A 288,358-nucleotide genomic window follows, 5' to 3' on the forward strand; every position below is an offset into this window, starting at 1 on the left:
CACGGTGTTGGCTGCCGGGGAATCAGAGATGGATCTGACCCAGGACCCCCCCCCCCCCGGCCCCCTCCAGGGACACCCTAGCCTAGTGGGGCCAAGGTAATCATAACTGCGTTCAGGGAGCTCCAAGTGCCTGTGGACACTGCACGGCACCTCACTGCCTTATCGCCTACTATTTCTATTGATAGCTAATACTTCTTGGGTACCAACTGTACCCAAGCGTTCTAACTGTATTTCAGCATCCTCACAGTATTGCTGTAATAAGGCGAATGGCTACTGTTATTATCTTCACTTTACAGATAAAGGTACCCAGGCAAAGGGAGGAGCTAAGTGAGGATAGGGGCCAGGACTTGACCCCTGGTGGTCTGGTTCCAGAGTCAGAAACAAGGTACAATCAGGAGGAGGTCTGGATTCTGAGTCTACAGGCTTGCTGGCTTTGGGGGCCTTCAATCACATAGCTAATAGGTGAGGGAGCCAGGATTTGAATCCAGGTTTGAGTTTCAAAGGCCAGGGCTTAACTACTCTGCCCTAAGATAAATTCCAACCCAGGACAGGAAAGGCTGTGGAAGAGGAAGAAACTGAGGATGTACAGGGAGGCATCAGGGAGGAGGCCTTCAAGAACCCCATGATTGGGATCTTTTCCTTCTGCCTGAACCCTACCTTCCATTGGCTTTCCTGTGGGAGGAGCTTTGGAGAAATGCTTGAGGGTTGGGGAGCTTCTTCTTGAGAGCCTGACCTGAGACCTGACCTCCTCTGTCCTTGGTGGGGAGGTCCCTTGGGGAGGTGTCTTGCAGGAGGGCTTGGGGCACTCCAGAGGCTGGATCTGCACTTGCCCCCCTCTGCTTCTGCCCTTATACTTCCTATCCCCTACCATCCTGAATGTTTCCAAGTCTCCTGTCTCTTCATGGATCTGTCCTTGCAGTGGTAGTAGAGAGAGGTGAGGCTCCACTCTTCTTAATATTCTGCAGACACACATGAAGCGCCTACTCTGTACAAGGCTTGAGGTGTAGTATACATGTCACATATAAGGATCCCGAAATGCAGAAGACATAGTCTCTGCTCCAATTCGATCTAGTGTGAGAAAAAGACCAAAAGCAGGGCAGAGGAAACAGAGGACATTTAGTAGACAGAACCCCACGTGGGTTCCGGCGAAAGAGCTTGAAGGGGTTCTAGGGATGACCCACCAGAAGGTAAAGGACCACTCCCTGTGGGACCAGGCAGTGGAATGTAGTAATGGTGCAAGAGCCTGAGCTTTGTGAACAAAGCCAAGTTGAAGTCTAAGTGATGTTGGGCAAGTATTTAGCCATTCTGACCATCCATTTTCTTGTTTGTAAAATGGAACGTTCTCAACAGTTATTGTGAGAGGCAAACAAAATGCTGCATGAAAAGAAAGCCCCCTGCATAGTGCCACACATAATAGCACCTAGGAATGTAAGATGTCTAAGGGATGTATGACTTCAGGGTAAAAATGTGATGTGTGTTCTGAGAGGTCTCTTGGGTACCTTGGCCCTGGCTGTGGTTTGGGACTCAGAGCAGTAGTTCTGTTCCCTGTGCTCCAGCTTACCCTTACTCTGCTGCAGGCTTGGCAGGGCTTCTGTGCTCCAGGGCAGGTGTGGTCTTGTGCACAGGCAGGCGGTGATGGCGCTCCCCAGGTGAAGCGCAGGGTGCTGGCTCCCTAGGCAGCTGGTTAGCCCGTGCTGGCCTTGGCGTCCCAGTGCCCGGCCTGGACAACAGGAGGCATTGTTCCTGTTGCTGGTTATGTAGAACTGTCTAAGAGCCAGGTGAGTCTGTACCTGCCACTCCTAAGGGCAGAGGCGCCAGGCTGAAACTCCCCTGGAAGGGGAGGATGGGCAGTTTTTACCTGACAACTCTGCCTTGTGGACCCCCAAGGCTCTCTGACAGGATGAGATTAAGGAGGGAAGGCCTTCACAGGAATGAAGCCCAGGTGGGGGCTGTGCCATGAGGCACAGAAGATCTCCCCCTGCGGCCAGGTCAGTGGGTTACATTAGCTCTGTGGCCCCGGCAGGGAGGAAGGTGCACACATGTGCTGCCGCTTCCTGATGAGGCCGTTCCAGGGCCTAGGCAGCTGTGTGGAACACCTGGCATGCTGGGCATCTGTCCATCTTGGAATCTCTGCAGTCTATCCAGGTGCACATTTCCCCTAGCTGATGGAAGGGACCATTTGTTAAAAAAAAAAAAAAAAAAATCAAAAAAACAATAACAACAATGTGTATTTGTGCTTTGTTGTGTGTGTTTGTCCTATATAGGTACCTCTTAGATCAACCTTGCTAATTATGTTATACAATCTTACATTTTCCTGCCTTTTTATGGCCTACTTTAGTGATTCCCCAAGTGTGCTCTCCTGAGGGTTCGCAAGTCCTTTACAGGGAGTCTACAAGGTCAAAACTGTATCCAGTTCAAAGATTCACTCTAAGTACAAGACAGACCATTGGATCTTAAGGTAACAGTAAGAAAAGTTTATTGGTATGGATTCAGGTTCTAAAGTACAACTAGCATTTAAGGAATGGTCATATGGCAATTTTTTTTGATAGTATCAAAGAAGAATATCTAAAATGTCTCAAAAGGCTGTTAAAGTATTCTCATTTGCAGCTACATTTCTGTTGAGGCCAAATTTTCTTCATATAAAACAACACGTAACAACAGATTGAGTGCAGAAGGAAGTATGGAAATCTGTCTATTAAGCCAGATGTGAGATTTGCGAAAATGAAGACAAGTGCCACTTTTTTCACTATTTTTTTTTTGCTTTGTAAAATATAATTTTTTCACAGAATTTGTTATTTTATCTTAACATATAATGGGTTTATTTTTGTTGCTTTATATGAATTAAATTTTGCTTATTAATAAAATTTTAAACATGGTAAATAGGAGTAGGTGTACATATAAACAAAAGGTCTTTAATCTAAAAACCTAATTTTTTTTTTTAATTTTTTTATTTATTTATGATAGTCACACAGAGAGAGAGAGAGGCAGAGACATTGGCAGAGGGAGAAGCAGGCTCCAGGCACCGGGAGCCCGACGTGGGATTCGATCCCGGATCTCCAGGATCGCGCCCTGGGCCAAAGGCAGGCGCCAAACCTCTGCGCCACCCAGGGATCCCTAAAAACCTAATTTTTAAAGGTGTAAAGGGTTCCTGAGACCAGAAAGTTTAAGAACTGCTGATTTACTTATTCTACTTGTTTCTTTTCTTCCTTTCTTTCAAAAAGTAATTCCTATACACATTGTGGGGCTGGAACTCACAACCCCAAAATCAAGAGTTGCATGTTCTACTGCCTGAGCCAGCCATGCGCCCCTATTCTTTTCATTTCTGATTGAAGTATATAAGATCTACTTTGCCTGTGGGTTTACAATTTTTTCCTTTTTTTTTTTTTTTTTTTGGAATCAGTTTTGCTCTATTTACTCTGAAGCTATGTTGTTAGGAGCATAAAGTTTCATGACCATTATATGTTCTGGTTGGATTATAATTTCTATCTGTATGAAATAGCCTTCTTCATTCCTTTTAATGCTTTGGTTTCGGGAGTAATCATTCCAGGAACCAACGTTTAACTAGAACCTGCTGTGGGCCAGGCATACACACGAAGTAGTCTCAGTCCCTGTCCATGTGGAGAACAGGGACACACAAAGGCAATGTAGTAAGGCAGGGAGAGTCCAGGCTTTGCTTCAGACTGAATGGAGGTAAATTCTGGCCACTTGCTAGTTGTGTATGTCCTTGGACATATGTCTGTTGAGTTTTGAACCTTAATTTCTTCATGTGTAGAATGAGGTGAAGACGATGTATTTAGTGGATGTTAGTGAAGACCTACAGAGGCAAGGGTAGAGGGGAGCAGCCAGCAGAGTGCCTGGCATATGGTGGCTCTGTGATTAGTACTATAATGGAGCCATGAGTGGGAGATCTGCCCCATTTGTGTCTCCTTACAAGCACTCACCCCCTCCCCGGAGAGGCAGTGCCTGGCAGTGGGAAGTGTACCAGCTTGGATTCAGAAGATCTCAGTTGTGTGTTTCCAACTTCATAACATGTCCCCGCACCCTGAGTGTTTGTTTCCTCATCTGTGAGGTGAGGATGACCGCCTCTGCCTTACATTCTCCATGGGGCCATCTTAAGGATCAAGTGAAATCGGGAAGAGGAAGGAAGTTGAGAAGATGATGGAGGGGAGGCTGATTTGGTGCTGGTCCAAGGTGGGGCATCTCTGGTCCCAGCCTGTGAGGAAGTTCTGCCAGCATAGGCTTGCCTCCTCCGAGGAGGGTTGGGATGCCCAAAGGCATGAGACAGAATCTTGTCCTTATTTTAGAGTCTTTGGGAATTACCTGCCATTTACGATCTCCGTGTTCCCCGCTGGGATACCTGTCTTCATAGCAGTGGCTGCTGAGTACTCAGCAAAAAGTCCAGCCTGAGTGGCCTGTGTAGTTAAGAGAACTCTTAGAGCTAGCAGGGACCCATTGCTGCTGCCCTCCAGGGTCTCCCATCCCCAGCCATTGTCTGCAAGAGGAAACTAGAACTTGGCCTTCCTCTCAGTCCAGTACTCTTAACTACTACAGCTACAGCACTGGTTTACTTTCCATCATTTAGCTTTGTTGACTGCAAAGTCAGCATGTCGCAGAGGTCCCCAGCTCTCCAGAGCCTTCCTGCTGTGCAGCCTGTGCTCCAGGAAGCAATTCAGGAGGGCCTGCTTAGGATCTCTGGGTGCCCTGGTAGCAGTAGGTTCCTGCTGGTAGAGGGGGTGGATTCACGGTCACTGAATCAAGTGGCTGGGGAGGCAAGTTGCATGACCCTGGACACTGGCAGGCTCACTGGTTATCCTGGATCTCACGGGAACAAAAGCAGAGGCCAAGCTTGTCTAGGACAGGGGCACATCTAGCTCTAAGAATGCCTGTCTGAAGTGCCAAAGGAGGGGCGGGGGGGTGGGGGGGAACTCCTGGTATCCCTGGAGGGCTGGGGATGCAGAGGCCTTCCTCTCTGGGCCCCCAGCACAACTGGGACCCCCAGGGTCTGGCTAATAGGAAACCCTGACTAGAAGCACATCAGAGAGGTAGCCAAATGTTTTGGTTAAGACCAAGAACTCTTGAGTGAGACAGGATTCTAATTTCAGCAATGCTGCTTGATCTTGGGCGGGTTTTTGAACCTTTCTGTGCTTTAGCCTTCTCATCTATAAAATGCAGATGATAAAGATAATTCCTTTTAGGATTATTTGAAGGGCTAGGGTTCATGTAGCAATTGCTTACAGCAGTGCAGATAGGAAGAACTATCTGTATAGTTGCTAGTTAATACTGTTGAGCATTGGCAGTGGTCTTTAGAGATGGTCACCAAATTCTGTGGCTCCTCGCTCCTAAATTTCTCTTAAATCCACCTGTGCTCTGCCTCTTCCCTCGTTGTCCTTCCTCACTGTTCGGGGCTGCTCTCTGGTCTCCGGTTTTCTGCACTGCAGGAGAGAACATGTCACTTCACACTGCTAACCTGCTAGCCTCTCCCTTCAGCTCAGAAGAGCTCTCAGTTGCTCCAATTACATTTAGCATCAAGTTCTTCCCAAGACTCTGGGAGGCCAGGCCTCCTCGCTGGGCTTGCTCATAGCACCTGAACTCCCCTTTGCGGCCTCCTCATACTGGTCATCCTACAGCAGTAGTTTCTCTATTGAGAAATTTTCTCAATTTCTGGCATCTCTGTAGACAGAGAGCTCCACAAGGGCAAGACCTCTGTTTCTTTTGCTCTTTGCACACTGCCAGGCACATAGTAGGTGCTGAATGAATGAATGAATGAATGGACGGATGATTTCTGGGTGGGAGGAATTATCAGAAGAAAGGAGTCTTTGGAGCCAGCCAGACTCAGGCTGGAGCCAGCTTCCTTTAACCCTTTTTCATCTCTCTTGGAACTCTTGGAAGGCCCAAGGAAGATCTGGAGAGTTATAGGGTGACTGTAAGGAGAGCTGGTGGAGATCAAGTGGAGTTAGCTGAGGAGTATTTAGTGCTTGCTGAGGGATGGTGGTGATGGACAAGCTCCCTGTGAAGTCAAGCTCATGTTGACTTCCCTCCCTCCTTCCCTCTCCTCTCTTGAGCAGGTGTTTAGGGGATCCTAGGTGCCCAGCATTATGCTCTGTGCTTTTCCCGCACATTATCTCCTTTAATTATCCCAACAGCACTGTGAGGTAGATATTATTACTCCCATTTACTATAAGAAAACAGACCCAGAGAGGTTCAGTAACTTACCTACAATCACACTGGCAAGAACCAGAGCCAGAACTCCGAAGCCAGGACCTCCCGCTGTGGCTTGTGGATTCCTGCCTGAATGTGAGAAGTGGCTGGGGCCGCTGACCCCAACTGTCTTGTAGAAGAAGAGGGCACTAGGGCCAGTGCAGAAACTTCCATGGAACTCAAGTAGCTGAGGCTGCCAGCAGGTTCGACTCTGGTTGGCCAGGCCATTCCCTCCCTAGGGAGTGCAAGATCTAGAGGGGCAGCTAGGCATTGCACAAATACATGAATGGTTTATAATCATAAGAGCAACTTCCTGGTGGGGAGGTAGAGAGATACCCCAAAATGTCCTCTTTGTGGAAAGGAGAATGAGCACCAGAGGCAGTCGAAGGCACCTAGTATTAGGCTTTTTTGCTTCTACCACTTATGGGCTGTGAGGACTCGGGTAAGACACAGCTGCTTGTGCTTTAGTTCTCTCCATCTGCTGCAGATGTGTGGGTAAGATGAAATGAGAAATAACTGAAGATACTTAAAAGTGCTGCAGCGTAAGTGTTCAGAATTTTGTGGAGTCACAGGGGGCAGCCTGCACGCGGCTCCCACTCTCAGCCCCAGCTATGGCCTGTGGGCCCTTGGGACCCCAGATTATAAGATGTTTCAGTGGAAAGCTACTTGCTATTCCGGTGGTTCCTGACCACCAGGGTCTGTGAAGGTTCATAAACTATGCCCCGTGTTACCCCAAATCAACACAGAATGGTTCATTTGCTCTGTAAATAAAACAACAGATTTCTTTGCTTTTGGCTGGAATTACATGCTCTCAGGATGGAACTCCCCTCTCATGCTGAACAGGAGATTGGCAGTCCATGCATCTTTGATTAACTTAACAGGCTGGGTGAGGGAAGTGAGTGGCCTAGCAAGGGGAACTGTAGGTCAGAGAGGCCCTGGGGCTTTGTGCTCAGGGTATAGGGGAGGAAGTCAGGAAGCCCCCAGGAGGTGCTGGAGGGCAGGACTGCAGAGGGGAAAGCCAGGGCAGGAGTGGTAGGGGGTGGGGCCCAGCTGTTGGGGGAACCCTAGGCAAACAATGGCCTCATTAAAGAGAGGGTGCTGGTGGGGGGAAGCCCAGCCAGTGAATCTCCAATTCCCTACCCTAGCCAATGGAGCAATTGTCCTCTGTTGGGAAGGAGCTGGGGCCTGGGCCTGGGAACTGCTGAGCGCTTGTCCTGAGGGCCATCGAGGTGGTCCCAGCCTCTTTGCTTGGGTTCAGAATGGCTCTTCTGTGCTCAGTGCAGAGGGGTCAGGCCACGGTAGGGGCTACCTGGTCCTAGTTCTCCCAGCTGGCGGTTCAGGGGGTGGGTGCTTGTATGAGGCTCTCTGAGAAGGGGCCCCTATGTGCCTCCTGCCCACTTCTGGGACACCGAAGCTCTGGCTAGTTGGTCTGAGGCTCAAGCCTCAATCTGTGGCTTTTCTGTTCTCTACTTGCCTGCTGCGCTGTGGCCTTGGGCTGGTTGCTTGACTTCTCAGGTCTTAATTGTTTCACCTATAAAGCTGGGGAGCATTGGGCTAGAAGTACTTCTCAGCTGCATTGGTAGTCCTTCCGGCCTTGCCTGGGTTTGGTTATCAAGGAGACTGGGGCTGATACTGGCATTTATGGGCAGGCGCTGGGGATGCCTAATTCCTGCAGTGTTCAGCCCAGCCCTGCATGACCAAGAGTTGTCTGAAGCACTCATAAATCAGTGTTTCACCATTGGTGTTTTTAAAGTAAGGTGGTCCTGTTTTCAAATGATGTGGCTGGTGGGAACTCAGCAGATAAAACAGATGGAGGGGGGCAAGTGTGGTTAGGGTTGGGGCAGGCCCAGGGCCCTACCCACAGGGCGTTTCCATACCCCACGGTGGCCCCGCCCAGTGTGAACTCTCTCCGGGGCCTCATGCTGCTGCCTGGGCCCGATTTGGCTGCTCTGGGTGTCCTGATTGGTGGGTATGTATTCTCATCCTTTGGACATCTGCTAAGATTGGGCAGCATCTGCACAGAGCCAATTGTTATGCCTTACCTCTGTACCATGGTGTTTTTGTTAGAGGTGCAATGGGCAGGTAAGGATGTGAATTGTCCTGGCCTCCTTGGTCTCCCTGGACTGGGCTGGTTGATTTGGGCTGTCACAGGACACAAACCACAACCAGGCAAGGAGAGGTTTCCACACTTGCAGTGTGAAGCAGTCACCTCGTTAAAATACACATTCAGATTGCTGCTGGGTCATCTGCAGATTCTATTTCAACACATGTCACCCTGGGTGGTTCTGGGGCAGTGGCCTGGGGACTGGGGTGAGAAATGCTGGCCTCAGCGGGCATCTTGCCTGCTTTCCTCTTCTCCTTCTGCTCCTCCTGCTGGTTGCAGCCACTCTCCAAGGCTCATGGGGCTCCTTGAGGTGGAAATGAAAAACTCTCCCTTCTGGAAGCTCTATACAACCTGTTTCCTATGCCTGGGAATGAACCTGGTTTGGTTCTTGTCCATCTCACCTTCTCCAGCACCTAGCTCAGGGCTCTGATTAATAACAGAGTTACCATAATACTTAAAAAAAAAAAGGGGGGGGGGACTCGTGGGTGGCTCAGCAGTTTAGCATCTGCCTTTGGCTCAGGGCGTGATCCTGGAGTCCTGGGATTGAGCTCTACTCCGGGTTCCCTGCATCCATGCTACTCCCTCTGCGGGTGTCTCTGCCTCTCTCTCTATGCCTCTCATGAATAAATAAATAAAATCTTTAAAAATATATATATATAAATAACAGAGTCAGCAGATGGTCACACGTCCGACGCTGTGCCAAGTGCTTTATCATCTCATTTAAACCTCTCAACAATGCCAACAGGCAGATGTTCTTATCACCACTGTTTACTGATGAGAAATCAAAGGTGATTGAGGAACTTGCCTGAGGTCACACAGCTGGGAATCTTCCAGATACATGGGACTCCACCACACACATTCCTGCACAGACAGGGCAGCCAGCCTGTCCCTCCATCTGGGATTTCATAATCCCCCTTCAGTGAGTCTGGCAAGGTGTTGTTATTAGTATTACTATCATCGGGGACTTGGTCTTAAGACTTTGCAGAGGTGTGCGCTTACTGGGAATCCTCATGAGGACAGGAATTGAGAGCTGCTGGGGTCCCAGCAGGGAAAACTTGCCTTTCCTGGGTGTTTTGGAGTGTCATCTGTTTTTTTCATTTTTTTTTACTTCTCTCTCTCCTTTTTTAAAAAATATTTTTATTTATTTATTCATGAGAGACACAGAGGTATAGGCAGAGGGAGAAGCTGGCTCCCCATGGCTGAGCCAAAGTCAGGTGCTCAACGACTGACCCACCCAGGTGCCCTGGGAGTGGCATCTGTTATCTTGCTTCACTCTTATGGCGACTGAAGGAGGCATGAACGATCAGTCCCCATTTTATTGAAGAGGAAACTGAGGCTCAGAGAGCTGAGCTTACTTACTCCAGGTCACCCAGGCGGTACAGTGATGAGGCTGGAACCCTACAAAGCTCTGACCGACACCCCCCCCACACATTCCTTGCTTTCCGCTGCCACACAGGTCTGGATTGTGCCAAGATCAGGAACACTTCTAGGCCTTTTTAGCCTGGGATGTGCCCCCACCCCTGTCCCCGTCCCCACCTAACAGGAGGACTCTGAAGTCGTCCCAAGGTTCACTGGGGACAAAGGTCTGTGCCCTCTTGACCGAGTTCTGTGGCCAGGCAGCTTGGGGTCAGGGAAAGGTGCATTCTTTCCCTCCACTCACATTACCCAGCCTCTGGCTTCCTGGAATTTTTGTTAAAATTCCAAATCACTTGGCAATAAGTCAGTCCTCTTCCCCACAGTTTTGGCAAACAGGAACCAAACACCCTTCATCTTCCAGACTGCACACTTTCACACCCTTTCCCGTTTGAGACTGGTGCCAGGCCCCTTCAGGAGAAAGCGGATCTGAGACGAAACCGAGTCTCCACGCTGTACACGTGAAACAGGATGGCTTGATGGCCACGGACTTGAGTTGTTGCTTTCTGGACCCAGCTTGGAGGGAGGCAGAAAGGTCTTCAGTCTTGATGCCTGAAGACCGAAGAGCAATCCCTGTGCCGTCACTTCCTGTGCAACCTTGGGCTTACACATCTCCTCTCTGGGTTTCCCCATCTCTTAAAGAAAAATAATAACACCATCCTGGTGAGAGGGTCAGAGAAGGTAATGTATGTGAAGATGTCTTATTACTATTATTATTTGATTACCTGAAGATCAAAAAAATTTTTAAAGATTTTATTTATTTGAGAGAGATTGAGCAAGAGAGAACACGGGGTGGGGGTGCATAAGGGAGAGGGAGAAGCTCCCGCTGAGCTGGGAGCCCAACACAGGTCCTGCATCACAGGACCCTGAGATGATGACCTGAGCTGAAGGCAGATGCTCAACCCACTGAGCCACCCAGGCTCAAGTTTGATCACTAAGATCAAGTTTGTTTAAAAACCTGTATTAATGGAAATGTGTTATATCTGTGCCCTCCAGTCTGTAACCACTGGCTGGCTGTATGTTGCTACTGGGCACTTGAGATGTGGCCCGTGGTACCGAGGAACCGAATTTTTAAGTTAATTGAACATTTTTAATGAGATGAAATTCTCGTCACTCCAGAAGGAGATGCTGTACACGTGGAGTGGTCTCTCCTGGTTCCCCCTGCCTGAAGCCCCCAGAAACCACCCAGATCTTCTCTGCCTCTAGGGATTTGCCTATCCTGGACATTGCCTATAAATGCAATCATATAGTATGTGACATTTTGCACCTGGCTTCTCTCACTAACAGAATGTTTTTGAGGTACATCCATGTTGTAGCATGTGTCAATGCTGCAGTCCTTTCTAGTGGATAGATAATTAATTTTAGTTTTTTTTTTTTTAAGATTTTATTTATAGGGCAACCCTGGTGGCCCAGCGGTTTAACACCGTCTTCAGCCTGGGGTGTGTTCCTGGAGACCCGGGATCGAGTCCCAATTCCCAAGTCCCGCATCAGGCTCCTTGCATGGAGCCTGCTTCTCCCTCTGCCTATGTGTCTGCCTCTCTCTCTCTCTCTCTCTCCCCCTGTGTCTGTCATGAATAAATAAATAAAAGCTTAAAAAAATATTTTATTTATCATGAGAGATAGAGAGAGAGAGAGAGAGAGAGAGAGAGAGGCAGAGATGTAGGCAGAGGGAAAAGCAGGCTCCATGCAGGGAGCTCGATGCGGGACTCGATCCCAGGTCTCCAGGATCATGCCCTGGACCGAAGGCAATCGCCAAACTGCTGAGCCACCCAGGGATCCCCTAATTTTAGTTATTTTCAATAGCCTCATGGGTCTAGTGGGCTACTGTACTGGGCAACCAGGAACCTCTCGAGTCCTTCTGGGCAAGTAAGGAGACAGAACCTCCAGGTGTCTGCTGGTACCTGAGGGGACCCCATGGGAGAGTAGGAGCTAGGAGGATGAAAAGGTGGGGACGAGTGCCCCAGGTTCCTCAGAGGAGCTCAAAGCTGTGGCCAATAGCCAGCATGCTCCGTGAACTCGTTCTATCCTTGCAGCACCTTTGACCTTGATGTAGCTCTGTCTTTCCATCAACCCTGTTTCACAGAGGGGAAGACAGAGGCTCAGAGTGATTAAGTCACTTGCCCAAGGTCACACAGCTACTAAGTGGGAAGAGATGGGTCTGTGAATCCAGGTCTGGTCCCTTTCTAGCCCCAGATCTTCACCACAAGGCTGTCCAGTCTTTTTACCCTGATCTTGGGTGCTGCCCCGATGAAGGCAGATCTGCACCCACACAGCTTGAGACAGGGCTTTCTAGCACTGTCCCCTGTCGGCCTTTCTGAGCTAAGAACTGCCTCTTTGAGAGTTGGGAAGGGGTGGCTGATGGGACATCTCGGAACAGGATTCAGGAGTAATTCCCATTGTTCATCCGAGAGTAACCTGGCCTGTCAGGGCTCTCAGTGTCCTCTTTGGGCCCCCCACTATTAATTGATCTGGGAGAGAGACTCTGTTAATTGCAGACCCAGAGTAAACAGTGCTGGGATAAATGGGACTGATAGCAGAGAGTTTTCCTTGGCTGTGCTGCCCTTTGCCCTTTAGGAAGGGGCAGTGGGAAGAGGCAGAGAATCAGGGGAAAGGAGTGGTCCTAGGAATGTCTTTGGAGGGGGAGAGGGAGACTGGCTTCCTGGGGCCTCAGAGAGTCAATCTGTATGTCCTTCTGGAAATAAAGTCCTCTGCTGGGCTCCTTGTTTGCTGTACCCTGTCAAAGCAATGGGGGATGGGGCCGGTGAGACTCTGACATCCATCTCTCTTCATCCCACCCCTCATCCATCCATCCATCTGTCTGTCCATCCCTCTGTCCATCCATCTATCATCTCTCTATCCTTCTCTTAGAGCACCCTTCCATCCTTCCTTTCTTCCATTTGTCCACTCTACCCTTCTATCCAGCTATTTTTCTTTCCTCCACTTCCATTCATCTGTTTCTCCCTTATGATATCTACTCATCTGAAAGCCCACCCTAACCTCCCTTATCCCTCCCTTCCAGCCTTCACTCATCTTCATATCCCTCCACTCCTCTACATAGAGACATGTGCTTCTTCTTCTTCTTTTTTAAAGATTTTATTTATTTATTCTTGAGAGACACAGAGGGAGGCAGAGACACAGGCAGAGGAAGAAGCAGGCTCCCTGCAGGGAACCTGATGTGAGACTTGATCCCAGGACTCTGGGATCACGACCTGAGCCAAAGGCAGATGCTCAACCACTGAGCTGCCCAGGCATCCTGCGACATGGGTTTTTTTTTTTTTTTTTTTGGGGGGGGGAATTTTAAAAAAAGATTTTATTTATTTATTCACAAGAGAGAGAGGCAGAGATATAGGCAGAGGGAGGAGAAGCAGGCTCCCTATGGGGAGCCTGATGTGGGACTGGATCCCAGCACTCTGGGATCACGATCTGAGCCAAAGGCAGACACCTAACTGCTGAGCCACCCAGGCGTCCCGCAACATGTGCTTCTTGAGAAAGCTAGGGAAGAGAGGTTGGTGGGAGTCCTCTGAGCCATGGGGTTCTGGGGCTAGGCCCCTGCATGGCCCTGATGGAGTTAACTGCCTGACTTCAGATGTGCTGGCCATTGGCTCAAGGTTAGATGGAGCTCTTCACCCCTCAGGGAGAATAGAACCATGTTCTTTCAGCCTAGGGGCCACATAACTGATTGTCCAACGGGGATACTTGGGGAGTGAAAGGGTGTGCTACTAACAATCATACCTAAGCAATGGAGTCACCTGGGCACAGCAGCACATCTGGTCCTTCCTCCTTGGCCATAGCCAGGGAGGGTCTGTGACTCAGGTGGCCTTTCTCTCCCACAGCAGAGCCTAGATTTGGGGATTGGTTCTGTGAGCAGCAACATGCATCAACTTGAACCTCTTGGTCAGAATATGGTGTCTCACCCTGTCTGGGAGCCCAAAGCCCACACTCCAGTAAGACATGGAGCAGTCCCAACAGCTTTCCAGAAGTTTCATTGCAAAAATGCTGTGTGGACACCAGAGATTATAAGACCACTTTCACAAAGAAATTGAGGCTGAGTGTGAAGGCATTTTCTAAAATTTGATAGCCAAATAAATAAATCCCTAAACCCACTCTCAGGTTACTTAATAAAGTAATGTCAGACCTACAATCCTGTTTCCAAACCCCAAATCCAGGCCCATTTTATAGATAGGGCACCTGAGGCTGGAGTGGGAAGTGACTTCCTGGCTAGCTCATGGGCTGTCCAGTGGTAGAGACTTTGGCTAGCAAAGTGGGGCAGCTCCACCCCAGGGCAGGCATAGGCCCAAAGACTCTCACAGCTGACATTAGCAGAAGGTAATAGTGGTTACCATTTATTGAGCTCCTATTATGTGTTAGGCACAACCTTGAGTATTTTACATATTTTGCAATGATTCAGTTCAAGTAGGAGAGCAAGATGGCAGCTAGAGAACAGACCCCTTGTTGCCCTCTCCTCCTGCTCCCTGCCCTCCTGCGGACCTCTCAGGTTGATCTAGGGGGCAGAATGTGTCCTCCTGGGGCCCTGCCACTACCCATTAATCCCTAACCGCTGCAGCTGGGAGATAAGATAGCACCAGCCCATTAATCAAGGCAGCCTGGCAGGGAGGGTGGGGGTGGGGTGAGACAACATCATCTCACAGGTGGAGATAAGCCCCCTCCTCCTGGCTTCCTCAGGGGCTGGGGCAGTGGAGGATGCTGGGAAGTTTGGCCTCTGGTCCCAACCTTGGGTATCTGGGTGGGTGGATGGAGCCCATAGTGGGCACTAGGGCAGGTGATGCTGAGAACGGCAGCCCGTGTGCAGGAGAGAAGGTGGGAGACCTGGGTTCCAGCTCGTTTCTTCCTTGGCTGCTTCTGTGTCCTTAGATAACCACTGCACCTCTCTGGGCCTCTTTCTATGGATGAATGGGAAGGGGCACTGGACTACATGACTTAGGGGGCAGGAGGGCCCTTTGATCATGAACATACTTTGTGACCAAGCACGGAGTGAAGAGTGGGCTCACCCCGATAGGAGGGAGAGGACCGAAGCACTGCCTTGGCTAAGGGTCACAGGCTGGGTGGGATCTGTCCCAGGGCCTGTGTTAGTCACACTCACAGGAAGGAGGGTGTGGTGGCAGTGGTGGGGGCTGAGTGGGACACGAGCGGGGAATGGGCCTTTGAGCCACTGTGCCCTTCAGGGGGCCACGCAGTATACTGGTTAAGCACTTGGAGTTTGAGTCAAATCCTGCCCTGTGTGATCTTGAGTGGGTTATTCAACCTTTCGCACCTCAGTTTCCCCATCTGCACAATGAGGGCGATAGTATTTCCCTCTTGGGGTTTTGTTAGGAGGATAAGTGGAAAGTGCTTGGCTCCATGCCTGGCAGATGGCAAGTGCTCAGTAAATATTAGTTATCCTTCTTTTTTTCATGGCCAGGAACCTCTTCAGTGCAGAGTCCCTGTGACCACAGCTATGGAGGAGTCTGGGGCAGCTTGACTCCAAAGCAATTGCTGTCCTAGGATGCTGATGCTAAAATGTATTGCTTATATATATTTTTTAAAGATTTTATTTATTTGTGAGAGACACACACACACACACACACGGGGGGGGGGCAGAGACACAGGCAGAGGGAGAGGCAGGCTCCATGCAGGGAGCCTGATGTGGGACTCGATCCCAGGTCTCCAGGATCAGGCCCTGAACTGAAGGTGGTGCTAAGCCACTGAGCCACCTGGGCTGCCCTGCTTATATTTTTTATAGCTAATAAACAACAAACTTAGGATGGCAAGCATTTATGATCTCCACCGCCTCTGTGGGTTAGGAACTCAGGAGTGGCTTAGATGGGTAGTTCTGACTCGGGATCTCCGATGAGGTTACAATCAAGATGTTGGCGGGGGCTGGAGGACTGCTTCCAAGTTCATGCATGTGGCTGCTGGCCAGAGGCCATACGGACAGCCCCAGTGTCCCCACAATGTGACAGCCGGCTTCCCTGCTGCAACTGATCCAGAAGTAGGCATGGAGGGGATGTACCGTTTGCTGCCTGCTGTCTGAAGTGCACACTGTCACTTCTGCTGTATTCCACTCGTCAGCAACAAGTCGCTCAGGCTGGTCTGCGTTCAAGGACAGGGAGGAATATCAGACACTGCAGTGACCCCACAGTAACCACGAATAATAAAGCTGTTCTGTGCCCAGGTGCTCTGTGCTGCTGAGCTGCGAGCTTGACGTGCGTGATCTTTAATCCCCACAACCACTTTCTAGGTCAGGAATGATGCTTCTTTTGCAGATGAGAATATAGTGGTTCAGAGAGGTTAAGTGATTTGCCCAAGGTGACCCAGCCAGGGGGGGCTCGTAGTGCTGTGTGGTCCTGGGGCCCGGCCACTCCCCACCCCAGGCACCGCCCTCAGCTTCAGCCACACCCCAGCCAGCCTTGTCTTGGAAGCCACATGTGACCATCTAGGGTAGTGAGGCCTTCTTGGATTAGGACTAGAAAGAGTATATGAGGTGCACATACATGGAAAGGTCATGTGAAGAACGAGGACTTGTAGAGCCACCCTGGTTTCAAATTCTGACTCTGCCACTTCCTTTGTGCCTGTTTCCTCATCTCTGTGGTAGAAGTAATAGCATCCACCCAGCATGACTGCTTGAGGCATAGATGAGGGGTGTGTGTAGTAGGCATGTGTGTGGAAGGAGCCCTTATGATGGCGGGATAAAACCAGGTAGCTCTCAGGGCTGGGCTGCAAGAGGGCTGCGTCTCCCGTGAGTCACGGACTCTCCTGGTGGAAGCAGCGTTCCCCTTCCTGGTCTGAGTTCCCTATCCAGCCATGCTTCCCGAAGAGCATCTGAGGCATGTTGCTGTTTTGCCAGCCCCGCGGGTGCGGCTGAGGTAAGGGTTTGCTCCACCCTCGCAAGCCTCAGGGCAGGAGCTCCTCACAGGCCTGGCTCAGGCCAGGCTACTGCCTTCTTCCAACCCCTTTCCACCCTGGATCTTTCTAGGCTCAGGGGTTCCTTCTGTGTTCCTGGCCTTTCCAGCATCTCCCTGAGGAGGGATCTCCATGCACTTGCCCAGTTCTGCCAGCAGAGGGAGCAGGTGCCATGTCTGGGGACCTGGGAGGCTCCGGCCGCTGGGAGGGGGGGTGGAAGGGGGGGCGGGCTGCGGCTGTCCTGGAAGCTCCTCATTGGGGTGGAGCGGGGCGATTTGGAGCAGAGCTGGCAAGGGTGGGGCTCCACTCCCCCATATGCCCCGCAACAGAGCAGTCCCTGGAGCCCTAGAGTCCAGGAGATGGGGCCATGAGAAAGGAGGAGAAAGGATGGAGTTTTCTGGGCATCAGACAATGTATCTCAGCCCCTGTGGCCCTTGGGATCGGAGGAGGAAGAGAGGTTTTCATTTTTTCACACTGTGATCCATTCACCAAATGTCATGGAGTGCCTACTGTGTGCCCAGAACCCTGGCAGGCCCTGGGAGCCCATGTCAGATGAGGACTGTCACAGGGCTGACTTTCCGGTGTGGAAGGCCAGGCCAAGGCAAGATGTCCAAGTGGGGTCATGGCAGATGTGCTGTGGAGGGAATAATCCGGTGACTGAGACAGACCATGACTGGGGGCCTGCATCTCCACTTGCCCTCCCAGTGAACAGATGGGATGGAGGTGGAGCAGTCTATGCATCTGTGAGGGGCCCTGCCTCCTCCACAGTGCCCTTCTGAGCTGCGGGCTCTGTCATCACCAGAAACCACTGCAAGTCACCATCACAACCTGACAATGCCGGCAGGGAGGGCGTGTAGTGCACCAGCCACCTGCAGGAGCATCCATGGGACAAACCCATCAGGGCAGAATCAGACAGGCCTGGCCTCCAGCCTGGTTTGACCACTTACTAACGGTGTGATCCCAGCTAAGACACATAACTTTCTCTGTTTTGGCACATGCTGCTATAACAAATTTCTGTAGGCTTAGCAGCTTAAAACAACACATATTTATCATCTGAGTTTCTGTTGGTCAGGGGAGCCCAGCAGGGTTAGCTGGGTCATCTGCTCATACTCAGGGTCTCATGAAGTTGCAGTCAAGGCATGGGGTGAGAGTGGGGTCATCTGAGGCTGGGGCTCCTCTTTCAAGCATCTGTAACTTTTGGCAGAATTAGTTTCCTTGTAGCTATGAAATTCAGGGAGGCTGCATCTTCAAGGATAGCAGGAAAGACCTTTCTTTAAAAGTACTTGTCGTCTTCCTTTAGAGAACTCACCTAATTAGGCCAGGCCCACCAGGGTAATCTCCCTTTTGATTAACTCAAAGTCAAATGATTGTAATAGTCCATTATATTCACTGGTACCATCCATACTCAAGGTGAGGAGATTATTCATGCCATGTATACCAGGTGGCAGGAATCTTAGAGGCCATCTTAGAATTATGAACATAATGAAATTATTTTGACTAATAATCATGTAATAATATAATAATTCTTTTTTAAAAAGGTTTTATTTATTTATTAATTTATTTTAGAGAGAGTGAGAGTATAAGCATGAATGCGGGGGAGAGGCAGGGGAGAGGGAGGAGAGGGAGAGAATCTCAAGCAGACTGTGCTGAGTGTGGAGCCCAACACAGGGCTCAATCTCATGACTCTGAGGTCATGACCTGAGTTGAAACCAAGAGTTGGACACTTAACTGACTGAGTCACCCAGGTGCCCCAGTAATAATTATTTTCTTAATTTGTTCTACAGTTTTGAAATAAGAAACAGAAGAAATTTCAATTTTAAAGATACTGTTCAAATTCAATAAGATATTTCACATATAGACAAATGCTGTGCTTACCAAACAAAAGCATTCTATTTGTCAGTTTTCATTCTGCTTTGCACTTTTGGATTTTAAACATAACCTCCAAGTGGTCCTAGAGAAAAACAGAATTGAAGAAACTCAAGTTCTATTTTGTATTGTTTTGTTTTCATGCTCAGTTGGCTGTCATTCTTTATTTTGGATTTACTGTTAAAAGGAATGTCTACTATCATAGGGTTTGGAGACACAAACTGCATCTGAATGATTCTGACCATTTAGGGACTCATCCTAGAAACACACTGGTCGGAAGCAAGCAGCGTGTCCTTCAGCAGGTGAATGGACAAACTATGGTATATCCAGACAATGGAACATGTATGGATGTTCCAGAACATCAAGAAAAAGAAGATGAAATGATCTATCAAGCCATGAAAAACATGGAGTATCCTTAAATGCATATTGTTAAGGGAAATAAGCCAGTCTGGCATGCTATGTGATTGCAACTCTGTGACATTCTGGAAAAGGTCAAACTAGGGAGATAGTAAAGATCAGTGATTACCAGGGGTTCAGAGAGGGATGAGTAGGTGGAGCATAGGGGATTTTTAGGGCAGTGAAACTATATATATAGATACTGGAATGGTGAATACATTGTACATTTGTTAAAATGCATAGAACTTACATGGCAAAGAGTGAACCCTAATGTAAACTATGGATTTTAGTTAATAATGGCGTATCAATATTGGTTCATCAATTCTACAAGTGCCACATTAATGCATGACTGTAATAATATGGGAGACCATATGCACTCAGTTTTTCTGTAAAGCTAAAACCGCTCTAAAAAATGAAGTCTACTAATTAAAAAAAAATACTGCATGTGTAGCTAAGTCTGCCTGTTATCAAAGGCTGCCCAAATGACCGGGAGCTTTCTGGGTTAGCCATCAGGTGGAATATGTGCGTATGAAAGGCTAAGTATCGAAGATGTGCAAAGTTCACATGTATTAAAGCCCAACTCTGACAGTGGCACTAGTGGCACTTGTTTTAGAACTTAGACCAAACAAGAAGTTTTTTTTAGGGAAGAGTTATCATTATCACTAATATAGCTTAAAAAGTGTTGTTGGGTGATAATAAAGTGGAGACTGACCTTTGATTTGTTTCACGAAGGTCTTAAAACTCGCTGCCATTGCACCCCTGTTAACCTGTGCTGGGGTTGGGGGGGACCACTTGTGCTGTGTTGCCCATGAGCCACGTACTCTCCACCTTTCCATGGCGAATCACTGGGTGCTGCATTACACTTCACAAGGCCCCAGTAACAGCAGGAAAGGAACTATTTCTTTTCTCGTGTCTTTTCAAAACTTTTAATTTTTAATAGACTATGTTTTTTAAGCCTTTTTAGGTTCACAGCAAAAAGTGAGAGGAAAGTACAGAGAGTTCTCAGATGTCCCCTGTACCCCACCCCATACCCCACAGTCTCCCTTACCATGGACACCCCGCCCCCCCCCCCACAGTGGCCATCTGTAACAGTTGAGGAACCTGTGTCCACACATCATTGTCCCTCAGTCCATAGTAGTTCATGTGCGGGTTCACTCTTGGTGTTGTGGTTCTGTGGGTTTGGACAGGTATTTAATGACATGTATCTGCTGTTGGAGTATCCTGCAGAATAGTTTCACTGCCCTAAAATCCTCTGTGTGCCAACCACTCACAACTATTCAACTCCTTCCCCCATAACCCCTGGCAACCACCGATCTTTTTATCCCCCCCCATAGTTTTGCTTTTCCAGAATGTCATAGAATTGGAATCAGATTGGCTTCTTTCACTTAGCAATACATATTTAAACTTTTTTCCATGTCTTTCTGTGGCTTGATAGCTTATTCCAATATCCCGTTAAATAATAGCCCATTGCACGGATCTTTCACAATTTATTCTATTGTGTCACATGTTCTCTTCTAAGTAAGATGGTCCGTCACTGGAGGGGGAAAGGAATTATGGCAAGTGACTGACAAGCGTCAGTTTGGAGCAGAAGAGTCCAGCCGCCTCTGAAGCTCAGGCTGCCTGACACACGAAAACAATTTTTGAAGGGTTATTTGATGAGGAAGAAATGGGGAACACCCAACAATGTTTGCTTCAGGAACCACATTGTCTTTCTCTTTCTCCTCCTCCCTCCCCCTCCTTCATCTTCTTTTATTAGATTTTTTTTTTTTTTTTTGGTCTGTAAACAGTGTGTCTTAGAAAATCTGAAATGTGCATAAAAGTGAAATAGACAAAACTCAGGGCACCTGGGTGGCTCAGTGGTTGAGTGTCTGCCTTTGGCTCAAGTCATGATCCTTGGGGTCCTGGGATCCAGTCTCACATCAGGCTCCCTGCATGGAGCCTGCTTCTCCCTCTGCCTATGTCTCTGCTTCTCTCTCTATGTCTCTTATGAATGAATAAATAAAATCTTTAGAAAATAAATAAAGAAAACAAAACTCGCCCACACCCCCAAATTCTGGTTATTACTGTTGTTAGCATTATATTGTGTATCCTTCCAGAATTTTCTATGTATTTGTAGTGACACACATAATGAGACATGAAATCAGGACTCTTCCTGTTGCAGTTTTGGCTGGGGCATGAAGACAAAGACTGCTCGTCAGAAGAACTTATAGGGCACACTGTGGTTGAGAACCAGGGAGAGGGCCCACCCATACTGAGGGCAAAAGAGCATTAGGAACTGGAGATTTGGGGGACTTTTGAGAGAATTTCTTTGTAGAAAGCTGTGTTATGAGTCCTAACCCCTTGGGCAGTTGGGGTCCCAACCCCAAAGGGGGCATTTCCCTCTACCTCAGACCTGGTATGGTGAGCTTTATGGAGACTACTGAGGGAGGTGATACCTGTCTCCTGGTGTAGGGATGGGGGTAGGGGCCCAGGAGGCCACGTCTGACTTAAATCTAGGGAGTCCAAAGGTGAAACTGTGACTTTCAGCTTGAGAAGGCAGAGTGAAGAGTGAGGAAACAAAGCTCTGCTTTGGGAGCCAATTCTACTTCTGTGGGTGGCAAGGCAAAGGAAGTGTGCATATTCCCTTCCCAAAGGAAGTGTGGATGGCTGAGGGCTGTGCATGAGGGAGAGGTAGCCTGGAACTGCTTTAAATTTGGCTTGAGAGGCCCACCCCAGGTGATAGAACCCCACCTGAGGACCCATATAACTGGGCCATTGGAAACCAGATGCTTGGGGGAGAGATGTCAAGTGCAGTTTGACCCTTCAGAGGTATTCCTGGGGACCCCTCTCAGGTCCTCACTCTTTTTTCCCAGACTTCCTCAGGCTCCTCCCCCTGGTGTCTCTCGACACCCTCACCCCCTCTGCTGTCCTCATCCTGTTTTCTATAGGTACTCTTCTTCACCTCTCAAGAGATCAGAGCCCCAATTCCAGGCCCCTTCCTGTGTCTTGCAAAACTCTGCCATCTCAGGCTTGAGACAGATGTCAGCGGGAACTCCCTCTGCTTAGGATTTGGCTGGTTGAAAATTAGCAGAAAGCTTTGACAGAGGATAACTTTAGCCTTCCCACCCCACCCCCACCCCCACCCCCACCCACCAGCTTGTGACCAGTGTTCTACTTCTGCGAGGGCAAAAACACTTCATTACCATAACACTTCATTACCATAACAGACTCCCATAGAATAGATTCTTGTGAGGAATGCCTGGTCACGTGCTTTTTGTTCTCTCCTTCTGGGATTTCTATTAAAAGTATGATACCCCTTCTTGCTCTATATTCTAGGTCTCCTACTCTCACTATTGTATTTTCCATCTTTAATCTCTGTGGCCTGCATTTCTTTCTTTCTTTCCACTTAACTTCCAATTCACCATTTCTCTTTTTAGCTGTTTCTAATCTGCTGTCCACCCCATCCCTTGGGATATCAATTTAATTTTTTTTTCAGAGCTAGAATTTCTATTTGGTTCTTTTCCAAATATGCTATGTCACTTTAGTTTTTCGTCCCTGCCAGATTTTTCAGTTTGTTTTTCTTTCTTTGAACACAGTAAGCATAGTTGTTTTTTTGTTTGTTTGTTTGAGTCTGATAATACCAATACTTCATGTCCTTTTGGGTATGTTTCTATGGACTGCTGTTTCTTTGGTTCTTCTCATGTAGGTTGGAATAATATTTTGAAGTCTTGGATTCAAAATCCAGAAAGTACTTTTATTTGCTTCAGTCAAGAGCTTGAGGGGTGTTACCATTCTGGGACCATTACAATTCAACCTCAAGGCTTGATACTGCCAAGTAAGAAATCAGGGTTTAAGTCTGTGTGAGGGCTGGTTTATGCCAAATTCATTCCCTACCGATTCTCCACTTCATCTAGGGCGTGTAGTTCCAATTCTGTGTGGGGCATGGGTTTTCAGAGTTACTACCTAGGGCAAGCTCTTGTTTTCACTTCTTTCCTTCCAGCAATGAGGTTACTCAAAGCCCAGTTCCTGCTCCGGGACCTATTTCTTTTGGGTGGGCAGATGTCCTCTGGACAAAAGCAACTTTGTAGGCTTAGGGGGATAGCTCTGAATTCTTGTCTTCTCCCAGATCTTAGCCTGGCAATTCCTCAGCACTTTGTTGTCTTTGCTGTTTTTAGGAAAGTGTTTGTCCAAGATTTTGGCCCACCTTCCATTCATTGTCCTCAGTGGAGAACTGGCCTGAATTACTTTGTCCACTGTGACCAGGAGTTCACACGAAGAATGAGTGCCTATGACTGTACCTACTTAAGAAACAGCAACCCTAACCTTATTCACTAAAGGAGACTTTGCTACCTGCCGGGGCTTATTTTCATCACAAAGAGCCCATATTGGCTAAGGACACATCTGCATTAGTCATGCAGGATGAGCAGTGCCATCCTTAATATAGTTACTCTCTTGGCCCACATTTTTCTCTTGCTACCAGCAGAAGTAGTGAGAGTCAAGGATTCCGGAGATTTGGTTTCAGTCCTGGCTTTGCTTATTCCTTGCTGTGGATAAGGAAGTTATTTCCTTTTTTTAGGTCTTTGGTTCCCCCCCACCACCGCTTTTTAAAGATTTTATTTATTTAATCATGAGAGACACACAGAGAGAGGCAGAGACATGGCAGGGAGAAGCAGCTCCCTGCAGGGAGCCCAATGCAAGACTGGATCACCAGGTCCCAGGATCACGACCTGAGCCAAAGGCAGATGATCAACCACTGAGCCACCCAGATGCCCCAGGCCTTTGGTCTCTTAATAGTTTGTAGAGATCAAGCGATTAAGAATCAGATTTCCTAAGATTATCTCCCAAGGTAATGGCTAAAAATTTCCAACATGCTGCTGGATGCATTTAGATGCTCAAACCATGTTTGAAGAATATTAATCTGAATGAATTACAAGATTATATCAATTTAGGAAAATCTCCCAAATAATAGTAGCTTTAAAAAGAGTTTATTTCTGTCTCATGTCACTGACATCTAAAGGTAGGTAGCCTGGGGCTGGGTACTGACCCCACACTTTTTGGGGCCTCGGATGCCTTCCATCTTGCTGCTCCTCCGTCCTTCGTGTGTTGCCTCATGGCCTGAGATGCTGCTCAGGCTCCATCTGAGGTTTGGGCAGGAGGAGAAGGAAGTCAGGAAAAGGGCACACCTTCATTCAAGGAGACTCCTTGGCAGTCTTGGCCAGTACACCTGCTAAATCTCATGGGCCTGACTTTGCCTACAGCTCACATGGAGCTCCTGGGGAAATGGGGAGATGGAATTTCTGAGCTGGGTGGCACTTGGCTATTCGTAGGGTTCTTTTTCTAAGGAAGACGAGAAAAGGGAAACTGGTAGGCGACTGGCAGCTTCTGCCACAGTGATGACCTTGACTGAATCACTCTTCCTCATTGAGTTTCAGTTTCCTTTTCTATAGAAACTGGTGGGCAGGGGGCACTGCTGGCATTTTGGGTGGTGCATTTCTTCACTGTGCAGAACTGTTCTAATGCAATGCAGAGCATTTAATATCCTTGGACCACACCAAAAGTATCCCTAGGCATTGTGACCACCCAAAGAACCCCACATTTTCTAACTACTCCTAGGGGACAGTACTACTCCCTGTTGGGAAGCCTGGACAGGAAGATTCTCAAGTCCTTCTAAGAGTGGCGACCTGTGAGAGCCTGTGATTCTATGATGCTTGGGTCTCAGTAACTTCATTTGTCAAACGGGCAGAGAGGAGAGGATGGGAATGCAAATGTCTGCTTCTTCAGTCCTCTCCAGCTTTGGAGGAAGAAGGGAATCATTATGCGGTTAGACTCTAGGTCATTGGCCTCCAGGTGGTCAGAGAAGGAGAAAAGACAGAAGAAAGAAGGAGTCAGGACAGAACTTTCCAAGGAATGAGAGGGAGGGGAGGCAGGAACCCAGAACACCTGGTCCCAGCAGGGGCCCACTGCTCATCCCCAAGACCCTTCATTGTGCCCCTGACGTGAGAGCCATCTCCTGAGAAGCTGGCACACTGGCCTCTGCCTGTCACGATGCCCTCATTAGCAGCTTCCATGTCCATTGGCGGGACCTCATAAGTGGGGCCCATCTGACCTTTGGGGCAGCTGATGGTATGTCTGGCAGGCTGATCAAAGAGCCTGGGCCCTGCCCTTTCTGCCTCTGGTCGCTGCCAGGGGGAGGCAGTTAGTTAGATCATGGTGTGCTCACCCCAGTGAGTTCTGATGGAGCCAGAGGGAGGAAGTGTGAGGCTCAAGCATCATGCTGCTCAGGTTCAAATCTGATCCCACTCTAATTTAATTGTGTGGCATTGAACAAGACCTTTTTGTCTTGTTTGTTCCCTCATCTGCACAAATGGATAATAATGGTACATATTTCACAGTGTTGCCCAGGGTAGAGCATGGAGAGTAGTGCCTGGCATATGGTTGGCACTCAGTAAGTGGTAGGCCTTGCATTTTTGGGTGGAGGCCCCCCTCTCTTTGTTCCCAGACAGGAGATTCTGACACACACACTCTGTGCCTTCCAGAGTTTGAGCAACTTGCCCCAGGTCCCACAGGTGGCCAGAGCTTGTGCTCCCTGCCACCCTATGATGAAGAGAAGCTCCCCTCAGAGAGAGTGGGGAGTGGACCAGCGGAGGCCAAATAGTAAGCAGAGCCAAGCTGGGTTCTACTCTGAATGGGCACCTGAGTCCCCAGCTGCCTTTAGCTGTGTCCATCACAGGTCTGGAGCTCAGAGAGTCACCTCCGTGCCACCTGCCCCTGTGTAGACAGAGAGGCCAGTGAGGGCTTGCCTTCAGCTGCATCTTGAAACATGTGCTGGGAGCCTGAGGAGGAGTTGACTGAGTCTGAAGTGAAACATTTTTGGAGCCACTGAGGCCATAGGCAGGGAGGTTTTGAGGTGCCCATGAAAGGCTCCCCTGAGTTAGCAAGCAGCTCAGGGCCTGACTTGCTTGTTGCTGAGGAAGGTTGCACACAGTGTGATCAGAGTGAGTCTCCTTGGCCGGGCAGGCAGGGCCAGGCCCGAAGGCACACAGTGAAGCCAACACAACCACTGTTCGGGGTACCTCTGACCTGCCCCTCCCTCCCCACGCCACAGCACTGTTCCTGTTTGCCCTCGGCTCGCCCACTACTGGGGTGTGGAGAGGGAGAGTGGGGACCGTGGTTAGGGGGCAGCGGGGGCCGGTGGCAGACCCCAGCACCGGTCCTGGCTGTGGCATTCATTATCATTGAGAATAACATTTAAGCTAATATAATAATTATGGCCTCCTCATTATAGATGTCAATGATTAATGAAGATGAATTAACAATGAGAATTACTATTCGTTTTCGGTGCTCACTACATGCCAGGCTTTGAGCCAGGTGTTCTATATGAACTATCTCCTTTCATCTCACAAGGAAGGGTATGTCCTGTTTTCAAAGAGGAAACCACACAGTGAGGGCAAAGTGACCTTGTTCAAGGTCATGAGGCAGATGAAGGGTGGAGTCTGGGACTGGATCCCAGGGTGTCCATGCATGGACCTACATGCCATTTAGTAGCTGTGAACCACTTTACTTCTCTGGATTTCCCTGTGGTCATTGGAGGAAAGGTGTTAAATACTTTCATCCTGATAACATCACAGGGTAGTGGTTAGGGTGAACTGAATACGAGATATGGCAAGTATTTATAAATCCATCCACTATTCAATCAACAATGATTTATTGAGCCTTGATTTTGTGCTGACCACTCTTCCAGGGACCAGAGATACAACAGTGAATGGAACAGGCAAGTTGTGTGTTGGTCCCCCTCCGTGGGACCTAAACTCTAGTGTGTGGTGGGGTAGAGAGACACATAATAACCAACTCCATGAATGAACAAGCATGGTGATTCCTTGTCATGCTCAGTTCTCTACGTATGACAAGACAGGTGATGGGCCTCACTCTACTTCAGATGTGTTGGTAGAGAGGGGCCATTGAGCAGGTGACACTTGGAGTGGGAACTTGCTGACATAATGAGTCAGTCAGGCAGAGGTATGGGTGAGGGACAGACAGCGAGGAAGAGCTGGCTGGTGGTGGATCCTGGTAAGGAGAGGGACAAGCAGTAGGCGAAGGAGACAGAATCAAGCAGGGGCCAGGCTGCAGGAGTCTTGTGTCCATCAGCAGGGAGTTTGGACTTTATTCTCAGGGCATTGGGGACCCAGTTGTATTGGTTAGAAATACATGTATTGCAGAGAAGTCGAACACTAATAGCTTAAACAAATATAAGTTTATTTTTATTTTTCTTACTTGGAAAGAAGCCTGCAGCAAGTTCAAGGTTTGATGATGTTTGGGCTGACATCCTGCCATGGTTGGGCCTGTCCCTGCTGGTGGTCAGTGGCTGCAGCAGCTCTAGGCATCACATCCACGTATATAAAGCAGATTCTGTTTACTTCTCATTAAGCAGAACACTCTTGGCTGCAAAGGAGGCCAGAAAAGGGAGTCCAGAGCAGGAATGAGTTTTTCTGGTCCAGGAGTGGAGGCAGGAAGGAGAGCTAGGGCGGGCAGCTGGGTGTGGGTCAGCCAGCCGTGGCTGCACCAGAGCTTCTCTGCTGTACCAGAGTTTCTCAGTCCTCCAGAGGCAGCAGATATTCTGGGCTGGGCCCTGAGATTCTGTGTCTCAAGCTCTCCAGAGATGCTGAGGTGGCAGGTCTGCTGCCCACACTTTGAGGAGCAAGGGTAGACACCACTGGAGAGTTTTAAGTAAGAAAGTGGCTACATAATTTCTGTGGCTCTGTGGGAATGAAGTGTAGGACACCAGGGGACTAGTTAAGAGGCCAGAACTCATAGTTACCTGCAGTAGTGTGGTGGCAGGGGAGATGGCACTGGTGAGTTGGTTTAAAAAATGTTTTTTTTTATTTTTAATTTTTAGGATTATGATAAGGTGTATATAACATAAAATTTACTATTTTACCATTTTTAAGTGTACAATCCAAGCATTAAGGACTTTCACAATGTTGTACAACCATTACCACCATCCATTTCTGGAACTTTTGTATTGTCCCAACTTTTTTTTTTAACCATCTGTCCCCTTTAAATAATAACTCCTCATTCCTCCTTCCCACCCCCATACCTGGCAGCCTCTATTCAACTCGCTGCCCTATGAGTGTGACTATTCTAGGTATCTCCTAGAAGTGAACTCATACAATATTTATCATTTTTTAAGGATTTATTTATTTTTTTTAAATTTTTATTTATTTATGATAGAGAGAGAGAAAGAGAGAGAGGCAGAGACATAGGCAGAGGGAGAAGCAGGCTCCATGCACCGGGAGCCCGACGTGGGATTCGATCCCGGGTCTCCAGGATCGCGCCCTGGGCCAAAGGCAGGCGCCAAACCGCTGCGCCACCCAGGGATCCCTATTTATCATTTTGTAATTGCTTTTTTTGCTTAGCATAATATCCTCAGGGTTCAGTATGGATTAGAACTTCATTCCTCTTTAAGGCTGAATACTATTCCATTGTTTTCATTCTGCCGTGTTCACTCATTCACCCATTGTTGGACATTTGAGTTGTTTCCACCTTTTGGCCACGGTGAGGGGTGGAGCTGTGAGCTTGGCATGCAAGTATCTGTTTGAGTCCAGGGGTCAGTTTTGAGGTATGTTTTGGAGGAGGACCATCAGAAGTTGCTGGGAGTAGAAAGGAAGGGTGTGAATAGAAGTAAGGAAATCTGGCCAGTGTTTGGTTTGGTGATGATGGTGGCATTTATGAAGGTGGGGAAGAAGCTCTAATGTGCTGTGTAAACATTGGGCAGTATCATGATTTTATTCAGTATTGTTGTAAGCAGTTATCGACAATGACATTGCCCTAATAAATGCAACAAAACAATGCTTTAATAAGTCAGACACCTGGGGCCTGGGCAGCCAGGTTTCCATTTTCCTTTGATAACTGCCTGATTTAGATCAGGAGTTGGCACATGATGGCCCACAGCCCAAATCCAGCCCACCACCTGGTCTCCTACAGCCCAAGAGCTAAGAATGGTTTTCACAGCTCTAAATGTAAATGTGAAGAAAAGACCATGTAGCCCTTTAGCTGGAACTGTTCAATTTTGCCTCTTGGCTTTCCAATCCTAAAATATTTACTATCTGGCCCTTTACAGAAAAAGTTTGCCGACCCCCGGCCTAAATTAATTGGTTTGGCTCGGCCTGAAGTAGTGCAAGAGAGTACATGAGAACAAGACAAAACCCCTCCTCACCACTGCCGACCTACTTCTGTACTGTTTATTTCTCCTCCTGGCTGAGCCTGTGCGGCAGCCAAGCACCAGCCCCCCCGCCCCCCCCCCCCGCGCCCCCGCCGAGCGCCCTCTGCAGGTCACTGCGGTTACCAGCACCCGCTGGTTGAGCCCAGGAAACTGATTAATGCCTGTGCAGTGCTGTTTACCAGGAACGAGTGATTTATTTTAGCATCTAAATTTTAAATGGTGTCTCTGCGTCCCAGGAAGCTGTCTGGTTTAGAAAATTGCCTATAATAAATGCGTGCAATAAATCCATTATTTTAAACCTAAAGAAAGGTATTCAAGTTTTATAAGAGAAAATCAGTTTCTCCTCATCCTTGCTAAATACATGTTGCGTAAATAATTAAAAAACAATGGTTTGAATGGGCGCTAAATTACCAGCTTGCCAAAGCAAAATCACGGCTCTTATTTTTCCAATTAAATCATGTAAAAAAATCCATTGGCTGGTATCTCTGCAGCAAGGCCTCCTCTCCACTTCTGAAGTATCCCAGAATCCAAGGTGCTTAGTCCAGTGGGCTCCTTCCTGGGGTGAAGTGCTGATTGGGAAGGTGTATGGAGGGAGTGAGCTGTCCGCTTATGGGCCCCAGCTCTCAGGGTTTCAGCGTTGGCCTCAGTCCTGGATGGTCCTGTATGTCCTCACCTGTTGCTGCAGGGATGCGGTGGCCTGGGTCTCCTGCAGGAGACCTGTCCTTGGGCTTCTGAAGTTCTCGTTCTTTCAGTTAGTTCATGCTTACAAAGCGCCCAAGGGGCTGGGTCCTAGGAGGGATTCAGCTTTGGTCCCAAGCTCTTCCCCTTCCTCGAGACTTCGAGGCCCAAGATTAGGGCTAGACTGTGGGTGTGTATATGCCCCTCCCTCTGGAGCAGGTGCTGTGACTTTCTGGCAAGCAGATCTCAGCCAGCATCAGTCCCCTTCACTGGAGAGCTTCTCATCATATCCCTCTTTGAGGGTGCAGGGCTTGGGCAGGACTTCCTTCAATGGACTTTTGGGGCCCCTTGTGAATTTACCCTCTGCTGCTCAGTAATCATCTCTGAGTGCCACGGGAGATTGAGAGCAGTGGTCCTTATTGGGCCATAAATGGTCCTGGGGGATGAATGGCTTTTTGCCTTCCCTCTGCATAACTGAGAGGGGTTCCCAGGAGTCTATTCGCCAACCTGAGAACTTTGATCCCAAGGTAATTTGCTGGTTCACCTGCTTGAAGTGGCTGGCAGGTTCTGTCTTGAATGTTTATTAATTCATTCAACAAATGCTTACACAGCATCTTCTATGTGCCAGGCACTATCCTAGGAGCTTGGGATACACCAGTGGACCAAACAGGCAAAGATCCCCGTCCTTGTGAGACTTTATGGGAGTGTATTAAGTTCTGCTCTGGAATGCGGCTGGGATTTGCGGATGTGTGTCCAAGGTGCTGGGAAAGGCTTCCACTGAGAAGAGACATTTGTTCATGTCTTGAAGCGGGGTGGGATTTCTCAAGGCACACAGGGTCAGGGAGTGGTGTGCCTGTGAGAATGAGCAAGAGCTGAGGGAGGTCAGACTGCAAGAGCCGCTTGGCTGGAACCTGGGATGCTTTAGGAGTACAGTTTGCCCACGGAATTCCCAGGTTTTTTGTTTTTGTTTTTGTTTTTTTTACAAATAATTCAGCTCCAGGAGAGGCTGCTCAAGGAAAAAGACACCCATTAGGTTGGGCTGGGACCTGAGTCTGTGGACCTTTGACTGGTTGGTAGCCACATTTTCAGGGACCCCAGCAGTGAGCAACTCTAGTGGTCATTTACAGAGACTCTAAGGTGAGGGGTGTCCCCTATAGTTGTGTCCTGTTACTCTTCCTTTCCATGTCTTCCCCAACTCTTTGACCCAGGGCTGGTTGTGTGAGTGCCTGTTGTAAGCATCCTCATGTGCTGTGTCATTCCTGACCTTCCCAGCAATCACATTGAATAACTTTTTCCTAGGTGCCTGCGTGCTGCATCTCCTGATTTAGGACCAGAATTCATTAGCACCTGCTTTGTTCTCTCTCTGGGCACCTTCAAGGGTGGGGGTGATTCCCTGGGCTGTCTTTCTCAGCTCAAAGTGGTTCTCTGTGTACAGTGTTTCTAACTATGGGCTCAGCCCCAAATCTTGGGGCTCTGAAACAGTGTCAGGTGGGAGTTTAGGCCTGGTGTCTTCAAGTTTGGTGCTTGGGTGATGTGAACCTGCATCATCCTGTTGAAAATAAGATCCTCACCTCAGATTTGCTGAATTTGAATCTCTAGGAATAGAAACTAGAGTCAGCTTTTTGGACATGCCCCCCCAAGTGGTACTTATGCATGTAAAAGTTTGAGGAATACTGTATAAGAGAGAAGCTCCTTAGCATTTTGATGAGTGAGGGCTAGCTTTCCTTAATTCAATTTCATGAGTTACCACCTAGAGATAGTGGGATCTTAGGTCTGGCCTCTGCCTGATGGTGTCTAGGTCTCCAGAATCACCACGACGAGGCTATTGTTCCTGGTGGAGAGGGTGAGTCTTTCTTGCTTAGAGCTACATCTCCTTCCCTATGATATTCCCCCTGTGGGTCTGGTTCTGCCCTCTAAACTCACACCAGGCAAGCCTAGTGCTTCTTCCAGGTGGCAGTCCTTCAGACATCTGAAAGCCACTGTCATAGCAAGATCCTTGAATTTCTTTTCTTTTCTTCTTCTTTTTTTTAATAAGATTTTATTTATTTATTTATTTATTTATTTATTTATTTATTTATTTATTTGACAGAGACAGTCAGAGCACAAGCAGGGGGAGCGACAAAGGGAGGGAGAAGTAGATTCCGTGCTGAGCAGGGAGCCTGATACAAGGCTCCATCCCAAGACCCTGGAATCATGACCTGAGCTGAAGGCAGATGCTTAACCCGCTGAGTCACCCAGGCGCCCTGATCCTTGAATTTCTTGACCAGTCTTTATCTAGTATGATCTCTAGACACTTTCTTTGCTCTCTTGGGTGCTCTTTTGAATGATGACTCTGTGCTCTGAAATTTCTGTGTATCTTCATTTACTCCTTCTAACATCCTGATAAAGTCGCCATTATTGTTACCACATTTTACAGATGGGGAAATATAGGCCCAAAGAGGTAAAGAGATCTTCCAAAGGTTACATGACTAGTTCGTGCCAGAGCTGGGATTTGAGCCCAAGGTCAGCAACAAAGCCAGTGCTTTATTATGATCCCCATTTTACAGATGGAGAAACTGAGGCTTAGAAAAGTTAACGAACTACCTAAATCACACTACATCACATGGCAGAATTTTGAAATGGCCCTGGAGTGTGCATTCTTCATCATGATACCAAATACTGCCTTCCCATGTGATAATCATGCCTATGTCAGTACCTCTGCTGCTCGACACAGGCTGACAGGCACATGGTAAATGGACAAAGGGAATATTGGTTAATAAAATTATTGATAATATTTTTAAAACTTGACACTGCTCCCACATAAGATGAGATATGTATGTGTACATGAACACATATATTTGCAGACAGATCTACCCATATTATATCAAAGTGAATATATTAGCAAACAAGAAATGCTTTGAGATAACCCAAAGTGCCGTTCAGCAGGGAGAGATGTTTTCAAACCAGCCTTGGAGCGTCTGGTGCTGTTTAGTAATGCCAGAGTTTATGTTGAGTACCTGTCGTGTGCAGAGGAGTAGAGGGCCCGTGTTGGATCTTCTGGCTGTCCACTCAGACTGACGCAGACTTTGTTCAGGTGTGGCGCAGCCATGTGCTTCATGACCCCTTTCAGTGTTCATTAGCTCACACCAGTGACTCTGACCCCAGATTGCACATTAGCATCACCCAGGGAGGTTTGAAAACTGAGATGAGGGGAGGCATTCCAGACAGAGAAATCAGACACTCTCGAGGTGTGTGTGGGGACCCCCAGTATTGGGTTATGCACTCAAGGGTTGCATCTCAGTTGATCCAATAGCCCCAGCCCTCTTGCTCGTGGCTGTCTGAGGTCTGGACATGTGATACAGTGCTGGCCAGTGAGACATTATTAGAGTTGTGTGAAGGAGGACATAAACTCCTGGTCATCAGGGTGGGACACCCGCTGGATGTCCTATGATTCAATTCAGTTCTGACATTGTCTATGTGGAGTTAGCATCAGATGCCACAGGTTGAGGGCTCATTGCTATGAGACTGCCTCCCACATACTTTGGTCACCAATCACAAGTGTATGTTGTTACCATACTCCCAACTACAGTTATAAAGTGGAGGTTCCCACATTCCCTCCTTGGGATCAGTTAATTTGCTAGAATGGGTCACAGAACTCAGGGAAAGTTTGTTTACTGGGTTACCAGTTTATCAGAAACAGATAGGACTCACAAACAGGCAGATGAAGAGATGCCTCAGACCAGGTATGGGGGAAGGGGCCCTCTCTGGGAATGCCACCCTCCCAGCACCTCTACATGTTGGTGAGCCTGGAAGCTCTCTGAACCTCTTCAGTTAGGGCTTTTTTTTTTTTTTTTTTTTTTTAATGGAGGCTTCGTCACACAGCACACTTGACTAAATCACTGGCCATTGGTGATTGAGCCTACTCTTCAGCTGCCCCACACCCCAGGAGGTTGAGAGGTGGGGCTGAAATCCATATGCTCTAGTCACAGAGCTGCTCCCTGACAACTAGTGCCCCAACCCCCTTCCCTGTGGTTGGTTTTCTGGGAGCTTTCCAGAGATCACCTCATTAATGTAAAGTCAGGTGCAGTTGAAAGGGCCTCGTTATGAATAACAAAAGATGTTCCTCTCACCTTGATGGCTCTCCTCCTTTAGGAAATTTCAAAGGCTTTGGAGTTCTGCACCGGGGACAAGGACAAAGACCAAATATATATTTCTTATTATACATTACAGTATCTCAGGGGAGCGTTTGGTTCACAAGACAAGGGATACAAAGACAAAGACGGCTCCTCCCCGTCTTTGGATGTTCTTGTGTGCTCATGGTTCTGTCACTGCTGCAACCCTCTGATGACCATGCCCAGGAAAGCCAAAGGAATGCCAGGGAAGTGAACCGAAGCTTTGATTTTGTTGAGCCACGAAATTAACATAATCTGGAAGATCTCTGCCTCCTAGCTTCTAGTTGTATGAGACAGTGAGTGTCTTTATTTATTTTTTAAAGATAGATTTATTTATTTATTCATTCATTCATTCATTCATTCATTCATTCATTCAGAGAGAGCGAAAGAGAGGCAGAGACACAGGCAGAGGGAGAAGCAGGCTCCATGCAGGGAGCCCGACGTGGGACTCGATCCCGGGTCTCCAGGATCACACCCCAGGCTGCAGGCGGCGCTAAACCGCTGCGTCACCGGGGCTGCCCGTGAGTGTCTTTTTACTGGAGCTTTAGTTGGGTCTTCTGTCACTTGTGGCTGACATCATTCCTTGTTGTCATGGTCCCTAAGGAGCTTACAGTGCTGCTGGGGAGACAGGCACACATCAGGTGTCACCAGATCACCATAGGGCGGTGATCAACAACTGGGCACCAACCACACTTTCACAGGCACTGCTGGTGGAGGGGAGGCGGGACCAGGTGGCAGCCGCCACCCCACCCAGTGTGGGAAGAGCTCTCGGAGGACAAGGAGAGGAAGGGAAGGGTGAGTAGACTTGAGATTACAGAAGTGATTCAGAGCCTGGGCTTGGAAACCTGCCTTTGCCACTCACTAGCGGTGAGACTTTGGGAAACTGACTTTACCTTTTTTGGCCTCAGTTTCTCATCTGTTAAGTGGTGATGATAATAGGGTCTAAAATCATGGGGGTTTGTGAGGATTTGAAAAGACATTTAGCATGGTGTGTGGCACGTGGGAAGCTCTTGAATGAATGCCATTGTGATGATCACTCTTGAGGCATGACTCACTGTGAGAGCCCCGGTTTCAGTCACACTCCTGCCTCCTGTCCTTAGCCAGCTAAAGGCTTTCCTCCTCCTGTGGGGCTAGACCTACCTGCTGCAGGTGGTATGAAGAAACACACTGGCAAAGCAGATCTTTCTTTAGGGATGCTTCTGTAGCTTTTTGTTTGTGTTATTGCCTTATTCCATGTGGTTCTGGATCTCAGAGCTCAGCTTTACCACTAAACCCAGATTTTTCCCTTCAGATAGATCCTGAACTCATAGTTCCCAGACTCATAGCTTTTTTTCTGGCCATGAATTTGAACTCCCTTGTCTTGCAGATCTTGAGGCACCCTTTCTGACCTGTCCCAGTTGGATGCTCTGAGTATAAAATCTCCCTGCTGATAAATTGGCTCATAGGCTGTGGTGAGTATCTAACGTCCCCCTCCACCAGAGCACCCCTGACAACAGAGGAGTATGAATACTGCTCAAGTCGGCCACAGCGAGAATCTATCTGAAGCCTCACGTCTGATCTTTAATTCATGTGGATTTTGCAGCTTACTTCCTGACTTTAATAGGTCATTATAATATAAAAAGTTTATAGTAATTTACCATGAGGAAAGAATTCAGAGATCCTCCATAGCTGCCCTACTGATTAATGCATGGGCCACAGTGCAATGACTCCAGCTGTTTTTAAATATTGGGCTGAATTGAAAAGAGATCTTATTGCCCAGCATGGTAGCAACTCTCAGTCGAAGGTGACAATATGTCAAGCCCCCAGATCCCTGTAACTCTGTGAGTGTGAAGGGCAAGGGTTCCCTTTGCCTTAGCTTTGGGTAATCAGCTTTGGGTTTCAAGTGAGAAACACTTGAAGTAACAACAAAGGGTAGACCAGTGGAGCACATTCAGGCTTCTGTCAGTAGGCCAGACAGCCCAGGAAATGCTGAGGAATCATTCCTTGGCCTGATGATGCCACTGAGGTTTGCGTCCTGCTGCCCTCTGGGTCTTTGACTGGCCTGCCTCTGCTTACCTGGTCTCATTCATATGACTTGAATCCTGTAGGCTGTGTATTTGCCTCTGCCCTTTGTGTCAGAGAGGATACATGTAACAGAAGACTCAGATAGACAATGACTTGACCTATGATGATACCGAATTATCTCCGTGTGAAATCTGAATCAGAGTTGAGGAACAACCTCAAAATGTCAGACTTTTTTGGTCTCTCTGCTCAGCCATCCTCACTGTGCTCACTTTACTTAAGTTTATTACCTTTTGATGGCAAGGTAGCTGCCACAGCTCCAGACATCATGCCTCACACAACCACACCCAAGGCAGGAAGGAAGGATACTTCCATTAAATGTCTATCTCTTTTATCAAGAAGCAAGAAGCTTTCCAGCAGATTTATCTTTATGTCTCATTGGCTAGAACTGTATCCTGACTCCAAGGGAAGCTTGGAAAAGCATATGAGGTTACTATGTTGGCCTTCACCCAATCCTGATTCACCTTCTAAGGCTAGAACAACCAGGGTCTATAATGAGGAGGAGGGGAAGATGGCTATTGGGCAGACTCTATCAGTGTCTACCATATTCTTTCTAATTTCCTATGTCACCCTCAATCCACTGGCTCAAGTCTTTGGGCCTGCTCCATGCTTGTCTGAGAGGACCTCAGGTTCTGGTGAAGAGTAGTACACCTCCTGCATTGTCACATCCTTCTCTGTAGCTATTGATACCCTCTTTTTGGATTTGTTCTAAAATCATCAAAGGAAAGACACATCCTCTTTCAGCAAATCTCAGTGTTGCACTCCTGCCAGGTCTGTAGGATATGGATGAGAGAGAGAGAGAGACAATTCTCACCCTGGTGCCTCTCAGACCGCTGACTCTTGAGAACAGAGATTTTTCTTTTCTTTTCTTTTCTTTTCTTTTCTTTTCTTCTTCTTTTCTTTTCTTTTCTTTCTTTCTTTCTTTCTTTCTTTCTTTCCTTCTTTCTTTTTCTCTTTTTCTTTTTTTTTTTATGAGAACAGAGATTTTTCTGAAGAAAAGGCTGTCCATTAGCCCCCACACAAAATTATTCCCCAAATCAAGTTTGGATAAAATGAGTGTCCCTAGTAATTGGCTCTTTTATAGACAAAGAATTCCATGTCTGTATTGCTTTTCCTGGGATGGGCATGATTTCTTCTGCAGGCAGAAGCAAGGGCACAGACTGACGCTGGGCTTTGAGTCCTGGCATGGCCACTGTGACCTTGGACAGGTCCTCGAACTTCTCTAGGCCTCTTTTTATGCTGCTTTGCATCAGAGACATAATAACCACCCCCAGGGTTGCTGTGGCTTTAGGACAGGAGGCAGTACTCTAAGGGACCACGGTCACTCCCTGCCATCAAGGCTTCAGGAGCACATTTTCAATTATGTATTTGCATTTGAACTTGGCCACCTGCTGGCTGACTAACTTTGCTACAAATCTGTTGCATGGCTCATTTGGGAGCACCATTCTTTTTTTTTTTTTTTTTTTTTCTTTCTTTCTTTCTTTCTTTCTTTCTTTCTTTCTTTCTTTCTTTCTTTCTTTCTTTCTTCTTTCTTTCTTTCTTTCTTTTTTTTATGATAGTCACAGAGAGAGAGGGGCAGAGACATAGGCAGAGGGAGAAGCAGGCTCCATGCACCGGGAGCCCGACGTGGGATTCGATCCCGGGTCTCCAGGATCGCGCCCTGGGTCAAAGGCAGGCGCTAAATCGCTGCGCCACCCAGGGATCCCTGGGAGCACCATTCTTATACCTGATTGGCCTTTTGCCTCTTTTTCAGCTTTCCCAGAAAGCTGGTTCCAGGTCTCCCAGTTCTTGATTTGTGGTGGTCTGTGAGAGGGCTTTTCCCTCTTTTCCATTGCTATTCTTTCTTTCTTTCTTTCTTTCTTTCTTTCTTTCTTTCTTTCTTTCTTTCTTTCTTTCTTTCTTTCTTTCTTTCTCTTCCTTCCTTCCTTCCTTCCTTCCTTCCTTCCTTCCTTTCTTTTCTTTCTTTCTTTCTTTCTTTCTTTCTTTCTTTCTTTCTTCTTTCTTTTTATTTTTAAAAAAGATTTTATTTATTTAGAAGAGAGAGAGCGAGAGAGAGAGAGAGCATGAGTGGGGTGAGAAGGGGCAGAGGGAGAGGGAGAGGGAGAAGCAGACTCCCCATTGAGCAGGGAGCCTACCTGGGGCTCCATCCCAGGACCCCGGGATCATGACCTGAGCCAAAGGCAGATGCTTAACTGACTGAGCCACCCAGCACCCCTCCATTGTTATTTTGTTCTTTTATTGTGGAGATTAAATTTATACAGTAAAGTCCACCAATCTTTAAGTGTACTATATAGTTGCTGTACTTTCCTGTATATATAGACCTGTGTAAATACCATCCAGGTTAGGATATGGGACATTGCCATCATTCCAGAGGCTTCCTTGTTCCCCTGGCCATCAATCTCCCCATTCCCCAGACCACTCCCTGCCCCATTAATCCAGCTTGTCCTTGAATCACTCTTGAACTTCATATGAGGAAGCATTACACACCCTGGACCTCCCATTATCTCCTCAATGCCTTCACTTCTATTTTCTTCCCCACCCCATCAATTTTAGGCAGCTTATCAGCCAATCTTCCTGATGGGTGGGGCTCCTCCCTTCTGGGACATCACCCACAACAGGCTGCTTTGTCTCTCGAGATGAACAGAATCCTCAGATATGCTTCCTCTAGCAGGGGGTGTCCCAGGACGTATAGATGTCTCCACTGGCCCCAAGACTGGGCCTTTCCTCCCCTGCCTTCTCCTAGGGGCAGCTGGGAGTCTTTGAGGCTCTTGCCATTGCAGGGCTTTGAGGAGCTGGGCCTGGGCTGGGCCAGGCACCCTAAGCAAAGGTTTCTGAGAAGTGGCCTGAAGTGAGGATCAACAGGGGGCTCTATGAAGTAGGGCCTGGAGGGCTGGTCCAGGTCATGGCTGGAGGCAAGAGATGCTGGGGATGGAGTTGGAGACTCAGGAGAGGTCTGTGAGTAGGGATGCTCAGAGAACATCCAGAGATGCTAGAAGGGGCCATTCCCTTCTAGGTGTGGGTGAGGTACACATGGGCCCAGGCCTCCTCTGAGAGGGCAGGGATGGGGCTCTCAGACAGGGCCCCTCCTACCCCCCTGCTGACTGACACAGCTGACCTTAGGTGTGGTGAGGCACGAAGTCCCCTTTTTCCTGCCTACCATGCTGTGTCTTTGCTTACTTGCTTATGTAGTAACATTTACTGGGAGCCTCTGAGGTCTCTGGGTGGTGTGATGGCACCAAGGGTATAGGGATATACACAAGGTCTCTCAACCTCAGGGGCTCCCCGTTCAGACCCAGCTGCAAACAGGCGGCCCACTTGCCTCCAGATTTGGCCTCAGATGTGATTGCTTTGGCCCCCATGGTTTAAAAATTGGAACTGCCCATAAGAATCTGATTTCTGGTTCCTCTGACAAATCAGAAGATGTGGCACCCCTGCCTGCACTGCTACATGGCAGCAGCCTGTGGGGCCGAGAAGGGGCTGCTCCCTTCCCAGGCCTCCCAGGCAGCACAGCTGCTCCAGCCTGCCTGCCCCCTGTGGCATCGTGACTGGTACCCCTCAGCAGCGCTTCCTTGCGGGGCCCTGTAGGCCCAGCGGCTGATTTGTGAGGAGGTGTTAGCGCAAGCTTCACACAGGAGGGTGCTGGGTCTTGACCTCCTATGGGAACGGCTCCTTTCCGGGTCTTTGGGTCCCCGGGTCCCCTGATTCTTCTCAGTGAGAATGGGTTCATCACATCCTTCCCAGCATGTGCTGGGGGAGAGGTAAGAGAGGGAACATCCGCTGAGGTGATAGCACTGAGGCCCATGGCCGGGGGTCTCAGAGGACAGGCCGCCTGGATCACCATCCCCTGGAGGTGCCAGCTCGGAGCACAGCACTACTGCAGCAGAACTTGGCAGAAAGTTCCCCAGGGAATCATTGATACTGCTCATATTTGAGAACCACAAAGAAGACAGGCCTGTGGCTTAGAGGAAGGTGGGATCAGACACATGGTGTCAAGGCTGGGAGGACCCCACTCCACCTTTCAGCTCCTCTATTGGACCCCTTGTTCTGAACACCCCCCTTCTGGGCATCACCAAGGCCCCCAGCAGGCTGAGCCTAACATTTTCTCCAGCCTTCCTGTCCTCACCCAGCACCTGGAGGAAAGGTCATTCTTACCTTTGCCAAGCCTTGTCATTTCCCAGAATCTTTGAACTGTCATGTGGGCAGGGGGCCAATGCCAGGGAGTGGGACAATGGCCGGCTGGCAGGTAAGGGCCACCTTGTCTCCCCTTTGCCTTCTCAGCCAGGTGGCCTGACTGTGGCTGGCTTTGGGCCAGGGGGCTGTGCAGGGATGGGGGAGGATTTGGTGATTTACTCAAAGAGAAGATGCATTCCCGAGTTGGGAGCCTTGGGCTATTTCTACCTTTGGATCTTTCAACTATGGGGGTGGGGAGGTATGTCTGGTATGTCTGGGGGTGGCCAGGGCAGGGACTAGGCTGGGGAACGCCTCAGGAGACCTTCACTCTCAGGGTCTTGTCAGTGAAGGGTGCATGACCCTGAGGAGGGCCTCCTTACGAGCAAGGTGTCCAGGGAGCAGAATGTGGGGGGGCCCTCCTTCGAGCCAGGAGGTGGCCACCCTGCACTCCCAAGGACCTAAGCATTGAGCGCCTCCTTACGTGTGATCTCGCTCACCTTCCCTGGTCCTGGTCGCCGCACCCACCACAGAGGGCCTGTGACCTGCTGGGAACCCATTCTGGGACAGCATGCCAAGGAAAGGAGGACACTGAAGGCATTCCTGTCTCTCAGACAAGCCCACGGTCCTCAGCCTTGGCTGCACACTGCAAGCCCCAGGGAGTTTTCCCAAATCCTGATGTCTGGGCCCTACCAGAGGTTCTGGTTTAATAGATCTGGGGCGCAGCCTGCCATTGGGGTGTTGAAAAGCTCCCCAGGAGGTTTCTGGTGTGCAGCAAAGTCTGAGAGCCTCTTATCGGGATGGTGCAGGGTGGGTGCCATTTACTGGTTTTCCTTTCATTGATTTTCGCTGCGAGCAACAATCTCCCAAGCACGACACAGACTTCTGTGTGGGTAATACAAGAAAACATACACTAAAGTGGAGGGGGTTCAAGGAGAGTGGAAAGACAGCCTGAGCCTCAAGTTCCCAGTCTGTGCCAGATGCGTCATGTTTGCTATTTAAAAACCAGTTTTGGGAGGTGGCTATTCACGGGTTCAGTTTTCAGATGCGAAGCCTGAGTCGTGGCCATGTTGACCATGTCGTCTGTGTCCCACGGCTGTGGAATGGCAGAGCCTTAAGTAGAATACACGTGACACGTGGTGGATAGGAAGGGAAGTCAGTACCGTTGCTTTCAGACTGGTTTCTCAAATCATTTGTGGCATCAGCTGGTGGAGGAGGGGGCTTGGGAAAGGACGGAGCCCCCAGCTCCTTGCTGCCCACAGGACGGAGGGTGGGGAGCAGAGAAGGCTATTCTGGTGTCTCTTCTCCCATCAGACTCTGGTCAGAGTCCATCTGGGCCAACGGCTCCAAGTGATTTTTTTTTAAAAATATTTTATTTATTTATTCATGAGAGATACAGAGAGAGAGGCAGAGACACAGGCAGAGGGAGAAGCAGGCTCCATGCAAAGAGCCTGACGTGGGACTCGATCCTGGATCTCCAGGACCATGCCCTGGGCTGAAGGCAAGCACTAAACCACTGAGCCACCCAGGCTGCCCTCCAAGTGATTTTAAGGAAAGGTACTGATCTCTCTTTCCCTCTCCTTGAAGTGAAATATGTCCCTGGACCTAACATGAGTTGAGTAGTGTGATAAAAGAGGGGCCCGCCCTCCTGCAAATGAGCATTACCATTACCCCCGCCCCACCCCCCATACACACACACATACACACAGAGTGGCTGCAATTCTACCAATTAGGTCATTGGATTCAACCAGAAAATACTCATGGGAGGGTAAATGGGGGAGGCTGTTCAGTCAGTCACATCATATTGTGGGTTACTGAATACCTTTGTGGGGAGCGGTCCCAGCATCCTTGGCAGAGCCCTGTGTCCCTGCAGACAGATGGCAGACACCACAGCAACTTGCCACAGAAGCTCTGAAGATGTGGAGGGAGCATTTGAGGTGAGGCTTGGAAGATGCCGAAAGTTGCTATCTAATGGATAAATTTGTGCAAAATAATCATCACGGTGGCTTCCAAAACCAGTGACAACGCTATGAGCAGCTTTTTGCAGTGGTGGCAAAAGTCTGCTGTATTCTATTGCCAGCTCGTTTTTCTTCCTCTGGGTGGCTCAGGCGGGAGCAGTGGGGCAGGAAAGAGCGCACCAGGTGCGGGGACATCTGGTTGCAATCCCAACTGGCCACTTACTGGCTACCTCGCCTTGGGCAAGGAGCTTAGCCTGGAGCCCTGGTGTCCTCATATACACGTGGGGACTTCTGCTTCCATCCAAGATGGAGTAAGAGGGACTGGATTTACTCTGCCACCTGAAACAATTAAAAAACAACAAACAGACCAAATACACAAAAAAGAGGTTTTTCAAAACACTGGACATTAGGTCCCAAAGTTCAGTGACCCCGACGAGCTCAATGATCATCTCATCTTACTGCCTTGGGTGAGTTTTTTAGGTCATGATGCAGTGAAAGGGGATAGAGGCCAGAAGGGGAGAAGTGGAAGTATACTATTATAAGGTTCTTGCTCTCAGTGCGGACTGGTGGAGTTGACTGTTATAGGGTCAAGATTTATAAGTGCCAAAGCAACCATCCAAAGAGCAAAGTGTTAGAGCTAATAAAACAATGAAGGAGGTAAAGCAGAACCATAAGAAATACTCAATCCAAAAGAAGGTGGGAAAAGGGAGTAAAAAGACAGATGGAACAAATAGAAAACAAATAGCAAGATGACAGATCCACGCCTAAGCAACATCAGCGATCGCAATGTACATGGTCTGAACATCATTTAGAGGTGGCCATGTAGTTTGGATATTAAGCCTTAATCATATATGTGCTTGGAAATATTTCCTCCCATTCCGTAAGTTGCCTTTTCATTTTGTTGATCGTTCTCAAGAAACACATTTTAAATATAAGGACACAAATACGTTCAACATGAAAGGGTGGAGGAAAGTATACTGTGCTGGAATGGCTATAGTTATATCAGACAAAATAGAATTCAGAATGAAGAACATTACTTGAATTATTTAGATCTGCATATTTATATCTAATCTCTATCTAGAATATAGGAAACAGTGATCTTTGCCTCCTTGGATTTTAGTAACAACCAAGTGAGATAATATCTGGGAAAATTCTTCGTAGATTGTGAAACCTGGCCTTAATGATTAGGGATTGCACTATCTGGAGTCCTGTGAGAAGCTGGGCATCTGGCTTGCACTATTTGGCCCTGAAGGGAAAAAAGGAAATACCAGGTGGTGGCTGCGAGAAGACCAGAGTAGGGCTGGCTGGAGCAGCGGGTGCAATTCTGCCCCGACTGGCACTTCTTAGACCTGGTGGGTTTACCAGAACCTGCCAAAACAAGGGACTTTCCTCAGCTGCAGAGAGAGATGGACCCAGACACAGCTCTAGTTCCACTCACCTCAGAAGCTTTGGTAATCTCAGCAGGTGTTGGGCCGAAAAGAAAAGTCAGACAGTGACCATGCTAAGTCCTTCTTGAACCTTTTCTCATTTATCAGTCTTATTTGGTGGAGACCTGTATTTCCTCCAGTTAACATCTAAGGAAATGGAGCCCCACCATCACAACCACTGAGTCAGAGTTTGGACCCATGTAGACTACATGAGAGCCCAAGCCTTAAACACAACTCTGACCCAGGGGTAAGGCGCAGGGAAGGGCTCGGCCAGCAGAGGGTCACGTCTAGACTCCGAGGAAGACAAGGAGGGGGCAGAGGTAGGACAAGTCCCTCTCCAAGCAGGACGGCTCTGTACCTCCTCATCCTCCCCCTCCCCCATCCTCATGCTACTTTCCTGCCTTCAGCAGGAGTCCACAGGTGAGGGGATGGGGGCCAGACAGCCAGAGGGAGCTGACTCTGGGTGGTGGTGCTGAGCAGATGGGGATGCTTTGGTAGCTGCTCCAAGTCAGATGCTCCTGATCACCCTCTCAGCCCTGCCTGGGGTCACACTGACCTGGGTCTAAAGAATGGGGCAATAGTACTGATGTAGTTGTCTGAAGGTTCTTTGAGAACCAGGTAGTTCTTTTTTGTTTTTAAAATTATATTTATTCATAAGAGACACAGAGAGAGGGGCAGAGACATGGGCAGAGGGAGGAGAAGCAGGCTCCATGCAGGGAGCCTGATAATGGGACTCGATCCCGGGATTCCGGGATCACGCCCTGAGCCAAAGGCAGACCCTCAACCACTGAGCCACCCAGGCGTCCCGAAAGCAGTTCTTGATCAAGGCAGTTCTTGATCAAGTGTAGCCATGCCTTTTCTCTCTGCTCTCCTGCTCGTGTCTGCCCCTGCTCTCCCCTCTCACTCAGTGATACTTGCTTTCCCCTCACACTCCCCTCTGTCTCTCCTTGGCCTTCTCAGGGCCTGTGCTTCTGGTCTGTTGGGACAGATAAAGATTTTCCTTTATAGCCCTCGAAGGAAGTGTTAGTGGTGAGGTATAGGGACTGGGGTGAGGGAGGCATGAGTGCCAAGTGAGACTGAATTTTTTTAGTGTTTCATTGGTGTGTGTGTGTGTGTGTGTGTGTGTGTGTGTTTAACTCAGGTGAAATTTACAAAATACAATTAGACATTTTAAACTATAAAATTCAGTGGCATTTGGTATCTTCATAGTATTATGCAACTACCACTTGCTCTAGTTTCAAAACCATTTCATCACCCTAGGAGAACACCATGCCTGTTAAGTACTCATTCCTCATTCTCTCCCTCCCCCATCCCCTGGCAACTGCTGATCTGCTCTGCTTTCCTTCTCTGTGGATTCGCCCATTCTAGTCTTTTCATAGAAAAGGAATCATACAATATGTGACCTTTTGTGTCTGGCTTGTTTCCCTTAACATAATGTTTTTGAGGTTTGCCCAATTTGTAGGATAAATCAGTACTTAATTCATTTTTATGGCTGAATAATATTCCATGGTATGCTTACACCACAATTTGTTTATTGATTCATCCATTGATGGACATTGGGGTTGTCTCCATCTTTGGCTGTTGTGGATGGTGCTGTTATGAACAGTTGTGAGCAAGTTTGTGCTTGAGGACTTGTTTTCAATTCTTTTGAGCACATACCTGTGAGAGGCATTGCTGGGTCATATGGTAATTCTATGCTTGACTTTTGAGAAGCTACCAGACTGTTTTTCACAGTATGCATGTCCGTTTAGTTTTTAAGACTATGTTATTCTAAGTGCAAAGCTAATACAACTGTAAAATTTTATACCATATTATTTTACAAAAATAGTACACTATAAAAATTTGGCAATTGTTTATTGAGCAATTTTTCAAAGCTTTAAAGTAATTAAAAATTATAAAATCGGGGATGCCTGGGTAGCTCAGTGGTTGAATGTCTGCCTTCGGCTCAGGGTGTGATCCCAGGGTCCTGGGATTGAGTCTCACAGCAGGCTCCCTGTGGGAGGATCTGCTTCTCCCTCTGCCTATGTCTCTGCCTCTCTCTGTGTGTTTCTCATGAATAAATAAATACAATCTTTTTTTTAAAAATACAATCTTTAAAAAAAGAATTATAAAATCGCATATAAAAACATGTTTATTGTAACAATTCAAATCAAGACATTTCTAGAAGAAAAATTCCCTTTTATCTGTTGCTGCACCTCTGTCCTGTCCAGCTTTGCCTGACTAGTGTTAACCCTTTGGTCTGTATCTTTCCAAACTTTTTCCAGGCATATGAAAGGTTTCTGAAAAAAAATTTTAATGCAAACATGTTATATATCCATACTATCTTGCTTTGAAATCATTCCTATTCATTTCTTGTGAATGTTGATTGTCATAGAGCAGCCTTGGACAAGGCTGTCCTTGGGTAGCTGGATAATGAATGTATTGCAATTTTCTTTTTGTTATCTGCATTTACCAATTAAAAAAGGAATATGAATTTCCTTTATAATAAGAAAAGTTGGGAAGAATTGGAGGCCCCGGGGCCCAGCGCACAACTCGTACCCTAATTTAGCACTTACTTCACTCCTGGTTGCATAATAAGCTGTTTACCGTTTGCCTCCCTTGAGGGCAGATACGGCGCAGCATATTCATCTGCTGCCCTCCCTACTCCTGCGGAGTGTGCCAGGCATGCTGGTGGTTTGCTGAGCAGACAGGCGGCCCCTCCGGAGTTGTGGCTGAGGCTGCGGAGAAGAGGGTGGGTTCCGAAGACCCTCTTGTGCCTTCAGGCTCACAGAAGGATGTGAATCTTCTTCAGAGCCAAGCCTTGGGTCCTGACGCTCCCTGCAGGGGCATCTGGGCTGCCCTCCGTGGGAAGCTGGGTGTGAGCTCAGGGGGAGTTATTTATGGTGGCCCCAGCCAGGGTGCCCGTGGCAGGCGGCACCCAGCTGAGGAAGTAATTAGAGTGCTGCCAGGAGCAGGAAGCAGGGGAGAGAGGCTTGGAGGCTCCGGCTCCCTTTCCAGAGATATAAATAGCCGGTCTGGTGGCGGAGGTGGAGAGGAGGTGGAGAGCAGTACGCACAGGAATGGAGGTGGGGGCAGCCAGTGCCTGGGGAGGCAGGGTGGGAGCTGTCTTCTTGGACTGGTCTGTTTGGGAAGGAGCAGGGGGAGTGGCATTGATCGGGTCTATGCCCAAAGGGTACCTGGCTGAGGTTTTCCTTCCGCTGCCTGGGGTTCCCCAATCTGACCCTATAAGACTAGGCTGCCAAAGTTCATGTTACTGCTTGGGGCTCAGACCACTAGTGGGAGCACTGTGAAAGTCCCACAGACCTGTGGGTGGTGGTGGTCCTAGCTTCCTGTAGTCCCAGCTTCCTGCCTGGAATTCTCTTCAAGAAGCTATTAAGGGTCAGGGTGGGATTCCAGAGCCCAGGATAATTTTTAGCATTTCCAAGGGAACAGTGTCTGCTGGTGCTGGGCAGCTCTGTGCCTGACTCATCTGAAAACACTTTATAAATAACCTGGAGGAGGGACGTGGGCTGTCCGTTCTCATGCCTCCCCTTACCCCTGTGCTCTGCAAGCAGGTTGCAGGTAAGGAGGGCCCCAGAGTTTTCTAGATGTCAGGGCAGAGCCCCAAATCTGGTCTGAAGCCAGGGCCAGGGATGCTGGGAAGATTGGCGATTGGCACTATAGTGATTCTGGGGCCCCAAGGACTCCTCCATTTGGCTATGTTGTCAGCACCCCCACTTTCTATAGGGTGCATTGGGCATTGCCGGCTGAGCCAACTGAGTCAGTACGGGCTAAATTGGCTGGATGATCTGGGACAAGCCATTCTCCCCATCTTTACCTTGAAACCCTCATTGATAAAACAAGAGGGTCGAACTTGTTGATAAAACAAGAGGCGAGTACTAAGATCCTGTCCAGTGGTTACATTGTTGACGGTGTCTGGCATGTTGTAAGTGGGATAAGTAGCAGATGGGAGTGGGGGACAGGGCAAGGAATAGTGACCCACATCTGGAGCCTGAGTGCTGGACAAGGAGAATCTCTCTCACTGTCCCAGGGGGACACTGGGAGCCCTCAGGCCAAGTACAGCGACTGATAGGCCGGCCAGGCATCTGAAAGGTATGCTTAGATAGGGCCTGCTTGTTGTCTCTGAGGAAGAAGAGATGTTGACTTGTTTCACCACAGAAGGCCAGCTAGGACCTGGGAAGCTAATATCAGCTTGGCATATACTGTGCTTTTACTGATAGAACATTTTTGACTTGTGAGGTTGTGAGTTCCCTGTCACTGAATGAATGTAAGGATGTGGAGGAAGGGATTCAGTTCAGTAGTTCTGATGTGGCAGGGCATCAGGATTCTGGAGGAGTTTGTTCATAATACCTGCTGAGTGGGACTCCTGGGGGTGGGGGCTAGGTGTCTCTGAGCTACCTGGCCCTATGGCAGCTGTGCTACTGACCTCAGAAGACTGGGGCTAAATATAACCCAGCCTCCTTTACCCTAAATGCGGCATGCCATTTAGGTTTCCAGTTCTTTGCAACCACTGACAGTAGATGAAGATCAACCACCTCAGGAGACCATGAATGTGAAGCTTAATCAGTTGGCTTGGTAGCTGCCTAGAGCCTGGACAGATGGCTTCCCTGGAGACCAGCGAGGACATGGCTAGCAGGCATCATGCTTTTGGGGATTACATACTGCAAAGGTCTTGGTATGTTTTGGGGGAAACAAAACCAGAGGGCCTTCAACACTGTGCTCTGACAGCTAGTCTGGTTCAGACTCAGCCCCTGGCGCGCAGGAGGCTGGTATAGTAGGAAGACCATGGCCACAGGCAAGTGCGAAGCCCTGCTCCAACTCCCTTCTGCTCCTTGCTTACTGTGTGGCTTCCAGCTAATCCCTTACCCTGTGTGAGCCTCTCATTTACAAAGGGAGGGAGTTGGACTTTCCAGTCCCCCCTGACCTGATGTGTCACAGTGCCTCAAAAGACAAGCAGCCGGGAGGTTCATCTAGCTTCTGGCATCAAGCATTGGTTTGTGGGCAGCCTGGGTGGCTTAGCGATTTAGCGCCACCTTCAGCCCAGGGCCTGATCCTGGAGACCTCCCCACGTCTGATCCTGGAGACCCAGGAGAGAGTCCCACGTCGGGCTCCCTGCATGGAGCCTGCTTCTCCCTCTGCCTGTGTCTCTGCCTCTGTGTGTGTGTGTCTCATGAATAGATAAATAAAATCTTAAAAAAAAAAAGAAGCCAGAGGTAGAACAGTATTATAAAAACAAAAACAAAAAAACCCCAAAACATTGTTCTGACACGTTCTGTTGCGGTGTAGTCTTTTCTCCTTCTTATTTCCCAAAGGAGCCCTGCCCCTTTTAACTTCCCAGTATCTGCTGGGAGCATGGAAGTGGCTGCTTGGCCAGTCAAGCAGGAAGGTTTGCTGCAATGGGGCCAAACAGTTGGTGGGGAGGAAAGGAACGAGCATGCAGACATACTCAGGCAGTGAGGATGGGCCAGGGGGCCACATGTGGCAGGGGCCAGAGTGAGAGGCCAGGGCCAGGTGAGCTTCCAGGAAGCTACAGACATTGCCTCAGAGCTAGGCCTCTGGCCAGCAGGGGGATTCCAGTTAATGATTGCAGAAGTCCCTAAGGGGTATGAGGCCAAGAGCACGCTGGCCAAGTGTTAATGTGCAAGACACTTCTAAAGACAGGCCTGGGTTAGGAATGGGGGTGGACAAGAGGCATTCATGCCATCTCCAAGGGCACGCCAAGGGCCAGGCCTGGCATGTGCACTATTTCCAGCTCTCACGCGACCCTTTCGAGAGGACATCATCTGCCCCAGTTTACAGATGATGAAGCAAGACCTGGGCTATATAATGTTCTCAGAACCATAAGGCTGGTAAGAGGCAGCAGGATTTGAACTTGGGGCTGGCTGATTCTAAAGCATAGAGGGCTTCCTCTACATTGTGTGCCTCCCCTTCTGTTGTAAGCATCCTTCTCCAAAAGCATGGTTGGTATCTGTCAGCCCAAGGGCTCACACCTATCTGTCCCAGGCCAGCGCTGGGACACTTAAATGTGCACCTAAATGAACATGTATGAAGGAAATACGTTTTAGAATAAAATAGCACTGGAGAAACTAGAAATATCCTAGGATGACCCAATACAGTGTCTGTAGGATTTGAACCTGGTTGCAAAACTGCTGGGGAAATGGAGGTGGAGAAGCGCTGGTGCTGGCCTTGAGCTTGTGTGGTGTTCAGGAGGCTAGCTGCAGAATTGTTGCAATACTTGGTATTTCCAGGAGGAGGACGTGAGCCACCACACTGGAAGCAACCTGGGAAGGCCCCTCAAAGAAGCAGAGCTTGAGTTGTCTCTCAAAGGATGAGTTGGAGTTTACGTGGCATTTAGGAGTGGGAGAAGAGCATTCTAGACAGTGGAACAGCACGTGAAGAAAGCTCAGAGGTCTGGAGGCTGTAGAGTTGGGGAAATTGGGGTAGTTATGTGGGGTGGTGGGTGGGGGTGGGGAAAAAGTTGGGGTGTGAGAGACAGGGCTATACAGGAGGGCGGAGCCAGATTGGGGAGGGGGAATGTTTGTGTGACTCTCTGACTTTGGCTGAGTCTCTGTTTCCATAGTTGTAAGTTGGGAAAAATAAGGTTCTCTCTCTGTACGGCGTTGCCATGAGGTTTAAACTAGCTAATGAAAATAAAATGGGTGGCACTGGACCTGACATGGGTTGAATAATTGGTATTGCTCTTGTAGTTGTTGGTGGCGATAATGGCGATGGTAATGATAATAATAATGACCAGGCTTTCCAGTTCCACTTTTGTCTCTGCAGCAAGAGTGATCCGGTGAAAACACGGTGTAGATTATGTCTGTCCTTTGCTCACAAGCCTTAGGGGCTTCTGGAAGCTACAGTCATTGTAATAGTCTTCCAGACCCTACATGGCCTGACCTTCCTCTAACCTCTTCCCGCCAGTCTGATAACGGCCTCCCTTCTGTCACTGCTCTCTGGCCACACTGACCTCTTTGCCATGCCTTGAACACGCCAGGCTACTCCCACCTCAAGGCCTTTGTACTCGCTTTTTCTGTTTACCAAGCTGCTCCTCTTCAGGAATCCACATGGCTTACTTCCTAGCTCCTTCACATCTTTACTCAAATGTCCTCTCCTTAATGAGGTCTTTGGCCAAACTATCTAAAATTGCCAGCTGCCTCCCCTCCCTCACATCAGCACCCCCTCTCTTCCTCCCCTCCTTTATATCCCTTCTCTATTACCTATCACCTTCCAACATACTATTTATTTGTATCATGTATTGCTCATCACTCCCAGTAGAACATAAGCCCCACAAGGGCAGGGCTTCTTGTCTGTTTTGTGCTCTGCTGTATCCCTAGCATCTAGCTCAGAATTGGCATTCAGTGATACATGTTGCTATTTCTTATATTATTGTCTTGGAGCACAGAGGGCAGGAGGGGCTGGCCTTCCCTAATAGGAGTGGCCCCACAACCAGGGGCTCTGAGCTCACCTTGCTTCTTCGAAAGGCATTTCTTCAGTCCCTCCTGTCTCTCCAACTGAAGCCCAGGAGCTGCAGGCTTCTAGCCAACCACTGCAACCCTCTCTGAAGGCCTGCCCACTTATTTCAAAACATGTTCCCCTCCACTTGCTGAGGGGCTTCCTCCCTGCCAGAAAACTCAGTAAACTCAGGGGTGGGGGCGTGGGGTGGATGGTTGGCAGCCTGTGTCCCATCTTTTTCCGGAGGCAGCTCCCTAGATCCCAAAGCAAACCAGTGCCTGGGAGCTCCAGAGCCTGTGTGGCCTGATTTGGATCTGGGGGGCAGGGCCCCAGCTGCAGCCTTCTTCTTCTTCTTCTTCTTTTTTTTTTTTTTTTTAAGATTTATTTATTCATTCATTCAGAGAGAGCGAAGAGAGAGGCAGAGACACAGGCAGAAGGAGAAGCAGGCTCCATGCAGGAAGCCCGATGTGGGACTCAGTCCTGCGTCTCCAGGATCACACCCCAGGCTGCAGGCGGCGCCAAACCGCTGTGCCACCGGGGCTGCCCTGCAACCCTCTTCATGCAGCTGGAACCCCAGCCTGAGGTCTCTCCAAAGTTTCCTTAGCCTTATGCATCCTCACTCTTTAGATCACTGGGCTGAGTCCAAGCGTGGGAGAAAAGTACCACAGTCACTTGGGTCACTCTGTCATTCTGCTGGGCCCGGCTCCTCCTCCTGTAAGAGTGTCTCCTTGAGTATCTCTGAGATCCCCTTCCTTCTCAACAGCCCTGGTCCCAGCCTCTACCAAAACTTGCTGCCTCCATGTCCTATTTGCTTATGGCCAGTTGGAATGGCTGACAATCTGATACATTTCCTGTTTGTCGTGTCCCCTCTGGGCTTCAGAGATAGAACACTTTAATTTGGATGTCGGCTAATGGAACTGCAGGCTGCCATGGGTGGGATTCTGGAATACACTGACCTTTAGTCTCTGAAGTCATGCTAGGGAAGTGGAGACTTACTGGAAAGAGGACGAGATCTGGTTTAAGACAGATGGGAATTGGACAGACTTTACGACTTAACTGTGTCACCTTGGGCAAGTTGCTTGCCTATCTGAAAAATGGCATAGCAAAGGTATCACCTTTCTCCTTGGGGGGCTGTGAGGATTAAGTGAAAGACTCTAAATGAGGCCCTTACCTCAGGGTCATACGCAGACTGAGGGCCAGTGAATGGGATGCTAGAGCTGTGGCAGGGTGTTGGGTCTGTCCTCTACCTGCTGAGTGCTGAGCCACAGGTGGGACCCAGCCATCCATCCCAGGGTTTAAAGCAAGGTGGAGGCCAGCGGTCCCCTGGAACCTGTCTTGTCCATGAGGCGAGGGCTCCTCATCAGGACCCAGCTTCTATCTGGCTGTGGATCTCTATGCAGGACTGGGGCCATGGGGGCAAAGGGGACCATCTCCACTTGGTCCTTCCAGCTGGCCCTTTCTGCTCCTTCAAGATGGGGTCCTTGATGAGGTAGGTGGGCCACCCTGGGGCCTATGACCGAATCCCTGCCCATTGTGTTGGCCAGAACTTTTGCTATTCAGCAGCTTCAATTTCAGAGGCTTTGGAAGTGTTCCAATTTCCTGCTGTCTTGTGTATAAAATGACCCTAATGAGGGAAAGAAATCTAGACATATATGAGCAGCTGTAAGGCTGGAAAATTTGCAAATAGCATGGTGTCCAGCCTGGGAAAGCTCTTAGGGTCATGAGGCCCACCTTTCTCTTTAAGATGATGGAGAACTTGAAGTCCAGAGAGGGACAATGACCTGTTGAGTGTCTTACACAGGTAGTAAGACAGTAGTCTGGGATTCAAATGCAGGCTTCCTAACTGTTCATCCAGTGCCATCAGCACGGCACCCTACCAGTCAGACGCTGATACTGGAATCCAGTTCTCTCTGACCACGGAGCCTGTACAAGTGCCATTACACTACACTGCCATCAGATTACCTCTTCCTTCTAGAATGAGACCACTATACTTGTAGAGTCTCCCAGGCTTGGCTTAAGATGAGCTTAAATGCCTCTGGGGTGGCGTCCCACTCTTTCTGTTAGGAAACTGCTGCCCAACCTCAGAGCTTTCACTAGGAGGGAATAGTTCCTGCCACTAAGCCTAAAATTCCCATCAGATTCCATTTCACATAATTACACCCTCTCGTGTCATCTTCTGTGTTTCTCCTCCCTCTCCCGTAAGGGCTTCACACCCTTGGAGTCTTGCATGCAATTATTCTATTCTGCTCAACTTGGCAAAGCCCAGAGGTGGGTCTTTTTGTCTGTTATAATCATTCCATTTCCCCTGTTCCTGCATCATTTCAGACAGTTCATCTCTGAACATCTTCCAATTTCAGGGTATCTTTCTGGACTGGTGGTTGCCAAGAACTTAGTGCGGCTGTCAGGAAAGATCCCCTTAGGAGCAGAAAGAAGAGGGATGGGGTCCTCACTGGGCAGAGTTGTGTCCAGGCTGCCAATCACAGGGGCACCTGGAAAGCCTTCACTCCTCCCTTCCCAGATACCCAGGGCTGCCTGCATACTAGTCTGAAGGCAGAGGGGGCTTACCAAACATCCTCCTGGGCACAGAGGGGTGGATGGTGCCCTCTCAGTGCAGGGATGTGAGTTTGGATCTGCCTCCACGTTTACCCTCTCAGCCTCCTTTCCCCACCCTGGTCCACCTTTTTATTCCTTCAGCAAACATTAAGCACCTGCTGCTTGCCAGACCTAGAGCTAGGAAGTGTAATACTATGGTAAACAAGAGGCATACCATCCCTGCCCCCAAGGAGCTTATGTTGTAGTTCTAGTGCTTGAAAGGGGCAACAAACATACCAGCAACAGATGAAGGTGAACACATGAAATACAAGGAGGCCAAGCACAGAGTCCAGGGACAAAGAAAGAGTAAGAGGGGCTGCCTGGAGAGGGAGATTCTAAGCAGGTGGCATTGAAGCTGCTGCCCTCCAGACTTCTTGTTCAATTAAATGTCTTTAGTGCCCAAACCATGTTTGTGGGATAATCTTTTGCAACCCAAACATCCCGAGTGATAGAGGTGACTTTGTGTGGATTTCTTTCCCTTGCTTTTTTCTGATTTTCTGTTCTCTAGTTCTTTTTGTACTCCTCAAAATTACATTTTCAGAAGAATCAGTAATATAATTCCTGTCAATCCAGTTCCTCTTGAACTTTCTATAATACCTGACATTGTTCATTCAGGCTCCCAGAGGACTCTGCCTCCTCAGGCTTCTGTGATGCTCCAGGGTGCTGGGTCTTTTTTTTTTTTTTAATTTTTATTTATTTATGATAGTCACACACACACACAGAGAGAGAGAGAGAGAGAGAGAGAGAGAGAGAGAGAGAGAGAGGCAGAGACATAGGCAGAGGGAGAAGCAGGCTCCATGCACTCGGAGCCCGACGTGGGATTCGATCCCGGGTCTCCAGGATCGCGCCCTGGGCCAAAGGCAGGCGCCAAACCACTGCGCCACCCAGGGATCCCCAGGGTGCTGGGTCTTAATCTGACACCCTTTTCTTCTCGCACGGATTCCTTCCCACCATGATCTACTTTTGCTGAACACCTTTTCAGTCTGGGAGCTGGACTTACCTATTTCTAGAGGTCATTTTGTTCACTGCTTACAAACATCTTGTGACAGCATTTTTATTCCCACTGTACAGATGGGGAACCTAGGCTCTGTGGGGTTGATGAACTTGACCAAGGCCATCCAGTTAGTAAATGACACAGTTGGGATTTAAATTGAGGTATCTTTGACTTAATTACATCATCCTTTTTTTTTTTTTAAGACTTTATTTATTTGAGATAGAGCGAGAGAGAGACAGCATGAGTAGGGGGTGAGACAGAGGGAGAAGGAGAAACAGGCTCTCCACTGAGCAGGGTACTTGATGTGGGGATTGATCCCAGGACCCGAAGATCATGATCTGAGCAGATGCCTAACCAACTGAGCTACCCGGTGTGCCTCAATTGCATCATCTTGCCCAAGACAGTCTCTTTCTCATGGTTTTTCTTTATCCTTCTTCCAAGGTCAAGTGATGCATTCTTATGGCATCAACTGTGACTTTTATAGAGAGATCCCTTTCAAGTCTTAACCCACAGTCTTGTACTTATTCCTAAAAAATCACAGAAGCTTCTATTCTTTACATCTGACATGTGTAGAGTTTCCTAATCTGCTTTTGTCATTCCTGACCATGGCGTCTCCCAGCTGTGGCAATGGATGGACAGTCCTGCGTTCTCTTTGTCTACCTCCCCACCTCCTTTCATCTCACGTACTTAGTCAGAAGCAGTGGCCTATGGCGACTCCATTTATTTTATTTTTTTTTAAGATTTTTTTTATTTTAATGTTTTTTTTATGATAGTCACACAGGGAGAGAGAGAGAGAGAGGCAGAGACACAGGCAGAGGGAGAAGCAGACTCCATGCACCGGGAGCCCGACGTGGGATTCGATCCCGGGTCTCCAGGATTGCGCCCTGGGCCAAAGGCAGGTGCCAAACCGCTGCGCCACCCAGGGATCCCCTGGCGACTCCATTTAAAATGTTTCCTGAGTCTGTCCTTTTGCCCTCATTCCTAGGCAGTGACCCATCTTCTCCCCTCTGCTTCCTTCCTGCTTCAGCCCCTCTCCTCCATTCCCTCTCTGAGATGCTCCCATTCCTGAGATGACCTGTTCCAGTACGTTGCTTTCCTTATGCTTTTCACTCTTTGGGCCCCCTTGTAGGCTCCCCATTGCCTCACTTTAATGACTCTGTGTTATCTGGCTCCAGCCTTGTTTGTCTAGAGCAGTTCCAATCAGCCAATATGGTCTGCTGTTTCACATACACCTCCCTTTTCTTCACTTCCAGTTGCCCATTTGTCCAAATCTGTCTGTTCTTACCCTCTAGGTAAGAAACACCTCATCTTTCAGAATCCACGTCTGGTTTTTTGGGCCAGAAGCAGGATCTAGTCACCAGACCCTTGGGATCTCTCCCACTTCAGCTTTCCCATGACAGTCATTGCCTCTGTAGGTCACTGGGGCATCTGTCATCTGCTCACTGTGTCTGTGTCATGGTATTTAAGCTGGGTTTCCCAAACAAGACTATGAAGTCCTTTACAATTGAAACCATGCCTCTCCCTGCCTGAGGCTCAGTGTTGGAGTACTGAATGGAGACATCCTCTGTCCTATAAATCAACCTACCTTCCTGTACAAGTATTGATCAAGCATCTGTTACATCCCAGGTACTATGCTGAGCACTGAGAATGCAGCTGAGGAGACAAAGTTTCTGTCCTCAAGGGGCTTATGGTCTAATCGGAAAGACAAATGAATTTTAGAATGTATGATTTGTTTTGTAGGGGAAGTATAGGGTGCTCATAATAGGGGCACCTAACCATGGCTAAAGTGCCAGGGAGGACTTCCTCAAGGGAGTCAATTTTATTTTTTATTTTATTGAATTTTATACTTTACAGTTCTCAATTTTTTATTATCAGAGTCAATAAAGAATATCATTTTAATAAATGTACAAGAACAAACAAAATGTATGGAAAAAGAAAATAAAAACTATACTACCCAAGGTAGTGAATTTTAAGTTGGGACCCAGAAAGATTTATCCAGGTGAAGAAGAGGGAAAGAATGTTACTTGCGGAGCATATATGAAGGCTCATAAGGGACACAGAATGTAGTACCTATGAGGGACTGAAAACTAGAAGTCCATTATGGCTATGGCTGGCATGGAGGGCGTGAGGGAGAGAAATGCCTAGAAGGGGCTGGGAGGGATGGGCAGGGGCCATATGGGCTGGCCCAGGGAAAATAGGAGCCTAGGCTGTTGTGGCCTTAATGAAGAGATGATGATACTTTTTCAGCTAAGGAAGTTTTGGATACAGGGAAATATCAAGGGGCCCAGAAGGAGGAGTAGATGACACAGAGACAGGGAATGGTGGAGTGGCTGGCAGAACTCTGAAGACCATGGAAACATTCTAATCAGTGGAACTTGCCTTGTGACCTGGCCAGTGGTCAGGAATTCCAAAAGCTCTCTAGGGGTTTACCAGGCAAAGCACGGTAAGATGAAAGCCATGGAGAGGTCGCTATAAGGCCCCATGTTGGAAATGAGGTGGTTCAGCAAAGTCTTCTTGGGACTGATGGGCTTTGAGATGATTCTGGAAGGCGGGACTCACAGTGTGGGGTGTTTGGGTTCAGGGCTTCATTCTCTTCTTCTTGGCAGTGTCCAGGGCTCAGCTCTTGGCTCCATGGCCTCTGGCTCTGAAACCCATGGTGGCTGTCACCCTTGAAGAAAGCATCTCTGCTCTTTGCACAGCACATGTCCTTGTGAGAGTGGGGTTGGCAGAGGTCACTTCTCAACACTCATTTCCCACCTAGCCTCTACCAACCTAAGCAAATAGCTACTTTCTTTCCAAGGCGATTGGATAGAATTGTCCAAATATGCAAAACCAGTAAGTGGGTCTGAACTGAGGTCTTTATTTATTAAGCACCCCCTTACACCATCCAGAAGAATTCTATATCATCTATAAATTAAAATTTTCATTGATATCCATTCCTTCCCATAGAATGAATCAGTTGTAAAATGACTGGTTGTATCTCAAAAAAGGCCAATTTCTTTCTCCCCTTTTCCAGAGAATTTTGCTTTAATTAATTCAACAAATATTTATTGAGTCAGACATTATTCTAGGCATTTGGGATACATCAGTGAGCATAACAAAGAACATAATAAAGCTTATAATTTAGCAGGCAAGACAAACAGACGTAATAAGTAAGTTATATTGTTTGCTAGAAAAGGTGGTGAATGCTATAGAAGAAAGAACCAGAAACGTTCTCTAATCCCATGAGCCAACCTACCTTGGTAGGAAGGAGGATAGGGGGCAAGAAGAAGGAAGGAAGAGATAGGACCCAGCTTCTGTTTTCTTGTTTTTGTTTATTCATTTTGCTAGAAGTCCTTGTTGCTGGTTGGAATTTTAAACTAATTGCACGTGTTACTTTGATAAAAATAAAAATTAAGTTCAAATAGTGCTGTAACTATATTGGGAGGTGAGGGTGGCAGTGTGAGCTAAGTTCTCTTCTGTCAGTATGAAAAACAGGACAGGTTTCTAACGTTAATAAATCAAGATATAGAAGTACAGGTGTATAATTTAGCAATGTAAAGGAAACTATTGGAAGAATTTAAAGGAGAAACAGCTAAAAGAGTGAAAAGTCATTTCTTCTAGGGGAAAAACAATGGAGGGTAGGAAGGCATAAGAGTCGGCAGGGGACTCCTGCCCTTTATTATAAATCTTTTGGTATGGTTGAATTTTTTTTTTTAATTTTTAAAACCATAGGCCTGTGTTACCTTGATGATTAAGAAACCCTATTCTACTGAGCCTTGGGCAGGGGGTGTCTACAGGGCTGTCTTGGGGGCTGCTATAGAGAGTGACGGGGACATAGAGTAGGTAAGCTGTGCTCCCTTTCTTTTATTTGTTTTATATCTCTGACTTTTATGCAAGAGTTTGTTTGAACAAAGGGTTCTGCAGTTGAAATTGGCTTGAACTTTATGATCTCTTTTGGTTCTCATAATTGTGATGCTTTACGAGCACCTGTTACCCTTTCCGCTCATGCCTGTTTACTTCCTCAGAGAATTGTCATCACTTAGAAGCTTTGTGTTTACCCCCAGCTGGCCATAGTTTGCCGTGATTGGTGAGTTTATTGCTGGTTTGCTTGGCATGGTAGTGACACCTGCAGTCAGTCACTGGATGATTACTATTTCAGAGGGCCCCTGGAGGCCCTGGGAGAACAGGGGTCTTTTGATTATTCTGCCCAACCCCCAGCACAGTGGCTGTTGTAACAGTAGGTGAGGGTTTTGGCTAATAGTCCTAGAATCTGCAGTTTCTCCTGTGGTAGCTGTGAATTCCTATAGACTCTTGCTGCCCACTCCACCTCCTCCAAGGGGGAGAGAGAGAGAAGGCGAGGGAGAGGGAGGGAGAGGGAGGCAGAGGGAGAAAGGAGAGAGAAGTGGAGGCAGACTATGAATGAAGTCAAAGAAGGGAGGCAACTCCCCATTAGCTTAGTCACCTCCTAGTGACTGCGCTTTTAGACATGTGTCACTGTTTTCCTGCTCTGGTACTATTTTTGGGGTGAGTCCCCTCCATTCATGTTTCTGGGGCCTTTGCAGTCATCCCTGTAGCTGCTTTACTGAGTTTTGAGGTTCCAGAGGTTCTGTGTTCCCAGGCACTGTTCATGCCTTCCTGCCTTTGCACACCATGTCCTTTCATCCGTCCTCTGGAGATATGACACTAACTCTTGAAATCCAAGCTCAAATGTTGTGTAGCTGTAAAACTTTTCCTGGACCCCAACTCTGAGGAAGCTCTCTACACCTTAGCATTTACCATAGAGCCTAGTCACCACTTACTTATATTTTGGTGTCCTTGAGGGATTAGAAATACCCTGTGTTTTTTTTTTTTTCAGCCTGGTGTAGGGTATTCAGTAGCTGCTCACTGAATTAAATGAAGCACTATTGCTATTCTCTGTTTTAGGAAATCTTGCTTGGCCTAGAAGAAATGTTGCTGTGGGAAGATCTCCAGCAAGGCATCTCCATAAATCTTTTCCTGTTTTCCTCTTGAAATACGAAATTTGGAAGAGTCAGGTAACATCTAGAGAAAACCGCCTATACTTGGAGGAATCCTATCAGGCGAGGGAGCATTATTGCCACCATTTTACTGATCAGAAAACTGAAGTTCAGAAATATTGCGATTTGCTGATGGTCACATAGTAAATAGAGCCAGAGGCTGAAATCCACGCCATCTGACTCCTGGGGCACTGTTTCCTACCGCATACTTCCTCGTAGTCCCCACAATGTGCTCTGAGATCACACCATTAAAGACTTTCCAGACCACAGTTTCCCCCTCAAGCTTTCATGCATTCATTTTCCTTACAGACCCGCATGTTGAAAATCTGTCTCCCCAGCTTTTTCATTTCTCTGAGATTTGCTCTTTCCCTGTCTCCTCTGCAGTCTGCAGGAATTAATTTCTCTCTCATCTCTTTCCAGAGATCATAATTTCCAAATCTTGGTTTCTTTTTCTGGCTGTGGTCCTTTTTTGGGGGACTTTCCAAGATAGCTGCAGACAGGAGGATGATAACAATGAATTAGTTAGTAGATCTTATTTGATGTTATTTTGTGGGTGAACTTATTAATTTATGACAAAAACATCAAAGAGCTCGGCTCCTGCAAAGGACTGGCTTGTCCCAAGGCAGCTGGGTAATCATGATTAGTCAGATTAAATCTCAACGTCTTCTTCTGCTTCAAGAGTTAAAGTCTAGATGACTGGAGTGTGGGAACATCCCATCCTGTAGCATCCCATCGACTTTGAGTCAGCCAGTATGAAACTCCCCACTCCAAATGTGGATCTCTCTCCATGGTCTCTAAGCCTTGAGGTCTGTCAAGATTGGTGTAGCAACTGTGGAGGCAATGTAAGGATAAAAGGCTGAGGCTGTTAAAGTCTCTTTCCATTTAGGGGAGCTAGATATTAAAAGGGATCATGGCTTAGCTCATAGAGTCCTAGTCCTATAATTTCATGGGAGGGAGAACTCTTTTTGGGCCACACAAGAAAAGTGCAGCACTATGTTCAGCACATGGCAAGCTTTCCATATGTAATGGTTGAATGGACTTTTCAAGAAAGGTCATGGTGCATGAAGTCTTTGGCTGGTTGAAGAGGAGCAAGAAGTAGAGCTCAGGTCTTTGTACAACAACGCCTCCTAACTTACATCTATGGCCATTTACTTTGTTCTTCCACTTTGTTCATGGTGGAAAATTGTGCTCCTCTCTAAAGCAATCCCCACTATGTTTACTCTGGATCCCATCCTTTGCTAACCTCTTAAGGGCTTGTGTCTGCAATTAACCCTCACCTTCCTGAGCCATCAGTGTTTCCCTCTTTACTAGATGATTCCTATTAGCAAACAAGCAAGCTCTAATGTCTCCCATCCGAAAAGAGCCTCCCCCTTGCTCCCATTTTTCCTTTAGGCCACTGTGCTACTCTTTACTCCCTTTTACAGCAAAATGCCTCCTTAGTAGCTCTCCTTCCTCTTCTCCATTCAGCCTCTGAAACCCACTTTAATCAGGATCTCATCCCTTTCACCACTTTTATCAAGCTCATCAATCATCTTCTAGCTGTGAAGTCTAATGGTCATTTCTCAGTCCTCATCTTATTCTGCACATGAGCAGGTCTCAGCAGAGCTGGTAAGACTGTGTTACCAGGTTTCTTGCTTGGTTCCCGGACACCACTCTCTCGGATCTCCTCTTACCTCACTGGTTCTTCCCAACCTGTAAGTAACAAAGTGCCCAGGATCAGTTCTTAGGCAATTTTTCTAGTTATACCCACTCCCTAGATGTTCTCATCTGGTCCCATGATTTTAAACACTTCACATACTGGTGGCCCTTGTTACATCTCCAACCCTCTACCTCTCTCTTGAAACTCAAGTGCTCATTCCTCTTAGATGTTTAATATGCACATCAAATTTCAAACCTAAATCGACTGAAGAAAACTCTGTGTTCTCCATCCTTTCAGGCCTACTCAGTTCTTATGTTTCCCTTCTCAGTAAATGGCAACTCCTTTCTTCCAGTGGCTCAGACTTCAAAACTTGGAATCCTCTTTGATTCACTTTCATACCACACTCCTAGTCTATCAACAGATCCTTCAAATTATATCTAGAGTCTGGCCACTTCTTACAACTTCCATTGCTACTACCCTAGTCTAAGCCACCATCATATCTTGCCTACTCTACTTTAACAGCCTCCTAACTGGTATCACTACTTCTATCCTTGCCTTCCTCCCCCTTCCCTCCTCCTCCCATCCTAGCCCTAGCATCCAGAGTAGTCTTTAAAAAACTGCAATTAGATAATGCCATGCCTCTACTCTAAGCTTTTTTTTTTCTTTTTTTTCTTTATTTATGATAGTCACAGAGAGAGAGAGAGAGGGGCAGAGACACAGGCAGAGGGAGAAGCGGGCTCCATGCACCGGGAGCCCGACGTGGGATTCGATCCCGGGTCTCCAGGATCGCGCCCTGGGCCAAAGGCAGGTGCCAAACCGCTGCGCCACCCAGGGATCCCTACTCTAAGCTTTCTAAGGCTTTTGATCTCACTTTCTGGATAGAGTCCAAAGTTCTTATCAGGGCCTACAAGTTCTATAAGACCTGGTTCCTCTGATCTCAGCTCCCATCTTTCTTCCCCTTGCCCACTCCAGTCTAGCTACATTGATCCCCCTGCTATTCTTCAAACATGCCAAGCCCACTCCTGCCATCTGCCCTTGAAGTGTTCTCTAAGCTATCCACCCTTCCTCTAGTTACCTGCATGATAAGTTCTTTCACTTCCCTCAGGCCTCTGCCCAAATTTTGCCTTATCAAAAAGACTTTTTCTGACTATCCTTTAAAAAATAACCCTCCTGTCATTTTTCTTTACATGCTTTAACTTTTCTTCCTAGCAATGATCACAACTCAACATATTTTATACTGATTTATCTGCCATTGATTATCTCCATTAATATGTAAATTAAGTCTTTGTGCATGTAGTTTTTGCTGTAGCCCTAGCTCCAAGAACAGTGTCTGATACATAGTAAATGTTCAACAAATATACATTGAATGAATAGATTTGTTGAATGGATTCATCTAGGTCTTTTGTTATCAGATAGAGTGGCTTCCAGATAGTTGTTTATTTTTTTATTTTTATATTTTTAGAAGATTTATTTATTTATTCATCAGAGATGCAGAGACATAGGCAGAGGGAGAAGGAGGCTTCTTGCAGAGAAACCGATGTGGGACTTGATCCCAGATTCCCAGATCATGCCCTGAGCCGAAGGCAGATGCTCAACCACTGAGCCACCCAGGTGTCCCTTCTAGATAGTTGTTTAATTAGTATAATCAAAATCAAGTGTGAGAAACTAGAAGCGGTGTCGTGGAGATCATCAGATTATGCAACTATTTAATACTAATGACCACCATGGGATTCGCAGAGATTTTCAGTTTGCTCCTTAATGCCAAATCACTGGCCAAACTCTAAGGCGGAATGAAACATCTGCCTTTAACTTCTTTGGCATGTCATTTATCCTCTAGGGCTCAGTGTATCCATTTGTGAAATAGGCAGCTGAAGGGATCCCTGGGTGGCGCAGCGGTTTGGCGCCTGCCTTTGGCCCAGGGCGCGATCCTGGAGACCCGGGATCGAATCCCACGTCAGGCTCCTGGTGCATGGAGCCTGCTTCTCCCTCTGCCTGCTTCTCCCTCTGCCTGCTTCTCCCTCTGCCTGTGTCTCTGCCCCTCTCTCTCTCTCTCTCTCTCTCTCTCTCTCTCTCTGACTATCATAAATAAATTAAAAAAAAAAAAAGAAATAGGCAGCTGAAGATATGGTTACTGCTCTGCTGGTCTATGAGATACTGAAGGGAGGCAGTACAGTTAGGAGGAGCAACCACACAAGCTCTGGAACCTGACTGTATTTGAATCCTGCCTCCATTTCTCACAAGCCACATGACCTTGGGCAACTTTCTCAGTTTTCTTATTTGTAAAGTGGAAATAATAAAAGGATAATAGTAGCATTTAATTCAAAGGGTAATTGTGAAAATTATATAAGACAATAAAGTACATAGCATATGGTTTGGTACATAGTAAGTGCTCAATGAGTGTTAGTATTAAAATGAAAAGTTAAAAAAATAAAAATGAAAAGTTCTGAGAGGCCATTGCTATTGTGTTTTATGGGTAGTAAAGTACCTTAGAATACTAGACAATATGAAATCTGTAAGGGTGTGATGATAACATTGTGGTTAGGTAGGATTCCCTTATTCTGAGGAGAGGCATGGAGAAAAACTGAAGGGTAAACTTCTCAGTGTCTGTCACTTATTTTCTAATAATCTATATCTATCAAGAAAATGTGTCAAAATGTTAACAAATGTTGAAGTGAGGTGGAGAGTATGGTTATTGTTCTATTCTTTCAACCTTTCTGTATGTTTGAAAATTCAAAATAAAAGGTTTAAGAAGAAAAAAAAAAGGACCCTAGAAATAGTCTAGTGAAGTCCAACTGTCATTTTACAGAAAGAAGCTCAAAGGTGAAGATTTTGACCAAGGTCATATACTAGAGGAGCCTGAGCCAGACTCCAGGTCTCCTGGCTGACCATCTCTCCCTTTGTGTGGGTGGCTGCTGTTGCCGCTCAGGTAGTAGCAAGCTGCAGGGGAACAGACTCAGCTTTCCCCAAAAGACCAAGGGGTGTTATGGGTGTGTAAAATGGCACTTGTGTTGGTGTTTCCTTTTTGTTTATTAAGCAAATAGGTAGGTCACTTGGTTGGAAGGTATGAGGTCAAAGTTGTGAAGGCAGCAACCAGGGCCAGACCCGACATCCTGGGTAAACCAGTTTGGCACCATCTGCTCGTGTTTTCTGGGTGATGGTGGTGGTGTATATATATGTAAACGCTGGGATTTCAGGGGAGAGAAGAAAGAGTAGGAGTAGGGCCAGGGTCAGGAAGAGCAGTGGAGAGACTGGCTTAAATTCTGGAGCTCCCTGAAAGAAGGGACCCCCAGGGTTTCTCTGGGGATGAAATGCAGGCACGTATTTAAAGAAAGGAAATGATTCTCTGCGGTCTGCAGGATCCTCCTCTAGCTAGCAGGGTTCAAAGCAGTGAAAAGAAGAGGCGAGGAGAGGAGGGGATGCCCATGCAAGTCTGGGGAGCGGGGAACAGAGAAGGAACCGGGGAGAAAGCGCAGAAAAAAATACCGTAGAGGAAGCCTGGGCCACGGTGGGGGAGGAGTTGGGGGAGGGGTGCTGGAAAGGTAAGGAGGCCGCACCTGGGGGCCTGCGGGCGCGGGGAGGACGGTCAGCTTCCGCCAGCTAGCGTGTCTCGCCCCAGAACCGCCCCGCCTCCCTCTTCTCTGGGTCTGGAAGTCTCAGGAGGCCGCGGAAGCGAGTGCAGAGCTCCCGGCGCTCTTACCAGGGGGAAGGGCGGGCAGGAGAGGCGGGGCCTCGGGGCCGGGCCGGGCCGGGCGGGCGCGGAGCCTCTGGCCGCGGGCGGGGCTCCTCTCCGGCGGGCGGGCGCGGGAGTCTGGGGGCCGCGCTTCCCCCTCCCGGTCCGCGGAGGCGCCTGGCCCCTCCTCCTCCTGCCGCCCCCACTCCCGCGGCCGCTGTCCAAGATAAACCCGGCTGTTGCTTGCAGGAGCGGCGGCAGCCGGCGGGCGGGCGGGCGGGCGGGGAAGAGCCTCGGGCGCGGCCTCGCCTCCCAGCTCGGCGCCCGCATCAGCACCGCGGACAGCGCAGCGGCGGTCGCCCGCGCTAGGCGCCCGCGGACCCAGCCCCCCACCGGCGCCCGGGCCCTCGGCGTCCTCGTCAGCACCGTGGACAGTGCCCCGGGCCCCTGCTCGCCGCGGCCAGCCCGCCTGCCCCTGGAGGCAGCGCCGCGGACAGCCCGCCGCCGCCGGCCTCGCCGCAGGCTCGGAGCGGTCAGCGCCCCTGGAACATGGCCACTGAGGTAGGGGGCGGGCGCCCAGCCCGCAGGCAGTGCCCGACTGGTGCGGGAACACAGCCCCGCTAGGGGCGGACTGGGCGGGAAGGGAGGAGGGGAGGGCGGTGGGGTGCGGTGCGGTGCGGTGCGGTGCGGTGCGGTGAAGCGGTGGGATAGGGTAGGGTAGGATGGGGTGGTTTTCCGGATCGCTTACTGCGGGAAGAGTGGGGAATGGAGTGGCAGGGTGGAACACGGGGGAGGGGGGGCTTCTCCTGAGAACTCCTCTCACGCCTGGCCATCTTCCCCATCTGAGTGCCGAAGCTGCCCACGCCACTTGTTGGCACTGGCGCCAGGTTTGCTCCAGAGACCCAGATGGGGCTTCCCCTTAGCCTGGACTGCTAGTCTTAAAACTACTTCACTAGAGGATTGGAGGTGAGCTTGCCCCTGTTTTCGGGTGGGAATGCGGCTGGTTGCTGTTGCTATGCAGTGTAGCCTTCCAGCTTTTAAACTCAAAAGCCTGGTTAAGAGATGACAGATCTACCTCCACATCCACACTTCCTTCATGGGGAGGGAGGGGACAAAGAATCCTCAGGCCCAGACCCCAAATGGTTGGTTTATAATGAGCTGCCTGCACTAGTCTCCACTTTTGCACATCATGCTTTCTTGCTTTTTCATCCCATTCAAGTTTCTTGACACCAGGGTGCCTAATTTCCCATGTCTGATGGGAGGAGCTATCCTCTTCAGGGTGTACTTAAAGGTGTGTCACCGTTAAGGGTCTTGAAAGCTGAACCAAGGGACTGTTGGCTGAGGGCAGAGTCTCGGTGCAATACTTAAGAGACTAGGAATTTCCACCCGTGGTCCCTCACTGCATGTGGGAAATGGAGCTCTTTCTGTTCTCACTTATAAGCGGTAAAGCTAACACACGGAGAAGGGGAGAACCTATTTGATACACAGCATGTTAGCAGCAGAGTTGAAAGTTTCTTCCTTTGGATTTTTGGAGTGGAACTCAGGACACCAGGGCCTCCCCAGGTCTGATTGTTGATTCTTTTTGTGGTGTTTCCCCATTTCTAACCCAGCTGGAACACAAGCCAGGGGAACAACACAGGCTTTTGAATGATTCTGTGCATTGCCTCTGGGCATCCTGGTGAGCAGTGTCACATCAATACCAAGTGTTATTGTTGCAGTTCTGTCGTGGCCACCACAGAACAAGGTGCAGTTGCTTGGTGCCACTCGGCTTTGTGACAAGGCACAGGATTAGCTAGGAGGGCTCACCTCCTTCCCCAGGACCTTGTGAGGGGGCAAGCCCAAAGCAGACCCATGGAGCTTGATTTTTAGGGTGGAGGAATATAAAATAAATAAATAATTAGAAAGCTCAGAAAGTGCCAAAGTCACTGAGAAGAGCAGGAAGAACAAAGGAGAAACGGCCAAGGATCTGGTCACTTTCCAGATAGGGCTGCCAGGCTGCAGCAAAGGCTGCTGGTATTGGGCAGGAAGAGATAACTTCAGCCACCTGGGCCTAGCTGGGCCAGCAGTGTGGGCAGAGAAGGCAGCCACATCTGTGATGTGACCTGCCAGATTCCAGGAGGCTCCTCTGTCTCATCATATCTCCATTTCAGGTCTGTTGTGGTCTACAAATTCCAAACAGCAGGCTCACATCTCTAGGTTGAGGCGGTGTTTCTAGGAGGCTGCTGTGAAGCATGCATGACTCTCCCCAGGGAGAGATTCTGCTCATAATGCCTCTGTGAATGTAGCACTTTCCTGTGTACAAAGCACTATCACATGTGTGATCTCCTTTGAGCTTTAGAGCAACTCTGTGAAGTGGGCAAGGATGGTATTATTATCCCCAATTAACAGATGAGCTAACAGGCTCAGAAGCTTGCCTGATCCCTATGAAGAAGCCAAGGAAGGCATCATTATCCCATTTTACAGATGATGCAACTGGAATGTGAGAGTTTATTCAATAAACTATGGCTCAAAAGGGGCAGGACAAGAACTAGAGCTGGAATCTTCTGCCTCCCTAGTCAGTGTCTTTTCTGCTGCATCCAGGTGTAACCATTAGCTAACAGTGTTGCTCAACAGAGAGGTGGGTGTGAGGGGCGGTGAGATGAGGCTGTGATGGGGGAAGGGATGCAGAAGGACTCAGGCTCCCTGTTCAGCCTGGCTGGGTCAGCTTGAGGGCAGAGGGACAGAGGAATGCCCAGAAGGGATGGAGAGCAGAGGACAAACATTACCCATTTCTCAATTTGGCCTCAGGTGGACCCTGCTGGCAGCACTGAGGGAGGAAGCCTTAGCTCTGCCAAGGCACAGAATGTACACGTTCCCTGGGCTGTGGACTGAGTCATTCTCCCCAGGCTGTTTTTACTGTTAGGACTGAGTTAAGATTCCCAGGAAAAACCTGTTGGGAGAAGGAATACCTCATGCCAAACGTCTTGGCCATTCCCTTAGGAGTCTGAGTGGGAGGTCCTCAGTTCTAGCAGAAGGTGTTTTGAGAGGTGAAGAGGGGAGGAACAGAGGGTGAGGGGAGAAGGAGAGGAAGGGGCAGGAAGACAGAGGGGGAGAGAGAGAGAGACACTGAGAAACATTGCATGTCCCTGGATCTCTAGATGGAAGGCATGGGAACTAGATCTTCTCTGCTTCTTAATTTCTGTTCAGGAGTTAGCTTTAGGGGAGGAATCTGTGTGAGGAACTCAGAGGAGGGATGAAGCCTCCTGAGTGATACACTGACCTCATTTGGAAAACTGTAATGAGCCCATTTCCTGAGTGACAAACCTCTGTGAATGTGTGTCACCGGGAGCAGGGTCTGCCCTGGGAAATAGTCCAGATAGCCAGGGACAACTGGGAAATGTCTGGCAGGGAGGGCTTCTTTGAGTGGTGAAGTTTGGTCTCTAAGAGGTTTTTTTTTTTTTTTTTTTTTTTTTTAATTTACTTATGATAGTCACACAGAGAGAGAGAGAGAGAGAGGCAGAGACACAGGCAGAGGGAGAAGCAGGCTCCATGCACCGGGAGCCCGACGTGGGATTCGATCCCGGGTCTCCAGGATCGCGCCCTGGGCCAAAGGCAGGCGCCAAACCGCTGCGCCACCCAGGGATCCCCTCTAAGAGGTTTTTAAATGCACCCAAGCAGCATTATCCAAGCAAGGCATTTGGAGGTTTGATCTCTGAGGCCTGGAATTATCAACCAGCAGACAGTGGGTTGGGCTTGGCCCTGGTGTAGGCTTAGAAGAAGGGAAGCCCTTATGCTTGGGTTTCCATCCTGAGGCCTGACTTGGCTGCTTGTGACTCTTGATCCTCATTCCTCCTCCATGCCCCAGCAGCCAGGGAGCATGGTGTTGGTTCATTAGCTGAATCTCCTGATTCTTGAGTTGAGCCTCAAATGCATCCTCTGGAATTAGCTAGTTTTTAATGAGGATGGAGATGTGGGCCAGATGGGGCCTCCTGTTTGATGTGGGCAGATTGGGACTGGGAGTGTTCTTCTGAACTCTAGTGCTTGTTCCTCCCCACCTCTACCGGGTTGGCTCTATCAGGTGTGTGACCCACTCTTCAGGCAGCCTCCCTATCCCTGTCCTACTGAAGTTCAAAAATTGGTGCCAACAGATATTACCACTGATTTTCTCTTTCTTCTTCACAAAATGCCTCTTGGTCCTGTTTATACTCAGCTGCCGGCAGGCCTGGGGACAGTGGTGGGAGAGAGGGCAGAGCTGAGGAAGGTAAAAAGTAGATGAGAAGCCCAGGTGTCAGAGTCAGTTAAGAAATCCTGGGGGAGCTGCTAGGGGAGACACAGAAGCTGTGGCCTTGTAGTGAGGTGTGTGCATATTCTGGGATCCTCTTATGGGATTTCAGAGCATCATAGATCTCTTGAAAACTCTCACTCACTTCCTGAAAACTAAGTAGCTGGCAAGTGCCTGGGGCCTGGCTCTGGCTCTGGCCCAAGGGCCCCAGTGATGGGGTTCTTCATTCAGAGGTCCTCAACTGGCAGTCCTAGGAATGAATGTCATTCATGATTGTGCCTACTTGATCTGCTTCATGCTTACAAATGTAAAAATTTATTTGAAACATTAAAAAATCAAGATATTTGATATTAAAGAAATCTGGATTTATGGCTTCTCATAAGATGTCGGAAGCACAGCATCCTGGGCTCACATTACCGCATGGCAGTGATTGGTCGCTTTCCTGAGACAAGGCATGAGTTCTCTGATCAGTCACAGCCCTTACCCAGCCCACTTATATGCTTAGTCCCTATAAACATTTGTATTCGTAATCCCTGAAAAAGCCTCCCGAATGTCAGGGCTGGAATGGGCTTTAAGTGACTACGTTGTTCTAGCTTCTCAGTTTCTAGCTGAAGAAATGGAGTCCCAGAGTAGTGTGGCACCCAGATCTCCTGCTCCCAGGTCAGTGGACCTTCTTTCCATAAGAGCCTTTCGATACCTCACAACTGAGTCATTGTGGATGGAGAGAGCCAGTAGATGCTGCCTTGCCTTAAATCCACCCTTCACCAACTACAGATGAATCTGTTATATTGCGCTTTACTGGGAGATGAGGGCTCTGGAGTATACAATGTGTCTGATACCATCTTCTAGCAACTCCTCAAGACTCCAAAAATACTCTACAGGGAGGGAAACAGATTCTTTGTCACTCAGAGGCAGTGTTCTAAGGCTCAGGATTTTGGGAGTTGGAAAGGGTGTTGGCCCCTCCCACTCTGGCTACTTGAGAACATATGGATCAAAGCCAAGAGGAGATGAGACTATACCATGTAAGGTAGCACCCTAAAATCTTAATGGAATAATAAACTAGAAGTTTATTTATGGCTCAGTTAAATCCCAGACAGGTGATTTTGACCAGCAGGTGGATCTCCTCCAGGCTGATTCAGGGACCCAGGCTCTTCCCAACTTATGGTTCCATCATTTTCAAAATATAGCTTCTTTGGTTTCTGTGGGAGGGGAAAGATTACAGAGGCTAGTCATTGTGAGCCAAGCCTGTACATACCACTCACATTCCATTCAGTCAGATGCCCACATTTAATTGCACAGCAGTCTGGGGATTAATCTAGCTGTATACATGGGAGGAAGAAGTGGCTGTGGTCAAGTCACTAGAGACAGTCACTAGAGACACACAACTCCATGGTAGCACACAGTGCATGTGTGCACTAGGCACAGACAAAGGAGGCTGTTGGGGGGAAGAAGTAGAGTCCATATCAGAATGGCTGAAGCACTGGGGTTTTTTTCTTTTCTCCCTTTCTTTCCATTCACATGATCACTTTCCTTGGTTTAGACACACTTTTGTGTTCCCCTGGACCACTACAAAGGTAATCCATCCCTTCAACTGGCCTCTTATCTCACTCATGCCCAATTCCCATGCATCCCTCTCAGAGTTGCTTGAATGATCCTTTTGGGGCTAGGGAAGTCTATCCTCAAGATCCACTGGCTCATGTCAGTTGGTTTTAGAAGGACAGAAGAAGGCCACAGCCCCTTTCCTTGGAAAATACAAAAATATGAAATCTTAACCAGACAGAGAAGACACATTCATGAATAACAGTACTTAATATCACCAAAGCTTGCTTTGTTTCTCAAAGTTATCATAGGATCCTAGAGGATGTCAAGGGGGCTTTCTCAATTAAAACCTTGATTGGTGGAATCAAGTACTATTAAGACAAGAGGAACACTTACATTCTTCAATTCAGTCCCAATACTCTGGGACCACATCTCTTATGCAGAGCAAGGGTTCTCTGGATTAAGGAAAGTCTCTGATTCTCCTTTTTTTCAGAACTTTGATTAACCAATTATCTGCTCTTACTTTTCTCTCATTACTTATTCTTTCTGCCTAGCTTTTTAAAAAATAAGATTTATTTATTTGAGAAAGAGAGGGAGAGGGAGAGAGAGAGAAGGAGAGGGAGAAAATGTGCTATCATGGGGCAGGGAGGGCAGAGGGAGAAAAATCTCAAGTAGATTTTCCATTGAGTGTGGAGCCCAATACAGGGCTCAATCTCATGACCCTGTGATCATGACCCGAGCCAAAATCAAGAGTTGGATGCTTAACCAACTGAACCACCCAGTTGCCCCTCTTTCCCCCAGCTTTTAAACAAGTTTAAGTGTCTTCCATTCTACACTCTCCCCTCTATTAGAGACTCCCCCCACCCCCAGCTCTCTGTGATTGCACAGAGATTGTTCTCTGTACTGTCATCCCCTGGGCTCTTATCTAATCCACAAACCAACTCCTATCTTTTTTATTTTATTTTATTTTATTTTATTTTATTTTATTTTATTTATTTTATTTTATTTTATTTTATTTTATTTTATTTTATTTTATTTTATTTTATTTTATTTATTTATTTATTTATGATAGTCACACACACACACAGAGAGAGAGAGAGGCAGAGACACAGGCAGAGGGAGAAGCAGGCTCCATGCACCGGGAGCCCGATGTGGGATTCGATCCTGGGTCTCCAGGATCGCGCCCTGGGCCAAAGGCAGGCGCCAAACCGCTGCGCCACCCAGGGATCCCCCAACTCCTATCTTGCTGAAATCTGCCTGCAGTCACTGGAGTAGACCAAGTTCTCTGCCATCTTTGCTCCTTTGTACAAGCTCCTCCCTCCATCTGGGTTGCTTTGACATCCTCTCCCTACCCACTGCCTGCCCCCTATCACTGGCAGCACCTGGCCTTCCTTTATGACTCAACACAGACCTCAGGAAGTCTTTTCTGAGTAAGCATTTCTGGGTAAGATGTTACTTCTCTGAAGCATTTATCACAGACTAATTTATTATATACTTACTTGTCTTCCTCCCTGGAGCTCACAGGCTGTCTTTTGCCCAGCATCCCCAGAGCCTGGCAGTAGTAGGGACTCAATAAATGAAAGGAATGACTGAATGGATTCACCTTAATTACACAGGATGAACTGGCTGTGTGCTCACTCTGCCCTTGGGGCTTGGTCTCCACGTGGTTCCAGTGTTTGGCATATTTTACCCAGTGGAATGCTAGCTTCAAATGTGGGTGGCTAAGGCTGGAAGTGAAAGAAAGAGGACCTATTCTTTTTTTTTTTTAATTTTATTTATTTATTTATTTATTCATGAGAGACACAGAGAGAGAGAGAGACACAGGCAGAGGGAGAAGCAGGCTCCATGCAGGGAGCCTGACGCGGGACTCGATCCCGGGTCTCCAGGATCACACCCTGGGCTGAAGGCGGTGCTAAACCACTGAGCCACCTGGGCTGCCCAAGAGGACCTGTTCTTCTGTGGACTTGAGCTCACTCCCCTCAAATGCTAGTCTGTGTCAATGTTAAGTCTGCAAGTGTGGGCAAGGGATGGAATTGCCCCACTCCTTTCTACCAGGGCAAGGTGTTTCTTTGATTTGGAGCTTCAGCCCACTTTATTCATAATTTTCTCTGGGGAAATTTGGGCATTTGGAGCCCCCTTCTTTCCTGTGACGAGATGTCCTGAATGGGAAAGCTATCCCTGATGTTCTCTGTCCTGGGCTTTAACTTGACCTGAACCCAAATATCCCTCCAAGGTGGTGGGCATATCAGTTCCTGCACACACCCCCCCCCCCCCAAACTGCCGTAAGCCCCACTTCTGAGACCTCAGTCTTGTTCAGGGCTGGGTTCCCCAAGCATGAGGCCTGAGGAGTTGTGAATATTTTATATTTGCCAAGTAAACAAAAGTATGAAAGTTTCTGTGTGGCATAAGACAGGAAAAAGGAGGGAGGAGGAGGGAGGAGAGAAGGAGGGGAGGGAGGAGAGAGAGTGAGAGAGCGAGAGAGCGAGAGCGAGAGAAGGATCTGGGCCAGCCACCAGGAAGTCTTTTTCTCTTATTAAACTTTGTTTCTAGTTCTGTTGCTGGTTCTAGAACCTCTCCTTTTGGCTCAGCTTTGGCCCTGCTTCAGGCTTTTTCCAGATCTTTCTGGGATAGCTTGAGGTATCTTGTCTGGTAAGCTCCACAGTCCTGCTTCCCCGTGGTCTTCCTGGAGCACTGGTAGGGTGGCTAACATCTCGGTTTGCTGGGAACTTTTTTGATTTTAGTGCTGTAAGAACCATATCCTGAAACTCCCTCAGTCTTGGATGATCTAGATGGATGGTCACCCTGAGTGTGTGTCTCCTGTATGCCTCCTTAGGTCCACAATCTGCAGGAGCTGCGGCGAAGTGCCTCGCTGGCCACCAAGGTCTTTATCCAGAGAGACTACAGTGATGGGACCATCTGTCAGTTCCAGACCAAATTCCCCCCAGAGCTGGATAGCCGGGTGAGGATGGCTTTTTTCTCAACTTGGAACACAGGCCATGATGGAATCAAGGACTTAATCAAATGTATTTTTTTTCCAGTATAAAAGTATTATGTGTCATATAACTTGCTCAGTCACTTCACATGGAAGAATTAAACAGTGCCCCTGATAGTGTCTTGCTGTCACCACATGAAAAGTTAGAGCTGAAAAGGCCTCAGATTTCCTAGTTCAGCAGCCCACAAAGGTCAGCAGCACAAGAGTCACCTGGAGAGCTTTTTTTTTTTTTTTAATTTTTAAAAGATTTTATTTATTTATTCATGAGAGACACAGAGAAAGAGAGGCAGAGACACAGGCAGAGGGAGAAGCAGGCTCCCTGCAGGGAGGACTGGATGCCTGGTCTCCAGGTTCACGCCCTAGGCTGAAGGCAGCACTAAACCGCTGAGCTGAGCCACCGGGGCTGCCCACCTGGAGAGCTTCTTAAACAAAAGCAGATTCCTTAGTCCTGTGATGGCAGCAGCTTCTGGAATCTCCACATTTTAGCAGCACTTCTTAGCCCTACATGCAGAGCTTTAAAAAATTCTGACAGCCGGGTCATCAACCAAGGGCTCTGCCCACAGCCTCTTCCTCCAGACTCAGCTACCTGGGGGTCTTATAGACACCAGACCCCTTGCAAGGCGTCAGATCCTGCAGCCAACTTTTGCTTCTGGTTCAGGGGTATGGTATGTATGGCCCTCATCCCAGGCTGCTGTAGAATTGGTCTGGGGTTGTAGTCTGCCCTCTGGAGGGCGGCGGGCAGACCCGGACTCTTTCATTCAGCAACTCAGGCCCATCTGAATGGGCTTGGGAAGGTGGGACAGGGCTGCCTTTTGCTAAGCTGGATCCCCACCCAGCTTTTAGTGAGCCATGGGCTCTCCTCATCTCATCAAAGGACATACCTGTCCTTTGGGGCATGGCGAGTTTTGGGGGTAAAGCATAATGTTTTCTTTCTTTCTTTCTTTCTTTCTTTCTTTCTTTCTTTCTTTCTTTCTTTCTCTTTCTTTCTTTCTTTTTTAAGATTTATTTATTTATTCATTTATGATAGACACAGGCAGAGAGAGGCAGAGACACAGGCAGAGGGAGAAGCAGGCTCCATGCCGGGAGCCCGATGCGGGACTCGATCCCGGGTCTCCAGGATCACACCCTGGGCCAAAGGCAGGCGCCAAACCGCTGAGCCACCCAGGGATCCCCCAGCATAATGTTTTCTTATGCATCACTCCAGATCTGTGTAGGGATAGTGACTGGGAACCCCAAACTTCTGATTATTCTTGGGGAGACCTTTTGTCCTAGATGAGCACGGAAGATCTCTAACCTGTGTGATGGACAGTTCTGATCCTGTAGTGGTGAGTGGGGAAGGGGGTGCTCTGAGGAATGTAAAAAATGGGGCTGTAGATACTTTGACATCTGTTAAATTTGGAGTATGACTTTCCAATCTAGTGTAGGGTTATGTATTGAAGAGACAGACTTAGGTCAGAGCTGTGTAACCTTGGACACGTTCATTCAGCATTCAGCAAATATTTACTGAACAACCACTATGTATGAGGCAATCATACATACTCATAGGGGGTATAGAAGTGAAGACTTGGAGTTTATTTTCTACTAGAGGGTATAAAGACTAAAATAGCAAGTAAATGTGTAGCAGCTCTGGTGGTGGCCAGTACTAGAAAACTAAGGGGTGGGGATTGTCACGGGGCTGGGAGACCTGGGGAGAGGTGAATGGCTGGGGAGGCTAGGGGATAAGGTGAGACCTGAGTCTGGGGTGGTAGTGTCTTGGGGAAGAGTAATGCATCCAAGGACACAGGTGTAAAGGACTTATGTATTTTCAGGAAGCAGCAGGGCGGTGGGTGTGGCTAGAGTGGGGACTAAGTGAGCAGGAGAGTAGGAGGCCCAGGAGACACAAGGCCAGGCAAGGTATGGCCTAGCAGGCATTGTAAGGGCTTCTTGGATTTTACTTAGAGATAAGAAGGCTTTCAAAGCTTTTCTTCAGGGCTGTGACATGATCCAACTTTAGCCGTTCCCTTGGCAGGGCTGGGAGTAGAGACATGAGTTAAGAAGGCAGAGATGAAAAAAAAAAAAAAAAAAAGGACAGAGATGATGGTGCTGGACCATTGAGCAAAGCTTTGATCTGCTGAAAGTGAAAAAAATGCATAAAAGTGCATTATTTATTTACTTACTTTTATTGAATTTTTTTAAAAAGATTAGACTCTGCAAAGCTTTTTTCAGATGAATCAATTGTTAAATTTATTTTTTAAAGATTTTATTTAGGATCCCTGGGTGGCGCAGCGGTTTGGTGCGTGCCTTTGGCCCAGGGCACGATCCTGGAGACCCTGGATCGAATCCCACTTCGGGCTCCCGGTGCATGGAGCCTGCTTCTCCCTCTGCCTGTGTCTCTGCCTCTCTCTCTCTCTCTCTCTCTCTCTCTCTCTCCCTCTCTGTGTGACTATCATAAATAAATAAATAAATAAATAAATAAATAAATAAATAAAGATTTTATTTATTGAGAGAGAGTGTGTGTGTGTGAGCCTCCATCCCCCCCCCCCACTTTCCCAGCAGGGGGAGATGGAAAGGGAAGAGGGAGAAGCAGACTCTCTGCTGAGCACAGAGTCTGACAAAGGGCTCAAATCCCAGGACCTGGAGATCATGACCTGAGCTGAAGTCCAATGCTTAACTGACTGTGTCACCTAGGCACTGCGCTATTGCTTAATTTAATCTATAGTTGCCAGATGAATTTATAGAAGTCTTAATTTTTTTTTAGAAGTCTTAAGTTTTTAAAAAGATTTTTATTCATTTGTTCATGAGAGACACACACACAGAGAGGCAGTGACATAGGCAGAGGAAGAAGCAGGCTCCCTGCAGGGAGCCTGATGTGGGGCTTGAACCCTGGACCCCAGGGTCATGACCTAAGACAAAGGCAGATGCTCAACCACTGAGCCACCCAGGCACCCCTATTTTTTTTTAAATTGATGTATATTTGATACACAATGTTACATTGGTACCTGAAAGTGCTTTTAGAAATAGAAGGCATAGAAAGTGCTTAATAAAGATTAGCTATTATGATTATAGATGCAGGCTGGACAGCTTCCGAGCTGTGCACACACACGAGGCTGTTGTGTTCTTCATGACCTCTTACCTTGAGGGAGGTGCCCCCTCCTGCATAGATACTCCTGAGGTCTCACAAATCAGTCGTATGTTTGGAGTCCCATTCAAACATGGGAAACCCCTACCAATTAGGTCCTGGGTGCTTTCACAGTTATCAAAATGGGGGGGGACAGAATCACTAGAATTCTTTCCTGATCCCCTGTAGAAAGTGTCCACATCTACGATACTGTGGGGGTTTCCTGCTTCCAAGGGAGGCCAAGTAGCCATTCTTATTCCTACCTTATAGATGTGGAAAGTGAGTAGTTAAGTCATTAGTCAAAGTCTACACAGCTAGGTGCTGGTCAAGTCTGGACTGAACCCCAGGTCTCCTGACTCCCAGTCCAGTGCTCCGTAGGCAGCCATGGCTTCTCTGGTCTTGCTTGTGGGCATCTTCTGCCACCAGTGTGGCCCTGCCACTGCCACCCTCCCATTGGTGACTATCCACTGTTTAGGGAGGCCGACCTCAACCTGGTTCCCTGTCGCCCTCTCCCTGCAGATCGAGCGGCAGCTCTTTGAGGAGACAGTGAAGACCCTCAACGGCTTCTACGCAGAGGCTGAGAAGATTGGAGGCAGCTCCTACCTTGAGGGCTGCCTGGCCTGTGCCACGGCCTACTTCATTTTCCTCTGCATGGAGACGCACTACGAGAAGGTAGCTCCCCTCCTGACTGCCCTGCATGCCCGTCCCAGGGCTCCCCCTGCTGTGCCCTCATCCTCAACTGGCCCCTCTCCTTGCAGGTTCTCAAGAAGATCTCCCGCTACATCCAGGAGCAGAATGAAAAGATCTTTGCCCCTCGAGGCCTCCTGCTCACAGACCCGGTGGAGCGCGGGATGAGGGTTGTATCCTTCCTGGCTGTTCTGTGTCCAGGCACAGAGCTACCAACCAGTAGGGCCCACAGTGAGGCTACCAAAAAATAGGGACTACCCTAGGGTCTCCTGCTAGGGGATTTCCTAGGACTTCTCACATCTTGGGTCATCTGACTCCTTCCACCATAAGTTATCAGTGCTATTTATGAATTTTAGGGTTTGCTTTTATTGAGCTGCATTTATTCAGTGCTTAATACATGGCAGGCATCATATTAACTGCTTTTAATACCCCTAAAGGTGGATGACTTATATTCTCCTTGTCCATGAGCACACTGAGGTTCAGTCACTGGCTCAGGTTCAGGTTCAGTCACTCAGCTCTGGGTTACCCAGCTGGTGATCATCAGAGCCAAGACTGGAGTCCAGGCCCACACTTAGCTATGAGGCTGTACTGCCCCTCAGGGAATACGCAAATCTCTGTGGCTCTTTACATGTCTATAGTCTCCTGTACTTCTGGGCGTCCGTCCTGCTGTCCTTCTTTGACAGATCGGAAAAATGGTCTGTGGGCTGCTGGCCCAGGGGTGGGTTATAGGTCTCCTCACCTGGGAAAGTGTGTGCCCGCATCCCATCCCCAGTCACTAGCAACAAGAGTTAAGTTGTTAAAAAAAGAAATTTCACTTGAAAATTGAGAGGAAAAAGTAAAGAAAGCACAAATACTGGAATCTTCTGTTTACAAAGCCCTGTGAGAAGGGCCTCTTTTTATTGAGCCTTTACTAAGTACCGGGCATTGTGCTTCGGGCCTCACATGTGTTATTTCAGCCGTCCCAGACAGCCCTGAGATTCTATGACCACCACCGTCTTGCAGAGGCAGTCACTGATGGCTAACAAGTTACATGCCTGGTCTCAGGCCGCATCGCTAGGGAGTAGGGAGTCAGGATTGAAGCCAGGGCACCGAAGCCCTCCCACTTGCCTGCAGTGAAACCAAGGGTCCTGGGTTTGGTAATTAGACCCCCTGGGGCGGAAGCTTCTGGTGGGGTGTGCGCCCACGCCAGCTCGGCCTGCTGTGGGGCTGCTGTGGTCTTGCACGGAGGGTGCGGGGGTGGGGGGTGGGGGGTATGGCTCGGCCTCCCGCTCCCCTGCTGGCCTCCGTCCGCCGGTCCGTCCGCCCTTCTTGGCAGCTGGCAAGGGGTCCCTCCTTAACGCCGCCGCAGATCGAGATCTCCATTTACGAGGACCGGTGCAGCAGCGGCAGCTCCAGCAGTGGCAGCAGCTCGGGCAGCGGCAGCAGCGGCGGGGGCGGCGGGGCGGGGGCCCGGTGACTGGCCGAGAGTCCCTGCAGGGAGGTGTACGGCCGGACTGAGGGCCTCTCAGACCTGCGGCGGCTGCGCTACCAGAGCACCCGCTTCTGAGTCATTCTGTGGGCCCCGCTGCTCCCTGGGGCGGGAGGGAGGGTGACTGGCCCGGGGTCCTGCGGGGCTGTCTCCCCGCGCCCCCTCCCGCAGTCGGCCCACTTCCTCGGGGGTGGGGGGGTAGGGGGCAGGACTGGTCTCTCCCCGCCGGATCTTCCAGGGGAAGGCTGGGGCGGCGTGGGCAACACAATTTGGACAGCCCCTTTCTTCTGCTGCTCTCCCAACACCCCGAAGGGGGGGCTCAGGTCCCAGAGAGAAGTCCCGCCCCGCATGATCCCTCACTCCAAATCCAATATCCGCCAGGACTCTCTCCCGCCAGGGTCCTGCTCCCCGTGGCTGTCTCCCAGTGTCTGCTCTTTCTGGTGCCACTGCAGGGGCTCTGCCTGTCTGTGATCCTGCCTCCACGGGATTCGACGTCTGGGGAGATGGGAGCCACTCAGTCCCCTCCTGACCCCTCCTTCGCTCCTGGCTTCCCCTTCCTCCATTCAAAGCCTGGAGGCCACGTTGGCCTTGTCAAGAGACACCCAACTCCTGAGATTGTGCAGGACACCAGGTGCTGGCTGTGGGGCACGCAGCCTGGGGCTCTGAGAGGTTATATGGGAGCCTAGAGAAATGCATCATGGAGACATGTAGCTTTGGGAGGTTTGAACCTCCACCACTGGAGCCAACTTCTCGAGATTACAACCCGTGTGTATGTGAGAATGAGTGCGTGTGCATGCAGTATATATGAGTGCACCATGGGCATGAATGTGCGTGTGGGTGTGCAGGTGTGTGCATGAGCACACACGTGAATGCATGTGTGTGAGTGCCCTTTGTGAGTGTGTGTGCACACGTGTGGGTACACCTGTGTGTGAGTGCATGTGTACGTGTATATGACCATGCACTTGTCTGTTCCCTTTGGTTGCCAGGTTCCTTTGCCCCTCTCTGCATCCTGTCTTCTTTGTATGTGATGGTCTGAGGCTGCTTCCCTGCATGGGTCCAGCCTGCCCTTTGTAAATAAATGTCCTAAAGCTCCTTGCCCCTTGCCTGGGGCTGCCAGCTTGGCTCTTCTTCCTGGTCTCTCCCCCACCTGCAAAGTTCTCCCCACTGTGTACATTCTAGCGGAAGAGACGTTGGGGGTCTGGGAGAGCAGAGCCAACCTTCTGGGGCCTTCTGTGTCCCTCTCCCAAACCCCCTGTGACATGGCAACAGGACCACACATGCTGCATATTCAGCCCACCCAGGCTCTGGAGCTCTCTAAGGCTGCATGAGTGAGGCTCCCTTGGATGTTCAAAGGAGGTGGCAGCCTGCAGGGGGAAAAGGCAAATTCCTTTCTTGAAAGGGAAGAGAAGCACCCAGGCAATGAGGCCCTGCCTGCCAAGGCCCAGGGTGGCCAGTGGGAAGGAAGCAGCCCTGTCCTGGTGCCCTGATGATGGACAGAGAAGGCTGCCTGCTCAGCTGGCAGGAGGTGCTCAAAGTGCAGGTGAAAGACTAGACACTGCAGGTAGCTTTCTAGAACCAAAGAGGGGTCTGGTTTTCCTTTGGACAAAAGAATGGCATAGGCGAGGAAGGTGCCTACCCAGGAACTGAAGAGGGCAGCCTGGTCCCTGAACCTGAGTCGGGGGTGGGGTGGGGTTGTCCTGGTGCAAGGATCCCCCACAGAGGGTGGCAACCAGTGGGTTCCACGGCAGCCCCCTGACCCCTGGGCCTGGTCCGTGCTCACCCTGGCCTACTGTGTGGCTGGGCCTTATGTCTGACCTATGCCTCTCCTGTGGGATGGCTGGGCACAGGTGATGCAGTGGCCTTTGGTTTTATTATTTCTTTTTCCAATAAAAGGACTTGCCCAGCTTGAGGCTCTGTGCTGCTTCTCTCCCCTAATGTGATGGAGTGCCAGTTCTATGCCCCAGAACCACAGTGAGGGGAGGGGAGGCTCCCCACCCGCCTCATGCCAAGGAGGTGGGGCTGAGTGCGTTCCTGAAGAAGCAGTGAACCTGAGATGGGCAGGACCCATCCTGTCTTCTTGGAGCTTGTGGTCTTTGGGGAGGCTACATTAAGGATCCTCTCATCTGGAGCTTTTATGGGTGCTTGCAGCCCTGGGTGGAGGGAATAGCTTGATTAAAAACCAGGTCAAAAGTAAGTTATAAATTGATTAAATGCCCATGGTTTGAGCTCTTAACCTAGGTTGGGCCCTGTTAGGGAGTGGATCACAGAAGTCACTCAGCTTTAAAGACTAGGAAAGCATGTGAGTGTTGGAGCTTAGCAGGGTTGTGTCTTGCATTTTATAAAACTAACATTTATCGAGCACCTACGGTGTGCCAGATACTGTGGTAAAACCATATGCTAGAGCTGGGAGGGGATTTAAAGATCATCTAAATGAGGCAGAATGGAGGCCCAGAGCGGTCACATGACTTGCCCCAGGTCACACAGCTGGTTGACAATACCAAATTTAGAACCTGACTCCATGCTCACTAAGACACCATGAGGATGGTATCTTGATGGAAGTTGCCTTAGGCTGCAGGGTGGCCAGGGTCACACACTCAGGTCTGTGGACAAAGAGAGGCTCTCACCAGACTGTGGGGACAATGTCCAGCCTCAGGATGGGGGCTTTGGAGAGATCCCCTCTGGGTGGTGCTGAGTGGCACGCTGGGTGGCTTTCACACTTGAACTTGCTGCTCTGAAGGGGCAGCTGGGCCTTTGCTTGAACCAGGAGGCAGGCTAGACTCACAGCCTGTGCTCAAACCTGGAGTGTGTGTGGGTGATCTCAATGGTTTTTAACACGCAGGTAGATTCTTTCTGTCCTGTTTGCAAGGTTATTATTAGCAATAATAATAAATAGTAGCTAACATTTATCATTACGTGCCAGGCACTAGACTATGACCCCACATAGTCATTCAGTCCTCACAACAACCCTGTGGCGTGGACTATTATCCCCATTTTATAGACGAGGAGACTGAGGCTCACAGAATTTAAATAACTTGCCCAAAGTTACACAACTAGGAAGTGGGCAGAGCTTAGCTTTGAATCTAGGCAATGTGACTCCAAACTGTGGAAGATGATCAATCCAGCTTCAGGGACCCTGTCAGAGCTCCAGGTCCTCAGCCATGCTAGGTGAGGGTTTGACAGATCTCCAGATAAGAACGTGGAGCTGTGCCTGGTCCCTCCCAGCCAGGGCTGGTACCTTTAGGCATCATGGGAGTGCGGGTGGGCTGTGCTCTCCACAGAACTGTGGGGCCTGCAGGGGCCGCGTGGTGAAGGCAGAGTGGGGAGAAGCAGGTGAGGCGTGGCTTCTCTCTCCCTGGCTTTCCTCTGGTGTCTGTTATGGGGGACGTGGGCTCTCCCACGGGTCCAGTCACAGCCATGTCTCTGCCTCCCCCTTGCCAGCCTGGAACAGGCAGGCAGCTCTGGATTACCATTCCCCTGTCCTCACTGCAGCCTTACTCTGCTTTCTAGCGTCCTCTGGGGTGTGGGAGAACCCCAGCATTTACAGAAGCTCATTGTGCCACCAAGTGGTGGAGTCGTGCACTGCACCCCGGAATCAAGCAGCTGGGAAACATTCCTAGAACCCTGCAGCCACTTCCACCTGCTTTCAGAGGACGTGCAGCAAAGATGGAATCCATTTGGTGGTGGCTCTCCCTACAGCCAGCCTCTGGGGTGCTGCCCTTTTCCTGGGATCACCCGGCTCCCTTCTCCGCAGCTCTGGAAGGACTTACAGTAAGGAAAGTTCCTGGCTGGAGGCACCTGCACCTGGTTTTGGCTTTACTATTGGCCAAGGATGAAAGCAATGCAAGTAGTGATCCTGGTGAGACCTGGAGTACAGGCTTCATGAGAGTAGCACATGGTGGAGACTTCTTGAGCCTCAGCTTCCTTCCCTAGCTGTAAAATAGGGAACCTAATATTTTACAAAATTACTTGGACCAGTGCCTCTCATCCTTGGCTGCAATTGGTGTCACCCGGTGAGCAAGAGAAACACTGATGTCGGTTCCTAGCCCCAGAGATGCTGATTTCATTATTCTGGGGGTGCAGCCTGGGCATCAGGATTTTTAAAAAATCTCCCTCGAGATTCTAGTGTGAAAATGAGGTCAAGCACCCCTGATTTCGACAGTACCTAGAGCCTAGGAGCCTTTTCACAGGCCTCAGAAAATGTCTGAGACCCAAATAAAAGTTTTTCAGTTCCACAAAAGCAACGAGGCACACAATGAATGCAAGCTATGACTCCACTTATAACAAATTCTAATACAGGCACGATGAATCTATGGTGGTAGAAGTCAGGAGAGCAGGTGTCCTGGGGTGGGGTGCAGTGCACGGAAGGGGGCCTTGGGGAGGCTTCTGGGTGCTCACAATCTGTTTCTCTAGCAGAGTGCTGGTGACACAGATGGGCTCACTTTGTGAGAACTCATTGAGCTGTACACTTAAGATTTGTGTCTTTTTCTATATGTATGGTACATTTCAATAAAATTTGCCAAAAAGGTTTATGGGCTCCAAAATAGGAAAAGAAAACACAAAACTGAAATGAATGTTTCACTGTATATCACAAAATGTAACACTGTCAAATAGTCCACTGTAATTTAACTCTGTGTGTGTGTGTGTGTGTCTGTAATTTAGTATGAGTTGTGGATGTCTATGACAATGTTTGATATAATGAGGGGTGAGGCCTCCAAAAGAGATGAAGGTCCCTGGTACTTAAGAAAATCATAAAACAGCCCAGGTTTACCCTGGGAGCTCTGAGCCCTGGCCCCACCCTCTGCACTTCTGTGCAAAATGATGTGCCTTTATCTGGGGAAGAGAATCTGCAGCTTTCAGCATATTTGCAAAAGGGATCACCCCCTAAGAAAAGGCTGAGAACAAGGGGTTTGAGGAGTCAGTAAGACACTGGCTGGGAATGTGCTCCGCACGAAATAGGTGTTCCTGATCCCTTTGAGGTTTCCATCTGACCCTTCTCAGGCAAATTTGGGAAGATTTAATCTCTGGCAGCGCCCAGGGCAGACTGTGCAGAGCTCATGGCTCTTCCTCTAAGGGGCTATTTAACGGGCTTGGCGGTTCCACATCTGCCCAATGGCAGAACTTAGCACGAGTTCTGGAGTTGCACCGGACTTGGGGTTTTGAATTGGGGACGGCGGGGGAGGTGGAAAAGTGAGAAAGGAGTCAGAGGGCTGGCTGTCTGCCAACCCCGAGCAATGCACTAAGCTCCCCTGAGTCCCAGCTCTGTCATCTGTTACCCTGAGCCCCAGCACGATGAGAATGCATCTTTGTAGATGATAATCTGTTTCTCCAAAATAAAATATTATTATTATTGCTGAAGTTACACTAGGACCTCATTATACGGCAGCCTTGTGATACAGACTTAAAGCTAGGTTTAAGATTCTTGCATAGAATAAACATATTTATCCAAGGGTTCACTGATTCCCTAATATGTGCCAGGAACATTCACGTACATTATTATTCCATTTAGTTCTCTAACACTCTGGTAGGTGGCTATATTTGAATTCTTATTTTATAGATGAGGAAACTGATGTTCCAGGTGGTTAGGTAGCTCAACAAGTGCCCACAGCTAGTGAGTGTCAGAGTAAAGACCTAAACCCAAGTGTCAGACCCCAAATCCTGCTCTAGTTCTACCAGTGTGTCACAGTGAAAGACTCTGTTCTACCTGGATTGCCTCATAAAGACAGATTTCAGACCCAGGGAGAAACACGTGGGCAAATGCGGACACAGAAAAATTAGCTTTGCAGAGGCATGATGGGCCTAGTTATTTTGGAGTAATTCAAGTTATCGATTGCTGTAATGGAAAAGTGATTGGGGACCAGCTAGCACCTGCGAGCAGTCTGAGCAAGGCCCTGGAAGGGGGAAATGTTATATCCAGCTTACTGGACTTTGTGGAAGGCAATGGCTTTCTACCCTGTCCCTAGTTCCTTGGTAAACTTTTTTTTTTTTTTTAAGATTTTATTTATTTGAGAGCAAGAGCAAGGGCCAGAGAGAGAGAGAGAGCACACGCGCGCGCGTGCAATAGAGAGAGAGAGAGAGAGAGAGAGAGAGAGAGAGAGAGCACCCAAGAGCGCAGGAGCACGGGGGAAGGGTAGAGGAAGAGGGAGAAACAGACTCTGCTGAGCAGGGAACCCCATGTGGGGCTCCATCCCAGGACCCGGGATCATGACCTGAACTGAAGGCAGACGCTTAACCATCTGAGCCACCCAGGTGCCCCCGTTGGGAAACTCTTGAAGGCTGGGGACCTAGTCTTACTCATCTCCACCAACTCCCTCCCTCTGCCCCATGTGCCTGTCACAGTGCTTCGCCCTTGGCAGGTGGATGGGAAATGCAGCCCACCAGGAAGGACAGGAATATTCAGATGTGAAATCCTCTGGCCCCGGGGCAATGTGAGCGGAGAAGTAGCTAGGCAGGTGCAGACAGGTAAGTGGCCACTGAATGATACAATTCAATTGCACGTGGCCACTGACTAACTCAATTAAAGGGTAGAGGCAGTGACCCTCGGCCATCCCCTGTGCTGGGCAGTTGCTTTGAGTTGCTCTGGCCGTGGTCTCGTGGCCATGATCTCGTGGCTCTGTTCACGATCTCCACCTGACCTGGGAGGAGAGGGTGAGAGGAGGAAGCATGCATCCCGACCTCACTTGGCCCCTGCCGGGTGCTCCCTGAACACCACCATTTTAAAGTGGGTAAATCCCCGTGGGGCTGCTTCCTGGAAAGTCTGGGTCTGGGGCTCTACGGAGTGAAGTACTGTGGGTGAGTGGATGGATAGACAGATGGACAAGTGGATGGATACAGAGAAGATGGGTGCTGGGAAATGACTGATGGTTCAGAGGTGAGCGAGAGGATGGCTGGCTTGAGATGGATGCTCGCAGAACCTGGAGAGGCAGGTGAATGGATGGCTACCGATCGGCCCTGTGCTCCCAGTGCAGATCTAAATACAGGGCTGGAGCTCTTCAAAGGGAAGATACTGTGTAACCTGGTCCCCAAATGAACTCTGCATTTGAGTGATGGATGTGTCTCGTTGGGAAGGATTCTTATAGGTTTAACATCACCCCAGTTAATGACTTATGGATTGTTGTAAAATCAGGCAGTGCTAGAAGTGAAAGCAAGAGATTAAAAGGCCTGGGACAGATCTTTTAATAATATCTGCATTTTACCAGTCAGGCACGGCACTGTACACCTTGCATGCCTGAGCTCGACAGCTCTGTGATGTTGCCGGGCTCCCCCATTCTGTGGAGGAGGAAATTGAGGCTCAGAGAGAGGAAGTAGTGTGTTCAAGGTCATTAACAGGTCATGTAGGTGGGGTGTCTGGGAGTCAAGCCTTTGTCCATCTGATCCCAGGGTCTCAGGGCCAAGAGAACATTTTAGGGGTAGAAGGAAGGAAGGGAAGGAAGGAGGGAGGGAGGGCCAGAGGATTTTGGACCAGCTCTCTAAGAAAGAATGTGGCTTTCTGGCATATGAGACACATTCTGCGTGGGGGTGAGGCTTTGAGACCCCTCTCCACCCTCCTTCCTCTCTGTGTCTGTAAATCTTGAGCTGGGGGAGCTGAACGTGCAGTGAAGGTGTGTATGGGGTTTACTTTCCTCCCTGTGGCCCAAGCTTGTTCCTCTGCCACGGCCCCCCATGGGCGGCCAGGGAGGTGACTGCACTTCTCTCCTTCCCCAGGAGCACTGCACTCAGGTCTGGGGTGGAGGGAGGAGAGTCAGCCCTTAGATGGATCTTGTGGTGGAGGGAGGCCGTACATTAAATGATTCTAGGTGGTAGGTCCTTCATGGCTGCTCTGGGGCTGGCTATGAAGACGGACCATGAGCTCCCTTTACAGCAGTTGTTCTGGGCCCAGACTTCTCTCCTGGCAGGTGGGCCAGGCTCATGAGGTTCTGGGCAGGGACTTCTGGGAAGGGGTGATGCAGGTCTTCCTCCTGTCCCCACCCTCACCCCTTGCTTCCGCCCTTGCTGCAGCCTCCCTTCTCAGCTGTGTAGGACCCTCTGTGCACCTAGAATCCCCATTCGGATCTTACTTAGCGGGGTTCCATCAGCCAAGCATGGTTCATGGGTTCACTTGCTGGGCACTTACCCTGACTCTGATGGTGGGTCAGCACCACGGAAAGAACAAGCTCTGTGTCCTCCTCCCCCTGCCCCATATTTTTGGAAACTGTGGACACAACTGTGCTTGTGAAATACTTTGAGCTTTCTGGAGAAGGAGGCAGAGTTAGCAAGGAGGAGCCCCAGGCAGGATTCCCTGCTACGCTGTGATCCCTGGAAGTCACCATTCCTTTTGGGCCCCACAGCTGAAAAGGATGGGGCAGGACTAAATGACTTCTCAGGTCCCTCTGTACCTAATGCTCTAGGCGTCTGTGGCGGCGGAGGGCCCAATCCTCAGGCCGGGTCACTAGCTGCTGGTAGACCTATGCTCCGCATAGCCTGATGGATTGCACACTCTCCTTGGTCAGATAACCTTATTTTAGGATTATTCTCTCTGGGACTGGTGCTGTGTGAGAACTCAGCTGAACAGGGCCACAGCCTGAGGCCCAGGAAGGTTTGCTCTGCTCCCTTATGGCTATTTTTGGTTTGAGGTCTCTTCCCTGCAAAGCTGTCAGCTGCCCGAGGGGGGTCAGATCCTCCTCACTCCCTCACTGCAGACTCCCAGGTGATCTGGGCCACGGCAGGGAGTGCTGGGAGCCCTGGGAACCGTGGCACTGAGCACACACAGGCTCTGTCCCGAACTTCACTACTGATTAATATTATTAGCCTTTTAAGATTTATTTGAGGCTTACTATGTGCCAGGCACCATGCCAAATGTTTTATATCATCTTGTTTAATACAATGACTCTGTGAGGTGGGTATTATCTCCATTTTACAGATGAGAAAACTGAGCCTGGGGAGGACAGCACACCTACTTTACATTTCTGCTCAAATGCCTCTTTCCCAGAGTGGCCCACCCTGCCTCACCCTTCTGTGTAAAGGGCCCTTCTGCCTCCCACCCAGCACTCTAAATGGGCCTTCATGCTGCTGCCTCCACTCCGAGAGACGTAGCACCTTCTGACACACTATATTCTTTACTTATTATGTTCTTTAGTGCCTGCCATGTGTCTCTAGGCTATTCGGGAATATTTGCCAGTATTGGACACAGAGGTACAGGCCAAGCCACAAGAGTGATGCTCAGCACACAGTATGTGTCCAACCAACATATGCCGAGTGCCAGTCTGTTAAATAATTTGCCCAGGGACGCCTGGGTGGCTCAGTAGTTGAGCGTCTGCCTTTGGCTCAGGGTGTGATCCTGAGGTCCTGGGATCGAGTCCCACATTGGGCAGGGAGCCTACTTCTCCCTCTGCCTATGTCTCTGCCTCTCTCTGTGTCTCTTATGAATAAATAAATAAAATCTTAAAAAAAAAATTTTGCTCAGGTGTCAATTAGCTGGGGATGGTTCCCCATAAGGCTTAGGAACACAGGCTTTGGAACCAGTTGCCAGTCTGAATTACGGCTTTTGACACTTAACCAGCTACATGACCTTGGGGAACTTGTTCTTTCTGAGCCTTGCTTCTTTGGTGATAAAACAGATGAGTAACATTTATCCGACAGCATGGGTGTGGGGATTCGTGGGGACATGCATGTAAAGTTCCTGGCGTATGATAGGCGTTCCGTAAATGTTAGCTCCTTTCCCTGAGAAAGGGTCTCTTCTCTTCTTGTTTCTCATTTTTCTCTCATGGTCTACCCTTCCATCACTTTGCTGTTCAACCACAGTTCCTTAAGAAGACGGCTGCTGAAGGCGGGGTTGGCATTGTCTGTGGTGTTAACCAACCCGTGCTCTCTCGCCTCCTCCTTCCTCTTCTGGGATGTGTCTGTTGCTAAGGAGACACAACATCAGCCTTGACAGGATGTGGCTGGGGTTCTGGCCCACACTGAAGGAGAGAGACGTGGCTGACCCCCGGGAGGGCGAGGAGGGGAGGGACTTGGCTTGCCTTCTGGGCTGGCAGTCTGGGTGGGGTATAACTCTGGAATCTGCTGGAAAAACCCAGCTGGTTCCCTGAGGAAATGAAGCGTTTGTCTTCCTGTCTCCATGGGGCTCCGGAGAGATGACCAGCAGCCCTGTTGGGAGGCTGGAGTGGAGTTCTTGCGTGGGTCACAGTTCAGTGGTACTGGTCAGGGTGGGAGGCCCAGACCCTGGGAGGGGGCCATAGCAGCCAGAGTGACACATAATCAAACTCTTGGCCCTCAGAATGGCACCTCCCCAGAGCAGGGCTGGCAGCTGAGTAGATGCTTGAAGAGGCTGCGTGGGTGATTCGTAGCTCCGTGTTTGCTAAGGCCAGCCAAGCTGGCTGGTGAGAGGACTCAGCAGGGGCACTGCCACCATTCCTTGCAGCTGGAGTGTGACTCCGTGGTGACCGTCACAGACCCTGGGCTCTTCAAGGACTCCATTTCCTCCTTCCCCACCCATCCTCTGCCCCTAGGCAGCATGGAGAGATAATGCCTTTTCGTGTCACCAGCTAGCCACCCCCAATGGGAAGGAAGCTCTACGTTAAGAGCTCAAGCTGGGGGGTGGGCAGACTGCTCTGATCAAGTCCTTCCTCTGTTTGTCCCAGTTGTGTGAGCCGGACAAGCCACTTAGCTTCTCTGTAAAACTGGGATTGTTACAGCACTTTCCGTTTGGGATTATTGTGAGGATTATACAGGCTGATTCTTCTAAAGAGCTTAGATCTGGCCCAGACACCCCAAGCTCACTTAATGTGGCTATTCTTCTCATGTTAAGGGGTACGTTTCTGGGGAGAGGAGTGTTCTTGGGGAGAATTAAAATGGTATTATTACTAGTGTTACTGTTATGACTAGAGTGAGCCAGGGCTGCCCCAGATGGGGCACGGCTCCTCTGTTCGCACGATCCCTCGTAGGCCCATGCCATTCGGCCCATGCCTGGAGCTGTTTGCAATTTTTGTTACAAACTCAAGTCTGGTGTAGTATGATGTCAGGAGCCCGAGTGGGGCTAAGGGACAAAGGGAGGACTGAATTGTCTGTGCTTAGAAGGGGAAGGCGAGGGTGTGGGCACCTGCGGGCTTCAGAGGACGAGGAGTTGGAAGAAAGAGGGATGGTGATCTTGTACCTGGCTAGCGTGGGTGTGGCTTGGGGCCCACCCCTCTGGGGCCAGCTCAGCACAGACCAGCAAATGCACTGGACTGGGGGCACTTGGCTCAGAAAGCCTGGATTTCTGAGAAAGCTAGGGATTTCCCCTAGCCTGATGGGGAGGCCCTATTTTGGGGGGGCAGGTAATGCTGAGTTGGGTCAGTACCTGGTTGGCCTCCTGTATCTTTTAGCCTCATATTTCTTTCAATACAAGCATCTCGGGAGCAGGAGACTTGATCCCCTCATTGGACTGTGTCACCTTCCTTGTAGAAGGGACTCAGTGCTTGTCACACAGGAAGTTCTCAATGGATACTTGCCGAATGAGTATTTGAGTGAACGAATGCAAAGAGCTTGCTTGGGCAGCTCCGGTGGCGCAGCGGTTTAGCGCCGCCTGGAGCCTGGGGTGTGATCCTGGGGACCCGGGATCGAGTCCCATATCGGGCTCCCTGTGTGGAGCCTGCTTCTCCCTCTGCCTGTGTCTCTGCCTCTCTCTCAATCTGTGTGTCTCTCATGAATAAGTAAATAAAATATTAAAAAAAAAGAGCTTGCTTGCTGGTGTAGCAACCCAAGTATCTGGCTAGATTTTTCAAAAAGCCCCTATAAGTCCTATTCTCATCCCAGGCACTGGGCTCCTCCATTTGGCTGGAGGAAGACAGTGTGGGGACAGTAACTGTGTCATTTCTGCTTGCCATAGTATGCCCAGGGCCTAGCTTAGTACCTGGCACATAGTAGTTTGTGAATGGAGTGAATGAATCATATCCAAAATAAGTCTTCTTACCCTGGAGTTGGGACATTGCAGTTGTGTTCTTGACAGCTGGGGGAATTTGGAACTCCTCTTTGTAACTCATCTGGCCCCACCACCAAGTAGGGTAAAACGACATAAATATACCCTGTTATTAGAAACTCATTGTGCGAGGATTCATGGTTATTACTTTATGAGGTATCATCTGAAGTTTGCTGTCATCCTGAATTTCTGATGTCCCTGGCAGGCTGTCTCACTAGCTGTCCTGTCCCTTATTTCTCGTGCTGTCGTGTGTGGCCTGTCAATGGACACTGTTATCTTGTCATTTGCCATTACATTTGGAACCACTGCCTCTGTGGGTTTTGGGTTTTACTTATCTTACTATCTTAGATCTACTTGTTCATTTCTAAAAAGGCAGCAGCTTTCAGAATGACTAGGGAATAGTCTGAACAGTGACAGCACTGTCTGTTACCCCTGACAAGATGGAATGGTAGGAAAGGGCTCAAGCATTGGCTGGGGACCAGCTGGCTCCGTGACCTTGGGCAGATCACTTCATTTCTCTGAGCCTCTTCTCCAGACCCATCCAGACCTTTAATTCTATGTGAACACACAGAAGTGGGCTTCCCAGAAGTGGAGCAATTTTTAAGTTGTTATATGCTTTCCTGTGAAAATGTAGCTGTTTTTATTTTGAACCTTTTCATTTAAGCTCCTATTCTGAGTGTAAAGACAGTACTAGCTATGAGGAATTCTTATTTTGTGATTTATTGGGAGTATTATTATTATATTAGAGAACAGTATGTTTTTGTAAATATGTTTTTAAAATGCTTGCTGCATTCTTAAGTGTGATTTTATTATATCTTGGGGCAACTTTTTTTTCCCCATGAAGAACAGATCTGTGATTTATAACAAGCCTTCACTACCCAAGCTGGTTGTGAAAGTATTCTATGGTGTTACATCATTCCCAAAGGGTGCTCTTGGCTACAGAAGTTTCCAGGTTTCTAAGCATATTGCAGAGGAGACCAAGTTGTCAGATTCTTTCTAGAAATCAGGGTAACCTGAGACTAGCCATGTCTCAGTCCAGACTGAAGGGTCCTAGAAAGGAAAGGGCTTTATGGATATATCAGACTAAATCTCTTGCTCTTTAGGGAAACTGAGGCCCAGTGTAGAGAAGCGACTTTCTCCAGGTAAAAGGCCCAGAATATTCCCTCCACATCTGCCCCTTGCTCATCCTACATCTTTGCCTGGTCCAGTCCCCCAAATGTGAACATTGGTGCACTATCCAAACCACTGCCCATGCTCCGGGCAGACATCTTCCCTGTCTCATGATCTGCTTTCCAAGTAACACATGACGGAATGCTGCTAACTCAGCATTCCAGTCGGCATCTACTTGCCCCAGACACATTTTTGTTTTCACCAGCTAGGCACTAATATCCAGCAGAGAGTTTATTGGCATAGTTTCTCCAGAAAGAGGCTGGAAGACTTAGCAAATTCAAATTTTAACATTTTTATCAAGAGTCCCAAAGGGCCACCCTTTCCCCTCCCATCATAACCACCAATTCCAATAAGGCTTTCTCTACCACAGGAAGTCAGGGCGCACAGAGCAGAAACAGCACAGGCCAAACCAGCAGGCACATGATACATGAGTGAATCAACTGAGCAAGCAACCACCTGGGAGCCATCTTTGTTAAGGGTGAAACAGGGTGCTTGGGACCCTGGAGAATACAGAAAAGACAGGACGATCTTGATTCTTCTGAAGAAGTGAGGGAGGGTAGATGGGGTAAGAGGGGAGCCTTTCCTTTTTTGTTTTCCTCAGAAAACAGGCAAAGAAAGGCTTCACAAATAACTAAGATTACATAAATGTTATCTCCCAAACTTCCCTTTTCAAAGATGGCCACCCCTGCGGTCCATTCAGGGGGAGCACGCAGCAGAATCTACTGGGTGTGGAGAGAGAGACAGGCAGCGGGAGAGATTTAGTTTTCCACAAAGGTTGTTAGTTTTTTCTTTTTTTTTTCCTTTATTGTTGGGATTTAAAGTGCATATAACTGAAGGCAAAGTCCAAGGCCTAGAGAAAGATATGAGGCCCGAGAGAGAGGCTCAGAGATTCTAAAGGCAGCAGAAGGATACCCACCTAAAAAGGCCACTTGAGCTGCAAAAAGGATGGGAGAGAGAGAGAGAGAGAGAGAAATGGGAAAAAGAGAAAGGGGGTTGGGGTGGGATGGGGGTTGGGGGAAGCATTTGGGAGGAAGAAGACAAATACCAGTTCAGAAATTCAGACAAAGACGAGTAGTAGGAGCTAGTTTATATCCCTGGTAGGAGAAGATGGCCTGACTTTAAGGTAGGAACATCTGTTTTAGGACATGTGAAAGGGGAGAAATAAGAAAAACAGTTGCCTCTGGCCAGGGCGCAGCACCCCAGGGACCCTTCAGATGGTGCTAGTAGTGGTGGGCCTCCTCTAAACCTCTGTCATGGTCTTCCCTGGAGACCCAGTGGGGGTCTAAGGAGACTCCATCCAGGCCGGAGAGGTCAGGGGATGGGGACCTTGATATGGGGCCTCCCCAGAGCTCCCCAGTGGAAGACAGCTTCCTTGTTTCCTACTGGACTGTGGTGGGGCCTTACTCACCCACACAGGCTGTGCCGTCCTCGTTGGGCTCATAGCCCCGGCTGCACCTCTTGTTGGTCCGGCACCTATAGCTTCCATACGTGTTGACACACACAGGCTTGTCTCGAGGGCACACGAATGGGAACTGGATGCATTCGTTGGTGTCTAAAAGGTGAGGGGAGTCACTCACCGGGGAGGAGTGGGACAGTGGGTCCTTGCTCAGGCTCTGCTGTCCCACCTACTTTGTGATCTTGGGCATGTCCTTCTTTCTAGGTCTTAACTTCCTTGCTCCTCACTTCAGTCCCTTTGGCGGGCTCATCCTCTACTTGACTGCTACATGTTGGGGGTGTCAGACTTGGTCCTGGATCTTCTATCTACCACACTTTCTGTAGGTAGGCCCTTCACACATGGGGGATTCCAGATTCCTATCTCCAGCCCCAACCTGTCCCTGGAGCTCCAGACTTGTGAATCTAATGTGTATCTCACAGTCAGTAGGTCCAAAATGGAACTCTAGATCCCCCAGCCCTCAAACTTCTTCCACCCTGTGACCTTATCTTGCCTAAGTCAATCAACACCACTGTCACCCACTCAGCTGCTCAAGCACAGATAGGAGTGATCCCTAGTTCCTCTTCTTTCCTCTACAGGCAATTTCACAACAGATGCTGCTTTTCTGCCCCCATAGTACCCCTCTGTCCATCCAGGTCCTCCTCCTCTGCCACAGCCTAATCCTAGCCTGTACTACCTCTTGCCTGGATGTCTGCAGCTACCTCCAGACTGGCACCCTGGCTTCCACACTTCCCTCCAATCTAATCTGCAATTCAGCAGCCAGGGTGATCTTTTGAAAATGTGAATCACACCATGCCACTCTCCTACTTAACTGCAAAGGGCCCTAGGAACAGAGTCCGGACACCTTGAGACCCTCCCTGACTTAGCGCCTGGCTCTCGCACCATCTCCAGGCACACCAGCCTCCTTCCCATTCCCTTCACATGCTGAACCTTGTTCCTGCCTCATGCTCTTTGGACTTGCTCTTCCCTTGGCTCTTTCTGTGGCTGGGCTTTCTCGTTGTTCAGGTCTCAACTCAAAGGTCGTCTCCCTGACCACTCTGTCTAGAACAGTCTGCAGAGACACCTTGCTTCAAGGGTTCTTAGCCCATCTCATCCAGCTGTCAGGTCACATGTTTGTGGTTGCCCCCACTAGAGCAAATGCCACTCCAGGGCAGGTGCTTGGCCTGCATCCCCTGCACCCTGCACGAACACATAAACATCTGGTGGGTGATAAGAAGGAAGGGGTGGCCCTAAGGGTGACCTCACAGAGTCCTGCTGGTGCTCAGGCCAGATGCTGGAATTTCTGTGGACATGCACCATCTATTTAGAATGGTCACACGGAGAGTGGAGGGGACTCATTTCCTCCCAGGCCACCCTTAGAGCTGTACTCCTTAACTTTCTTACCTGTGGTCCTCTGCTCACGTGGCGCCCTCCACCTGAACACTTTCTCCCCTCTGCCTGTCTGGCAAACTCCCTGTCACCCACCAGGCCTCAGCTTAGACCTTGTGTTTTCCAGAGGCATTTTCTTAGGCCCTCCCCAGCTGGTGTAGGGCCCCACCTTTGCACTCCCACATAATACCACCGCCCCCCCCCCCCCCCGCCACGCCCTGCTCACTCTGTGAGGTCATCACTGTTTCCTTGCATGCCTCTCCCACTAGCTCTAAGCTCCCGGAAGCCAGGGAGTGTCTGTCTTGTTTACTCTTGAACCTCAGTAGCAAACCCACTGGCCTGGGACTCAGGAGCATCGGCAGAGTGGACTTGGGAAGAATGTTGCCTGAGCGTCTAAAGGCAGGAGGAGTTGTTGACCTGACCCCACACTGTTGGTCACTGACAGGGAAGGTATTGGGTTAAGGGTCTTTTAGATGCTAGGCCTCTTGGCTGTCGCTCTTCCACTCTAGGCCCTCGGAGGACTTCTAGAAGGGTCACTGGACCCTCACAGAGCTGTTGTCCTCTGACAGTTGAGCTACCTGCCCCCAGCACAGCACGAGGCTACAATCTCCCTTCTGCTGTGTGACCACACTCCACGGCGGGTTGCTCCCCTGCCCGCCCCCCATACCCATCCTTGTCTGCCAGCCCCTGGGCTTGCTGCTCCACCTGCTGGCCAAGCTGAAGCCACCAGCTCTCCATGGAAGATGCATGTGCACCATCGCCACTGTGGCCCCCAGGGGCCAGGCCTCCCAATGAGCACTGTCTTGGGTGTGTCTCCTCCCCACACCCATTCTCTCTGTATTCATGGCAGGAAGCACCCTCGTTCCCAGAACTGCGGTGACTAAGCCTGCTGGCCACTAACATCGCTCTCACCTTAGTGAGTCACATGGCACTCGTCTTGGCATCTGGAGCCCCAGGGACAAACAACACATTTCCCTCCCCACCTCTCCCCTCTCATCTGCAACCTGAGCTTTGCCAGGGCTTGGGCTGACATTCCCCAGGGAAATTCTGGCCTCTGCCCCATCCCCTGGGGCCCGCAGGCAACTCACCCATGCAATGGCCGTTTTCCTGCTGGGAGAATCCTTGGCCGCACTGCAAGGTGGGCAGAAACCGAGACGCCAGTGAGTTGAGAAGATCCCACCTCAGTTTCCCTCCTAATCACGGCCACAGAGCAGCCATCGCCCTGACCCCAGAATGAGGGGTGCTCTTAACTCTGGGCCTGGGGGCAGCCCCTTCCTCTAGGACCCCTCCCGCTTGCTCTGAGAATAGGAAACTTGGGGAAGGACGAGAACACACTCAGTTCCAACTCCTGCTCCTTCACTTCATGTGGGATCCGTAATGCCTAACAAAACCCGTCCCTCTTAAACTACAAAGCCCCACCTAAACTACAAGTAGAGGAATCGTTATGAAGCCTGCTCTTTGCTAAGACTTCCACCATTCTAGGGGCAAAGTCTGCAAATTCCTGGGAGTCCACCTTCAGCCCATGGGGCTGTGGGTGGGGCCTGCTTTTCTGGCTATGAGGCCCAGACACCCCACTCACCTCCAGTGGGGCTGGGTCCTGAAGCTGGTCTGCATCCTGGGGGTAGGGGATCTCCAGCACAGAGTTCATCTCCTCACTGGCCACACCCCGGCTTACCATCTTCCCATCTGGCCATGTCACCTCCACACTGCTGGCTTCATCCTTCCCTGTGGGACAGAAGACAGAACTGAATTTTAAAGTCTATTTAATTTTAATTAATTTACATTTCCATAGCCACACCTGGCTAGTGGCTACCATATTGGACAACACAACTCTAGAACTTATATTCCAGTGGACAGGCCAATCAGCATGAAGCTGTTTTAGGGAAGAAGGTAAAGCCTGGTGGTTAGCAGGTTGACTTTGAAGTCCCGGGTTCAAATCTTAGCTGTACCACTGGCCTGGTGTGTTGGAAAGCACATAGTGAGGGCCCGGCATCTTGGAGACTTGGGGCCAAATTCCAGCTCTGCTGCTACTTGCTACGTAATCTTGGGCATGTCACTGTATGTTTATATTTATATTATCACTTATAATATATATTTATATATTTATTTTATTTTTTTAATTTATTTTTTTATATTTATATTTATAATTATAGCTTGCTAGGGGCCATGCTTTCTTTTGCCATTGGGAATGTGCCTGCATTCAGGGGGCTTCCTGGTGGGATAGACAGGAACAGAGACATAACATCAGATATTAACAAGCTCTGTGAAGAAAACAAAAGTAGGCAAGTGGGTAAAGAGGAACTGGGGGCTGGCTGGGGGCTTTTTCTAGAGTGGGTGATCAGGGACAGGCTCCCGAGGATAAGGCACTTGAGCTGAGCTCTGAATAAAAGCTGAGGTGATAAAGAAGCGGATGGTGCAAGGCACAGGAGAAGCACCGTTCTGCAAAGCTGAGATGTTTATAAAAGCTAATGGCAAAGCTCAGAGAATATTCGTGGAGAATCCATCCACACATGTTGCTACAACAGTGGTAGAGAGCAGCTTGGAAAGATCTGTCAGGTGTTTAGGCGGTGTCAGCACTGGCCCCAGCCTCCTGCTTAAGGCATCAGGGCTGTCACTGCACCAAGGTCAGGCTAATGGTGATGAATTGGGGTGGGGGGGAGGGGGCTAGGCCTCACCTGTAGGCAGAAGCTCTTCTAGTGGGTCACCTGGGGAAGAGGGCAGTGCTCAGCCCAGGTAGGAGACAGGGTATAGCCCCCTCATTACCACCCACCAAGGATGACCAGATGTGGGCCTGGTGCTCAGGGGTCTGTAGATCCAATCATACCCTCAAGCATCATTCGTGGGCTAATAAACAATACATCACCCACATGTATGTGCTGTCTCCCCTCAATGTATGCAGATACTCTTAGAAAAACAAAGGAAACCAGAAAGGGCTGCTGAATTTATAGCAGCTTTGGGTCCTTGGTGTCACCAACGGATTTTACAAGGATCCCTATGGGGGCAGAGGGTAGTCTGTGACACATGTTCATGTATAAAAAAGATTCCTGTGTTTTAGAAAAGGGTTGGCAGCCACAGCGAGACTTTAAGGGGAATGCATGTGTAGACTCCTCTGTGTAGAGATTCACCCTGGGGGTGAGGGCTGGGATAGCGTGGTGTGGACGGGCCCTGCCCCACCTTCCTCCCTGAGTCCTAGCACACAGGACAAGCTGCCTGCTGTGAGCCATATCACCCAGCCTCTGGACCCTTCCAGCACTGGCTCCCCCCTTGCCTGGCTGCTGCTGTGCCATGTGTTAATGAGGGTAGGGACCAGCTGCCACCTATAGAAGTGTCAAAGGTGAGCATCCCCTGACTGTGGACAAAGGTGGGGCAGCGGCACCCAGGGGAGGCTCCCAGAGCAGACCCAGAAGCCAGAAAAAATTTCGCATAAACCTTTCTTCCCCTACTCCCTCCTCCTATAATAATTCCTTTTGGAGGAGGAGGGTGGATATGGGATGGGGGGGGTGGGGGGGTATCACCTGTAGATTTTTCCTCTGTTTTGAAATTGTCACTTGAAGTTAAAGAGACTTGGCGTTTTTTAGGTTGTATAGTGTCCAAAAGAAGTGGCATATATAAAAAGTAAACATTTTTCCACTAAAAGAAGGAGACAAAGAATAGCAAATGTTTCTCACCTAAGCCAAGAGAACAGCTACATGAATACATTTTCCAGCCTGACTGAAGTGCCACAAATAACTCAGAAGAGTCACCGAATATTCATAGACAATCACAAATTTACATTCCGTTTGTAGCATGCTGTTCTGAGTCTTGCTTCCTCCCTTTCTCCAAACCCAGGGAGGGGCCAGGCTATGAGATAAATAAGCCAAGGAGAACACATCTCAGCAGAGCTCCCTCCTCTGCTGCTGATTATTATGCTGAATCGGGCACCCTGTCTGGGGCCTTAGTTTCTTTATCTGTAAGATGGGCATTTGGCCTAGGGCTCTAGTACTCCTGGGGAGGATAGGCCTTCCTTGCAATGTGAGCCCTGCCCCGGCTGACAGTCCCCTTGGCGTCCCTATCTCCATCATCTCTTAGGCATGAGGGGCACCCTGTAGTTCCCAAAGTACCTTCATTTACTGGCAATAATGCTGGGGAATATGTACCCCAAACTGTACCAGGTGTCCTCAGTGTTAGCACTGGATCCTCTCGGCAGCACCACGGGGAGGGTACTAGATTTACAATCTCCATTTTAGAGATAAAAGGGCTCAGGCCTGGGGAGGTGATGTAAATGGCCCAGAGTTGCCCAGCTAGGGACATCTGACCCTAAAGCCCATTTCTGCTTTGCCTTTGTTTTACTGCTCACTTCACCTCCATGCCCAGCCCCACCACAGGCCAAGCATCATGCTGGGATCTGGGATTTAGCCAGAAGCAGATGAACCTGGGCCCCTCCTGTAGGAGCGGGCAATGAACATAGTGATTATGTTATAATAAACTGGGAACATGCAGCCATAGCATTGGGGCCACTTGGTGAGAGAGGCGGGTGTTAAAAGTCATTTTATTTGGGTGTTGCAGGAGGAGTAGGAGTTTGTGAGGCAGGGAAGGATCAGTCCAGGCAGATGGTTCGGCAAGGCAAAGAGGTATGGAAAGGTCATGTGCATTGGAAGCTCAGGGAGAGGTTCAAAGTGGGGGAAGCTGAGCATAAGAATATGTATTAGGAAAAAAAAAAAAAAGAATATGTATTAGGCAGGGGTTGGGGCTGCGGTGGGGGAAAAGGAGCCTGGGACGGACTTTGGCGCCTTCATGTGTGAGGCTGATCTGAATCCTCCTGACTACCCTGCGACGTGGGCGGTCTATCCCCACTCTCCAGGTGTAGACATTGGCAAGGGGAAGTGACTTGCAGGTGTCTGAGCTAGGACGGGAGCCCAGGCTCCTGTCCCCAGGCTGGGCTGTTCCCTCTCAAGTCCCCAGACGTCTCAGGCCTTTCCAGGCACTGCATGAGGGCTTAGAGTGCAGCGTTTATGAGCCGTCTGTCTGCCAGGCCTATGTGTCAGGCAGTGGGGCTGTGCACAGAGGGGGCCCCATTAGCCAGCACGGCTGAGAGGTCGAGAGCAGCAGAGTCACCCCCACCCCCTGCAGCTTTTAAAGGCCAAAGGCCAAAGAGGCACAGAGAATTGCGCTTTTCAGAAAATTACCAGCAAAACAGATGGTGGGAATACAGTTGGTGGAATATTTTTGCACTTTAATAAAGCAACTTTTATGTGGGCCACTGAATTTTCCTTCCCTAAATGAGCACCAGCAGGCTGGGAGGCAGCTGTGAGTCACTTGCAAACAATTAGCTTAAAGGAAGGTGGGGTGTCTGTGTTTGTACGCGTGTGTGTCAGGGATGCCATCAATGCTTGGGGTGGGCTGGCCAGTGGGTGAGCCCCCCCATGGGGGGCTGGCAGGGCAAAGTAGATTGTGGGTGCTTGTTTTCACTTTCTGGGTTTGGCTCAGCTGCCTCAGCCCTCTGTAATGCAGGAACTGGAGAGTTCAGGGTGTGGGATACGTAGGGTGGGTGCGTGGGGGCCAGGATGCAAGTTCAGAGCAACCAATGTGCTCCAGGGTGGAGAAATGCTTCTTTATGAGAGAGAGAAATGCTTGTTTATGAGCCCAGCTGGCCATCTGCTCCAGAAGGAGCAGGGAAAGGCCAGGGCAGGGTGCACAGGAGGGCTGCAACAAGGCCAGAGCAGGGGTAGGTAGGGGGGGTAGCTGACACTGCCCTAGGAGGGACATTTTTTTTTTTTAAAGATTTTATTTATTTACTCATGAGAGACACACAGAGAGAGAGAGAGGCAGAGACATAGGCAGAGGGAGAGGGAGAAGCAGGCTCCATGCAGGGAGCCTGATGTGGGACTCGATCCCAGGACTCCAGGACCATGCCCTGGGCTGAAGGCAGGTGCTAAACCGCTGAGCCACCCAGGGATCCCCTAGGAGGGACATTTCCTCGGGACGGAGCTGAGGGCACTCTGCATAGCACAGTGGACCCTCTGGGAATTCCAGAGAATGAAACAGCCATCCAGCGAGGTCGCTGAATTTTTATTGCGTGGTGCGATGCAGCCCAGACCCTTGGGAGTCAGGAGAACACAGGAGGGTCTGAGAAGCTAGTGCTCTGACCAAGGCTGAGTGCAGAGATGAGTGGGACATGTGCGTGCTGAGGAGGCAGCTGCTGGAGGGGTGCAGGTGCACACCCACGTACGGGTCCATGGAGAACACTCACCACACCCTGCTACAGAGTCCAGGGGACACAGGGATGATTCACAGAGGGAGGAGGGGAGCAGGGTCCGTTGGGGTGAGTGGGAGCACCATGAGTGCTGGAGGCGGGCTTTTTTGGGCCCTCTTCCCTCCAGAGACCTCTGGCTCCCAGCACGGCCACAGCCCCACATCTGTGGCTCAGGAATTCAGAACAACAAGGCAGGCCTTCCTTGCATTCGTGTTCTGCACATGTGCCTTCTCACCTCAAGCGCCACAAAACAAACCGCTCAGGACTGGAAACCATCGAACTGTCTGTCAATAGGAGACTTGCTCAATAAATGACAGTGCCGCCACACAATGAAATACCGTGTAGCAAGCACTGAAGGAAAGCAGAGGAGGGATGTGCGCACTTGCAACGATGTCTGGTTATATTGTTTTTTTTAAAAAGATTTATTTATTTATTCATTCAGAGAGAGCGAAGAGAGAAGCAGAGACACAGGCAGAGGGAGAAGCAGGCTCCCCACAGGAAGCCCGATGTGGGACTCGATCCCGGGTCTCCAGGATCACACCCCGGGCTGCAGACGGCGCTAAACCGCTGCGCCACCGGGGCTGCCCCTGGTTATATTGTTAAGAGGGGGAAATAAAAGCAAGTTTGGGAGTAATAGGAAGACTATAATCATTTTCGTTAAAAAAAAAACCTCCCGAGGAATATTTATCTATAAATACGCTCCCATGCACACTGCATGCAATAAAAACCTATCAGAAAGCACGGAAGTGGGAGCAGACCGTCCCGACCACTGTTCCTTACCTTCTTCTCCACATTCCCGATACCCCTACCCTTCTGCATTTCTTTTTTTCATAGCACTTAATATCTTCTAACATTTTATGTATTTACCTAGTTATTATGTTTATTATATATTTTATGTTTCTGCTATTTCCACTAGGATGTAAGGTCACCCACGGCGAGGATCTTTGTCTCCCTAGTGTTTGGCACATAGTAGGTGCTCAGTAAATAAGTGTTGACTAAATGAATCAAACGGTACTGGGAGAGGGTGAAGGGAGAAATGTTTACTCTCAATCTTCAAAACAGTGATGAGACTATGGGTTATCTTTCCTTTCTTTTTAATGATGTTATAATTTCTAATTTTCCTGTATCGATATGCATTATTCTTACAATCAGGAAAAAAAATTAAATCCTTCTAAGGATGTTTGCAAGCACTGCTCTTCCTGCAGGGCTCCAGGTGGAGGCCACCACCCCCGCTAACAGCTCCCAGGCTCCTGGCAGTCCTGCTCTCACATAGCATCACCTGGCTTTGACCCCCCTCCGATCTGCTGTCCCCCTCCAGCCTGGCTCTTGGCTCCCCCCACAGTTTGGCTTTGGCCTCCCTCTTCAGGCTCTGCTTCTAGTGGATCATTGCAGTTGTGTGGGCACACTGAACACTCCACCTTTGGGCCTTTGTTCAAGCCAGGTTAGCCCCTGGAATGCTCTCTTCTGCTACCCTCCATGCCTTCTAAATTCCTACCATCTGGCTAGACCTGACACTAGGCGCATGTCCTTGGGAAAGCAGAACTAATTCCTCCCATGCTGGTCCGGCCAGAGTGGTGGTGCATCCAGATCTGTCTTGCACCGGAATCCCTGTGTCCAGCTGCCTCTTTCACTGGACTGTGAGCCTGGAGGGCAGGAAGTATTTCTTCTTTGTCTCATCTGTCTCTTTCCCATCTCTCTGCATCTCTTGGTTTCCCAAGCTCCCTGTCTGCCTGTGTTCGCTCATCCTCTCTGTTTCCTCAACCCTTCCTTTCAAGTGGCCTTCTCTCTTGGCTCCCCTTCTTCCTACCCCACCGCTGGCCCCTCCATCAATCAGGAAGGCTTGCGCTATGCTGGATCCATGAAGGAGACCTGGATCGGGGCCTCGGTACTGTAGGGATGGAGCCCACCTGCTCCTGGCTGTGCCCCTGCCTCTGGCCCTGCTGCCCGCTCAGCTGCCTTGAGGAGTCTCCCTGCCAGGCCTAGGGCTGACCCACAGGGACCAGTCCCCAAGAGCAGCTTTCCTTCAGTGGCTCTCTGGGAGTGGATCCTGGCAATGGAGAGGAGCCTATAGGGGGACCCGTGGAGCAGCTTGAGCCAGAGTTCAGAGCCAGAACAAATCCCCTGGCATCGCAAAATATCAAGGATTGGCAGTCAGGAGCGGCTCCCAACTAGGTGCAGCATCTATAAACCTGAGTATGGGAGGCAGACAGTTGCGGAGAGGCGTGGAGGCTCTTGGCTCCCTGCGATCCCACCAAATGACCTGGCCAAGGCTTGCCCAGTTGAAAAAGTAGGTCTGTTCTCTTGGCAGGGGCAGATTCTGGCCAGAGAGGAGACCCAATGAAGCCCATGAGCATGTCTTAAAAGAGCACAGGCAGCCCACGGGATGTGAGGAAGGAGAACCTCAGCTCCAGTCCCGTCCTTACATTACTATGTGGAACCTCAATTCCCTTATCTATACAACAGGGTGGGAGTTGATATCCAGCCAGATACCTGGAAAAACATCTCACCTATGATACCATGGCAGTTACTCTGGTGATCATATAGCCTCGCATGGATCACGTGGTAACTGAGGAGACGTGGATGTCCAGGAAGAAAGAGTCAGAGCAGGAGGGCCTTGGGGGGCTCTTCACAGAGTTATGGGAGGTCAAGCTGTCAAGTCACAGTGGTCAAGAACTCAGTGGTGTCCAAGGAGTGGGGTCTAAATCCAACCCCTCTACTTTCTGGAGGTAGGATTTGGGGCAGATTACTTAGCAGGAGCCTCAGTTTTTTGACCTGTGTAATGGGGTTATGATTTATCATGTTGTGGTAAGAACTGAATGTGTATCTTTTGCAGAGGTTGAGCCCAGTGCCTGGCACACACTAAGCACTTGATGACTGTCGGCTACTGCTATTTTGTGAGGAAGGACTATATATTCGAAAGTCATTGGGGATTCCCGGGTGGCTCAGCGATTTAGCACCTGCCTTTGGCCCAGGGTGTGATACTGGAGTCCTGGGATCAAGTCCCACATTGGGCTCCCTGTGTAGAGCCTGCTTCTCCCTCTGCCTCTCTCTCTCTGTCTCTCTCTCTCTCATGAATAAAAAAAAAGGTCATCTCGTGGGATGCCTAGGTGGCTCAGCAGTTGAGCATCTGCCTTCAGCTCAGGGCATGATCCCAGGGTCCCAAGATCGAGTCCCACATTGGGCTCCCTGCAGGGAGCCTGCTTCTCACTCTGCCTATGTCTCTGCCTCTCTCTCTCTGTTTCTCACGAATAATTTTTTTTTTTAAGATTTGATTTATTCATGACAGACACACAGAGACAGGCAGAGACACAGGCAGAGGGAGAAGCAGGCTCCATGCAGGGAGCCCGACGTGAGACTCTATCCCAGGACTCCAGGATCACGCCCCAGCTGAAGGTGGTGCTAAACCGCTGGGCCACTGGGGCTGCCCAATAAAATCTTAAAACAAAACCAAAACAAACAAAGGTCATCTTGTACTTGGCCAGCATGGCAAATGGCTACCGTAAAAGTGACAAATGCTTCAACTGCCAGCTGACCCATCCAGGGTGAAACAGCTCGAGAACATGCTTATATAACCAGGCTCTGGGTCCCCTAAACATTTATGCTTCTTTTTTAGACTGCATAAATATTATGTGTTCCTATGAAAATTGGAACACACACAGAACATATGGAAGAAAATAAAAATCACATAGGTCCGGATTTGAATGTCAGCTCTGCCACTGATCTATATCATGTGACCTTGGTGGGTTTCTTAACTGCTGTGATCTTCAGTTTTCCCATTTGTAAAATGGGGATAAGTAATGCCCATTTCACAGGGGGGTTGGGGGGTGGTGGGTCATGAGCATGAAATGAAGCAAAGTGCCACCTGAATGAGTGGGAGTTACTATGTTAATCCTGCCCCTAGAATCGCTGTTCATACTTCCTGCATTTTCTTTCAGTTTTTTTCTTTGCCCATATGATGTGTGTATAATATTAACACATACATATATATTAACTTCAGAGCATATTGCCTATTCTTTCGATGTTAATATATCACCCCATGAGGTGCTAACACATGGGGGAGGGTGTCTGATTTTGAGCCTGGGTATATTTGACTCAAATGCCTTTTTTTTTTTTTTTTTTTGACTCAAATGCTTTTTTAACCACTGTGTTTTAGTAAAGCCTCTCTTGGCTCCTCCACATTTTTTCCAGGATTGCCCCTCCTCTCAAGAAGGCTTTTCAGACATTTCTCCTTCCTAATTTCCTCCCCAATGCGTTTCTTTAAAAATGTTTGATGTTGGGGCAGCTGGGTGGCTCAGTGATTGACTGCCTGTCTTCGGCTTGGGTCATGATCCTGGGGTTCTGGGATCGAGTCCTGTATCAGGCTTCCCGCAGGGAGTCTGCTTCTCCCTCTGCCTATGTCTCTGCTTCTCTCTTTGTGTCTCTCATGAATCAATAAATAAGTAATCTTTAAAAAACAAAACAAAACAAAAAAAGTTTGATGTTGAAATAATCCTAGATTCACAGGAAGTTGCAAAGATCATACAGAAAGGCTCTGTGTACCTTTCATCCAGTTTCCCTCAATGGTTAGAGCTGACGCCACTTTAGCATGATACCGGAACCAGGAAATTGACATTGGTACCGTGCCTACGTGTATGTGCGCATACATGCATGTGCGCGTGTGTATAGTTTTATGTCATTTTATCACACAGGTGGATTTGTGCAACCATCACAATCCAGAAACAGGACTGCTTCATGACCCCAGAGTCCTCTCTGAGGACTTATGGTCATATCCATCCCTGGCAACCACATCTCTATTTTCTGTCTCTGTAATTTTATCATTTTAAGAATATTACATAAATGGAATCAACGGTATGTGACTTTATGAGATTGGCCTCCCCCCGATTCCCCATAATGCCCTTGAGAGCTATTCAAGTTGCTATGTGTATCAACAGTTCACTCCTTTTTATTGCTGAGTAATATTCCATGGGGTGGAGGACAATGGTTTGTTGAACCAGTAACCTATTACATCCCGGGTGTTTCCAGTCTGGGTAACTGCTGGTAAAGCTATCATGAGTGATCTTGTATAGATTTTATGAAAACATAAGTTTCATTTTAATTAAAACTACGTTTTCATTCATCTGGGACAAATACCTTGGAGTGCAATTGTTGGGTCTTTTTTTTTTTAATTTTTATTTATTTATGATAGTCACAGAGAGAGAGAGAGGCAGAGACATAGGCAGAGGGAGAAGCAGGCTCCATGCACCGGGAGCCCGATGTGGGATTCGATCCCGGGTCTCCAGGATCGCGCCCTGGGCCAAAGGCAGGCACCAAACCGCTGCGCCACCCAGGGATCCCTGCTGGGTCTTATAGTAGCTGTGTGTTTGGCTTTTTTTCTTTTTAAAGAAACCACCAAACTATTTTGCAGAGTTGCTGTACCATGTCACATTCCCACTGTCAACGCATGGGAGAGTGAATTTCTCCGCATCCTCGCTGGCATGTGTTGTTATCACTATTTTTTTTAAGCTGTTCTGATAGGTGTGTAGTGATAGTTCATGCATACCACAGATATACCGGATAGCTGTTTATGGGCGGTCTGTATATCTGTCCCTTTATACACATAAACAGAGTAGGGTTTTCTTGCTTCCCCTCTCCTAGACAGGAACCAATTTTCACCCCCTTGCAGGTGATCACCCTCCCTCGCAGAATGCGAGGCTTCTCTAAGCCTTCTAGCTAAGGGAAGGCACCAGCGGTTTGCTGAGGCTTTAATCACCAAGCTGGCTCCAAGAGGCCAGGAAAACAGTTGATTTGGACAAATCTGGTTCAGGCCAGTGTTTGAACAAGGCCTCAGTTTTGGACATGAGGATTAAATACCCGGACCCCAAGGTGAATGAATTCAACAGAGGACCACAGTTGGGGGCCCCTGTGAGGCACAGGCAAGGAAACCACCCTTTGGAGCTCAGGCTCATTTCAGAGTGGGGTTGCCTGTATGGCTGTGTCTGCCAAGGCTGTCACGGGATCTGGAAGTACCATGCACCTGGCAGTCCTCTGTTAGTGAGCAGGCTTCTGGTTGCGTTTACAGGAACCCACTGTCTGGGCACAACAGCTCATTGCCTGCCCCGCCCTCAGCCCTGACTCACCTAAGCCAAAGTGTGCCACAGGCTCCATCTCACACAGGTAGCCCGAACCCCCGTCAATGATCCTCAGGTGGGCCCCACTCCTCTTGGTGTAGAGCACGACTTTAGCTCCCCTGGCGAAGGCCCCAAACTGGGTCCGAGGCACCACGCGCAGCCAGTTATTGCTGAAGCCCTGCAGGGAGGGAAGAAGGCAGGTGAATATGGGGGATGGGCAGGGGGAGCAGGGATGGGGGAAGGCAGGTGACTATGGGGGGGTGGGCAGGGGGAGCAGGGAGAGAGGTAGAGAGGGGCAGAGGGAAGAGAGGAGGAAGGTGAACAGGGCAGACAGACTGGCTGACATTTGGGAAGAGAGGCACCGGAAACATGAAGGAAAAGTCAACAAAAGACAAAGGAAAAACAGTTTTTGGAGCAGAAGTGCCAGTGGAAGGCAGAGGGGCAAAGGGCTTCTCCCAGGAGCAGCCCTTCCTGGAGGTTTACTGTGTGACTGTGATTTATTTCCTGGGTTTCTATTTCCCACCATGCTGGACAAGCAAGCATCCCAGGTACCTCCGCCCTCCATCCATTTTAGATCCAGGGGAGCACATGGGGCTGGGGTGTCTGTGCACACCTGGTTCCCCCGGAAGACGGACAGCGGCTGAGCCATGGACTCCCCGTGGGACAAGATGAGGTCCAGCATCCCGTCTCCATCGAAGTCTGTCACCACACCCCCTGCAACAACGCGGATTTCACTCTGGCCATCAGCCAGGAGACCCAAGAGGAAGAGGGGCTCCCAACCAGGGCCATGTCCTGGCACCTGTGCCCTGGGGTGGGAGGCAGAGAGCACAGTGCTGGGGCAGGAAGACAAGGGGGAAGCCCATCTCCTCTGCTTTCCCAGAGCTGGTTCATGGCAGGAAGTCAGGAAGGGGGGCTCCCTTTCCTTTCCCTGGACTTTTGCATGGACAGAGTGGGTGTAAATCATTCAGACCATGAGGACTCCTTTCTGATATATTACACATGCCGTTTGTATTTGCAGTTTTGTCAATATGTCATGTTTGCACATTCATGGTCTCCTTTCGGTCCTCACTACAACACAGAGAGGTGAGGAGGGCAAATGTAATGATCCCTTCTGTGGGTGTGTAGAACAAGACTCAGAAGCTGAAGCAACCCTTCCAAGATCACAAATGAGGCAATGGCAGGATGGGGGCTTGGGACTCCTGATCCAGGGCTCTTTCTTGGACACCAGGCTGAATGCCAAGAGGGGAAGGGTCAGAGTGCAGAACACCCCCCAGCCTCTCTTTTCAATCCCCACCTGGCACCAGAGAAGCTACTGCCCACGGATTTCCAGAGTCCCGCCCCCAGCCCTGAACCTGGAAGAAGGGACCATTGCCTCCTTTACTTCCAGCCTGGCACTCCCAGATTCTCACCCCTGCCTTAGGGTGTCAGTCTTCAGAATGGCGGGGAAGGAGGGGTCCCGCGCTGTGGGACTGGCTGCCCCATCCCTCTTGCCCTCATCCTATGCATGGACAGAGCTGAGCCAGAGGAGTGCAGGCCTGAGCCTTCAGGTGTCCTCACCTGTGCCCCGGCCCTCAGGCTCCAAGGCATCACCAGGGTTGAGCTCCTCGATGAGGGGGTCTCCATGTTCTCTGCGGATGACACTGCAGGAGAGGAGACAGTCGTTGTCGGATGAGTGACATGCTGGCGAGGCCCCTATGGGCCCCCTGGATGCAGAGAACCACTCGTTCCAGTCTCTGTGGCCTGAGCATCCCCAGGCCCCACTGCATCGGCCACCACCCGGGCGCCTACGGAGCCACTCTCTGCTTCCAGAGCCTGCCTACACCCTGCCTGTTCCCTTCTTGGGTTTTAATTTACGTTGGTAAATATTGATTTTTCTTTCTCTAATGGATGAATTATAGACAGCCGGGGGAAGGGCAGTTGATGGATGGAGAAGAGGCAGGGACGCAGCTACCTTCAAATGACCTTCGCTTTCCTTCAAGTGGCCCTGGGTTTCTGAGTTCTGGATGTGCCCGGGATTCAAACCACTCAAAGGCCACCTCCTCCGAGTCCTCCCTGATCATCGTGCTGGAAGCAGTGCCTTCCTGCTCAGCCTTTATCACTTTCTGCCTTGCGTTAAAGCTCGGACGAATGCATCTTATCTCCCCAGTTAGACTGTGAGCTCGTTTGTGGCAGGCCGGGACCACGTGTTACTCACGTGTTACTCATTCTTGCATTTCCCACGGCACCTAACACAGTGCGCGGCTCGCAGGAAGCTCCAAGCACATGCCCGTGGGATGCGTGGATGAAGTTCAGCAGCAAAAAGGGAAGAAAGGGGTCCCTTTGGGCTGCAGGGGCTCTGTCTATTTTAAACTCTGAACCAAGGTAATATTTGCTTCAGAAAAAGCCCACTGCAAATGTCCTGCTCTTTCTCCACGCTGAGCTGAATGCTGATGATGGTGGTGAGCTTTCCTCCGATTTTTCTCACTCATTAGATTCTCACGGCCTGGCTGTGTGGAGATATGCTGGGGGAGACGGAGGGTGGGGAGGGATCTGATCGCTCTCCCATCAACACTGCAGGTGGCTTTTGTCTGCTGAGGTCACAGAGAGTCACCAGAGAGCTGAGATGTGGCCAGTGATTTCAGGAGCTGGCAGGGGTCCCCTGAGCTGGAGCCTGTGGTGCCGGGAGGGTAGAGTGCAGGCTGAACTGCAGGGTGTCTGCAGAGCTAAGCAGCGGCCCTGGCCCTGGGAGAGCCCTCTGTCCCTCTGTCCGCCTGAGGCATCTGTGCTGCATATCCATGGGTGTAGTCGGGCAGAGGACAGCGTGCCTGTTGCCCTGGGGCATGTGCATCCCTGCTAGAGGTCTGTATACCTCAGCCTGCCAACAACCACAGTCCCTTCGACCACCTGTGTCCCACAGATTCTTCCACAGTTGGGCAAAGACATCCCTGGGCTCAGGTGACAATGCAGTTAAGGATTCCTAAGGATAAAGTTGCCCTGCGTCTATGTATTGGCTGAACAAATTCACCTGCAGTGACCTCTGTGTGCCGTCCACTGCGCGGGGCCCTGCGGCCACGATGTGCATCAGGGAGGATGGAGTTTAGGGTCCCTGATGACAGAGAATCTCCTGCAGAGTGCTGAAGGACCACAGGGAGAGGGGCTGGAGAGGGCAGAGCTGGGCAAGCTCGCCCAGGCTTCCTGGAGGAAGGCTCAACTAAGCTGAGACCAGAAGGATGAGTGAGTATGGTCACTCGGACCAAGAGGGAGGAAGAGGCAGAGGGGGCGGGCATTCTGAGGGTCCAACCTGGTACGGTCCAGAGCTGAGCAAAGCTGGTGGCGTCTAGAGCTCAGCCACAAATGGGGAAGTGGAAAGTGTCTGGAGGCTAGGACACAGCCAGGATGCGTCCGAGAGAGGGCAGTGGGGAGCTTCCAAAAGGTTTCAAGAGGAAGAGGGCTACAGCCTGATTTCCATTTTCAACAGCTGGCTGCAGGACTACAGGGGGGCAGGGGTGGGTGACACCTACGGAAGGCAGGTGCAGGAAGCCCCTTCAGAGTCGACAGATAGCGGCAGAGGGGGTAAGAGGCGAGAACAGATCAGAGGCATGTGTCAATGTGTCAGTGGTGTGACCCTGCGTATCCTGGCTGGCCTGGGAGCGACCCTGTATGCCGGCTGTCCCGCCATCATTTACAGGACCCCTCACTCTCACTAAGCATCTGGTTTGGGTGATGAGTCCCCTGGTTACCCTACTCTTCATTGAAAGACTGCAGGCTCAAGCACACTGCGGCTTTGAGTCCCCAGTATCTCCTACAAGAAGCCTGCCGTGTTCCATTCAGTGACAGAGACAAGTTGGGGCCGAACTTCTAGAGTTGCCAGCTGAGTGGTGGCTCCAGCTGTAGCCCCTCACTCTCGGCTGTGTGCTCAGGACCCAGCCATCTGCCACCGGGACCTGGAGCACGGCCATGTACCTCAGTAGTGGCGTCCACTGCTGCTGCCTGGAGGTAAACATGCTAACCCGTGGGGCCACTCTGTGGTGACCCTGTCCTGGTCCATGGCAGCCCTGGGTCGGCCCTTCCTTGGGGTGGCCAGAGGGGGTCTGGGCCATGTGATAGAGCCCCATGGGCAGGCGGACACGGGTGGTGCCTGGGTTCTCGGGCCACAGTTATGAGAGCACTAGACTCCCTCATGCTCAGGGGCCCTGGCGAGTGACACTTTATTAGCCAGAGAAGGAAAGCAGTGTCTCTGTTAACGAGCAATTGATCTTCCGCAATTAATCTGGAAGTTGTGAATAAGCTTTTTGCAAGGCACCTAATTAGTAAATCTAGTGCCTTCGGGGGGTGATTACATCCAGTCAGGATTGATGCTTTGTTAATAATTATATTTTAAAACATGCTTAGTCACAGCTCTTGCCTTTTATTAATAGTTGGGGCCCCCCTGGGGTTCAGGGTGGGGGCCTTGGGGAGCCGAACAGGTGATGGAGCCTATTTCCTGAAGCCAAGGCCCGTACCCCACCTGCCTCCTCTCCCCACCCGCTCCTGAGCCCCAGTAGCATGTTTTAGGCCAGGAACAGGGCTGTCTCAGGCCACATGGGTCCTGAGGTTCTCCAACGGCAGTTCTCAAACTTTCGTGTGATAAGAATCACCTGATGCAAATAGAGAATCCTGGGCCTCACTCCTGGAGATTCTGATTTAGGAGATCTGGGTGGGCCCTGGGATTCTGTACTTTAAGCACTTCGGGTGATTCTGATGCCAGTGGTCCCCGGGCCCCTCTTAGAGAAGTATTGCCTTCCAACATCCAACCTTTCCTCCCCAGATGCAGATGCTTGCAGATCCCTTCCATTCTGTCACTCTTTTCCTTATCTACCATTAATCATCGCATCCAGCATTTCCCAAGGGATGTTTTGCAGAGCACCAGTCCCAAGAGGAAAATCTTTGAAAGAGGTGTCCTGTGGTCAAACCTATTTAGAATACTCCAGCCACCTTTCAGAAAGTAAAAACACTCATGGTCATGTTAAAGGCTCTGAGAAGTCCTGCAGACAGTAAACCTGCCTGTCTTTGCTTACTCTATGGGCACCGAAACAAATTTGACTCTGTAACTCCTTTTTATGGTAGTGTGGATTTATCTCCTATAGAGTGTGGCTTCTGGGCACACTTTGGGCCATGTCCCTCTGCCCATTTCCCCCCCAACAGCGGGAGGCCGGCTTCCTGCCCAGGATCTGCCCTCCATTTCACAGCCTCTCATTCAATCCCTCCTTCCCTCCTTTCTGTTCCTTCATCAGGGGACCTTCCTGCATCTCAGCCCTGGGAGCTCTCCTCTGAGTTCTACACCTTCCTCCCCAGCTCCCAGCTGGCGAGGGTGGGAGGCTACTGGCCAGGCTGAAGCACCTACCGGAAGAGGCGGTTGGCTGAGGAGCTGCGGTGGGCAAAGTTGTTGAAGAAGATCTCCAGCTCCTGGTCATTGTCAAAGTCGGCGGCAATGACTGTGCGGACAGGGGATGGCATGGAGAACTTGGGCGAGGCGATGTCCTGGGGTGCAGGGGGAGAGGGTGCAGGTCAGCAGACAGAGGTGTGTGTGTGGGGTGAGGGAGGTCGACTCCCCACACTGTGTGTGTGTATGCAATCCAAGAGAAGAGATGGTCGACCTAACACCTCCTCTCTCACCTCCCCTGGAAGGGACCTGCTGTGGCTGCACTCAGGACCACACAGACCTCGGGCTGCTTGTAGGAGGACAAAGAGGTGAGAGGGATGGTCCCAATTCACACCAGGCAACAGCCAGGTGCTTTACTGGTCAGGGTCATATGTAGCCCTCCCATCAGGCACTTGAGGCAGGGCAGACATTAGCATTCCCATTTTACAAGTGAGGTGATCATGTCCTGGGGGAAGGAGGGGAGTCACCCATGGTTATAGCTAATGATGGGGCAGTAGCCAGGGCTTCAGACTCAAGATGCTATGTCCTTCCCCCTTTTCAGAGAGTCAGAAGCAGGTCTGTGTGGGGGGCACTGGAAAGGGCTGTGTATTTGAATCCAGGCTTCTCTGCTGACTTAGCTGTGTGATCTTAGGCAAGTTATTAGCCTCTCTGGTCTCACTTTCTTCATCAGTAACCTGGGGCTAGGAATAGTGGCCCAGGCTGTGAGGACTGCATGTAAAATGCTTGGCAGGCAGTGGGCATGAAATAGATCCCTGGCAATCTGCCCTGGCCCTGCTCACACTCTCAGTCTTGTGGAAGGCAGCAGAGGTGGTTTTTAGCTGTGTTTTTGCTGTTATGTTTCTTCTTGGAAGTATTTTGATTTTTTTGACCCTTGCTTTGGGGGTTTGCAGTATCAGATACACCTGTCCATGGTTCACGGGGAGACCCTAGGCCCAGGAGAACCCAACTTGGACCTCAAAGGGGGACCTGGCAAAGAGTCTCAGCTGTGGGGACCTCCCTTGAAATAGAAGAAGAGGTGTGGAGAGCAGCCTTTTGTTTATAAGAATATATATTATGGATGGCTTTATCTCTTAAAGATTCTGACAGCCTGTCTAAATCTCAGGGCCCATATGGAAAGGGCTGGGAAGGGACAGTCAGTGTTTCTGGGAGGGCCCCTCCGCCCCCTGGCCTGGCCCAGCTCCTTGGCCTCTTACTGCAGGCACCCCCTCCATCAGCTGCAGGAATGAGCCTGCCTGGGACAGCTGGCAAGCTGCCTGTTCTGGGGAGGCCAGGAGGGAGGTTATCCCCATCAGGGCAGTAATGAGGCTGATTAAGAGGATGGCCAGTTGGCCAGTATAGGCTGAGCAGGGCCTTAAGAGCTGGAGAGAAAGACCTCAGGATCTCTAGCTCATTATTATTCTATTGATCCTATAAAAATGGAAACCTACATAGCCCCCTTGGGGTTGCCCCACTGGACACCCGGGCTTCTAAGATAATGTATGTAAAGCGCTTAGCACAGTTCCTGGCACATGGAAGGCACCTGATAAATGGGGAGTCTGTTATCATTATTATTGCTCCTGTGAGCTCTGGGGAGGGGCCACCAGAAGGCTTGGCAGTGTTCCTCAACCACAGCACACCGATGTTTGGGCCTGGATCATTCTTTGCTAGGGGTCTGTCCTGTGCATTATAGGACTTTCAGCAACATCTCTGGCCTCTACCCACTAGAAGCCACTAGGTGTCAGCAGCACCCTAATCCCATTCATGACAATCGAGAATGTCCCCAGACACTGTCAAATGTCCTGGAGAGAAAATCACCCCTGGTTAGAACCTGGGTTAGAACAAAAAGCTGGGGGTGCCTGGGTGGCTCAGTCAGTTGAGTGTTCAACTCTTGGCTTTGGCTTAGGTTGTGATCTTATGGGTTGTGGGGTTGAGCCCCACATTGAGCTCCACGTCCAGTTCCACCTCAGTGGGGAGTCTGCTTGAGTATTCTCTCCCTCTGCCCCTCCTCCCCACTGTGTGTGCTCTCTCTCTCTAAAATAAATAAATCTTAAAATAACAAAAAGCTGAATAAAGGTGAAAATAATCCAGGATCCCAGAATCAACTGCTTTAGTTTAGGGCATGCCTCCTTTTCAACCAGAGAGCCTGGGTCTCCAGGGAGGGAGCAGCTGGGCCTGAGCATCCCCAGGCTGGCGTCCCAGAAGGAAGAGAGCTGGTGGTGGTGACCCAGACAGAAAGTTCCCAGAGACTCCACTGGGTCATCAGGCATCAGGCAAATTCTCACTACTGCAGGGGATTTTGGCAAGACCTAGGTACCTCCAGAACCACTCAGACTCCCTGAGATCAGTATCAACCATCCTATGAGAGCTCCCTGAAAAAGCTCCAAACTCTAGCTCATCACGGGGGTGGTGGTGGTACCTCTATTCCTGTCACCAAACAGCCCCTTTGAAGAATTCTTGCCTTGCAGTCTATTGACAGCTCAGGGACAGGACACATAAGGGTTTTGAGGTCATCTTGTCCACCACCTGCCATTTGTCCATAGGGGGCAACTGTTGGGAGCTCTGTAGCCTCAATCTCTCCCAGTCCTCTCTTCACAGACCCTTAGCGTAAAGTTAAACTTGAAAAGATCAGGTTTTCCAGGAACCCCCTGGAAAAATGCTGTCAGTCCAGGAATGAAGTCTACCTCCCAGAGCCTTCATTGCCTTGCTCTTCCCCCTCCATGGGAAGCTGCTGTCCCTCATTTGTCTGGCCCTTTCTGCCCTGAGCACTAGAGATGGAAGCCCAGGCTGGAGTCCACCATCTTCCCCCAGATGTTACCTTCATTGTGGCTGTCCTGCCTCCAGGCTCTGCAGAGCTGCAAGCCCCTTCTCAGCCCCTCCCTGGTGGGAGGCAGGCTGCATCCCCAGGATATGCCAGGGCCAGTCACAGAGCTGGGTGGCAGAAGGAGGGAGAGGGCCCTTCTTACCCGGAAGCGGACCTTCCCATGGGCACTCATCTGCAGATAGAGCCGGTGGGGGCCATTCCAGTTGCCATAGACGATGTCCACTTTGCCGTCACGGTTGAAGTCGGCTAGGGCAACACCTCGCCCGTGCTGGTGGGGGTCGTCCACACCTGGGGAGGAAAGGCAGGTTCCCTCAGGGCAGTGCCCCCTGCAGGCTCTACAAACACTCACTTTGCTGGAGCTCCTTTGAAGGTGACAGGGAGGATGACCCTCCAGCTGACCCTGCCATCCTGGAGCAGCTTTGTCTCAAGCTGCAGCTGTCAGCTCAGAATTTCTCCATGGGGGCAGGAGGTGGGACAGCCATGTGGTCGCAAAGGGAACCACACCTGTCTTCAGCTGCATCTGCCCAGCAAGGACACAGTTTTCACTCTGTTTTGGGGTAGCTTAGGAAGGGGAAGGAGACATGGTAATTCTGGAGGACAAAGGCCTCTCCAGCCACCCCAAAACTGTCAGTGGGGTATATAGTGTATATAGAGTATATATATCTCCATGGCTCCCCAGTACTATTGGGTCAAATTCAAATTCCTGCCTGGGGAGTACTAGGCCATCATTTTTGTTTTTTTAAAGATTGTATCTATTTATTTATGAGAGACACACACAGAGAGGCAGAGACAGAGGCAGAGGGAGAAGCAGGCTCCATGCAGGGAGCCCGATGTGGGACTCGATCCAAGGACCTCGGGATCATGCCCTGAGCCGAACGTAGCTGGTCAACTGCTGAGCCACCCAGGCGCCCCGAGTACAAAGCCACCTTATCTAGTCTTACCTAGTACCCCTTCCTCATAAGCTCTGGCTACCTGTGTTCCTGTCATTCCTCAAATGAGCCCTGCTCTTTCTGGCTTCTAGGCCTTTGCTCAAGCTTGTCTCTGCTCCTGGAATGCTCTTCCCTTGGCTCTTGGCTACCTGGCTCCTTGTTTTTCTTTTGCTCTAAGCTACTATGTAACCTCCTCAGGGAAGCCTTCCCTGACCACTCCCATGAAAATAGTTCCTCCCAACGACTTTGTTATTTGTCCTGACAGCCTCTCATTCTTTCCTTCCACTGTGCTGATCACAGATGCAATTATGTTCCTTTCCAGTTTATTTGGTTAGTGTCCAGTTTCCCCACCATACCTTACATTCTATGAGGTCAGGAGCTGTCTTCTTATTTACCTGTGTTCAAGCAGCATCTGTGTGGCCTGGTAGTTTTCAGTAAATACTGAATGAATGAAGATACATAAATAATTTGACAGAAGGCACCTGGGGACGTTGGTGACAGCAGAGGAAATGCCACAGCATAACACAGAAACCCACAGCATGCCTTGGGAGCTCGGGGAAGAGAAACCTGTGTGTCTAGCGTCATCTGCTTTCACTGTCTCTGCATCTGCCAGTGCCCACTGAGCTGCTCCTGGGGGAGGACAGGGTGTGGCTTTGCCCAGAGGGATGGCCTGACCTCCTGGCTGCGCAAGGCAGATATGTTCCCTCAAGCCAAGCATGGAGCTGAGAGGTGGTTGATGCTGCTGGTTCTCAATACCCATGCTGACTGTTTCGGAGGACAAACTGCTATTGGTCATAAGGCCTTCGGAGATGGTGGGCAATAGGACAATATAATGGAGGGGGGATCACAGAATCCAGGGGACCACATTGCTCCTGGGAATGGGAGCCAGGGGAAGGTGGAGGTGGGGCCCTCTGTGAACATTGGAGGCTGAGATCCTGTTGGGGGAGGGGAGGATCTAGACAATGGGTGGGAGGTGTGGGGAGAAGATGCAATGAGCCCTAGGCTTGAGGAAGAGGCTTTGCCAAGGAGCGGGGGCAGCCTCGAACCTCTAGGATTAATACCCCATTAATTCTCTACAAAACTCCCCAGCCCTAATGTCGGTGGCCTTCTGTGTTGGCCCATTTCTCTCCTATCTACGAGGCACCTTGACAAGGAGCTGGTTCCCTTTCACGGGAATAATCGGTACCAGGCTGCATTTCACAGCAGCATCTGTTTGGGTGATGAATGCCCTCTTGACATGTCTTGTTAAACCCCTGCAATCATTCTGACTTTCAATTACGGGCCTAGCACCTTTCCTCTCTCCTCCCGCCAGATACCTTCTCCCACTCCAACTTGTTCGCTCACCTCTGCTCCCATCTCTTTAACACCTTATCAAATCCTCTAGGTTTTTTCCACCACCACCTCCCTTTCATTTTATGATTTTTCAGCAATGAGAAAATTTGCTGCCAGAGTATATAGCATGATGGGGTGTGTGTGTGTGCATGCCAGGTAGGAAGACAGGCCAGGGGAGCTGCTGCCTCTAGCTCTAGCTTTGCCTACAAGGAGAAGAGGGAAAGGCAAGGGGGAGTTGACCAGTGGAGGGGTGGTTCAGAATGGGAACTCCTGAGCAGAGAGTTGCAGGATTAGGGACTTGTCAGTCACAGAGAATGGATTGGCATCTGCTCAGGGATTTGATGCTAGCTGTCAGCACTACCTGCAGCTTGTAGGACTTTTGATCTACGTGTCTAGTCCCCTCTCACCTCTTCCTCTGGAAGCTTGAGCTCATCCCTAAGCTGTCCAGAAAGGGGTGAAATCAATCCTTTCACTGGCAGGGTGGGGAGGAAGTGGGTAGGGAGAAGTGCTTGAAGGCCACGCTGATCACATCCACAAACTTTAAAAAGTGTCCCTTTTGCCTTTCAGCAAAATTTACTGGGTGACCACTGTGTGCTAAGTGTTGTGTCAAGAATGAACAGTACAGTGCCCAGCCCTTGTAGACATAGATTATTTTAGCAACGTAGAAGCTTGGCCGAGAAGTACATGCAAGAGCAGTGTGAGTGCAGAGGAGGGAGTGCAAATCTCTGCCAGGTAACACAGAGGGAGACAGAAAAGGCTTCAAAGAACTGAGTGTTGAAGGATAGATAGGATTTTTGCAGATAGAGAAGGGAAAAGGCATTTTCAGTAGAGAGAATGGCAGGTGCAAAGGCCCTGAGGCGGATGAGGGATGAGCACAAAGGGAGGAAGGGGCGCAGGGCTGGGAGCCTGACATACTATTTTGTGTGGATTTTAGTCTTCTTACTCCAGCTGTTTGTTTACTCATCTGTTTTCCCCTCTAGAGTGTCCATGCCTGTGTGCATACATGTGTGGGGTGGGGCAGAGTGATATAATCTTATTTGGGTCAGTATCCTCAACTCTTAGCACCACCTGGCACTTCGCAGGGGCTCAATAAATGGTTACTGGATTGAATACCATGGTTACAGTGCATGTGGGGAGGGGAACTGGAAAGAGGCATCTTGGAGGGAAAATTAATGCTGAGGACGCAAGCAAGACTCAGAGGAATATGGGCCAATTTTAGTTGCTGAAAAATGGATAGTGGCCAGGAGTTCCAGGCTCCTCCTATCCCTAGCAGCAAACATTCCCTGTGGCTTGAGCCTTGGGGGATGTGGAATTGAAGGTGACAAGCAATGTTTCCCTGTATGGTGCTCATGATTACTTGTCCCATTCTCCCTAAGGTCCGGGGGAGGCCATGCTGGAGGGGGCAGGGCAGCGGCCGCACTCACCAGCACTGGCAGCAGCATCCACGAAGGTACCATCACCCTGGTTGTGGAAGAGGAAGTTGGGCCCATTCTCGTTGTCACAGAAGATGTCTGAGGCGCTGCTGCTGAGGATGGGGCCCACGCTGACACCTCGGCCCCCTAGGAGAGGACATCAACCCACAGTAAGTGGTAGAAGCAAAGCCTCAGGCCTGCGAGGAGGACAGGGGTGCCTCCAATGCCTTCAAGAAGCTGCTATGAAGATGCTTCAGAAGAGCTTTGAGGGTAGGGGGAGATTCTAACATCTGGATGCTTCTCTGGGCCCAGATCTGGGCTCACAGACCTGTAAACTTATGCAGAGGATGATCACACCAATGATGAGGAAAGTGAAGGGCAAGACAGTCACTTTGTGCCCAAGCAAAGCAACAATCCCATGGCCTATGGAACACAGAGGCCACATACAGATCCTTCCCTTCCCTTTGGAGGCTGATTTACAATAATCCCCTAGCCCAAAGGAGCCAAGATGTCCTTTAACAGATGAATGGATAAAGAAGATGTGATTGTACATATATATATAATGGAATATTACTCAGCCATCAGAAAGGATGAATGTCTACCATTTACATCGATCTGGTTGGAACTGGAGATTATTATGCTGAGTGAAATAAATCAATCAGAGAGACAATTATCATATGGTTTCACACATATGTGGAATATGAGAAATAATGAAAGGGACCATAAGGGAAGGAGGGGAAACTGAATGGAGGGAAATCAGAGAGGAAGACAAACCATGAGAGACCCTAACTCTGGGAAACAAACAAAGGATTGCAGAAGGGGAGGTGGGCAAGGGGATGGGGTAACTGGGCACATGACGTGATGAGCACTGAGTGTTAGACTACATGTTGGCAAACTGAATTAAAAAAAAAAAAACCCTAGCCCAAATCTACCCACCACATTTTGATCAAGTCACAGATTTTCCTGACAACCCCCACCCCCACCCTGAGTCCTATGTATGGCAGTCAGGACACTAGGTGCACTCCTGGTCTATGAACATAGAGGAGTGGGTTCCAGCTAAAGCTACCGCATACTTTCTTGACTTTGTTTGATGTAGTCAACAACTGGGAGCAATCTGCATGTCCATCAACAGCGACTGGTTGAATGGATTATGGTGCATCCCTACAATGGACCATTCTGCAGCCGCTGAAAAGACTGCATATGCACTGACTTGGGGGAGCGCCCGTGACATATGAATGAACAAGTAGTGGTATTGTGGCATCTTAGATTCATTTTTTAAAAAAAGGTAAACACATGATATATGTTTCTGGACATGTTTGTGCAGGCTTGTTCTTGAATTTGGGGGAAAGCGGGAAAGGCCACACCCTGAGTTGTTAACCCTGGCTACCAGATGGGGTGGGATTTAGGGAGGGAAGGAGAGATGGTGGTTGGCCTTTTTTGGGAACCTCTTTGTGTTGTTTGGCTTGTTGCAACAGAACAGCTTCTGTAGTTGGAAAGGAAAAAATCTAGTAACTGCATACTTTTTTAAAACAGAAAGAAATCAAGCCAGCTATACATTAGGGTCTGACGTCTCCAAGATCAAATTTGAGCTACCTGTGTCAAGAAGTCCAATCTTAAGACATCTTGAACAAATAGCCCCAACTACTGGATTTCAAATCAAGCCCTGGAAGCCACATCCCCAAACACTGGAAATACTGGGCAGAAGGCAGCCTGACCAGGACCAGGACATGGATTCTCGTTCCAGCGAGGCTTTGCACAAGCTGTGTGACCTTGGGCAATTTATGTCACCCTTTGAGCCTCAGTTTCTTCATCTGTGTAATGTGGGTAACATGACTTGCCTTTTCTATTTTAGGATTTTTATGAAGATCACCTGAGGTGAGACACGTGAAAGGGCTTTGTGAATCCTCGCTCTTCAGAGTCAGGTCCCTGGACCCGCTGGAAGGGTGCCGCCTCCGCAGAAAGGCAGAATTTCTGGTCCTTTCCCGCCGGGACCTGCATTCTAGCAGGACCCCTGGATGGTTATGTGCACAGGAAAGTTTGAAATGTGCAGCTCTAGCGGGCTAGTCAGGAAATAAGAATAGTCTTCAGAGAACTCAGAAGAACTTACTGTTTGGTTATTTGTTAAATAAACGAGCATTCAGGCAGACCTGAGTGATGTTGGGCCACTCCCCGTGCATCCTGCCTGCCTGCCTGCCTGCCTGGCTCTGGGAAGAGGTTTCCATAAAATGTGCTAATGTGAGATAGAGGTTTCTTGGTCCCCAGACTCCTCCTGTCCTCCTACAGAGGTCCCTGGAGAAAACCATGAGGCCATTCTCACACCTGTGCAATACAGCCTGCCTACCAGGTCAGGTATTGGGGGCCAGGAGGAGGGGATGGGCCCAATGGCATTGTTACTCTCTTTGCTCTCATGGTTGAGCTCCAAATTAACACATTCTGAGTCCTGTGCCTCCCATATTCCTCCCAGGTAATCTAATTAGCTCTCAAGGAGAGCCCACGCCTCATGAAAATGGAGTCACTAAATCCACAGTGCTCCTGGGGAGCATCATCTAAGACGTGGCATGCGTTTTTCATTAGGAGAGCCAGAGTGTGGGGCGGGGAGGCTTTCTAATGCCTCTCCTAAGGCCAGCATGGAGGGCTGCTGGGCTGTAACCTGGGCACCACGTCTACCCATTCAAAGAGGAGCAGCAGAGTGGCTGCTGGCAGCTGTCCCTGCCCCCATCCTGCCAGATTCCAGCCCAGGAACAGGCTTCAGTGAGAAAACCTGGGCCTTGCCTAGGCCCCTGGAAATTCCAGGTGCGGCTCTGGGACTTGCCACCAAACAATTCCATCCTTCCTTCCCACTCTAGTGTCCTCCAATTTCCGCTCTGCCTCTGGCTCTCAAGCTGTGACACATTCTCTTCATTTTCTACAAAGCAGGTTATTTCCCTCTTGGACAAATTTCTAAATCTTTCTAATTAACTAATTGGGTTGGGTTGAAGCCTTGTACCATTTGTAACCTGTAATTATTAGAAAATTGCCATGGTAACCACACTACTAATTAGTGACAATTTATTGCCATGGCAACTGGACCATAACAGAGACGTTACCCACAACTCCTTCTTGGCAAGTTCGCTGCACAGTTGGGGAGCAGGTGAGTCGACAGTCAGGGAGCCAGCCTCTTGGGCACCAGCCCCGGCAGCCTTAGGATGGAGAGCCTAACTAGGGCATGAAGCAGGGGTGGCCAGGTGTCTGAGGCCCTAGCCGTGCTGCAGAGGAAACTCTACTCCCAGGTGGATCATCTAAGTCTTCTTCAAATCTATAAAATCCATCCACCCATCCTAAGTGTAGTCTGATACTTCCATTCTCTGCATGGTCCATGACAGAGGTTCCTGATTTAGTGCCTTCTACTCAGACTTCTCTCCTCGGCCAACTTTTCTCCCTCCTGAGGTTTAGCACATGCCTTATGAGGCCGCCCAAGGGGCAGTTAGGAACATCTTTATTTTAGCCTTGGAGAACCATGTTCAAATAAGGAGTGAAGTTCTACTTTACACCAATTACTTCTTTTGTATTGAGGTGGGCACGTTCTCTTGGGGACATGCAGCTCCCCAGCTGGGGCTAGAGAGACAGCTCTGCTGGTGGGAAAGAAGAGTAGGGATCAGAAAGTTTGTATGTGACCTTGGGCACATCACTGAACCTCTCTAGGCATCTGTTTTCTCACCTATAACTCGAGACTGATAATAACAACAGCTTTTTCTCAGGGCTGTCATAAATATTAAGTGTGCAGGTCTTCAGAAGGTACCTTGGAAAATGTCAGGTGCCACATAGTCATTAGCTGGGACCATTTCCCACCTGCTAGGTGAATAAAATCCCCTGATTTCCCCAGCACTTTCTAGATACTAAGGCATCTTTATGCTGCTGTTGGGTGCAAACGCTGCTCCCTGCCCAACCCCTCCTGAAGGCTTCTTACTCTGCCCATTAAGCTGGGTGGGAGAGGTGGAGTCATGGGGAAAAGGCCTCCCACCGCCCTTCTTCCTCCAGCAGCATTCTGGTACTCCCTGTGATTATCTGCTCATTGGTCCTGAGCCCCGTGGAGCCACCGCTTTTACCTCAAGAACTGCACCCTTCAACCTCTGAAATCCTGCACTCTGGTGATACAGACTCCAGTTTAGGTATTGGCATTCCATTTATCAGATTGTAGCTAGGTGGTACTGGGGTGGCGGAGTGACAATGGGAAAGAGAGGCTGGGTGGAATAAGTGGGGCATGCTGCTATGGACCCAGGCACAAGGAGGCAGGGGGCATTTGCCATGCTACAGAAAAGCCTCTAGGTCCTTACTTGGCCTCTTCACCTGCTCCAGCTCCAGGAACTTGAGCTGTGTGCTCTTCAGGCTCTGGTCTCCCTCCCCATAAACTGGGGAGGGGAATGAGATCTCCAGGGCTCCTTCCCACTCTTCCAGGGCATCCTCCAGGCTGAAACTTGGGACAAGCATGGCTGGGAGTAGATTCCTGGGGCCCAATCTGGAGTTCACACCAGTGGAGGCTTTGTGAGGCTCGTTAGCCCAAGAATCTGGACCTGTGGGATTAATCTACTGAGACCTCAATAGAAATACAATTCTCGTGGCTGCCAAGGCCTGCAGACTGCCAAGAGCATCCAAGAAATTGTAGAAGAGTAGCAAAGGTGCTGGAAAACATTAGGGGTGGAGGAATGGGCAGTGTGTGTGTGTGTGTGTGTGTGTGTGTGTGTGTGTGTGTGTTGGAGAAGAGGGAGTGAGGGTCAGGGCTGGATGGTAACAGGGTCTTTCATCCTGAATTTCCTGAAAATTCAAACATAGAATGATATAGTGTCAGTGCTGCTACCCACGAGCCCTCTGTGAGCTGTCCAGGTACCGGGTGGGGGGCAGAGGGTATTAGACACAGGCTTTTGGCTCCTGCCTCAATCCTTGCAGCTGCCCCCCGCCCCCCCTACCACTCCCCAGGACACTGAGACGGAAGTGGGCGAGAGAACGGCCGAGTTGAAAAAGAAGTTGTTTCTGGAGGGTGGGGAAAGGGGTGGCAGGACCAGCTCTGCTCTCCAGTCCCGTGTCCAGGGTGTCATCTGTGTCTCATCCCACTGCAGTTTTTCAGGTGAGGAAATCGAGGGGCACAGAGGTACAACTGCAGCCAGCAGGCAGCAAATGGCAGTTCAAACCCACATCTGAGTGACCCTAGAGCCTGTGCTATCCCCACAGCGTGTTCTCATACATTTCTACACAAGCTCCCCCTTGGCAGGAGAGAAAGCTAGCCCCCTGATTAGGCCCAGAGTGGCCAGCCACTGCCTTTAAAATCTCTTATTTTAGCCAAGAAACTGTGCACCAAGATCACATTTCTATTATATGAGTATTCATGTTTGTTTTGAAAAACAAAAGCAAAAAGATGTCCCTTTTCGTCAACCATCCAATGCATTGACACCTCACGTATCCTGGGGCATTGGGTATCCCTGGCAGGTCTGTGGCTGCACTCCCTGAGGGTCCTGGGCCTGTCACTCCAGCTCTGCTTGTCAGATCCCACTGTGCTCCTGCTGCAGGAGAGTGCCCGTCTGCCAACCTGGGAGGCCCCGTGGCCCCCACTCTGCTACCCATGGTCACCTCTCTGGAGTCGGCTGATGGGGAGCCGCCAGAAGGCCTCAGCTGGGCTTTAGGCATCTCCTTCTTCTCCAATAATGACTTCCTATAAATCAGATCTGCCCTCCGCTTTGTTCTACACTGCTCCCAGCCAACAGCAAAAATCCCCACCCCATATCATAAATCCACCTTCATTTTCTTTCCAAATTTCTTGTAAGGATTCTTTAATCACCGCCTTGCAGCCCAGACAGATGCTCCCTCAAAGGGTGAGGCTGAAATGCAGACCTCCTGGGAAGGGGGTAGAGGCTGGCAGGGGTGGGGAGGCAGGGTGAAGAGAGAAGACCAACGGATTCCAGGGGAGAGGGCATGAAGATGCCCATGACTGTACCCGGCCTGGAGGGCAGGCTGGGAGACACACGGAGAATGCGTCCAGGGCAGGGGCCGGGCAGGCTTGCTATGCGCTGCCTCCCGTGTCTAGCATGGCGCTCCTTGCACCCAGCACCCACATGCCCAGCAGACAGCCCTGGCGTCCCCCTGGGCACCTCAGACCAGGAGGTGTCGCTATCTGCTGCATTCCGAGGGTCTGTCCTTTGGCTCCTTTCATTCTCATGCCCCACTGCAGGTGAGAAAACTGCAGCCTACAGAGGTTAATAAACTGCCGCTCGCTGCCTGGACAGGACCCGCGGGGAGGCAGGATCCGTACCCAGCACTGTGGCCCGAGATGTGTCCTCTCAGCAGCTCTGCAGACAGTAGTTCGGTGGCCGGCTCGAAGTGCTCAGAGAGGCTGGGGGACGCGCCCAAGGTCACTCAGGGCTACACAGCTCAGCGCAGACCTCTGGTCCTTGCCGTCGCCCTCCCTGGGCTCCAAGCCAGGTCCCCTCTGCCACACGGACGATTAATTCTCAGGATTCCCTGCGCCGGCTCCGGGGCGCTTCAGGCATCTGGGAAAGTGGGGGCTTCGGAATGTCCTTGGACCAGGAAGCGCGGGGCAGTGGGCTTCCCTCCGCTCAACTCGGCCGCCCCTCTGTCGGCCAGCAGCCCTCGAGTCCCCCGAGAGTGGGCCGGCTGGACGCTAGATGGCACTGTGACCTAGCGGAGCGGCGGCCGCCCTCGGACGAGCTCCCATCTGGAGAGGCCTCCCCTCCCCCGCGGGACAGCGGCCGGTCCGCTGCTGCCCCTGCTGCCCCCGCACAGCCCGGGCTGGCCAGCTGCTTGAGCCACAGACACTGGGGGGAGGGGGTCAAAATCAAGCCCCCAAGTGCCAATCCCTGGGGCGGTGTCCCAGCAGGTGCAGGGCCTTCCTCCTTCACCAGCGTGTCCTGTTTTGCAGGCTGGAGCAGGATTCTCAAGCTGGAGGTCATCAGAAAGGTCAGAGGGTTGTGGCAATTTAAGCTTGGGGGGTCAGGGCTCTGAGTGCTAGTTTCTCTACAAATCTTCTGGGTGACCTTGGGCAAGTCCCTTCTCCTCTCTGGACCTCAGTTTGTTCTTTTGTAAAACAAGAGGTTCTTCAAGGTCTGTCCAGCAGATGGGTGTTGTTGGCTCTGGGGACTCGCGGCTCCCTGACTGCATATCTGGCCCTGGCTTGCTTCCCTCCTGGCCTGCTCAGGGCCCCGCTCATCACTGCCTGCTTCCTTCCCTCTGCCCAAGCCCCAGGGCACCAGCCTGGAGCTGAGCACTGGCCAAGGGCCAGAGACTCAGCAATCAGGCAGGACTCCAGGGGTGGCCCTTACATTTGGGGTCCGTCCCTGGGGCTCAGGGGTGGGGTGGTGCTCTGGGTTAGTTTCCCAGCCAGATGTCCACGTGTCATTAACGAAATGACAATGGGGGCTGAGGGTAGAGCTGAGGGGTTTGGCAGACAAGGAAAGGGTGGGCTGGGGGAAGGCAGGCAGACACAATAGTAACTTGGTGGGCCAAATGGGTTCTTGTCAGCCAAATGGCTTTTGGAAGTCTGCAAAGCTGCTCTAAGGTGTCCTCTGGGCACGCCAGCTGCCCCGGCCTGCCTGCATGCTCCACAGAAGCTGCTTTCCCTTCCTTGAGTGGCCCGGTGCTTCCAGCACAGCCTGGCACAGTTGGCTACTGCTCCCGTCCCCATTCGTCCTCCTCAACTGTCTCCTCTTGGCCCCCTCCTGCCCCTTCCTCAGTTCCTGCCAGCCCTTCCGCCAGCCCAGCCAGTGTGAACAATGTCCCCTTCATGCTCAAACCCAGTCGCAACCTCTAGCATTCTTTTATTCAGTGGATAAGCCTCTCTCCTAGACCTTGCCTCCCCCCAGCTCATCATTTTCAAGTGCTTCATCTCCCCGGCCCACTCTCCTTCTCCTGTAGATCAAGGTACTTAATTGCCAAGCCAGCCCAATGCACAGAACTGGGAACTATTCAGAAAAATTGTACAAATCTAGGCTGAAGCTCCTGGATGTTTATTCCTTTTCCCAGGAAAGCATGGTTTATTACTGACACTCAGCGAGAGAGGCTGCATGTTCACGTGTGGCGCTCTCCAGCATTTTGATGGGCTGGAGCTGTGCAAACTATTTTACTGTCTAGCCATTTGTTCCCACAAACTTTGTCAGACAGGTCAACATCAATCTCCCCATTTCACTGAGGTGGAAAGTTGGCTAGAGAAAGGCATCATAAACTCAGGAGAGGCTGTGACAACCCTTTCCAGGTAAGGCTTTGAGAGTGTGCTACCACCCAGGTGTACGGAGGCAGGGTAATGGCCCAAATGACCCCCCACCAGGTATCCTTCCAGCCCCAGGATTTGGATTTGGGCGGGCTGCCACTCTGGAAGTCTGTATGTAGTGCAAGTTGGAATGGATATACTGGGAAGGCCAACCAGTAAGAGGATTTCTATGCCCAAATTACAGGATCAGGGTGAGGGAGGCCGAAGTTCACGTGAGACATTGTTGTGTACAGCTCTGGCTTCCTGATTTTTGGCACCCAAAACAGGAACTGGATTGCTCTGCCATCAGCAGTCTATTGGCAGATTATCAGAGTTTAGTCAGCAGCCGTGCTAGAATTAGAAAAACAGCCTTCCCTAGAAAGATCTCCCTGTCAGAGACTCTGACAATAGGTCCCCCATCCAGGGAGATGTGGGGGGAGCATGGCTTCAAAAAAAAGGGATGGAGAGGTTTTGGAACAAGAACACAATTCTTTGAGCTCAGTTATCCGAGACGGGACCCAGCTGAAGCTTAGGGATTTAGCACTCCATTTCTGGCCGCTTATGTATAAGTAAATAATTTCATCTGCTGTTTGGCAATAAAGAATGCTTTAAATCTTGGCCTTTATGATTTGTCAGTTTTCTCCTATAGAACCTGTTCACCCATCATTTGGGTTATAGCAGGGACTGCGGCAAGAGGTTCCAGGGAGAGGATGATGTTACGGTGTTCTCATTCTATGTCCCACGTCCTCCACGGGTCCCCCAAAGCCCTCACCTGCTAGATATTCGCCAACCCTTGGAGAGGCAGTGTTGGAGGAGCCTCCTGTGGGTGGTAGGATGGAATAAAGCCTTCATCCTCCCCTTCCCAGGGACACAAGCCCACCCTGTCCTATGGTCTCTGATGAACTAGACTCAGCCTTGCAGCCCCAGGCATTGCCCCCCACTCCCACCCTTCCAACTCACAGCACCCCAGCCTGCCACCCCGTGTCACTCTGCCTACCTGTGTATTTGCTGACCCCAGCCTCAGCAGCCACATCTCTGAGCGCCAGAATGCCCTGGGAGAGGTCACTGGCCTCGGGGTCCATTTCAATGAGGGCATCAGGGCCCACGTTACCGTAGGCATAATTGGCGATATAGATAGAGTAGCGTCCGGAGCCCTGAGGAGGAAGGGAAGGAGGGTTGGGTGAGCAGGCCCATCTGTGCTCATCGTGATGTCTTTCCCCAGAAAGTGGCTCTCCCCCTCCCCGTGTAGGACCATAGGTCTCTCATGAGTCAGGTGCTTTTCCCTGGGTCAGGTGTGCATGGTCTTGCAGGCTGTGTGCTGCCCAACTCCCGAAGTACTATTCCCAGAGGCTACAGAATGCACAACACGCTCCCCCCCCCACCCTGGCGTCCTACAACAAAGCAGCCCTGCTTCTTCTATCCTGTTCCAAAGAACACATCCTCCCTCTCCCCCACAACCACCTTTTTATAGACAATTTTCTAATGTGCCTCTCTCCAGCTGAGCTCTCTCCAGCTGCCAGCCAGGGTAGCTGCTCAATAAATATTTGCTGATTGATTGATCTACCAATTCCCATTATTCTCAGTCTCTCTCTCTCTCTCTCTCTCTCTCTTTCCCATTCAAGCTCACTCCAGCCAAGATGACAAGCAAATTCTGGAGTCCTCTCCCTCCCCAACTCCCACCCTGGGTTCCCTCATTTCACTATTTTGGTGGCACAGGAGGCTTGGATAGGAAGGGGTCCTCCTTCCATTCCCTCCCTCTGTTTTCCCACATTACCAGAAAGAAATAGCATATTGTTTCTGCCTTTATAACACTCAAATATCTTTTTCCTTTGCATCCAGGAGAAGCCTTGGGCACCAGCTTCTTGTTGCTATAGTCATTGCCTGCTCTAGTCCGAAATCCTGCTGATGAATGGTTCTTTTCTGTCTGTTATTAGACCTGTGTCATTTCTTCAATGGATGCTTCCTTTCCCCCAAGAGACCCACCTGATTTCTACATTTGAACAGTTTTCCAGCTTTCCTCTCATCCTTCTCATCATTCCCCTCCAATTAATCAGAGAGTAGATATTTCTTGAGCTCCAACTACATGCAACGTGCTCTGCTATGAATGTCCCTAAGACAATGTCTTCATTCTTCAGTGGCTTCTAGTCTTGTTTAAAGGCAAGTCAGAAACACAAAACAACCTGAGAAAAGCAGCTGAGTTCCACGCAACCAAAGGGTGCTCCATCACCCTCTCTTGGCCCTCGGTTCTCTTGGCTCGCCTCTATTTCTCCCCGGTGGCTCCATAAGCAGAAACCCCCATCCCACCTAACCAATCACTGGCTTTATCCCATCCGTGGGGACATTTTCTTTGGGGGGAAGCTAGGATCTACTGGGGTCTGACTGACTGGTGGGTGAGGCCAACGAAGAAGCTCTTGGTCTCCTGGAGGGGATGCAGACATGTTAACAATAGTACAATTATATATATGATTAAGACAGTATATAAGTTAACTTGTATATGTTGGAAATAAAATATTTAAAAATGTTAATTAAACTGGAATTAAAATGTTTTAAAAGATGTATTCAGGAGAGACACAGAGAGAGGGGCAGAGACATAGGCAGAGGGAGAAGCAGGCTCCTTGCAGGGAACCTGATGCGGGACTTGATCCTAGGACCCTGGGATCATGACCTGAGCCAAAGGCAGATGCTCAACAACTGAGCCACCGGGCATCCCTGGAATTAAAATGTTTTTAAAAAGGGAGAGAACATGTACAGCATTTCCTGGTATACAGAAGAGGGGCTCCCAGAGGAAGAGCACTGAACTAGGGGTGGTTCGGGAAAGGTTTTCTTTCCCGAGAAGAGAAAGGAGTCTCAGCTAGGTGAAGTGTAGAAGCAAGAACTTTTCAGGCAGAGGTCATACAGAGAATGATGTATGCAGAGGAACCACAAGCAGTTTGTTCAGTGTTGCCGGGATATAAAATGCAAGGCAGGGCGTGTCAGGGGCTGAGGCTGGAGAAGAAGGAGACAAGGTATTCCCTCCTAAAGATGTCTAAGCCCCGTGTGTTTTGGTTTTCTGAGGCTCCATCCATCCTGGGAGCCTACGTTTTCTGAATCTTGTTACCCAGTGGACCCTGGCCCTGCAGCATTAGTGTCCTCTGGGCGCAGTTTAGAAATAGACACTCTCAGGGACTTCCCAACCCCCGTCCCCTCCGCCAGACTTGCTGCATCAAAGCTGCATTTTCACAAGACCCCCTCACATGATCTCTGTGCAAAATGAAGTTTGAGATGCTCTGTTTCACAACACGGCTTCGTGACGGGGGTGGAGCCGGAGAGAGCTCTGAGGGGTGCCTGCTTGTCTCAGGAGCTCAGCATATGTGTGTGGAATGATCAGATAAAGACTGAATGAATGGGGCCAAAGGAGAAAGTGCGCCATCACTGTACCCATGCCTGACCCTACCAGCTGTTAGCAATCCCATCAACAAATGGGCAATTAAGCCCAAATGAACTGAAAGGCACTCTGCTAGAAATTAGGATGTTTATAAAATTCCATTATACCTAGTTCCTTTCTTCAATGTAAGGGGATAATAAAACTTGACAAACATAGATGTGTTACAGTTGCAGACATTTGCAGGTGGCCTTGACTACAGTCGCTCTGGGATAGTGAGACGGTTATAGAGATGAGCCCAGGAAGAGGCTCCCCAGGGCAGGGGAATCCCCCTTCAGCCTCCATCAGAATCACCCCTGGTAAGCCTCTGAAACTGTAGATGCTGGGTCTCATCCCCAGGGCTTCTGATTTGGAAGCTCTGGCGTGGGGCCTGAGAGTTTGCATTTCTAACAAGTTCTCATTTATTGAAGAGACTGTCTTTCTTCCAGTGGATAGTCTTTCCTCCTTTATCGAATATTAGTTGACCATAAAGTTCAGGGTCTACTCCTGGGTTCTCTATTCTGTTCCATTGATCTATGTGTCTGTTTTTGTGCCAGTACCACACTGTCTTGATGACCACAGCTTTGTAGTACAACCTGAAATCTGGCATTGTGATGCCCCCAGATATGGTTTTCTTTTTCAAGAGAGGCTGATGTTGACCCAGGAACCCCACCTGGAGAGCCACTGGTGTAGGGATATTAGCCTGGGCCCAGTTCAGGCTCTGCCTCTGTGTGGCTCTTTATTTTTGTGCAGGTTCTTCATTCCCTTTGGCTGCATCTCCTCCTGTGTTAAAGGGGAATCATATTCCCCCTGCTTCCTGGCAGGGTTGTTGAGAAGATGAAATCAGACAACACATGTGAAAGGTCTCCAAAAGATAAAAATGCTATATAAACATGAGGCATAATCATTATCGATCAGGGAACGCTTCTTGTAAGAGATCGGCTTTGAGCTGGATCCAGAAAGGTCGGTGAGTGATGAGGCAGCTGCAGACAAAGTGCAGGCAAGTGTGCCAGGTTTGGGGCCAAGAGAGAATGAGGGCTGCTGGAGAGAGGGCAGGAAGGGCACATGGTAAGTTTGAAATATTTACCTGCAAGATGGCTCTCAAACTTCGACCTGCACCAGCGTCACCTGCAGGGCCAGTTCAAACCCAGATTTCTGCCCTTCCCCCCGCCCCCACCCCGGGTTCAGACTCAGTATGTCTGGAGGGTGAAGTGGGGGTTGGGCCTGAGAATCTGCATTCCTTTTTTAAAAAGATGTTTATTTGAGACCCAGTGAGTAAGAGAGAGAACAGAAGCAGAGGGAGAAGTAGGTTCCCCATTAAGCAGGGAGCCCAATGTGGGCCCTACCCCAGGATCATGATCTGAGACGAAGGCGGACACTTAACCTCCTGAGCCACCCGGGTGCCCCAGAATCTGCATTTCTGACAACGCTGGTTCTGCTGGTCTGGAGGCCACACTTTGGGAACAGGTAAACTAAAAGGCTCCATCCAGGTGGAGGCTGTGGGTCTGAGGATGGAGTAGGGTAAATACTGTAATAGAATCTGTGGTTAGAAATTTGTGTCTGACACTGGGTCACCAAGAGGCAGGGTAGCTGTGGGATAGAAAGGTGTCTGACTCATTCTCAGGCAGGCAGGGCTCAGTTCCTAGCTGAGTTCCTAGTGCCTAGTTCCTGCCATTTACTATGTGACCAAGGTCAAGTTGCTTAATTGCTAGAAGCCTTAGTTTCCATATCTGTAAAACGGGGGTAATGATAGCAGGTACCTCATCAGCCTACTGTGAAGATTCAGTAGGACAATGCATAGGAACCACTGAGCACAGGGCTTGACATGTTGCTAGTTCATTAAGGTTAACTGTCATTATTGTTGAGATTGCTTTTGTGTTTCCTATACCGCACAGCATTCCTGGCTCTGTTTCCAGAGTGGCCGTGACCTTGCCCTACTTCTCCCCTCCAGTTCTCAGACCCCAGGGATTGCTGGGGTGGCCATGGCGGCTGGACCCAGAAAGCTGGCCCTTCTGGTGGCAGACTGACTGTAGGGGTTCTTTCTAGTTCCCTGAGGCTGAGCAAGCTGCTAAGTGCCTGCCTACGGTGCTGCTGCTGCTGCTGCTGCTGCTGAGTGCCAAAGCTTTTTTTTTTTTTTTTTGCATTTCACACGGTGCCTTTGTCCTGTGGTTAAACGCGTGGGTGTGCAGATGACCTTGTTAGGACAAAGAGTGCATCTCTTTGTGATTAACCTTCAGGCCCTGCCACCAGCTCAGAGATGATTCCCACCTTGGCCAAGGGTGGGAAGCCTTGGTTCAGCAGAAGCGAGGCAGGAAGCAAGTGGCAGGGAAGAGGCTCCCAGCAGCGGCCAGGCCTGGCATTCCGTATACCCTTCTTATTCTTTGGGGCCACTCACAGAACCACTGCCTCCTCATTCCTTCCCACCAGGCAGGAGTCCAGGTGGCAAAGATTCAGGTCAGGGCTAAATGTGGCTTCACAGCCCAGCTTGGCTTCTTTTCCCAGCACCAGCTTGTTAAGAAATAAATATTTATACCTGGCACCTGCCTTCTCCCAAGGCCTGGAGGCCCCTGCTGTGAAGATTCACACTGAATCCCCAATCCCCTCCGTGCCATCTCAATCCTGAAATGAGCCCCTTGCCCCTGCCCTCGGAATGGAAGCTAGGCAGCAGCTGGGTTCCTGATTTACTGATGACAGTCTCCAACGCCAAGGAGGGGGCTGTAGGGGAGCAGGTGACAGGAGGGATAAATCACCTCCACAGCAAGCCTCTGCTTCCAGCTCTGGCTGGGGCTGCTGGGACGCAAGCCTGCGTTGGGGCCACCCTACAGGGCAGGTGGCTCCAGCTGCTCCTGCCCCTATCCCTTGGGCCTTTCCTCTCTACCTGCTTTGGGTTGGCACCTTCAGTAGGGTGGGTTAGCAGGTACAAACGCAGTAACAGAGCTACTGATTAACTGGAGTACTTGGACATTTGGGCCACCCTCCACTCATGAACCTCTTTGTCATGCCTTCATTTGTTTCACAAATATTTTAGGGAAGAGCCCTATGGCTCAAGGGCTGGCACATAGTAAGCACTTCAAAAATGTTGGTTGAATCAATGAATGAGTACAAGGTTTAGAACTAGAAGAGTCTGATTCACTGTCCTCGTCATACTGCCCATCTATTTTTGGGTCCTCAGGCAAGTCACTGCCCCAAGCTGGGCCTTGGTGCCATCCTCTGCCCAATGGACATGATGGTGACAGCCCCTGACCAGTTTCCTCACTGGTTGCTGGGAGAGCCTCAAGGGAGAAAGGATGTGAAAGGAGATTATAACTCACCTTGCACTAACACCTACTAGGTGCAAGGCCCTGTGGGAACTGCCGTTATGGTGCAGCTTTGGCCTTTGCCCTGGACAGCCACAGTCCACTGGGGGACATCTGCCTGTGGGCTCCCCTCTTGGCTCTCACATCACTGTGTGCCCCTCTCTTTTCCCCAGGCCCCTCATGCGCCCCAGAACTCACCGTCCTGTCCACACAGGCCACAGAGCGCCCGGCAAAGAGGCTGGCCACACCTCGGGCCACGTTGACCTCATCACTGAGGATGTCTTCCCACCGGTTGTTGCGGAACTTGAACAACTTGTCCGTATACGTGGCCACCCCTGGAGAGAGAAGGGAGGGCTGGTGGGTGGTGGGCATGTGTGCATGTATGTTTTGGGGCACCTGCCACAGGTGGTCGGATCATCTGCAGCAAAGTGAGTGCTCCCCACAACACTCACTTAAACAGGTGAGGCTCTATTTGGGGGCACTCAGGTATTTTCATTTGAGAGAAAAGACTGGCTTATGAAAATGGCCAGTCCATGCCTCAGGAGCCACAGAAGAAATGTTATTGCTACCGTGTGTCTGAGATGACCCTGGACAGCTGGGTTTCACATTTTGCACCATGGTCCTGCAACATACAGGAGATCTGGGATTGCCAATATTTCAGCACCCAAACTTCACCCAGAATGTCTCTTTCTCCAGCACCTGCCTCCTACATTCTCTGCTGGATCATAGGACCTCATTTGGGTCTGAGAAGAAATGATCTTGGTTGGTAGGTGGGGTTCTAAGTCCAGATCCAGGAAGGGGCAAGAAGTGAAGCTCTGACAGACATGTTGCCCATCCCCAGGGGATCCAGATGGCAGTAGGGTCAGCCCCCAGGTGGGGTAAAGTGTTTGAGCAGCCCTGGGAGGCCCTCGACGGCAGTGGTCTCCACCCCTTTCAGAACCGAATGGAGGCTGAGGACTGCCAGCTCAGGGAGTCACACAGACACGTACCATGCAACATACCACATGTAATTGCGGGGGGTCTGTGGAATCCTGAAGCACGCTCATGGCTAAACTTTATTTTGGGTAGGTGGGGAAGAACTTCTGGTGGCCAGAGGTTCAAACCCTTCTAAGACCACTTAGGCAGAGTTCTCCACTCTGTCATCACCCCTAGTTTATTTCTTGCTCATGTGAGCCCCGGAGCATTCATATTTTAGGAGGAATCCTGTTCTACTCTCAAGGACTGGCATAGGAAACACACAAGAGGAGCAGCTGCAGCCAGGAAGGTGAGCAGGGGAAGGAGTGGATCTGGGGATAGACCCCTGCATGTGACTCTCTGGCTGGCCCAGGGCAGAGGCCATGGCTTAGGCGAAGGGAGCAGCATGCTGCAGTGGTTAAGACCTTAGCATAAACAAGCCCCAGGCCCGGTCTCTGTTCTACCCAGATTCTATGTCTAGGGGCTAGCTGTTGACTTTGGGGAGGTTGTTCAGTATCTCTGAGTTTGTTTTCTTATCTGCAAATGAGACGACAGTAATCAGTACATCCAGTTTACTGTGAGGCATACATGAGATGATATACGTGAAAGGCCTAGCACGGTGCCCCCTCAAGGAGGGTGGGCATTAGCAGTGGTCATTCCCATGTTACAGATAGGGCACTCCCAGGGTCTTTTAGGGACATCAGCTCCACACTGCAGGGGTCTGGTGAGAGTCAGTGTGTGAAACGAATGGCTGAGGAGTGTGGGAGCGGGTTAGGGGAGGGCAGTTTTAAGGGATCCCTCAGGTGGCTCTCTCCAGGAGAGGCCAAAAGGCTTTGCTCTCCCACTGGTCTCCTGTGGGACTCTCCTAAGACGGGTCTCCACAGGGACCCACGAGGGCTGGTGCATGGCCTGTGAGGTCTGGAGTTGGTCTCAGAAAGCCTCACTAGGCACCAGGGAGCTGGCAGTGGAGCAGAGCCCTCCTGCCTGGCCTGCCCTCCCAGGGGTGCAGAGGCTCATCTGGGGGAAGGAAAGGCCCTTCATGAAGCAGGAAGCAGATCCAGGAGGCCTGCAGGTGGAGGCTTGGGCTAAGGAGCCGCAGCTGGAGAGGGCACAAAGCTGCTGCGGCCTGCGAGGGAAGCCCACTGGGGCAGCTGAGGAGCTGAGTCTGGCTGGAAGCATAGCTGCCGACTCCCATTAGTTCCGGGCCTTGCTCATTCTTTATCCTTTCCAGCCTTGGTTTCCTCGCCTGGGCATCAGGGGAACAGCTGTGCCTCCTCCCTCACATGTGGCTGTAGGGATTCTAGGAGAGAATGCACTGAAGCCCTGGCCCACGGTGGGCTTTGCTCATGGCAGCCCCACACCCCTCCTCACCATCCTCGGGGGCCAGATGTATTTAGAAATTTAGATTTTGTTCTTTCACATTTTAGAAAGGTAACACAGTGCACACACCGTTTATTACATAACACCCCCAGGAGGGATGGGGCCGCACCCTGTAATTAAACACATTAATATTTCTGCAGTAAAATATATGAATATTCACACTGAGTGGGATAAATAAAGCCTATAAATAGCTCGCGTCAGCCCAGGACAGGTTTTGCTATCAATTCATTTTCCCACAAACTTAAAAAAAGCACCTGAGGCTTTCAGAGTGTTTTGGATTCTAGGACTGCAGAACAGAGACCGTGGGGCTGGACTGCCATGCTTACGGCTGTTCTCCAAGCAATGGCGGCCTCATCATCCTTTCCTAGTGCTTGGGGGACCTTTGAAGGTGGCCTTGCCGGCACTGGGGTCTCTAGCTGCCACCTGTAGCAAGTGACCCTCGCCCTTCTCTGTCAGACCAGGGCTCCTGTAGAGGGTCCTCCAGCCAGTCCAGCCCCCGCTGCAATACTGAGGTTAACTTTTGGCAAAGCATGGGCCAGTGTGAGAAAGTAGCTGCCAGCAGCTGGGGATCTGCAGAGCTCAATGGGCCCCCCACTTGCAAGAATTTGCAAAAATTCGGGAGAAATTTCTCATGCAGCTGAGTTCCTGCCTCAGTGAGACAGACGAGAGGAGCAAACAGGCCCAGGGGGACTCTGTTTCTCTGTTTGCTTCCTCACCTCCAATTCCTCCTGCTCCCCCAAGATAAACATTTCCCAGAGTGTGCTTTATGGAGCCCTGGTCTCTGTGAGCTGCCTGGAGAAAAGATGCTATGATCATCTGAGTTTGGGAAAGACCACACCTTTCATGCCCTTCTTCGAGATTCCCAATGAATATCCATCTATTAAAACTTTGACAAGTCGTGCAATAAATTACCTACTTAATCTTTATTTAATCCAGCCTGTCCCAAACACAGCTGGCTATGAGCCCCTTTTTGCAGCTCACCTATTAGCATCCTGCCAAACTGGCACTGTTCTTAGCAAGTTGCGTTTTGGGGTGGTGCTGTCCAGCCATGCTCTGGGCTTCGTGGCCAGAGGGGTCAGGGTGCCATATGCTGTTAGCCTCTTCCCCTGTTCCACCTCCTGGCTTCTGAGCTGACCAGGGACACCCAGAAGAATAAACTAATTAAGGTAAAATGTGCAACAGTGATGCAGAGCCTTGTAGATCATAAATGGGAACGGCAAAATCAATGGCAACCCCTCTGCAGGCAGAGGCCTGGAGGCCTGGGAGCCTGGGCGAGGAGAGACAGGAGCCCTTGATTTAGGAAGAGCACACGCTCTGGCAGCTGCAACCTGGGTAATTAGGTGTGTCAGGAAGACAGATAAACAGCGAGCTGTCTGGGTCGATGGCACGGGTAGTCACCGCCCAAGCACTGGCCCCCAGCCTGTCGGCGTGTAATATCGCCTGTTGGCTCCTTGTAGCTGCACTCTGCCCTGGGGTCCCACACCAAGTCAGGGGGCAGCTGCTCAGGAGAGGAGAGGCTGTTAGTTGCAGGAGAGAGGGGCTCTCCTGAGCCCCCTGGGGGAGACTGAGAGGGCAGAGGCCTGAGAGAAACATAAGGGGGTTCGCGAGCAGGGCAGGGGTGCTCTAGGGGTCACAGTTCCCATGAGAAGTGTGTCTGAGGACTCCGATTCCCATCCTGAGACTTTGGCATCTTGGCATTTAAGGAGACTTGAAGGTCTCGGAGTCCAGTAGAACTGGCATTTGCTGCCAGGTGGCCAGTCGGGAAGGCCCAGTAGGCGAGGATGAGCATCTGCCATGCCCTGCAGGTGTCAGGGGCAGTAGGAGATCCACTGGGAAGTAGGGGTCTCAGTTGCTGATTCAGGGCGCCTATAGTCCATTCAACAACAGGATGGATAGGTAGAGGAGATGCCACAGGACTACAGTGAAACTAACTTTACTTAACATTTCTGCAGCACTTCACATATATTCACGCGTGTGCCAGGCATTTCACACACCTTTATTCATTGACCATCACCACAACCCCTGAGCTGGGTACTACTTTCCTGCCCAGTTTAGAGATGAAGGATCTGAGACACAAGAGACAAGGGAGCTGCCTAAGACCCCGCAGCTAGCAGAGCTCTGAGGGGTAAAGACAGGAGGATACGTCCTGGAGATGCCATGAAATCAGGACGGAAGAAGCCACAGTGATCATGGAGGGCTTCGTGATGAAGGAGGCACCTGAACCTGGACTCCTGTTTCTAGAGGACTTCAGGCTCTGCATGAAGCTTCTCTTTAATAAGCATCATCTCACCTAAGGCCCGCAGCTGCCTTGAGAGGTGGTGCAGCCCCATTTTACAGATGGAGAAATTGAGGGGGCAGACAGGTTAGTCAGGTGCCCAGGGTCACAAAGCTAGTATGTGGTGGAGACAGATTCAAAGCCTGTGCTTCTGAGTGGTGCACTCTGCAGCTTAGGCTGGGAGAGGGGAGGGGGGTGCTCCAGGCAGGCAGGGGGCATAGACAGAGACGCAGAGCCTACATGTTTGCCCAGAGAGAAGAATTTGTGGAGGTTGAGGAGGAAGAAGTGTGGCAGGGCAGGAGAGACCCACTAATTCCAGGACTGAGGGCAGAAGGGGACCTTGGTGGTTCTGATCTGGGGAAGATAGTGTTTCCAGAACATTAATCTGGCAGTGGAGTGAGGGGTGGTCTGGCAAGGGAGAAAAGGTGGCCACTTCTGTCATGATTGTAGGAGTAGGAGGAAGCATGGGATGCAGGAGGCTGGTGCAGGAAGGGCAGGGGGGATTGGGTGGGTGTAAGGGGTCAGAGTGGGATAGTGACTGAGGCAGGGACACTGGGCCAGCTGGAAGCAGGAGCAGAAACCTGGCTTCACACCATTTGCATGTGATAGGGTCACAAAGTGGCTGAGAAGACATGTCCAAGAGGTCGCTGGGCACAAAGGACAGCAGTGTGCAGAGCAGAGAGGCTGGAGCTGGGGTGGAGGGGAAACGATGTGTCCCTGGAGCAGCCTCATTCAGTTGTAGGAGGAAGAAGGGGCAGATGTTGGAAGAATCATCAGACCGAAGGGAAGGTTCACATCAAGGCATCAGTGTCAATCTAGCAGATGGCCCTCAGTTTGCTATCCCGTCATCCCATCCATATCAAGCTGCCTCCAGAGAGTAACTTGGAGCCACTGAGAGGGTGTTCGGGTCATAAAGGGCTCTTCCTTCCTTCATTGGCCTGAGTGCCTCCTCCCCCACAGGCTGCTGCCACCTCGGGGAGATGAAATGACTTGCAGTCTGGTATAAGGGCAGAGAGAAGAGTGAACAAGTGTGTGGCAGGGAAGAGGTCTCTGCCTCCAAACTCCAAAATAATGAAAAGAGATTACTGCCAAACAGCACGGTTAAGGAGTGGGCCAGCCTAGGCTGATCTTGGGCAAGTCACAAACTTGTCCTTATTTGTGAAACAGGATCATGAGAATGGCTACCTATTCATCAGGCTGTTGTGAGAATTCTATAATGCATGTAAAGTACTTAGAATATTATATGGCATGATAAGTTTAATAAATAATAAAAACTATCATAATTACCACCATCCTCATCACCATCACCATCACCATCACCATCATCATGACCACCCTCTCAGTCCTCACCATCATACCATCATGACCATCACCACCACCACCATCCTCACCATCATGACCATCATCACCATTAACACCACCACCACCATCATCATCCGGGGATGACAGGGCATGACCACTTCAGGTCCTCAATGAACTACTATATAAACTGACATTGAGTTTGAAATGCTTTATAAGACTTAGTTAATGGAAACTCAGAAAAGCAGTGATGGCCCCAGAGGAAGAAAGAAATAGTTCAGGATATTTCAATGAAGAAGGAACCCAGACTCCCTCCTGACCCTAATATAATTTCTGACCCAAGTCTTCATCCTTCCATCCCAGGATGAAGATGGAAATCTGACCAACCTCTGCCAGGGGCTTCACTCACATGTGCTCATTTAGTCCTCCCCAGGGTCATGTCAGGAAGACAGTTTCATCATTTTACAGAGAGAAACAGAGACTCTGAGGGTCAAGTCATTTGCCTGAGGTTGCACAGTTGGTATTAAGTGGCAAAGCTGAACTTTAAACTATGATCTGACTGCAAAGCATTCCCCAACTCTGTATTAAAGAGCTGGAGTGGGGGCTGGTGGAGGGCAACTGAGTCCCTGGCTCCTAAGGAAACGTGTTCTGTGTAAGGACTGAGAAAATAGCCTTTGGGGCCCCATACCATTTATGGGGCTGCTTTGATAGCCTCATCCATCCTTGCTTCTTATGAGGTCACACGTAAGAGAAGCCCTTTAGGGGTGGGGGCAGGAAGTCTGGACAGGTCATTAACTTGTCTTTCCACATGGGGCCAGGCCAGGTGAGCTGAAAATCAGAACACTACATCTAAGAGAATCATGGCTGGGACTTAGGAGCACCTGGAAGCTGACTGGGAGAGAAGGTAGAGATTCAGCACAGTGTGGCTCAGGCTTTTCCAGGCATTGGAAGTCACGGACATCCTGTTAAAGTGCAGATTTTGGTCTGGTAGGTCTGGGGTGGGGCCTGAGATTCCGCATTTTAGAACAGCTTCTAGCTATTGCTGATGCTGCTGGTCCACAGAACACACTTTGAGTAGCAAGATGCAGAGTGTCTGGGTGTAGCTGGACTGGCCTGGGTGAGGGAGCTGCTGGACCAGGGGTATACTCTCAAGAGCAGATGGCTCAACTGTTCTGTGGACAGAAGCTGGAAGTGCAACATGCCCCCAACTGCCTTTCTTTTTTGGCACAGTGACTGACCCCTCCTCTCTGAGAGGGTACAGAAGCCCCTGCCAATGGCCTAAGGTTGACACAGAGCTCAGAAGCCATCAGTGAAAAGAGTTGATAAATCCAAGTTCATAAAAATAAAAATTTTCTGCATTGCAAATCCCATGATGAACAAAGACAAAACACAAATGACAAACAAGGGGAAACTATTTGCAACATGCATTACAGACAGAGGACTAATTTCCCTAATTTATAAAGAGGTGTTACAAATCAATAAGAAAAAGGCCAATAATCAATAGAAAAACTGGGCAAAGGCAGTGAGCAGACAAGAGATTCAAATATATAAACATATGCTCAGCCTCACTTGTTTTGAGAAAAATGAAAATTAAGCCTACACTTAGGTATCAATTTTTTCCTATCATATTGGCAAATATTTAAAAAAATTATGGCACACTGTGTTGAGAGATGCTTACTCGCTTCAGGGCTGATGAGAGCATCATATGGACTGTTCGTGTAAAGGGTGATTTGGCAACGCCTATCAAATCCACACACATATATTCCTCTGACCCAGCAATTCTTTTCTAAATATGAACACCCCTCCCAGATATGCCTGCAATTGTAGACAGTGGCATGCTGTACAAGCTTATTCATTTGGTGGCACTGCTTGTATAGGAGCAGAAAATAGCAAACCATCTCAATGGTCATCAACAGAGGACCAATTTGGTGAACTGTAAATCAACACAATGGAGTACAATACAACCATCAAAAGAATGAGCAAGCAGTCTGTGTGCTGCTATGACATAACATCCAAAATTGGTTGTTAAACAAAACAAGTAAGGGGCAGCAACGTGAGTAGAGTATGCTACTATTAGTGTAGAAAAGGAGGGAAGCATATGTAGATTGAAGGTAGCAGATTGTCGATGACTTGTTCTTTTGAATGGTAAACATGATATAGTGGTGGGGCTCCCAATTCCTGCTGACCCATCTCCTACCCATGCCACCATGACCCCAGATCACATAGGCAGGAGAGCTCAGGGCCACAGCGGCTGGTGTGGCCAGCACTGGACCCCTAGGGGACATGGGCTCTGATTGGGAGCTGCAGGAAGTCCCCGGTTCCTGGATGATGAGGGAGGTGCTGGAACCAGCCTCTTATTCCCCTTTGTCCTACACACTCTCCTTCCTGGTTTTCACCAAATAATGTGTTGCCTGAACCACACTGGCTTATAGTTTTCCATGTCAGTTAAGCCATAAGCTAGTTTTGATGGCCCAGGCTTTCTTGGGATTGTGGTCAATTTTCCTCTGTTCCCTCCCTCCTACCTATTTTCCAATTCTTATTTTTTTTAAAGATTTTATTTATTTATTCATGACAGATGCACAGAGAGAGAGAGAGAGAGAGAGAGGCAGAGACGGGCAGAGGGAGAAGCAGGCCCCATGCAGGGAGCCTGATGTGGGACTTGATCCTGGGACTCCAGGATCACGCCCTGGGCTGAAGGCAGGCGCTAAACAGCTGAGCAACCCAGGGATCCCCTATTTTCCAATTCTTAATCCTTGATCCAGGCCCCCCTGGTCCTCTCTTCTGGGTAATCTCTTATTTACATGATGGTCCTTTTCTGTTTCTGTTGCTAGAGTCTCTCTCCCCCATGGGCCAGGAGGGGGGCCTGGCCCCTCTGCCCAGGACACTTCTAAAGGCTCTGGCTTTCTTCACGCTGCTGGATTCTAACAGCTACTGCTTGGAGAGCACTTACTAAGTCCTAGATACCATTATAAGTGCTTTTCATTCGGAGTCTCAGTTGTTCATTCAAATATATGTGTTAAATGTTTATTAAGTGAGATTAAGTGGTCTTGGAGATACAGCAACAAACAAGACCAAGTTTTTATCCCTATGGAGCTGAGTAGAAGAGCAGAATAGATGAACATACTTTAACATAACATAACATAACATAACATAACATAACATAACATAACATAACATACTTTCAGAGAGCACTGAGTGCTATGGAGAGAAATGAAGCAAAGTAAGGCCAGAGAGAGATAGGGGTATGGTTTTAAGGTTTTCAGGCAAGACCCTATCTGAGGATGAGCCTGAATGAAGGGAAGGAGTAAGCCCTGAAAACAGTGGTGGGAAAAGCATTTCAGGCAGAGGTAACAGCAAGTATGAAGGCCTCAGGTGGGAACACAGTGAGCAAGAGGAAGCGAGTAGGCAATGAGGTCAGAAAGGCAACCAGGCTCACATCAAGGAGGGATGTTGTAGGCCTGGTAGAGACTCTGGATATAGTCTATGAAGCCACTCAAGGAAGTCGGGCTTATGAAGTTGATGTGATTTTTCACATTTTACAAGGAATACCCAGTGAGTAAGGTGCAGATCTCAGGGTTGTACAAACTAATTCCCACTGCCAGGATGCAGGGTCTCAACCCCCTTCCAGAGATTCTAATGCTGCTATCCCAAAGGCTGGCTGAGGAAGAGGATGGGGCCATCCTTGCACAGGTCTCTCCAATGCTCCAGCACAGGCTGAAGGAGCCCCCAGGCACATGCCACAAGCAGTGCAGGCTGGCAGGGCTCCTGGAGGGGATCTCAGGTTCCCCATGGTAGGCAGCATGGCAGTGGCTAAGCGTTGTGCCAGCTGGACCCAAGGAAGTGCTGACATCGCACAAATGTCCCAGTTCTACACCATGCCCACTGTCGATGAATCAATTGAATCACTGGACTGAAAAATTAACTCAAACCCACAGACATCCCTCGAACCCACAGAAGGTCACCAGGAGGTGCATGCCTGGAACTGAGGCTTCTGGGCCCTGTCACCCTTCCCCAGCACTGGGGGCCCAGCTCTAGCCTCTCCTAGATGAACATTTGTGCCCTGAAACCCAAGAAGCCCAGGACCTTTTTGGGGGTGGGGGGTGGAGTTGGTGGAGAGCTCCACATTGCCTGCTTCCCCTTGTTTTCGCTTGGCTGGCAAAACTTCTCTCTGGTCTAATGGCTCATGCCTATGTCTGTTCTTCCTGGATTTATTTATCAAATTTTTGATGGTGCTCTCAGGATGTTCAAAGTCTACCTGGGTTGGAGGCACCAGTATAGGGACTTTGCTCTCACGGAGCTTAGAGTCCAGGAGAATTAGGTGCCTCGAGAAATCTCAGGCTGCATTGAGGATACAGTATAAATTTCAGGAGGGCAGGATTTTTGTCTGTTTCATTCATGGGGCATCCTCAGAGCCTAGAATAGTGCCTGGCACACAGTAGTTGCTCAGTAAATATCTGTCCAGTGAATGAATACATCTGTGAACAACAGGAGCTTTGGGTAGGTTAGGCCAGGCCGAGCAGGGAATCAACATGATTGCTGGTGGGTGGGTAGCCTTTCAACTTTGACAGCACGTGGGGAATCACTTGGAAAGCTTTATAATCTGGGTAACTGGGTCTACCCCTAGAGGTCTGGATTGGCCTGGATTGGGGTATACCATGGGAAGTGGGAGGGATAAAAGCTCCCCAGGAAATTCTAACGTGTAGCTCTCGCTGAGCACTCTGCTCAGGGATTCCCAGCAGAAGGCTCCGAGGACATGGGAGGGGCTACAGCCTCAGAGCCACCTGACCAGCTCCTCCCAGGTGCTCTGTGCTTGGTGAGTAGGGAGGAGAATCTGTCCCCTTCTTCTGGCATCCTGCCTGCTGGGCCTATGTGAGACATCACCCACCTTCCACAGTTCGTCCTATTTCTGCTTCCCTGCCCCACTGCATCTTCCTGGGGACTCACCTCTTCACGGCTGTCCCTTGCTGCTGCTCCCCTCCTGACCTTCAACTTAAAGGGTTGATCAGCCCATCAATTAATTGTGTCCTAATCCAATCTTGGCTTAGTTGGAGAGAGGGTAGTAAATCCAGCTGGGTAATCATGCCCTGATATTTGTGTAGGGATAATTACTATCTCTCAGGCCTCACTTGGTGGCAAGATGAGATGAAAACCCATAAAACACTACTCCGGGCTGTGGCTCATTGTTTCTTGGCTGCACAAGGCTGGCTGCCAGCCAGTCAGCCCCGCCTGCCCCTGCCCCTGGCACAGGCCCCAACCCCTTCCCCTCCCATTCATGCCACTGGCAGGGCTTAACATCAGGGGCAGTCTAGGGGCTAGATCCTGGCCTGGCCTCAAGAACCAGTAGGGGAACATTATGGGCCCAGGGAAAGCCAGTGTGTGTGTGCTGGGGCTGGGGAAGAGGCAGGGAAGGCGATCCCCACAGCTAGGCAATCCCCTACCTTTGGGAGACTGGAAGGGTCTGGGATGGTGAATACACAGGTCTGAACCACAGGGCATTGTCTAGACCAACCCAAGAGGACACTGCCATCTGGAAGAGTCCAGTGCATGTCCCACCTGGCCTCAGAGACGTGAGGCTCTGCATGTTTCAGGAAGACACCATGGCCTGGGACTTCCCTGCAGATGTTATGGCTCCATGGGAGTGGACTTCATTCTAGTGGGCTGAGCTCGGGCTTGAGAGAATATGAGAGTCAGGGTTCGGCAACCACCTTGATCTTTAGCCCAAGAACACAGCTGCCAACTTGTGCAGCACTGAGGACTTGCTATGAGCCAGGCTCTTCACGAGGCCCTGAGGACACTGGATTGAGTAAGGCCATGGAAACTCTCTCTCTTTCTTTTAAAGATTTTATTTGTTCATTTGAGAGAGAGAAAGAAAGCATGAGCGGGGGAAGGGCAGAGGGAGAAGCAGGCTCCCTGCTGAGCAGAAAGCCTGACACAGGTACTCTGTCCCAGGACCCTGAGATCATGACCTGAGCCGCAGTCAGATGCTTAACTGACTGAGCCACCAAGGCGCCCTGGCCATGGGGTATCATTATTAAAGGATGGATGTAGAATCAGACCCCTGGGTGTGAGTCCTGGGACTTAAAAGGTATGTGACCTTATGCCAGTCATGTGACCTCTGTCCCTCAATTTTCTCAACTCTAAAGGGGGATGTCGAAGACCAACCCGAGTGAGCTGTTGTGAGGCTTACATGAGATAATTAACATAAAGTGCTTAGACCCAAGCCTGGCACACAGTCACTGCTACTCAAGTTAGCTGTTATGAGTATCCTTACTGTTCTTTAGTTTTCTGGACATCAATGTTCCCCAGCCATTCCTTGGTAGGTGGTCCCTGGGTCAGCAACAGCATTATAGTGTGAAAGCAATGCAGGATCCTGGGTTGCACCCAGACCCATTGAGTCAGAATGTGCATTTACACAAGACCCCCAGGTAAGTCGGCTGAGACACTCTAGGCTGAGAAAGGCTCTGTGAACTGAAGGTCTGTCTCCTTCCAAGTTGTTTCCCCAGCATCTAGCATCTCTAGTCTGGTTTGGAGTAGCTCAGCAGGAATTTGTAGAGTGAATAAATGAGCTCAGCTAAAAGCTGTGGGGGGCCCTTGAAGGATTTCAGAGCATTCTGAAAGGTCCTCTAGAAGCAGCATGGAGGGTGATTCCAGGGGACCATCTGTCCAGTGAGAAGTGCTGAGTAGCTGAGCCACGGCAGGAGCAGTGGGGGGGGGGGGTGGAAGTGGGGGCGGGTGCTGCTCAGAGTGGGAGGTGAACACAGCAGAAAGTCTGAGGGAGATGAGGGGCGCTCCTGGACGGGTGGTGGTGGGGTCTCTGCTAGGCCAGAGCAAGCTCCTGGAGGCAGCAGGGGCCTATGCCTGGGGGGAGCCCCTCCCCCGAGCTGGTGCTGGGAGGAAAAGAGTGGGAAGCAGGAAGAGGCCCAAGGCCCCAACCCCTTACCTGAGAAGGCATTATTGGTGTTGAGGAAGTAGATCTCCTCACGGCCATCCCCATCAATGTCGCAGGCTGTGACCCCAATAGCATTCCCCTGACGGTCCCGCAGCGCATAGTAGGGGGAGCTGCGCTCATCCACTGCAATGTTCACCAGTCGCTTTTGAGTCCGGTCATACTTCAGCACCAGGTTGGGGCCGTTGTACCTGCAGGAGGAAGGGGTGGGGGTGTTGAGGAGGAGCAGCTGAGTTCACCTGGTGTCCTCCTACCCAACAATGGGGCTTAGAATCCTCCTGGGCAGGTCTACAGTGGGGCAGTTCAGCCCTGGGGCATCCCGGGGAAACCCTCGCCTCAGGGGTCCCTGGGTGTTTGGTGGGTATCCCTGATTCAGATACAGACTCACTCAAAATAAGAGTCAACTGGGCCCACCTGGGACACAATATAAGAAGCAGGGTGGCACAGGGGGAGCCAGCAACAAGCCCCTTACCACAGGCTTCCCTGAAGAGAATGACCACTCCCCTACATCTACCTTGGCCATTTCAATGTCAAAGCACTTTCATGTTTATGATCTCACTAATTTAAATCTAATAAGCAAGTGAGGTGGCTTGGGAGGCTGTATTATTAACCCATTTTGCAGATGAGACAACTGATGAGCTTCATCGGGGAAACGGAGACTAAGTGCCCTTCCCCATGGTAACACAACTAGTCAAATGTCAGGTGCTAGGACTTGGACCCAGGCTCTTTCTGTGCAAATGAGTCCCAGGGAGCAGAGGCTTTGTTGCTGAGGTGTGGAATGACTCTCTCCTGACAGAGTCCCAAGCATTTAAACAGTAGCATGAGATGAGCATCTCAGATGGGTAAAGATTATGAACAAATCTAAAGCCAGAGGGTGGACCTGCTGGAGCTCTTTTTCTTTTAAAAGATTTTATTTATTTATTTGGGTGATGGGAGAGGGAGAGAGAGACAGAGAGAGAGAGAGAGAGAGAGAGAGAGAGAGATTGAGCATGCGCCAGAGTGCACAAGGGGGAGGAGGGGCAGCAGCAGAGGGAGAAGTAGACACCCTGCCGAGCAGGGAGCCCTCATAGGGCTCCATTCTAGGACTCTGGGATTATGACCTGAGCCATAGGCAGCCACTTAACCAAGAATGAGCCATCAGGTGCCCTGCAGCCCTTTTTCTAAGGAACTCAATATGAAAGATTAAAATGCTCATCTGTCCTCATCTCGTCTCATTCTCCTGCAGCCACACAGCCTTCAGGCTATATACTGAAGGCCCAGGCATGTTCTTGCCTCAGGGACTTTGCACTTGCTGTTGCCCCTGCCCAGGATGCACTTCCTCCAGAGAGCCACATGACTGTTTCCCTCCGTCACCAAGTTCAGGACCTGCCTCCATTGTTGCTTCTCAGTAAAGTCTTCCTGGCCACAGGCCTGAAACCTGCAAGCACTGCCCCCCAACCTCACCCTCGCTCCTTATCCTTTGTTCCTGCTCTTCCCCCAAAGCTTTTACCAGTAGCAGATAATTCTCTTGTGTTTTTGTTTAGCTCTCCCTTCTATGTCTGATCCCACTAGAATATCAGCTCCACGAGGGCAGAACTTTTTGTCTGTTTCGTTCCCCAGGCCCTACCACAGAGCCTGGCACAAAATACGTGCTCAGTAAATACTTGTTGAATGATCAAATGAATGGAACCTCAGAGTCTAGATTGGAGTCATAAAGGCTTAAGTGTCCCACAGTCAGTTTCTTCCCACTGCCTTTCCATCTGGAGAAAGTACCATGTCCAAGGTCACCCTCAGACAGTGTGGTCACGAATGTCTGAAGGCCTCCTCCTGCCTCTAGAGAACACCAGCTTGCCAGGCTCTCCTAAAGAACCCGGCCAATGTCCATCCATTAGTCCTGGCCTCCTGCCTTTGTTTTAACCTAAGTGTGTACATCCTGCGTGACGTTCAGCTGAAGGCCTCCGGCTGTCCTGGCTGAGAACACTTTGCGGGTGGGGATGGGGTGGGCGGAAAGACCTCTCCAAGGTCTTTGAGAGAAATCACTTCTTGCTTTCCTGAAACTGGTCCAACTTGGCCCTCTCCTTCATCACCGAGATGCAGAGCCAGTGAAGTTTGGGGAGTGCTGAGCAACTGGCCAGGCGCCTTCTGGCACCCACAGTGTGTGAAAGGGGGGCACAGAGCTCAGTGGGCGCTGAGTCAGCACCCGGTGATGGAAGGTCGTGCCTCAGACGCCTTGATGAACGGTGTCTGAGGGCCGTGAGTTGAGGGCATGGCATGACCCACGGGACATGTCTGGGCAGGAGAGACAGAACACTTGGGTTTCAGCACCATCAGCAGCTGGCTCCAGCCCCCAGGGACAGAAAATACCTTGGGTGCTACCCACGAGTCCTCCAAGCCTCCAGGTCTTCTGGTTGCTACCATCTCTGCTGCTCCTCACAAGACACCATGGCCCTAGAGTGCTGGGTTTGTTAAAGGTACTATCAGAAGAAAGGTCTCACTTGAGCCCCACAGAAAGAGGGTTGATGAAGCATTTTTCTAGAAAAGGAAACTGAGGATCAGGGAGGCGGTGAGCTGTCCAAGGTTACATAGCTGGTACGTGGCATGGCTGGGCCTCTGTCTCCAGGCTCTAAATCCTGTGTTCCTTCCACCCACCATATTGACACTCCTGGTCCTCTGATTTCTTTTTCTGGTGGCGGCCCCCAAAGTAGTGACCATGAGAAATGCCCAAGAACTGCATGTCAAAGGGGAGATAATAGGCTACTTTGCTATAGCACTTTACAAAGCATGTTCTCATCCTTGATTTCATTTACTTCTTGCAGGTCTTGACTTTTCCCCAGATTAGTTTTGTAACACTAGGGGGTTGGTTCCCCTCTGGGTTTCTCTTCTGCAAAGTGAGAGTTAGACTAACTCAGAGGGTCACAAAATGTGTTGACAAATGTGGCCATGGGGCGGCAGGGGCATGGCTCTGCACATAGTGGAAGCCAGTCCTCTTGCCCTGAATCTGGGGTGGTAGCTGTGGCACACAAGGTTCCTACTCCCATGGTGGTGGCCCTAGATCCTCTTTTCTTTGAAGAACTTGGAGGTGCTAGTTCCAGGGCACTGCCTAGGGGGTACTGGGGTGGGATTGCCAGGCTGGCTCGAATTCCTCCATCTGCTAGAGTGAGCACGTGCCATAGAGTCCTGCCTAAACCTAACTGGTGGCCTGGGATGAATCCCAACACTCTGGCCCCTTCTCTTCTGCCGCCACCCCTAGGGACTATAGATGCAAAGCCAAACCAACAGCTCCTGGGTAGGCTTTTTGACAAGCCATGACACAAGGCCAGAGGTAAATGCACAGAGTTGCCACTCCTCCCTCCACCCAGGCTGCCCTCTACTGGGTCTGCTGGACTGACATTTGAACCTCTTACAATCCTCTCCCAAGATAATCAGGCGTGTCCCCTCCCTCTTCTCTCATGGAGCAGATGCTCCTGTTGGGTTCCTCACCATCCCCCGCCCTCGAATAGGCTCTGCCTTTTCCAGCTTCTATGACTGCTCAGCTGCAGACACCCCCTTCCACAGGCGATGGTCTCCCTACCCCCCTGCCCTCCCATGAAGTCTGCCCCCACTGACCACCTCTTGGCTGAATGTGATCTCTTCTCTGGATAACCAATGTTCTGTGCCTCACTTATTCCTATGAGGGCAGAGTTGTTTGTGTTCCAACATCACTTCCCTTCATTAAAACATATGCTTCTTGAGCCCGGGAAGCATGTGGATACATCTTTGCACTTGCTGAGCCTAGAGCAATGGTTGGCATAGAGAAGGTGCTCAACGAGTATCTGTCCAAGGCAGAAATAAGTGAGTGAATGGATGGATAAATATAAATAATCACATGCAGTGTGAATAGGGTCGTCGCCACAGGCCAAGTACCTTTCTGAGCACTGTACACTCACTGTCTCATTGTATCCTCATGACAGACCAGGATTTTGCAAACGTGGAGACTGAGGTCCAGAGATTGGCCACAGTCACTAACCCACCCACAGTCCCTCTGGGTGGCAGTCCCCATGTTGATAAGCTTGGGGGTGCTGGACATGAGGGATATGAAATTTCATGTTTCCTCTCTCTGACACTTGCCAGAGATTGCTGGTTTCTTCCAGAAATTCAAGAGGCTTTGAGGCTGAGTTAAATGGGATCAGGGAGTGGGACAGTGTCCCATGCTGTTGAAAAGTAGCTGTGACTTCATAATATCAAAGCTGGGCCAGTAGGCAGAAGTGATTGGCTGGGTGGCAGCTGGAAAATCTGCCTGAGAGACCTTGGCAGGGCACAATCTATACTTTGTTCATGCTGTCCAATTCTGGTGCCAGTCCCCTGGGACAGTACTACTGTGGACAGGGAGGGGCCTTCGGGGTGGGCCCAGGAGCACAGCATGGGCACAGGGGCCTGGCCCCCATCCTTTCTGGCTGTGACCTTGAGCTTGTCAGTGAGTGCCTCACCTCTAACTCAGCGCTGCTACATAACTCATAGCATGGCTGTAAAGCTGAGACAGTGTGTGTGATAACACTTGGTAAACTGTGAAGAGTTACACAATTCATAAGTTCTCATCATTATGAAAAGTAACACAAAAGCCAAGGCCTAATCTCTCACTCTCCAGTGACCATTTTGAGAGTTTCTAAACACACTTGTTATTTCTTATCCCAAACATCCCTCTCTTGATCTCTCATCCTCTAAGAGTATGTTTCTCTACTTAAGCCCTCCTTTCATAACCAAACTTCTTGAAGATTTGTCTTGGTATGCTGTCTCCCCTCTCTCACCATCCATATACCCCGCCCTGATCCACATTCCCCCCAACTCCAGCAAAGCTACACTGGTTACTGTCATGGGGGGGTGGGGCTTTCAGGTGGCCACATCAAGGGACAGGCTTTCTATCCTCCTTTCTCTTGGCCTCCAGCTGCATCTACCACACTGGCCAGCTCTCTGAGCATCCACTACACAGTTTCCTCTTAAAGCACTCCGCTCTTTTGGATTTGAGAATACATCCTGCCCTGGTTCCCTTCTCTCTGGTTACTTCTCTTTTTGCTCTTTGTAGATTCTTCCTCCTCACCCTGCCCTCTTGATGTTGGCGTCTCGAGGCCTGCTACTGGGCCCCCTTCTTCTCTCTCTGTCCCATTCCACTGGGGGATAATATCCATTCCCAACTCCCAAAATTTCTATCCCTACCCCAAATCCCCAGTCTGAGTAGACTCGTATATCTGACTGCTTACCTGACATCTCCCCTTGCATGCCCCACACTCACCTCTGATAGAATGTGTCCAAAATGGAACTATGCTTGCTCCACCCTCCTCCTCCCTGCAATGGGCACCCAAGTACTAAAGCCCAAAACCTGGCACCAACATTGGTTCTCCCTCCCCCTTGTTGTCACATCTCATTCACTGGCCAAACCTGTCATTTCTACCTCCTAAAATATTTCAAATGCTTTTCCTTCTTTCCTCCCCCACTGTCACCATCTCTGGAGAGTCTACTTCTACTGCTTTCTTGCCGGCCCCCAAAATCTAACCTCCCCACACTGTAGCCAGAGTCATCTTTTAAACACATAAACCGGATAAGCCACTCTCCTGCCTAAAACCCTTAGGTGGCATTCCTGCATGTCAGAATGACCCCTTACCATGCCTGGCCTGGGAGCCTGGCTTGGTCTGTTGCTACCTTGCTGACCTCCTCCAACCACATTGGCCTCCTCTCAGCTCTCAGAATTCCAGCAGGTGCTGTCCCAGCCCCGTGCCCTTTCACAGGGCTGCTCCCTCTGATGAGGACACTCTCCCTCTACTTCCCTCTTGCTTTGTCCTGGGCTGGCCCTTACTCATCCTCTATGTCCTGCTTCAAAAGGCATCTCAGAGAGATCATCCCCTGGTCGGTATTCCAATCACTACATCCACTGTCCCACTCTTGATTGGGTACCTATTTATTGCCCACTTCTTCCAGTAAACCATAAGCTCCATGAGGGCAGGGACTGTGTCTGCTTTGTTCACATCTGTCTTCCCATCACTGAGTACATAGTGCTCAATAAATACTTGCACAGGGAACAAATGAGAAGGAGCCTGTAGAAGGTGCAGGATCATTGTGGGGTAGCTGAGCAAAAAATCAACTTTGACCCTCCACTTTCATTAGTTTTCAAAAGATAGGTGCAAACATAGTCATGGCAAAGAGGAGGCTGAGGGCTGGTGCCCTGGGTAAGAATCAGAGAGAACAATGAAATGTTATAGATAGATACAGAGGATCTACTTTTTTTTTTTTCTGTTGAGAATCATTGACCCATGTGAAAAAAAGGCCACTTAGGCAGTTAAATAAAGGGAAGCCAGATAAAAGGACATAACAATTATTGGGTACCTACTGAATATTAGATATGGTACTAAGTAACTTATATACAATATCTTATTGTACATAAATGGATATTTAAAAATTTTGAACAATATGATATATAAAATATGCTTAATTTTTAAAATATCTATTTTAAAAATTAAGAATAGGAAACTTTTTTTCACTCAAGGAGGAAAATAATGAAAAATACATAGCTATTCAACATTCTAGTCAGGGGAGAGAGGCAGGGCAAAAAGAAGAGACAGGTGTGCATATACATAAACAAATAGAGACACAGAATGCACAGCAATGAAAATTGAGGGACGATGAACCCCTGAGTACAAAGAGAAAACCATAAATACAGATAAAGAGAATGGCCCAGATAGAAACAGACACACATGGAAAGGGGGATATGCATATCTATGGAGACAAATAGACTCTTGGAAGGACACAAAGTCAGAACTCTGAGATATCATGATAGGAGAAACAACCCATCTTGTGGCTATCTTGGGCATTTCCTCTGAAGAGTTTTAAAGATCTGTGGCATTTTCACAACTATGGGCTTAAGGGGGTATTTATTCTTGTTCACTTCAATATCCTTATTTTATAGATTAAAAAAGTGACCTTCAGAGAAAAGTGACTTTCTGAAAGTCAAACAGCTAATGATTAGACAAAATAAACTGAAAGACATACTTGTTCCTTAGTCTAATGCAGGATCAGCAAAACTATGGCTTTTGGGCCAAATATGGCATGCTACTTGTTTTTGTAAATAAAATTTTATTGAGACACAGACATGTTCATTCATTTATGTATTCTATGAGAGCTTTTCCTACACAACAGAACTGTATGGTTCCAAAGTTGATAATATTTACCATTTGGCTTCTTGCAAAAAAAGATTTCCAACCCTTGGTTTAAAGGATTGTCAGCCTCGGGGTGCCTGGGTGGTGCAATTGGTGAAATATCTGACTCTTGGTTTTGGCTCAGGTTGTGATCTCAGGGTCATGATCTCAGGGTTGTGAGATTGAGCGCCGTGGTGGGCTCTATGCTCAGTGCAGAGTCTGCTTGGGATTCTCTCTCCCTCTGTCCTCCACCCTCCCTGCACTCTCATGATCTCTCTCTCTAAAATAAATAAATAAATAAATAAATATTTAATAAAGGATTGTCAGCCTCATATTATGGATATATTACAAGTTCAAAGTGATCACTATCATAACAGAACACAAAATTAAAATAAGCTCTAGTAAAAATTAATTTCGAGTCTATGCTTGGGAATATACAGTTTTCTGAAATAGGTACTTCAGGGTGAGTATAGGTGGAATGTAAGGAAGATGTTAGGTCTTAGGATGGAGACTGTGAGGCAAAATAATGTGTAGGGAAAAAGGAGACTGAGAAGAGTTGCCTACGATGAGAACAGGGTCCCATGTATGGGGGTTTTTCTAAGGCTAAGAAATAAAAAAAAGCATGTGTCCTTTCAGTGAGTAAAGAGGTTAAATTGGGAGTGCTGGATAGTCTCCAAAGATGGCTGCCATCATTTTCTTTCTTCTCTGTTATGCACATGTTATTCCACTCATCAAGAGGTGGAATCCCTTTTGCCTCCCCTTGAATCTGGGCTGGCTTTGTGACTTGCCTCGACTGCAGAATATGGGAGAATGGAAGTGATGTTGAAACAGTTCAGGGCCCAGACACTAAGGGGCCTGCCAGCTTCCCCTTTGTCTCTGGGAGAATCTGGTCACCATGTAAGAAATTTGGTTACCTTGAGACAACCACACTCTGAGAAAGCCCAGTCTAGCCCCATAGAGAGACCATGTGGAAGATCACCTAGGCACCAGATATGTGAATGAGGACCTCATGGGCTGTCCAGCCCAGCCTACAGTTGAATACAGCCAAGTGAGTGACACCAGCTGACATCCCGTGGAGCAGAAGAATGATCCAGCTGAGCCCTTCCCAAATTCCTGACCCACAGAATTGTGAGAAATAGTAAATTGTTTTTCAGCTACTAAATTTTTGGAAAAGGAAGCAGATAATGATGGTCTATCATTTCAGACCTAAGGGGAAAGGAACTTATCCCTGGAAAGTAGGGGAGAGTATTATAAATCAGTGGGATCTCTAGTTCAGTCATTTCAGTTCACAGCAGACAGGTCTCCCCAAGGGAGGCCTGGAGCCATTGGGGTGATACTTGGATCTCAGAATTGCTAATGGTATGTGCAGAGGCTGAGGGTGGAAGGGTACTAAAAATACAAGGATTCCAGACACCCTGTTTTTCTACCCCTCCCTCTCATTCTTCTTTCCTTTCTAAGCCAAATCTGTTTCCTATTTTTGAATGTACAACCTTGACATAGGTCATTTCTTTGGAAACATGTGTAATGCTCTATTTTTCCTTTTTACATATTTAATTGTTTGAAAGCCGTTGAGGTTAAATAGGACCAGAAAACATATGGGAAGGCATTTAAACAGGAGATTCACAGATTGTATCCTAGAAGAGGATATATCCAGAGGCCGGATATTAGTTTAAAGGAATGGAGACTTTGGTAGTGGGAGGGTTGCAGGCATGATGTGAAATCTGGGGCTGGGGATTTTATAGGGGAGTAAGTTTGGTACATCTGGAAGGGGCATCCCAGAAAACAAACAAATAAATTTGATCCTGAATTAGGAGCTAATCAGGGTGGAGAAGACCCCATAAATAAGTGCAAAGAAATAGATAACTTTGTAGAGATGGAAGACAAGAACCTTTTGTCCTAGGAGGTGGATAGTTTTTCAAGAAAGTGATGTTTGGCACCAAAAGGTCAGAATAATCTGTAGTGATGAGTGTCTGTTCTGTAAAAACTCCATGCAGACTGATTGATTTATGTCTTGTTCTAAAGAAGATCTGTGCTCAGTATGTGCTTTATGCCCTCGGAATTTCTTATATTTTGATGAGTGTGGAAGCACCCAGAAGGCAGAGACTACCATTTCCAGCTCTTTCCCCCACTATACCTAGGACAATGCCAGGAAAAGATAGGTACTCAGTCATTTCTGTTGATGATGATGATGATGATGACGATGATGATGACGATGGTGTTGATGATGATGATGATAGTGAAGACCATGCCTCTCCTCCTCAATGCATGTTTACTTCAAGAAAAGAGGAAGACAGGGGGGCAGGAATCCCATTAACAATTAAAGGAGGGATGCAGGTGACAGATGGACGCTGTGTTAATCAGGATTCTTTGGTTGCAAGTGGCACCTGAACTGAAGAATTTTTTGGCTCAAATGTCCAAACTGCCAAAACAGAAAGGCTACAGCCAGGTCTCAGGGTGATTGGAACCAGGGTTCTGACCAGAATGCTGTCTAGGCTTCATTTCTCCTCTCCTTTTCCTCCTTCTTCTGTCTGTTGGCCTCCTTCTCTCACACCATCCTCCTCCGCAAGGCTGTGGAGGCTGTGGCAACACTCTCAGCCTCGCCCTTCAGTTTAGGTACGGACAGCAGATGCTTTCTTCCCTCAGCTCCGGTATGAGACGTCCCAGGGCAGGGCTCTGATTAGCCCAGGTTGAATCATGCGCCCATCTTCAGGAGTGGGGAGCCTGTGGTTGCCAGCCTTCAACCAGTACCAGAGCTAGCAAGAGCAGCATCTTAGAAGCTACATATTTTCGGGAGAGAAGTACCAGGAAGGATGAGGGATGTGTCTCCAGACAGACAGTCACTCATCTGGGTCTGTACATTCCAGAGACAGACTTGCTAGGGCCTACTGATGGAAAGCAATGATTCCCTGGCACCAATGAGTCCCTGCATCCTCTAGATACATCTCAAGGTCTCCCCACTCCCCTCCAGAAGCCCCAGAAAGAGGTAAACACGGAAAGTGGAGCGACTGACTCACTGTGTTCTGAAAATGGGTCCGGTTCTTGGCCTCCTGCCTACTCTTCCATTGCTGGCTGCAGGGAGGCAAGAGGACAGAGAGTTGGTAGTGACAAGCCCAGTGTGGGGAATGGGGGGATACGAGGTGAGCTCTGGCCCAACTCTGTGATCAACCTTCCGTGGGTTCAGGCAAATAACTTAAACTTGGTCCCCAAATACTTTAAATGTCTAGACACACTTTATTCCCTCATGCTATAATTATTACCTGGAAGCTTTTAGATAAAAAAAAAATGTTAGTCTTTGTCTTTGTCTCTCTTTTGGCTAAGGAGGTGGGCCAATTCAGAGGCAGAATAGCAAGACAAGTAGCCTATGGATGCCTCACTCTTCTTTAAGAGAGAAAAAGATAAGCCAGTCATTCTCTAATGACTGCATTCCACCCTTCTGGGATCCTGTTTCTGGGTTGGTCCACACAGCATGCCACACGATATAATTCTCGGCTCAAAGATCCTCCAGCCTAATATGGCAAATAAGGAGGGGCTCCAATCCCTAGCTTTTAGGAAGAGGGAGAGTTCACTTCTCCTGGGGTAAAGCCATTACAGAGAAGGTACATTTGATCTAGAACTTGAAAGGAAGTATAGGATTTTCATAGAAGATATATGAGTTAGGCATTTACAAAAGAAATAGTGTGAGCTATGAAGCAGAAAAATATGCCTAGGGAATAGAGGGAGACTAACTAGATGATACAGAGATGTGTGTTGGATAATCGTGGAAAAGAGTAGAAGGCAAACTGGAAAGTATGTGGCAGCTAAGGTTGTAGAAGATGTGATATATAAACTAAGACTTCAGATTTTCTCTGGTGGGAAATGGAGAGCTTCTGGAGGATTCTAGACAGGATGTACCATTATAACAGTACTGTTTTGAAGAGCACTGTCTGGTGGTTGTGTGCATGAAGGATGGGTCAGGGAAGAGACTTGATATGATAGTGCAAAAGAATGAGAATTCCCTTAAATTACTCCAAAAACCCTGAACTACTTTGAGTGGATTTTTGTTCCTTGCAAGCAAATGACTCCTAAGACAGAGCAGAGTTAAGAAGGCACAGAAACTAAGAAAACAAGGATGAAAGAGGCATGGCCAACCGTGCGAAATGCTTTGAAGAAGTCTAAAAGGCCAAGGATTGGAACAAACAAATGGATTTGGTAACTTGGAAGGCACCAATGACCTTCAGGGAAGCTGTTTCCTTAGAGAGGAGAGAGGAGCTAGGGTGAGGGGAGAAGAGCATGGATGGGCAGCAGTGTAGATGACTCACTAAGGACCAGGAGGCCTCAGGAAGGCCTAGGATCCTGGCTAGGGCTACATGGAGTTGAGTGACAGTTTTACACCGCTATGGGGCCTGTGCATGTTTGTGGGTGGGAGGAAAAGATCCAGGAAGGCAATAAATTTAGAGGGATCCGGGCAAGATGTGTAGAAGGTGGAGGGGGCAGAGTCTAAAGTAGCAGCAGTCTAAGCTCAGATCACCTGCAATTAAGAGAATAAGAGAGGAAAACAGGATGGGTAAGAAGAAAGGATGAGGTGGAAGAGAATGACTAGACAGTTGGGGCCCAGAGACCTTGGTCTGCTCCTATGTGAAGAAGTGAGGTTCTCTGAGAGGAGGGTGTGAAAGTCATAGCTTGAGGACAGAAGAAGTCAAAATTATAACCGAGGAGCTAATACGTGGCCACTTTCCATGGTAAGTGGGGCATGCAGGGTGAGCCACCTCAGGGGTGAAGTGGGGACAGCTTGATGGGTGGTAAGACACAGAGAGCAGGGGGAGGGGAGGGACAGGGTCAGCTGAGGGGGCGGGGAAGACACACTCTGCAATCACAGCAGGGAGGTCAGAGCAGGGGCCAGGGAGTCCTCCAGGGGCAAGGTAGAGGCAGAGGTGGAGTGCAGGCAGGACTGCCTCTGGCAGCCGAGCTCAGGTTGGGGGCAGGCATTCCAGGTCTTGGACCTGGAATGGGGGCTGCCTGCCCCTCCGCCCTGGGGAATGGCTGGGTGAAGTTGGTGGGAGCATCTTCACTAGGGCGTGAGTACTGGGCTCTGTGGCTGCAACATGGGGGCAGCAGAAAGTTCACTGGACTTGGAGTTCAAACAGTGTGGTGAAGAGCATGACTCAGAAGTCAGACCACCTGGGGGCATATCCCTGCTCTGCAACTGTCTAGTGGTGTAGACATTCTTGGGTAAGTCACCCAGCCTGTCCATGCCTGTTTCTTGAAATCAGCTCCTCTGCCACAGGGTTGTGCTGAGGATTAAGATCATACCTGTAAAGTTGTTAATACGGTGCTGGGCAAAGAGCAAATGCTCAATAAACACTAATTAGCACGTCTGTCTTCTTCCATATACACTCAGTGCCTGATACATGATGGGAACTCGATAAATATTTTTGAAAGAATGAATTATTATGATTATTATCTGTAGCCTTGAGCACAGAAGACTGAGCTCCACAGAGTTCTGGACTATATTTTATTCTTCTAGCCCCTAACACAATGTCTGATAAAGGAACCTGCTTCCATTCTCGAGGATTCAGTTTCCTCATCTATAAAGCAAGGCTAATAATACTTGTTTACCCCAAGGTCCGATGAGATGACCTATGTAAACTGAGACACAGTGGTAGGTTTTGCGTGTGCATGCACACACACCCACACATGTGCATACATGCATGTGCACACACACAATATATGGCTGTTGTCTGCAGCACAGGCAGCTGCCTGGTCCCCAGGGAGCTCTAGTTCTTCTACTCTATTCGACAGGAGCTGAATGATAGGCCCATTGAGCTGCAGGAATGCCCAGTGAAGGGGAGGCGATAGGAATTTGTTGAGGCCTGATACGGTGCTGTGGCTTTCTCCAGCAAGGAGGAAGTCCGGGGCTGGGCACCTCACTGGACATGAGGTATGCAAGAAGCTGCTTTAAATCAGCCTGGCCCGATGCCTGTGTTGGACAGGCAAGGAGAGACACAGGTGACTAGGCACAGGTCACAGGCCCTGGTGAGGGCAAGAGAACAGACAGGTCTTGGCTGGCGAAGGGCAGACAGGGCTTCGTTTGAAAACAAAGAGCAGGCGGGCTCCTCTCGGTCACAGCTCATGGGAGGATGGAGATAGCCATGTTCAGCTGAGAACAGTCCCATCCTGCTAGCCCATATACACTCCAACTGGACTCCTGGCCCAGACTCTAGCTGGGTGCACCCCCTTGACAACTAACTGCTTGGAATTTCTAATTTCAGTCACTGTTGGAGTTCCCCACCCCCACCCAGCCCCTTGTCTGTCAGATTACATGGGCCGTGCTGTCGGCCCCTTCCCCCTTTGCCTGCCTGGATCTCCACATGCTCTCTCCAGACCCTGTGGATATACAGTTCTGCCTGCTGGACTCCACTCCCTATTCACCCTGCTATCCCATCCCAGGGGGAAAAATCAAGTTCCTTCTAGTTTTTTCTCATGCTGCAGCTACTGGGAGCATGCCTGGCTGTGTCTTGAGAAATAATAGGTGGAGGAGGCAGCAAAAAGCCTTCTAGTTGCTATGGAGTGTTAACTGATGAATTAAACTCTTCATTTTGATTTGAAGGAAAGTCCTAGAAGAGACTCTTGCTTTAAAAAATATAAAGCTGCCAACAATGAAAGGCATTCATTCAGAGGGGTCTTTGTTGCCAAGCTGGCTTGAATTCCCTTAGCCATGCATTAACACTAATCAGAATCTGGCTGTTGGAGAAAATGTGCATTAAAAGTTTAGTGATAGAAAATGTTGTGTGTTAAGTATTAGCAAGAACGTACCAGATGTACCTAGATAGTTGTTCTTTAAAGTGCTTGCAGTATTAAAAATTACCTATCTGGCAACTACAAATAAATAGTTATTTTAATTAAAAATGAAAGGTACATGACTATAATCTAAGACATAAGGTACTGCAGACACTATATGTTTGAACTACCCATGTAGAGTAAAGCCCCCGCTAGAGCTAGTGCACCGTGATTGCAGAAGACAACTCGCAGGAAGATTCTTGCTACTCAAAGTGTGGGTGGGAGCAGGTGGCACCAGTAGCATTTGGGAGCATGTAAAAAATGCAAAATCTGGGGCCCCAGATCTCTGAGTCAGAACCTGCATTTAACAAGACGTTCAGGTGATTCCCAGGCATATTTAAATTTGAGAAGGGCTGGTCTGGATCAGTGTGTCTCAAAGAGTAGCCTGGTGACCATTTAGATCTGAAACAGCCAGAGAGCTTGTTAAAAATGCAAATTCCTGAGCCCTACCCAGACCTGCTGAATCAGGATGTCCAGATGTGGAGTCCAGGAATCAGCATTTCAAATGATCTCCCAGGTGTTTTTTTTTTTTTAAAGATTTTATTTATTTATTAATGAGAGACAGAGAGAGAGAGAGAGAGAGAGACAGAGACACAGGAAAAATGAGACGCAGGCTCCATGCAGGGAGCCCGACGTGGGACTGGATACCGGGTCTCCAGGATCACAACGCCCTGGGCTGAAGGCGGTGCTAAACCGCTGAGCCTCCTGGGCTGCCCCCAGGTGTATTTTATGTTCACCAAACTGAGACCCTCCCAGTCTTTCCAGACTCATCGAGGTCCACGAAGGGCCAGTTGACACATGGCATTCCGAGTCCAGTATGAAAGGATTTGGATGGGCGTCACCTCTCCTGTGTAGGGGTTTATAACAACATTGATACAGCTAAGTGGGGAGAGAGCAAACTATCGTATAAAAAAATACCTGTTAGGATTATATAGGGAGTATGTATTCACAACGCATTGGACTCTCCCACACTCGTGGCTATGTGTCCTCTCTGAGGGTGGAGAATAACAGACATGTCATCCTGACCCTTCCTAGCTCTCCTCATGTTGCCGAGCTCACCTCTCCTCCAAGGGGCCATTCATTCTTTTGGGCTACTGGGCCGGGTCCAGCTCACTGCTCAGCCACGTGAGCATCCTGCTCAGAGCAGAACAGGGAACCAGTGATTCATTTCATTAACCTTTTCGTCTAAACCCTCTCCTCTCCTCCTTGCATCCACCACCCCTTTCAGGGCAGCAGGTCCCGGCCCCGTACAGCTCTGCCAGAGTTGTTCCGAACACACAGGTCAGGAGTGGGTCAGATCAAGCCTGGGCATCTGTGAGCACTCAGTCCTGGGGGATGGCATGAGCTTTCTTTTTTTTCCTTTTGATGTCTGCATTTGGTTCCTTCAGAAAGAGAGAGATTCAAACCACAACACTCTTTTAGAGATAAGAGAAAACCAGCTAGCATCTTTTGAAACCCAATGTATGACAAGGGACATGAGGCAGCATGTGATAGGAGCCTGGCTGGAGGTCTCTGTTGACTAAAAGCTTCAATAGATGGCAAGGAGGCCAGCCCCTGAAAGTGGTCCTATAGTGGAAAAATGTGCAGGTTGGGCTAACCTAGCCCTGATCTCAGGACTCAAAACATACCATGCAGTTGCAAAATGCTTTCAGGTTTACCCACATGTATGACTTAATCCTCTCAGCGATCCAGTAGGGATCACTATTCATCTGTTCTCCCCCTTTCTTCTTCTTCTTCTTCTTTTAAAGATTTTATTTATTTATTTGAGGGAGAGAGAGAGAGAGAGAGAGAGTGAGTACGCATGAGCCCGGGGGTGGGGGGGTGGGGAGTGGCTGGGGAGGGCAAAGAGAGAGGTAGAAGCAGGCTCCCCACTGAGCAGGGAGCCCAATGTGGGGCTTGATCCCAGGGCCCTGGGATCATGCCCTGAGCCAAAGGCAGATGCTCAACCGACTAAGCCACCCAGTCGCCCCTGCTCTCCCTTTAAATGCAAAACTAAGACCAGAAGTTAGTCATGAGCCTAGAAAGCTGGAAAGTGTTGGGCTGGGCCTTGGATAGGCTTCCTCTGACTTCAAATTCTAGTTTCTTTTCACCCAACAATAATGCCTTATTCTAGTCATGAACTAACATATTATTTTAACTAGACCAGGGATTCCTTTTGGCACAGCTCTCTCCAAATTATACCAGTGAGTGCAGAACTAGCACGTGATACTCCCTCAGCAGGTGTGGTGGCCAAAAAAGAGTTACTGCTTCTTTACTTTGGGGCTCTGGCAAAGTCTCGGAGGTGTAGGTGAAAAATCAATGCCAGATGGCTCTCATGGAGAAGTCTCCATGGTCCAGCTGCCGAGGAATCACCCTGGGAGGGACGTCTTTGCAGCTAGAGAACATGGAAGCCCACGCTGGACCCTGGACCACACGAACCCCACGTGGCAGCAGAGACCCAACTTGGCTCTGCGCCACTTTGAACATTCAAGCCTAATGCTGAAGTGAAATGGGGAGGAGTTGCTGTAGTGTGAGCAGAATCCAGGAGGCATTCCTGCTCGTGTTGAGAGCCCCCTCCAGGCCCAGATGTGGATGGTGATGAAGCTCGATGGTGACAGTGGAAATAATGCTCCTGTCCGCACAATCATTGGACTCAATAGATAAATGCAGACCTGTTGTCAGAAATGACAATCTGGGTAGTGCGAATAACTGACTCAACACAGTGATTGCTGGAGTTGAGGCTCAGGAGGGAAAGGGAAATCTGAGCAGGAACCTACAGTGACCAGGAGGTTCTGCCCCTGCAAGGGTCTTCAAAGAGCCAAGAGGGCTCCTGACAAAGCTGGCTTGCCCACTTCCAAGAAGGAGGCTTTTCCCTCTGATGTATGAGTTCAAGGATTCCAGCATGTGCCCTACTCCTCCATCTTTGTGTGGAACGATTCCCATATACAGAGTGTGTACTGGGGCCAGGCTGGGGTGTGCTGGGGCTGCGATCCCCTATATCAGCTTCCTAAGGCTGCTGTAACAAGTTACCACAGACCGGGTGGCTTAAAAGAGAAATGTGTGCTCTCAGTGACCTGGAGGCCAGAAGTCCGAAATCAAGGTATGGGCAGGGCCACATTCTTTCCAGTGGTTCTAGGAGACAATCTCTTCCTGACCTCTTCCAGCTACTTGGCTATAGGGGCTGCTTGGCCTGTGGCTGCCGCACTCTAGCCTCTGCCTCTATGGTCCCACTGCCTCCTCTTCTCTCAAAATACCCTCTGCCTCTCCTAAGGAAGTATAGTGATTGCGTTTAGGGCTCACCCAGATAACCCAGGATAAGCTCTTCTCAAGGTCTTTAATTTGATCACATCTTTTGCCATTCAGATACCATAGGATCCAAGAAGTGGGGCATGGATTTATATTTTGGGGGGCACCATCCAACCCACTACAGCCCCTCTGAATTAATGCATATTTTCTCATAAGACACATCCATTAGGAAGGTAAGAATAGTAGCTGGGGAGTATATCAGATGCTTCATAGGCGTTAGCTTGTCTGGTCTTCCCAACAGCTCTGTAAGGCCAATATTTGCATTCTCCATCACAAAGAAGGAACAGAAGCTCTGAAGTCCTTATTCCTTCAACATCAGTGAGGTTTCTGGTCTGTGACCTGGGCCTGAAGGTCCTTGAGGACCCCAATGGGAAGAGGAGAAGATGAGCAAGGCCCTAAGCCTCTAACCCTCTTTGCCCACAGCAGTTCTGCCCCAATCTGATTTAGATATCAGGAGGCTGTAAAAGATTTTTTTGTCCCAAAGGGTTACACTGAGAAAATAAACTTTGCAAACCACAGCTCTGCACTCCACTGCCTTGGATTGCTTGGGCAGGGGCCCGGGTTTAGGAGCCCACATCTGAAGGCAGACATATTGGGTTCAAATATCCTCACTATCCTGACCTTGTTCTGTGTCCTTGGGCAAGTTACCTGACCTCTCTGAGCATCACATTTCTCAGATCTGTTCAGTGGAAACAATAATAGTATCTAGCTCAAAGGGTTGTCGTGAGAACTGAATGGGATAATGCACTTATAATGCTTACAGAGTGCTCAATAGTGAATAGCTATTTTTTTCCATTGTTCTTTTCATTGGCTTGTACATACCTCTACTGATCAGTTCCCCTGATATTCAATCTGGAACCCCTTGAAAATGAAAATGTTTCTCCATACAGGTGGGTCCAGCTGTTTCTCCTTCACTAGTTTCCAGAGAAGAGGTATGGCATCAGCTCAGGGCAATGATGGGCAACAACACTCTTCCTGGCTCATATTTGAGGGTGCTTCACCCACACTATGCCCAAAGGTTCTGAGACACATTCAAGGTGATGAATAGAAGGTGTAGCCACTGCCTCAGACGGGAGTCCACAAAGAGGCTGTGATGACAAAACTTGTAAATGTGGGCCCTGGAGAGATAATCTGTGATAACTCAAAGGTTTATTTAGTGACATCTGTGGGGTTCTAGATGATATTGGAGCAGATGACCTACTGCCGCAGTGACCAAGCACAACTCCTCGTAAGGTGCTACATAAGTGACAAAGGAGGGGGGCGGCATGCCTGCCTCTGCTAAGCCTTACTATTACATTTGTCATCAGATGAATGAAACACGTGAGTTCCAGAAGGCAAGCTGACTGACACCAACTTCTTCAATATATTCCAAGACAGCTGCTTTAAGCACAGGTTCTGATTGAATTTTAGAATGTGTCATAATGAGAGCTTAGCATTTATTGACTTCTTGCTGCCTGCCAGGCACTGGGCTAAGGACTTTATCTGCATGTTCTCATGTTTCTCCAAATGAACCAATTATCCCTTTTCACAGATGAGGCACAGGAGGTCAAGTGTCTCCCTGAAGGTCATGGAGTTGTGAAGCAGTGGTGAACGATGCAGACTAGGGTCTGTGTGAGCCTCTGAAGCCTGTGCTCTCAATCCAGCCATGACCCTACTCTAGGAGCTGTCTTCTCAAGAAAGAACTTGCACTGCCTGCTCTGGTTCATCTTCATTTTTGATAGGATCTTATCCTGATTGAAAATAAATGTTATATTCAGAACTGGTGGCTCAGCAAAACAAAACAAACAAAAACACTACCACCATCCACAAAACCTGAACAAACAAAAACTTGCTTTGGGCGAAATTCTCTTTTAAATCACAGAAACCTACAACTCTAGGTTCTCAAAAGTACAAACACTAACACAGACACAGACCGACTTTCTCAAGGCACAGTGGCGTGCCAGAGTAACAGACATACTCTCAGATGGAGATGTCAGGGGCAGAGAGAACTTTCTGGAAAGTGCACTTGGAGAAGAGGCTTTCATTTGAAAAGAAAAGGCCTCACTCTGGGGAAGAGAAGGAAATAATACAAAAAGATTTTGGGACAAGGGTATGCCTGGCACTGGTGGGCTCTTGGCAGGGGCCAGTGGCAGATTTCTTAGAAAGAGGAGAGACAGGGTTCCTGGGTGGCTCAGCTGGTTGGGCATCAGACTCTTGGTTTCAGCTCTGGTCATGATCTCAGGGTTATGGGATCAAGTGCCACCCCTGGTCTGCTTAAGATTCTTTTGCTGCCCCCCTCTCTACTTCCCCCACCCAGCTCCTGCATGCATGCTCTTTCTCCATCTCTAAAATAACTAAGTAAATAATTAAAATCTTAAAAAAAATAAAAGAGGAGAGAGAGAAACAGAAGTATGGTGCAGAAGGAGAATGGGAGGGAGTGATAACAGAAGGAGTGTGTTCTCCTGCAGCCCTGGGAAGGTGGGCCTGTTCCTAACAGCATCAGCACCCTCAATAGAAGCAGCAGCAGATACTCACTGAGTGCTTATTATAAATGACGTGCGCATTAGCCCAATGACTTCACTGACCTTTGTGACAACTCTGAATAGTAGAATCCATTATTACCCTCATTTTACTGATGAGGAAACTCAGGCTCAGTAAAGGGAATCAGCTTGCCTGATTGCACAGCAGGAAAGCGGCAGAGCCAATTCAGACCCAGACCCCAAGCTTGTTCTGATATAGTTCTCCTCTCACTTTCCCTCTGGCTGATTCTTCTGAAGGTGGTAGCTTCGACATGGTGGGGACTGTCACTTGCATTGACTGTATCTACTGCATTAGGGTATTATGGACTCTCCATGTCCCGGAAGTCGGATCCAAAGTGTGAGAAATATCAGAAAGGGAGACAAAACATAAAGACTTCTAACTCTGGGAAATGAACTAGGGGTGGTGGAGGGGGAGGAGGGTCGGGGGTGGGGGTGAATGGGTGACGGGCACTGAGGGGGACACTTGACGGGATGAGCACTGGGTGTTATTCTGTATGTTGGTAAATTGAACACCAATAAAAATTAATTTATAAAAAAATAAAAAAAAACAAAGTATAAGAAGTCAAAGACACACTGGGGGAGGAAGGCTTAGACACAGGATGTGGTGATGAGGTTCCTCTACACAGGAATAACCTCTTGCCACTTCCTGTATCACTCAGGACATGTGGATTTGAATCTAGGGGGACTGGAACAAGTCTTATGGGGCCCCTCTCCCTCCCATCCCTGCACTATCCACTGGGGTTGCACAACGGGAGGTCCCTTCCTTCTTTGCCTCCTCTTACCTCTGCACAGTCCCTGTTGTAGCTCCAGCAGAAGAGTGGGAGCTACTGCAAACAGGATACTCATAAAAAGGGTAATTTCATAATACACGTCTGGCTCCCTCAGCCCCAGGGCGCCTTAGGGAAAAGGTGCAGTTGAAAGACCATGCATTGGGCATGCTCCGCCTTCTCAGGCTGGAGGAGAGGATGGGCACATCATATGCCAGTTGGCAAAAGAAAGGGGACAATTTCTTTGCTTTCAAAGACATCCCAGTGCATTTAATGGAAATAGCAGTGGAGGACATTAGAAATTAGCCACCCTTTTAAGAGAGCAGTGATCTCTTGCTGCCCTAATCCATTCTGTAAGCCCTACCTGGAGGAGTTACAGTATGTTCCTTTTTAAAAAAAAAAATTAAAACTTGATTTTTTTAGAGCAGTTTTAGATTCACAGCAAAACTGAGCAGTAAGTACAGAGAATTCCTGTGTTCTCCCCATCCCTGCACATGTGCGGCCGCCCCCATTGTCGACACCTACCCCCTGTGTGCGTATGTTACCATCGATGAACCTCTGTGGGCACATTATTGCCCAAAGTCCATAGTTGATATCAGGGTTCACTCCCTGTACAGTCTATGGGTTTGGAGACTCTCCTTTTTTATATGATAGAATAAGGAAGGGATGACTGGCTCCTGGCTACCCACTGGGGTAAGGCGATAGCCAGGATTAGCCTTTAAACCCTGGCTAAGCCCTTACACCCACACCTTATTTGTCAGAGAATATGACCAACTATCTATCTATCAGGGAAAGATAGCAAGAAAGAGAGGCAGAGAGAATCCACAGGTATGAAACCAACAGGAATAAATTCCATGGGACCACCCCCTGCCCTTGCTGCTTTAAGGAAGGCTGTTCTGTGGTTTATCTTCACCTCGGATAACACTGGGGAGAGACCAGAAGACTGTCTGGAAGTCCAAGAATAGCAAGACTCTCCACTCAAGCCTCAGAACCTATATTAGCAGCAAGTATAAAGGAGAACCAGGCTACTCTGTGGTTCCATAGAATAGGCGAGACTGGAGTCAGATCTGATTCAAGCCCCAGGTGGGGGAGTTACCAGCAATAAGTGCAGGATTGCTCCAAGAATTAGAGGGGATAAGTAGCAAGTCTATGGATCAGGGGTTCCTATGACCCGCCCTCCCCACCCCCCGGCTCAGTAATTCCCTGGGAGGACTCTCAGAACTCAGCATATAGTGCTCACAGCCACAGGGAAGGGGTACAAAGAGAAATAAGCAAAAGGAAAAGGGTGTACCAGGTGAAGCCTGGAGAAACAAGCTTCCAAGAGTCCTCCCCACATGGAGTCCCAGAGAACATGTGTGATTGCCTAGCCAACAGGCTCTGACAACACGTGTGAAATGCTGTCCACCAGGGAAGTTCATGTAGGCACTCTCTGCCTCCCATGTACCAAAATTCCAGACTCCTGAAGAAAAGCAGATGTTCAGTACAAGCAATAGTGTCAATAGAGTTTAGGCATCATGAGTCATTTTTATCAGTTCTGCAGATGGTGGGAACCTTCCCCAAGTCCAAGTTCCCAGAAGCCAGCCAAGGACCAACCTTACAAGCAGGACTCTGTGGAGAATGGTTTTAGGCCTACTATGTTAACTCTTCTCCGAACAGCCTGCTTCATTGTTTGGCACACAGTAGATATTCAATAGATTGCAGTTATCATTGCCAGCAGCACCACATTTCTGTGCCTTTCTCTATACGAAGATGAGCTCATCATACCAACACTAGCATCCTCCCATCCTCCAAGTCAACGCAGTTACTCACTTGGAAAATGAAGAACGTGTGCATATAGGTGCACACACATATCTGCACACACGAGTGTATCTAAGATAAAGTAACTGCTTATAATAAACCCTTCCCTCTTCAAACAGAATCATTTTTTTTCACTGCTGGTCTTAGTTTGCCATTTATAATTCTGAATAGCATGCTTCCTGGACCTTCAGCTTGATCATTGATAAAAATGGGTTCATCAAGGCAGGACCGAGGACAGGGCCCCAGGCACTCTATTTAAAGCCTCCCTCAGACTTTTGATTCAGTCTCAGGATATGATTCTGCTAAGAGAATAATCATCTGGCTCATGGGTCAACGTATTGGTTACTATGATATGTGGGGAGGCTGTTGACTGCTTCACTCAAATAAAAATAAACTGTGTCTACAGCATTTTGCCAAACCACCTGCCAAATGCTTCCTTGTAAGGAAAACAAGGTTAGTGGTGTATGGATTGCTCTTATGCAGTCAGGGCTAGCTCATGGTGATCATACCCCACATCCAAAAAACTTAAGCCATTGGTTCAAACTTAACAGATACACTTTTTTCTTCCCATCTGAAATAATTTGCCTGTTCTCTTCTCTGACTGCACCATTTTCCCAGGATCACCAGATGTAATTAAGAGCATAGCTGTGTTCCCCAGCTCCTGAGATGCGCCTTGTCTTGTGGTTTCATTTCAGATGGCCACATGTGCACTTCACCTGCTTGAGGCTGTGGGTCCCTTAGTCGATTACTGGTTCTACCCATTCAAGTTTGAAGGCTCCTCATGGAGAAGACAGAGGTCAACAGAAATTTAAGTTCTACCTTCTTTCTATCACGTGCAACATTCTATTCCACCTGTCTCTCCTATTCCTTTTCTCATCCATTGTTACCCCGAACAAGAAATATAACACTGCACTCCAGGACATCAATGATTAGGTATAATAGTCATTAAAAACTCACCAAAATTATAGGAGGCTCATTATACTATTCTGACAACTCCTGTATATGTTTAAAATTCTTCAATATAATTTTTTTTCTCCAAAAACCAATGAAAATCATTTCAACTATATTAGAAAACATTAATTACCAGTCTGGATCTTAGGTCAGAAGGAAAGGAGGGGAGAGGCTAAGCATGTGTTCAGGGAGGAGACCAGGCAGACAAAGAATCTTGAAGAAATTACCAACCTCTCTAGGGCCTTACAATCCTAAATCTAACAGCCAAAATGCACTCTCTCCTTGTTCTTCCTTCCCTTAGGGTGGTGATGGCTAAGGAAGAGGAATTTGCTACCATATGAGCATAAACACCCCAATGTTCACATGCACTGATCTCATGCCTTCCCCTACAAGAAGCACCTACCCCTGCCCAGGCTTGCATCTAATTTTAACAGTAACTGGTTAATTTTTCTATGTACTTGTGATTAGTCTTTCTTGTGTCTGCTGTCTTTGCTGGTGTCTTTTTTAGAACACAAGATCCTAAAAGACAGTTTTCACGTCTCTAACTTTAAAGCCTTGGAACATCACCATGCTCAAGAAGCAAGCAATTTCCTCCTCCTGGGCATTCAGTCTCCACACCTGCTGGTCTTCTTCACCCACTGTCCATCTGCCTTGGGTCACCATGGCTGGGTGTCTCTGTCCAGTGTCAGTCACCGCTCCAGGCAAGAAAAAAGAGGAGAGGCTGAGAGGCCACAGCAGCCTTCTCGAACAAGCTCAGGATGGGCAGATCATAGGCAGTACCTAAAAGAAGTTTCTGATCCACAGAAAACAGGACACTCTGCATCGGTAAGAAACACTCAGAGCCATTTTTCAAAACTAGCAGCTGTAAAGGAACGAATGCAGATCGCCGTTCAGTGCGCACCAACGCAGACTCATTCCACCCTCAAAGAGCTTCACAGTCATTATTAAAGAACACATTTCAGAACATAATGTTATTAGGCTATTGATTGTTGTTGGTTTCGATGTTTAATTCAGTAACAGCTCGAGTTGTGGAGAGCTTTAAATGAAACGGATGCTCTGAAGACGTGCACAGACGCTGCAATTTTCCACTGGGTTTCACAGGGAGCTCTGGCAATGCCGTAGGGACAAGGGGCTCCTGGCGCCGTGAGGTTCTTACAGGCGGGGAGCTCACAGGCCGGCTGCTGAGCAAGGCTCTGCGGTTTTTGGTACAGAAAATAGAAAAGGCGGAGAGTTCCACATGAATCCAAACAACATCCGCTCCCTCTGTCACCACGCATTAAATGATCCGGGACCGAAATTCAATACACACCTCGGGCACTCTTGCGGAACGGTACCCGCGCATCTTGGCGGCATCAACACCCCAGGAGGAATAGAAAAGCAAAAAAAAAAAAAAAAAAAAAAAAAAAAAAAAAGAGAGGGAGAGAGAAGCTTTCCTCTGAACATACACAGAGATAAAGACCACAGTGGGAAACCCCCACTGGGACGACAGGACAGGAGGTTCCAAGGCTGCAGCTGGCCTACACTGCTGCAGCTCCTTGATCCTGAGGCTTGTAGGCCGCCAGAAGGACCCCAGAAGTGTGCAGAAAATTCAGGGACAGTGTCCCTGGGGCCTGTCATCACTGTTTCCTGTCCATTCCACCCTAAAAACGTTGCCTAAAACCAGCCTCCCACAATCCCTAGTTAGTATCTCCTCTTCTTTATGTTTTCATGCTCTCCTCTTGAGCCTGGACCAGTGGTCCTTGAAGTGTGGTTCTCCTGACCAGCAGTATCAGCGTCTCCTGGGAGCTGGCTTAAAATGCCAATTTCTCATACCCTATCCCAGACATGTTACATCAGAAACTCTAAGGATGAGGTCAAGTAATCCATATTTTTAAAAAGACCTTTCCGGGTAGTTCTGATGTGTGCTCAAGTTTGAAACCACTGGCTTGGACTATGGAGCAGGCTGTAACGGTCTTCTGCCTCCGGCGTAGCCCCCACACTGCCACCAGAGCCACCTTCTAAAGCACAAATCTGATCAGCCTAGCTGCCTAGCTTAGCCCGGCATATAGTAGGTGCACAACAAATATTTATTGGCTAAGTGAACCTATGATCTCTGCTTTTAAAACTTTGATGGCTGGTTATTCATGGTCTCCACAAAATAACCCAGAAACTCCTCAGTAAGAGAGAATAATATTTATCTGATTGTTATTTCTTTCTCATACTATTTTTATTAGCAGTTACCATTTATGGAGGACCAACATCCTGCCGTGTGATTTGGTGAGTACCTTGTATTATGATATTCTTTTTTAATCTGTCAACCCTGTGAGGTAGAGAGAGGTGGGTGCTCTTTACAGATGAGGGAATTGAGGCTCAGAGAGTTTATGTATCTTGCCTCAGGACATACAGGCACCAAGTGATGGGCTGAAGTTCAGTCCAGGTTTGTTTGGCTCCAAGGCTCATGCCCTGAATGTATTTCCTTTCAAAATCAGTGACTGCTCTGTGGTCTTCCCACCTACATGCTTTCTCTGGCTTTGGCTTGGGCCATAAGTCTCTGAAGTCTCACCTGATCCTCCTTCAAGACAGAATGAGTGACTTGCTAATTATAGTAATGATCCAGGGCCTTAAATTGTATGGCTTGTGGGGACCTAAAAATCCTTTGATGAATATTTCCTCAAGTGTGGTCCTTGGATCACCTGGAGAGCAGAGCCAGAAATGCAGAGAAATGTGGAGCCCTAGGCCACAAACCACCTCCATCCCCAATTCACAGTGGGCTTGGTGTGGGGGTCCAGAAATGCCTCTTTCCTAAGGACCACACTACCCCTAGGGTTATTCTGCACGCTGATGTTTGAGGTCCTCTGCCCTGGACTGTGAGCTTGTCCTGTTCACATGGGTTCCCCTGGAGCAAATGTACAGGGCTGCCATTTGACAGACCACCAGAGAATGAATGAATGAGCCCTTTTCTCTTAAGAGGATTGAGGTGGGGTGGGGTATTCCATAAAACACTCATAGGAGAAAAGGCACAGCAGAGACAGGCTTTCCAGATGTGGCACCAGCTGCTGGCACACAAGAAACAGGCCTGGGTGTGAATAGAAGACACATGTTTTGAACCACAAAAACTTGACATATCGACTTTGGCAAGGCTTGCCGACCATGCAGTGCTGATAATGTTATTAACGCTGAATGTATTTGCCTGACCTTATCAGGCCTTATAAAGAGCACAGGAGTCTAATTAAGTTCAGATGCCAGCACCTCTAACTTCTTTCTCGATAGCTACTGAGCCCATCATTTACCCTGATGTTCCTGAAATGGCTGGTCTTTAAAACCAAAGGAAGTGAGTCATTAGCATGTGTAAGGCGCTTGTCATGATTTGTGGTAAAACCAATCTGGAGCCCAGAGATGGGGGGCTGTTTCATTCTACTCGCTGTTATATCAGTCTGGCTGGTAGGAGACCCGGCCTTATTGTCCCATCACACTCACCACGGGGGTCTGTCTTCAGTTTCCTTCTATTCAACCTGCTCACAAATGAATTGGAAGGGACCCTGACGGGCCAGCTGGTCAAATGGGCAGATGACATAGAGCTGGGGAGGAAACCAGGTCAGAGCTGGTGTCAGAGCCAGGATCCAAAAGGGACCTGTGAGTTAGGAGTGATTTATGGGGGCTGCTGGCAGGTGTTCTATGTCTCTACCCTTGAAACAAATAGTAGATAGTAGCTGAAAACAATAGCAAACATTTATATAGTACTGGGTGCCAGAAACTAAGAGCCTTTATACACATTAACTTGTTCTATTCTCAACCCCCTGTAAGGCAAATTCTGTTGTTATCCCCATTGTTAAGATGAGGGAACAGGGACAAGAACAGTTAAGTAACTTGTCCAGGAGACTGTAAATCCACCCACCAAATCTCCCCTTTCTGAGTGCACTTGAGTACGCCCATTGATGGATCATTTATGACTGCTAGAGGCAACTGCCCCCTCCCCCACTTCCTCTTCTGGCTTCTTTTTTCTTTCTTTCTTTTTTTTTTTTTTTTTTTTTTTGGTAAGCTTTAACTTGCAGGAAGTTATCCCTTATATTGATTGCAGTGAATCTGTTTGAAAAAAAAATTAGGGTAGTCATGTTGGAGATACTGAGATGTTAACTTGAGGTGGCTACCCCTCAAATTATAAGTTGTTAAAGTCACTGAGGACTATACTAATAGAGATATAGTATATGAGCAGAAGGAGGTGACAGGCTCCTGTTCTTCCCTGGGCTGAGCAGCCATACTGGGAGTGCTATGTTCAATTCTAGACAAGTCAGTGAACTTAGGAGGCTGCTGGCAAACCAAGCTGTCTGAAGAAGGGTGATTCAGTCAGTGTGAGAAGCTGAAAAAAGGACTCAGGATCTGAAGAAGAAGATGGAGGTGTTGGGCTTGGAAATGAAGAGGCAGATGGGACAGGGGGTAAGGGTGAGTGTTATGGCTGTGCTGGAGAAGGCATTCAGGCTAAGGATAGAGGCAAGGGGAGCAGGCAGGCCGGAAAGGCTGATTTTCATTTTTTAAAAAGCTTTTAGTTTGGGATAGTTTTAGATTTATAGAAAAATTGCAAATTGTCCTATATTCCACATACCCAGTTTCCTCTATCATTAACCTTCTACATTAATGTTACATTTGTCACAGTTAATAAATCAGTATTGAAACATTATTAACTAATGCCCATACTTCATTCAAATTTACTTAGTTTTCACCTTTTTTCTTCTAGACCCTATCCAGGATACCACATCACATTTAGTAGTCAGGTCTCCAGAGGTTCCTCTTCCTCTTTTTTTCTCCTCTTCCTTGTGACAATTTCCCACTTTCTTTGGTTTTGGTGTCCTGAACAGTTTCAGGGGCACTGGTCAGGTATTTTGTGGAATGTCCTTCATTTGGGATCTGCTTGATATTCTTCTCATGGTTAGACTGGGGTTACAGGTTTTTGGAAGGAAGACCATAGGGGTAAAGTGCCATGTTCATCACATCAACAGTAGATACTATCAACATGACTTATCCCTGTTGATATTAACCCTAATCACCTGGCTGAGGTAGTTGCCAAATTTCCCCACCCTTTCTGTATTGTACTCTTTGAAGGAAATCACTATGTGGAGACCACACTTAAGGAATATAGCTGTGGTTCACCTACTTTGATGATGAAGTATCTACATACATTATTTGGAATTCTTCTTCATGGGAGATGTGTCTATTCTTGCTCATTTATATATTTGTTTAATCATTTATTTATATCAGTGTAGATTCATCGATATCATTTTATACTTTGGGTTATAATCATATTTTTTTGTTATGTTTAAATTGTTTCAGCTTTGGTCACTGGAAGCTCTTTCAGTTGCTTCTGGCCTTTTAAACATATCCATCATTGTAGAGTATTGACCAATTCCTTACATTCTACCACTAACAGGTGCTCCAGGTTCATCTTGTATATTTCCTGCCCTAGTCTTAGAATCAGCCATTTCTGTAAGAAGCCCTGGTTCCTTTTATTGGAAAATGGTTTTAGAAATCAAGATCTGGGGGCTGGGTGTGCTCATTGCTATTGGGGTGTTCACTGGTTCTAGGCCCTCTCAGATGACAGAGCAAGGAAATATGTGTATATCTAACCCATGGATGTATATGTATTTGTGAACATTTCTCTATATCACCATCTGTATCTATAATGGAGCTAAACAGGAGTTCACATGGATGTCTCTATTACCACATGAATCATTCTGTCATAGGGAAGGCTGATTTTTAAGCAACAATAACAAAAAACATTCTGTGAAGTGATGGATGTGTTAACTAGCCTTATTGTGGTAATCATTTCACAATAAATACATGTGTCAAACCATCATGTAGTACACTTTAAACTTATACAATATTACATGTCAACTATATCTCAATAAAGCTGGAAAAAAATCCAATATTAAAAAAAGACACTACAAATTTGGGGCTGGTTGCTTCTGGAGGTAGCAAGTGCTCCATCACTAAGTGTATTCAAGCAGACTGGGCAGCTACAAGGAAAGAGATCTAGTGGGCAAAATTGGAAAAGTAAGTTCACTCTATATTTGAGGTCCCTTCCTGACCTATGACTATTGAAACAGAAACACCACATAAGGAAAGAGTATATCTGGCTTCCCAGAAAGATTCATAGTCTTCTACCTTTTAGCAGTCTAGGATCCAAGCAAGGGGAGAGAGTTGGCATTTAGGACGAATCAAGGAAGCACTATTCAACTGGTGGGAAATTTATAGCATTTGTAATCCAAAGAAGAGAAAACAGGCTTAAAATATAAATGAAACTCAAAACGGTTTTTTTTTTCAAAACGGTTTTAAATTCACATATGACAGAGCCAGAATGGATTATGAAAGGGGAACGATGCTGGCCTATAGGAGGGACATGTGCCAGAGGACTGATATCTAAGGAGTTGATCTTGCTGTCCCTTTAGGAGTCCTGGATGTCCATAGTCAGAGGGACAATTCTTAATGCTTAACTACCACAACCCAGCATCTAGTCAGGAAAAATGGGGCAGTCCAGAGGCCCAGAGAAGAGACAAGGAACTGACCATCCTGAACACAAGACGGCTGAATTTCCCAGGAAGGGGATGGGAAAGAGGAATCCCTCCTTGGTTAGCGTTTTTTCTTCCTGCTAGCACCTTCTCCAAAAGACCTTAAAATCACATCTTCAGGAAAGAAAAGTGATGAAGAGATAAAAGGTGGGTCCCAGTCCCAAAGATTTTGAGCTAGTACATATGCAGTCTGGCTTGGAGATTTATTTTTTAAATAATCTCCCTTAGGTGACACTGATAACTAGACTTTCTCAATGGCATCTGGAGTGACCTGGTGATCTGAATACCAGAGTTTGCCCAGTTCATGTTTGTTATTCTGAGTAATTATTAGTAGGTCCCCCTTCCTCCCATGTCAAAAATGCCCTGGTTTGGGTGGCAAATGATAGGGTGACCCTTCTTCATACTGATATGTCCCTGAGCCACAGACGGAAGGGACATATCACACAGTTCCAATCTCAGAGAGAGTGAGGGTTCTCTATCAGGAATGGGGAGAGGTTCATGTTGGGACAAGAAAGGGTTCTAGAATCTCCTGGGGTCAGAGGCTTGGGGGCCAGTGATAAATAGATTGATAAAATCACCTGTGGTTTGAATGTGCCTCCCCTTCCCCACCCCCTTAAGAATCATTGCTTAAAGACGGTGCTGCCTCTCAGCCCCAAGCCTCCCTTTGGGTCCCTGCCTTTCCCATCTCTTTTTTCTCCTTTCTTTCTCCCAAACCTGCCGTTTCCCCTGTCAATATCAAAGGGCTGCCATTGTGCTTCACCCTGTTGATGATGGCTCTTTAGATGAAAGAGTTAGCTGATCTTTGGTCAAAAGTAACCATGGAAATCTGAGACATTAGCCATTGCCCGCTGGGGACCTCTGATGGGAAGCTCTCAGATTCTCTCCACACTCAGGAGAGATGGGATAAATCACAGTCGACCCCACAGAGCCACAGATTTGAAACATGGGTGTGATCACGTTTGCCCCCACCCTGGCTCACCCCTAGCCTGGTAACCCTCAGGGTGCGTGCCAACTGTGCCTGGTAACTGTGCCAGAGGAGCAGATTGCTCCTGATACTGGAGGCAGCAGGCTTCTCTCTCTCTCCCTGCCACTCCCCATTCTTTAGTGACCTCACACAGTATCAGGGCTTTAAATACCATCCGAACGCTGACAACTCCTGGATTTATGTCTCCACCCCAGACCTCTTCCCTGAACTCCAGACTCGTATATCCAACTGCTTACTCGATATTGCTCTTGAATGTTTAATAGACGTTTCAAATGTAACTTGTCAAAAACTGAGCTCTGATGCCCTTCTACCTCCATCCCTCCATCCCTGCTGCTTTTCCTTCCTCAACTCCTGACTTTCTAGGTCCTGGGGCCCAAAGCTCCAAGTTCTCTTCCCCTCACACCCCTGCATCCGATTCATTAGTGAATCCTACCATCTGTACTTCGAAACAGGTGCAGAATCTGGTTAATTTCTTACATGTCTCTAACCTCGGGTCTAAGCTCTGTCATCTTCCATATGGACTCCCACAAGAACTTCTGAGCAATTCTTTCGGCCTCCCCTTCCCTTTCACAGTTTCTCCTCAATACAGAAAACTTCCTTTTAGGGTTTGAGTCACATTGCTGTCACCCCTCTGCTCCAAGTCTGTGTCCTAATGGCCTTCCTCTCACTCAGAGAAAGAAGCCAAAGTGAGCAGGTAGCCCTTAGGGCTAGTAGGGTCTGCTGTCCTGGCCACACTCAGACCTGACTTCTCACCCCCTCCCCTGCCTCACTCTGTGCCAGCCCCACTCCCCTATATTCCTGCCTCACGGCCTTGATGGCAGCTGTCCCCCTACCTGATGACCTCAGGTTTCCTCCCTCACCTCTCCTAGTGCTGGCCTCAGGCTCCTCCATGCAACATCCCTGACACCCGGCATTTACCTCCTTGGCATTTACCTCCTTTCCTCAGTTCATCTCCTTAGCACTTACATTGTCTAACACATGACACAGTTTGCTCATTTATCTTGTTTGATGTCTCTCTCCCTCACTAGGACATAAACTCCAGAAGGGCAGGAGTTTTGGTCTGATGGTTTCCAGCAGTATGTCCATGCCTAGACAGTGCCTGATGCAAGACAGGAGGCACTATGAGAATACTGGTGATTGTCTGAAGGAATCTTTAATCTATGAGCAGCACATATAAAGTAATAAATAAAACACTACATATTTATAGGAAGCTGATCACAGGACACAAAGACAACTTACAAAGAGTGAACACATCTGGCTAATGAAGACATAAAAAAAGAATTCACCTTCATTAGGAATGCTCAAAGAAATGCATATAAAAATGACAACATGTTATTTTTCTAGTATTGGAGTAACAAAAATAAACCAAATAATAACATTCAATGCTGACATGCATGTTCATACTCTGATAGAAGGAATAGAAATTTGTATAACGTTTTTGGAAAGCAACTTCGTAACGTGAATCAAGAGTTGAACATTTTTTTCATATCTTTTGATTGATGACTGGGAATCTATTCTAGAGAGCCCAAACTTCAGATAAAAGCTATTTACACCTATAGATGAATGGATAAACAGAATGTGACATATACATACAATGAAATAGTAGAAGCTTAACAAGGAAGGAAACTCTGACACATGTTGCAACATGAACCTTGAGAATATTATGCAAAGTGAAATAAGTCAGTCACAAAGAGATGGGTACGATATGATTCCTCCTATATGAGGTACCTAGAAGAGTCAAATTCGTAGAGACAGAAAGGAGAATGCTGGGTTCCAGGGGCCAGGTGGAGTAGAAATGGGAGTTATTCTTTAATGGGTACAGAGTTTTAGTTTTGCAAGATGAAAAAAGGTCTGGAGATGGATGGTGCTGATGGCTGCATGACAACGTGAATGTCCTAATGCCACTGAACTGGACTTAAAAACAGTTAACATTCATGTTATGTTCATTTTATCACAATTAGGAAAAAAAAGCTACAAGACTGAACATAGAGCTGCCAGCTAAGTTTGCCAACAGTTTTTCTATGTCCCTGGAGAGATAGAAAGCATAACATATATTTGCCAAACGAAAGTCTTACTATACTGTGTCAATGTTTATCTTATAGTATATACTTCTCTTGAAGAAAAATATTAGAAACAAAAAAGCAAAATAAAAAAGGCTTACGCACACCATTTTTTCATGGAAGCACTATATACAGTATTAAAAAATAGAAACCACCCTGTTGATAAGGAAGTGGTTGTGTAAATTGTGGCATATCCACAAAATGGAATATTACGCAGCTATTAAAAATCTGGACAAATACTTTTTGTAACCTGGAGAACACCTGTGATACAATTCTGAATAAAGAAGCGGGACACAAAATTGGCAATACATTTGAAAAACCACATAGCTTTCCCTTATCGATTCCGAAGCACAGAATTTCTTCCGCAGGTGTTAACCTATCTGAAATGTGATGCATCTCACTCTCTCTGGAAAGAAGCACTGTATCAAGTATAATTGCACATTCTTAGTGGCACACAAAGTAATGATGCGCTCTAAAAGTAATACGCCAAAATGTTAACAGTAATTATGTTTCTTTGTATTTTTCCATATTTTAAAGAAATTTTATAATGAGTTTGTATTGCTTTTAGAATTAGAAGGAAAAAAACGTTATGTTAAAAATATCTCTTCAAGAAGTGTTCACTGCCTGACAGGATAAAGCACCAACTCCTCAGCCCCTGTGCCCTCTGGCTTTGCTGCTTTGATAGCTCCTTTCCAGTTTTCTCCGCACATGCTCTGCGAATCAGCCCACTATTCCTGCCTCTTCCACACCTCCATCTTCATGGAAGTGCTCTTCTTCCTGCCTGAAATATCCACCTCCCCAATCCCCACTCCCTCACGTGTCTACCTGGTGAATTCTTATTTATTTTTCAAGGACCCACCTCAAAGATTCTCTCTTCTGTGAAGTCTTCCTGTTTATTCCCTGCCCAGAAAGCAACAGTCCCTTCCTCTGTGGTTCCAAAGTGCTGGTTGCTGCTTGCTCCTGCTCTGGCCCAAGCTTTTGAACGAGGCATCTGAACCATCCCTGCCATCTTGCCTGCTGCTCATGCCTTGAGAATCTAACTCCTTTCCCTCTCCCTGCTGAAACCTTTCTCCCAGGTCACCACCCACAGCCTGCCAAATTCAAATTCTAACGAATACCCAGTCCTTCTGTTCTCACTTCCTCCATCCTGAGCCCCTTTTAGCCTGTGGCTTCCATGACATCTCACTTTTCTAGAATGTTCTCCACTCAATTTTTCCTTCTTCACCATCACTGCATCTTCTTTTGATAGTCACCAAAATGCCAGTGTGCCCAGCTTCCCTTCCTTGGCCCCGTGGTTCTTACTTGGAGGTCCAGCAGGTCTGAGGACAGGCCCTAGGGATTCAAAGACCTCCTAAAGTGGTATGCAAAATGCTGTGGCTGTGACGGTGTGCACATTTTACCTGGTGATACAGCCACAGCATAAAAGATCCCATGTCCCCCCCCCCCCGCAAAAAAAAGGTTACAAACGATTGCCCTATACATTCTCTCCAGTGACCTCATCCACTTTTTATTTGAAGATAAAATACCACTTATATTTTTATCTCCCCTCAAAGAACTCCTAACGATGGGCACCACATACTGTGTGGGAGATATTTTTGCATGGGGAGGAGGCGTTTCTCTTAAATCACAACTCAGCCTGCTCTGCCTACACACATTAGGAGGAGGGGAAGAAGTCTCAGAGAGTCCCAGGAAGGGGGGAGGTCTGTGTAGTAGGAGGACTGGATAGATGGGGAGTACCCTGAAAGCACGACCCAAGAGGAAGAGCTGGCCAGGCATCTGTCCCACGCAGAACATGGAGACTAACTTTGTTGTGTATTTCCTCTAACGTGACGCTCAAGTCTGGCAGTTCACCACCGGTTACTGCTCAAGCAGCAAGGTCATCATCTGCTTACAACTTGGAAAAATATCAGAGACAACACTGCTTAGGGTATTCAAATAGAAGTCCCTTCCCGGGACTGGCAAGTCAGGTCACTCAATGCTTTCTAATTTCCTTAAAAACAAAGGAAAAAAAAATTAATCTGGAGGGGGAGAAATGGCTATGTTGAAAATTGTCTCCAGAGCTGTTGAATTCTTGAAGATATAAAATGGATTTCATCTCTTAATCTCAGTGTCTCCCCAGCATCCCCTGCACAGCACCTGCCTCACCTCTGTCTCTGCCTTTGGGGCCCTGCCTGGTGGGAGGGTGGGCTCCCACTGTAACCTGGCCGGCTGGCTGGCTCCGGACTGCCTCTCATTTGGGACCAGGGAGGACCAGCTTGGATCCTAAGGCCGGCGTTTATGCTCCCGGCTCAGAGATGGGAAAAAAGACCCTTTCTTCTGCTTGATATATTTAGTAACGACCTTAAAGAGTCTGCGAGGCTGAATGAATTGGTGCATCTCTGTGCATTGGAAGCAGCTGCCACGGCGCAGACAGGAGGAGGGAGAGACTAGAGGGAAGAGGGGAAGGCGGGCGGCGGGAGGCGTTGGGAGAAAGGGAGCGGGAGTAGGGGGAGGAGGGAGGGAACACACTCGGGCGGTGGGGAGGAAGCCAGAGGGATGTGCGGGCAGCGGCAGAGAAGGCTGGAGTGTGCACAAGCTCCTGGCTGTCTCCGGTGGGATGGCCTGGGATCTATTCCCTGGTGACTCTGGAGGGGGTCAGCACAGGGAGGGGTGCCAGTGCGGGTGGCGGTGGCCAGAGCCTCCTGCTAAATCTGCCTAAATGGCAGCACTTAAGGGCCCAATGAAGGAATCCAATTTGCTCACAAGGAATGTCTACAAATTTATATGTCCGTATTTAACACAAAGTGCTCCCAGACCAACCCCAGGGAAGAGCAGGACCTGGGGCCTGGCTGACTGATTCAGCCGGTCCTCAAGCTCCTCTCAGAGATTGCAGGCTTGGGGAGGCAGGCAGTTCCTGTTCCTGACCTGTCTCCTGGCTGCAAGGTTCAAAGGACATCAGACCTCCCAGCTCTAGAGCACAGAGGTATCGAGTTTGTGTGTGTGTGTGTGTGTGTGTGTGTGTGTGTTGGGGGGGTTGCGGGGGGGGGGGTGGGTGGGGGGATGGAAGGGTAGAGACAGGGAGCTTGCAGACCTCTCTCTCTCTTCCTTTTCTTCAGAGGAGAAGTGGCTACGAGATTCAGCACTTGGCATCAAAGAGGAGAAAAAGGATTAACCCTGTTACTGCTCTGGCCCAGGTTAGGACTAAGCCACCTCTTCCTCCTTAAGGACATAGGGTTGTTGTCGGGTGGCATTTCTGTTCAACCTGTCAGCCACATCTCCTTTGCAGAGTCCCAGTGGACCCTTTGTGCAAATGATGGAAGGGCACCCCTTGCTCTAGGCTGGCACAGCCTCACACAGGTGCAGACCTGCAGGAACTCCAAGCCCCTGGCTCACGTGCAGAGACTCTGTCTAAATGCTACTTTTTCCTCTGCACCAGGAGCCTCTCCCACCAGAGAGAAGGAAGCAGAAAGCACCTGGCAGAGCTTGTGTCTGGGTCCGTCCTGTGAGGAACCAGCTTGCTGCTGCCTCTTGGGGCCATGAACAGTTCCAAGCCATGAAGCCATGGAAGAAAAAAGAATCATCTCCCTGGTGCATGGTCTCCCTTCCCCCAACCACATCTTACATCTTAGGACGCTAAAGGGACCACAGACATGGAGCTCGGAGCCCCCAGAGGAAGAGAGGACCAGAAAGACTCTCTGGGAGGTAGGAGGGAAGCTGCCAGCCTGGAGAGCCCATCCTTGGCTTTCTAGAGCTCAGAAAGGCAGGCTACAGGCAGCTAGCTCTCCTCGAGGGCCTCACTGATTAGGTGGCTCAAAAGCCTGTAGTGAGGGAGTAAACAAACATCTTCAGTAGGTCCTCAGTGCTTACTCTGCTTCTAACAAAGCTCAACAGAGTTGATTAGTGATTTTTAAATGAAGGTAATAAAAAAGAAAACCAAATGTCTTTTACACGGAGTTTAGTAGTTACCAATAGGGTTTAGTAGTTACTAGCCTGGTCACTGGCTCCAGGTTGCCTGGGTGCCACTCCCAGCATCACATTCCCTCCCCTGCCCCCAGGTTACTTCTTGGCCCAGGACAAAGTTACCTGACCTGGTTGGGCTTTACCTGTCTCACCTGTGATGTGAGGATGATACCGTAGGTACCCACCTCACAAGGTTAATGAGGTGACCAAATGAACTAACACATGTAAAGCACTGAGAACCTTACCTGATACAGAATAAGAGTTTAATTCGGTAGATAGTACGCATTTCACTAAAATGCTCATCCCGGGGGTTGAAATCCTGTCTATCCCATAGGTAAACCAGATCCACTGACCCTCCTTCTAAGAAATCATTCCAGACCTCCTCTCCTACCCAGCTCCCAACCACTCTCTGTTCCTGCCTTGAATCCCGAGTTTATTACATTCTGTTTTGCATGCTAGATATCTGTGGATGTGTCTACGGGCTCAACTGTACTAGATTACAATCTTGACAACAGGGACTGCGACTTACACATCTTTGTTTCTCCTCAAGTCATTAGCAAGGTTCCTTCACACAGCTCAAGAAGTATTTGTTGAATTGAATAAAATGTAGACAAATACAGGTCAGCTCAGTCATTTTTGTTAATTTAAGCCCATAGATCATCTTGGCAAAAGGTTAGAAACAGAGAATCCCCTGAACAACTCAAGAGTCTTTGCTGGACCTTCAGGAAATCACAGGACAAGGGGGAGTATCTGCCAAGCATTTCTATGTAGCTGGGATTCACTTGCAGTTTACTGCCAAATTAGCGTTGGCTTTGCTTGGAATTTATGGGGAAGTCCTGAACAGCTGGGCTAGGTGGGGCCCCTGACAGCTAAGAGGGCCCAAGGTAATTGATAAAGGGGCCTTCGCTCAGGCATCTTCTGTGACAGGTTTTAAGTCCTTTGGCAAGCTGCTCGTCATGACAGGAGCTGAATTGTGATGTCTGGAATACTAGGATTGAGGAACACTGTCTGGCACATGAGCAAGAGGGGAGCGAGGGTCAGGAGCTACAACTGGACCTCCAAAATTTCTTTTTAGGACTGGCTCTGCTCACCCAGTGGGGCAGGGCGCTGTGAAACGTGCCCCAGATCAAGTCTTGTCAGTTTTTTTCCTCTCTGGATAATAGTGGCTAGTGCAGTGACTTTCCTGCTGTATGCATTTCTTTCTTTCTTTCTTTCTTTCTTTCTTTCTTTCTTTCTTTCTTTCTTTCTTTCTTCCTTCCTTCCTTCCTTTCTTCCTTTCTCCTTCCTTCCTTCCTTCCTTCCTTCCTTCCTTCCTTCCTTCCTTCCTTCCTTCCTTCTTTCTTTCTTTCACTTTCCTGCTGTTAAAAAGAAAGCCAACCATTTATTATCTATGCTAATTTTTTCTGGGACCATCTTAATGGTGACTCTCCAGGGTACCAGTCCAAATTTGCGACTGGAGAGCCCTGGGGAGGAACGTTCAGCTCCAAGGCCCTGATAGAAAATCAAGATCTGGTTAGCAAGGCAGCCAGTAAACTAGAGGCAGCGATGCCTCAGAAGCATAACCAAGAAGAGAAATGTTGACTTTATGGAGTGGTTTTTGCTATCAAATCTGAAAAGCTAAAATAAGTCAAGAAGTTGTCTATCGGAATTGATGAGTACTTCACGAGTGTAAATCAGAGCGGCAGGGAGCCAATATGCTGCGGTCATCAGTATGTATGTCCTGACCCGAGGCTGTACCTAAGACAAAGTATTTCACACCCGCCAGGACCCTACTTCAGTAGTTCTGGAGCTCCTGAGGGTGGCAGGGTGGTCTCCATAGCCTCTTCCTGGGTGTTACATCATCTGAGTGGACTTCAGCCTCAGTTCTTGGACCCCTGTGTAGGTAGGGGAGGTCAAATGCAAGGACACAGACACAGTCCATCTGATCTAATAGCCAGAATACAAAATAACCCGAAGGCCTGGCTACTCAAAGTATGGTCCATGGATCAGTAGTGGTGACATATAACTTGGGAACTTGTCAGAAATGCAGAATCTCAGGCCCCACCCAGGACCTAGAGAGTGAGGATCTGCATTTTAACAAGGTCCCCATGATTTGTGTATACGTGAGAGTTTGAGAAGCACTGTCTTAAGCTATGCTTCTTACTAACCCTCCATCTCAGTTTTTTTTTATATACAAAAAATGGGAATATAGACTCTCTTTTCTCTTATATTACAGGACTATTCTGAGGACCCCATATGTATGGATATTAGGACTTTCCAGAGCTAGGTAAATGTGAGTAGTTGTTGCCTACCTATAACCTTGGCTGGCTTTCTGCTCTTCACACGCACCAAGCAATTCCTGCCTCAGGAATTTTGCACAAACTGTTCCCCTGACCATATGACACTTGGAGTCGTTCACTTTCTCTGTGCCCTAATTTGTTTAAGAACTCAGTTTTGACATTTTTGATACAGGGACTCTTCTTTCTGGCCCTTGAAAGACTAATTCCTTTTGTCTTGCAAGTCTCAGCTCAAATATCCTCCCTTCAGAAAAAGGCCCTCCCACTCTTCCCAGTCTAAAACTACACTCTGCAGTGTCACCCCAATTTGCTTGCTTTATATCACTTATTGCTCCCTGCAATTATCTTGTTTTGAGTGTGTGTGAGTGTGTGTGTGTGTGTGTGTGTGTGTGTGTTAGCTTCCAACAAGGGCTCCATGAAGGTGAGAGTCTGGTCTGCTCATCTACCACTCTTTCAGCAATTAGAACATGGACTGGCCCTGAGGAGGCATTACATACATTTTGTTGAATGACTTGATGAATTCACACTTGTGGCTGGAAGTGAATGTAATATAACCTGTGGGTGAAAGTGGGCTGGGGGAAAGGGGGAATGGGGCAGGTTCTCGACTCATCTGTTCAGATGCCTCAGTGATGTGTCCCTCAAATGTCATGGGTCAAAGGGTCTAAGAATCAACTGGAAGTTCTCTCGGAGAAATTCTTCCTCCAAAGCACAGTTTTTCACTGGTCAGGAAGAGGGGTGGGGCTATCCATAGGCTCATATGGCAGGTGAGTTCAGTGACCTGCAAAATGCTAAAGCAGAGGTTGATGGACCAGTAGCATCAACCCCACCCTGGACCAACTGCATCAGAAACTATGGGGACAGGGTCCCATGATCTGTTTTAATAGCAGCCTCCTTATTGTTATTCTGATACACAACAATGCTTGAAAACCACTGCAGTAATGAAGCAGGAGAATTCCCCTCTTCAGTCCAGCTCTGGACTACGAAGCACCTCCAAGGCATACGATTTGGTGTTCAATCAGGAGCTGGGGAACAAATGGACAATAGGACCACTGTCACACCCTGCTGGGTATTTTGCTTTTCTTCCTTCAGCCTTTACAGGACTTCCTCTGATGGCTGGGCTTGAAGTGGGAGATGGTTAGCACTGAGCGATTCTTCTTTTACCAGTGCTTTTTTAGTGAGTCAAGCTGATTTAATTTTAATCAGCCGAGGCAGCAGAGCGGTGGTTCTTAGCCCTGGCTACACTTCAGAATCACCCGGAGTGTTTTAAGATCCTGATGTGTGGGTCCCACCCCAGTTCAATGATATCAGAATGTCTCGGAGCGAAGCTAGGTACCAGGACTTTTTAAAAAGCCAGGCCCAAGATCCACTGCGGTATTGTCAAACATCATCTCTCCCAAGCTTGCCCGGTGACAGGAATCACTTGGGGGCACTTGTTCAAACTACCACATTCTAGATCTCTCTGCAGACCACCCTATTGGAGAAGCTCCAAGGACCTGGGGGCTGTCTCTTTAACAAACATTTTGGACGATTCTTCTGGGCAAGTTTGAGACACACTGGTCTAATGGCCTATATCAGCTCTGGGATTGAATTCTAGCTTCACGACTTAAGTTGACATCAAGAAAGTTTCTTAAACTTGTTTCCTCATCTTTAAAATGGGGTGGGGTGGGGTAAAATAATAACATTATTCTCAGAGGATTGCTGAAGAGCCCACAAGGAGACTCGTGTAAAAGTGCTCAGCACAATGCTAAGAACATAACAGGTGCTCAACAAATGTAACTTGACATCCCACCCTCATAAAAGGTGGGTTTCTGGAAGCTGATTCTAGCAAGGCACTTACATTTTGGTCCTCCCTTCCCTGTAAACAAGAGACCACGCCTACCATTTGCTTCTAAGCTTCTTGAACCTTCAGTACTACATTCTACATTCTAACAGTCCTGCTCTTGCCGACTAAAGGATGGATTTTAATCCACTATCATTAGTGACTGTGAGGAAGTCTTGGAATTTGCTTCCACAAAACATTACACTTAGGTTTCTTTTTCTCTCAATTTCACAATTGGGTTTTTAAGCAAAAAAATGAGGGAATGGAGGAAGTGACTGACTCCAAGTATCATATAAACAAATCATGTTGGAATCGGAAGACATCTTAGATCATGTAGTCCAACCTCTTTACACCATGACCAGGAGGTAGAAGGCTTTTCATTTCCAGCACACTGACACCAACTCAGAGAGAAGAAATTGAGACATCTATAAACCAAGGCAGAGGCTCAAAGTAATTTGGTACAAAGAACAGATAGAAAGATGACCCCATGAAGGCATCCAGCATTCCTCCAACATTTTATAACATGTGTGGATTAAAGTGCCCCCCCCACCCCCACACACAGTAGCCACCAGGCCGCTTGCTATTCCTGGATGGACTGTTGTTAAATAAGAATGAAGCTGTCACTCAGCTCTGGAAAGAGCATTTTGGAGACCTTCTCGGTTACCACAATTATTGAAGAATACGTTTTCAACTCTATCTTGCAATATCAGACAAAAGAATCTGCAAAATCCCTCTGATTCTTGACAAGGTGCAGAAAATCATCAAGTGGCTAAAAAAACAAGGCATCTGGAGCCCATGGAATTTCTGCTAAAATTTTCCAAATTAGGTGAAGAGAAAGATATAATTGCTCTTCCCATTCTCATTCTGAGGATCTCAAGTGCTGAAAAATTCTTGGGTGACCCTATGGATGCTGTGATTATGATCATTAAAAGTTTTTACTGATTATAAAAAATGTACTTTGTGCAAATTTTACAAAAATGGGAAAAGTACAGAAAAGCATAAAGAAGAAAATTAAAATCACCTCTAAATCAACCACCTAGAATAGCTATTAATACTTTGGTATATTTCCTCCTAGTCTTTTCTGTGCATATTTAAATGTTTTACAAAGTTGGGACCATAGTGTACAAAGTTATATATAAGGCTTCTTTCCCTTAATTATGATATTAGAAATAATTCCCTCACATCCTTAAATATTCTTTGAAGGGAATTTTTAATGATCACATAGTATTTCATCACATTTTGTATTCCATAATTTGCTTAACCATTTTGTTATTAATTGATAATAAAACTGCTTCTGTTTTTTTGTATTATAAAAAGGTTCAACAAATAGCCTTTCACATAAATTTTTGAACATATATTTCTTTTTTTAAAAAAGGATTTTATTTCTTTATTTGTGTGTGTGTGTGAGAGAGAGAGAGAGAGAGAGAGAGAGAGAATGAGCAGGGAAGAGGGGCAAAGGGAGAGGGAGAAGCAGACCTCTTGTTGAGCAGGGACCCCCAAAGAGGGACTAGATCTCATGACCCTGAGATCATGAGCCAAAGGCAGATGCTTAACTGGGTAAGCCACCCAGGCATCCCAACCATATATTCCTTATTATTTCCCTAGGGCAGAGTTATAAAAGCAGAATTATACAGTCAAAAAGTCTGTGTATTTTTAAGGCTCTTAGTATCTTTTGACAATTTCTTTCCAGATTTTTAAAAATATCATCTTTGCTAACACTATTATAATCTGTTTAATTTTTTCCAGTTTTGTTACTGAAAACTAGAGCCTGATTTTATGCTGTATCTTTGAAAACTCTAAGTAGTTATATATTACTCTCCTATTTTCCATTTGCATCTTCTTTTTGTAAATTATTGGTTATGATTATTTTAAGAACTCATATACAGAGTGAAATTACATATATCAACTTATAGGAAAATCCTGCATAGGACCACTCATGAGCCTTCTCCTAGCATCTCACTGTGGCTTTAAGTCATATAGACTCAGACTCATATACGGTTACTTTCTCCTCTTGCCAATGGCAAGAAAAATTCAGAAACCATAATCTTATTCTTTTTTACCTTATCTGATTTCATGAAAGCCTCTGCCTTACTCAAATGATAGCTACTGTTGGAAGATGCCCATCAATACAAATGTCCACCAAAACATGTCAACATTTATTTCTTCTATGATGCTCTATGGGCAGAAATCTCTGATAATATGTACATTTTCAGCACCTTCAAGGTCATCACTAAAGTCAAACAAGGTTGGGTTTTCGTTCCAATGCTCCTTGACATTTCTTTTTCTGATGGTAAGTTATGTCACTAACCATCTTCTAGCATGAAGTTAAATCAGTCAGTGGACAGTAAATCTCTGCTGACTCTGAGGGAGAAGTAAAACCCACTCTGATCTAATCAAATCTAATCATCAAGCTCAAAAATGCTGCTGCTGCTGCTTTAATTTCAGGAACAGATCTTCACACAACTGTCAACATCATTACCAAAACACATCAGAAAATTGGATGAAGGTGCAACATGTAGACAATCATAATCCCCCATCATCAATCTCTAGCAGTCCCCAGTTGACAATTCAGATTAGGGGTAAGCCTCCAGGGGACACACTTTGTAAATCAACTTCACAAAAGAGCAATATTAACCCTAGAAACACCTCAAATGTGCAAATTCTGGTGCTGGCGAACTGAGAAGTGGGAATGCAAAGAGTGACTCAACATTTGAACAGAGTTTACAGTCTTGCCCATTTATTAATGGATAATATGCTACAGACAACTAAGGATTGGAGGAGGTGGGAGAGTTGTTGCCTATGGAAAGTTTTTCAAGTGCACAGAGTACATGAGCAAACAACTTTTGACAAGCAAAAGCCAAGAACATTGAGCAACGGGGCCCAGCAACAATTCTGCTAGGAAACCATGTGAACTTTCAATTCTAGACTCTTGAAGTGACCGTTATATGATTAGTGTGGTACTGAGTATGTTCAGGAGAATGGCAGAGCAATGCTTTTGAGAATAAATGCCAAATGAATGTGAAACATGCCAAAGGACAATGGTGATGTCCACCAGGGGGAGGGATCCCAAATACTAGGAAAGCCATAGAGTGGTAGAGCTGAAAGGACCTTTGAATTCATCTCACTCACCTACAAATATTTACTGAGCACCTATGTTGTCTCTGAGCACTGTACTTAAACTTAAGAAAACAGGTTCAGAGAGGTTAAATAATTTGTCCAAGGTCAGACAGATAGTTAAAGCCAAGACATCCACTGAGAAACTAGCATTTCAATTTTTTATGACAAGAGATAGAAAAAAAATGTTTGACAGAAATGAGTTACAGAACAAATAAATAATCCAAGAGGGTCTTGAAGCCTGCCAAAAATAGAGATTCTTCTCTCTCACTCCTTGTTGGGCTGTGATCTTTTGATCATAAAGAGATGGAAATTGCAAGACACCAAGAAACAGGAGTCAATTCTGAAAGCTTCACTCTTCCTTTTATTTCCTATCAAAAGAAACACCAAGAATGACCACATTTCTCTTGCCCCTGTCTTAAAATGGGATTCTCGAGTTGTGGGAATGGCCCAGCACCTGGACTTAGCAGTGTGGTGGGGGTGCACGACGGTCGATTTAGCCATTCCTAGTCTGACTGGATGTGGACACAGGCAGGTGACTACATCAAGGTGAGGGTGTGTTATCCCCACTCTTAAGTTTCAATTTGGGACCCACAGTGTCATCCAAACATACATGCTTCCCCCCATTGTTATTTTGGGGGAACTTAAGGGCAAGACTCTCCCCAGTCTAGGAGAAACTTAAAAAGGAAGGAAGTATGATGCCTACATAAGAAGCCGTAAGTAGAGTTTGCTGAAGGAGGCTATACGGTCTCTTGTTTTAGATTTGAAGCCCAGCCTTGGGCAGAGGACATGTATCCTGCTTAAGAGCCGCAGACAAGAGCCATGTCTATTAAACCTCATCTTCTTCCATTGTGGACAGGAAAAACCCTTAGATGGCTGGTCTACAGGGTGGATTTAATAAGAGTGTTCTCAGACTCAGAAAAGTCTCTCATAAGATTTTCCAAAGGGTTTTTAAAACAAAGTCTAATTTTTTAGGCTTAGAAACATGACTCCACCATTGTGTGTGACTTAGAAAATGAGATGGGCTATTTAATAAAGATACCAGACTCTATCCATCCAAGCAAGTATCCTCTCCCCTCTGAGCCATCATCCAGATATGCCAGATATTTATCCCAAGGCTGCTGCCATTGTTTTTAGATACTTTGGGGACTCCCTGGAGAATTTCCTTCAAATTGATGCCACATTATTTGGAATAAGCACAATGGTGGCAGATCCTCATCCTGTGAGGCTGGATTTTATTTTTGGAAACAGTCAAAAGGCTTTTTGGCATGTATAGCCAATTCCGGTGAATAACCAGCTGATTGAGCTGGTAATGTTGTTTTGGGTCCAAATTGAGGCATAGTTATAAGGTCACATGTTCTTGTGTGGCATGGAAACAGCCCTCCAAGGCTATTTCAAATGAGGAGGCCCTGCACTGTTTGAGTGGAGGCAGCACCACCAGACCAGGTGTGTGACCTTCCAGCAGGCCACTGAGGAGGACAGCACTAATTTGGGCAGGTGATGCTCAGCAGGGTTCTTTGGTTATAAATAATACAAATGATTCTGCCTAACTTACGTGAACAGGAAATTGATTGGCAGGCTACTGGGAGCTTGCTGGTTCAAAGGAAAGTCCAAAGGGCCAGTCTCAGAACAGACAGTTCCAGAAGGAGCTGGAACCCTCTGACAGCCTAGCTCAGGTGCAGTAATAAAACTGAGTAAATTCCAAATGTTTCTTCCATCATTGCATTGCTCTGCCCCAAAATGACAGTGTCAGGGTACATTCCAATTGAATAAGCTTACTTAGGGCTTGTGCCCACCTCTTGGCATATGATGAAAGAACCTCTGGGGATCTTTTTGGCTTCTGTAGAGTGAGGACAGTATTCCTCGATTACCAATTCTCCAAAACTGCCCACGAAAGAGGAGAAGCAATTTCCCATGAGGAAGGAATTCATTTTTAGGAAAGGGGAGTAAATACTAGCCCCTCAAAGTGACAAGCATGAACCACAGTAAATCCTGCTATTACTATTACTAATTATACATGTTATGTATAATATTAAGCTTTGCTCTATTTGTCAACAATTTTGTCACTTTTTAAAAAAGATTTTATTTATTTAAGAGAGCAAGAGAGAGGGATCCCTGGGTGGCGCAGCGGTTTGGCGCCTGCCTTTGGCCCAGGGCGCGATCCTGGGGACCCGGGATCGAATCCCACGTCGGGCTCCGGGTGCATGGAGCCTGCTTCTCCCTCTGCCTGTGTCTCTGCCTCTCTCTCTCTCTCTGTGACTATCATAAATAAAAAAAAAAAAAAAGAGAGCAAGAGAGAGCATGAGCAGGGGCGGGTGTGGAGGGGCTGAGGGAGAGGGACAAGCAGGCTCCCTGCTGACCAAGCAGGGAGCCTGATGTGGGGCTCCAATCCCAGGACCTTGGGATCATGACATGAACTGAAGGAAGACACTTAATCGACTGAACCACCCAGACTATCCAACATTTTTGTCACTTTGTAAATTACATTGGCTTCATTGGTCATCTCCAGTTCCATAAGCTTATGGAAGTTTGCCCCTTTATTATAACTTAAAAAATCTGTAGGTCTACAGTCTGGTCCATCTTCTCCAGAAGAGGCAGACCCTGCCCTCATTCCTCTACGAGTCCAGGGAATAAGTTCAGTCAGTTCTCCTCTTCCTAATGAAGATAGCAGGAGTGCTTGCTCTCTACAGCCACAGCCACATGTGGCAGTCATCTGAGGCCACACTATAAGGCTGTGACTGTGGATGGGCTAGGCATGAGTGAACAGCCTTTGGTCTACCCAAAGGTACTTTGGCCTCTGCAAAGCGTCCAGGTCCCCTGTGCAGACTGAATGTGCATGCTCTCAAGAAAACCAGCCCCAGCCTGTGCAAGGGAAAAACCACCTTCCAAACTGCACACAAAGGGAAGGCAATGAGCCTGCACCAAGACCATCATAAACATGCAAGGCAGGCCCCAAGGCTCTGGGGAACTCATTTGACCTCACTGTCTCTGGCCAACAACAAATAGAAGAAGCACATAGCTCACTACTTTCCTGTTGAGTTTCTCCAGGAAGTTCTTCCAAGCCAAAGTACCCAAAGAGAGCCCCCAAAACTGGCCTCAGCCCTCTATAATGCTGTTTATGGAGCCTCTGAAAGCTAGCAAAGCTTCAGGGTCTGGGGAAGGTGGCCTTGGGAGAGAGCAAGTGTGAAAGGAAGAAAAGAGGCTGCCACATTAGCTAGGAGCACTGTGTCTGACATAAGGCCCAGGAGTGGGAGGAGGGCTGCTGGGGGTGAGCTACACAGAGGGCAGGGAGACCAGGCTCACAGGCAGCCTGCCCCCACACCCAAGGCAAAAGGTGGAGTGCTGGAGCTCAAGGCCATCAGCAGGGTCTCATCCCACTAAGCCTCAGTTTCCTAATCTGTAAAACCAGGGCAGACCCCCTTTGAGTGGTATCATCAGAGATAATGTACCATCCAGCCCAGTGCCAGCACATAGTAGGCATCAGTGAAAGGCAGCTCTGCCTTTTTGGGATGCCAACATTATATACAGCAGTGCCTTCAAGACTTTGAGATCTCTTGCCACAGTAAAATTTCAAAACACAAACTTTGCAGCCACTCAGAGGATGGCCAATGTTTTATTTTTGCCAACTAAGGACCATAAAAAACAACAAACAAGCCCAACAACAACTACCACCTATGATAGGACATTTGTAAAATTATTTTCCAATACCAAAATAAAGCAAAAAGAACATCTTAGAATTAAAAATGTCAGTCTTTTATATGGAATATTTTTAGCCTTTTGAAAAAATTGCATCATCCTTATTTAGTGAATTTTGCTACAAAGTGAAAACAACTTCATTCCAGACTGGCCTGGCTCAGGAACCAGTGGCAGGAAGGAAAGAGTTTGGGCCTTGGAGCCAAATGGGCCACAATGTCGTCCCAGTTCTGCTTCTTAATAGCTGCTTGACCTTAGCAAGAGACCAGCCCTGTGGGTCTCACTTTCTTCCTTTATAAATAGGAAACCATAGCACCTCCATAAGTGACAGTATGTGTGAAGGGCAAAGCAGAGTTTGGTAGATAGTAAGTGCTCATGAAATTGGAGAGGACTGGATTACTTCTAGCTCATTCACATAATTGAAGAAAATATTCACATTGAAACACAATATTTGGAACACATCTATACACAAATTCACAAATACACATGCACAAACATGAATCTAATATTTGGGCAAGCTTGGATCCCTGTAGCCCTTCGGCCCCCATGATGGACCCTGGTTAATTCCTTTCTAAGCCACGCTCTCACAGATGGCACATGCTGAGCACTTGGAGACACTGATTTTACTCATCTCTCTTCTCTTTTGTTCTTTTTCCTTGACTGGAGTTCATCTGGAACATTTATCCAGACTTCTGTACTTTTAGTTCATAATTCTGAGCATGCAAATTTTCTTGGAATTCTAGCTGGTGTCTTTTTTGCATCACTGGATCTCAATAGGTTTCAAAAGGACTAAAATTGAGGGTTAGAAGGGAAGATAAACGGGTGCTGAAGTGGATGGTTTAACTGAGGGATTCTAGGGCAGCCTGAAGAGGGGAAGGGATCTGTGCCCAAGCCTCTGGGAGTGATGATGATGTGCCCGCACAAGACTGTGTAAGATTTTCCCAAAAGACATGCATGTGTGTGAGTGTGTATCTTGTTTCTTGACAGAAATCAAAAATTCCTTTTTCTTTGTTTATTGCTGTCTATCCCATTAGAATGTCAGGTCTGTGAGAGCAGGAATTATAATGTCTTGGCTGTGTCTGTGTCTCCAGTGTTGAAGATAAGCGTGGGCACACAGTAGGTGTTCGATGACAGGTATGGGCACACAGTATGTGTTCAACAAATGTTTGGGGATATCTTGGTTGTTTGTTCAGCACTCTGCTCTCCTGGATCTAGGAAAAGACTTTCTCCTATCTAGAGGATCAACCCTTCCTCCATTCCCAACTAGATAATTTCCTGAACCACAGGGATGAGTACATGGCCACTCAGAATTCTTTTCTTGTCATTGGAATTTTCTTTCTGGTTGTTAGGTTAGGAAGATATATGCCTACGAGCTGCTGGTAGTTTAGGTCCTAGAGCCTGGGAGAAAGATGCTCTGAAATAATTGGGCTGACAGGCCAAGACACAGAAGCAGGGATAAGAGGCACAAAGTCAACAACAGTGATCCTAGCTGTGTTGGACTCTGGCTCCTGTCAGTCCAGATGTCCCCCCACTGCCCCTATGCCTGCTTTCTTGAGGCTTGGCCGGTCAGCTCTTTGAGTTATGTGAATTACCCCAATATGCTTCCACTAGATTCTCTGTTCCTTGGTGGGGAGGAAGATAAGCTAGCAAGGGTTAGTTTTTATTGTGCAGTCAAAAGAGTTCTGACGGATCAATTTTCTTAAAGGTGGAAGTGACCACAGAGTAGCACTCGGGTGTTTGTTGACAGGTAAGGCTCTGAAAGATCTCCTGGGTAAAAGTCTAGTAAGAAATGATGATGAAGGTGGTGGCAGTAGCTAATATATATTTTTTAAGATTTTATTTATTCATGAGAGACGGGGTGGTGGGGGGTGGCGCAGAGACACAGGCAGAGGGAGAAGCAGGCTCCATGCAGAGAGCCCGACGTGGGACTCCATCCCAGGTCTCCAGGATCACGCCCTGGGCTGAAGGTGGCGCTAAACCGCTGAGCCACCCAGGGATCCCCAGTAGCTAATATTTGAGTACTTTCCACATGTCAGACACAGGACCAAACATTTGGTATCATTATTGTTTTGCCACTACCATAGTGCTATGATGCAATAAATGGCTAGTTATTATGGTCTCCACTTCATAAAGAAACCAAAACTCAGAGAGGTTAGGTAATTTGTTCTAAGGCCCCGCAGCGAGGAAGAGAAGGTGCTAGAGTTTTAATGCAGGTTTGCATGACTCCACAATTTCTCTTCTATGCCTTGTACAGGTTTCTTCTCCCTCTTCTCTTTCTTTGTCTCCTACTTCTCTGTTCTCACACCCTTTCTCAACCTCTTGCCTGAAGTCTCTCACTCTCTTCCTTTCAGTGACCCTTCTCTGGCTCCTTTAACCCCATTGTTTTGACAGTCCATGAAAACATATTTTAAGGCCATGGTTTTCAACTCTTCTCAAGTATGAAGATACTTTTTCAATGTTTAAAAAATCTCCATATAATAGTAACTGTGCTTTAGTGTCTATTGATAAAATGCCCATGCACAGATGGAGTCTCAGATGCCTTGTAATAACTCTGTGACCTCTAGGTTAGCATCTGTTACTTTCAAATATATGTGAGAAGTCACATAACCATCCCTCTTACTGCTACCTGCTTGGTTTATTACAATATAGAAAAGGCTTATAAATGCTACTATAGAGTTCTTTTTTGCTCACCCTCTGCCTTAAGGCTACTAATTTCTTCTGAAATGTGGTCTTTTTGTCTCTCCTTTAATATGTTTAATTATTTAAAAAGGCATGAACTTACATTTTATATATCATCTCTTGATTATTCAGGGGCTGATTAATTCATGGACTGCCCCAGTCATGTCCTTCTCTTTCTATCCCCATTTGTTTTATCATTCCATTTCTTATTAGCATCTTTTAGTAAGAATGGACAGTGGGAATGAGAAATGATTCTGGTTACAAATTATGAGTTCTGATAAAAGATTTGGTTAGAAGAAGCTGAAATTCTTTCTCAGAGTAAGAATTTCTTTAATTCATCAGGCATATTGATTCTCTCTGAGCTCAGTGAAGGCAGGAGTTGCTCTCATTCACTATTAACCTCTGGGGCTCAGCAAGGTGCCTGGCACATAGAAGCTTACTTTAAAAAATTATAGAATGAGTGAATAAGAGCTGGCTAATGTAATAGGGGTAAATAAACTTTTTCCTAGGTGGGACATTGATTTATAGGAAACTAAGTAAAATACAAGACAACCTATTTTAGGTTCACATGTCTGCAGACAACGCAGTATAAAAATGTCTAAATGACTGTGTTAAAATTAAAAACAAAGATATACAGTTCTAATTAGAAAGCAAAAAATATTCCACAGTGTTATGCTATTCCATTGATAGAGAAAGGCATAGACAGAGAGATACATAGAGGTTTCTAAGATGAGGGTTAGTGGACGTAAACTGCTGCTGTTACATTAGGCATTAAATAAACATAATCACCCCCAACGCACCAACAACTGAACATTTAATATGTGCCCGGTGGGGATCCCTGAGTGGCGCAGCGGTTTGGCGCCTGCCTTTGGCCCAGGGCGCGATCCTGGAGACCCAGGATCGAATCCCACGTCGGGCTCCTGGTGCATGGAGCCTGCTTCTCCCTCTGCCTGTGTCTCTGCCTCTCTCTCTCTCTCTCTCTCTCTCTCTCTGTGTGTGACTATCATAAATAAATAAAAAAATTAAAAAAAAATATGTGCCCGGTGCTGTGATAAGCAATTTACATGCCTTCTCACTTTTGTCTTCCCCACATTTAGGAAGTATTATTACCTGATAAGCATCAGGAAGTTACCAGTGTCCCTTGAAAATTTCTTTAGCTTTCCAGCTTTTTGAACCAAGAATGAACTCATCTACTCTTTGCTTCCTCATTTTTAAATTAAAGATTTATTTCTCAATGAAATGTTAGATACATTTGAAACTTAGATTTTAGATATGTCCTTGGAAACTTTGAGATATCTGTTATTTCACTAGCTCTTGCCTTTTGACATTAATGAGTTGTATGGAAAGGAAACTTTTATAATGAGACTTGCCATACTTTTCAGAGTCTTCCTAATTTGTGGAAGCAAAAAAGGTTTGCATGTAGGGATGCAGTGGGGGAAGGACAGAGTTCAGTCTGTGGACCTGCCCAGGGCCCTGGTGCTGTCCAGGGATCAGGTGCTGAAATGGCTTAGCCAAGGCCTTCCCAAGCCAGCTCCAATGCAGCAAAGGCTGATGGGAGGTGGGAGAGTGCAGTTTTGGCTATAGTCTCGTGCAGCCACAGTTTCCAAGAATAAAGAAACAACTTGAAAAGGTACTGGAGGAACAGGAATTATGGCCCATCTTGTTTGGAGGAAATTGGGGAAAATGACCAGCTTCCTCTGCCTCCTTCTTTCACACTTTGCTTTACTTAGTGTGGAGGGAAGAATATGGACAACAGACTACGGATGAAAAAGTGTATGTTCAAAAAAATCCAAGGCTGACATTTGTAGAACTGGTTAGTGATACATTTTGGAGAATTTCACTGCCTCTCTGAGGCCCAATGATGCTGTCAGTCCCTTGGGACTACTCGACTACTCTGTCAACAAATAATTATTGTGGTGTAATAAAAGGGAAACGAACACAGGGACCTTGGCTGTAATGAGTAAGAGAAGATCAAACCTGTGGCATCAGAGAGGAGTTCCATACAAGGGAGAAGAGCCTTATTACTACAACCTCAGATGAAACTCAGTGTTAATAAGAAACTGGAAGAACTGGAATATTCAATGGGAGATGAACCTGATAAGTGTGCCAACCATGGAGTGAGTTTCTTTTCTACAGCTCACATGACATTCTACTCTGTTATTTATATATGTGCCTTATCTCTCTTACAACTAAGACTGCTTGAAGAAAGGGACTGTATTCTTGTATCTCCCAAAGCAACTGAGCACACAGCTATGCACATAAAAGGTAGGCATGTAGGATTTGTTTATTAAATTTACTGATGTTGCTCTCAATGCTTAGGCCCTTAAGTAAACTACTTCTGAGTATAGCTAATGTTTATTATTTTCATTAACTCTTTTACCTAAGACCCTCCCTCCATCTATAAGACCCCTGCCTATTTCATTTTATTCATTCACTGAACACTGACTACATGCTAAGTGCTGTCACTGCACAGATGGAAAAGAGAAAGTTCTTGCCCTTTGTGGTTGGCAATCTAACGTGAGAGGAGAAATTTTAAAAAGAATTTTTGATATAAGTATATAATTAAATAACATTGTGATATTTCTTTGGTTTGAGTTTCCCTCTCAATCTGACCTAACTAGCAAAAACTCCTTCAGAAACACGTTAACACTGACCGCAGATTGTCAACTGCTCTTACATATGCTTAAGAATTCTCTTTGACTAGATAGCCACAGGGTCTCTTTTGGGGCCAGGGACTGTTATGTTCTGATCTGCAGCACAGCGTCAGATAGGGTGCTTGCTCTAGCCTGCAAAAAGGCTGCTTTGTGTAAAATTTTAAGTCATTAGTTTTGGTGTAAGAAAAGTTGCTCGAGAAAAAAGGCTCTTGAGAAAAATTTATTGGTAAAAAGGTGCTCCCAGAACTAAAGTAGAAGTGCAGGAGACCCCCAGGTCTGAGGCCCTCAGGGACAGGAATCACAGCCTTAATGTCCCAGGATTATTCCTTCTTTTTTCCTCTCTGGGTATCATCTTCATTCTCAGATTCCTCCATGGGATGGGAGACACGGATATACCCCTAAGTGGTTTTGCGATACATCCTTACAACTCATGATCCAAGAGTAAGTTAGAGCTTTCTTTCTTTGATTCAGTTTGAAAATCTCAGATCAAGATACAGATTAGATGGCTTTGGTCACAGGGAACTGCAGACTATTGACTGGCAGTTCCACAGGATCCTGTGATTAGAACAATTCCCCAAAGGAGAGGGAATGTTTATCCCAAAAGAAGGAATGAAGGTTGTGGGGAGGTGCAAAGAGAAGATACCCTGTTCTGTGTGATGAGCCCACCAGTGCAATGTTGCTCTCCAGGATAGCTCCCAAGCAGGAGAATCCTCATCAGCCTGTTTATCTTCCCAGTGCCCATTCATGGCCAGCATACAGAGTGACTACAGCACTAGGGCATGTCAAAACACACTGGATACTTGTCCATGACTTCATATGGCTGTAATTCTACTCTATAAACAACATAGAAAGATGGCTACTGAGGGGGAAGAGGTCCTTTTTGATGTACACAGTCACATATTTGCTTGGTTGACATAGCCAAACACTGGTGACCTTACATGGCATCATCTAAGGTGGATTTTGATCTTGACTCTACTGTTCCTCCAGAGAGGCACAGTCCTAAAGGTCTGGCCTGACTATCCAAGTGCCTTTGGCTTACTGCACCTGCTTCTCTCCCTCCCCCCCACCACATCCCTATCCCTCTCCATCTCACAACCCAATCTCCCATGCTGTAGAGCTCTTTCCATTTTGCAAGTGAATTCAAGCATTTCTGAACAGGAAAGGGGGATAACCTCTTAAATATTTTTCCTTTAGCTGTGCATACACTCCCCGGTCCTCTTAGTAATAGAAAAACAAGCTTTGGAGGTCCTAAACCATTGACAACTCCAGACTTCTGTTTCCATCCATATAATAGACTGCTGAAAGACCCTCCTGCTACAAAAAAAAGTAGGTTCCAGATAAAATATATTTTTAATGTATTAGTGGGCTCATAAACTTAAGGAAAGTCTCCAAGAACTGCCCTACTCCACAGAAAAGGGAGTTGAAACTAGATCTGGCAGTGATGAGCCTAAACAAATGGGAATAAGGGACTCAGAGCACTATGAAGAGTATTACTAACTCTTGAGCTGGCAGCATAGTGAGGACCCTGAACTTTAGAATCCTGCATTAATCCATGACCCTTGGAGAGAGCTAGTGTTCCTGATTAAAAACACTGCCTTTAGATAATTACAAGAACAACAATAGTCATTTTAAGTGGTTGGGTTTTCAAGGGGCAAAGTTGACATTCTATATGTATACCAGGAAGGGTTGCTTAAGACTTAAAGTGGACTAAAGTCTTTGTAATGTTATAGAACGGGGTTAAGATAATTTTAGAGTTTGTTAAAAAATATATCATAAAATTTCAAAGAAATTTCTAAAAGAATAGAAGATAAAAGTCCCAAATCAATTAGAGGAAAACAATGGGATTTAGAAAACAAGTATCTCCTCCCTTCCTCCCCCAAAAAAGCTGTTCAATCAATCAATTTTTTAAGTTGTTTTTTTAAAAAGATTTTATTTATTTATTTATTTGAAAGAGAGAGAGGAAGAGAGTATGATCAGGGGGCAAGGAGGTGCAGAGGAAGAGGGAGAGGCAGATTCCCCATTGGGCAGGGAGATCATGCCCTGGGATCATGCCCATTGGGCAGGCCCTGGGATCATGACCTGAAGAGAAGGCAGACACTTAACCAACTAAGCCACCCAGGCACCCCTCAATCAATTTTTTTAAAAAGCAAGAAAGGAGGGATGCCTGGGTGGCCTAGTCAGTTGAGTGTCTGACTCATGGTTTCAGCTCAGGTCACGTTCTGAGGGTGGTGAGATTGAGCCCTGCATCAGGCTCCGCACTCAGCACACAGTCTGCATAAGACTCTCGCTCCCTCTTCCCTTCTCCCCCTAAAAAAAAAATAAATAAATAAAATAAATCTTTAAAAAAAAAGCAAGAAAGAAAAAGAAGCACTGAAAATATGAAAATTGAACAAATAAGAGAAACAAGTTTAAACGTATTAACGCTCCCATTAAATGGAATGGACTAAACTCATCAATAAAAGAACAAACAGCTAAGAAAGAAACATAAACTACACATGCTCCATACAAGAAACACAGATAAAACTTAAGGATTTTGGAAAGTTCAAAGTAAAAGGATGAAAAAAGATATTCCTGGCAAACAATAATAAAAAAGAAAGATGGAATTGTTCTAATAATAACATTAGGCCAAAAGCATAATTATGGATAGATGAGGTCACTTTATAATAATGGCTCCATTCACCAGGGAAACATAAGAATTCTAAGATTTATTATGGTTATCATTTCACAATATATACAAATATTAAAACATTATGTTGTAAACTAGTATTATATGTCCATTACATCTCAATAATAAAAAAAGGATTCTAAAGCTGCACCTAATAAAATGAACTCAACATATAGTAACATAGAGTCACAGAAAGAAATGGACTACCACAGAAGTACATTTCAAACCAAGCGTCAATAATGAAATATTAGAGAGAAGAGAAATATTAATAAAGATTATGATTTGAACAACACAATTAACACAATTTAATGGACATATGTAAAATAATAGTTCACCTTTCACCATTTCTATGATTTTCCTCAGTTTCCTTATCTGTAAAATGCGACAATACTATCTACAGTGCTCTTGTCAAAGGCATCACCTAAGATGTGCCATTATTGCTGTATCTCCAGGAAAGAAAAGACTTCTAATTAGTGCACACTGCCCATTGTAGGTCACATCCCAATCTTTGTGATGTTAAAACGTGAAAAGATGTGTGACCCCCTGTGACAGTTTAAGATGAGATGATGTAAGTAAATTATAAGGTCCACGTTGTTAACTCCACCCCTTCAGAACTGACAGTAATGAGAGGAGAGCTTGGCAAAAATTCAAAGTGGGGAATATCACAGCTTTTTCCATCCTTGCATGTTTTCCTAGGTATCCACACCTCAAAAAAAAAAAAATACTTCTTCAGAGGGGAGATTAAGCCCTCACCATAGCATTCTTGAAAGAAAGTGACTCACAGGTCAGTAGCACTGGGCAGAAGGGGTGGGGAGACCCATGAGAGGGAGGCAGGGGTCAGAGAGGTCCCCCAGAGCAGAGGTGATGCTGGGAGTGGAAATGGCAAAGAGAAGTGTGAGATGTGTTAGGGGGAGGGAGGGAGGGGGGCAAGGGGAGAAGAGGAAGGGGAAGGCCAGCTGCTGTAGGGGTGTAGAGGTGGGGAGGATGGGCTTCACCGGCAGCCTGCCCTGTGCCTGGGACTTAAGGAGGCTGAGGCAAGACCCTCCACCCAGCCCACCACTTAGAGAACTGGGGAGAAGGCCAACTTTAAGAAAGGTGACTGGAGACAGGGCCTACATCCACTTTCTGAATGGATGAAAAACTCAGACTACTAAAAGTAGCTTTGCCTTTTTCAGCAGAGGCAATTTTAGGGTCTAAATTATATTACTATTTTGGAATAGCTTTTTATAAATATTCTTCACTATGTGAAAATCAGTTTTTTGTTAAATGATTTTTTAAAAAATTAATTTTAAAACAAACAAACAACAAAATTCAAGTAAGCCTAAAGCTGTCTTTGACCTGGAGAGGACCTTGCTCCCTTGTTAAACAGACCCACGTGCTACCTGTCCTTTCAAATGCCTCCTCCAAGGCCTTGGTGATTCTCACCTGGGACTGCTCTCCACCCTGTCGGACTCCTGGAATGCTCACATCTCTCTGTGAGTGTGGGTGGCTCATGACCTCACCCTGTTTTGCTGTGTTGTGTCACCAAGGACAATGAGATCTTAAAAAGTTCTGAATCCCTCTCCCCAGCTCCAACCATGCAAGGCATCAGGTGTTGAACAGTGAGCCACCTGGTAAATTAAGGTGGTTGGTCACTAAGGACCAAAGTGTGCTTTTGGGGATTCTTCCCCAAACTGCACGTGCTCCTAAGACAAGGGATTGTCATTAATTAAAAATAATACTTTTGTTGCTGGTGTACTTCCTTTACTCTTTTAAATAATACATTTGCTTATGAGGTGGTATATTTATTTGAATGCTGTGAAATTGTTAAAATAATACTATTAAAATTCTCTAAGGTAATGGTCATCCCCTCTCTAAAAAAAATCACACCACACATCTGATGTATTGGTTTCCTATTGCTGCTGTAACAACTTGCCACGAACTTAGTGGCATAAAACAATACACATTGATTATCTTACACTTCTGTATGTTAGAAGTTCATCATTGGTCTGTGTTGAAATCATCTCCTTCTAGAAGCTCTAAGGGGTAAATCTATTTCTTCACCTTCTCCAGCTTCTAGAGTTTACCTGTGACTCCCTCCCTCCATCCTCAAAGCCAGGAATGGTAAGTTTACGGCTTTCTTACATCACATCACTATGACCTCCTCTTCTGCTTTCCTTTTTCTAATTTTGAGGACCCTGTGAGATTACATTGGGCCCCACTCGGATAATCTGGGATCATCTCACTATCTCAAGTTCCTTAACTTAATCACATCTGCACAGTTCCTTTTGCCATGCCAGATAACATATTCACTGGTTGTGGGCACAAGAACACAACATCTTTGGAAGGCCATTTTTCTGCCTACCATACCTCCTGTCACCCCCCTCTGGTGGGGAGTGTGTAGCAAGGTAACTATGAAGGGGCTGTGACTTGGCGTGCAGGGTAGAATTTTTGTCCACTGCTTCTGGGAAGAGGGAAGTTCGGATGCAGCAATGAGACATCTCTGGAAAACCTGGTATGCACCGCTGAGTAATCTTTTTAGAAAAGTTTTAGGAATGGGTTTAAAAGCCCTGGTTCCTGTTCTAGCTCATGTCTTATTAGTATTCAAAATCAGGGGCAGTCCATGCTTAACCACAGCAAAAGACCTGGCACCCCGCAATCATTCTACCATGATACCGGTGACAACAAATCTCGGGGTGAAGGGCGAACCATTTAAGAAATATATTTTTGCAGACTAGACTTTAGAGGAAGTCCTCTTAGCAGTTTGAATCAGAAAGTATTGAAGTTCCTCAATCTGGTTTTTAACGGCGGCAGCTTCTTTTGCAGATGTAGAATAGGCTTTTTCCTTCTTGGAACTATCAGATCTAAATTGATCAAGTGCAAGCCCTGGAGCCTACGTGGCCATCCGTATACATGGTAGGGGTTTAAATAGCTGTTGAATTAAAAAATCCCCAAATTTACCTTTTATTTCTAGGCTATGAATAAATAGAAAAAGATTGAGATTGGAAACAATTTGGCAATATTTTTTTTAATTTTTTTTTTTTTATGATAGTCACACAGAATGAGAGAGAGAGAGGCAGAGACACAGGCAGAGGGAGAAGCAGGCTCCATGCACCGGGAGCCCGACGTGGGATTCGATCCCGGGTCTCCAGGATTGCGCCCTGGGCCAAAGACAGGCGCTAAACCACTACGCCACCCAGGGATCCCTAATTTGGCAATATTTTTTAAGGTCCAAAATGTACATAGCATTCCCAACATCTTCACTTCCTGGTATCTATCCCAGAAAAATATTTGCATATGTGGGTAAGGATGTGTAGTTCAGGATTGTTTGCAATGGTCACAGATTAGGGACAGCTTAAATGTCACTTGAGGGGGGGGGCAAAACAAATGTGGCATGTCCACACTAAGCAACTTAAAAAAATAAACTAGATCTATATATATATGAACAATAAATATACAATATAGTGAAAAAAGTGAGTTTTGGAACAATCTGTATCAGTTTGATTCTTCCAAAAATTATGTATTTGCAACCTGAGAACACATCTGTAACACAGAAATTTCTAGAAGTATAAGCAGCAAACTGAAAACAACTGTTATTCTCGGAGAGGACTAGGATGTGTTTGAAGTAGGAGTGAGGGGTTTATAAAGATGGATTTTTACTTTCATCTATATTGTGTGAATTTTTGGTAATAAAACACATATAAGTGTTATCAAATTGTAGAATATATTTTAAATTAACAGAGAAAGATAAATTGAACTGAATGACATAGTTTAACATTTTAAAGTTGTCAGAACTGATCAAATCTATTAAAATGTTTTACAAAGCAACAATTAGGACAGGAAGTTCAAAACTATTTTTCATATTTTGTTAAATGTCTGTAGATGTATATGCATATACACTTATATAGACTACATATATCTAAATATATTTACATGGATACTACATCTATCTATCTATCTTATCTATACACACTAAACACACTATATATCTCTATCTATGCTATATATACTTATGATAAAACACATAAATGCTGCTTTGGTTAAATCATAGATAAATATCTCATTCTTTATCATTGTTCTTATTATTTACAATGGCAAAATATCTCCTATATGATTATGATTAATCTGGTAATTGAATACAATTTGCCTTTTAAATAATTCAATTAACTTTAGTAAATTAAAAAAGTTTTCTGACATAGTTGCAAAATTAAGAACAAAATGAAACACTGCTTTACGATATGTAGCATCCCTTTAAATGAAACCCTTCCAAGTGTGAAGCATGCGTCAAGGTTTTATCAAATGAATGCTCTGTGTAGAAAAACTGATCTAAATTGTGATTTAAACTTTACAACCACTACAATCTTTCCATTTGAGCAAAACTTCTGTTGGAAACTGAAAGGGTAAGGGGGTTATCTCAGACCTCTGGGGATATCCCAGGAAACAAAAGCTGCTCTAAAGGAATTGTGCAAGATTGACACCAACAGGAATTCCTTTCTAGACTATGTGAGACTGTAGATTGGGTGTTTAGTTCCACTGAGAAAAAGGGAAGCTACTGAGCTTTTTATTTACCCAGGGAACCAGTCCTGAAGATCCTCAATGGTCTGTGCGTGCACGAACGTCTCTTGGGGTGATCAAATCCTCCCCTCACCCTGCAGGGAGGAGACTGTGTGCACAGACCGCAATCATGCACCTGCCGGTCAACAGATAAGCCCTCCATATGCGGAGGCACTCACCCAGCTGTGGCGGAGGAGCAGAGCCAGGCCATTCCCTCCCCCATCCCCGCAGAACAAAGGGCGGTCATTCTCTGCTCCTCCCAGAGTCAGATGCACGCACACGCCTTCCATCACAATTAACTCAAGAAACTGAAACACAACACAAACTCACCCGCAACATGCTCAAAATCAATGCCATCAATACCCAGAACGAGGAAAGCAAAACAAAACAAACCTATTCAAAAAGTAAATACTCAAAGCAACAGGGCTCAAGTCAGACACACTACAAGGTCAACAAATCTAAGACAAGTTCAAGTGCAGGGTGCCTGATAAACTGAAGAGCTGGCCATTATCCCAGGGGTCACAAAGGTAAATGCCTTCTGAGACCAGCTAATGGAAAGGTCTGTAAGATAATACAGAGTGGGCCTGTCATGAGCTGGACCGCAGGTGCCCCAGGTAAAGGTATTTACATTCAATTTTTAGAAATTTCACTCTTGCAGCATGATTCTTAAACAGAGTCTACAACCAAACAGAGAGGGAAACTGAGTTAAATATAGGTATAGGGTAGATGACAGAGAGTAAGAGTCAAAGCCAGAAATGTGGCCAAGTCCACAGAGAATAAAATGCAGAGCAGTGATCCTCGCTGTCATTATTTGAAAGAATGGTGTCCATTTGGTTTATATCTTCAAAGGCAATAGCAAAGCAAAAGTTAAAAGAAATGGCTTATTAAACTCTAATATGAGGGATTCAGATTTGTCAAATAGATTCTTGACATAAGTAATTGAGCTAGATTACAAAAAGATTGCACACATTCTCTTGGAAGGCTTTAAATAAATGGAGCTTCTAAGCGCTGTAGGTATGGCTTTATTGGAAAGCAAGGGGTGGACCAAATGACCTCCCAAGGTCCTAATTTAAATATGTCTATACAGTCAACCCTTGGTTATCCAGCCCAAAGAAGAAGACAGTGACAAATCATCCTAAGCTGAAGATAATAGAAAGTTATATTTGCCTTTGGAATGTATTTTGGTACTTAAATTAGAACGTGTCTTTCTGATGCTCTGAGAATTCACAATGCTTCACAACAGCCACAAAGAAGGCCTGACCTGGAGCTGGGAAGCTGCCCACTTTCACCACCCTGTCCTCCATGCAAGCCTTCTCCTTTGCTGGGAGTGACCCATATCATCTTGTAGAAGAACACTCAGCAGCCCAGACTTCCCCAGACAGGGCCTGCCCAGCTCAACCCTTCCCTGGGACAAGAGAGAAAGGTCTCTCCCTGATTGATCTCTGGCTGATTCAGGAGGAACACCCAGGACAGTCTGAGTTTTGTTTCCTGAGGAGGACTCCAAAGTGCTGCAGGCCCCACAGTCAGCAGCAAGCTAGACGGGCTTATCTACTCTGAGCTGACTACAAAGGATGGTCTAGCCTCCCTAACACAGAGGACATAGAAGCAAATTTCTTGAGTTCCTCGGAGGAGAGAGAAGGAGGGACTTCATGGAAAAGACAGAGGAAATGAATGCCCAGCTCTTGGAAAGAAAGAAGCTGCATGCTCAGGGGATGCAGTGGCAGCCCAGGCACGTCCAAGGATGGGTGTGATGAAGAGTTGTACCTGAAGCCCATGTGCAAGGTGAAGGGTGAGTACACTCACCGCAGTAACTTGTAGGGGGCCCAGGAGGAGGGAAGGATGATTGCCTTACCATCCTCCTCTGTCCTCTGTCAGCTCCCAGGGTCTGCCAGAGGAGGAGGGGTGGCAGAGGGTGGGAAAGGCTGGTGCCATCCAATGGGAGGCAGGGCCAGCTAGAACATTTCAGAAATGCCACAGGTCTCTGGGAGGCGGGATTTGATGAGGTGAGCTGCTCTGATTCAGAGAGACACTGGATCCTCACGGCACTGAGAGCAGACAAGCTGCTCAGCTCACCTCAGGCAACAAGGGTCATTACAACCATTTCTGATTTTCTTTTTTCTATCACACTCTGCTCTTTCATTTTTCCTTCTTAAGGCCCAGACAGATGCTAATTTCAATGTGGCTATTTAATATAAATGAAAAAAAATTAAAAATTCAGTTCCTCAGTCATAGTAGCTATATTTTAAGTGCTCAACAGCTACTTGTGGCTAGTGGCCACCATATCGGACAGCACCAACGTAGAACATCTACATCATCATGGAAAGTTCCATTGGATGATGCACACTCATCCAGACTTCGAAGAGGTCTAGAATTGGGTACCTCTACTCTTCGCAGGGTAGAAGAAATTAATAAATGGAAGAAGTGTGCTTTACAAAGTGCTATACATCATCACTGCTGATCCTCACCACTGTCCTGTGTGGTAGGTGGGGATAGCCTTCAATCTGCCCATTTTAGGGATGAGAAAAGTAGGCACTGTATAGCTAAGTAACGTGAACAAGGTTTGCAACTATTGGGTGGTACAGTGAGGATTAAAACCAAGTGCTCCAATTACAAGGTCAGTGCTTTATACAGTTACATGCAACTGCTACAAATAATGTTACCTAATAGCGACTTTATACAGGGCTGCCAGAAAAGCTCAGACCTCTCAGAATGAAGAGTACAGGCCCTTGTGTTTTTATTGATCCACTGATTTTTGAAGTGATAACAAAACTGCACAACTGTGGTTCAGTAGTTCTAGAGTTAGGGAGCCCTGGGGTTCAAATCCTGACCCATGCATGTCCCATGTAATTGATGAGGGCAGCTCACTTCCCATTTCATTTCCTTTTCTTGTCTCTGTACTTCATAATGTCCAGAGGATTAAAGAAGACAGTGCCATTGAAAGGCTTAGCACCACAGTGCCTGGCACATATTAGGCTCCATAAATAACACCTCTCCATGGTTACTGGCAGAACTGACAATGCCTAGTGCATGTAACACCCTCCTGTTGCTTCAGAACAAGGAAGCACTACAATCATTCCCATTTCTATAGAAGATACGCCTGAATCTCAGGGAGTAAGGGACGGACTCAAGGTCGTGCAGATAGGAAGTTGTAGATCTACGGCATGAACTCAAAGCTGTTTGGACTCCAAACCCTATGCTTTTCTTACTACACAATGTTGCTTCTTGAGAGAAAAGGGAGCAGTGGGCCACATGCTCTAGAGGAAGTTTAGCTATCCTGAATTCCCATCATCCTCCCTTCTTTGAAAGGACAATTACTGCCTGCCTAGTCTTATGGGAAATGCCCTGCAAAGGCAGCTTTGAGTATCCCCTCAATCATAATGGTCACCTTTAAGCCCTTCTGACGTAGAGATTCTACAGTCCCCCTGCTAAAGAAGTGTTCCTTGCATAACGAAGGAGACTTAAAAATATGAAGAGAAAGCCTTGAAGCAGAGCATTCAGATTCTCTTCCTGAAAAATTCTCCAGCCTCCATCCTCTCACTGCTCTAGCAAATGTAAGGACATAGCATACCAGAGGCCCAGCTGAGCCCAGCCAAGACCTGTGAGTGGGAAGTGAGTGAGAATCTGAGTGTTGCAAGTCACTGGCTTTTGAGATTCGTTACTCAGCCTTATCACAACAAAAGCTGACTAATGTATCCGTCAAACTCAGGTTGGGAAGCACTTACCCTGCCACAACGATCTCAAAATCTCCATCATGGTCCACATCGGTGACTGCCACACCATAGTTGAGCTGGGTGGGGTTGCTGTCATAGTCAGGGGGCAGAACCGAGCTGGTGACTGCAGTGAACATGGGTTCAGCACGCTGGGACCCCTCGGTGGGGGGCAGAAGCCACAGCAACAGCAAGAACAGTAACATCCTGAACATCTGAAACCAAAAGTTAAAAATGTTACCAAATATGTAACCAAACAGCCCAGAATAGGCACAGAAGTGCCCCCCCCCCACTGTTCATGGAAGGCGTGGCCATTCCTAGGCTGCCACTTTTCCCTAAGACCTGCCCTGACCACTGTGTTTAAAACTGTAGCCTCCCTACATCACACCTGATCACCCTTATCCTGCTTTGCTTTTTCTTTTTCTATAGCACCTACCACTGTATAATCTACTTATTCATTATATTTGCTATTTATTGCCTCCCTCTGCTAGAATGTAAGCTCCACCAGGGCAAAGATCTTTGTTTTGCTTACTTATGCACACCAAGCCAAGGACAGGGTCTGGCACATAATAAGCACTCAACACATATTTGTTGAGTGAATGAAGGAAGGAAGGAATGGTTGAGTATAAATACACTGGGATCTTCCTACTCTGAAAGATTGGGGGAATGAAGAAAATAACCACTCTCAACAGCCCAGGGGTGGAGTGAGGCAGACCCCTATTGGGTATCGTGGTCTAGAACAATAATAGAGGCAGTGAAGGATTATCCTTCTATGGGTCATGCCCCAGAGGTAGCCTGGAGGGAATCTGGGAATTGGCAGGTTCCTCTGGCCAACGTCCCTCCCTAGGGCAGCTGGCCATCATCTCCAAATCAGGAAGCAATCAGTTAGGGAATGTATTCCAGCAGGATCTGGCGGGTGGCGTATCATTCACTTGGAGAAATTAAACCATTGTGTGTTTTGTGTGCGTGTTTTATTATAAATTAATTATGTATAATCCATTGTATAATTCATTATTATATCTCTAACATAACTCAGGGTGTTGCCGAGCAGCCTGGGGCCATGGGAGCTGGTGGCATGTACCCAGGAGACTGATGAGAATGGCCAAGGAGGTGGAAGGACTCCACCCCCACTTTGCATGAGCTACAGATGGCACCACCCTGAGACTCTGCCTGCAGGCCTGGAATCAGAACTCACAGAGTGTTCGAAAGGCTCTGCTGGAACAAGTCCCATGAAGGCTGCGCAGGTCCAGTCCTGCAGGCAAAGTGGTGCCTTCCTGCCTTCAGAAGGCAGCAGACCCCTTATTCATGGAACTTTTCCTGCTGGCAGGCCAGTGTGTCTGGCAGCCAAGAGCGAGGCTGAGTGAGGCTGATGTCTTCATGAACAGAAGACGTGAAAATTGACTCTCCATATGGAGACAGACGCTCTTGCCAGCAAATGAGCTCGCCTCCATTCAGGACCCAGAAACCCACGAGGGCCCAGGCACTGTCTTCATGGTCAAACATGATTCAGAAGCCTCCCTAATGCCTTGCTGGTAAGGCTGGGGAGAGACCCAGGGGCAGGGCTCCCACCCCAGGGCAGAAACTAACATCTTGCAGTATGTTCATATGGCACAAGTTGGGTGTTGCACTATCAGAGTGAGGTCAAATCTAAATTATGGAGATGTCTGAACAAAACAGTGTCATCTACTGGGCTGTCTAACCACTGAAGGCAAACACATCACTATGAGAGTTAAGCAACTCTGCAGGAAGTTTGGTTGAATAAAGGAAACTTCTAATTGGATTAATGAGCAGCGGGTGGTAAAATGAGAAGCTAAAGAGTATTTAATAATCAGTGTAGACATGCTGAAATGTAGGGTGGATCTGAAGGTCACTAGTCTTTTCAGGGTATGACCTCTATTGTAAGAACAACAAATGAGTTTCAACTTGAGAGCCAGATCCAATTGATTGGCAGTGGATTGAAAGAGTACTGTGATCAGATTAAAAGGTCTGCAATGGACACAGAAAAGGAAAATGGCATTGGGTATACCTTCCAGAAGCTAGTTAGTCCCTCCCAGGCACCATACCTGCAATTTGGGTCACTGCCACCAGGGAGGCAGGTCTGATTGGAGTAATACAAGCAACTGTTAGAAATTTTGTAATGAAGGCCAGGAGGGGTATGAACCATGATCCAGCCTGTTGATTTTTTACCTTTTCTGTGAAAAAGTGAACTTTAAAAAAAAAAGATTATTTATTTATTTGAGAGAGAGAGAGAGAGCACATGCGCACAAGCAGAAGGAGCAATAGAGGGAGAAGCAGATTCCCTGCTGAGCAGGGACCCTGATGTGGGACTCAATTTGAGGACCCTGGGATCATGGCCTAAGCCAAAGGTAGATGCTTAACTGACTGAGCCACCCAGGTGCCCTGAAAAAGTGAACTTTTAATTAAAGGAGCCATATGAAAGAAGTAGCTACTCTGTGTTAACCATTTCCGGATAAATAACCCAAAGCAAGATTAAAAAGAAGTAATACACGTATGGACTGAACTCTATTTTGCTTGGTAACCTCAAACAAGTCACAGTCTTGTTGAGTGCCAGCTTTTCTTCTCTAAAATGAGAGTTTGGGACAGACTCTAAGGGTTATTTCCAGCTCAAATTCTATGATGAATTAAAGGATTTTTTTTTTTTTTTAGAAGCAGACCTTCAACAGTTTTTCTCTCTAGTGTCTTTTTTTTTTTCTCTCTCTCTAGTGTCTTCTATAAACTTCAGACCAACCTGTGTGATTTTTTCTTTCTGGGCACATTAAACATATTTTGAACAAAACAGCTTTTCAGCAGGATTCTACAGTAGTTCCCCTACAGAGGCCAAAGCCAGACCATCATTAGTGTGGAATCTGAAATCACCCCACATGGGCAGACCAATTGATGGCCTCCCCAGTGGGACAGGGGAAGAGAGGGGCGGGGAGATGATGTACTTTACAAGTTATTCTTCTGCTATGTCAAGGGCACTCAGTGCACCCACCTGGGCTGCTTAGAACCAGCTGTGAGTTAGAGGGGAGGCTGTGAGCCTGTCTCCATGGCAGATCAGGAAACAGTTGTGGTAAAGAAACTCAGGAAAAGGTCTGGAAAATATCTGCCTTCTACTCTCAGGGCTCACATGAAAAGAAGTCACTGAAGGTATTTCTCTGTACCTTGAATGTTCAGACTGGTCCCCAGGACAACAGCATCAACATCAGCTAGGAATTTGTTAACAAGCAGGATCTTGAGCCCCACCCTAGACTAATAAATAAGAATATGCATTTTAATAATATTTTCGGTGTCACAAATTCACATCAAACTTTGAGAAACATTGCCCAGCTGGAACTGTACACTGGAATCACTGGGGGGAGTTTTTAAAGAATACTGTTGTCTGACAATGATTTCCTGGTCATGACATCAAAAGTACAGGCAACAGAAGAAAATATGGTTAAAATGGATTACCTCAAAATGTAAAACTTTTGTACCTCAAGGACATTATTGACAGAGTGAAAAGGCAACCCACAGAATGGGAGAAAATATCTGCAAACCGTCTATCTGATAAGGGATTAATACCCAGAATATATAGTTTCTACACCTCAGCAACAAAAAACAACCCAATTAAAAATGGGCAAGGGACTTGAACAGACATTTCTCCAAAGAATGTATATACAAATGGCCAATAAATATGTAAAAAGATGCTCAACATCAGTAATCATTTGGGAAATGCAAATAAAAACTACAATAATACCACTCATATCCATTAGGATCAATATAGCAAACAAACAACAAAACCCAGAAAATGGCAGTTGTTTGTGAAGATGTAGAGGAGTAAGACCCTTGTGCTCTGCTAGCGGGAAGGTAAAATGGCACAGTTATTGCAGAAACCACTGTGTGGCAGTTCCTCAAAAAATCCCAAATACAATTACTATGTGATCTGGCAATCTCACTTCTGGGTTTATACCAGAAAGAAGTGAAAGAAGGGGCTCAAACAGATATTTGTACACCCATATTCACAGCAGTGTTATTCACAATAGTCAAATGGTGGAAGCAACCCAAGAGTCCATTGACAGCTGAATGGTAAGCAGACTGTGGTCTACACAAAGAATGGAATATTATAACCTTTAAAAAGGAAGACAATTCTGACACACTCTACAACACAGATGTACCATGAAGACACTGTTCTAAGTGAAATAAGCCGGTCACAAAAGGATATATACTATAATTCCACTTACATGTACCCAGAGTAGTCACATTCACAGACACAGAAAATAGATGTTGGTCCTCAGGGGTTGTGGGGGAGGAGGAATGAGGAGTTAGCATTTAATAGAGACAGAGTTTCAGTATGGGAAGATGACAGAGTCTGGAGTTGGGTGGTGGTGATGGTTGCACACTAATGTGAATGTACTCAATGTCACTGAACTGTACACTTAAAAGTGGTTAAAGTGGTAAATTCAGAGACCAGATCTCATACCAAGATATTCTCACTCAACTGGTGTAGGGTGCAGCAGGGACATGAGAATTTTTAAAAGGTCCCCATGTAATTATAATATGTTGCAAAATTTAAGAAACTGTTCTATACCAGTGTTTCAGTACTTCTCAAACTTTAATGTGTATATGAATCACATCTTATTCAAGAGCAGATTCTGATTCACTAGATCTGTGTAGTAGGGTCCAACATTCTCTATTTCTAACAAGTTCCCAGGTGATGCCAATGGTCCTGGTCTGCAAGTTACACATTGAACAGCAAGGCTCTTCTATACTATAGCTCCCAGTCAAGAAACCAGGGTGTACACTACAGTGAAGATACAAGATTAGTTCAAGAATCTTCTTTGTCTCTAGATCTAAGGAGCTGAAATCAGTTGAAGGTTAGGCAATTCCCAGGGCTCCAGGCTCAGTTTATCCTTACACACTCAAAGTACTGACTTCAGCTCAAAGTTAAATTACCACACTTGATATGAAGTGACAAAGAAGGATTCTGACTCCAGTTTTTATGAAAAAGTGAAAAGAGGGGAAGGGTTGAAACTGGAGAGAGGTGAGGTCAAGGAGAAAAGAGATGGTTCCATCAAAGGCTACAGCCTAGAGAAAATGGGGGATGGGCAGGAATTTGCAGGCTAAGATAGAGATGCATGCCAATGTGTTCTTAAAAACCATCATAGCACCTGATACTAGTAAGTGCTCAATTAACATGTGTTAAATGTACAAAGGAATATGTCTAAATGATAATGTGAGTCAGCAGAAATTGTTTGCAGCTTGTCATACAGTTATTTAAAAACTGTTCTTTCCCTAAAGCAATGCTTCTCAAACTATAACATGCTGACATATCACCTGAAGATCTTGGTAAAATGCACATTCTGATTTGGTAGGTCTGGGGTGGGACCTGAGTCTCTTCACTCTAGCAAAATGTCACATGATGCCTATGCTGCTGGTCTGCAGACTTTACTTTTAGTAGCAAGGCTTTAGACCAGTTGTTCTGAACCTTACCTGGTCAATAGAATTACCCGGGAGTTTTAGAAATATGATGTGGCCCAGGTCCTTCACCCAGTTTCTGATTTAATTGGGTAGGGCTTAGGCACTGTGTATCTTTAGAAGTCCCCCAGATGACTCCGATGGGCAGCCTGGGTTGGGAACCACTGCCCTAGACTCACGGTCCTCAGATATCTGAGGTGGGAGCTACAATCTGATTTAAAGAGAAAAATGTTCCTGCTGCTAAGATTCCCCACCAGCTTGTTGAAATATATGAAGAAAACCTACTTAGCTGGAGAATGTCAAAGGAAGAGGTGAGATAGAGTTTGGGGCAGAAAGCAGAGCAGGCTGGTACTGCCTGTAGCGGAAGGGCAGCCAGCACCCGCAGTGCCCTCACATTTTACACGGCTGACTCGGGAAACCTCCTGTCACACCACTGTGAACATCTGAATCTTTTGGGAGAGTGTGGAGAAGTTAAAAATAGAATTAAAAAGTAGGTTGAACTGAAATTTTTTGTTTTCTTGAATGGCTTGGATATTAAGTGCCTACTATGTATTTGAGCACACGAGTGGCGAGGAGTAGTGGGTTAAGCACGTGGGTGCAAAAGGAGGACATTCAGGGCAGAGCAGCCTGGGGTAGGAGAGGCTGACTACCAAAGGCAGAGCTCGGGCAGAGGGGTGCAGGGCCAGAGTACCTGGGGCCCCAGTAAGGAATGTGGGCTATTCGCAGGGGAGGCGTGGGGCGGGGGCAAAGGAGGGTCTGGCTTGACAAGAACAAGGGATGGTAGGACTTGTGGTTCAGGCAGTGAGAAGAATTGCTTTGTAATAATACTTTTCTTTTTTTTAAAGTGCTCTGTAAGCAAACTCCTTGAACAATCCTCAGCAGGATAAAAAGGGGGGAAAATCCCAAAGCCTGAGTCAGGGACCTGGATTTGGATCTCAACCCCCTCTATAAACTAGGTAGTAACCTTGGGCATGTTCCTCAATTATTCAGATCCTCAGTGTCCTCATCTGTAATCTGGGAAGCAGATGACACACCACGGTTTCAAGGGTTAGGTGAGCTAGTGTACAGCGGGGGCCAGACAGTGCAGTGCTCACTCCTCGTTTCCTTTCTTTTCACACAGTGTTAGGTTAGTCTGTAGACATTGGCTGTGGGTTGGGTCACATGCAGCCAAACTCAGTTTTTCGTGGCCTTGGGACTTTCCTGAATTGGGTCTGAAAACTGGTAACCAAGCAACCCAGATCTCGGAGTGGGGTCAGGCAGCTGTGGGGAGAGGCTTCCAGGGCAATTTCCAGGGTAAGCAGTTCTTTAGCAATTATTGAAAGAGCCAAGGACACAACCCCGAGCTCTCACAAAACAAGAGCCCTGAATGCTTCAGATGGTGAGAGTGAGCAGGGAGCACAGACCCTTTCCAGACACTGTAGGAGGGCAGAGTCTTGCTCTACAAAAGAGCCCTGGATGCTTCAGAAGTTAGAAATGAGCAGGGAGCACAGAACCTTTGCAGACACTGCAAGGGGGCAGAGGCTCCAGGGAGAATGGCAGCGGCAGGAGCACTCTGCCCCGCAGAGGCTGAGCCCCCAAATCTGCACAGAGCCCCACAGGGGTGCCTGGAACCATCTTTGGAGAAGAGCTAACAGAAATTATCTTGGTTCATTCACCCACAGTGACACTCCCTGTGGACCCTCAATGAGCCTGGGATTCTGCTAGGCAGTGCTGAGGTCACTGGGAGAAACTTAGTCAACATTTGCAGTACAGGGTGAGGGGTGCTGGGGAGGAGGGAGCACAGAGAGATATCTAAAGGAGCTGGGGGGCAGGGCAGGGAGCTGGGAATGCCTCTGAAGAGGTAGAGTGGTGTCATTGCAAGTTAAGTTAAAGGATGCTAAGAAGTAGCTGGACAGGAGAGGCAGGAGGGGAGAAGGGAGAGGATCCAGAGAGCAGACCCAAAGGTGTGGAAGACCCAGATGTCACCCAACTTGCCCTTTTAGAACTGCCTATTCAAAGGCTCTAATCAGGGGCACCTGGGTGGCTCAGTCAGTTAACCATCTACCTTCAGCTCAGGTCATGATCTCAGGGTCTTGGGATTGAGCCCCTCATTGGGCTCCCCACTAAGCAGAGAGTCTGCTCTTCCCTCCCTCTCTCCCCCTGCTATTCCCTCTCTCTCTCAAATAAATAACATCTTAAAACAAAACAAAACAACAACAAAAAGCAAAGGCCCTGATCCCTGGATCATGAGTTGGGAGAAAGCATTTTTTTCTCACTCCTAAAGTTGCCATCCAGAGGATCTTCCATTTAACTAGAGCAATGGCGCTCAATTGGGAGTAATCTTGCTCCTCTACCTGCCCCCTGGAATACCTGTCAATGTCTGGAGACATTTTTGGTTGTCACAACTAGGGAAAGGGGGGGGCTATTGGCAACTAGTGGGTAGAGGACAGGGATGCTGCCAAATTTCCTACAGTGCACAGGACAGCCACCAAAACAGAAAAGTATCTAGACCAAAGCATCAGTAGTGTGAGACTGAGAATCTTCAGTGCTAGTGCTACATTCCTGGCCTCCCTCCTTCCCCCAAGTCCTTGTCCTGAGGGCTGGAGCAGGGAGTCACAGATTGGTCAGTGTGCAAGAACTGGGAAGAACGGTCCTTTTTGATCTGCCTCCCTGCAGAGGCCATTCTCTATCCTGTGCTGAGGCTGGCCAGGCAGCCCCAGCCCTTCCCCCGACTCCTTCCACAGTGAGGGCTGCAGTGGCAGGTGTCCCACAGACCCCACTCTGAAGCGTGGCCTTCCAAACAGTTGTATCTGTGATGATGGTGCCTGAGGCCTGCCTTTCTCCTCCCTTCTTCCTCCCCCTTACAATCTTTCAGCTGGTCCTAAATCTGAGTAGGGAACGGGGATGCTATTCATTGGGCCCCTTTAAATCCCAACACTGTACTCAAGGTTGGAAATCCAGTATCACAACTGGCTCTTGCTTCTTTGTTCTTCCTTACAACCAACCACTGGATCACCACACCCATTCTGCCCCATGAATATTTCTCAAACCTGCCCAGTCTTCCCATCCCCATCGCTGGAGGTTGCCACTCCACCTTTCACCTGGACAGTAGCAATACTCGCTAACTATCCTTTCCTTTCACCTCATCTACTTCCACATGCCTGTTGGAGTTCCGTTTCTAATCTCAGAACTGATCACATTTCTCTTCAGCCTAACTCACAGGACTCTGTATACCAGGCAAACAGGTTGTCATTGCAATTTCATGTAACAAGTCCTATATGAGGAATGGGTAGCAGTACTAACACTAACCTACTACTGTACAGGTGCCAGGTACTACACTAGCCCTTTGCATAGATGATCTCATTCAGTCTTCATAGTAACCTTGTGAGGTAGGTTTTACTAAGGACCCCATTTCATATAGGAAACTAAGGCATAGAGAGGTTAGGTAACCTGCTTGAGGTCACAATACCAGTATGTGGTGGAGCTGGATTTTGTGTCTAAGCCCATTGGCTCCAGAATTGGTGTTCTTGGATGCTACACTAGGCACTTTCTCTCACTATAAAGGATTGTCTTAAAGCAAGAGAGATGGGAACACAATGGAAGGAGCAAACACCTCTGCCTGGGGTAGGTGGGGAGGCCCCAGAGAGGGGCGGTGATGGGTCGACCAAGGGGACCAGGTAGAGACAATGTCCCGGGCTGAGGGGCCAGCATGACGCATGGACAAGCAGGCTTGGGTCATGTAAGAGGCTCTTCGTGGCTGGAGCACACGATGGGGCGGGATGATGTCTGGGAAGGAGGGTGGCGGCCTGGTGAGCCACCCTAGCCAGAGAGAGAGACCTAGGGAATGATCGGGCTAGAAGGGTGTGTTAGAAAGAGCACTGTGGCAAAGGGTTGTGGAGGAAGCCACAGAGGGTACAGCTGGGGGCTGGGACTCCAGCTGGGAAGCAAATATTGTGCCCAAGTAGGAGAGAGAAATGGGGGCCTGGAGATGCCATTCACTTGGTCATTTATTCAACCTGTGTCCCCATGCAGCCACAACGCAGCAGGCACTGGGCTCACCAGAGAATAGCTGGGAACAGATATGGGCCATGCCCCATGGCAAGCACTTTCCAAGGAGTCCCTTCACCTTGAGTGTCCTGGTCTTCTGCACTGCCACATGCTAGACCTTCTGCACCTCCCCACCCCAGGGGCCACCAGGTCCTCAGCATCTTCCCCAGCACCCAGAAAATAGAAGGCTTCCTCCTCTTGCTCCCTGCTCAGGCAAAGCACCCCACTCCTCCTACAGCTGCATGCACAGACACAAAGCAGACATGGTCCTGCTCCAGAAAAGGCAGACAGAAGCTCAGGGGCCCCATTGAGGAGGGGCCCAAGAGACTGGCAGGCTAATGAAACAGGGTACAGGAAGTGAGACAACAAATGGAGTCTCACAGCCTGGTACTTCAGGCGCGGCAGCTACTTCAGGAGCATTATTCACGAGGCAGGCTTCCTGGTCTGTAAAACGGCCCATGAAATGAGATAATGCCCGTTGTGTGCTGAGCCCAGTGCCAGGCCACCTTGAGGTCCGTACATGGCAGGTGAGGGTAACAGCAATAGTACTAAGACAGTATAGTGCTAACCACTGCTTGTGGGATGCAGGGAAGCAGCTCAGGAGGTCAAGGCTGGGCCCACTAGGTACTCCCTGCTCCAGGAGCAGTGGCCAAAAGTTGAATGGAATGCCTGGGACTGTCATACTTTGAGGAATAGGCTTGCTTCCATGACTAATTTGTCTAGGGAGCTCAGTGGAGTTTTTCTGACTTCTTCAGTACTGCTTTCCAAACAGGACTCCTCCATTTACTGACATACACATGCGTGCTCAGTTAGTAGATGCCCCTGGGCCAGGTTAGAAATGACACCTAAGGCATGGCTCCTGACCTCAAGGAGCTTGCAATCTATTAGGGGTGAGGCACAGTACAGAGGGATAAGCTTAGAGCAGCAACAGGTCCAAAGTATAGATGCAGCCCATAGGAGGGATGGGTTGGCTAGTGATGTGAGTGGGCAGGGCAGGAGGAGAAGGAAAAATGAGATTCCAAGGGAGCTTCATTCCAGGGGGATCTACAGGCCACAGCATGGGTATGACAGCTTAGTGCACTAGGCAAGTGCAGTGGTTACTGGAATACCATGTCTGGGGTGTGAAGTGCAGGGTACAGGGGAAGGTGGATGTGGCATTTGGGGCCCCTAGAGCCTGCCTGCCATGCCAAGATAAGGAGCCTGGGAGTCACATCATGAGAGAGGTTTTGAAGTTTGCTATGACATGATCAGCCATGCATTTTAGAAAGAGCATTTTAGATCTGGGGCAGCAGTGTGCAGGATAGACAGACTGTGTTTCTGAAAACCGAATACAAGACTCACAGAAGGGATATGGGCATCCTGGGGCAGCACAGCAGCATGGCACTGGATGACCTCCAAAGTGCTTTTCCAGGCCTAAGAATCTATGGGTCAGGGTTTCTTCTTTTTTTTTCCCCCCCCAAATCACTTAAAATGCATTAATGGACCTTACTATTTAGAAGAATGCCCCTGGGGATCTTTCTGTGAAGCAGTGATTCACTCCCTAGTCTGTCCTCAGTGGAAATCCAAATTTTCATCTATTCTCTCAGCTTAAAGCGAGGCAAACCTGCACTGAGCTTCCTTGCAGCAGCCTGGTGGGAAGAAGAAGGGAAGGGGAGTAAGCACCCAAAGTGTGGTAAAGAGGAAGAAAACCTTGGTCTTGCTCAAGGTTCGGAGCTGGCCATCATCTCATAGGGTGGGCCCTGCTTGGGCTCCTCTATCCCTACTTGAGCAGTGGGACCTTGAGGGTTCTAGAGCCTTCTGGGAAGAAGGAGCCAGAAGGAAAACTGGCCCTCACTGATCCAGGCCAGTCTGGAGATCCACTTTCAAACAAAGAACCACCTCTTCCCCAGAATGGCCACCGATGTTCACTGATTTATTCATCCACCAAGTACCCACTGAGCTCTTCCACATGCCAAGCACCATGCTAGGCACTGAGTGTATGACTGAGAACAAAAGACACAGTGCCTCCCCCGACACTGCTTACAAAGCAGTGTTTCTCCTTCTCAGGGACTCTTGTGTCCCCACTTGCCAAAGACTCCTCGGATATACATAGCTTCTCCGATGAGAGGTACATGGTTTTGATCTCCAAGAAAGAGTCTGTTCTTAGAGACCAGAATGAAAGGGAATGTGACATTACTTCGACAACAAGTCTGCAGGTGATGGAAAGGGCCTGTCAGCTTAGCTCCTTTATTATAGGGATAGACCAGGGTGTAGCCTTAATCCTCTAAGGAGAGACTCAAGTGACTTCCTACCTCTAATCCTGAGCACGTGGAGGTCTTGCTCTCAGGTGAAAAACACCAAGTGAGGCTGTTTCCACCAATCCTGCCAGATCTCCTCTGCCCATGCAGGCTGGGATCTGGCTCCCGGGCCTGTTCCCCATATAGACAGCTGAGTCAGAATTTGTCTGATGTGATGGGTCCTTAAAGACATACATCAAAATAGGTCAGGGTGGGGATGCCGAGAGAGAACCTCCATTGGGGTCCACGCTCTGGGAAGGTGGGGAGGCTGCTGTTAGGGATGAAGTCCTGCAGTCCCTCCCCTGGTCACCGGGACAGCATGAGCTCAGCAGTGATTCCCATGACCTTGTCACTGTACTTGTTGGGGGCAAACAAAGATAACAGTAACTAGAAACAACAGGAAGGGTCATTTTATACACTCTCTGCACTTGCAATTCTTCTGTGGCTAATTAAAGTAATATGTCAAAATGTCCCTTGGAAGAGATCTTTAAGAATATGTCTGTTAAGTAAACAAGGTTTTACTAATTAATGACACGCCTTCCCATCCCTCCGTGAGGTTCCTTGCAGAACTTCCCTGTGCCAAGAAGGTTGAGCAGGAAAGAGTGAAGTTGCCACCTCCCCTTCCCAGAGGGAGTGGGGACAGATCCAATCGCTTGTCATTTGTGAAGCTATCAGTTTCTCCTCCGGATGTTGATCAGATTTCCTGGGCTGGAACCAACTTACAGGGCCAGGGTACTGGAATTTTTCCAAGAAGAAAACGCTTTGCTTCTTACGAAGTCAACACGGTTTCTTTCAAGGAAAATTTTTATCTTTTTTTTTTTTTTAAAGTGGCTAGGGTTTTTGAAGGGCAAATCTTTGGACTTTCCTCTAAACATAATGATTATGATATACTTATTTGCTAAGACCACCCCCTGTCTCTCTCTCTCTCTCTCTCTCTCTCTCTCACACACACACACACACACACACACTCAGAGAGGCATGGGGGTGGGGGGATGATGCGCCCAATATTACACAATGAGTCAGTGGCACAGCCAGAAATAGAACTTTCCAAACTCCCAAATTCTTAATAATAGCAATATTAATAATAGTCTCTTTATAATTTTCCAAGTGTTTTCACAGCTCACATTTAATCTTTGCAACATCTCTGAGAGTCCGGGTAAGTGGGTCTTAGCAAATCTGAGTTCTAGACCAGCTTGGCTGCTTGCTTGCTGCAGGATCCTAGCTAGTCTTTTCACTTCTCTGGATCCTAGCTTCCTGAGCTGTGAAATGGGAAAGCCAGATGAGAACACTTCTGAAATCCCTCCCACCTCTGGCATACTACAATTCTGTGTGGTGGTGCCCCAGCCCAGGTTTCTCAGCCTTGGCACTATTGACAAATTAGTCCAGACAACTTTTTGTTGGGGGCTGTCCTATGTATGGTAGGATGTTTAGCATCATCCTTGGCCTTGACCCACTAGAGGCTGGTAGCACTCCCTAGCCCAGTGGTGACAACCAAAGATGTTTCCAGACAAATGGAACATCCCAAATGACTCGGGGGCAAAGCAGGCCCTCTAGTCACTGCCAAAGGACTCCAGTAAGGTCAAGATCATGAGTGGTTCAGTGTCAAAAGGTCTTCTTGTCCCTAAACCTGTTGCAGGTCTCTACTTTTCAAATGCAGCCTCCAAGTCCTTTGCTGCTTCTCATTTTTTAAATGCCCTAAGTGGTCCAGGGTGTTTTGGGTGTGATAATGAACCAATTGATTTCATACTTTTTCCTAAGGAAAGTTCACAGTTTTATGTCCCCTAAGCAACCAGCCAGGCTCCCCAGAAATCCCTCACAGAGCCCTGGCTGGCCTGGAAGCCTGTATCTGCAGCCTGCAGGAGGCTCAGTGAGCACAGATTTGTCAGCACTCTTAAATCACTGGGCTCCAAGGAAGGCTTCTCCCAGCACAAAGATCCTTCCTTAGGAATCAATAGCTCAGGGCCCTTCATCACATTCAGAATTATCCTGGGACCTGTAAAATTTCTTTTCCCCAAGTATGGAAGAACCCGAAAATGAGAACCCCGAGGTGGGGGAGGGAAGAAAGCAAGGAGGAAGCCCTGCCAGGAAGGCCTTGTCCATCAGCCCAGATGTTGCTGTGAGCAGAGGCTGATGTGCAAACCTGGACCCTCAGCCTCGCTTACTTGGAAAAGGAAGCCACAGTGTGGTTCCCAGTGATCCCGCAATAATATCCCCTTCCAGCTGAATACCTCCTCGTATCTTGCCAAGGGCAGGGGCATGTTAAAGACCATCATCCTTGATCTTCACTATGACCCCTCATCACGGGGTTGCCAGCTTCACCATTTTGCAAAGGAGGAAACTGAGGCAGACCTTCATCCAAGATCTCTAAGCCAGAAAGTGGGGAGCCAGATTCTAAGCCTGTGTCCTTTCTACTACACTGGGCTGGCTTCTCGATGAGAGTAGGGTAAGAGTCAGCCCTCCAGTGGGGCTCATGAAAGCAGTGACTTCTTATTTTCTTAGGGTCTAATGCCACTTTTCAAACTCTGTCTTCTCCCCATTCAATCAAAAATTCAGAGATCCTGTACTACAGCTATATTTCATGTAATTATTTCCCTCTCCTTACTCAGACTAGTCCAAGCCTTGGGAATGCAGGTCTCAGCCAGAGCCAGGAGCTGGCACAGATCTCAAGCACAGCCTCTCGGAACCCCACCTCTTAAAGGAAGGGGCTGTTGCTCCCTGGTGGTTCACATAATCCTACTATCTCTCTTCTCCCCTGAAGACTAAGACCGAACTTGCCTGTGAGCCTCAAGGAGCAGAGAAAACTCAAGCATCTTCCCTGGCACCAAGCATCTCTTGGTACTGGTTCCTCCTGAGGGTTGCCACCACATCTGCTGAGGCTCCAAGGGGACCCCAGAGGAGCTCTATGCAGTGTGCAAAGGAACAGGGTGGGGAGAGGAAACAGAGGGGTGGCCCCCAGGCCACTTAGCAAGCCTCCTTCCCAGGGCCCAGCTCAGATGTCGACAGTCAGACTCACAGAACAGAAAAAGGGCAGTGGAAATGGTAGTATACTCCAGGTCACCCAAGAAGCCTAACACGAGGATTTTGCAAAAATAGAACATCCTAGGACTCTGCCCTTGAGCTGGGAGCAGCAAATATGGGGAAATGGGCAAATAATGGTTGGGAACTCTGCACTTCACCCAGGATCTGAGTAACAGAGGTGCCACAGGCAGTGGTGTGATGCAGGACAGGGCGAGCCTACTCCAGCATGCCCTAGTAAAAGAAAGAAAGAGCTCTGGCCTGGCTTCTAAGACCACAGGGAGGGACCGAGCACTTCTGATTCCTATATGCATGGACTGAGAACTGGAGTTGCTTTGTTTCTGCCTAAAAGACTGCTTGGAATAATGAGATAACATAGTAGATAGAAGGAAAAAAAATTCAGAATTTCTATTACATATGTACACATTCTATACATATGTATATTACAATAACTTCATCTGCTTCTTGCTCTGAATAATTGATTTGGAGAAAATTTTCCCAAATTTACTAAATTTGTTAATTTACCAATGTCAGCAGTTATGAGTACCTGGTATGCTGAGAACACACGTCCATCTCCATAGTAAAGAAAAGCAGGTCACAGGATTGGAATGAGCTCTGAGTAGAGAACCGGGAATCCTCAGACCTAGTCCAGTGTCTTCCATCAAATAGCCATGTGACCTTGGGCCAGATACTTGCCCTGACTGGGCTTTGGCTTTTTAATCTATAAATTAAGTATGCATGCCAGTCTTGGGGATGGGATGAGGTTGGACTAGATGCTCTCCAAGGATCCTCCCTTCTAGCCTTAATGCTCTTGGACTCCATGCTCTCCTAACGAGTTCAAAGGACCCACCAGAACTGAGCAAAAGGAATGATCTCAGAGAGCAGGTGGGGCTGAGTCCCAGCACTCCTGCCCTGGAATGTTGTTCCTGCGTCTGCCCCAATGCACCTGAGGCCACAGGACCACCTGATGGTCAGGAAGCCTGTGGTAAAAGGGCTCCCATCATGAAGGTGAGGGTTGGGGGCTATGGCCTGGGCTTGCCCAAAGTGTTTAGTTACCAATGGTCAGTGAAGGGCAGTTAAGTGGGAATGTCAGTGGTCTTGAGCTGGGTGCCTTTGGCGCCCCCTACTGGACACCAAGGAGCCTGCTCCACCTTTAACCTTCCATCACCTCTGCAGGCAAAAAGACTGAGAACAGGAGACTGTCCTAAGCACTTTGACAGTACCGCCTTTGTGGTCCCTGGTCCTCTCTGCACAATAGTGTAGGTTTGACTCCCTAGAATGTCACAGGCGTTTGGTCCACACACTCACAGGGGCACTCCTCTTAAGCAAACATCAAGGTGCCAAGTAATAAATATCAGGGTTCAGAACACCAGGTGCAACCCAGATGGAGAGAGGGGAAGAAAGAGCAACAAGCAGGTATCTCATTGCACAAATCCCCAGTGGAGAGAAGGTGTTGGGAAATGCAGCAGAAAAATGTTGACTGCAGGCTGAGGATGGAGCTGGGTTTGCAGGTATAGATTGATAACCCCCACAGAAGATCTCCATGCTGAAGCAGTTACCCTAGGAGCTCAAGATGCCCATTGTGTTCAGGAATGGGGTACAGGTGAAGAATACACCCCAGCTGAGCAGCATGCTTTTGACCTTCTCCAGAGTCTATTAGCGCCAAACGGAAGCCAGAATATTCTAATTGTGGTCCTCTGTGCCAGCATCAAGACCCTAAACTTTCATCGCTTCTTAAATTGACTTTAGGATCTGGTGCCAGAATGATGTTCTTAAGTCAGAGGAAGAGAAAATGCTTCTCCAAGAGCTATATTGGAAGAACCGCCATGTTCCCACTTTTCCATCCTCCATCTCCCCTTCCTCACCGCTGGGAGTGAGGTACAGCATGACTCTCTGAACTCGCTCTGATTCAGTCTTGGGTATCTCCAGCCCCAAGTCATCAGGGTAAAAAAAAAGTCTCCCATCAGTAGCAATTCTCTTCCCTGGTAAGTTCTCCCCTGATTCCAGACAGCACTACAGAGTTGTCCCCTAGACTTGGAGCCTTCTCCCCTTCTTTTCCACCTGGCTTCACTTGGGAAGTCCTGCACCCATCCCAGAAGACATCTCAAGTGTGACTCAAGAAGGTGTCCTGCCTGGAAAGCTGAAGCATCTCCTGGGATGCAGAGAAGCCACCCTAGGTGCACACCCACCACCACCACCGGTAGCAATATTCATTAGTCATTCCCAGAGGCAGGGGAGTGCCCCCCTCCCAGCCCCAGGAGCATTTCCCGACCACTCTGGGAGGCTCTCATCCAGGCTGGCATGACTTTGGATTCTTGAGTTGGTTTCTGCAGAAACGGGACTAACCAGGGCTCCCAACTACTGTACTGCGAAGTGACGCGCTGCATTGTTGGCCATGCCCCCAAGCCTGGCCTGCCGCCCCACCGAAGCCTGTGCGTGTCCCCACGGGCAGAGGAGGACCCTCGGCTCCCCCGGAATGCCTGAAGCTGGTTTGCCTGAGACAGGCTGCGTGCGAGGAGACCCCACCTCGGTCCAGCAAAGGCAGCTGGCGCTACGCGGCTCGCGGGGCTGCCTCCGGAGCTCTCTGCCGCCCGGCGCTGTGCCTGGGCGCTCGGCGTCCCCGGCGGAGGAGCGCCTGCCCCTTGGGGGCTCTTCCCCATCCCGGCCGCGTAGGCACCCGGTCGAGGCCAGCAGCTTCCCGGGCCCGGAGCTGAGCCCGGCGGGGTGACTCCCAAATACCCGCCGGCGCACCCCTCCTCACCCGCTCCGCCCCCCTCGCAGCCCCGGGGCCCCCCTCCCCAACCGCTGACCTCCAGCGCGCCCCGGCACCTTCCCCGCCGGCGGGGCGGGCTGTGGTCCGCACGCCGCGTTCCCACGTCTCCTGCACCTGCGGCCCCGCGCCCGCCTCGCCCCCAGCCCGCGGGGGAGGCTCGGCGCGCCGGTCGGGTCCTGCGCCCTGCGCCCTGCGCCCTGCGCCTCCGGCAAGTTGGGGGCGCCGCTGCCTTCCGTGGCGGTGGCCGCCTGCCCGGTTCCGCGGCCGCACTCCCGCCACCGGTGCCGGCGGGTCGGGCGGGCCGCGCAGGGCGGGAGAAACTTTCTCCACCCGAGGGGTGGGGGCTCGCGGGCGGGTACTCACGCCGAGGTCCGCGCTCGGAGCCGCCTCCGGGCCCTCTGCGCCCCACCGCCTGGGGGCGTCGGAGCGCGGGCGCTCGCTGCTGCCGCCGCCGCCGCCGCCGCTGCCTTCCAGCTCCCGGCCCGGTCCCGGGCTGGCCTCGAGCCTCCCGCCCCGCCACGGCTCGCCCGCTTTATACAACTCCACTCGAGCGCGCCCGGCCTTATGTAAAGGCTGGCGGAGACCCGCAGCCAATGGCGCGGCGGCTGGAGCGGGGGGCCCCGGGCGGGGGGCGCCCGCGCGGCCAATCGCGGCGCCGCGAGCGCGGGCAGCCGGTGGGGGAGGGGACGCCTCCCCGCGCTGATTTAGGAGCCGCGATTGCGGCGGCAGCAGCCGGGGCCCGGCCGGCCCGCGCGGCGGGCGCTGGGTGGGCGGCGGCGAGGGCGGGCGCCCCCCGCGCCCCGCCGCTGCGTCGCGTAACCTTCGGGAGGCGGCGGGGCCTGGCGGGGAGGGCGAGACGAGGGCGCCTGGCCGGGCGCTGGGGGCCCTGGCGGGCGGGAAGCGGGGGTCCCCGGGGAGGAAACCGGGGGGGGAGGGGGGAGGGGGCGAGCCCTGCGGCCCCCCGGCCCCCCGGCCCCCGGCGCGCAGGGCTTGCTCTGCCCCCGCGCAGGCAGCGAGCTGGCGTCGCCGGCCGGCCGGGCCGGGCCGGAGCGGCCGCGCGAGGCGAGCTGATAGCGAGATTTCGCGCTGCGGAGCGAGCGCCGAGCCGATCTTTATCCGGCCTGGGAACGTGTCCGAGCACCTCCCGGGGCTGCTCAGTATGGAGAGCTGAGCTTCGCGACGGCCCGGGGGGCGGGGGGCGGGCGAGCACAGCTCGGAGAGCAGGCGCGGCGGCGGCGGCGGCGGCGGCGGCGGCGGCGGCGGCGGGCCGGCGTCCCCGTCGCCCCCGGCCCCGGCCCCGGCCCCGGCCCCTCCCCCGGCCCCGCCCGCCGCCGCCCCGCAGTGCCCCCACCCCGCCCCGCCGTGCCCCCGCCGTGCCCCTGCCGTGCCCCCGCCGTGCCCCCGCCTCCGCAGCGCCGGGGCCCAGCCTAATCCGCGGCCCCCCAGCAGGCCCTCTGGCTCTGGTCTTTCCAGCCCCCCTCGCCGCTCTGCTCGCGGGTACTGCCGACCCCCTCCTCGACCCCCAGCCCGCTGCCGTGGCCGGGGTGGTCTCAGCCTCTCCGGACCCGGGGCCCTGGCGGGCCAAGCCTGGGAAGAACGCACTAGGTCAGCAGTGCCCCAAATACCCGTGCGCTGGGCAGGAAACTGGCCGAGGTCGGTAACACTCTAAGACAAGTCCTTTGCTTTGCGCCTGGAATCGAGGCTGGCACCGAGTAGGCGCCCAGTGAGGATTTACTAAATGAGTTGTGAGCTTCCGTGAATAAAGCCTTTCGGAAACCTGGGGCTCCGACGGGGCGGGGCGCTGGAAGAGAAGGACCTGGGGATGATGCTTCTTCATCAGAGAGGGATGGAGCTAGGACTGTTTCCCCATCTATTGATGCCTCTCTTCTGGGTACTTATAAAATGACTCTAGTGGGGTTTTGTTGTTGTTTTATGGAGGCCCCCTGCCAAGCAGCCCCTGGCCCTAGTTATCCCCAGGTTTTGAGCAGAATTACCAAGCCTATTTTGGCCCTGTTTTCAGGTCTCTGTGATTGTCCTCTGAAAAGAAATAGCTAAGCATAGGCGATCTTTGTAGCTCTTGGGCCTGGAACTAGCTCAGGTTCTTAGTCCTTTGAGGATTGTGGACCTACTGAATGCTTCCTCTAGACAAAGACACAACACACGTACACACACACACACACACACACACACACACACACACGTAAGCACATCTCCAAGCATCATGTCTTGATCATTAGGGATCTCAAATCTTTTATGGGGCTCTGCCCAATGTCAACCTGTGTCCCTAGGGGTCTGGGGTTGCGGCTTATAATCATTTCCCTTTGGGGGATCAAAAGAACCCTTTTGAAACTTTCAAGAATCTGATTACTGCTGTGGGTTTGTGTCTCAGGAAAATACTCAATCACATACTCGTATACATGTTGCCATGCAAATTTAGGGGGTTCATGGATCCTTAAACCTTAATCTAAGACCCCAAATTAAGAACCTTCACTTAGCAGCAAATAAACTCTGCCCCAAGGACACGCCTGATTTCCCAGCTCTTTCCATAACAAGTCCAGCCTGCTCTGTACCCTGCTGCATCATGCCCCCACCATGCTTAGAGGGCATCTAAGTCATACGGGTTTGGCCCTGGCATCTGAGAGGCCGTCTCCACACTTGTTTCTGCATCTCGGTCCCCGCCACCCTCTTAGTGTGGAGGTAAGTTGCAGGTTGTCATGTTTTGTGTGATCAGTGAGAGTTCCTTAGCTAGAAACTCCAACTCAGGGAGATAACAACTGGCTGGTAATTAACCATTTTCACTCAATCCCAAGCACCTGAGCACACCTTTCTTGGTTTTTGTTCTCACCTCTCTCTGCCGGCGAAACTGCGAGCAGCAGCCCCAGCTGTGGAGCCTCACTTTACCTAAACCCGACAGATTTAGTAACCAGTGCAGTAATTATCAGCATTAGCCATCCAGATGTGAATAGGCTGTCTGCACAAAACAGCTCTATAATGATGTCACACTTTCCTGCAGCTAGCCAAATAGGAGTGCAACACACCAGAGGTGCTGGGGAAGGGCAGAGAAACGCAGGAAATGACGGAGATGTTCTTTCCAGGAAGTTCTCCAGGGAATGCAATCTGGTTTCTGCACTTGAACTCGTGAGGGTTGAGCCAGTGGGCCAGGTAGATCTGTTCTTATAATTTTGAATTCCTCTAATGTCCTCCACATCCATTCACCCAGTTCATGTCTGTGTCCACTCAGAGTCCGACCCTGCCCTGCCTGTCTCGTTGTGGGTATCTTGCCCTCATGAACTGCCTGGATGCATCCTGCTTTCTTGGGACATATGTGCACTGCTATGAATTGAATTGTGCCCCCCCAACTTGCCCCCTGCCCTGCTCAGTCCCACTTCCTTTGCACCCCTTCATATGTTGAAGACTTAACTTCCAATATGACTGTATTTAGAGATAGAGCCTTTAAGTAGGTAATGAAGGTTAAATGGGGTCACAGGGTAGAACCCTAATCCTTAGGATTAGTGTCCTTATAAGAAAATAAAGAAACACTGGAGATTTTCCCCTCTCTCTGCACACTGACAGAAGAAAGTTCGCGTGAGGACACAGATAGAAGTGGCCATCTGTAGACCAAGGAGAGAAGCCTCGGAGGAGACCAAACTTTGCCACAACTTGATCTGGGACTTCCAGCCTCCAAGTGTGAGAAAATGAATTTCTCTTGTCTAAGCCATTTGTGTGGTGTTTTGTTATGACCACATGAGAAGACTAAGGTACGCACATTTTCAACATACTCCCCCTATCCTCCCAATACCCCAACTCCAGCCTTCCCCACTCTGGGGAAGTCTCTCTCCATATTATCCTTCCACAAACCTTGTCCATTCTGTCCAGGACACTTGCCTAAGATGTTTTCTCATCCTCTGACACCGAAACTAAGTCTCACCTCCCACACCACCATCCCTAAGTGCTCTGGCCAGCGAGCTTTGCCTTTTCTGCTCTCTTGCTGGTCTGCAATGTCTTAGCACTCTATTATGTACATAGTTCAGTTTTCTAATTATTTTCTATGCAAAAAATGTGGCCATCTGGACAGCCCGGGTGGCTCAGCAGTTCAGTGCTGCCTCCGGCCCAGGGCCTGATCCTGGGGACCCAGGATCCAGTCCCATGTCAGGCTCCCTGCATGGAGCCTGGTTCTCCCTCTGCCTGCGTCTCTGTCTCTCTCTGTCTCTCTCTCTCTCTCTCTCTCTCTCTGTCTCATGAATAAATAAATAAAATCTTTAAAAAATAAATGTGGCCATCTTACCAGAATGGAAGTTCCCTTAAGTCCTGAGTTTGTATGTTACACTTGACTGCTTCATGGAAGCCAGAATGAAACTGGGCACTGAGTGAATACACAGGGTTTTCTGATTATTTCAATTAAACATGATTACTTTAAAAAATACCAGAAAGTTTATGTGTCAGTTCATTTGCTAAAAGCTCAAGACATTTTGTGTACATCATTTTGGCATTTTGGTTATCTTGAAAGTCTGTTGGAGCGGGGGCTCTTGGGAACTAGCTCCCTGTTATGGTCCAGCCTCAGATGGGTTACACAAGTCATTTAGAGTCATGCCAAGTCAATCCTTCTTTCTCCACATCAGAAGATTTTCTATCCTTCCTCTCCTTGTCACCCTCCCTGATCCACCTGACTACTGTCTTCTCATTCTCCAGATGGAAAGAAAAGGCCAGGGAATCTCAGATCTTAGAGATGCTTCTGTTCTAACAGATCTGTTGCAAAAAAAACAAAAAAAAACAAAAAAAAAACAGGGAGGTTGCTACAGTTCCTCAAACCCGTATCTGAAGCCAAAGGGGTTTTAGAATTCAGAAAAGTACTGTACATTCTGAGACATCCCCTGTGAGGTCTTGGGCAGCATCTCTTAATGGGACCCATGAATATTTCTTCAGTAAAAAATATGAATGTTCTCATGAAGCAAGTGTGAGGATAAAATAGCCTCACACCAGTTTAGGTAGATGTTGTCACCAGATGAGTTTTGACACCAAACTTGCAAGCGAAACAAAACAAAATAAAAATGCATCTCTTGACTTTCGGAGATTTGAGAACTTGGAATTGCAGATGAGGGATTGTGGAATTAGGCTTGGTTGTCCCCAAAGAAATGCATGCTTTTGTGAGGGTGTGGGAATGCAGCAGTAGTAGCAAATGAGAAACCATAACCTGTACAAGAAGTAAGGAATTTAAGGGAGGTGAGGAAATAAACTCTTCCCAAGCCAACTTGTACTGCACTATTGTTCCTTTCTTCTGAGGAACACATATTTATCAGATGGCTGGTGAGTTTTAGATGCACTTGTGTTAACAGTGGCTTGTAAGCGGCAGATGTGCAGAATGGACCTAGTAGGGGAGGCAGGTAGGGGTGAAGGCACGGAAGCTCTTATAGAGGAGCCACAAACCATGGTGGACTTCTGGCTGGCCAGGGAGACCTAATTCAGAACAGATTAAAATGGGAGTGCATGCTACAGGAAACTTCTCCAGGTAGAGAGAGGGCAGATCTGGGAAAGGAGACTAGAAAAAGGAGAACATTATGGGATCCTAGAAAAGCTGGTTAGAAAGGTCAGAGCCTCTTAGGGCTGAGGGGAGCCTGGGAGCGATGCTGCAGGTAGACATCTGACAATAATGTCAATCTGTATCTATCTGGGTGCTTTGAAGTTTTCCCACACTGTGGTGTAGTGGATTTTCAATCTGAGGGGCTGGCTGAGAGTATGACACAGAGACAAGGCAAGGCCATGGTGAACCCCTGAGTGCACAGCTTTCTATCCCTGCTTGAGATGCCCAGCCAGCAGTACCTTTCACGGTCAGGGGGCTCCCTGGAACCCAAGGTCAGTAGTAGGAAACTTCATCTTGACTCTTAAGGCCAGCCTTGTTGCTACCCTTGGTCCTGCTTTGCCTTTGCTCCAGGTCCTAGTACGTGCTTTTACCTTTTTCTTCCTACCGAACTCTGTCTGGCCCTCCCAGCTCCAATAACTGGCTTTCTATCTCATTCTCCCATCCTCGTACCCAACCACATAACCTAGGTTTTCAGGCACTAGGATTCTGGGGTCCAGATGCTTTACTTCCCTTCCTGTGGCTGAGTCTTTAACACCTGTTGCCTCATATCCCTCATATCAACTGCTTTCTTGAACCTCCACCTACTGCCTCATGCCACCTTCCTTTGACCAGCGCCCTCAACCTGGCCTCACTTCCTCCTGCCACTAGCTGCCAGAACCTCCCAAGATCCTGGCCCTGCCTTGGTGGGTAGGTCTTGATCCAGGTTCCAGCCACTCTTGGTATGGCATATCCAGCTGCCAACCCAGACATGTTTGTGACAGACATGAACTCATGGTCATGGTTTGAAAGAAGAAGAATAAAAAAGCCTTTAGCAGTTGGGGAATGGAAGCAGGAATTTTCTAGCAGCAAGTGCCGGGAGCTCCTGGGCTAGGGGTGACCTGGCCAGTTTCATCCTAAAGGAAGAGAGAAATGGATGAAAAGTGAAGAGGAGAGGAAGGCAAACAGGAAGGAGTAAATAAAAGGAGGGAAAGAATCAAGAGAGTAGAGAAAGGGAAGGGAGGATGTTGGGAGAAGAAGCAAAGGGTGGAAGAGAATGTTTCTAGTCTGTTTGGATGTGTAAACTGAACATGAAAGTCTTGTCATCAACAAAGAGTCAAGTATTGACGCAAAAGAAGATGGAAAGGGTAATTGTGTGGGAAGAGAGGGAGTGAGGGAAGGAGCGAAGGAGGGAGGAGCCTTAGGGAAAAGAGAGGGAGGAGGGAGGAGCAAGACCTTGCAGAAAGGAGGTGGGTTAGAGGTGGAGGGCTGCCAAGAACAGGTGGACAAGAATGGACTGCATCTGGGAAAAGGAAACTGTTTGAAATGTGCAAGGGGAAAAAAAAAAGAAATGTGCAAGGGGTATTATTTCTGATTACTCTGTCGTGATTTCATTAACCAGGGTTTGTGGAGAATTCCCTTCCCCCTGCCACTTCTCTCTGCACCTCTTGGTTCTTTCCTGATTTGTTCGAAAACTCTATCCTCATCTTGACACCCCATTCCATTAAAGATAGAATGGATTTCTCACAGGTTCAGTTTCAGGGTCTGGAGGTATTGTTATGAACCGCCAGATGCGAGGGTAAAATGAGGACAATAAAAACGATTATAGGGATTTTATAAGGAACACATGAGATAATGTATGCACAGCACTTAGCAGAGTGCCTGGTACATAGTGAGTGTCCCAGAAATGGTGATTGTCGTCATTCTTGTCTTTCCTCCAGTCTCTGTGCACGACCTGTCACCTCCACTGGTCTGTCCTTCATTTGAAATGCCACTCACTTTCATCTCTTTCTCTTTACACCCAGACCTTTAGCACCCCACTTTTGTATTCCTGCAGTAGCAGATCTGGAGGTAACCCTGCCTTCATACTCTCCCCACCCAATCTCTAGTAATACTTTCAGTTTGTGCAGAACGTTACAGAATTAAAAAAAAAAATCCTCATTGACACTTACTATGTGGTAGACACAAAGGATGGCTCAGAGGGGTGTGTGACCTGCCCAACCAGGCACAGCTAATGAAAGGCAGAGCTGGGAGGCAGATTTAAGTCTCTTGGGCACTGCCTCCTATTCAGAGAGTCAAGCAAGTCATTACTGCTCTCACAGAGACATGATTTTATATTTCCCATAAACACCTTTAGAGTCTGGCCCACAAGAAGTCCTCAACCGGTGTCAGTTGGGTCACTCCTTCCAGGCACCCAGAGAGACAGAGGGTCACCCTTGGCTCAGCCCCACCCCTTGAGATGGAAGGGTCCACTCCGTTTCAATGTCGCTCTGCTCACATCTCAGAAGCAAGAGTCCAGCCCTGACCCAGGGCCATGCACATGGTGGGTGAAGGCTGACCGGAAGCAAAGCCAACGTCCACACGTTGGTGAGTGAGGAGAAAATCGGGAGGAATTATGGTTGTTTAAGTGTAGCTCAAACTAGCAGAGGATGAAAGCAACTCCATGCTCATTGCAACAGAAAGGAATTGAGATTTCATGAAAAGAAGGCTTTCTTCGCCGTGCAAGAGTTGTGAGATGTTAGAACCAGATTCCTGCAGAGGTTGTAGAAACTGCTCCCCTGGAGGTCTTTAAGAGCCAGAGCACAATTCGCTCTCCAGCGAGGTGGCTACAACAGCTGTGTGTAAGGCTGGGGCACGGACAGCAGGGAGGTTTAGGACATCTCAGGAGGCCAGAGGGAAAACTTCAAAGCCAGGCCCAGGTGCTGGGGCAGGGAGGGGATGGCGGGCTCCAGGGAGGCAGGAGGCCAGAGGTTCAGGCAACACGAACAGCAGTAACACAACGTTGAGTTCTGAGTGAAGAGCCCCACAGGCTGTCTGTTGTCTGATCTGTCCAATTACTGCCTGCTGGCTGGGCCGCTGAGCACTGCAGTGGGGTGGGAGCTCATTCTGGACCCTCAGGAGGCGATTGGACCCAACCGGACAAAGCCAGGTATTCTACGGAAGTAAAGCAGGGTGCAGAGGCTGGCCGGTTACAATATGAAATGCAAATAATAGACCCCGAAGAGTGCTCTTTCACCAGGCTCCCTGAGCAGGGATGTTTGGGGAGGATTCCAGGGCCACAGATTGCCCCAGGTAAAAGCACATCTTCCTGAGGACCCATTTTTATTGGAAGATGTGCTAGGGGCAGGGGGCAAGAAGAGGTGCGGTAGGTAATTTAACCGGTAAGAAATTGAAAATACACTTTTCATTTTGATAAATCTAGATATATCACAGAGTTGAATGCACAGCTGTGCATGCATCTTTTAGACAAAAGACCTTTCAGACTTCCTGTTGGGTGAGATCCCCCAGGCCCCTGGGGTGGGGGTGGGGGATAAGCCTTTCTTCTGCTTTGAGAGTACTTTGGCAGTAAAGTCTTACCAGAGCTGCTCTAGTCTATACAAAGCACTGTCTCGTGCACTGCCTCATCGGGATATTCAACATGCATTTAAGCATTTTCTTTGGGCTGGGCACTATGCCCTTTATGACAAAGAAGTGGGTGTTCATATTATCCCTGTAGTGGAGTTGAGGAAACAGGCCCAGAGAGAGGGAGTGATTCCCTCCCCCTCAACAAAATTCTCATCTGGCAAAGGAGGCTTAGGAATGTGGGTGCTCTTTTTTGGAATGCCATGCCTATTCCATTGTGCCTGCTGCCTGTCCCCGTCATGCTGCCTGTCCTCCCCCCACCTGTTCCCTATCAGTAGCAATTTCACAGCATTCACTGCCTGTGCCCCCTCCTAAGAGCCTTTAGGCAGGAGGGACAGGTCCAGGGCAAATGGCGAGCCCAGGAAATCCAGCCGGTGCCTGTGCCTATTCTCCTGCCTCTGATGATGGCATGCTGTGCACGCATTTACAGAGAAGGACATTAGCACAGAGACACCAATGTCCCCGGGTCACAGGCAGAGCATCCAACTCCTAGGTTGGGCTGGAGGAGTTCCGGCTCAGTGCATAGCCCAGGGGTTTCTGGGATGTGACCAATTCACAGCACAGTCCAGAATGGATGGGTCTCAGTCAGCATTTATTCAAGGCTTGTTAGGTGTGGGCTCTGTGTTAGGCCAGTGGGGGAACAAAGATGAATGAGTCTTTTTCTGCCTTCAAGGAGCTTACAATACAGCAGGGAATTGATGCCGAACTCATGTGGAAAGAGATAGTGAGTAGGAACAGGCTGGGGAGATGTGGCCAGCAGGTGACGCCCCTCTTCCTTCATCCTGCAACCTCTCCTGGCAATTGTAGGGCAGGAGAGGTTTCCCAGGCTTGGTGACTGGGCACCTTCCCTCCCTCTCTCTATGTGGAACTCTCCTCTCTCTCTGCTTACACGTGGTCTCCTGGGAGCTCACCGTCTGTCAAACATTCTCCAGTAGGCACCACAACCAAAGCTACCAAGGGCTGTGTTCATAAGCTGATCTGCCTAAATGGAGCTTCACAAATGCTAACAGCTCACACCGAAGCCACACTTCTATATGCTGGGCACTGTTATGTGGTTTTACTGCTCTAATCGTCCCTGCAAGCCTATGATTCTAATTCTTTTATGCCCATTTTACAGATGAAAAAGCTGAGGTTATGTAAATAGTAAGCAAGTGGCAAAGCTGGGACAGACACTCAGGTACATTTTAGACAGCCATTCCACACATGGTACCCCACTGGGGCCTCACGATGGTATCATGGTACAGGTAGATGGGGACATAGGGGCCCTTGAATGAGCAAATGTATGGACAAGGTCAACTGGTCTGAAGGTGAAGTAGAGACTAGAAGCCAGGTCTGGCTCTTAGCCTGCTATCCTTTCCATTACTTTCTGTTGCTGAAATTGGAAAATATTTCCTGTACCTTTCCAGTAACCCTATACCCACCCAACCAGGCCTTGCCTCCAAAGGGTCTTCGCCCTTTCCTAATGGTGAAAAGTCAGGCCAGGCACTGGTAAAAACTAGAAATCTTGAACGACTGCCACCTGGTGGTGTCCTGAGTGGTGGCGGCTGAACGGAGCCCGGGGCCTTGAGGCATGGCCTTGGGGGTTCGTGATAAGAAGCCCGTAGAAGGGCAGCCCGGGTGGCTCAACGGTTTAGCGCCACCTTCAGTCCAGGGCATGATTCTGGAGACCCGGGAGTCCCACGTCGGGCTCCCTGCATGGAGCCTGCTTCTCCCTCTGCCTCTCTCTCTCTCTCTCTCTCTCTCTCATGAATAAATAAAATCTCTAAAAAAAAAAAAAAGCACGTAGTAGTAGAAGTTGGAACTTACTGACTGTGGAGTGTGTGCCAGGGGCTCTGCTAAGCACTGGCAACGGTTCCTGTCACATTCCTCCCACTAGCCATGTGAGGTTGGTCCTGTTTACATCACTCCCATTTCAAAGATGAGGAAGCTGAGGCTCACAGGTTAAGGAACCTGTTCAAGGTCATGCTGCTGGTAAATCTTAAAGCTGGTATTCAAATCCAGCTCTGACCTCAGGGACTGCTTCCCCCTAGACATTCCTTGTCCTGCCTCCCCCTGCTTTATACCATCCAGTCACTGCCTACTGCTCTTATCTTCATCTTATCTCTTATCTCATACCACAGCCCTGGCTCCCTGACCTGTAGCCACTCTGCGCTTTTCTGCATTCTTCAAGAGGGCCTCTGCACCTTCTGTGCCCTCTGCATGGAGTCTTCTCTCAGGCTTACCCATCATCTATTACTGATTATACAGGTCTCAATTCATAGTGGTCACCTCCTCAAAGATGTTCTTCCAACCGGGCAACCAAGGTGCCTCCAGGTAAGCCCAATTCCTCACTGTCCATTGACTTCCCACATTGCCTTCTCAGGGTTAGGCACTCTCTGAGATGATCTTGTTGATTTGTTTGTATGTTTGTTTGTTGTCTCTGTTCCCCACTGGGAATGTCAGCTCTGTGAAGACAGGCGCCACTGCATCCCGGGTGCTCGCAAAATAGTTGCTCCTCAAATACTTGCTGGATGAATCATTGGAGGTGGCAAGGGGAAAGGGGCTCTTCAACTAGAATATTATGCATTTAACTCAGAGGCCTTCTCACTTCTCTTGTGGCTTCCTGTCATCCCTGCCTCATTTCTCTTTGGCCCCCTCCCCTATACATCCAGGACCAGTAGTGAACTGAGGCCAGGGTTTGGACTTGGTTTAATTTGGTAGGCAGAAAATTTTAGACTCAGTAAAAAGAAGATGGCTTGCGTTTCTGGTCCTCAGTATTTGATATAGTTGAAGTGTCTGAGCTTTTTTGGTAGTGGTTGTTGTTAATTCTTGTAATTAGCTTGTATCTTATAGATATTGCTCTTGGTCATTTAAAAAGAGACTTAATTGGTCATTCAGGCTTGGAACCTATTCTGTTCTCCGACTTTATTACTTCCTCCACCACAGTCAGAACCTGGAAAGGTAGATTAGCATCTCAGGATTACAAACTGCCTGTTCCCACTCACCTACATTTGGACATGCTCCAGAAAGCAGGCTCTGGTTTGTGAATTTGAATTTAGCATCCTGCACTAGTAAGGAGAAACCCAGATCCAGGCACAATTCCTAGGGTCTGCTGGAAATCTGAGCAGAGTACAGATGTTTACACAGATGAATTTCCATCCAAAGATGCGAGTGGCCTCGGAAAGGAAAAACCACCATGGCTAATGGTTGTTAGAGCTTCCTTGATTTAATTTCAGAGAAGGAAGAGAGCCACAAACCAGGTTAAATGAAACCAGGAGAATTGAGCTCTGAGCCGACAGCCCTACTAAGGTGATATGATGGTAGAGCCATATTAAGGGTGGGCATAGACTAGGAAGGGGCAGCCTGGCTTATCCTAAGCCAGCCTCTGTCTCACCCAGTGTCCTTCCTTAATCTCAGAGATAAGACAGAGCTGGCTGGTCTTTCAGATTCCCCACTGCTCTGAGGTTCTAGGCCTTTATGGGGTTGGAGGAGCAAGAGTAAAGGTTGGCAGGAAATGAAGCTAATGTTGACTGAATTCCTACTCTACATCAGACACTGAATGGGTACGGTGGCATCAGGTCCTTGTGGTCTCTATTTTTCAGATGAGAAGAAACAAAAAAGGAAGTTAAGTGACATGCCTAAAGTCACATAGCTGGAACACGATGGGGCTTCGCCACAAAGCATCTGGCACTTACACACCGCCTCCACCTGATGCTCCAGAATATTTAATTCCTAGAAGTGGCACTCACCTCCTAAGGAGCACTGCTCTGGTTCACACAGTGACCGGGAAAAGGAAGAGCACAGCTGGGTTTGTCAGATTTCTTGTTTTTTTTTTTTTTTTTTCAACACAATTCTCTGGCTCCTAATTAGGCAGCTGAGGGGTGAAAAGCTAACGTGGATGTAAGTAATGAGCAGCAGACCTTGTGTCACAGGCCGACCCTGGATCCAGGACCCAGAATGATTCTGTAATTATACCAGCCAGTGTTTATGGAGGGTCTCTGATGTGCAGGGGACTGACAGCCCCATCAGCAGCTGAGGGCTTACTATGCACTAAGCAGGCGCATGTACCTATTGGTGCATTTCCTATGAGGGGAGTCAGATGACTCTCCCTACTTGCTGGTTGAGGAGATCGGGTCTCTGCCTCTGAGAGATGAAATAAAGACCCCAAGGTCAAACCTGTTTCTGCTTCTAGATGGTGGAGGAAGAAACTGACCAGGAAAGTGAAGGAACTGTATTTTCTGAATGAGAAATTGGGCACGTGGTCTGATGTGTTGACTGGTCATGGAGCAAGCTTTTGGAAAAATCCAGGAACAGTTGTCATTGCCATGGTTCTTAATGTAGTCCCCCACACCACTCTCTGACTGCCCAAAGCCTTCCTTCAAAGGCTCATCTCTCTGGCTTCCCTCCCCCAAAGAATCTTATGCTCTAGAATTATGACTTATTTATTTATTTTATTTATTAATTTGTAGATTTATTCATTTATTTGAGAGAAAGAATGTGCACATGCGTGGGGGGGGATGGGTGCTTAATTCCCAAGGTACACAGTGTTTAGTCAAGTATGTATCTCCATTGTAACTCCATGTAGGCATTTGAGATAGGAAGTACTCTGAACTTAACATGAAGGGACAGAGGGAGAGGAAGAAACAGATTCCCTGCTGAGCAGGATCTATCCCAGAACCCTGGAATCATGAACTGAGCCGAAGGCAGACGGTCAACCTACTGAGCCACCCAGGCACCCTGGAATTATGACTTCTTTTAATATATAACCAAACTGACCATTCATGGGCAAAACACCCTCTTATCATTTTGCAGGGTGGCTAGAAGAAAATGATTGTTATAATTTATACTAAGATGTGAGTGACTAATAAGCCACCAAATACTGGCAGCTGCTTGTCCTTTTAAAGAGAAGCTAGTTTATCCACCAGATATCTCTCTCTATTGGGATTCTGGCTGCCTGGTTCTCCAGGCTCTTGTAGGGGCAGGGTCATGGGGGGGGGGTAGGTGGAGAGAGAGACTACCCTTCCCAAGGGGCTATTTTCTGAATGGAGATGTTTGTCTCTTCTTTCTGACCTCTGAATAGAGTGCAGTAGCACAGGGAGAGCTCTTGGGAAATCCAAAAGCTGCCCTTGGCATTGTCTCATCTTTCTAGACCTTCTCTTCGGTGAGAAACCATTTTAATAAGGTTGTAATTTTGTTATGGAATTTTGTAATTAAATATCCTTTAAAAAATGAGGTTGCAGGGCCCTATCTCCTAATTTATCATAGACTTAATGCCCCAAGGTACACAGTGTTTAATCAAGAATGTATCCCCCTTGTAACTCCATGTAGGCCTTAGAGATAGGAAGTACTCTGAATTTATCACGAAGGTTACTTTCTGTTCTTGAGATGTTATTCTGTTTACCAAGTGGCAAAATAAATGGTGCCTTCTTAGTGAGAAATAACAGGCTCTCCCTCATCCCTGCATTCATCCCAGTCCCATGGGCCTCTCATCCTCAGAGGTAAATCTATCCATCAGTTCTCCATACAAAAAATGTTCAGAATTGGCTTCTTCTTTTAAGGAGCAGACGCGCTCCCCCTGCTGGCTAAGGGTACCCAATACAGCTGTGTGCTGCAAAACCACGACAATTTGGACTTTGTTCAAACCATGGATTGAGCACCTACTATGTGCCAGGTGCAATGCTAAGGAATATAAAAATGAGAAAGTCCAGGCCTCTGTCCTCAAAGAGCTTAGGGTCTGCTCAGAGAGACAAAATGTGTGTATATATTATATTTAATACATGAAACTCTGTAACATCTAATTGCTGTATCTTCAGAAGCAAGAAATTACTTCTGTCTCCATGGAATAAAAGAATCTCCAAGGTGGTGATAAACATCTTACTTGCATCTTGAGAAAGCAGGTTTGTTTCAGAAAGTGAAGAGGGAGAGAATGGTCAGTGTAAGGAGTCCTAGAATGTTAGGGGTAAAAGAGACCTAAAGGATCATGTATTTTAATCTCCTCCTTTGTAAGCCAGGGAAATGGAGCTCAGAGAGGCCACGTGTCCAAGATGTAAGAGACATGCTCTAGAACAGAGACTGGAACCCACTTCCTTTCACTCCAACTCCAGGCTCACCAAAAATTCCAGGTGGCAGGAGGAATGAAAGATGGGGGTGGGAAGAGCCGGATATGTCAGGGAAATGGAGAAAGGAGTCTGAGTCGCCACCACAAGAAATCCAATCCCATTTACTGAGGAAGTGAAATGGTCTGGTTAATTTAATTTCCTAATTAGATGGAAGTTCAGCAGAAAGGCTACATAGTTAGAAATGTTAATTTTTAAAAACTTCCTAAAATGTTTTATTTCACTTTTCTGCCTTAGCAAGTGAAATAAAGGTAACAGATCATTCATTGATAATTCTGGATTTTTCAGTACCTTACAATATTTTAGATGTAGACAGCATGCAAGCTTACAGGTATAGATCCTTGGAGGGCTTTTTAAATTTGTTAAAGGTAATATAATGCTTGCCATTTGTATCCTTATCATCAGCCATAGTATTTGGATTTATTTATCAGGGTGGGAGAGTTGAGTACAGAAAAAATGTGATTAGATGAGGGGCCTGTCTGTCTTTTCTCTGGTTAATTGAGATTTTGCTGGGTTATTTGGGTGGTCTCTGCTCAGCCCCCCCTCCCCCCCAGCTCTGCTCTCACACCCAGCAGGGCTGTGTTGAGGAGCAGGGTTTCCGTGAGGAGCCCTGCAGAATTCCTGTGCATGCTTTGGAAAGGAACAGCAGGGACATTCCACTGAGGATACTGGTTGGCTCCTACCAGTAGTGGGAGCTGGGACATCCCTGAAAAGTTGTGAGCAGTGGCCTTGTCTAAGTGGGGGCACTGTGGCATTGGCTTCAGCCCGGGTGTGGCAGCCAGCTTCCCAGATGGCCCTCAAATGATGGCCCGATGTGGTTCCCTCCTACATGACACCAGAATTGAACTGTAGAACCAGGGCTCCTGGGTGGCTCAATTGGTTAAGCATCTGCCTGCAGCTCAGGTCATGATCTCAGGGTCCTGGGATTGAGCCCCATATTGGGGTCCCTGCTCAGTGGGGAGTCTGATTCTCCTTTTCCCTCTACCCTTCCCCTTCTCCTCCCCTGTCCCCACCCCTGCTCCTGCTCTCTCTCTCAAATAAAGATAAACCTTTTTTTTTTTAAAGAATTAATCTGTATAACCAATTAAATAGTTGACAGTATCTCACTTCTTGGTTGGGTTATAAAAAGGCATTATAGCTTCCATACTGATGACTCTTTTTCTCTCTGAGATCATTTACTCTGGGGGGAGGCCAGCAGCTATGTTGTGAACAGCTCTGTGGAGAGGTCCATGGGGCAAGGAAATGGGCTTCTAGCCAACAGCTACATGAGTGAGCCTGGAAGTAGGCTCTAGGTGATGGCCATTCTGGCCTATGTCTTGATGGCAATCTTATGACAGTGGCTGAACCAGAACTAGTTTAGATTCCTGACCCTCAGAAAGTGTATAAGATAATAAATATCTGGGGGGGGGCGAAAAAAAAAGATAATAAATATCTGTTGTTTTATGTTGCTGAAATTTAGGTTAATTTATCACATGACAGCAGATAATGAATATACCAAGCTAGCAACCTCCCTGGGCAAGAGAACTCAGGCACTGCTTTTTCCCAGCTCCAGTCAAGTAGCCAGGGGTAGTCTTGACATCCTGGAATTTTAAATCCAGAGGGGCCTTGGAGCTTAGCCAGTCTATTCCCTCATTTTAAAGATGGAAAAAGAAGGGCTGGCAAGGAAGAGGCTTTGTGTCGAGCCCTGCTGAGGCCAAAACCTGGATCTCCTAATTTGGGGTTCAGTCTTTTCTCCCCAAATTCCTATTCCCAGGACCTAGTCAGCATCCCTGTTCACTGTCTCATCCACTAAATATTTATTATGTGCTTGGTGCTGTGTTGGGTCCTGGGGCATTGTGGGGACTCATAGCATATGTCGAAGTTACTATTTGAATAGCTCGTAACTGTGATAATGGGTATATGGTGAATGAATGAATGAATGCATGCATGAAAAAGACTGGAGCACAATCAGGAGACTCATGTGCTAGTCTTCTCTTTGCCTCTCTTTGCTAGTCCGCTGAGCATGGAGGCTGATGGGGGGCTCCATCCCAGGACCCTGAGATCAAGACCCAAGCTGAATACAAGAGCCATAGATGTTCAGTTTCCTTTGTCATTCTCTATAAATGAAGGTTCCAGGCTGGTATGCAGTACAAAGAATTAGATTAATACATAGAATCTTAGACTTTTAGAACTAGACAGGATTTTGGCAGGAAAGTGATGCTAAAATTTTAGAATGATAGTGTGTCCCTTTGAAAACGAAGAATCCAGGGGCTCTTAAGCCACAGGCACAAAACATTCTGCATACAAATTCTGGGGGATTCTTTGAACATTTGACGTCCATCTGTGGACTTCGTAGGGATCCAGAAGCCAAGCATCCCTGTTCCAATCTAACCTCCTGTTATTTTAGGTGAGAAAACAAGACCCAGAGAAGGGAAGTAACTTGCCCCACATCACACAGCAATTCAGTAGCAAAGCCCATGCCTGAACTCCTGAAACCTGGTCCAGTGCTCTAGCCACACAGACCCACAGACCCTGCAGACAGGTCCTGAGGAAAGTATAGAAAAACTTCAGGAAATCTCTCTCTCTCTCTCTCTCTCTCTCTCTCTCTCACACACACACACACACACACACACAGACACACACACACACACGTACGTTTTATTATGTTAATATCTCCTGGGGAGAGGCAGCCTGGCTTACATGATCAGCTCTGTCTCCAGCACTAGGCTAAAAGGCGTCAGTGGATACCTCCTACAACTGTGCCATTGGAGTCAGGACTGACAGGCATGGAGAGCAAAGTCTCATGATGTGGGTGCTCGGGGGTGAAGCCCCAGGGACAGTTGGCTTCGCTCTGCCCACTGGCTGGTCCTGGGTGCTCAGGGGCACCTCTGCGATGGAGCAGACAGTCCACATTTACGCAGGACCCCGGTTCTCCCTGTCACATTAGCAGGTAGTTCAGCATAGTACTAGGGAGCAGGGGCCCTGGTCCCAGTCTGCCTGGGCGCAGAGTCCTGTTTTGCTACATTTTTACGGTGCCATCTGGGGCTGCTAGCTGACCTTTCTTCGCGATCTGTAAAATGGGACCATGACAGCCCTGGCACCACAGGCTTGTCGTGAGGGTCCGGTGAGTTTGATAAAGTGCTTAGAACAGAGCCTGGCATTTAAGAAGTGCCCAGTAAATGTATGATAAGCAAGGGCATAAAAATCATACTCCTTCAGGCATCACTTTTCTCTGTGGGGTCCTTCAGAGCAGAGGCTACTAAACTTTAACAAATGGCTACATTAAAAAAATCAACATCATTGAAGTACAAATTCCCTACAATAATATGTATGTATTGTAAGCACACATTCAAATGAGTGAGTTTTGACACATTTATATACTTTTGTAGCCACCACCCATAATCAGGATATAGAATGTTTCCACTACCTCCCGATCTCCCTTTACTCCCAGTCCCAGGTAACCATGATCCTTGCCACCAAAGGTTATGATGACACATCTCTATCAGTAAGCAGATGATAAGCTGCCAAAATATATGTATGTCTCCCAATATATGGATTCATTTATTTATATATCACACATGTCTTGCTGTCCGTATGTATAATACACACTAGGAAAGCTAAATTTCTGTTTTATTTTTAATTTTAGTATTATTTTTTAAAGATTTATTTTATTTGAGAGAGAGAGAGAGAGAGAGAATGAGGGGAGGGGCAGAGAATCCTCAAGTGGACTCCCTGCTGAGCATGGAGGCTGATGGGGGGCTCCATCCCAGGACCCTGAGATCAAGACCCAAGCTGAATATAAGAGCCATAGATGCTCAGCTGACTGAGACACCCAGGAACCCCACTTTCTGTTTTATTTTTTAGATTAAGAAAGAATGGTAGGGGGATCCCTGGGTGGCGCAGCGGTTTGGCGCCTGCCTTTGGCCCAGGGCGCAATCCTGGAGACCCGGGATCGAATCCCACGTCGGGCTCCCAGTGCATGGAGCCTGCTTCTCCCTCTGCCTGTGTCTCTGCCTCTCTCTCTCTCTGTGTGTGACTATCATAAATAAATAAAAATTTAAAAAAAACATTTTAAAAAAAGAAAGAATGGTAGGGGTACCTGGGTGACTCAGCGGTTGAGCATCAGCTCAGGTCATGATCCCGGGGTCCTGGAATTGAGTCCTGCATCGGGCTCCCCACAGGGAGCCTGCTTCTCCCTCTGCCTGTGTCTCTGCTTCTCTTTGTGTGTCTGTCATGAATAAATAAATACAGTCTTTAAAAAAATGATAGAAATGATTAAGCAAATGGACAAAATGTGAACGATTGGTAAATTTGGGCAAAGGGGATATGAGCTTTATTTTTTTTTTTTACAAAGTTCTTGAAACCTTTCTGTAAATTTTATCAAAATAAAAAGTGATAACAAATAAAATAAACCTAAATAGCAGTAGACAGAGCCACTGTTTGGCACTTGGAGTGCGGGTCTTCCTCAGAACCCCCAGGAGAGTTCACCTACCTTGCTGAAGCCCGGGCCCCACCTGGCTGGAAGGAATCCAAAACTCCAAGGATGAGGCCTTGGGCATCTGCTTGGCATCTAGTGAGGAGGCCAGCCTCCTCAGTGTGCAGGAGAGGGCCCCTGCAGCTGGCTGAGTCCACACTGGCCTTTGGGGTAAAATGGGCCATACTTGAGTTTGGTGGAGGGAGGCCTGGTTCCAATTGTCAGGAATGTGTCTGTGAAAATGCTTTGTATCATAGAGCTTTGTATCACAGAGGCCTGTTATGCACGAGGGCTTCGAGCATCTACAAACTGTGGGAATGAGGTAGCTTAAAAGTGATTAAATATAGAATTATTATATGAATGTAATATAAAGCATCAGTTAGGTATCACACCACCTCTGCTGCTACTATAACCATCACTACTCCTACTGCCACCATTACTACTGCTGCTGTGACTAGTTGGGGCAACCAACCATTCTGATGACTGTGCCTGTGTGAGCGCTGGAAACCGTGAATCCCAGGAAGGCCCTTGGTTCTGGGCACATTGGGGATATAGGGGTACGGAGAGCCTATAACTAGTGTTTTGATTTCTGGGTCTCTTCAACCATCACCACAGGGGTCTGCTCAGCCTGCCCAAAGAAAATTCCACAGATTGGGGATATTGAGCAACAGAAATTTATTTCTAGAGTTTGGGGGAGCCAGGTGCTGGCTTTTGGAAGGTTCAGAATCTCCCAAGAGCAAGCTTCTGGCCGACTTGGTTTCTGGCTTGTAGATAGCCACTTTCTGGCTGCATTCTCACCTGGCCTTCCTTCCCCATGCATGTGGGGAGAGGCGAGTGCTCTCTGGTGTCTCCTCCTCCTTTTATGAGGATGCCAATCCCATCAGGTTGGGGTCTCAGTCTTATGACCACACTTAACCTTAATTCCTTCTATAAAGGCCTTATCTCCAAATACAATCACGCTAGGGGTTAGGGCTTCAATGTGTGCATTTTGTGGGGTACCATCTACCATCCAGTGGGACTACCACCATGATAGCCTTAAGTGTGTAACCCATCCCTCCTGTTCCTGGCTTTAGTCAAACCTGCCCCCTCTTGGGAACTCCCCCCCCCCCCAACATTCTCTGGTCTTTATTTCCTTCCACCGCCTTGCCCTCTTCTGTTGGTTCCTAACTTGCTGCTGCTCCCTAGGAGTGTCCTGTGTCTTTGCACATGCTTTTCCTCTCTCCTTGCCTTGGTCAAGGGAAACTTGACTTTTATAGGAGCTGGATCTACAAGTCCAGAAAAGAAATTTCATAGAATCCTCTCATACTGGCAGCCTATCCCTCCTTAAATCACCCCTAGCCTCCCCCTTCTCTGATTGTCATGACAATGGCCATCTTGGCATCCGCTGCCCACTGGCTGCGTGACGGGGTGCATGGGGAGCTTGCGAAGGTTAATGAAGCTGCTGGTCCTCCTGGAGGTCGCAGTCACCCGAGTGGAGTCATGCCCCAGAGCCCTGTGCTGGCCTCTTCCTGTCGCCAGGACATCATTAGAAATGTTAATTATTAATTATCACTAAAAGCTCTTTTTGCTGCATTGCTGTTCTCAATAGCTCTCACTATCTTTCTTTTATCCCCCCTTTCTCTCTGTAACTGGATCCTGGTTCCTGGTTCCTGGGTCTCCTGTTTTTCTTTTAGTCCTTTTCCCCTGATCACTTATCACCTGCAGGCTGGGGAGTTGGGGTATTGTGGAGCAAGGGGCACCCAGGGAGAAGTGACGGGTCATCCTTTTCTTGTGGCATTCTGGCCAGAGAGCCCACTTCCTTCTTTTAAAGTATTGAAGACCCAAGGACACAGACACTGGGCAGAACCTGGGCAAGAACTAGGTTCTGGAGTTTTTGGTGAATCTGAAAAGCCCCTGTTTCTTCCTTCCCTCTGTACCTCCAGCAGGGGTGCCAAGGCCCAGTGTTGTTGGCAAACTTGGGAATATCTAAGGAGACATAATCTGAAGAAATCCTTGGGAGGATCTCTCCACCAAAAATGTCTGTTACCCTGTTGTGGTGCTACACTTCTATCCCCAGGGAGGCAACCTGGTGAAGGGAGAGGTTGCTGGAGAAATTGGGTGGCAGCTTGGGATTCAGAGTTCTCACTACTTGTTCTAGAACTTGGGGCACCTCTTTTCACTTTGGGCCACATAGTTCAGTGAAAAGAACAGGGTTTTGGCATCAGGAGACTTGGGTTTGAATTCCTCTCTCCCATGTCCATCCTGTGTGGCCTCAGACAAGTTAAATGACTCCTCTGAACCTCATTATTAAAACATGGCAATGATCTCTTTGTCTGGGTTGCTGGGGAATTTAATGAGATCATGACCTCTAGTTCTGAGCCTGCCATATTGAGAGGCTTGATAAATGTGCATGTGTTATGTATAAAAAAGAGATGAAAACTCTTGTTCTTCCTATGAGACAGAGCTGGGAACGTTGAATTTCTGAGCACCTGCTCAAAGCAATTTTCACAAAGCTGCTATTGGTATTTTCACTACTTATGAAAGAGGCAAGTCAGAGAAAGAAAAGTTAAATAACTTGCCTGAGGTCTTGTGCTAGTAAAGTAGAAAAGCTAGGAAACCTTTGGGACAGTTTAGGGACAACTGTGTTGTCCAAAATGTGGCCATTTGCCAGATGTGGTCACTGAGCTCTTGATATGCGGCTGGTCTGAACTGAGGTGTACTTTAATTATAAATTATAACCCCAATTTAAGAGATGGTATAAAAAGAGAGGGGGAATGGGAAATGGGTGATTAATAATTTTTATATTGGTTCCATGTTAAGATGGTTGTATTTTGGATATACATTGATTTAAGTAAAAAATGTTATTAAAATTAACTTTACCTGTTTTACCTGTTTACCTGTTTTCCTATTTTGAGTGTGGCTACTAGAAAGTCTTAAATGACATAAGTGGCTCACATTATATTTCTAGTGGACTCCGTGGCCTAGGACCCCTGCTCAAAACCATCCACTGTATCGTCTTCAGCAATGAGGATTTGTAAATATTAAGGTGATAAGTTATGACAGAATAGGAACACCCACATCAGCTCCTACATGCAAGTTCATAGGGTTTTGCCAATATGAGAAGTCCCTTTATTAGGATGCAGGCACTACTGACAGAAGGGTTCCTGCAGGGTGGTTGAGGAGTAGCTTAACAAGGGACCAAGCCTCTGACCTTGAGTCTTTACCTGCCCCCTGCCACTCATACTGGAGAGAGAAGAGAAAGGAAAGGAAGCTTGTCTGAGACAAATTTTTGCTCCTCATGTCTGCCCTAGCGTGGGGTGGGGGCTCACCTCTAGTTCAGGGACATCCCAGCCAGCTGCTCAGGGATCCCAGCAGTGAGGGAGGGAGGCAGCGCCCCTGGGGCCATTCTTTTCATGGTAAGCGTGCACCACAGTCCTGTAACTTGTGGCAGACCCGTGTGAGAGCCTCTGGTGATGGGAAGCTTGGTGGCCCTGTCTGCCTCATGGTTGGATATTTGTTAGAAAACTCTTCTTTTTACAAGGTGCTTCCATTTCATAAATCACTCTGGCTTCTATTTTCTGGAACTGTGCTTCTCAAAATTCCAGAAAATATGGCAGGGAGTTCAGTGCCCTCTAAGACCCACTGGGTCCAGATCTCCAGGAGAAGAGCCCAGGGATTTACATCTCTCTTGTCTCTTTCTCCCGCTCACCACTTTCTCTCTCTGTCTCTTTCTACCCTGTCTTCTCTCTGTCCTTCCTCTCTTCACTCCTTCCCCCTTCTGTCTCTCTCTCTCTCTGTCTGTCTCTCTCTGCCATTCTCTCTTTCTCTCTCTCTCTCTCTCTCTCTCTCACACACACACACACACACTCAGTATTATAAGAACCAGACTCACAGGCAGGGGCTCTCAGATAGGTGTCACAGTGCCTAACAGTGTGATCAGTTGTGACATATGCTGCCAGTAATTTTTCCTAAAAATAAAGTGGCAAAATTTGCAAATTATTCACTTCTTAAATTTAATTATGCAGATTCAAGAGTATTCCTACAACAGTGTTGCTTTTACTCATTCATGTTCCTGGGCATTTTTTGATCAGAAGAGAAAAGTGCATTAAGGCCACATCATAAACATGGCACACACACATGCCCTCTCCCATCTCTGCCCAGGGATGTCAGGAATTGAGGAGAGTATGGGTCAGCAATTATGCTAATACTGAGCATGTGCTCTGTGACTAGCAATGTACTAAGAACTTTCTGTGTAGTATTGCATCTGACCCTTACACTCATCCTTGGAGGTAAGGACCATTACTATCTTCATTTATACAAATAAGAAAACTAAAAAGAAAGGTTGGATAACTTGCTAAGGTCACCCAGCTGATAAACAAACAAACAAACAAACAAACAAATCAGAATAAGATCTGGAACAGGTCTATAGACCTGTCTACCTTGATAGACTGGAATTATTCCATGACTATTGGAGACGGCTGGGAAAATTCATGTACCCCTTGCCCAGGGACCAAAATACAGGAATCCTGCCATGTTTCTATGAGAGGTCCCCAGGATTGCAGAGCAGAGGGAGCAAGGCAAAGCAAAGGAACAGGTTATTATTCTTGGGACTTTGGCCCCAATCTCCGATGCAGGGTGCCAATGAGCCACATTGAACCCTTTGGACAACTCTTTTACCTCAATGAAGACAGCCTAGAACCAATGCCAGCCAAAAGGCCTGCTCTGCCAGCTTCCATGCCAAAATGTCTACCCAATACCTGGCTTTTAGTATTTCAACTCGAGGAAAAGCCATTCTTGCCAGCAATGAGTAGATGAAAGCACAAGACACCAAGAGCATGGTTGCACACTGTGGTTTTATTTATTCCCCTCCTCACTCAGGCTCTATCCCCACGAGGCTGCCCTAGTCAGCACCTTCAGACCTGATTAGCTATAGAGTATTCCTTCTGGGAGATGGGGAAGCAGGAAGAGAAGCTGTGACTTTCTTGACTACCAGACTCGTGTTGGAGGCCAGAGAGTCACCACAACTAATGTGACTCTGTGGTGGCAATGACCAGTTATGGTAAGTTCTTTACTTTCTTGCAATTGCAGCGGTGGGAGGGGGTGTCTAAACATGAGGGTCTGCCATGGGAATGTGTTGAACACGTGAATGTTATTTGTCCCATGGATCCTGGCGGATGAACGTTGTGAATGACTGGCCTAAAGGTATCCAGTGAGGAAGTCTGCTCCAGCTTCTGCATGACAACCTGTCACATATTAGAAGCAGCACTCACACACCCTTTGATTCGCCTCTTCTCCTGGACCAAAGTTTTCCAGCTCCCTCAAGCCTTCTTTATGGACATGACTTTCGGCTCCTGCACCATCTGGCTGCCATTCTCAGGACGTGCTCCAGTTTCTCAATGTCCTTCTTACTCTGTCATGTCCAGCTCTGAGCCTTGCGTTCCAGACAGGATTGACCAGTTCTGAGCAAATTGAGGCCGTTTTATGATCTACTTTCCTTAATGTAGCCAAGATTGTGTTCACTTTATGTATCATGTATCAACCACATAACACAGCTGGACCAGGCTGAGCTAGTGGCCAATTTACAGAATAACAAACAAATAGGTCATTTTCACTTGGACTGCTGCCAAACCAGGTCTACCCTATCCGGTACTTGTGCAATTAGTTTTTAACCTAAATGCAGGACTTTGCATTTCTCTCTTCTCATTCCATCATGTTGGTTTCAGCCCTGTCTTCCTTCCTGTTGAGGTCATTTCTTATTTCCATTCTGACATCTGTAGTGGTAACTATACTTCCCAGCTTTCTGTCTGCTGCAAACTTTATTAGAACACCTTGTACGTTGTCTTCTGAGTCACAGGTAACAATGCCAACGAGGTCAGCGCCAAGGACAGAGCTCTGTGGCATGCCACCAGAGACCTCCTTTGGGTTGACACAGAAAAACTAATCAACATTCTTTGACTGTGGTTGCTCATCCAGCTATGACTCTACTTCCTGTCCTGTGACCCAATTCTCATTTCCCCATCACATCCTCAAGGGCACCAGGTAAAACATTTGTCAAATGCCGTGCTGAAATCAAGATGCATTGGGTCCATATCATTGCCTTGATCTGCTGCCTGAACAAGTAGAATTGCTGCTGACATGCAATGGGCAAGATATTTACCTATCTCAGGGGTGGAAAAGGAAAATAAATGTATAAATGACTGAGGGATTCACTATGGAAAATATAGGGAAGCCCATTTAAAGTTGAAGGGTTAGTACATAAGCCTCTTCCACTAGCAAAGATTGTCCTATTCCTCCAAATATTTATATTGTTTGAACAGTCTATCATGTATGATAATTATTGCATGCTTTTTATTCTCTCCAATGAAACTCTGAACTTTTTTCTTCTCCTTTCCTTTCCTTTCCTTTCTTTTTCCTTTCCTTTCTCCCTCTATTCTTTCTTTCTTTCTTTCTTTCTTTCTTTCTTTCTTTCTTTCTTTCTTTCTTTCTTTCTTTCTTTCTCCCTCTCTCCTTTCTTTCTTTTCCTTCCTTCCTTCCTTCCTTTCTTTCTTTCCTTTCTTTCTTTCTTTCTTTCTTCTTTCTTTCTTTCTTTCTTTCCTCTTAAGCTGCTTTTATATCTCTTGTCAACAAAACGTTTTAAAAAATATACACCTTAAATCAGGGACTGTGTCTTAATCACTGAATAATAATGTAGGAAAAGCACCCAGTCCAGGGTCTGGCCCAATGTAGGAGCTACAAAAAATAGTATCCCTTCTGTGCCCACAGCATATAGTGCAACAGCCTTATACTCAGTAGGTGCTCAATAAATGTGTGAATGGATGCACACATGCCTGGATGGTTGCTTCACATCTCCCTGGCAAAAGTAAAGATATGGGACAAAATAAGGATATGGGAGCAAGGACACCAGGAGACCTGGTACCCAGGCACAAAGTTGAGCTGAGTCTAATTAGTGCATGTCTGATTCATATCAACGAAACCAAGTTTACAAGAGACTGATTGTAGCATATTTATTTACTCTGAGAACTACCATCTGACCCCACCTGGAGGGAGAGGCACATGTCTAGCTGGAGGATGTTGACCAAATACGCTTGATTAGTTGTGGGGGAGAGGACAGGGGATCCCAGAGAGGGCAAGAGCAAGTACGGAGAAAGGATGAACTCAAGCAGCATCTGAGAGAGAGGTCAGGGCTCAAAGAGAAGTCAAGTTCAATTGGTCATCGGGTCTGAGGGGCAGGCATGAGGTTTGGCATGGGAGATTAGCCAAGAGGGCGGGTGCCAAGTAGGTACTAGAAAAATCAAGGAGGAGAAGTGGGCATGCTCTGAGAGGGTCCAGGACTTTCACGGCAGGTACACCTAGGAAGCTTAGAGCTTGCTGTTATTGGGGCCTGCTGCATAAGACCTGGAGTGGTTTGGCCTGGTTGAAAGACCCAGAGCTGGCCAGACTGTTATGACAGTTAAGTGCAACTAGATACATAGTTTTTCCTGCTCCATATTGGAGAAACACCCATGTTTCTACATCATCCAAATGCTCTTTTTAAATACAATGCTTTCCTTCGTTAACCAGACAGCCTGTTGTAACAAGAATACTTGCTTCTTATTCCAGGGATCCTTTATGTGTCCAGGAGCATCTTTGCACTCAGGCAGCCCTGGGTTCAAATCCCAGCTCTGTCATTTGTAGCTGGGTGATTTCAAGTACTCTACTCAGCGTTTCTAAGCTTCTGTTTCCCCATCTACAAACTGGGAATAATGATTAACATCTACCTTATGATACTGTTGGGAAATTAGATCGGACATATCTACAATGCCTGGCAGGTAGTTGTATCTATCAGTATTAACTCTGCGACCTTGGGCAAAAGTCACTTAACTCCTCTGAGCCTCATTTCCATCATGAACATGATAGCTGTAAGAACTATGAGGACATGGAAAGGAAACATTTTGTAGAGTGTGAAGTACTCGATAAATGTAAAAATTCTCATTAGTTACAGGTTGCTTAGGTAACTTAGTCTCTTCTGCATACTCTCCAAACCCAAAGTCAGGACCTGCATCAGGCTTCTAGGGGGAATCGGCAGAGGGGACACTGTGATGCTTTCAAAGTCGTGTGCAAAATGTTGTAGGCACTCACATACTAGAAATCCCTCTGGGGAGACTGACTACAGCTTTAATTATATTTTCAAAGGAGTCCATAGTCCCACAAAGACCAGGAAACACTGCCCTGGGGTTGTGAAGCTGTAGGAAAGCCATAGTTTCCAAACATTGCTGTAAAATCTGGAATTCCTTAGAGTGTGGCAAAAGAATAGAGTCGGTGCTGTGGACATCTGGGGGCAGTTCCAGATATTCGTCCATTTCCCTTTGGTCTTTGTCAAGCACCCAGGAATTCAAATTCCTGCTCTTCTACACCCTGCATGTTTCTAGAAGCACTGCACATGAGCCTGAGCTGGCTATTCACCTAGTCTAAATAGCCTTCCCTATTAGCAAAAGCCTTTCATGCTATTTCCAGAGTAATTCCAAACAAGCCTTGAGCTCATTTAGAATCATGACCCCCATTTTGTCAGTGGTGAAAAGGGCTCAGAGATGGTTGGGACAGTGGCCAATAGAGTTGATATGCAGATTGAAATCAGCACTATGGGTAATTGGGACTTGAGACTGAGGATCTGAGTTGTACACCAGGTCCTCCCTCTACGTGGCTGATGGAACTGGCTAATTTAAGAGCTCTGGCAGTACAGAGGTTGGTGAAGTGGCAGAGGGCAATTGATAGGTGATGTGTCTGGTCCTGGCCACTCTTCTTTCTGGCCCACCCTGAGGATGGTGAAACTGGGTTGCTGTCTAATGTCAGCACCCTTGCAAGATGATGCCATTATCTTCCCGCCCCCTTTCTTCCTGAGGCTGTCAGACTGGGAATAACTCCCTAGATCTGAGGAGTCTTGAAGTGGAGGCTTAGACCAGCATCACTCTAGGCATTGGGAAAGCCCCCCCCCTCTTGTTCTAGACCTTTCTTTGCTTTGGGCGACCTTGTATCCCATAGGGCATCACTTTCCCAGACCTGAGTGTGGATATTGAAGGGAATAAATGGTCTCCTTTGATACGAGGAAAGAGTATCCCTGCATGGTCCAGCCTGCTGAGATGTGAGTTCAAAACCCCGCCTAATTGTGGCAGGAAGAGCCAACACTTCCGTAGTTATTTAGTGTAGTACTAAAGTTTTAGGGCCGGTATTAAGTGCATTTAATTCTTCCAGCAATCTGACAAATAAATGCCATTATAATCCCTATCTAAGAGAGAGGGAAATTGAGGCAGGAGGCAGGGAAGCAAATGACCTGCCCAAGGTCACACAGCTAGTAAGTGGTGGTGCCAGGATTCAAAGCCAGTAAGCTTGGCTCCGTAGTCTAAGTGCTTAGCCACAGCACCATATTGCCTCTCGAAGGAGAAAGCACCTTTTCTGGCCCTGCCTCATTTGTGCACATATCTACCTTTGGGAGGAGGAGTACCTGGACCAAGGAAGAATGTATGAATTCCTGGTTTGAACGGTGTACCTGGCCTCAGTTTCCTCATTTGTAAAGTGGGGATTGTTCATGTTACTTTTTCCCACAATTATTGTGTGGATCAAATGAGCCCCAGGGCAAAGGCTTTGTAAACACTGAGCATTGGCCAATGAAAGGCATTGCCATTATCATTATTGATTGAACAGCTCTAAGTGTCCCAGCTCCTGGGGCGATGCACAGCCTGTGATTCTGCTGGAGCTGGTGACTAGAGACCTCTCCACCTGCTTCTCTAAGGCTTAGCCTCCACCCTTCCTCCCCCTAGTTTTCCCTCAGAGGAATTTGGAGGAGGTATTTTGTTTTCCAGCCCAGAACTCAGCCCAAATCCCAGGCGGAGAAGATAAGCCAAGACACCGACCTGTTTTGCCAACACATTTGCTCAGGTGCCCTGGCCAGCTCCCAACCCTGGCAATCCATCATCACCAGCTCAAGCAGCCACTTGCTGCAGTTCCACTGTCTCTGCTCTCATTTGCCCTCTATCCCAGCCTGCCACACAGCACCATCATGGTCATTAGGTGCTGCCTCGCACTTCCGAGAAGACCAAACTCCAGGTCTCGGGATATGGGGTACAGGAAAAAGGATCTGAAGGAGAAAGAATTGTGGCCTATGTCATGTTTCTAAGATTGTCCTGTCCTTTCTGCTTCCCACCATTGCAGCAACAGATTCAGTTGAGCATCTGCCTGTTTGGCTGACAACTCTAATGGCAACATGAAGAAAGGCTCCAGAATTTGAGGAGGGGGCATCCTATACCCAGGCATTTCATTCACTGAGCTGGTGTGCTTCTAGAGGCAGATGTGGTTCCTAGTTGGTTGAGGTTTGAGGGATGGAGAGAAGGAGTCAGTTCAGTGAAGAAAAGGGTGTGGAGGAAGAAGCTGACAGTGGGCGGTGGCTCTAGGAGCCAGTCTGGCTCAGAGTGGGGAAGGTGCATAGTGGGATTGTTGGGCTCATGGTTTACTGGAGGTGGGGGGGGGGGGTCCAAGAAAGATGTGGGGAAATCTAGGTAGTACAAAGGAGGACTGGTAGGGGCCTGCCTTGATAGAAATATAGATCTGGGGGGTTGCTGGGTGGCTCAGTTAGCAGTCTGACTCTTGATTTTGGCTCAGGTCATGATCTCAGGGTTGTGAAACCACATGGAGCTCTGCGCTGGGTGTGTAGCCTGCTTAAAATTCTCTCTCTCCCTCTGTCTCTGCCCCTACCTACACCCCACCTCCCTCCTCACGCTTTTTCTCTCTCTTTCTCTAAAAGAAATAGATAGATAGATAGATAGATAGATAGATAGATAGATAGATAGATAAATGAATAGATATATAGATCGATCAATCGATCGATTGATCTGGAAGTGGCACTGTACTGGGTGGATGTCCCATGAGCTCCTCATTTTATAGATGGGGAAACTAAAGCCCAAATAGATGAATTGTCTTGGCCAGGGATGCATGAATAGTGGCAGACATAAAACTAGAACAAGCTTTCAAGTCAGACCTGGGAATAACTCCCAGTTCTGATGCTTATTAACTGGTGACATTGGACACCTTACTTAACCCTCTGAACCTCAAGTGTCCCCATCCATAAAGCAGAGATGATAATGTTGACTTTGTAGGGCTGTTCTGAGGCCTGTCCTTTCCAGTGTACACACTGATCTTCCTGGCTTGGGAGCCTTGGCATGTGAGGAATCCAGAGGCTTGACATATTCTTAATCTGGGTTGTTTTGTGGGTGGATTTTGGTGAGTGCTTGGGCAGCAGAGCAGATGCAGCGAGCAAGGATTGTGATACGTTGGAGAAGTAGGAGGCGACCGTGGGCCTTCCCTAGTCCCTGGCTACATGTTCCTGGTCTCACTTGCCTTTCAGTGTCTCCTTCTGGCCACCATCTTGCCGACTTTCCTTCTTGTGCCTCCTTTCACTTAGCAGTAAAAAGAAGTACATTCATCATCACTTTCTGTTTTTAATAAATAGTACACTATAGACCCTGATCTTCATTTTAAAACCCCATCTCTTTCTTTGTCAATTTATTCAATACTCATTTATTCAATAAGTATTTTTTGAGCATCTGCTATATGCCAGTCACCGTGCCAGAAGTTGGGGATATAGCAGTGAGCAAAGCAGTTTGAATTCCCTGCCTGCATGAACTTATATTCTAGTGGGGTCATTCATTACCCACCTCCACCCACACTGTTCAATTAATACACTTAGTTTCTATTTTTATAATTTTTCTTCTTTGGCTGACATGTTGAGTCTTTGGTCCTCTGTATTGTAGAATGCTCTCCAACATGGCTGAAGTCTGTTTCCTGGTATAATCAGACTTGGTTATAAATCAACGTGTAAAGGAATCCAAGTATGTGGCAAAGCAAATAGCACCCCTCCTACCCCAGCCCACATGCCAACCATGCTGTTTTCCAGGACGTGAGCATTCCGGTTCGGCTAAATGAGCGGTGGCAGTTGACTGTCCACACAGCCCTCCCTTCTGCTGTCCTGCAGTCACTGGGGACAGACACCGTGTGCTCCATCGTTAACACAATACAGCTGGGCATGTGTGTGTGTTGGGGGGGGGGCTCAGATTTGCTGAAGAAACGTAGGTAGATGGGTAAATGGGTAGAATAATCAGGGCTTCTTGGAAAGGTCTGGGGGAGAGCAGGACCAGGTACTCTAGTGATCAACTTTGATTGGGGTGTCTAACCATGTCAGGGCTTTGTCTGAGAGCAGATCTTATCCTTGGGGATGGGGGACACAGAGCCTTTTCTTCCTGCTGAGTCTCTTCCTCCCGAAAAACTTAATCGTTAGTTTTCCCGCAGGTGTCGCAGGTGCCAGGGTGTACGAACTCCCCAGGACTGTCTCTGGGGGAAGGACGGTCCTGCCTACTCAGAAATGCTCTTCTCAGGAGCAAACATAGAAAAAGGCAAAGGAAGGCTGTCCCTTGCGCAGTCAATGCGTGTGAACCGGGGCCTCATCCCCCCTGCGCAGGAGATGAAAGGCCTGAACTGGGGACCTCCGCTGTGCACCGACAGGGAGCCCCAAGAGCTGTGTGGCAGCACACAGGTGCCACCGGAGAAGGTCGGCGAGGGGGCCGCCAGGGGCGGGCTGTTGAAAACAAATGGGGCAAAGAAACGATTCAGATGCTATCGATTGGAGCTGAGGTTTGCAGAACAGCCGGAAATGACTTACTTGCCTTCACAACCTATAGGGAAACCGAAGGCAGGGAGCCTGGGCAGACCGTGCTGAACCCCGCGGAGGGCTTTCATGGCCCAGCCCTCCCCCTCCCCCGAAATACCCACAGGTCAACCACAGCCGCCCCCTTCCCGACCTCTCTGAAACTAGAGCCCGAAACTGGAGCCCAAGAGATGGGCCAGGGACCCGGCTGCCCGCTCCCCGCTCCCCGCTGCGCGCTCTTATCCTCCCAGGCTTCGGGCGCGAACGTCCTCCTCAGCCTCCCGCCAGGCTGCCTGCTGCCACCAACACATCTGGCCCCTGATCCCCGCCTTGCCACCGTCACCATGGCCTCTGCTGTGCAGGCGCCTGGATGTGAAGGAAGCCGTCCCCCTTGGGTTAGCGGCAACAGCACTGGAGCTTGTGTGCTGCCGGTTGACTTAAAGGGAACTCCATAGTGAATTACCAAACCCAACCCAGCAAAGGGAGTACAAAGGCCTATAAATGGATGAGTTTGCAGAGCAGAGACCCTTCAACCCAAGACGACTCAGGATTAGCTCAGTGAGCACAATGGACTGGAAGCCCAGGCCTTTTCTTTCCCTTTTTCTTTCCTTTCCTTTCCTTTCCTTTTCTTTTCCTTTCCTTTTCTTTTATCCTCTTCTTTATTTTTCTTTTCTCTTCTTTCCTTCCTTTTTTCTTGTTTACCTCTACCCTGTGTTAGTCTACCAAGAAGCAGATGCCAAGACAGGATTGAAGGAGCATCACTTCTATTGAGGGCAACACCTGTATGAGAGAAAATGAGGACGAGTTTTAAAAAAGCTGGAAGAAGCAATGTAAGTCCGACCTGGAGTGTGGGAGGGAAGGTTGGACATTCCTGACAGACCCTAGTCTAAGGAAGGTTCAGCAAGGCTGTCGGGCTATCTTTGAGCCCGGGCTGGCTGCCTAAGGGGTCTGATGTCCCCTGGGCATGGGCCTGCCATGAGCATATCCCTGCTGTGCTCAGTCATTGATGGGGAGCAGGGCCTTGCTGTCAAGTGGGTGGTGGGTTTTAGATCCTGGCACTGGGAGCCCTGATCAATCCTGTCCCTGCACTTGGAGGTCTATCAGGCACATTCTCATGGCCACCATGACCCTATCTGTTCGGGCATGCCTGAGGCCAAGCCACAGAAGATTCTACTCTTCAATGGACTCCTCCTCTCCCTCTAGTCTGACCCTAGAAATCTACAGGGCTTCCTTCCACTCTTGCCTTCTCTATAAGGCCTTCCCTGGCCACCCTGTCTAGAATTGCAATTTTCTGTCCAACACCTCCTTGCCTCCTTCCCTGCTTCATTTTTCTCCCTAGCTCTTATCACTCTCTAAGCTGCCATATCATTCTCTCTCTCTCTCTCTTTTTTTTTTGATTGTCTCTCACCCCTACTAGGATGTAAGTTTCATGAGGGCAGGGATTTTTGTTCACCTTGTTCAGCGTTGTATCCCCAAAGCCCAAACAGGGACTGATACTTAATATTTGTTGCATGAATCTAAGAATGACTATTGTTCAGAGTATCTGGGCTCAGTATCTCCAGTGGCTGGAGAGACAGGTGTCATGGTCAGGGGTTAATAACAGGGGGTTTGGCATTGGACAGACTCAGGGACTGGTCCTAGCTCCATCACTTATGAGACTCAGGGACTGGTCCTAGCTCCATCACTTATGAGCTGTGTGACTTTAAGCAAGTCACTTAACCTTTCTGGGCTGTAGCTCCCTCTGGAGTGAAGTGAGAAAAATAATCTACCACTGTCAAGATTGTTTTAAGCTTGAGAGGATTCTGATTACCCCAACTAAGCCTTGAAGAAGACTTTTCCAATTTAAAAGTCAGCACTCACTAATAGTTTATCAACAAACATTTTTTTATTGAGGAGGAACGTTAGCTCAGCCCACTTCCCATGGGGCCCTTTCCTGCTCCCTCTCTCCATCACCTTCCTCCCCGCAAATAGCGGGAAGATTTTGGAATTCCTCAGTCTGCATCATAACTAACAACCTGCATTTCCAATGGGGAATTACTTTGCATACACTATAATATGGCTTACATAATTAGAGCTCTATAATGGCAGGCACCACATATCTGGTTCCCTGCTATATCCCCAGAGTCTAGAGCAGAGTGGGTACTCAGTAAATATTTGCTAAATCATTACAGCTGGCTGGAAGGTTGGTGTTATCCTCCCTCTTTTACAATATTGAGACCAAGGCTTACCCACAGTCTCAGAGCAAATAAGTAATATGGCCAAGACTAAACCTTGGACATATCTGATCTCCAAACCTGAGAGTTTTCAATTCCACAGTAGTGCCTAAGGAAGGCAGTTCTTCTACATGATCCCCAGAGGGAGAGCCCAGGATGCAGGCACACACTCATGATGGGTCTCAGGATGCATCCAGCCCCCTGCTTATAGAAAGTCTCAGGCACTCCAGTTCAGTGCTGGGGAAGAACATGGCCTCAAACATGTAGTGCCTTTAGGCCATTGACTTTTATTGCCAGCACATTATTTTGCAGGTTGAGCGAATCATCCTTGGCTGGCAGATAGACGTCTTTTTTTTTTTTTTAATTTTTTAGCTGCTCCTGAATTCTTGACAATGTTGAGTCATTCCTTGGCAGGACATTGCGAATGTTGTGGCAGTTGGGACAATTGATACAGGCCAAGTGGCATAGTTAGCTAACCTATAGGTTTTCTTTCAACATGGCGCAAAGTTTAACCCTGTTCTAGGCAGTCTAGAAAGAGTGGGACCCTGACAGAAAGCTTTCAAAGTCTCCAGAGTGGCAGGGTGGGTAGAGGTAGCTGGAGCACAGAGGAGGTATATGTGTATATTGGCAAATGATGAAGTCTTTTAACGATTCGAGATGGGCTGTTTGTGCTTGAAATAAACTCAGGCATGCACATAAGATACAAACATCCTGTGATGAAAACCTTGAGTCTTTATTGTACAAACAGCTGTGTTTGCCTTTAAATGATACAAAATTAAAGTAGTGCTACATAGAATAGAGTATGGCATTAGCCAGGGTCAGCTCTTTGAGGATCAGAGGAAGAACTGCTGATGGGGCATGGTGTTTGAGAGGCACCTCAAAGGCTGTTCTTTCTCAAAGTCTCCCCACCCCTCTTCTGCTTTGTGGACTGTGATTTTTCACATCCATCACTGGTAGAGGGTATGCCATTGGGCCTTTCATCAAAGAGCAATGGTATACGTATGTGATGAGCATAGTGACAGATGAACACACCAGTGCACAATAACACTTTAGTCATCATAGGTGTCAAGCTATCTGAGCTGATGGCCTGGAGAGTCTGGGAGAGTATAGGTGAGAAAAGAGTATGGTTTGGTTGTAGAGTGAGTGCTTGTTGCTTTGATCTGCCCAGCATCTTTTTTTCTAGACACAGGATCCTGATTTTTCCTTTCAGAAATGATCCCTGTTCCAATCTTAGTCCATGGAATTTCACTCTCATATGACTGAGGCTTAGCCAGTTGGAGCATTGCATCCCCTTGGCCACTGTAACTAGTTTACAAAAAGGCTTGTGGTTGAATCAAGCCAATAGGAGGCCTCCCCTAGCCTTGTGTGGAGCTACTGGGACAGAGTCATATTCTTGGGGGGTTGCTGAGCTGGTAGAGTATAAGGCTGGAGCATATGGATAAGGGTGGAGGAAATAATGCAGACAGAGCCTGTCTAAGAATAAGGCAGAATAGAGAGAGAAGAGGCACATGTTCTTCCTCAGGATATCTTTAGAGGTCCTGGATCACATCATGCCTGAAGTCATTACTCTTAAGCTTTTAGGTTACATGTGACAACAAACTAATAAATGCATCTCTCTCCAATCCCCTTGCCTTTTTTTTTTTGCCTAAGCTTGTCACCTAAAACTAAATCTTGACTGTTATATTTTGCTTGTTTACTGCTCTTTCTCTCCCAACAAATTGTAAGCTTCCTGAAAAAAGGGATTGTTGTCTCATTTATCTTCACATCTTTGATATCTGGCATAGTAGAACTTCATTACTGAACTGTACCAGCCAGAGAGAAAGGGGCTGAAAGACAGCACTTTAAGCAAGGTGGTCCTGAACAAGAAGATAATCTATCCCACAGAATCAGGCTGAATAGATGTATCTCTTTTCTGAGTCATTGTGTGAGGAGCTTGGCAGGAAATACCAGAGTGGAATACAAGGAAGAGAACAGAGGTTGATCCAGGGAAGACCCCCCAGTGATCATCAACAAAGAGTGGGTGGGTGCTGATGTTACCTTCCAGAGACACAGAACCAAATGGGGCTTAGAAAGCCAGGAAAAGCAAGAATGCCTTCCCAGAGGTCAAAGCTGGCAAACAAGAGGTAACTGGATGGATTTTGGAGAGGTGTCAATACCTGTGGTTCGGTATTTGATGGAGAGGTCAGCTGCATTCAGAGGGGGCCAGATGGGATGGGTATGGATGGGAATATTGGGAGCCATCCTGGAAGGCTGGATCCAGAAGGGAAAACAGAGACAATATTCCCCATTTTCACCTTTCTTATGGGACATTTTAATTTGTTAATAGACGTAGTTGATGCCTCCCTTCCAACTCTACCTGTTACAGAGGTGAGTGAATTTGAGTAGGAGAGTTGAATTATGGGTTTTAGAGGCATTTCAGAATATCATGGATTATATAATTATACATCGGTCCAGAATGCAGCCCCTGTCCAGGTGTCCTCTCTTCCAAAGTAAATCTAACTGCTTGTCATTCCCATCCACCAACCAGAAGAGACCATGTCACATTTCAAATGAGCTCAGGACATCTGATGTCTAAACACTGCTAAGCCAGGGACTACTTTTTCTTCCATTATCAGATTTCTTGATCCTGTTCTCAAGTTTCTGTCCCTGGATGCAATGCTCCTGAACAGAGGCAGGGGAAGAGTATCACTGGCTGAGGTAGGCTAACCATTGAGTAAGCCTGAACCTCCAGGATTGCTGGGGGTGATGGAATAGCAACCAGCAGTCAATGGTTGCCCTGTTTAGAATTCCTAACCACTTTCCACAGGAAATTTTGTTCCATCTCCTTCCTTCTCCATTCTATGACTCTGCCAAATCCTCACTCTGGCACCAATTAGAAGCTGCATGGCAAAAAAATGAGTCAGCATAGTCTTCTTTTCCCATCTTTGGCTCTTGGTGTTCCTGGCTCTTAGGCTGCCCTCTCCATGGTGTCACTATGGGAAAGGGCTACGTGGTAGAGTCAGTGGGTATCACCAGTGAGCCAAGAAACCTGGACTCTAGTTCTAGCTCTTCTAGACCTTCATTCCTTGGCCTTGGAAAGGAGTCTTCCCTTTATGAGCTCCAGTGGCTTATTGATTCTGTAATTCTGGAAACTGATAAAGTGAAACCCTTTTCTACCCTCTCCACCCTCAACCCCCCACCTCCACCTCTCTGTCTCTCTCTCTTTCTCCTCTGGGAAGGTTGGGCACTTGGCCTCTGTGTCTGGGTCTTGCATGTGAGATGCTTATAGTCTCTTTGGCCTGACCTCTGCTCTTTATACACACCCTTTCAGCCACACCTGCCAGTATATGCCTGGTTTTGTCAGTTGGGAAATCTAAAGTTGGCAATAACATTAGAGGAGACCAAAATATTGGGCCACCCGAGACTAACAGGGGTTTCAATAAATGAAACTTCAGCATTTAAAAGATTCAAGTCCAATTCCCTCAGAAAAGTTCCTGAAAATAAAGATTATCCACTTAAACACCCAAAGATAGATAGCATTTACGAAAAAGGCACTTTGCACGGAAATCAATCTTAATGTTGCCTTTCACAATTCCAAATCCCTGGTGCTCTATTAAGAAATAGCCCTTTAACCTTTCCTTGGGTCTCTATTCACCAGCACCCTCCTCAGGTGGACCTGCTTGGCTTTTCTTCTTTTCTGTAATGACAGTTATAGGAAAACTGGAGGATTAGCCATGGTACAGCCACCCTGTGTTGAGCACTGATATCAGGAAGGATCCTGGTCATTTGGTTCCCATCTGCAAGCAATTACAGATGAAAGGGAAGGTAGCGAGAGGAATGCATAACCTCTAGCTCAAATCTCTAACCTTGGGAAATTCTTTCCAAACTCTTATGCAGAGAATAGTCTTTTAGAGTCCTTTGCCTACAACCCATGCACATGTTTCTGGGTTTCCCAAGGAAAAGGAAGCAAAACTCTTCTCACTATCTTTGGATTAGTGCTAGCTCAGAAGTTGGGGGAAAAAAATCAAGTGATAAAATGAACAATGACATTCCTTTCTTATCTTAGATCAGCTTTCCCCCCCATTACAACAGCATTTATATCCATTTGAAAAACAGTAAGACATATGTGTGAAAGGCATATTATTTATCCGTTCTATAGATTTTTCTTGGTTGTCTTGCAAACTTGGCATTCTCCTATAATAATTCTGGGGCCCTACTAGGATCTATTACCCGGATTGGAAACCGCTGTTCTAGAGTAACATAAAAAGCACTGATAGCATATATTGAGGATTTCCTAAATACCTGTCACTATGCTAAGTGCTAAGTGCTTTATATACATTCCATTTGAGTCCCATGACAAACTTATAAAATAGATACTTATGTCCATTTTAGAGATGAGAAAACAGGCTTAGAGGAGTAAAATAATCCTCTCAGGCTCACACAGATAGGAAATGGCAGAGTCAGGATGAAGATCCACATATTTCTGATTTCAAACCCATGTTTTTAATTGCAGAAATAGAATTTGGCATATATTGCTGTGTATCCTTTGTAACTGGCTTCTTTGAATTTAGCTCTTTGTATCTACTGTAGATCCTAGCATAGAAGAAAAGCTCAATAAATACTTTTTAATTAATTGATTAGTGGTGAGAGTTTTCTAAGAATTTGATTCCTATGATTTTGCTACTTATTTCCAAATATAGTGTCATTTTAACTCTCTTGAGTATAGGCCATCAGTGATTTGGATGGTGACTACACTTAACATGGTGAACATTGAGTAATATAGAGAATTGTTGAGTCACTGTTTTGTATACTTGAAACCAATAGAACATTGTATATCAACTATACTTCAATAAAAGAAAAGATCTTGGATGGCCTTGGCTGACAAGTATCATTTTTTAAAATATGAGTATAGTTGACACGCAATGTTACATTAATTTCAGATGTGTTGGCAAGGATGTGGAGAAAAAGGAACCCCAGTACACTGTTGGTAGGAATGCAAATTGGTACAGCCACTGTGGAAAACAGTGTGGAGGTTCCTCAAAAAATTAAAAATAGAAATACAATATGATCCAATAATCCCACTACTGGATATTTGCCCAAGGAAAACAAAAACACTAATTCAAAAAAACATATGTACTCCATGTTTTTATTGAAGCCTTATTTACGATAGCCAAGATAACTCAAGTTCTCAGTAATAGATGAATGAACAAGTATAATTTTCAGTATTAAATTCCAGATCAAGAATTAATAGATAGATATCAGAGAAGAAACTTAACTTGGAGTCTTGACTCTCAGTTTAATTGTGGGCTTGATGAAGATCATTTTGTTTACAAACCATGAGTCACGAATTCTATTTCCCAAAGCATCTGGTTAAGCTTCTTCATCACCACCAGCACCATATCATCATCATCATCATTATCATTAGTACATATTTACAGAGATCCTTACGAGGAACTTTTCTAAATTTTAAGTTCAGATAGGTAGAGGTATGATATGGCTCTTGTCCTTGGGGAGCTTCCAGTCCAACAGGAAACCATAGAAAGCTTAATTGTGGAATTTCCTTTAGTCTGGGTCTTCAAAGCAAAGTTGTTTAGAGAAAAGGGGGAGCAGAGTTAGAATTTGTACTATTCTAGACAGAGGGAACAATATAAACAAAAGCAAAGAGATGTGGAAGTGCATATTTAAAGAAATACATGTTTAAGGAAGTAAAAGCAATAGAACGGAGAATGTGTAAAAGTTGTAACCCATCTGGAATATATTTTATGTGGTGTGAGGTAGGGATTCTTATTTTTTTTTCATATGGGTGATTAATTGTCCCAACACCATTTAGTGAATTGTTAATTCTTTTTCCTACTAATTAATTATAACATCTTTTTCTTATGCCAAATTCCCTCAATTTTTTGGGTCTCTTTCTGGAATCTGTTGTTTCATTGTCTTCTTTTTCTATACCTGAGCTGGTACTGCATTATTTAAATTCATATAGCTTTGTAATATGTCTTGATATCTGGTAGTACAAGCCCCTCTTTGTTCTTTTTAAAAAATAGTTATGGCTATTCTTGCTCAGGGGCTCCTCCATATGAATTTTAGAAATTGCGAATCAAATTCCCTGAAAAATCATAGGGGCTGTGAAGAAAATGCCCTGAGACATAGAGGGAATGTAATGGACCAAGAGGCTGGTAAATTAGTTTGAAGGACAATAATGGAGGCTTAGATTTTCAGCCCAAGACCAGTAGAGCCCACAGCCCATGTAGGCATTTCCAAAGAAGCTGAGATAACTTCTGGCATCCTGCCATTTCCCTTACAAACACTGTCTCTGATGCCTTGCACATGGAGTGCTACAGACTGGCTCAGAACAATGATGTCTCTGGAACCCCACATTATGGGCTGAAGAGAGAGCTCAACCTGTGTTGGAAGACCAAAAAAAGACTGTCCATTTTGCCTATTCAGAACTCAGAAGTGACCTGAATCTGAAACCTTGAGGCAGCTCCTTTCTCCCTGTCTTGGTCTTTTCACTGCCTCTGCCCCCTTTCACATGCAGCCCTTCCTGGCTGCCATCTGTCACAGTTACAGATGATTGAACAAAGATAAAGAGAGAGAGTCAGCCACCCGTTGTATCTTCCCCCCAGGACTAATGTCAACTTTGGATCAGAAATCATGGAAAGTAACCCTGGCCCTTGGGCGAGGGAAGGGAGCACAAAAGCCCTTTGGACAAGCCGCTGAGGACAGACTGCCCTTTCATCCATACAATTTCATTAGCCACAAGACAGAGACATGTATGCTGGAAGTGCCTCTCCTCTGCCTACTTCTCTGTTTTCTCTTCTTTGGTGGTTATTTTTCCATTCAACAAGTATTCACTGAATACTTGCTATGTGCCAGGTGCTGGGTAAACAATGTGAACAAAACTAGACTTAGTTTTTGTCTTCATGGAGCTTATAGTCTGGTGGGGGAGGCAGCCATCAGTAAGCCAACAAACATGCAAATACTTCTTTTCTCCTCTGCCCTCCTCTCCTCCAAGTACAGTTCTTCCTCTGGAAACTTCTGCCAGAGATGGGTAGAGATTAGGTAGGGGTAATACATCCATATAAAAGGACTCCACTAAGCATACCAGCCTGGGGGTGATAGAGTGGGAGATTAATGGGTGATTAGAAATGTGTAAGGGGCAGTCTGAAAGGGTCTTGAGAAAATCCTACCTAGGTTCCTACTTTTTCTGACACTTCTAAGTGATTTCCACCTCCATTTTTGGTGGTCAAATCGATGTCCCATGTCTGAATAATACCATCCACTTAACGACATAAATTGTAGGAAGATGGAGGAGTTTTTCTGCTCTATGTGAGGAAGAGGAAAATGGTGAAAAATTTTATATCCAAAGGTGATGGGTAGGAGGACAGAACATTCTGGTAAGGGATCCTGATTTCCAAGAGGTAATTTGCAAAACATCCTCCACTGGAGGGGTTCCTGGTGCTGGTGACAGTGATGTGATGTGTATGATTGAAATTCTGGGCCAACTCTGCAGCCAGACTACTCTGAGAGCATGGAATACATGAAAAAGGGAAAACAGTGGTGTGGCCTTGAACACAAAGCAAGATGGGGCACCCAGGTGGTTCAGTGGTTGAGCATCTGCCTTTGGCTCAAGTTGTGATCCCAGGATCCTAGGATCAAGTCCTGTATCAGGCTCCCCATGGAGAGGCTGCTTCTCCCTCTGCCTGTGTCTCTCATGAGTGAATTACAAAAAAAAAAAAAAGAAAGAAAGAAAGAAAGAAAGAAAGAAAGAAAGAAAGAAAGAAAGAAAGACAAGCCCATGCAGAAGAGGGAGGGGGAGAGAGCATTGTCAACCCATGACAAGGAGTACCAGAGGACTCTGACCAGAGCAGAAATTATGAAGAGCTTTGGGCTGATCCCCAGAATCCCAAAGATGGAAGTCTTTTAATACCTGATTATGGTTGCATGAAATCTGTAGAAAAGCAAATAACAAACCAGAAGTGTGGCCTTGGAAAAGTCATGGGGCACCAGTTTTGCATGTATGAATAAATTGTGGTTGGGAAAGTGGGATGGGGTGCTGAGAGATGGGGTATTTGATTTTGAAGGTTTTTTCCACTGTTAATATCATGTGGTTCTGTTTCTACCTCCATGGAGCAGACAGCACATGTCTAGAAATCTGTAGAGGAAAATTTTTGTTTTTATAAGTTTAACTTTTGGAGGTTGGGAGTCTATAGGCTCTTTGAAAGCAATAGATAACCTCCTAGCACAGGAACTCGCATCAAGTTTTGTTGGGTGAATGAATGAGGAAAAAAATAAAACATACGGGAAGTTCCCTATTACCAAGAAGTCTACTTCCAGGTTGAAGACACCAGATAACATACTTGAAATAGTTAAAGACGTCTGCTAGACCAATCCCTATTTAAGTTTTAAATTATGATTTGACTCCCTGATTCCAGGGAATACTGTGGACAGCTCTATGGTGCTGAAAATATACCTAAAATGAGGTGAATGCACTTTTCAATTCAGTGTTCACCAGCTCATTCATCCCACAAAAAATCATTGAGGGCCTGTTGCATGCAGGCAGTATCCAGGTACAGTAAGGAAGAAGAAAGTCTTTGAGTGTTTTAAAGTTGAAAATAACCTTAGAGGTAATGACAAAAACTATTACAACAAAGATTTCCAAGAAAACAGGAAAAGAAATACAAAAGAAAGACCATTTCCTCTAGAAAGATGACTTCAGAAAGATTTGGAAACTTTATATAACAGGTATGTTTTATTGAGTGTCTACTATAAGCCAGGCTGTATATATACATTCTTTCTAAACAGTCTTATAAAAGTCCAGAGAGGGTATGGTCCCAAATAACATGACTTATAAATAGGATCAGGATCAAGGCTCATGTCTGTTTCCTTCTAAAGCCTAGAGTCTTTCTAAACCCTCATGATCCTCTCTTAAGGCCACCATTGGAGGAAGGAACATTCTAGTCTATACACAGTTTATGTGAGCTCATGAAAGAAAGACAATTTCCTCAGTTTCCCTTTTTCCTCCAAGTGTCTCCTTGCCATCTTGGCCATGTGACCCCTAACTGGTAGTGAGGGAGAGCAGAGAGACTCCAGAACTATTTGAGATGTATGAGGTGTATTAGGCAGAAATCTTTCAGTAAGATAATAGTTTCCACAACTCAAACAAGCCCAATCAAAATGATAGGTAGTTAGCTCAGAAGATTAGAAGTTGAGGTATAGATCCAGCTTCAGATGCTGAATCTTGGGAGAGAGGAGGTGGAGAGAGGAGAGAATGAGGGATGTCATCCTGACTCTGCCCCCTTCCTCCAGCTCTCATTCTCTGCTTTGCTTTATTCTGGAGACAGGCTCTTTATCACGTGATGACAAGATGGCTGCCAGGAATCATACCCTCTCTGATGTGCAACACCAGCAGAAAAGTATCTTCTCTCTCCCAGATTTCATGCACTGATCACAGATAAGATTCTGATTGGCCCTGCTTAGGTCATATTCACATACTCTTACTGATCAACCCGAGTCTGATGGTTTTACTTGTTTGGGGGAGAAGGGCACAGAAATGAGGATGATGGATCAATTGGCATCATCCAAAGTAATGAAGGACCTTCCTAAAGAAACAGAAAAAAAACCATGATGAAGAATCAGATTGGACAAAGAAAAGTATAGTAGAAATACACAGTCCCAGGCAGTCAGGTCAGGGGTTTCCTAGATGATCTTAACTTCTGAGAGGGAAGTGGGGAGGCTGTGGGAAGCAGGGCTCAGGAAAGGTGAGAAATCCCTGCTTAGTGGGCTCTTTAGGACTAAAAAACAGTTCTGGTCCTGATTTTACCTGCAGAGCTCACCTTTATAAGGCAGAAGATCAAGCCTGTCCACAAAATCTATGACCTCTGTCTTTATACAATTCTCTGCAGTTTACCAAAGACTATCTTACCACCTTCTGAGAGCCTCATAACAACTTGGGCAGGTAGTAAGGGCAGATATTACTTCCCTATTTTACAGGTCAAGAAACTGAGGCTCTGAGATGCTAAGGGACCTGCCCAAGGTCATTCAGTTAAGTTGCAGAGCTGTGACTACCAACTAGCTCTCCAGCATACAGAATTAATTAAGTGTCTATGAAAAAAGCTCCAACTCAAACAGGATTGGTAAGTGATGAGGAGAAATCTCATTGGTCAGACAAAGAGCTGCAGAGGGAACAGATCTGCCAGTTGGAAAGGCAAAAACAGGAAGCTTGGCCCGGTTGCCCAAGAAAAGAACAAAGAAATAGCCAGAATTTATAGGTGTGAGAAGAGAAAAATCAAAGGAAGAAATGAGATGCGACCTGCAAAACACATAAAAGGAAATAGAAAAACATTCTTTAAAATACACTAGGAACAAGAGAAAGATAAGGGGAAATGTTTCTTCCTAATAGATGATGAGGGAATGCTGATAATAGATGGCACCAGAAATGCATCGGTTTTCAATGCTTTATTTCTCGGGTAGCCAGAACAGACTGCATACAGACAAAAAGGCAAGGAAAACAAGTGGAGAATGGAAGGTAAAGGGAAAAAATTCAAGATCTGGGATCACCAGTGACAGGGAAGGCTGGAGGCACCCTAGATGTCATCTGGCCTCACCTCTCACTTGATTGACCATTAAACTGAATATCAGTCATGGGGACTGAGATGCCCAAGCCCACTCAGTTAGTATAAGAAGAGCCAGGCCTGGTGCCTGGGTCAGTGTGGTTTTCTGGCACCCTTGGGAGATGGAGAGAAGAGAAGAGACAATGAGGGATAAGCCAAGACATGTAATATGTAGTACAGGAATTAGCCAAATGCACAATAACCTTGGTGGAAGATGGGTGAAGGTCAGTACTTGGGGAGGATCAGGGATTCAAGGTAAGGAGGAATGTGCCTTGACATCAGGGCTCAAGTCTTGCTCTCACTCTGGCCTCCAGGCTTCTGCTAGTCTTTTTTTTTTAGGGTCTCAAATTGCTAGACGCCCAAAGATCAAGTGTCTCTGGATTACTGGTTGTTGTCTGGTGCTTGGATGCCGCTTGCCTTGCTTTTTCTCTTGAATTTGCCACAATAATGCTGCCTAACCACCCCAGTTTTCAGAAGCTTAAAACAGTGCAGTTTTTTTCTTTCTTTTTCTTTTTTTAGTTTGCTGTGGGTCACTGTTCAGCTAGGAAGTTTTCCTGTAATAGTTGCATTCTTCCACATTCGTGGAGTGGTTGGCTAGTTGTTGGCTGATCTTGGATGATTTGGATGACTGGAATGTTTGTAATGACTCAGCTCTTGGTCAAGTGTCCATCAGGCTAGCCCAAACATACTCTCATGGCATAGCAGAAGTGCATGGCCAATGAGCCCAGTTGTACAGGGAATGGATGCACAGAATCACCTTTTAAGTTTCTGCTCACAAACATGTTTGCTAATGTTTTGTTGATTAAAGCAAATCACATGGACAAGTCCAGAGTCAAGGTGGGCAGGACTATAGAATTACAGGGTAGAGAGTATAATTCATCAAGGCCATTACCTGGAGCTATTTGCACAGCCAGTCTATACCAGGCCTCTGTTCCCAAGGTCTTTAGCTCTACTGCCTCACTTTACTTCCCACCATCTTGGTCCTGCTTAATGAGCTGCTTATCTGGCTCCCAACCCTCATCATCAGGAGCTCTGTGGTGCCTAGGGTCCCACACCCCACTTGCTAGTGGGACAACAAGCTGATTCTCACACCCTTGTCCTGCCCAGGTAGATGTTTGGATATCCCTAGCTACACTGAACTTGCCTTTCCTAGGACTGTGATGAAGACACTGCCCACTCAGAACCTGTTTACTGTGCCAGAGTCTCAGAAGCAGTGTTTTATCAAAGGTCTTTAACTGGAAACCCCTAAACCCATAGGAATTTATCAGCTGGCATTTACTTTCAAGTCCCTCCTACCTGTGAACATATGTCAAGAAGAAGCCAGGTAGATCCTCTGCAGCCTTTATTCCGGGTCCACACCACCCTGGACTCTGTTCTCTGAGAGGAGGTTAGGGGCTAAATTCTGTCCCCATTCCCAAATTCATATGTTGAAGTCCTAACCACTCTAATGTAATTGTATTTGGAGACAGAATCTTTAAAGAGGTCACTAAGTTAAAATGAGGTTATTAGGATGGATCCTAATCCAATTGGCTGTTGTACTTACAAGAAGAGAAAGTTCAGGCACAGGCATGTGTGAGCACAGAGGAAAAACCATATGAAGACACAGGGAAAAGATGGCCATCCACAAGCCAAGGAGGAAAGCCTCAGAAGAAACCAACCCTGATGACATCTTCATCTCAGACTTCTGGCTCCAGGACTATGAGAAAATAGATTTCTGTTGTTTAAGCTACCCATTTGGTGATACTTTGTCCTGGCAGCCAGAGCAGATGAATGCAGAGGGAAAGGCCCAGTCTTGCATGTTTGACTAAAGATATCAGATGCTGAATGGTAGTTCTCCCTTTGGCACTGTAGCTCCAGATCCCAAGACAGAAAATACTTGGCCAAGATACCAATCTTATGTGAATGGATGGTTTGCATTCTGAAGACTGGGTATGTCCTGACCTCCCTACTTGATAAGCCCTTGGGCAGAACTTACCAACTAGGGGATGGATCCTGGTTGCTGAGCTCTGCTTCGCCAGATGAGGCTAAGGTTCCCTCAGTTCCAGCTCCTTACCTTGTCTCACCTGGCCCTGCATCCTCTTTTATTCCTATCCTCATCTTCATCAAGCCAGAAAAGTGGTTCATCATCTCCTGGCCTGAGATCCTGTTGCCCAGAGATGGGGTTTTGATTTTCATGAATTTTGGATGTCAAAGCCCATTCTCTTCTATCACCCTCAACAGTACATACTATTTGATCTTTCTTCTGAAAGAAAAACATTAATGCCCCTATGATTTAATAAAGGAGAGAAAGTGTGTTTCATTATAAGGCAATAAATAAGGATCCATGTTAAGTTCTAAGGCAGGAGGATTGCCTGTCAAGGCAAGTGTTTTTTTTTTGGGGGGGGTTGTTGAAACACAGTTTAGGTTGGTGAATGGGACAGGCTGGTGACTAGGGGATGAGCCAGGTGACCACTGTACTGCCAGGGAGGACAGTGCCTTGGGCTGAGTCAGAAGATCCAGCTCTGAACCTGGTTCTGTTGGTCAAGCCCTGCACTTAGTGGGTCTAGTGCTGTGTGCCACTTTGCCAGGTGCTGGGGATACAGGGCTGGATATGGTGAACATGGACCCTGCCCTCATGGGGCATTCACTCTCTCTCAGCAGGACACTAGGCAGTTAATTTGCATCTGAGCATTGGTCTCCCCATCTCTAAAATGAGGAGATTGGACCATGATATCTAACATTCTTTTCTGCTCTAGCATTCCACTGGAGCTGTCCTTGGATGAGAGGTATTGAAGACTATGTCATGAAAGTGGCGACTCTAAAGATGAGAGAGGAGGGATAAATTTGAAAACATTTCCAAGAATGAACTAACTCTTTGGATATGGGGAAGGAGTGAATCTGAAGAGGCAAAAATGCCTGAGGTTTTTAACCTGAAGGTTGCCATCTACAAGGAAAATGGAAATTGGGAAAAGGACAAAGATGAATGCTGGCCCAAATTGATTATTTCCTGGTAATGATACAAATGGGTCAAAACTGTTTTTATCCAAAAATGAAAAGGTGTGTGCAGAGGTGGGGAAGTACTCTGAGGCTGTATATGTATATGGATGAAAAAGACCTAGGGGTCCTAGTAGAAAGCAGTGTTGCAGTAGAAAATAGTCCCTAACTATGGTGGTGTGATGACAGATGGGAATTTCACATGCACGGGCCATTCTGCATGTGTGTTGGAGGCCTCATGGCTGGAGAGGCAAACTGCCAGGTCATTGCTCCATCCCTGGGAGACTGTGAACCTGGGGCGATGTCCTTCTTAACACTACAATTTTTCATCTTCTTAAGGAGCTGAGGGCCTGGTAAAGCAGCCAGTCCATAAGTGTCCACCATTTAGGCAACTCAACATACATTATCATAGTACCTTCCAGGCAACAAGCTAGGTGCCAGGGGTGCAGAGATGAATAAGGTTCCTGTTTACAATTAGGGGTGGGGTGAGGAGAGAGACACCCGATGGAGTCTGATGCAGGCAGTCTGTGACTTGTGCTTAAAACAGTGGTGTGGGCAAAGTGCTGGTGATTGATTCTGATGGCTGAGTTCTGGGAAGGCTTCGGAGGAGGGGGCATTTGAGCTGGGCCTTATGTGTACTCTATATTGGAAGAGGTTAGCTAAATGTAGGGACTTACAGAAGCATCATCTGTGGACTTTGGCAGGAAGAGAAGGGTGGAGGGGTAGCAAGGGGAATGAAAAACGTTCTGGACTGAGGATGTGAGCAAGTTTTGAGGGGGGTTGAGGTTTCCTAAGATGACCCTGCATGTCAGAGTGCCCACACAGGACAGAACCAGATACACCAATTTAATTCAAAATGAAGTGGAGTCACCATCCAGAAGATGGGAGAAGCTACTTTGGTAAGAGGGGGAGAGTCAATAACAGGGGAGGGAGGGAAGAGGCAGTTACAAGCAGGCAGGGGGAAGTGGGAGGTTTCAGACTATGCTGCTCTTTCTAAAAGGTGAAACAGGCCAATGCCGCAAAGGCGTGGAGGCTCTGGAGCCTGAGGGGCAGTGCACTGATGAGCTGCTTGGTCAGTGAAGCAAGGCAAGGTGCTGGGATGGCAGCTGAAAAGATCCGTGGGGTCGGGAGGAGGAGGGAGGCAGGAGGTGGCCTGGGAATTCTTAGCTCCTACCTGAGCTGCCCAGCCTGAGCCTGGGGCTGGAGGTGAGGGGGGCCACAAGCTTGCCAGGATCTGCACAGAGGGGGTTGTGGACCAGCTGGAGGCCTCCGAGCAGCAGGGGAAGTGATCAGACTATAACATACACAGCAGAGCTTCTGAGGCGGTGGGGCCAACCAGGTGCAGCCTGCTTACCTGCCAGGTATCGTAGACAGGGAACAGGTGTGAGCCCAGACCCCCGGTCCTGCTCTCACTGGCATCCTTCCTTGGAGTCCGCCTGCCTTTCCCACCTCCCTTCTTCCCTTGCACCCTTTCTATCACCTCCTTTCCTTTCAACAAAAATTTATTAAGCATTTATTATATTTGTACCAGGCGTTTTTCTGCACAGAGGCTGAGAGAGCTTTTTAAAAATGAAAAACTCAGGCTGGGTTATAGTTAACACCGGCCTGGCTCCCCACCCAGAGTCCGTGAGACCCTGTCTGCACCCTCACAGGCTGGGGGGATAAATCTTGCTGGCTGCTCTCCTCCTCTGCCCACCCCCCAATCGAGGGCATGCCAAAGGGAATTTGAGGTAGGGCTCTCAGGTTCTTGGGCAGTGTCTCCCCCCACACAAACCTATCTTTCTCTCAGTCATAATCACCTTCCTGATGTCAACCTTAACTTCTTTCTCCCAGTCTGCTTTTCTGTAGTTCCTGGCCTCCTCACACGGTTCTGAGAGAAAGCTGGAGGGTTCAGCTGGGAGGGAAGGTTGGCAATAATGGCTGCCACTTACAACCACCACTCATAATCAGGCATTGAATTCGACATGTAACTTCATCGAAACCCCCCAACAGCTCATTAAGGGTGACATGATTCCCTCCATTTTTCAGATGAGCAAACCGAGGCTTAGGTTAAGTCGACTTTTCCAAGATCACACATCTGCTGCGTGGAAGAACCCATATTCCATTGCAGGCCTACCTGATTTTGAACCCCTGAGAATAAACTCTTTTAACTGACTCCCTATTGCCTTTGAACAAAGCCTCGTGGGTGGTTTCTCACCTGGGGTGAGAGACAGATGGTCCTATCCCTCCAGGCCCATCTCCCCTCCCCTGTGAATCCAGTCACCTTCAGTTCCAGCACCATCCACATGCTTAACACATCCAGTGTTGCTGTATGGCCTTTGGGGGGGGGGCATCATTTCGCCAGCAGCTTTTCAAAGCAAGGGGAGCAAAGGTAATTTGGCAGCAAAAAAGACAGAGCTCAGACACATAGAACACCCGAGGACAAGGGCAAGGGAGGGAGTTGGTTTCATTTTTCAATCCTGGTGACTTTATTGGCAGGACAAGGTAACCAAGCGTTGCCAAAGCGAGTTCATCAACCGCCTGCGCTTTCCTCTCCGGCAGGAGCTGAAGTTCCCATCCCGATCCAAGCTGGGCGGTGTCCCAGGGGCAGCTGCTAGCTCTAGCCATGAGTCTGTCTGCCACCTCTCCTCCCTCCAAAGCCCCCACTTGCCCTCCTCGATAATCCAGTGCTGATGACTGTGATGTGGACAGCAATCTAGCGCGGTGCTCATTCACTGGACTCCTCTCAGCTCCACGTTAGTACTGGAGCCCTGTTCCAACAGTGCTCTGGGGCCCCTGAAAGGCCTGGACTGCCTCTGAAAGGCTGCTCCCCATCTCTTTGCTTGGTTTCAAGTTTTCATCTGTCTGCTTAGCTGGCTTTGGACTCCAAGCCCCAGCTCTCGCCCAAACATGTAGACTCTACATTACCTGGGAGGGAAACAGTCGACCTCTATCTAAGATATGGAGAAGCCGAGGCCCAAAGAGGTTAGGTCTTGAATGAGAGGACATAGCTATGCAGTAGAGATGCCAAGGTTCAAGCCCTGAGGAGCTACTATACTATACTATGCTGTCTCCATCCTGGCAGGGGCCTCCTGGGAGGCAGTGTTTGAACTGGACCATGATGTACAAGCAAGATTTTGAGAGAGGGTATGTGAAGAGCATAAAGGACACCACAAGGTAAGCTGTCCTATACAGCTGGGGACAGACAGGGCTGGGATATCATGTGCAGCCCCACTTCGATGACCTGCTCTGTCATGCTAATGACTTTGAATCTCATTATAGACATGGCCAATGGGGAGCCACTGGGATTTGGAGGTGGAGAATGAGATCATCTAATGTGGGTTTTAAGGTCAGTGGGGTTTCTGGGGGAAATATCAATACTTCTTGGAAATATTTGAACACCAGCCCTTGGAGAATCAGATGAAAGAATTAAAGTTGAATCTAGGGAGAATATCTTTGGAACTGAGGTGAGTCTGAGGTCAACAGGAGAGGAGGCATTAGAGGACTTGTGTGTCCTAAGTGGCACTCAAGGCTGGCTTTGGGGGATGTTGTTCTTGCCTGGGCCAAGGCAGGATGTGTAGGGGCTGCCTCACTGGGCACAGAGAGAGGATGGGTTCATGGGGTTCCCATCAGCTTAAATATCAAGGACCAGGACTTAAAGAAAGAGCCATGAGAGATGAGAAACATTTCTTTCAGGCCTCAGGACCCACAAGGGCAGGGGCGCAGGGGCCCATGAATTTGGAGAAAGGTCCAGGGCTCCAGGAGTGGTGTGGAGTGGACTCTGGAACTTTCTCCAAGAGTATAGAGCCTAGTCTCTCATGATCTTTCAGGGCAGAGAGGGAGAAGCTCTGTCTTTCAACATGAGATCTCTTGAAGGAGGAGACTCAGCAGATCCCAGGGTTCCAGCCCTTTGTAAAAGGATTGGCTGAGTTCCCCAGCTCAGGACTATACCCCTGGGATCAGGCTCCTGGGGTTCAGTTAGACAACCACTCAAAAGCAGGCAGGTTCTCAGCTGGGGAGCTAGAGGCTAGAGGCATGCCTGCCTCCTTCCCACCCCACTCACCTATTACCGGTCTCCTGTCTTACTATGCTCCAGCCACACTGGCCTCCTTTCCTTTAATTCCCTGCTATCCTCCCTAAGTGGGGTGGCGGCGGGGGGTGGGGGTTGTGTTCATGCAGTCTACCCCACCTGTCCCATTCCCCTAATCATCCCTACTTGTCCTTTGGTCCTTTGGGTCTTAGCTCAGACCCACTTCATTAGAAGGGACTTGCCTGACTCCCACACTAGAGGTAGGCCCGATTCCTGGATCTCATAGCTCCCTGTACATCTTTACCATAGAATCCTCTTGCGGTTTGCAATTCATAGGCTTATGTGTGTATGTGATTTTGTTCATGTCTGTCTCCTCCACTAGACTGTCAGCTTCCTGGGAGCACCTGCTGTACCTGGCACATTGTGGGCACTCAGGGGTAAAGCTCTCTGGGCAGCACTTCCTGCCACTGTACCAAATGGGACATGAGACTGCCCTGTGCCATCATATTAGCCATGGATTTAGGAGTCTGGCAAGGCCAGGGGCTCAGGCACAGGTGAGCTGGCAAGACCACCACAGACCCTGGTGAGGTATGAAGATCCCTCAGGAGGTTCTGCATCCACTTTAGGGCATTCTAGTGCATCTACTCAACCATTTAAGAGACTGATTCTTCTTAAGCATATTTCTGCTGTGGTTGTCCTCCATCCAACCCAAGTTTCTATTTTCTTCTATAATGCCATCCAGTAAGAATGCTAGAAGATATTGTGATTATTGTGATTTTTCAAGCAACTCTAGAGTCTTCCTTTAATTTGACATAAAAACCTATGAGGGGAGCACCTGGGTGGCTCAGTTGGTTAAGCATCTGACTCTTGATTTCTGCTCAGGTCATGATCTCAGGGTTGTGAAATTGACCCCTGAGTTGGTCTGCTCTTTGGCTATGGAACCTGCTTAAGATTCTCTCTCTCCCTCTGCCCCTTCCCCCCCACATACTCTCTTTCTCTAACAAAACAAAACAAAACAAAACATCCTAGGAGGCAGCAGGGAGGATATTCTCTTCCTCTTCTGTCCTCATTCAACAGGAAGGGGGAAAAGGAGACCCAGAGAGCAACAGGACCTGCCATGGTCACAGGTTCTGTAACCTTGCTTTCCTCACTTCTGGGGCAGAGCCCTGTTCCTTAGGTTCTTGATGCCTTCACTGGAAGCGGTCATCATCGGCACATACTTCTCCCTTACTCGCAGGACCTCTCTTTGATGGATCACTTTTTCTTTGGGTTCAGGGCAGCTGTTGCTTGGCAGAAGAGTGAGAAGCATGGAGAGGGATATTCCATTTGGAGTCTCTGGTCCACCCCAGTAAACTCACATCTTGGAGCGTTCCCTTTGTGCCAGGCACAGTACTGGGGCTGCCATCCCTGTTACTCTTTAATAGTCCCATGAGATGGGGCCAGTGTTGAAAACCTATTTTGAAGATGAGGAAACCGAGGCTCAGACAGTATGACTTGCCCAAAGTCACACTGTTGGCAGTACAGCTAGGACCCAACTCCCTGTCCACTTGACTCCAAAGCCCATGGGCTTTCTAAAGCCTCAGGTTACTCCCCATTGCCACGTTCCCTGGGAGGAACCCGAGAGAAAGACAGTGCACATGCTGGATAATGGTTGTCTTTTAACTGAGGCAAGAGCCATCAGCTCCAAGAGATGTGACTCAGTCCTCTCAATGGGTTTGTAGATGAACGAAGAGGATTCTTCCCCAGTCTGTTCCTTGACTCTTTCCTGACAGGGCAGGATGTACCCAGAGACCAGAAAGTTTATTTAGAAGTTCAAGCCTGTCTTCCCCCAAAAGAGATAAGAGTAAGTGATGGGGCATTTGTCAAAGGTAAAAAACAGGACAGAAGTCAGTGGGAAGCAGGGAGAGGAAGGAGTCAAGGGGATGGTGGACGACGGAGAAAGACAGAATGACTCAGGGAGAGGGATGGGTGCCCTGGGGGAGGGGTTGGGGACAGGACTGGATTGGCGAGCTGCAATTTGTGAAGTTTACAGATAAATCTTGGTCCTTTCAGCAAAGCTTATCTGTAATGGGCTCGGCTTGCTGAGGCCTCGTCTCCTGTAGACATAAATCATTTTCTAATTTATAACATGAATAATTGATTTTGCCTCTGTAGCCTCAACAATAAATCTCCCGATCACACATGCATAAGAAAATAATAATAATGAAAGCGATCAGGATATGCTGCCATCGATTAACTGTGAGAGGGGCCACTTGACTCGCAATTCATGTTTTAAGTATTCCAGGTGGCATCACGCCCGCAAGCCACTCCTGCCCCTTGCCCCCTAGACTCTGCCTGTCATTAGCAGGGAGTGGAGAAGAAAGGCGAGAAAAGCCAGGGCTGGCCATGGCCAGCCACAGTTGGGATCAATTCATATGTTTCCCTGTGGTTATCATTCATTCAATGAGCAGCTAGTTACTGAGCATTTCTCACCTGGAAGGTCTTGGGGTAGATGTTGTCGGGGGCAAAGCAAGACCTACTATCTGGCTTCCAGGAACTTTTGATCCAGCTAACAGGCAAAGCTTAGAACACCCAGTTTGGGGGTGAGGAGGGAGTGAAGGGGAAAGAGGCTTTCACTGGTGTGGTGTGGACACTTCCAGGCTGGGAACCCTGGAGCCCTCAGACTCCTCCCTCTCCCTCCCCACCAGGTCTCCCAGATCAGGCTCTCCGCAGGGCCCTGGAATGCATCCCCTCCTCTCCATTCCTCCACTATGGCCTCTGTCATCTGTTTCCTGGCAATGACCTCCTAAATGGCAGCCCGTAACCTTCTCGCGTCCCTCCCCCTCTATCCTCCTGGAAGCAGAGTGATCTTAAAAATGGCAGGTGGGCTTTTCTACAGACCCTTGGGTTCAAATTTCCCTCTGCCACACTCACCCCTCTCCTTTCCAGCTTTGTCTACCAGGATTCCTCCCCACTCTGAGCTTGAGTCATGTTCAACTTTTTAAAAACTTCCAAATGTGTCCTGTTCTTTCCAGTCTCAGAGACCTTTTATGTGAGTTCCCTCTGCCTGGGATACTTTGTCCCCACCACTGCCCCTCCTGTTCCCACCCTCTAGGTGTCAGCCAGAATGTCACAACTGTCCCTAATGTGTACTTCTGCCACACTGGGACTTCTTCAAAGCACGGGTCACACTGTCAATCTCCTGCTTGGTATTTTCCTTTTCTGTTGATGATAAAGCCCAGGAGGCCAAGATCCATATTTTCTTTGTTTGACACTGTTTCCTCAGGACCCAGTCTAGTGTCTGGGACATAATAGGTGCTCAATGCTTGTTGAATGATTAGGTAAATGGTTGTCCTGCCTCCAGCATATTTTCTGTCTGGATCTTCTTACATAGAACTTTTTTTTTTTTTTTTTAATAAACACCATTGCCAGATTCTTCTTCTTTTCAAAAATGTTGTCAGTAGTTGTCAGTGCCTATGTATGAAGTCCAGTATCCTAGCCTGGGCCTGACAGTGGCTCCCAAGTTCCCTCAGTGAGTTCTCTGCTCACTTACTGAAATCCTCATCCTTCAAAACTTGGCTCAGCTGCTAACTCTATCATAGAACTTGTTTCCTTCCTTAAAACCCTCTGATGGTGCTCCTTAGCTGCTGAATGTAAGGGGAGGCATTGCAGTTTCCAGTGGAAAATGTGGCCAGATTTGGGTTTGGGTTGATTGTTCCTGAAGTGTTATGGGGGATAGAACTGAGGGGGATGGGAGGGGAGGGAGGCTGGCCTTTCACTGTGAACAGAATTCTAGCCCAGCACCTCAGGTCCAGGGAGCCAGGGACTCGCTCAGGGCTTCCCAGTGATTCACCACCAGGCTTAAATTTATACTCACTTGATGCCAAGGCTGCTGCCATTTTATCCACTCAGTCATACAGCTGATCTGGCCCCTGGGACTGTGGTTTCCCAGCTCCCTGGATCCCTGGCCTGAATCCCAGGGTCTCCCTTACAATGGAATCTAAAAATAAAAGCCTCTTTTATAATGTAAGTGAAGAGGCAAAGGACCCAGGCAGGGTTTGAACAGACAGAGTGATGCCTGCAGGGCTCTCTGGGGACACGGAGACTGACCCAGAGGCTCTGAGTGCAAGAGGAGCAGAGGCCAGGTCTTCTGGCAGGAGGCAAAGTGTCCCTGATGGCATGTGAAAGGCCTGACTTTCCTTCCCTCACCCACTCATAACCTACACCTTTCCTGGCTCTGAGCCCATGCCTTACCCAGTGCTCTGTCCTTATCCCCAGGGAGGGCTTGCATAGCCATCAGGGCAACACAGAAGCATCAGAGAGAGCTAAGGTGCCATTGAACCAAAGCCACACAGTGAAGAGGATGGGGGTGCAGTGGGGGTGAGAGAGGGCAGGGGAAAGGACATGGCCCTGCATATCTGAAGTGACTGACCACTACCTTGAACAACACACAGCTCTTTCTAATGACAGTCTCTGGATATTACTGCTTCCACCCAAAGGGTACTGAAAATGCCCTAGATAAGCGCCCATGCCAGGAAGATTGTGCCACACAGTCCTTAGACCATTCCAGTTCTGAGAGTGGGATCCTAGATGAGTTGCCATTTCTCATATGAGCAATGATAATTTAAAAAAAACAGTAGAGTTTTAATTTTTTAAAACTGAGGTATAACACATGCAATAAATCACATAAATCTTAAGTGTATAGCTTGGTGGATTTTTATATATGTGTGTACCTGTGCAACCATCACCCAGATCAAGATACAAAGCATTGCCAGCACCCCACAGGACTCCTTCAATCTCCTTCCTAGCCAGTAGCACCCACCCACTTCATCTCTTCTCTACCAAGGGTAATCCTTCTTTCCGATTTCTATAGTTATAGATTAGGTGAGTGTACTTTTAAATTTATATAAAGTCATACAATATATATTATTAAATGAAATAGAATGTATCAAAGCACCTAGTATTGTACCTGGCATATAGGAGATTCTCCGCGAACATCCAAGGAGGCATGAGGCAATTTGAATCAGAAAAACCTGACTTTGTAACCAGTTTCATACTTTGTCAGCTTCATGATATGCTGAGCCTTGATCTTCCCTTCTGGAAAAAGGGATAGTAATAATTCCTCTCTCATGGGGTGGTCATAGGCATTAAGTGACATAAAGAAAGTATAGTATCTGAACAGTAAGTGCCAATAAATGTCTGCTCTGTGCATCTTCCATCTATGGTGATGCAGCCAACACCCCAGGCTTTGTTCTAGAGAGCTAGTTACTCTGCTATATTCCAGTGGTTTTCAAATTGCATTTCCTAGAGCCTCAGGATTCTGCAGTCATGAATCATGGGCTGAGGGAAAGGGTGAGAACAGGAGAAGGAGAGAGCTTAGTGGATGGGATTTGAGTTTCCTACTCCAGGTCAACCAGAGCAGCTCTGTTGTCATCCATTTGACGAGTGGAAGAGAAGGTATTTGCCAAAAGGGTTCTAATTCTAAACAGAGTTTGAAAACCTTAATTCTATTCTGTAACCATAGAGTGTTGCCCAACATGCCAGCCAGATGTTGCATAAAGGGGAGAACAAATGAGAACATATCCATGCTAATTGGTTAGACCTTCCTGAAAACCTCTACGGACAAATGCCCTTACACTTCAGTGCAAGGACACCGTAAAATGCAACCAGAAATGAATGAAGCAGTTTCTTTTTTTCCCCTCAAGAATAAATCCCTTTTGAGGGACATCTGTATTTCTATGTATTTTATTAATTGTAACACAGGAATAAAATAATATTTTAAAAGAAAATCTTTCACGATTTCATCACTTTAATACAGCAACTATGAAGCCCATTAAAAAAAAAACAAACAAACCACAGTGCATGTCTGCTGTTTTTGTCTGCCAAGAAAGTACTTGTCCCTCTCCTGGTATCAGCATCTCATTTTTCTTCTGTGGAGTCCCCACTTCCCTACTCTTGATCCATGTGGGATAAATCTGGTTTCAAGAAAACACATTTGGCCCAGGCGTGGTCACTCAGGGAATTCCATCCCCTGGGCCAGGTGATTGTTTAGGGAAGGACATCACACAAGCCAGGCCAATGAGAGTCTATCCTGGGACTTATTTTAAGGAACTGCCAGGAAAGTGAAGCCTTCTTTTCCATTGGATTTTAAGATTAAACTGCTAGGACTACCATATTTGGAAGGCTTGCTTAAGAGTAAAAAGAGCATAGGAAAAGAATTGAGAAATCAAGAAAGACCATGTCCTGAATACATAATTTCAGCCCCTGGATGCAGCCATGCCTGAAAGAGAACCCAACTGTGGATGTTTCAATCCCTGAGACAATAAATTATTTTTCCCTTAAAAAGGACTTCTTTCACCTGCCACCAAACAAGCTTCTGTTTAATAAGCCAGTATATCAAAACTTAATCATGTAAGTTCATTTCCCTTCAAAACTGTCACCTTGGGAAGCAACACTTATTCCAAAGAATGTTTTAGAACTCCTCACTGAGTTCTAAAAAAAACCTCCATTAGTACTAATTTAACAATCAAGTCATCTCCTTACTTTATATCATTGCGAGGGAGGAGAATAATATTCTCTTTGATCACCAGACTTAATTCTGATCAATCATATCCAAACTCCAACCTGCCCTCAGAGGGAGCAGACGTACTAATAAGGGTGCCAACTGAGCATGGGTTGCATATACATCTTTGAATCACTGCTTTTCAAGGTGAATGAGAGAAAATTAATTTGCTTAGATGATTGTAATATGAAATATCAACCTCATTATCTTTGGTCATACCTCAAAAATAATAGCAGCGCATGTTCTCTTGGCCTCTTTTGCTCAGAGAACCATATGGACTCCATCTCGCCCGGTCCTGAGGAGAGGATTCATAGTCCCATTTCCTAAATAAGAAAATCGAGGCAAACTTAAGTTCAGAATAAAGTTTCTTTTGTGAGTCAGCACAGATGTATTGGAATCTAGAATACTATATGGAATCACCAAACAAAGAGACCTCCGGGAGGCAAGGCTGGAGGACAGGTCTTGGGATGGGGCAGAGACAAGTGGGGCCAAGAGGAAGCCAGATGAGGAATCTGGGAGGGAATGATCATGTAAAGGCAGTCACTCACCAGGATCAGGCTGAGACCACATAAGACCAGAGGGGATGCCTAGCAGAGAGGTGGAACCCTGGCTCTGCTGGCATTTCCTCCTGCAGCTGGCAGTGGGGGTGTGTGGGCCCCAAGTGCATAGTCTTTGCTTCTGCGGGGTTCTTGTCAGTGTGTGCATAACCCAAGGAGAGAGCCAAGAGGGACTCCAAGGCTCCTGGCTTCCAAGCTCTGCCCAAGAAGAGCTGTCCTACCCTCAGGAGAGCTTTACTGTAACCAGGCAATTTAGCCTCCCAAGCAGTTGGACAGGCCCTGGAGATAATAAAGAAAGAAGGTAACAGAGTGGATCTGCAAAGCCTTTAATACACAGCATTAAAAGGTAATGGGAAAATCGATGGGCCTATACAACAGGGTCACCCCAACTGCCAGCAGTGCTGTCTTTAATGGGACAGTTGGCGCTCCAACCACTACAAGGCCACTGGGCAGGGACCCAGCCTGACCTCTTCAGAGCTCAGATGGCCTCCTGGACCCTGGGACTTCCTACTTGGATCAGAACCCTAGGGACCCACCGTCTTTTCTTCCATGGGCACATCCCACTCTCCTAACCCTGGCCAAGTGACGTAATAATAGCTACCATTTATTATCACTTTCTATGGGCCAGGCTCTGGGCCAACAGTTTTCTGAATTGTTGCATTTAGTCCTTACAACTCTATAAATTAATTACTATTACCGGAGTCTGTATTTCACATATTAAGGAAAAGAAGATCCAGAGAGATGCATGTGTCCTTGATCGTTGGCTAGGAGACAGGGTGGTCAGGTCAACACAGATCATAGCACGTGAGCTGGAAAGGGTCTCACAGAACATCTGGTCTGACCCCTCAGGATGGAGGAGTGCAGCAACTTGCCCTGGATTGTACAGCTGCTCAGTAGAAAATGTGGGACTATAAAGCAGGTGTTCTACCTTTTAGTCCTGTGTTCTTTGTCCCCATTATATCATCCGATCATTTTCATCCACAAAGCACACACTCCACTGGCTTTGGAC

The 288,358-nt window shown here is 47.9% G+C and overlaps 1 protein-coding gene across 3 annotated transcripts; it reads right to left on the bottom strand.

The window, feature by feature from the left end:
• Positions 1–66,164: 66,164 nt before the first annotated feature.
• CRTAC1 (cartilage acidic protein 1) lies at positions 66,165–228,799 on the bottom strand. 3 transcript variants are annotated; one of them, XM_055346144.1, is made up of 15 exons: positions 228,675–228,799; positions 210,780–210,979; positions 146,819–147,015; positions 134,169–134,305; positions 128,272–128,428; positions 119,057–119,191; positions 115,514–115,659; positions 112,533–112,669; positions 108,728–108,810; positions 107,784–107,884; positions 107,180–107,348; positions 96,411–96,556; positions 95,920–95,962; positions 93,419–93,562; positions 66,165–70,324 (listed from the first exon to the last, which is right to left on the bottom strand). In XM_055346144.1, the coding sequence occupies exons 2-15, from the start codon at positions 210,977–210,979 to the stop codon at positions 70,302–70,304; spliced, it is 1,818 nt and encodes a 605-aa protein (XP_055202119.1). In that variant the 5' UTR covers positions 228,675–228,799; the 3' UTR covers positions 66,165–70,301. The 3 variants fall into 3 exon arrangements, with proteins under 3 accessions (XP_055202119.1, XP_055202117.1, XP_055202118.1); XM_055346142.1 differs by lacking the exon at positions 66,165–70,324 and adding an exon at positions 78,302–78,910; XM_055346143.1 differs by lacking the exon at positions 66,165–70,324 and adding an exon at positions 92,255–92,944.
• Positions 228,800–288,358: the final 59,559 nt, after the last annotated feature.

Source organism: Nyctereutes procyonoides, unplaced genomic scaffold (assembly GCF_905146905.1).
Source record: "Nyctereutes procyonoides isolate TBG_1078 unplaced genomic scaffold, NYPRO_anot_genome, whole genome shotgun sequence".
Classification (NCBI taxonomy): domain Eukaryota; kingdom Metazoa; phylum Chordata; class Mammalia; order Carnivora; family Canidae; genus Nyctereutes; species Nyctereutes procyonoides.

What these genes read in the sequence shown, in the direction of transcription:
- CRTAC1 (XM_055346142.1), bottom strand. Translation starts at nt 210,979, where the DNA reads ATGTTCAGGATGTTACTGTTCTTGCTGTTGCTGTGGCTTCTGCCCCCC. An exon ending in CCGTCTTCCGGGGGAACCAG is followed by an intron (nt 107,349 to 107,783) that starts GTGTGCACAGAC and finishes CCCTCCCTGCAG; the next exon opens with GGCTTCAGCAATAACTGGCT. An exon ending in GGAAAACGGCCATTGCATGG is followed by an intron (nt 93,563 to 95,919) that starts GTGAGTTGCCTG and finishes CTCACCTTTTAG; the next exon opens with ACACCAACGAATGCATCCAG.